At 37.3% G+C, this 288,358-nt stretch overlaps 4 protein-coding genes and 2 pseudogenes across 28 annotated transcripts; 1 reads left to right on the plus strand and 5 right to left on the minus strand.

Annotated features, from left to right (window-relative positions):
* Positions 1-8,278: 8,278 nt before the first annotated feature.
* WASHC3 (WASH complex subunit 3) lies at positions 8,279-63,455 on the minus strand. Of its 2 annotated transcripts, none has more exons than XM_068971800.1 (7): positions 63,326-63,455; positions 62,680-62,778; positions 58,464-58,529; positions 56,238-56,345; positions 52,057-52,164; positions 29,897-29,961; positions 8,279-8,479 (listed from the first exon to the last, which is right to left on the minus strand). In XM_068971800.1, exons 1-7 carry the CDS (start codon positions 63,374-63,376, stop codon positions 8,395-8,397), a joined length of 582 nt encoding a protein of 193 aa, XP_068827901.1. In that variant the 5' UTR covers positions 63,377-63,455; the 3' UTR covers positions 8,279-8,394. The 2 variants fall into 2 exon arrangements, with proteins under 2 accessions (XP_068827901.1, XP_068827899.1); XM_068971798.1 differs by having other exon boundaries at positions 52,057-52,167.
* Positions 63,456-77,389: 13,934 nt separating this feature from the next.
* NUP37 (nucleoporin 37) lies at positions 77,390-130,611 on the minus strand. The gene is made up of 10 exons (XM_068972029.1): positions 130,584-130,611; positions 129,150-129,365; positions 118,768-118,892; positions 116,037-116,109; positions 113,674-113,768; positions 87,544-87,634; positions 82,197-82,378; positions 80,062-80,112; positions 77,988-78,081; positions 77,390-77,503 (listed from the first exon to the last, which is right to left on the minus strand). The coding sequence occupies exons 2-10, from the start codon at positions 129,303-129,305 to the stop codon at positions 77,390-77,392; spliced, it is 981 nt and encodes a 326-aa protein (XP_068828130.1). The 5' UTR covers positions 129,306-129,365; positions 130,584-130,611.
* On the minus strand, positions 100,124-101,157 carry LOC138077973 (protein farnesyltransferase/geranylgeranyltransferase type-1 subunit alpha pseudogene; annotated as a pseudogene).
* A 3,574-nt stretch (positions 130,612-134,185) lies between the features above and the next one.
* On the plus strand, positions 134,186-191,146 carry PARPBP (PARP1 binding protein). 24 transcript variants are annotated; one of them, XM_068972244.1, is made up of 10 exons: positions 134,186-134,338; positions 143,425-143,658; positions 146,991-147,098; positions 157,631-157,801; positions 159,105-159,259; positions 170,056-170,239; positions 174,356-174,536; positions 176,642-176,727; positions 190,208-190,343; positions 190,806-191,146. In XM_068972244.1, exons 1-10 carry the CDS (start codon positions 134,186-134,188, stop codon positions 191,144-191,146), a joined length of 1,749 nt encoding a protein of 582 aa, XP_068828345.1. The 24 variants fall into 24 exon arrangements, with proteins under 24 accessions (XP_068828345.1, XP_068828344.1, XP_068828347.1 ...); XM_068972243.1 differs by having other exon boundaries at positions 174,356-174,534; positions 176,646-176,727; XM_068972246.1 differs by lacking the exon at positions 157,631-157,801 and having other exon boundaries at positions 174,356-174,534; positions 176,646-176,727.
* Positions 191,147-191,532: 386 nt separating this feature from the next.
* PMCH (pro-melanin concentrating hormone) lies at positions 191,533-192,665 on the minus strand. Its single transcript, XM_068969666.1, has 3 exons — positions 192,417-192,665; positions 191,871-192,069; positions 191,533-191,582 (listed from the first exon to the last, which is right to left on the minus strand). Exons 1-3 carry the CDS (start codon positions 192,663-192,665, stop codon positions 191,533-191,535), a joined length of 498 nt encoding a protein of 165 aa, XP_068825767.1.
* Positions 192,666-226,086: 33,421 nt separating this feature from the next.
* Positions 226,087-229,143, minus strand: LOC138078701 (reticulon-3 pseudogene; annotated as a pseudogene).
* Between the last annotated feature and the right edge of the window lie 59,215 nt (positions 229,144-288,358).

Consider the following 288,358-nt stretch of genomic DNA (forward strand, 5'->3'; position numbering starts at 1 on the left):
TTTAAAACTAAAAATTAAAAATTTTAATGAAAAGGTTCTGGAAATCTTGAGGGTGGCTTACTATTCAGTTTGTCTTTCTATCCCAGAAGAAAATTATACATTTTAAATAAAGGTAAGTTCAGGTTGGGCTTCCCAGGTAGTGCTAGGGGCAAAGAACCTGCCAGTCAATGCAGGAGATGTAAGAGACATGGGTTCAATCCCTGGCTAGGGAAGATCCCTGGAGGAGGGCATGGTAACCCACTCCAGTATTCTTGCCTGGAGAATCCCATGCATGGATAGAGGAGCCTGGTGAGCAACAGTCCATATGGTCGCACAGAGTCAGACACGATTGAAGCAACTTAGCCCCCACACAGGTTCAGGTCAGTTTGGTGTTTTGGAAGCTGTAGTGGATGCTTCCAGTAGTGCCTTGAAACATGGCCCATGTTAGACTTCAGCCACAGGTAGTGGACAGTTCACCTCAACCTCAGACTCACCTCTCACTGACAACCACCCCCCTCAAATGAATGCCTCATCTCTCCACTTCCCAACAGTGTCCTTTCCCAGGTCATGGGAGCCCTTGAGGCCTAAAGGCAAATGTATCCCCAAAGTGGAGAGGAGAAATGTCCTCAACTAATGGGTCCAGACTAGTGGATATACAATCCAACCTCTAGTTCTTCTGGTGGACAGTTCTGAGAAGCACCTGCTCATTTCTAAAGGGGTGCTGGGCATGTCCCTGGTGGCTCAGTGGTAAAGAATCCACCTGCCAATGCAGAAGTGGATTTGATCCCTGATCTGGGGAGATCCCACATGCTGTGGAGCAACTAAGCCCCATGCACCACAACTACTGAGCCTGTGCTCTAGAACCTGGGAGCCACAACTACTGAAACCCGAGTGCCCTAGAGCCTGCGCTCCTCAACAAGAGAGGCCAGAGCAAGGAGAAGCCCACGCATCACAACTAGAGAGTAGCCCCCACTCACTGCAACTAGATGAAAGCCCAGGCAGCAACGAAGAGCCGGCACAGCCAATAAATATATAAATAAATAGGTCCTTGTCCTGGAATCACGTCCCAAACACTCCCAACAGATATCTTGATAATACATCCTTGTGTTACATTTTCTTCCCTCTCTCATTCTTCCTGCCCTCCTACTCCCTAGGATTAATTCCCAGATCAACTACTTGTACCCAAATGTTTGTCTCAAGGTCTGTTTTGGAGGACTATAACACACGACTTTGGTTTGAGAGTGATCCTCACAACAGACCATGAGGATGGGATTCTGGAATGGGATCACTTACCTCACTGATAGGATAAGCAGGGTGGTGGTAATCCCTGGCCTGCATCTCAATTCCTGGGAATCTCACCTGGGATGGAATGAAACAAGAAGAAATGGGTTATCCAGTATCTCTGTCCCTAGAATGTTTTGGGGGTAAAGGACTGTGGAATTTGTTAGCATTTGTTAACTGTCTTGGAAGCCTTGAAAAAAGAAAGTAACAAATTCTGATCAGCCAACTGTCAAATTAGGGCACACTGAAAGCCAGAAGGTTACCTTGGCAGTGTTTAGAGTGACCAATATCTCCTTAGCCATAGGACTTCCATAGTGATAATCAGGCTCAGAGTGTAATTTTAAGGGTGGCAGAGCTGCAAAGGAGATGAAATTTGCAGCTTGCACAAGTCTCCTTTGCAAGTATCATAGCTCTGATAGCAAAGGACAGGGACTGACGCTTGGGTTAAGATGATTTTGGGAGATGTGCTTGAACAGCTTGAATTCCTGGTTTCCTCTGAATCTTCCACACCAGACAAAGCAGCTCTTTCTTCCTCTCTAGAGAAGAGCAGCCTCCCCTTAGCTGGAGACTATGCAGTGGCCACCTGAAGTAGATGTCTTATAAGATGACTCTGATGACCTCAAAAGTGGACTATTTTCCTCCCATTGCCATGAGAAGAATAACTAATGCCAGGTCTGAGCTGAGAGAGAAAACATAGTTCTTGATTTGGGAACAGATAGCTTTTACTGAAAGAACTGTAGGAACTGGCTAATAATTACTGGCAGGAGTTTAGAGAATATGTGTGGGAACAGATCTTGAATGTGCTGGACCAGAGTGGCAGAATACAAGACTGGATAGAGGAGAGTTTATTGATATGGGAACACTCTCTTATGATTTAAGATTTAACAACCTGGCAAGGACAGTAGGTGCTAACAGGGTATTGGAATGACTTCTTGAAATTTGGTGGCCTACACCAAATGAGATGGAGATGCTGGAATTGCCTTGTCAAAGTACTAAAGAAGAGGCAGGAATGTTAGAATGGATTTATGTCATGTGTTGAGGAAACTGGCCTACTGTTTTCCCAGAAAGAGCCCAGAGACTACTCTGTTTACTAAGGCATTAAAGACCGTATTAATGAGAATGGCAACAGTATCATTGAGAAAATTAGAATTATCTAGACCGGAATTCACAGTTGGAAATGATGTCACAAGATTGGGCTCTCTTGCATTAATTGAGATGATAGAGTAATGGCAGGGGGCAGGTAGTATCCCAAATATCTCTGGCAAAGTAGCAGCAAAGCTGAAGGGGCAACTGAGGTTCCTTGATGTGTAGGGAGCACAGTGTACCTCATGTTCAAGGTGGAAGGCAGTAGACTAGAGTGTAGTTTTACTTATAAAACCCAAAAAAGCAAGAGCTGGTTAGCAGAAAATTGATGTCAACTGTTATATAATGGAAAAGTGTTATAACTATTATTTTATGTCCATCGGTTGAAAAGGTGGCCAGTGCTCTTTGAAGGATGCTATCTAAGCCACTACAAATATATAGAATAAATATTTGCCCACTTTCTCTAGAGTACCATAAACAACTTATCAAAGTAACTTTACAATGCAATCATTTCAAAGGTAGTTGGATAAGAGGGCTGAATTGACTTGATACCAAGTGATCTAAAATGTCATGTCCCACACTTAAGAGTGGGAACTTAATGATGCCAGGTAATAAATGAAATCCCAGATGGGTCCCTGTAGTAGTCAGATGGGTCCCTGAAATTTTCTTAACAGTTTTACATTGGTTCCCTGCCATGTGGAATAAAATCCATATGGTGGGGAGGATCAGGCAGAAATCTCTAAAATTGTGCTCCTTTCCCCCAGGTAAGATAGTAATACAAAACCAATATTGCACTCTGAGTAGAACTGCAGAGATGGGCACCACCTTCAAAGACGTAAAGAATGCAGAGGTGGCACCTTCTGCATTCACCTGTAAGGCCCCTCCTCAAACCACAAGCATCATGGTAGGAGACAGCTGACTACCATAAACTCAACAAAGTGTCAGAACTGATCGTGGCTGCCATGACAGTTAATATGCTTTTTTCTGGAACGTATCAATACAAGCTCTGGCATGGCATGTGGTTGCTGAGACAAGCTTTTTTTTTTTCCCAATCATTAAGAACATCAAAAGTGCTTATATTAACATAGGAAGGATAGCACAATGTATGTTAACGTATTGTCACTCTACTCTTCTCTCTTCCACACGGAAGTCTGCAGGTATCTTGTTCATCTTGTTATTCCACAGAACCTCATTCTGTTCCCCTATGCTGATAAATCAGGCTAATCAGATCTGGTGAAAAGGAAGTGGAAAAGACTCCTGGTGCTCTATAAGACACACACAAGCCAGAGAATGGAAGATTCAGATCCTGCAGATTTTAGGGGTCCAATGGTCTGGAGGATGCTGGGACATGCCCTCCAAGTTAAGGATGTTATTGAACTTGAACCCTCTACCATTAAGATGGTAACTTTGACTCTTGAAGTTAAATGCTGCTCTCACTCAATATTTGGGGAAGAGTGGAAGCGTCTCATTTGAAGTGGGACTCAGAGCAAGAGAGAGTACTCTGCTGCAGGCTCAGGCTGTGATGCAAGTGGCTCTCCTGCTCAGGCTATATGACAGATTATCAATGCTACAAATATATGTGGTAGGACATTTTATGGCATCTCTGACAAGCTCCAATGGAAGACTAACAGTACAGCCATTAGGTTCTGGAATAAAGGCCTGCCCTCTCATTGTTTGAAAAGCAACCCTTGGCATGTCTCTGTGCCTAACAGACTCTCAGAATCTGCTCCCATATGACATCAAGTTATGAACCAGAGCTACCCATCATGAGCTAGGTGTCAGGTTCATCAAATCATAAGGTCAGATAGTAACAGTAACAATCCATTATTTGATGCAAATGATACATCTGGGATCAAGCCTGAGTAAGTCCAGAGGGCACATGTAAGTTACATAGACAATAGCCTAGGTTCCCGTATCATTTACTTCTCATGCAGTGACGTAGCTCCTTAACCTACTCCTGTGACCCATGGAGAATCCCCTATGGTCGGTTGTATCAGTATTTATTGCTGCAATAATATTTTGTAATAACCAAAAAAATCTTTGATACTCAACCATGAGCATTCATTATTGAGGAGTCAAGGGCCAGCTGGGAATTGGCTAGGGAGATTTTCTGATCTTGGCTGGGCTTTCTCACATCCTGGGATTAGCTGCTAAGTCACTAGAACAACTTAGTTCTGCTCCACACATCTCTTTCTCCATCAGATTATCCCAGTCATGTTTCCATATCAGTGGCAGAAGCATGAGAGAAGGCAGACCAATCACTCAAGTATTTTTCAAGTTTTTGCTTGGATCAGATTTATTAACATTCTATTGACCCAAAGAAATCACAAGACTAAGTTCAAAGTCTCAAGTGAGGCAGAATGTTCCACCCAGAAAGCAAAGGCAATGGAATTTTATGAGAAAGGGCATGGAGACAGGGAGAAGTAAAGAGGTAAGGGTACTGCTGAGGTATTAAATAGCAGATGGCAGAGAAGGAAAATTTGGGCCTTGTTCCTGGGTGGACCAGTTTGATATCTTGGTGTGAGTCAAAAATGGCTGGTTTTCACACTTAGCCTCTCTCAGAGGTGGCTAGGATTAGTGATTGGGAAAAAATCTTCCTGACAGACACAGCTTCAGATAGTGTACTTGGGTCATTCACGGTGATGGAGAAAGATGTGGCCTGAGTTAAGGATAAATATGAATTTTTCTATAACTTTTTAAAGGAAAGTGTGTAGATTTTTGTATCATGGAATGTCAACAAAAGAGTACTCAGCTGAGGAGGCAAAGATTAGGTGGACAGGATGATTCTTTCAGTAGATTTCAGCCAGCCTTGTCCTTGACCACTCGAGGCTTCCATAATAAACCCATTAAGTGAAATAAGTGTGATGGTAGAGACAGAGGTTATGCATGAATCCAACAACTTGGGCTTTCTCTAAGGCTAAGCCAGCCTTCAGCAATACGTGAACCATGAACTTCCAGATGTTCAAGCTGGTTTTAGAAAAGGCAGAGGAACCAGAGATCAAATTGCCGACATCTGCTGGATCATCAAAAAAGCAGGAGAGCTCCAGAAAAACATCTATTTCTGCTTTATTGACTATGCCAAAGCCTTTGACTGTGTGGATCACAATAAACTGTGAAAATTCTGAGATGGGAATACCAGAGCACCTGACCTGCCTCTTGAGAAATCTGTATGCAGGTCAGGAAGCAACAGTTAGAACTGGACATGGAACAATAGACTGGTTCCAAATAGGAAAAGGAGTGCATCAAGGCTGTATATTGTCACCCTGCTTATTTAACTTACAAACAGAGTACATCATGAGAAACGCTGGGCTGGAAGAAGCACAAGCTGGAATCAAGATTGCCAGGAGAAATATCAATAACCTCAGATATGCAGATGACACCACCCTTATGGCAGAAAGTGAAGAGGAACTAAAAAGCCTCTTGATGAAAGCGAAAGAGGAGAGTGAAAAAGTTGGCTTAAAGCTCAACTTTCAGAAAACGAAGATCATGGCATCTGGTCCCATCACTTCATGGGAAATAGATGGGGAAACAGTGGAAACAGTGTCAGACTTTATTTTGGGGGGCTCCAAAATCACTGCAGATGGTGACTGCAGCCATGAAATTAAAAGAGGCTTCCTCCTGGGAAGAAAAGTTATGACCAACCTAGATAGCATATTTAAAAGCAGAGACATTACTTTGCCAACAAAGGTCCATTTAGTCAAGGCTATGGTTTTTCCACGTATGGATGTGAGCATTGGACTGTGAAGAAAGCTGAGTGCCGAAGAATTGATGCTTTTGAACTGTGGTGTTGGAGAAGACTCTTGAGAGTCCCTTGGACTGCAAGGAGATCCAACCAGTCCATCCTAAAGGAGACCAGCCCTGGGTGTTCATTGGAAGGACTGATGCTAAAGCTGAAGCTCCAGTACTTTGGCCACCTCATGCGAAGAGCTGACTCATTGGAAAAGACTCTGATGCTGGGAGGGATTCGGGGCAGGAGGAAAAGGGGATGACAGAGGATGAGATGGCTGGATGGCATCACCGACTCAATGGACCTGAGTTTGAGTGAACTTTGAGAGATGGTGATGGACAGGGAGGCCTGGTGTACTGTGATTCATCGGGTCGCAAAGAGTCAGACGTGACTGAGCGACTGAACTGAACTGAATTGAACTGAATGTAGTTATGCCACTATTGAATATGCGACCTGTCAGCAGTAGAGACCAGTGATTTTATAACACTCCAGAAGATAAATTAGTCACTACGGAGCAAGTTATTTGCATTAATTTTCTTCCATCTTGGAGGAGGAAGCAATTCTCTCCCATTGTAATTAATTTGTATTCTTGTTTTCCCTTTCATCAGTTCCTCTGTCATCATAACCTGATAGTCTACAGAATGACTATTACCAACATGGTATCTTGCATTACCTCACCTCAGATCAAGGAACTATTTTGTGGCAAATGAAGAGCAACATGAATTACTGGATCCATGATCCTAACATATACAGCATTATCTGGAAGCAGTCAAAAAGGAACCACAAAATGAACTATTGCAGCGTCTGCTTAGATACCAGCTTGGAGACGGCAGCCTGCAGGGTTGGGGTGCTGTTTCTCAGGATGGGATACATGCACTGTACCACAAGCCAGTATGTGATTCCACGTCCCCAGCTGCTAGGATTCATGCAGCGAAGAGCCAAGGGGATAGAAAGAGGACTGACCCTCCAGCATTCTCAGTGACCTACAGGCATAATGGTGCTTCCCACCCTTACCACCTTGGAGGTTACCTTGACCTTGGGATTGGAGGTTATTTCCAGGGGAACAGGAGAAAGCTAGCACATTTCTATCAAGAAGCACAGTAAGATTTAAACAAAACTGCTGCCAACTGATCCTGCTGGACTGCTCATGTCTCTGGGGCAACAAGCAAAAAAAAAAAAAAAGGGAGTTAATGTGTTGGTTAACGAGGAGCTAAGATTATAACTACAAAATGAAACAAGGAAGATGTATCTGGAACTCATGCAATTCAGTGATTTGCCTGATTCCTGATGCTTCCATGCCTGGTGTGAACAGCAAACAGACAAATGTGGCAACTGTAAAGGGGCACAGTAACCAAGGCCCTAGATCTCTGAAAGGATGAAGGTCTGGGTCACTCTACCAGGCAGCTAAACTAGACCTGCTGAATTTCTGGAAGAGAGCAAGCAAAGTCTCAAATTGGTAGTGCAGGAAGGAGATGATGAATATGAGTTTTGGTCTTTGGTTCAGTTGTAGCAACAGGAACTATAGCTTGTCTCACTAATCCTCCTGGGTAGTCTTCAATAGACTGTGACTTCTCATCACTTTGAAGATATGGTGATGGGTAGACTTAACATGGGACTCGACTCTGAATAGGCAAGGGGTAGACAGCAGAAAACACTTCTTTCGTCCCACATCACATCCTTTTGTCAGCTTCTGGCATCAGCTCACTCTGAACCACACTGAAACTACCTACAATTTAATTTCTATCTGATGACAAATATCTGACTTTGATGGTATATCTAACTAATGCACAAGCTGTGAAAAGCTTTACATGCTAATAAATACTACCAGTAAGTTCCAGACCCACAATAAACGTGATATATAAGCTTCCAATTGTCACAAAAAATTTCAATCCAGTATTAATTTCTGACAGAAATTTAACAACTCTTACGATACAAGTGTACATAATACTTATCATGCTAAAGTATTCACAAAAATTGAATCATTCACTTTGCCAAATTCACTTTTTTTTTTTGCATTGAGTCTATTTTTGAACATTAACCTCACACTGACTTCATTCTACATGCTCCTTGCATCTCTGAAATACTCCATCTTAGTACTTTATTTAGGCTATTCTATTTCTCAGCAGGGACCTTTATTTTGGTAACAAGACATACTGCCAGCTTATTATAAATGCTTTATTTATTTATTTTTTAACACAGAGGAAGCTTGGTGGCAGATCTGTAGCCACTTGATGTTTTTATAACGAAGAATTACAGTTCATCCTGTCTTATAGAATGTAAAGGTGTACTAACACGTGTATATGTAATTGTTATGAAAATTAAGCTTAGTCACTAAAAGAAGATTCGCTATCTGAACTTTCTTCTGTGTTTTTTTCACCTTCACCATCAGGCACTGGAGCATCTGGCCTCCTGAAAGAGAAGGAAAAAAAAAAAAAAGAAATTTAACGGTTTTTCCAGTTGAAAAAAAAATCACTAACTGTAAATTAGGTTCAGCCTAGAATATTGCTGCTAATAAATCTGCCAAGTCTGCGTCCTTAACTGAGAGCCCCCTGCTCTCTACCACAGCACGCTTCTCGCAGGCTTCTCCAGTACCATGGGGATTCAGTGCTATTCCTGTACAGGCCATGGCACCACTTCCTCCCGCCAGTCCTTACACAGTGCGCTACTTCAGCACTTTCTGCTTCTCATTACCACGGAGACCCAATGACAGACAGAGATGTGATCTGGAGAGGCTGGCATGACCAGTGCTAAATCCTTGCAGCCTCCAAGTGTCCATAAGGTACAGAGAGAGAAATGCTAGAAGTGGGGGAAAAAAAAAGAAAACCTTCATGTTCAGGAAAGCTGAAGGGAGTAATTTAAAAATGTAAGAGATTTCAAGAACGGCCAGTAAGAAACACAGACAATACAGAAATCTTGTAGGGGAGGAGAGTGACTGTTCAAAGGTGGTTCTTAATGTCTGCTGAGTGTTTTCACTTATATGCTTTATCATCAGATAAACATAAGAAGAATTAGTTCATAAAAATAATGTCTTTTATTGGTGTCATTGAAAACAGTCAACTTGATAAGTTCCATAGTGTTTGTTAATAAATCATTTAATCAATGTGGCAGCACTATCACTCAGCACCTATTCACTCTAACCAAGAAAGCAAATTAAGCAAAGTATACCTGGGGGAAACTAAGAGGGAAAGGAAGACTAATACAGCGGCTCTGTTTCAGTAATTAAAAGCTACAAAACTTATTTTTCTCTCAGGCTCCTTGATTCTTAATAAGATTTAAGATACCAACAAACAAAACTCTTCTTTGCCACAAATATAATAATTATTGCTAAAATAAAATGTATAGTCTCCTACTAACTTGTTATGAATTATGTTATTAGTTATTATGAATTATGGCCAAATTCTGACTTAGTTTTTAATACCATGTGTGTTGTGCTATGAAACAGAAGAAATGCTGGCACTGCTCCTTAGCAATGGGTCAAATATAAACCCCTTTGCTCTGCTGCACAATTTCAGATTATGGGGGGGCAGTCCTAAGACGGTGGAGGAATAGGACAGGGAGACCACTTTCTCCCCCACAAATTCATTGAAAGATAATTTGAACTCTGAGCAAATTCCACAAAAAAACTTCTGAACATTGGCAGAGGACACCAGGCACCCAGAAAGGCAGCCCGTTGTCTTCAAAAGGAGGTAGGACAGAATATAAAAGATAAAAAGAGAGACAAAATAGTTAGGGATGGAGACCTGTTCCGGGGAGGGAGTCCTAAAAGAGGAGAAGTTTCCAAACATCAGAAAACCCTCTCCCTGGCAGGTCTGTGGGGAGTTTTGGAATCTCAGAGGGCAACATAACTGGGAGGAAAAATGAATAAAACTCACAGATTACGTGCCTAACGGCAACTCCCAGCGGAGAAGTAGCCTAGATACTCGCATCTGCCACCAGCAAGGGGGTGCTGAACAGGTTTAGGGCAGGGACTGAGCCTGAATGCCCTGAGGGCAATGTGAAGGAGCTAACGTGAGATAGCAATGCAAACAGTGTGACAGCCAGAGAGAGAGAGGGAAAAAAGAGAGAACTTTCCCGTGAAAAGCTCTAACCTAAGGCACTGCTGGCCCGGTCACAGAACAAAGGACTGAGCTAATACCACAGGAGAGCTAGCCATCTTTGGACTGGCCCATTGCCTGCTGGAGGCAGGGAGGCAGGCGGGCAATAGCCAGAGCCAGAAAGGAGCAATCTCGGCCCCAGAGACGGCATCCTCTACCAAACTGTGAGCAGGCTCCCAGTTGCTAACCAAGTCTTCCTGGGATCCTGGACGGTTGACATCAGCCAGGAAGGTCACAGCCAGAGATCAGTTCCCCAGAGCAGACACACAGCACACTTGAGGTGGTGCTTCGGCTGTGCGCCCAGGAAACCAAGCGGCTGGGACTGGGGAGGAGATAAGACGCCCCGCCCCACCTGGGGAGAGTGCGCTCGCCAAGCACCTGGTCACCTGAGCTGCTTGGACCTAGGAAAGGCACAAAACGCAGGCCCAACTGAGTCTCCGCCTTTGTGGAGTACCCGAGAACCTGAACCTGAGCCTGGGCGGCTTAGACCTGGGAAGTGCATGCAACCCAGGGCCCGCTTTAGACAGTTCGCCTGCAGAGCAACCTGGAGTCTGAGCAGTGTAGATTGGGAAAGCACACATGCTGTGAGCTGGGGCAAACCCAGTGTGGCCGTGACAATGCGAGCACTCCCCACACACACCAGTGATATTTGTTTACAGTGTTCCTCCCTCCCCACAGGACGACTGAACAAGTGAGCCTAAATAAGTGATCACCACCCCCCCCTTGTGTCAGGGTGGAAATTAGACACCGGAGACTTGCAAACAGAAGAAGCCAAAATAAACAGAGGGAACCGCTTTGGAATCAACAGATTAAAACCCTGTAGTTAGCACCAACTACATTGGAAGGGACTTATAGACCTTGAGAAGTATAAGTTGGAACAAGGAACTATCTGAAACTGAACTGACCCGACATTGCCCACAACAGCTCCAGAGAAATTCCTAGATATATTTTTCTATTTTCATTTTTTTAATTAAAAAAATTGTAAGTCCTTTATTACTCCTTTAATTTTCATTTTATAACCTACTATTACCTTTCAAGAAAAAAGGACCCTATTTTTAAAGCAAATTTCATCTATTTTTTAATATAATTTTTGTGATTTTGTTTTTTTAATATTGTATTTTTGAGAGTCTAACCTCTACTCTCGGAGAAGGCAATGGCACCCCACTCCAGTACTCTTGCCTGGAAAATCCCATGGACGGAGGAGCCTGGTAGGCTGCAGTCCATGGGGTTGCTAGGAGTCGGACATGACTGAATGACTTCACTTTCACTTTCCACTTTCATGCACTGGAGAAGGAAATGGCAACCCACTCCAGTGTTCTTGCCTGGAGAATCCCAGGGATGGCGGAGCCTGGTGGGCTGCCGTCTATGGGGTCGCACAGAGTCGGACACAACTGACGTGACTTAGCAGCAGCAGCAACCTCTACTCTAGATTTTTAATCTTTGCTTTTTGGTATTTGTTATCAATTTTGTACCTTTAAGAATCCAATTTTCAGTACCCATTTTTACTTAGGAGTGTGATTACTGGCTTGATTGCCCTCTCCCTCTTTTGACTCTTTTTCTCCCCTAGGTCACCTCTATCTCCTCCCTCCCCCTTCTCTTCTCTACTCAACTCTGAATTTCTTTGGGTATTCCGGGCTGTGGAGAACACTTAGGGAACTGATTACTGGCTAGGTCTGTCTGTCTCTTTTGACCCCCTCTCTTCTCATCCTGTTCACCTCTATCTCCTTACTCGCTCTTCTCTTCTCTATATAACTCCGTAAACCTCTCTGGGTGTTCCAGGCGGTGGAGAGCACATAGGGATTTGATTACTGGCTAGATTGCTCTCTCCCCTTTTGATTCCCTTCTCCTCCTCCTGGTCACCTTTATCTTCCTCCTCCCTCTTCTCTTCTCCATGTAACTCAGCGAACCTTTCTGGGTGTCCCTCACTATGGAGAATCTTTTCTACATTAACCTAGATATTTTACCATCAGTGCTTATGAATGGAGAAGTCTTGAGGCTACTGTAAGAATAAGACTGAAAACAAGAGGCAGGAGATTAAACCCCAAACCTGAGAACACTAGAGAACTCCTGACTCCACGGAACATTAATCAATAAGAACTCATTCAAAAGCCTCCATACCTACACTGAAACCAAGCTGCACCCAAGAACCAACAAGTTCCAGAGCAAGACATACCATGCACATTCTCCAGCAACACAGGAACATAGCCCTGAGCTTTAATATACAGGCTGCTGAAAGCCACACCAAACTCAAGACATCTTAAAACTCACTATTGGACACTTCATTGCACTCCAGAGAGAAGAAATCCAGCTCCACCCACCAGAACACCAACACAAGCTTCCCTAACCAGGAAACCCTGACAAGCCACTCATCCAACCCCACCCACAGGGAGAAACCTCCACAATGAAGAAGAACCATGAACTGCCAGAATACAGAAAGACCACCCCAAACACAAGGCAATCTAAACAAGATGAAAAGGCAGAGAAATACTCAGCAGGTAAAGGAACATGATAAATGCCCACTGAATCAAACAAAAGAGGAGGAGATAGGGAGTCTACCTGAAAAAGAATTCAGAATAATGATAGTAAAAATGATCCAAAATCTTGAAAACAAAATGGAGTTACACATAAATAGCCTGGAGACAAGGATTGAGAAGATGCAAGAAAGGTTTAACAAGGACCTAGAAGAAATAAAAAAGTCAATCAATAATGAATAATGCAATAAATGAGATCAAAAACACTCTGGAGGGAACGAATAGTAGAATAACTGTGGCAGAAGATAGGATAAGTGAGGTGGAAGATACAATGGTGGAAATAAATGAAGCAGAGAGGAAAAAAGAATTAAAAGAAATGAGGACAATCTCAGAGACCTTTGGGACAATGTCAAACACCCCAACATTCGAATCATAGGAGTCCCAAAAGAAGAAGACAAAAAGAAAGACCATAAGAAAATACTTGAGGAGATAATAGTTGAAAAATTCCCTACAATGGGGAAGGAAATAGCCACCCAAGTCCAAGAAACCCAGAGAGTTCCAAAAGGTTAAACCAAAGGCAAATCACCCAAGACACATATTAATCAAATCAACAAAGATCAAACACAAAGAACAAATATTAAAAGCAGCAAGGGAAAAACAACAAATAACACACAAGGGGATTCACTTAAGGATAACAGCTGATCTTTCAACAGAAACTCTTCAGGCCAGGAGGGAATGGCAGGACATACTTAAAGTGATGAAAGAGAGAAAACTACAGCCCAGATTACTGTACCCAGCAAGGATCTCACTCAATTATGAAGGAGAAATCAAAAGCTTTACAGACAAGCAAAAGCTGAGAGAATTCAGCACCACCAAAACAGCTCTCCAACAAATGCTAAAGGATCTTCTCTGGACAGGAAACACAGAAGGGGTGTGTAAACTCAAACCTAAACAATAAAGGAAATGGCAATGGGATCATACTCATCAATAATTACCTTAAATGTAAATGGGTTGAATGCCCCAACCAAAAGACAAAGACTGGCTGAATGGATATGAAAACAAGACCCCTACATATGTTGTCTACAAGAGATCCACCTCAAAATAAGGGACACATACAGACTGAAAGGGAATGGCTGGAAATAGATATTTCACACAAATGGAGACCAAAAGAAAGCAGGAGTAGCAATACTCATATCAGATAAAATAGACTCTGACGTAAAGTCTGTGAAATGAGACAAAGAAGGACACTACATAATGATCAAAGGATCAATCCAAGAAGAAGATATAACAATTATAAATATATATGCACCCAACATAGGAGCACTGCAATATGTAAGGCAAATGCTAATGAGTATGAAAGGGGAAATTAACAGTAACACAATAATAGTGGGAGACTTTAATACCCCACTCACACCTATGGACAGATCAACTAAACAGAAAATTAACAAGGAAACACAAACTTTATAAATGATACAATAGACCAGTTAGACCTAATTGATATCTATAGGACATTTCACCCCAAAAGAATGAATTTCACCTTTTTCTCAAGTGCACAGGGAACCTTCTCCAGGATACAACACATCCTGGGCCATAAATCTAGCCTTGGTAAATTGAAAAAAATTGAAATCATTCCAAGCATCTTATCTGATCACAATGCAGAAGATTAGATGTCAAGTACAGGGAAAAATCTGTTAAAAATTCCAATACATGGAGGCTATCCAATATGCTTCTGAATAACCAACAAATCACAGAAAAAATAAAAAAAGAAATAAAAATCAGTATAGAAATGAATGAAATTAAAAACACAATAACCCAAAACCTATGGGACTCAGTAAAAGCAGTGCTAAGTTCATAGCAATACAAGCTTACCTCAGGAAACAAGAAAAAAGTCAAGTAAATAACCTAACTCTACACCTAAAGCAACTAGAAAGGGAAGAAATGAAGAACCCCAGGGTTAGCAGAGGGAAAGAAATCATAAAAATTAGGGCAGAAATAAATGCAAAAGAAGCAAAAGAGACCATAGCAAAAATCAACAAAGCCAAAAGCTTATTCTTTGAGAAGATAAATAAAATTGACAAACCATTAGCCAGACTCATCAAGAAACAAAGGGAGTAGAATCAGATCAACAAAATTAGAAATGAAAGTGGAGAAATCACAACAGACAATAATGAAAGACAAAGGATCATAAGAGAATACTATCAGCAACTATATGCCAATAAAATGGACAACTTGGAAGCAATGGACAAATTCTTAGAAAAGTATAACTTTCCAAAACTGAACCAGGAAGAAATAGAAAAGCTTAACAGACCCATCACAAGCACAGAAATTGAAACTATAATCAGAAATCTTCCAGCAAACAAAAGCCCAGGACCAGACGGCTTCACAGCTGAATTCTACCAAAAATTTAGAGAAGAGCTAACACCTATCCTACTCAAACTCTTCCAGAAATTGCAGAGGAAGGTAAACTTCCAAACTCACTCCATGAGGCCACCATCACCCTAATACCAAAACCAGACAAAGATGCCACAAAAAAAGAAAACTACAGCCCAATATCACTGATGAACATAGATGCAAAAATCCTTAACAAAATCCTAGCAAATAGTATTCAACAACATATTAAAAACATCATACATCATGCCCAAGTGGGCTTTATCCCAGGGATGCAAGGATTCTTTAATATCCACAAATCAATCAATATAAAACACCACATTAACAAATTAAAAGATAAAAACAATATGATTATCTCAATAGATGCAGAGAAAGCCTTTGACAAAATTCAACATCCATTTATGATAAAAAAAACCCTCCAGAAAGCAGGAATAGAAGGAACATCAGTTCAGTTCAGTTCAGTCGCTCACTCGTGTCTGACTCTTTGCGACCCCATGAATCGCAGCATGCCAGGCCTCCCTGTCCATCACCAACTCCTGGAGTTTACCCAAACTCATGTCCATCAAGTCTGTGATGCCATCCCTCAACACAATAAAAGCTATATATGGCAAACCCACAACAAACATTATCCTCAAAGGTTAAAAATTCAAAGCATTTCCCCTAAAGTCAGGAACAAGACAAGGGTGCCCACTCTCACCACTACTATTCAACATAGTGTTGAAGTTTTAGCCACAGCAATCAGAGAAGAAAAAGAAATAAAAGGAATCCAGATTCAAAAAAAAGTAAAACTCTGTTTGCAGATGACATGATCCTCTACATAGAAAACCCTCAAGACTCCAACAGAAAATTACTAGAGCTAATCAATGAATATAGTAAAGTTGCAGGATATAAAATTAACACACAGAAATCCCTTGCATTCCTATACACTAACAATGAGAAAACAGAGAAACTAAGGAAACAATTCCATTCACCACTGCAACAAAAAGAATAAAATACTTGGGACTATATCTACCTAAAGAAACAAAAGGCCTATATATAGAAAACTATAAAACACTGATGAAAGAAGTCAAAGAAGACACAACTAGATGGAGAAATATACCATGTTCATGGATTGGAAGAATCAATATAGTGAAAATGAGTATACTACCCAAAGCAATCTATAGATTCAATGCAATCCCTATCAAGCCACCAACGGTTTTTTCTACAGAACCAGAACAAATAATTTCACAATTCGAATGGAAATATGGACCTGGAGGAATCAACACTATGGTACTGGCACAAAGACAGAAATATAGATCAATGGAACAAAATAGAAAGCCCAGAGATAAATCCATGCACCTATGGACACCTTATCTTTGACAAAGGAGGCAAGAATATACAATGGAGAAAAGACAATCTCTTGAACAAGCAGTGCTGGGAAAACCGGTCAACCACTTGTAAAAGAATGAAACGAGAACACTTTCTAACACCATACACAAAAATAAACTCAAAATGGATTAAAGATCTAAACGTAAGACCAGAAACTATAAAACTCCTTGAGGAAAACATAGGCAAGACACTCTCTGACATAAATCACAGCAGGATTCCCTATGACTCACCTCCCTGAGTAATGGAAATAAAAGTAAAATTAAACAAATAGGACCTAATTAAACTTAAAAGTATTTGCACAATGAAGGAAACTATAAGCAAGGTGAAAAGACAGCCTTCAGAATGGGAGAAAATAATAGCAAACAAAGCAACTGACAAAAAATTAATCTCAAAAATATATAAGCAGCTTCTGCAGCTCAATTCCAGAAAAATATACAACCCAATCAAAAAACGGGCAAGAGAACCAAACAGACATTTCTCTAAAGAAGACATACAGATGGCTAACAAACACATGAAAAAATGCTCAACATCACTCATTATCAGAGAAATGCAAATCAAAACCACAATGAGGTACCATCTCACTCACGCTGGTCAGAATGGCTGCGATCCAAAAGTCTACAAGCAATAAATGCTGGAGAGGGTGTGGAGAAAAGGGAACCCTCTTACACTGTTGGTGGGAATGCAAACTAGTACAGCCACTATGGAGAACAGTGAGGAGATTCCTTAAAAAACTGGAAACAGAACTGCTGTATGACCCAGCAATCTCACTGCTGGGCATACGCACCGAGGAAACAAGAATTGAAAGAGACACGTGTACCCCAGTGTTCATCGCAGCACTGTTTATAATAGCCAGGACATGGAAGCAACCTAGATGTCTATCAGCAGACAAATGGGTAAGAAAGTTGTGGTACATAAACACAATGGAATATTACTCAGCCATTAAAAAGAATACATTTGAATCAGTTCTAATGAGGTGGATGAAACTGGAGCCTATTGTACAGAGTGAAGTAAATCAGAAAGAAAAACATCAATACAGTATACTAATGTGCATATATATGGAATTTAGAAAGATGATAACAATGACCCTATATGTGAGACAGCAAAGAAGACACAGTTGTATAGAATAGTGTTTTGGACTCTGGGAGAAGGTGAGGGTGGGATGATTTGAGAGAATAGCATTGAAACACGTATATCATATGTGAAAGAGATCACCAGTCCAGGTTCAATGCATGAGAAAGGGTGCTCAGGGCTAGTGTACTGGGATGACCCTGAGGGATGGGATGGAGAGGGAGGTGGGAGGGGTGTTCATGATGGAGAACACATGCACACCCATGGCAGATTCATGTCAGTGTATGGCAAAACTACTACAATATTGTATAGTAATTAGCCTCCAATTAAAATAAATAAATTAAAAAAAATTTTAGATTATGCCCATGAGGATGTCACATGTACTCAGTATAATAAAGTGTTAGAGCCAAGTACAGCTTTTAGTGGTTTTGACTGATTCTCCACTGCCTAAAATGCTAACATGGGAACACAGTCTTCATTATTCTCCACAGAAGCAAGAACTCTACTAGTAGTGGGTATAAATACTGGGTTCAAATCCTAGCCTTGCTATGTAGTTTCTGAGCAACTTTGGGGAAACTATTTAACTAGACTGTGTATCCAACTGACTGACTGGATTGCGGTGAATATTAGGATGAATTACTAACTGCAAAATACACTGAATAATATGTGGCACATTGTTGTTGTTGTTCAGTCACTCAGTCATGTCCCGACTCTTTGTGACCCCATGAACTGTAGCATGCTAGGCCTCCCTGTCCTTCAATATCTCCCAGAATTTGCTCAAACTCATGTCCATTGAGTGGGTGATACCATCCAGCCATCTCATCTTCTGTCATCCTCTTCTCCTCTTGCCTTCAGTCTTTCCCAACATCAGAGTCTTTTCCAATGAATCGGCTCTTTGCATAAGGTGGCCAAAGTATTGGAGCTTCAGCTTCAGCATCAGTCCTTCCAACGAATATTCAGGACTGATTCCCTTTAGGATTGACTGGGTTGATCTCCGTGCAGTCCAAGCGACTCTCAAGAGTCTTCAACACCACAGTTCGAAAGGATCAATTCTTCAGTGCTCAGCCTTTTTTATTGTTCAACTCTCACACCTGTACATGACTACTGCAAAAACCATAGCTTTGACTATACTGACCTTTGTCAGCAGAGTGATGTCTCTGCTTTTTAATATGCTGTCGAGGTTTGTCATGTGGCACATAGTAGGTATATTAAATAATGGCTATCTATTATTATGATTATAATTCTCATTGTTATCATGTACCTACTACATGGCCAAGAAAGTTTTTAGGTGCTGCAGGTACAGAAACAAATAATAAGTAGTTGCTGCTCTGAAGCTGATAATTTAGTGGGGGAGACAGAAGGAAATAAACTATTCTTATACAGTGTGATACACAAAATATAGTTGTAGTAACTACACTTGTTTGAAAGGAAAAGGTAATTCATTCTGCTAGCGTTACTGATACGGGAGACTCGGGTTCGATCCCTGGGTTGGGAAGATCTCCTGGAGAAGGAAATGGCAACCCACTCCAGTATTCTTGCCTAGAGAATCCCATGGACAGAGAAGCCAGGTAGGCTGCATAGGTCCACGGGGTCGCAAAGAGTCAGACACGACTGAGCGACTTCACTTCAGTGTTAGTCACAGAAAACTCAAGAAAGGTGAATACATTTGTGAAGAGTGTTGGGATAGGGATGAATTTGTCAGAAACAGAAAATGTGGGAATAAGTGGGGATGAGAGCATTCTGAATAAAGAAAAACAGGGATGGTGCAGCACAGTGCATTTGGGACCTATAAATCTTTTGGTAGCTAGGGTGTAGAAAAGTAACTGGGGTAAAACAGTAGATGAAATTAGGTCATTTGGTAGGGACAATAGGTGGAGAGTGCAGAGAAGTTATATGAAATGTCAGTTTTCAGTGAAATCACACAACTAAGTTTAGGAATTTTAAGAAGTCATTTTTTAAAAAATTTAAGTATAGTTGGTGTACATAATTATATAAGCCACAGGTGTACAATGCAGTGATTCACAATTTTTAAAGGTAATATTCTATTTATAGTCATTATAAAATATTGGCTATATACTCTGTGCTGTACAATATATCCTTGTAACTTACTTATATATAAGTTTGAACCTTTTAATCCCCTCTTGATATTGCCCCTACCACCTCTCTCCCCCAACTGGTAACCACTAGTTTGTTCTCTATATCTGTGAGTTTGCATCTTTTTTGTTATACTCACTAGGGTTTACTGATATTTTTCAGATTCCACATGTATAAGTCGTATCATACAGTATTTGTTTTTCTCTGCCTGACTTGCTTCACTTAGCATAATACCCTCCAAGTCCATCCAAATGGCAAAACTTCATTCTTTTGTACGGTTGAATAATATTCTATTGGATATATATACCAAGTCTTTAACCATTCATCTGTTGATGGACACTCAAGAAGTCATTTATGTTTTTAACTGAGATATAATTCACATACCATAAAATTCACCATTTAAAATTTTACAAATTAGAGTTTTAGTATATTCACAAGGTTGTGCAACCATTACTGCTATCTAATTGTAGAACATTTTCATTACTGCAAAAAGAAACCTAAAACTCATTAGCAGACACATTCCATTTCCTTTCACCCTCATCCTCTGATGACCATGAATCTACTTTTCTGCGTCTATGGATTTGTCTATTCAGGACATTTCATATAAATAGGATTGAGGATATTTAGCCTTTTTTTTCAAGATTCTTTCACTTGATAAAATGTTTTCAAGGTTCTTCCATGTTGTAGCATTTATCAGTACTTCATTCCTTTTTATGGTGAATATTATTCCATTGCATGGATATACCAATTTGTTTATCCATTCATCAGTTGATGAACATTTAGGTTATTCCTACTTTTTGGCTGTTATGAATAATGCTAGTGGAACATCTGTGTACAAGTTTTAGTGTGAATGTATGTTTAGAATACTCGAGTACAAACCTCAAGTAGAACTGCTGAGTCATCTGGTTAACTCCATGTCTGACTTTTTGAGGAACTGTCAAACTGTTTTCCCCACTGAATGCGTCATTTTATATTTCCACCATCAGAATATGAGAGTTATAATTTCTCCATATCCTTGTCAACACTTGTTATTCTCTTTGTTCATTTCTTCCTTTTCTCATTTTTTTTTTGTGGTATAATACACATAACATAAAACTTACCATCTTAACCATTTAAAAGTGTACAGTTCAGTGGTGCTGAGTACATTCACAGTATTGTGCAATCATCACCACTTAACCAACCTCCAGAATTCTTTTCATGTTGCGAAACTGAAACTCTGTACCAGTTAAACAATAACTCCTCATTTCTCTCTCCTTCTAGCCTGTGACAACCACTCCACTACTTTCTGTCTCTATGAATTTGTCTACTCTAGGTACCTCATGTAGGTGGAATTATACAATACCTGTCTTTTTGTGACTGTCTTCTTTCATTTATCATGTCTTCAAGATTCATCCATATTGTACCATGTATCAGAATTTGTTTTCAATTTTAGGAATAATAATACTTCATTGTATGCAGATAATACATTTTGTTAATCCATTCACTTATGGATGGGCATTTGGGTTGTTTCTACTTTTGGACTATTGTGAAAAATGCTGCTATGAACATGAGTATACAAGCATCTATTTGAATCTCTGCTTTCACTTTTTTGAGTATATGCCCAGAAGTGATTTTTGGAGAAATTGCCATACTGTTTTCCACAGCAATTATATAATTTTACATTCCCACCCAGAGTGTACCAGGGTTACAATTTCTTCATATTCTTACTGATACTTTTTTGCTTGCCCTCATTCATTTTTAAAATAAATTTAAAGCTACTTTGAACTGTAATTGCTATGAAAACAAAAGAAAAGCTACATACTAGAGTTCCTTTTGTTATATAAAAAACTTCAAAAATTGTGAAAATCAAATGAGGTTAATACATGAAAACATTTTATAAGTTATAAAGCTTTAAAAATGTTAATGTAATAATAAAACTCTTAACAACATTTCCAAACTGGATATTCATATTAATATTCTTAGGGGGAATAGTATTTGGCTTTTGAATAATCAGAACTGCTCTGGCTTGATTCTGTGTGTGTGTGTGCATGCGCGTGTGCATACCTTTTAATTTTCTTTCATAGAAAGAAGTTTTAAAGATATGTTTTAAATGGTTGCTACTTTACTAGTCACACTTCACTACTAAATTGTGGAAATGAAGATTTCATAATACTCTCAGTATTTTAAACAATATAAATGAATCACTAAAAAAGACTATGTCAGCAAAATGCAGAAAAAAATAAGTCATATTCATGATTTATCATGTATATATTTTTAAAAATCTCAATCTTTAGTGTTATCTTGGTAGCTATATTTTAATAAGCATACTTATATAATTTGTGGCATTAAGATTATCAATAAAAGTCTTAGTAAAAGCAAACTTTTTAAAGCTTAACTTTAAACTCCTTACTGTTTAATTTCTTTAAAAAGAGATATTTTCAAAGATTACTAGGTTGACCTCAACTAAAACTGAGCCAAAATTTAGAAAGGAAAGGACTGCTGCTGCTGCTGCTAAGTCACTTCAGTTGTGTCCGACTCTGTGCGACCCCAGAGATGGCAGCTCACCAGGCTTCCCTGGGATTCTCCAGGCAAGAACACTGGAGTGGGTTGCCATTTCCTTCTCCAATGCATGAAAGTGAAAAGTGAAAGCAAAGTTGCTCAGTTGTGTCTGACTCTTAGCGATCCCATGGACTGCAGCCTACCAGGCTCCTCCGCCCACGGGATTTTACAGGCAAGAATACTGGAGTAGGTTGCCATTGCCTTCTCCGAAAGGACTAACCATATACAAATCAGTACTTTTTAGCAAACAGGATGCTGTGTGCATGTTTTTCTGTCATCTTTCTCCCATTTACATAAACAAGACTGTCAACCACAATCCCTGCTGTCTTCATCCTTTCCTTATACCGTTCCTTGTTTCAGTCACATAATCCAGGACTGGCAGGTCAGGAGAATCATTCTCTGTAAAGAGACCGGCATAAGGAAGGGCTCATAAACCAAACGGGGACAATCAGAATGCTTCCCTAGAAATGAGCTATGGACTATGGAGAAGGGGTTCTCTTTCCTTTCAGTTGGTGAAACTAGCAATATTACAGCCATTTAAAATATAAAGCATATATTATTTGCTAATTCCTTGTTTTCCAGGAGGAAGCTTATCAGCAGTAGGAGAAAAGTGGATTATTATGCCATGTTTGATTAAAGGCAGACCGAGGTACAGGTGAGAGAAAATACCAACCAGCCAGCAATAATGGTGCTGTGACCCTGATTTTGTCCTGCTTAGACTTCTTAGGAATGTGAGTCAATAACTTCCCTTTTTACTTTAGCTAGTTTGAGTTACGTTTCTGTGATCCTGTACATAAAGGAGTCTTAAGATATAAATATCATTGATCTGTTTTCATTAAAAAGAGATTTACATTTGTGCTTAAAATCAAAACCACTTTGATGGCAAACATTATAAATATTCTTTGGAAAAACATTTATTTATGTAGGTAAATAGTTTAAAGATATTTTTCATTTTCTTTCCATTTAAAACAGTGGAATTTAAAGCAGATAAAGTGCCAAAAACATGGTTAGAGCAAATACTGCTGAGTAGCAGGGTTGTGGGGATAGGGTGTGATAGTTATTCAAATCACTTTTCAATATCAACTATAGCACACACAGTTATAATGTCACATGATACTTGTCAATTAGTGTTGTTCTCAGTGTTAGTTTCATGTCTGACTCTTTTTGACCCCATGGACTGTAGCCCACCATATTCCTCTGTCCACGGGATTCTCCAGGCAAGAATACTGGAGTGGGTTGCCATTTCCTTCTCCAGGGGATCTTTCTGACCCAGGGATTGAACTCAGGTCTGCCTGTGTTGCAGGCAGATTCTTTACCATCTGAGCCACCTATGCAATAGTTAATAAGTGGTCTTAAGGAAACAGCCAAACACTGAATTCCTGAACTAAGATTCAGTTCAGTCCAGTTCAGTCGCTCAGTTGTGTCCGACTCTTTGTGACCCCATTAATCGCAGCACGCCAGGCCTCCCTGTCCATCACCAACTCCGGGAGTTCACTCAGACTCATGTCCATCGAGTCAGTGATGCCATCCAGCCATCTCATCCTTGGTGGTCCCCTTTTCCTCCTGCCCTCAATCCCTCCCAGCATCAAAGTCTTTTCCAGTGAGTCAACTCTTTGCATGAGGTGGCCAAAGTACTAGTTACATTGACTATATAAAGACATTTGGGATAGTTAAAAAAAAAAAAAAGAGAGACAATTTTGACTACAGTAACTAGTAAGACTTATTTCAGCATTACGTTTACTCAAACTACACACAGTTTGGTCTTTTCTATTCTGAATGTCCATCAAGGCAGGTATACCTGTTCTTTGCTGTGGTAAGCAGATTCCCCAGCCAGAGAAACAACACAATGCCTAATATGATAAAGAAAAAGAAAGCTAGCTATCCTAGGTAAGATGGGTTTCTGCTGTTTATCTTGGGGTTCTTACATCCCAATAGCTCCCCTAACTTCTTGCTTGCTAGACACTGGCAGACCCCAACTGTTTTTAACACTGCTTCTTCAATATTTTTATTATCTCTTATCTCTCACTGTTGTGAAGCAACAGTTAGAACTGGACATGGAACAACAGACTAGTTCCAAATCAGAAAAGGAGTACATCAAGGCTGTACATTGTCACTCTGCTTATTTAACTTATATGCAGAGTATATCATGAGAAATGCTGGGCTGGAAGAAGCACAAGCTAGAATCAAGATTGCCAGGAGAAATATCAATAACCTCGGATATGCAGATGACACCACCCTTATGGCAGAAAGTAAAGAAGAACTAAAGAGCCTCTTTATGAAAGTGAAAGAGGAGAGTGAAAAAGTTGGCTTAAAGCTCAACATTCAGAAAATGAAGATCATGGCATCCGGTCCCATCACTTCATGGGAAATAGATGGGGAAACAGTGGAAACAGTGGCTGACTTTATTTTGGGGGGCTCCAGAATCACTGCAGATGGTGACTGCAGCCATGAAATTAAAAGAGGCTTCCTCCTTGGAAGGAAAATTATGACCAACCTAGACAGCATATTCGGAGAAGGCAATGGCACCCCACTCCAGTACTCTTGCCTGGAAAATCCCATGGACGGAGGAGCCTGGTAGGCTGCAGTGCATGGGGTTGCTAGGAGTCAGACACGACTGAGCAACTTCACTTTCACTTTTCCCTTGCATGCACTGGAGAAGGAAATGGCAACCCACTTCAGTGTTCTTGCCTGGAGAATCCCAGGGACGGGGGAGCCTGGTGGGCTGCCGTCTATGGGGTCGCACAGAGTCGGACACAACTGAAGTGACTTAGCAGCAGCAGCAGCAGACAGCATATTAAAAAGCAGAGACATTACTTTGTCAACAAAGGTCCATCTTGTCAAGGCTATGGTTTTTCCAGTGGTCGTGTACGGATGTGAGAGCTGGGCTATAAAGAAAGCTGAGCGCCCAGGAATTGATGCTTTTGAACTGTGGTACTGGAGAAGATTCTTGAGAGTGCCTTGGACTGCAAGGATATCCAACCAGTCCATCCTAAAGGAGATCGGTCCTGGGTGTTCATTGGAAGGACTGATGTTGAAGTTGAAATGCCAATACTTTGGCCACCTGATGTGAAGAGCTGACTCATTTGAAAAGACCCTGATACTGGCAAATATTGAGGGCAGGAGGAGAAGGGGACGACAGAGGATGAGATGGTTGGATGGCATCACTGACCCAATGGACATGGGTCTGGATGGACTCCGGAAGTTGGTGATGGACAGGGAGGCCTGGCATGCTGTGGTTCATGGTGTTGCAGAGTCGGAAACGACTGAGCAACTGAACTGACTCTTGTGATCTAAGTCTCTAACAGTGGACTAATCACAGTTTTCTGACATTGTTTTTTCCTGTCCTATACTTCTTTCTAGTCAGTATGCCAGCCAGTGGTCAAGGACTGGTTGTTGTTCGCTCGCTAAGTCATGTCTGACTCTTTGTGACCCCATGAACTATAAGCACATCAGGCTTCCCTGTCTTTCACTATCTCCCAGAGTTTGCTCAAATTCATGTCCATCGAGTAGGTGATATTATCCAACCATCTCATCCTCTGTTGCCCCTCTGTCTCATCCTCTGTCACCAATGACTGGTAATTACCTTGAATGAAATACCAGTTAAGCAAGAACCAGAAAAATGGAACAAATGAAAAAACCTGTTTTTGGAATTGCTCAGTTGGGGAATTGAGATCAATTGTATGCTCAACTAGTCAAAATCCAACCTTTAATCCATTATGTTGTTTGGTAGCAGGAGACAGGCAAATCACTGGCAGATAAGGAATTCCCTTAGAGGGCAGGAAACTGCTGGATATGCCTTGAATATAATTAAATAAAGTTTTCTTGCTTTCCAGTATCCTTTTGTTTATCACTAATAAATCTCTCATCTCAGTGTAAGTAGGCTGAGGTGGTTACTTTTATTCCTGGCAACCACAATCATGGTCACTGCACAGTCTGAGAAAAGGGTATAAATGTCTTTTGAATAGATATATCCAGGACAAATGCCAACTTAGCTGGTTCTGTTTAAAGCCTGCATAACTTGATTTCTTCAGCCAAATCAGTATGCTGCAAACTGTACTCTCCTACTAACATTAAGAATGTGACCAGTTAAATTTAAATTTCAGAAGTCTGTTCTTTACTACAAAGTTGAAAATACAGATTTTTCAGTTTGGGAAAACAGAGAATATAACTCAAAAGGATAATTACTCTGTGTACATTATATATGTCTGTGTTGAGACCACAATGGTATACAGGCAACTACGGGACTATAAACAAGTTGTGATCTGAGAGCCTGGTAAATCCAGTTGTTTAGAACTTGCTACATATTCTTCCATTAAAACATTCATAAATCACAACTAACATTTACTGAACATTTACTGCTTGTTCAGAGCTGTGCTGAGTGCTTACTTAGTCTGAATGAATCTATAAAGGGTGAACTCTTCTATTTCACATTTACGAGGAAACGGATGCACAGATTGATTAGGTAATTAGTTCAGGGTCATACAGCTAGAAAGGAGCAGGACAGAATCTGGACCTCAGCAAATAGACCATTTCTAAAGTCTGCCTTAGACTGAGACTTAACCATCACGAATTTCATCTCTTGCTAGACAGGTTCAGAGGCTATTTATCTTAGAGTAGTAAAAGTAGTAATTACTAGTAATAGTAACCTTAGTTATGGGACATAAATGAAGCCATAGAATAGGATAGGGAGAAACATTTTTCCTTTTTCTTGGTAAGAGAATCTAGGCATTGACTGAAAAAATTTGTAAGGCATGATTTATCTGTTCTGTATTTCTAAAACAGATCAACCTGAAAATTTTCTATTTTCTTTCCTTTGCATCAACCTGTGTGTATGATGACAAAGGTGACAAAGGTACTCTTTCACATATCTTTTTAATTCACTGCATTTTTTAAAACTAATTTTTACAAGCTAGAACTAAGAACTAAGTCTTGGTTATATAAGCCCTATCATCATTTTTAAAAACTTAGATTTTTGAGAAGATTAAATAATCACTAAGAAGTAGCAAACAAATATTATTTATCTGGTAATTATCTGGCATTTTCTTCAGTTTTATAGACTTTCTAAAATTCAGTGATAGTCATTTTTGTAAGAAAATAGCCAGTTTCTCTTCTCCCTTATCAAGTAAACTGTTTTGGTTCAAAGTTACATACTGTTAGTTTCCAAACTGTTATAAACACAAGCTAACTGAGTAACAGTGTATTTTCTGATCAGTATTTATTCCTATATTAACCTCAGTTTTACTCTTTGTTCAGTGCAAACAGATTTAGACTACTTCTTCCTACAGTTACATAAGTTTGTCTCACTACCTAGGGCTAAAAAAAAAAGTTTATGTTTATACTTTAAAAGAGAAAAGAACCGTCTTTACTCAAAGTTCTTGGCTTAGGCTTAATATGTACGTAATATTCTAAATAAAAGCACACTCTTTCCTTGGATGGTGCATTTTCTTCATCTCAGACTTTCCCCTTAAACCAAGGCTCCTTAACTTTTATGTAAACATGATCCTAAAGTGACAGAAGTCCTCTTTAACAAGGTGGTTAATTCCACTTATCATATCTAGCTAAATGTAGTTGCAGCTGGTTTTCTAGTTGTAGTGGTGATAGGTTATAGTGAGTCACCCTACTCCAACCAGTGCCCCTTGTGACCAATGGCATGTACTCATGAGGTAATGGGTCAGAATTCAGGCTCCAGGCTGTGGTTGAGGAGCAGCTTTTCTGTAAGACAATGTTAACTGTTACTGGAATTCTACTCTAAAACTTGGCACCACCTTACAGCTGAATGTTTCTCAACATTTACAGACAATGACGTGCGCTCAAACTTGCTAAGTGAGATACATCAAGAAAGTACTGGAGGTCCTAGGGGTTCGCCCCTTGGTAGTCATCCACTAACTTCTTAAAAGGGTGATACCTAAATGGGATCTTAAAGAATATCAAATCAGCCTGGCCAATAACATGGGGGAAGGAAGTTCCATGGGGAAGAATACAAACTTTCAAAGACACCAGGAAAATGGTACAGTCAGAGAACCATATAAGTAGTCTGCTACAGCTGTAAGAGACAGGGATGCATGGATGATTAGCAAGAGATGAAGCCAGAGTCTTGATGATAAATGCATTTATTTGCAATTCTAAGATGTCAGAGCATATGTTAGGGGCAGCAGAGAGTCACAGGAAGACTTGTATGTATGAACAGATGAACTATATGAAGACATCCACTTAAGTTTTTAGTGACGGACTAAAAGAGAATAGAAAACCAAAAAGGAGCAATTAAAATAAATCAGGTGAGAAATGATGAGGGCTTGAACTAAACAGCAATGGCATGGAGGCACATGGTCAGATATGAGATTAAAAATGAGAAAACCACAGTGACTGACATAGTGAGGGGAAGGGAGGAGGGCAGAATCAAGGGTGACTTTCAAGTCGTCAGTGTGGTTAGCCAGTTGAAGTAAAGGATTATGAAGGAGTTTTAGGCTAGGCAGGGGATGCAATGCAGCCAGGAGGGGGTGGAGGGAATGGAGAAATAGCATATGCTAATGCTAACAGGGCTGCTAGTTTCCCATTTATTACATTTTCTCCAGAGAGAAAAAATTATCATTTTAAAGGTCATTTTAGCTCTTGGTTAGTACAGAAGCTCTACTGTGTATTTCCAGAAGTAAAAAAGGGGTCATGGTCAATGTTAGATATATTCACAACATATATTCCAATGAGTACCAAAATGGATTGGACCCATATGTTCAATTCACATTAAAGTATGCGTCACAATCCATCTGCTTTTAAAGTGTGTCAGAAACAATTTCCAGAACAAATGCCAAATATCCTGGAGATGTTTGGTTCAAATTACCAATCCATACCATTGTACTTGAACTGTTTGCTACTGAAATATATACTAAATGGAGATACGTGCAGGAAATCTGTTCTTCTAGACGTCAAAATATGTTTTTAAATTTCATATTTTGAAACATAAAATGAGAAAAAGATTGCATTTATGAAAGAAAAAATGCATACATTTTCTTGAAGGGCTCAGAGCCAAGAAGAATTCCAAAGTATACTGCTAGTATAGTATGAATGCCTGGAGAGCTAACATAGCTAAATACACTGGGATGAACTAAAACCCCAAAACTGGAAAGACTCTTTACATGTATCTAGATACTTGCACAAGAGAATAGTTCTGAATAATCCATTAAGATATATCTTATCCAGGATGAGCTGTGTAGCCAGGTTTGCCTGGATGGAATAAATAACTGTCAAATTTCTGAGTCACAACTTTTCAGCATTTTAAAAAAAATTTTTTTATAAAACTCACACAAACAATATCTAGTTCCATAATAACCATTACCATAGACTTACTCTATTTATTTTCCCATCTGGCTCAACCTAGGTCATGTAGAGTAAATTTTCTATATACTAAGGTCTTATACATAAAAAACTGCAGAGAGACTGAACAACAACAAATTAAGAAAGAGGATGGGGAGGGATGGAGAGAAAAAATGCCTCACAAAGAAAAGGAACAATGTTTCTTGTGGATACTACTGCTGTGAAACAAAAATGTCATCAATTTCCATCTCTTTTGCATATACAGGTTCATCACCAATTTATTGAAAATACTCCTAAACTGTTTTAAGGCTAGTTTTAGTAGTATAGCATAGATTTTTCACTTTTTAAACATAGCAGACACATTATTTGTGGAGGAGGTTTCCTTGACCATAAAACAATGTATAGGAAAAACATATATAGAGCTTGAAATGTTTTTATGAAGACTGATAAATTCAACACCTTGACAGTAATATCATTATATCAGAAGAACTACTTACTCAAGAAGATCTGGGTCTAGTCCTTCTGATATCATTTTGTTTCTTATTGCCATCACTGGAACACCCTAAACAAAGAACACAAGATAATTCAATTATTAAATATGCCTCCTTCATAAAGACATACAAATAAACCAGTGGAATAGAACTCAAAGCCCAGAAATAAACCCAAGCAACTAATATTGGACAAGAGAGCCAAGAATACTCAGTGGAGAAGAGTCTCTTCAATAAATGGTGCCGGGAAAATTAGATATTCACAGGTAAAAGAATAAAACTTGACCACTATCTTGTACCACCCATAAAAACTAACTTGACATGGGTTAAAGACTTAAATATAAGACCCCAAACCATGAAACTCCCAGAAGAAAACACAGAAAGCTCCTTGACATGGGTCTAGTAATGGTTTTACAGAAATCATACCTAGAGATTAAGAGGCAATGTTAAAAGTAAACAGGTGAGACTACATCAAACTAAAAAGCTACACAGCAGAAGAAAACATCAGCAAAATGAAAAGACAACCTATGAAGTGGGAAAAATATTTGCAAATCATATTTCTAATAAGAGGTTAATATCTAAAATATATAAAGAATTCATAGAACTCAAGAACAACAACAAAAAAAACAATTTAAATAAAAAATGGGCAAAGAACTTGAATAAACATCTTTCCAAAGAAGATATATGAATGATCAGCAAATACATGAAAAGATGCTCAACATCACTAGCCACTAGAGAAATGCAAATTAAAATCACAATGAGATATCACCTCATGCCCGTTAGAATGGCCATGATTAAAAGATAACAAATGCTAGTGTGGATATGGAAAAAAGAAAACCCTGCACACCATTTGTGACACTGTAAACTGGTACAGCCACTGTGGAAAACAGTATAGTATATAATTCTCAAAAAAATTAAAAGGAGAACTACCACATGGTCCAGCAATTCCAGTTCTGACAGCATATCCCAAAACCCCCAAAACACTAACTTGAACTGATGTCTGCATCCTCATGTTCATAGCAGCACTATTTATAATAGCCAAGACATGGAAACAACCAACATGTCTACTGAAGGATGAATGGATCTACACTCAATGGAATACTATTCAGCCATAAAAACCAACAGAATCCTACCATTTGTGACATGGGTGGATTTTGAAAGCATAATGCTAGGTGAAATAAGTCAGACAGAGAAAGACAACTACTGTATGATCTCACTAATATGTGGAATCTAAACACAAAACAAAAAGCCAAACTCCCAGACAAAGAGATCAGACTTGTGGTTCTAGAGACAGAGAGGAGGGGCAGGAGTAATTGGAGGAAGATGGTCAAAAGATACAAACTAGTAAAAGTTATAAATAAATATGGACTAGGGATGTAATGTACAACAGGATGACTACAGATAATACTTGTATATGATATGAAAGTGTTAGTCACTTAGTCGTGTCCGACTCTTTGCAACCCCATGGACTATAGCCCACCAGGCTCCTCTGTCCATGGAATTCTCAAGGCAAGAATACTGTAGTGGGTAGTCATTCCCTTCACCAGGAGATCTTCCCAACCCAGGGACTGAAACCAGGTCTCCTGCACTGCAGGCAGATTCTTTACCATCTGGGCCATCTAACAGTAAATCCTAAGAATTCTCATTACAAGTGAACTTTTTTCGTTTCTTTATATTGCAGCTATATGAGGTTATAGATATTAACTAAACCCATTGTTATAATCATTTCACGACAAAAGTGAACTAAAACATCATACATCTTAAATTTATATAGTGATGTATGTCAATTATTTCTCAATAAAACTGGAAAAATATAGAAGCCAGAAAAAAGGCCTCCTTCTATATGATTCATCATTTTAAATAACTCTTATTTTGCTTTTATATTAATATGTGCACAGCACTTGAATAATCTAATAAGGTATATATTTTAAATGACTTAATGGAATCAGTGCTATCCAATACCACATAAGCCCAAATTAAATCATTTTAATTTATCCATTACTGATTCTGCTGGATAGAAGCCAGATATCATATTCTCACTCTTCTTATATCACCAAAAAAAAGAAAACACTGATAAGTCAAATGATTAAGGCCTTGGCCGGGATGGTGCCATGAACACTTAACAATATGAATAAATGTCTTTTCAAATCAAGATTTCAGGGCCTTCCCCTCTTAAGTATAGCTATGTCAATGTTCCTTTCATAAGCAAACGGTCCAATTTCATTTGGACACATTACGCACAAAGGTCAAACAGAATTCAAGAACTCTTCTGGGATTACATTATATATTGTCTCAATACCAATACAAACACAATGTAATGATAATCCTAGAAGTGTCTAAGTCACAAAAATATTGAGAACATGTGAATTTCAAAGTTCAGGATAAGAACATTAAAACAGAAGAGGATATGTCAGAAATAAATATAAATTTACTTCAAAAGGGGACTGATTTGATATAAACATTTATTGAAAGCTCACTTATACAGCTCTAAGGGGAGCACATGCAATCAAGTCTCTTTGTCAACTCCTCCGCTTTCCCAAAAGATGAGGAAACATTAATCTGATGTGTTAAATTTTAGGACCTGCATTGTATCACCTTCAAAGTAAGTGAGGTCACCAAGCTTTAAAATGTTGTACATATGGTGGGGACCCTTCTCCCTCATATTGCTTCATCCCACAAGGCAGAAAGGGTAAGCTGAGCCAGGGTCCACATGGGAAAATCTCAATCACCTCTCTATGGTGTTGTGTGCTCTTCTCTTTGGCCCTCCCTTGTCACTAGTCAGTTGTGACATTCAGTTTTGAACCTAATGTATAGAAGAGGCCACTCCAGTCCAGTTTCACAGAGCCTTACCCGGAAGTTTCTGGGCACTAACCTAGATAAGGCTCCCCTGCTTTCTTCTGCAGTTGTTCCTTGTATGTTTTCTAGTCTCAGGGATCTTACAGGGTGAATATAAATTTACTGGGGTTAGCAGTAGAATTCTAATATCACAATCCTACACCTCAGTATTTAACACCACAATGGTAGCGTAGTGCTTTATGATGAGAAAATAAAGACACAATCAGCCCCTGCCATCAGAAAGTATAGTCTAATAGATGTGTTAAAAAGATGATCACAATACAGTCATAAAATTGGTAACAGAGATCTGCACAACGGACAAGGTGAGATCCAAGGAAAGGAAGACTGAGTGAGAACCAGCAAAGAATTTGCTGAGGAGAGTCTTAAAGAGGTGACGGGAATTTATTAAAAACAAACAAACAAACACAAAGACTTAGAAATATGCATAAATCTTCAAATAATCTATTATATATAAGCTTGTTTCAAAAATATTTTAAAGAACAAATATAGGTATTTCCCTTCAGAAGGCTGATTTTATTTTACATTTCACCCAATAAATATGTATTGAGATCCAGGCAAGTATATATAAAAATATGAGAGTAAAATGGCTTATAAATTTATATGCAGAGATTTCAAAGTTAATGATCTGTCACCGAAGTGGTACAGTTCAGTTTAGTCGCTCAGTCATGTCTGACTCTTTGCAACTCCATGGACTGCAGGATACCAGGCTTCCCTTTCTGTCACCAACTCCTGGAGTCTACTTAAACTCATGTCCACTGAGTTGGTGATGCCATCCAACCATCTCATCCTCTGTCGTCCCCTTCTCTCCTCCTGCCTTAAATCTTTCCCACCATCAGGGTCTTTTCAAATGAGTCAGTTCTTCACATCAGGTGGCCAAAGTATTGGAGTTTCAGCTTGAGCATCAGTCCTTCCAATGAATATTCAGGACTGATCTTTAGGATGGACTGATTTGATCTCCTTGCAGTCCAAGGGACTCTCAAGTCTTCTCCAATACCACAGTTCAAAAGCATCAATTCTTTGGCACTCAGTTTTCTTTATAGTCCAACTCTCACATCCATACATGACTACAGGAAAAACCATAGCTTTGACTAGACAGACCTTTGTTGGCAAAGTAATGTCTCTGCTTTTGAATATGCTGTTTAGGTAGGTCATAACTTTTCTTCTAAGGAGCAAGTGTCTTTTAATTTCATGGCTGCAGTCACCATCTGCAGTGATTTTGGAGCTCCCCCAAAATAAAAGTCTGTCACTGTTTCCACTGCTTCCCCATCTAGTTGCCATGAAGTGATGGGGCCAGATGCCATGATCTTAGTTTTCTGAATGCTGAGCTTCAAGCCAACTTCTTCACTCTCCTCTTTCACTTTCATCAAGAGGCTCTTTAGTTCTTCTTCACTTTCTGCTGTAAGTGTGGTGTCATCTGCATATCTGAGGTTATTGATATTTCTCCTGGCAATCTTGATTCCAGCTTGTGCTTCATTCAGTCCAGCATTTCTCATGATGTACTCTGCATATAAATTAAATAAGCAGGGTGACAATATACAGCCTTGATGTACTCCTTTCCCAATTTGGAACCAGTCTGTTGTTCCATGTCCAGTTCTAACTGGTGCTTCCTGACCTGCATACAGCTTTCTCAGGAGGCAGGTCAGGTGGTCTGGTATTCCCATCTCTTTCAGAATTTTGAAGTTTGTTCTGATCCACACAGTCAAAGGTTTTGGCATAGTCAATAAAGCAGAAATAGATGTTTTTCTGGAACTTTCTTGCTTTTTGCATGATCCAGCGGATGTTGGCAATTTGATCTCTGCTTCCTCTGCCTTTTCTAATTCAGCCTGACCATCTGGAAGTTAATGGTTCAATACTATTGAAGCCTGGCTTGGAGGATTTTGAGCATTACTTTACCAGCGTGTAAGATGAGTGCAACTGTGTGGTAGTTTGAGCATTCTTTGGCATTGCCTTTCTTTGGAATTGGAATGAAAACTGACCTTTTTCAGTCCTGTGGCCACTGCTGAGTTTTCCAAATTTGCTGGCATATTGAGTGCAGCACTTTCACAGCATCCTCTTTCAGGATTTGAAATAGCTCCACTGGAATTCCATCACCTCCACTAGCTTTGTTCGTAGTGCTGCTTCCTAAGGCCCAATTGACTTCGCATTCCAGGATATCTGGTTCTAGGTGAGTGATCACACCATTGTGGTTATCTGGGTCATGAAGATCTTTTTTGTATAGTTCTTCTGTGTATTCTTGCCATCTCTTCTTAATATCTTTTGCTTCTGTTAGGTCCATACCATTTCTGTCCTTTATTGAGCCCATCTTTGCATGAAATGTTCCCTTGGTATCTCTAATTTTCTTGAAGAGATCTCTCGTCTTTTCATTATAGGGGACTGGAATGCAAAAGTAGAAAGTCAAGAAATACCTGGAGTAACAGGCAAATTTGCCCTTGAAGTACAGAATGAAGCAGGGCAAAGGCTAATAGCGTTTTGCCATGAGAATGCACTGGTCATAGCAAGCTTGTCTTCCAACAACACAAGAGAAGACTGTACACATGGACATCACCAGGTGGTCAATACCCAAATCCGACTGATTATATTCTTTGCAGACAAAGATGGAGAAGCTCTATACAGTCAGGAAAAACAAGACCAGGAGCTGACTGTGGCTCAGATCATGACCCCCTTATTGACAAATTCAGACTTAAATTGAAGAAAGTAGGGAAAACCACTAGATCATTCAGGTATGACCTAAGTCAAATCTCTTACAATTATACAGTGGAAGTGAGAAATAGATTCAAGGGATTAGATCTGATAGACAGAGTGCCTGAAGACTATGGACAGAGGTCTGTGACACTGAATAGAGGTCTTGACACAGTGATCAAGACCATCCCCAAGAAAAAGAAATGCAAAAAGGCAAAATGGTTGTCTGAGGAGGCCTTAACAAATAGTTGTGAAAAGAAGCAAAAGGCAAAGGAGAAAAGTAAAGATATACCATTTGAATATAGAGTTCCAAAGAACAGCAAGGAGAGATAAGAAAGCCTTCCTCAGAGATCAATGCAAAGAAATAGAGGAAAACAACAGAATGGGAAAGAAGTGGGACAAATCTTGCCAAATTAAGTTCAAATTATTTTTAATTGCAATCCTTATTTTTAAAATCAGAAAATGTATTAAAAATTTAATCCTTACTTAAAAAGAAAAAAAGCCCAGAAAAGAGAGCTGTAGCAAGAATCAGAGATGCCTTCTACAACTATAATCTCTTATTTTGGCTATGGAGGAGAAAAAGTTGAGGTCTCTATAGCTTGCTAGGTTAGAGGAGGCTGGGAAAGCAAAGGCTGTCAGATTCACAGGTTACCAGGAAGACTCTCTTGTGGAAGAGGCAAGGCTGCCATTTACAGGCCCATCTACATATTCACCTTCATAACTGCTACGTTTTATAAGTTTGTTATATCTAATCTATTAAGACTCTGATAGCAACAGATACTTTAATACATCCTAAATACTAGATGGATGAAAATAAATAGCATCATTGTAGAATTCTCTTTAATACCATACTTCTCAAAACAATACTGCAATCTTTTAAGGTATTCTGCAAAGTGAAATATGGTAGGTTTAGAAGACAAAGGAGATAGAAGACAAAATTTTGGACCTTTTGCTAGCTTATGAGGTTTAAGGATAAATGAAAGATAGGGAGAAAAAAATGCAATTATTTGCTTTAGGGCATCCAGTGTGAACAGACTCTAACATTTGGAATAAAGTATGCTCAATATTAAAACCTGCACCACTTTAAAAATATATTACCAGGAGCAAAGACTTGAAAGATTTTGAAATAAAATGTACTTAATAATAACTTTTTAATAAAAATTATTTAACAGAGGAGAAAGCTGATCACTTGAAATACAAGTTTGGAAATTTTTAGTTGATAATTTAAATCCCACTCAACTCTTTTGTATAACAGGGAAAGTTAGGAGTTTGAAACATTGCATAAAAAACACTGAAGTGCTCGGGAGAAATGGGAAAAGAGCAGAGTTAAGGTCATACTTTAAAAAAAACTTTCAGTTTTTATTAACTATGGTTTGATGGTATAAGGTCTTTGAAACTCAACTACATGATTTATTTTTTATAATTTAGCATAATCCACAGGATATCATTGGAAAGGTTATATAAATAAGTTATAAAGCCGAGAAAACAGAAGGGAGGAGAAATGAGGATTGAAAAAAAAAGTTTCCTAAAATATAGCAGAGAAAGTGTGTACAGGATTGGAGAGGGAAGGTAGTGGGTGGAAAGGGAGAACTGGGGAACAGGGAAGTTGGTAAAATTAGAAAAGCTTCCTATTTTAACATTAGTTTCATGGAAATGGTTACAGTATAAGAGAAGCCTGAATCTGTAAGCTCTGTATTTTATCCTTAGTTTCTTAAAACTGGTTACATCATGAGAATATAGGTATTATCAAAATTTGGTGCATCTTTAGTCATTTCTGTATATGAATATAAAGAAAAATACATATAACTATCTTACCCTATATTAAAGAGTTTACTATTATCATTACCTTAACACAAATCTGATTAAAGCACAATACAAAAATAATTTGGCCTATGTTCCAAACAATCTATTTCAAAGAGATTTGCTGCTATGTTTCCAGAGATGTTGCTTAGAAAATGTTTTGCTATATTCTTCCTTAGAGGTTAAGAAACAGTCTGGTTTGTTAGACATCAAAAAGAAGCGTCCAATTTCTGATCTCCAAAAGACAAAGCTACTGGTGGTCTAAGGAGGACATGAGAGACCTCAAAACTAAAGTCTACTAAACTGTGGGATTATTTTTGGCAAGTGATAATGGTAGTTTGTCCAACATAAGTAATGAAGAAGAGAGAAGGCAGCCATAAGCCTGATGTTCCAAAAAATCATGTCTGTATTTGCGTCACTGGAGAAAGTGTGTAAAGAAGCCACACTAATGAAATTATGATGGCAATACTAATAGTTAAACACTACTTTCTTATATCACAAAAACTGTTGGGAGGCCTATAGGACTGCCAGTATTTACATCTATTTATTATTATGTTAATGAAAACCAAGATACTAAATTCCTTTATAAATCCTGTTGAAATTCTCCTACAGTGTAAGATTAGAAGAGGGAGGGGGAAAAATAACCCTCTTACTCAATCTAACAGAAATAAATGACTTTCCTTTTTAAAAATAATAAGACACATATTTCCAAGTTTTTTCCTCTCAGTTTATGAGCTTGTATATTAAAGATGGAAAATATGTTATCTCCTATTTAGGTAAACAATAAGGATCTATGGAATTGATAGGTAGATGGTACTTTTTGTTTTTGGAAGGAAGAGAGAGTGAGTAGGAATTAAAAAAAATGCTATGGGTTAGAAAAAGGCAGCCAGTCCTCCAATCAGGCTGTGTTTACTTAAATTTTAATTTAGGTAAATGGACTCAACCATTCCTTTGCCTTGTGATTTGCAATAGTGCTGTATTTAAAATATCTATATTCCATTATATGCAATATAAGGTATTACATTTAGAATAAACATTTTAGGTGAAATAGTCTATATAATAGATAATAAATGTTTACTGAACAAATAACATAAAAACAATTACATGCTCAATTATCTCCTTGTGAAAGCTTTCCATGAAGAGATATAAAATTTATTTAAATAAATCTCTTATCTTAATCACTGTAAAATGGATGATGGCTATCTAAAAAAAAGCAAGCTTCATTTCTAATAATGTACAGATTTAGAAAATGCTATGACGCTGATATTAACTCTCATACTGCTGCCACCAAGGGTCATTAATTTGAACCTAAAAATGTGGTCAAAAAAGAGGCTCACAAATCTTGCTAAGCTGCTAAGTCACTTCAGTCGTGTCCGACTCTGTGTGACCCCATAGATGGCAGCCCACCAGGCTCCCTGTCCCTGGGATTCTCCAGGCAAGAACACCAGAGTGGGTTGCCATTTCCTTCTCCACAAATCTTGACTAGCACTAAATACAGTGGTTTCTATGGAGCTAAAAGTAATTTCTTTTTCAGTGATTATTTCAAGTGATTATTATCCCAGTGAGAAAGTGTTTCTCACTGACTGCCCATCAGATATCTTTAAAGATGTAAGAACAAATCATATGATAAAATGGACAAAACTGACACCGGCCATGATGACCAAGGCCCAGGCAGTTATTATTACTTCATTCATGCTAGCAGTTCCATCTATAGCTTTTAGACCTTAACCTAAATGCCTATCAAGAAAAACCCTTAAAGAAATTATTTCAAAAACTGAGGGATCTATTATGATGAGATAATTTGCAATACAGCTGTATCAATTTCCTCATGTGTTGATTTTTCCCCAGGATATTCCTTTAATATGTTAACTATTAGGTGTAATGACCAAAAAAGCACATGATGTTTTCTTTGTACTCAGGTAATTGTTGATTTCACAGTACTCTGTGGAAGACTCATTTTCCCCCCTTCATTATAATGCAATGATAATATCTATAATTTGAAGTCTTGCTTTGTTAGGTCAGTTAATGCTATAACTCCATTATAAACGTCAGCTACACTACAATCTCTAATTTCACTCAAATGGTATTTGTTCTCTGAAATATGTATTAATAGCATTTTCTAAATTTAATTATACTTTTGCTTTCTAGCAATTAAAACCATCAAAAGAACTTAGCAAATTATTCTGGAATTTGTTGCTTAAAAGTGTAATAAATTCAGATGGACTCCTGTTCAGTTTTTGAAAACTTATTATTATATATGCCCATTAAAAAGGACTCAGTGAAATATCTGCAAATATGGTTAAAAAAGCTATACACATAACCAGAATTCTTAGTAGTTAATTATAAGGATATTCTACTGATCAAAATCACAGAATATTTACTTTTGAATAGTCTGATAGTGGTAATGTGTTTGAATTAGTGTTTCAGGAGTCTTTCATTCAATGGTCCTAGTGATGCATTCAAAGAAAGATGACAAAGATGAGGCATTCTATGAGGGTTCAGAACCACAATGAAGGGGACTGAATCAACTGGTCATCAGCAGATGGTCTAACCAACCAACTGAATCAAAGTCATTCGTGAACTTGGACTAGAAAAAGAACAAGAAGAGATAAGTTAGGATGCTGTCTTATGAAAAACTTTGGTAAAATATATGTACATCTGGAATTTTTTTTAAAAATTGCAGTATTAAGATAAATACAAAAGAGGTAGATATCTTCAGGTAAAGGAAAAGATAACTTTCACTTTTTTTCCCAATAAAATTAAGTATTTTAAAATCTACTTTATTTCCCTTTAAAACATACAGTTAAACATATTAGCATTTTCTCCAAAGTGTAGCATAATACTTACCAAAAAATTAACTCACAAATGATGTTATCAATTCAAGACAAATTATCTTCTATACTAGGACTGACCACTTCCTTGTGAATGCCTATGCTGAGATCCTTGTTAGAGTATGGTACTGAAAGTGGCCTTCCTGGGACTTCCCTGGTGGTCCAGTGGCTAAGACTCCATTTCCCAGTGCAGTGGGCCTGGGTTTGATCCCTGATCAGGGAACTAGATCCCACAGGTCGCAAATAAAGATCCCATATAGGATGACAAAGATGCAACACAGCCAGTAAATAAACTTTAAAACTTTAAAAAAAAAAAATGCTTTCCTCAAGGTGATGGTCTCTAAAACCTCTATGATACTTTATCCCACCTGAGGTGAGCCCATTTAGTTATTAAAGCTCATTTGCTTCTCTGGTCTTTACTTTTTCTCCCATTAATCTACACATCTTAGACAACTTCTTTATAGTTAAGGTGAAAATCGCAATATTTCTAAAAAGAGTAAGCAACTACTTGATTTACTTAACTATTATTTCCTCCTTACCAATCTGTTAAACTTTTATGTGAGGGCCCTTACTTCTGTCATAGGTGGTCAGCAGGAAAAAACATAGATGGGGAAATCAGTTGGGTAACTAAAAAATTACCCAAATTATAGTTGGTTTCAGAGTAAAAGAACCATAGCACACATTTCAGCAAGCATTAAAAACTGTCATTCTTAGTAAATCTTCAAAAACTTCCTTATGAACTTTAATAGTGGTGTACTGTTCTTTCTGTCACAACTTCTATCATAAGAGTTAAGGAGTTATTTACATTAGTTGGAATGAAAGATATGAAGTCAAAAGATTAAAATATTTTTCTGCTAAATCCCCTGGTCTTTATTGTTTCCCATTTATATATCACTTAAAAAAAATCCCTAAAAATTTTTTTAAAGGAAATTCCTACTAAATTTAAAACTACCTTAAGCCTATCCACTAAAAATTATCTCCCCTTTATTAGATTGCTTACTTCTACTTCTTTTTCTTTCTTTTGTGCACTATTATGGTGTTATAATGAATGTAATGCAGATGAAGTAAAGTTTATTGGTGCTTAGCAAAATAAATAAACTGAAACAAGGAATTAAATCTGAAAGAACTGTTTCAGATAAGCTGTCCCACACATTACCTGAATTATTTTACTTATGAGACTGAAGATACAAAATATGATGTAGAGAATAAATTCTTGCAGAAATATAATCTTTTCATATCTACTCTTAAGAAAAACTGATGTGACAAATTCAGAATCCTATATTTATTATCTTATCAATTATTTTTAAAAGAAGATTATTTTGTGTTCCCAATTCTCTTATGTGGCACTTATTCCTCCTTTAAAAAGTTTTTATTTACATTAATTCAAATTATCTGATACATCACTAAACAACAAAGAGTTCATACAGTAGCCAAATAACCCTCTACAACTCAGGAATCTGTGTAGATCAGCTTGTTGATGTGTGCATCAAATATGACTAAGAATTCTAAACTCTCCTGAAGTATACAGTTCAAAACATGTATACATTTCTAGAGATTATAAACACCATAAATAAAAATAGTTATGGTTAAACAACTAGTTCCCATAAACAAATTATTGAAATCAATACTTTCATGGCAACTGAAGGCTACACAAGGATAGCTATAATGAAAAAATATGGAAGCATTAACATTCTGAGCTGTATGGTTATGGGCAAAAGTGGTATTAGTGAAGATTATATGAGGAACAGATAAGCATCAAGGCAGGTGAATCACCAAATGGATACTGACAACCATTCAACTTAGTAGTCTCTGCCCACTACACGCATTCCCTTCAGTGTTGTAAGGAAAACAAGAAATCAGGAAAACAGATACAGAAGGAAAAGCAAAAAATTTCGAACATGAATTTAGCAGTACTATTGTTTACTGCTCTAACAAAAACATGTAAGAAAAATAAAATAGCAAGGAATAAACATAAGAGCAAATACATCACAAAAGCAAAATTTCTTAACTTTACATGTGTTCATGGCAAGACTGGTTCTGACCTTCCAAACTTTCAATTTCAAGACAACATGGGAAGGATTCAAAAGACAGCTAAAATATTGAAAAATCATAATCTGGAAAACTGGCATGATAATTCTTTACATGTGGTTTCCTTAGAGGCTGGTTCACTGACTTTAGCAGAGAATAAGTAATTTCAGTAGTGCTTTTTTTTTTCTTTGCCAAGTACAACGAAAAGTACCTGTTTCTAGGTTTTCTAATTACTCAGGTCATGGCAAAGCATGGGTTGTTACCTCAGGGGCTCTCCATTGGCAGCTAATTGTCACATTAGCTTAGGAAAAATCTTTATCCAATCTTTCGTTTGGTGAAAGACAGAATGTAGAGGAAACAGGATAACTGTGGTCACTGAGTTCCACTGTGTGTGCTCAGTGCTCAGTTGTGTCCGAATCTTTGCCTATATACCCTATGGACTACAGTCCATCTGGCTCCTCTGTCCGTGTGATTTCCCAGGCAAGAATACTGGAGTGGGGTGCCATTTCCTTCTCCAGGGGATCTTCCTGACCCAGGGATCGAACTGTCTCCTGCACTGGCAGGTGGATTCTTTACCACTGCACCACCTAGAAAGCCCTGAGTTCCACTTAATGTCAACTCAAAGTAACTACTCATGTGGTTTATCATTCTGCTAAGCTTTGCTTCTTTCTTTCAAATGGAAAGAAAGTTATAGTCAAATGGAAATGTAACTGGGAAGGAAAAATATTTTCCCTTTTCCATTTTCAAAGTTGGCTAAATTACACAATTAAACAGACAAATATGTTCACTTTTATCTTTTCTTTATCTACATTCATATGTGTGGGTAATCAGTCACTGTCCATGCCAGCTTTTACCTTCAATGAATAGTGTGATACTAAAACACCAGAGAAAACTGCCCCTAAACCTTTATGTAATGAAAAAATATTGACCTTGGTACTGATCAGTAAACTTTAGCTATTATAAAGGAAACAAAACACATATTAAAATACCTACACAATTAAAAATTTTTTAAAAGTGACATAGAGTTGTTAAAACTACATCTGCAATAGTGCTTTTCATACCTTTGACTACATATGAACCAGCAGCTCCTCCTTTTGACTATATTGTTAATCAGTGATGAGAAACCTATCCTGGAACTCTCTACACCATGATAAGTCACATGGAGGTCATATCACAAAGGAGGTTTTAAAGCCCTGAACCACTCTTAAAAACCTAGAAAGTATTCTACTTTATGCTTGATTAGTTTCCCCAGGTCCAAGGTGTATAATTTCTTGATGCACATTTTAAGAATCAGCTGGAGATGCTTTCCTTAGGTAATGGAAGTCACATTTCCCCAGGCCAACATCCAGGCTGGCAACAGATGCATCAGAACCATCAGAACCAAGGAGATTATTCAATTCACATTTAAATCCAGCCAAAGAAAACAGAGCTTAAAACAAAAAAACAAAAAACTAAGTGTCCGAAGAGACTGTTTTGGCAAATATGGTTTCAAAAAATACAAGTCATTAGCTTCTTAATGTGGAAGTCGGATTTTCCCAATGAACAATTTATTACTGGCAAAGTATTCACCAAGCTCTGCCAGTAAAAAAGGGGGAAATTGTTGGAAAAGTGATCTAGGCACACAATTCCAGTTAAGTTATAAATGCAATATGTAATTTAGTAAAGACTTGTGCTGCACTATTATGACAACAAATGTTAAATCAGAATCAATTATCTGCCACATTTGGAACACAACAGTATTACTCACTGAAAAATCTTGTGCAAAACTTGCTTTAAAAGGAAAAAAAAAATCAGAAAAAGCCAGCAGGTGTTCCAGGAACATTCGTTAATAATGAGATCCAATTTGGAGATCAATTAATGGGTCAAAAATCTAGAAAGAATTTTAGATATCGTTTTATGAATGAAGGGACTGAGATCTTAAGAGGCAATATGGTCAGAATATGGTCACATGGGATTGAGTGACAAAGCTAAGAAAGTATACCATGATGCATCCAGAAGTACAGGGTAAAGATCTGGGTGTCCTCGGAGGCACCTGAATGGTCTCAGAGGTAAGGGGTTCCTGGAACTGTAGTCATTCTTGCATCTCACAGAAGGTACTAATCCAGGGGTGAAAGAAAAAACAAATGAGACTGAAAACCAAGGTACTGTTTATTTCCCTGTGCATTGGTACTTGTGATTTTTAAAAGACTTTGTTGGCTTCTGTTTAAAGCAGTTTATATCAATTAAGCCGTTTTAATTACCTCATCTCTAAAGTGGATTTACAGGGATGTGACAAGAGAAGCAAGGCCAATTTTAATATAAAAGTAGCATACTCCAGGAGATATCTAGGACGCGGGAAGAGGAAGTTTTCAGGGTAGCTTACAAAGAAAGCTAGAAAAGATTGTAGTCCATCCTGATACCCAGAAAGCCTGAATTTTTTTTTTTAAGTTTGTGTTTGTAAGTTATAGGATTTTCTGTGTCTTCCAAGTGATCACTACATTGGAAGTCAGAAAATTCAAACTTCTATACAAATGGAGAAGCTAAAAGAGCTTGAGAAACACACTCACTGTCTTCTGAGAGAGAATGGCATGGTTCTAAGTAATAATTCAGGAAGGAAGGAAAAGCAAGGATTACAAGAGGGTTGAGGGCCTAGTAAGCATTAAGATTTTGGAAAAAGATGAGAAACAGCATATGCGGGATTACAGGTATAAGATACTGCTTATGTACAATGGAGATAAGACAATCTCTTCAACAAGTGGTGCTGGGAAAACTGGTCAACCACTTGTAAAAGAATGAAACGAGAACACTTTCTAACACCATACACAAAAATAAACTCAATAAAGATCTAAACATAAGACCAGAAACTATAAAACTCCTTGAGGAAAACAGGCAAAACACTCTTCGACATAAATCACAGCAGGATTCTCTATGACTCACCTCCCAGAGTAATGGAAATAAAAGCAAAAATAAACAAGTGAGACCTAATTAAACTTAAAAAGCTTTTGTACAACAAAGAAAACTATAAGAAAGGTGTAAAGACAGCCTTCAGAATGGGAGAAAATAACAGCAAACGAAGCAACTGACAAAGAATTAATCTCAAAATTACACAAGCAGCTCATGCAGCTCAATTCCAGAAAAATAAACAACCCAGTCAAAAAATGGGCCAAAGAACTAAACAGATATTCCTCCAAAGAAGACATACAGATGGCTAACAAACACATGAAAAGATGTTCAACATCACTCATTATCAGAGAAATGCAAATTAAAACCACAGTGAGCTATCATCTCACTCTGGTCAGAATGTCTGTGATCAAAAAGGCTACAAACAATAAATGCTGGAGAGGGTGCAGAGAAAAGGGAACCCTCTTACACTGTTGGTGGGAATGCAAACTAGTATAGCCACTATGGAGAACAGTGTGGAGATTCCTTAAAAAACTGGAAATAGAACTGCCATATGACCCAGCAATCCCACTGCTGGGCCTACACACCAAGGAAACCAGAATTGAAAGAGACACGTGTATCCCAATGTTCATCGCAGCATTGTTTACAATAGCCAGGATGTGGAAGCAACCTAGATGTCCATCAGCAGATGAATGGATAAGAAAGCTGTGTGTACATATACACAATGGAATATTACTCAACTATTAAAAAGGATGCATTTGAATCAGTTCTAATGAGGTGGATGAAACTGGAGCCTGTTATACAGAGTGAAGTAAGTCAGAAAGAAAAACACCAATATAGTATATTAATGCATATATATGGAATTTAGAAAGATGGTGACGATGACCCTATATGCGAGACAGCAAAAGAGACACAGATGTCAAGAATAGACTGTTGGACTCTGTGGGAGAAGGCAAGAGTGGGATGATTTGAGAGAATAGCACTGAAACATGTATATTACCACATGTGAAACAGATCACCAGTCCAGGTTCGATCCATGAGACAGGGCATTCAGGGTTGGCGCACTGGGAAGACCCTGAGGGATGGGATGGGGGTGGATGTGGGAGGGAGGTTTAGGACGGGGGACACATGTATATCCATGGCTGATTCATGTGAATGTATGGCGAAAACCACTACGTATTGTAAAGTAATTAGCCTCCAATTAAAATAAATTAATTCACAAAAAAATGGCACTGGTTATGGAGCAGCAACTCAAATTTTAAATGACAAAAATATAAAGACAATTAAAAACGAGAGAAATCATATTACTGCCCTCATATCAGTGTCCTGCAGCACTGTTAACTCCCTTTTGAGTACAGAATGATTATTTTGGGGATCTTAGGAGTAGATTTATTTTTACTGTTGGTATATAGAGATTTCTTTCAGAAAGACAGGTTTTCTGCAGACCATGCTCTCTTTCCTATTTTTGTACAAACAATTCCTTAAATTCTAGAACGCAGGCTTCTAAAATTCAGCTTTGATAACATGTAGTAATGTTTATGGTGAGTGACAAACTACTTAAGATCATAGTGAAGTTGCTCAGTCGTGTCTGACTCTTTGCAACCCCATGGACTATAGCCTACCAGGCTCCTCCCTCCATGGGATTCTCCAGGCAAGAGTACTGGAGTGGGTTGCCATTTCCTTCTCACTTAAGATCATAACAATAAGACAAAGTAAAACTCATTTGATGAATTATGCTGATATGGTCTTTCTCTATGTTAATAACTAAATTTTTAATAAGTGGGTAGGCAAGAAAATCTTACTCTCAGAAATTGAGAAAAAAAATGGGCATTTTAATGAAAATCTACAACCTTGTTGGGAAAGTGAATCATTTTCTAGTATTGATAAGATAATTTCTAATAAAGCTACCCTCTAGAATTAGCTGGGGTTAGGCTCTGACATCAAATTTATTTTTCTTTCTTATATTCCTTGCTCTCAGTCACTGTCAAGGAACTGAATCATCTTGGAAGAATAAACAACTGTTTAGAATAGGAAGGTAATTTACTATCCTGGAGTACAGAGATACAAAGCTATCTAGATTATTCGCATGCTAATGACAGAAACTGAAGGATTCAATGCCACAGATTGCAAAGGGTCTCTAATGACTCTTCTCCACTTGCGTGAGGTGTTTTCTAAAGGAGGGTGGTATTGTACTTTAAAGCTATAGTTTTGTAAAGACAATGATAAAGGAACCACAACTAGCTATGCACATGTTGCTGAATCATATTTTAGGGGATGACTTATGACACTGGAATGATTATACTCCTGGAAAAGTGTTAAGTAATTTAGAAGAACCAAAATTGTGCTTAGCAAGACCCACAGGTATGATCAAGGGGCTTTAAACTGAAATCAAAGGATAAGAAAACTCCTCAACTAAAACTCTGAGACTATGAACAATCAAAACATCATAGGAGAGAAAAATAAAGTAGAAGAAGTATCAAGTTAAAAGATATAAACAAATAGAAAACAAATCCAACCACCTAAAAAAAAGTGTGTGTATTTGTACATAGCAAACTTGAAATTTCAAAGTAAGTAAATTTCAGGGACTAACATTAGTGGGAAGGAATTCATGAATGGCAACTGACATTTGAAAGGAGTATGTTACAATGTTATATAATGGAAAAGCAGAAGATACCTTTAAACCAAAATACCTTTAAACCAATTCATATAAACTACATGGAGATTCTTGAACATGGGATAAAGGAATCATCAAGCTAAGTTAAAATAAGGTAAAGGCTGTATTACCAGAGGGGACATACTTTTTGGTTGCCTGATCAGATGGAGGATTTAGGTCAAGTTTTCCTGAAACAGGTTGCAAACAAACACAAGGATAAGATACAACCATGATGGGGAGGTGACATTAGCTCTTTATATGTACTGGCAGCTTTAATTTCAGTCAAATCAGAGCATCTGACAGACTCCTAAGTTACCCTGTTGAAAACTGCTGCTGCTGCTGCTAAGTCACTTCAGTCGTGTCCGACTCTGTGTGACCCCATAGACGGCAGCCCTCTAGGCTCCTCTGTCCCTGAGATTCTCCAGGCAAGAATACTGGAGTGGGTTGCTATTTCCTTCTCCAATGCATGAAAGTGAAAAGTGAAAGTGAAGATGCTCAGTCATGCCCGACTCTCAGCGACCCCATGGACTGCAGCCCACCAGGGTCCTCTGTCCATGGGATTTGCCAGGCAAGAGTACTGGAGTGGGGTGCCATTGCCTTCTCCTGCATCCTTCAACAAAGGAAGCAATGAGAGGAACTGATTTAATGATTTCATACTTAAGTTTAAACAAAAAGCCAGAACTGAATGATGATGCAGAAGTGACAAGAAGTCTAGAGTGACCATGCCAATGGAAGACAATTCTGGGCTCTGTCAAACAAGCTGCCACATCTGCAGTTGGATGTTTTGAAGGTCACTCATGATATTCTTAGGAGACAGGAAAAATAGTGGATTTATAGATAGCTTAGTAACTCATCTGAAGAGTAACGATCAGCAAGTTCACATCAACCTTGAGGGTCTATCTTTGGTTTGGGTCTATAAAATATTTTAAATCAATAACTTGAAAAAATAGGACATTTATACACTTCCAGCAGATACAAACTGGGAAAGAGTTAATATGCAGGATAAAATAGTACATTCAACAAATATTGGGACTTCCCTGGTGGTCCAGTGGTTAAGACTCCACACTTCCACTTCAGGAGGTGGTGGCTTGATCCCTGACTAGGGTAGTATGATCCCACATGCCACTCAGTGTGGTCAAACAAAAACAAAAAAGAACAACAACAAAAAAACAGATATTGATTGAGCAACCTTATAAGCAAGGTGTTAAAGTGAATATAAAGATTGGTCAAGGCATAGGTCTTTTGCTCATGATTTTCTTTTCAACACAGTAGATAAATATTTTTAAATTATCAAGGAACAAGATATGAAGTGATAAAAAAATAACAGATAAAGTGGTTGAACAGATAAATGAAGGGAGACATCACCTCTGGCTTTATATGTCAGTGGGTTCAGGATCCTAGGTAATTTAGTCAAAGTGTTCATAGGAATGGGTCAGATGAGTAGCATTTGGACAGGTAGTGATCAAGAGGAGGATCGAGACCCAGAGGTGGAAAAGCATGGAGCTTATATTGAGGAAGTTTTGTGGTTTTCTCTGAAGAATGAAATGTAGGACAGGGAGCAATAGGATACAAAAGTTGGGTAATAAGGTTCTGGGATACAGGTTGGCACACTGAACTAAAAACAATAAAATTAAATTTAACTTGGATGAACTTATAATTTCAAAGCAAAGATGTTGGTCCCTGCTTTCTTCTTGAAAATTATTACCCCCAAATACTAAGGCAAAAAAGAAATAACATGAACTCCAATTTTAATGACTAAGAGGCATCCATGAACCACAATAAATGGAAATTAAAAGCAGATAAAAGAATGATGACTTAGCAGAGCAAAGGAAGGCCAAGTCCATGTGCCTGAAGAGGAGGATACCACAAAGAAGCAGCACTTCCAGAACCCTGGAAATGTTTAGGAATTAGAAACACCCGTACCAAAGGCAGGAGGAGGCAGAGGACTAAAATCAAGAATGTTGGGTTAAAAACAGCAAAAACACTGAGGCAGAAGAAATTAAACTCCTGCTCATGGCCACACCAAACAAAAAGGATGCGCTTGAGCTAAGAGCCAGGTACCACTATAGAATAAGATAGTTTAAAAAACTACAGTTTTAAAAAATAGTTTAAAAAATAAGGAAATATTTTTAAAAATAAGAAAAACAACAATTTATTGCTTCTTAAATGTTTTTAGATAAAAATTACTTGAATGATGTTATAAAACAGTGTAAAATATTTGTAAACAGTTCTTAATCAGAAGAGCATTTTCCAAAACACATATGCTCTGGCTCCAAGTCCCAACTGCAGAGATTCTCGTTTAATGGGTGGGAACTAGCAACCTGTATCCAGAAAGTTTCTTACTCTGAAGATCACTGAGCTAGTGTAAAAAAAGTAATCTATCACCAAAACCTATCAAAGGTTAAACTGGCATTTCATTTTCGTTCATAGGTGTATCCTATGTGCCTGGTATGGTTCTAGGATCTGGGAATGCTAAAGTAAACAAAAAATTCCCCACCCTTGTGGAGTTTATATTCTAGAAGCAGGAGAGACACCAATAATGTATGTAAAATATGTAGTATTTTGCACATAATTGAATGGTCATATGAAGAAAAATACAGTTGGGAAGGAGTCAAGGGAGTGGGACCAGAAAGAAGGTAATATTGCTGCAAATATTTGAAGTAATAAAAGGAAAAAATGTTAAAGATATTCGGGAAAAGTGTTTCAGGGAGAGAGAACAGATGCAATGGCCCTGAGTTAGGCAACTGTCCATCGATTTATTTAAGGAACACCACGGAGGCCTATAGAGCTGGAGCACAGAGAGTGAAGATAAAGAGATTAAAAAGGTAATAAGGGAGCTGAATTGTGTAAGATCTAACAGGCCTGTGAAGGACTTTGACTGTTATTCCTAGTGAGATGATAGCTATATGATTAGAAGAATGAATATGTAAAGAATCCATTTACAGATATACATACAAACATATATGTTATATATGAGATTCTGAAAAGCAGTGAAAGTTGTCTAAGTAATTAATAACAAAATAAAAATGTCAAGTGGTATCTGGAAACCTTAGCTGGCTAAATAAATCTAGGCAATACTTAATATGGTACTTTAGAACAAGTGTTTAATAAATATTTGTGGAATAAATGGACAATGAATTTACACTGAAAAAGGGGATTGAGAGTTTTTCAAGTTCTTGTAAAATTTGAGGCAATGTATTAAGAATATAACAGTTACCCTAAGATAGGGTCTTTCATTAAATATTTCAAGGTAGTCTTACAGATACAAAGCAGATTTTACTATTTCCTAATTATATCAGTTAGGCAAGAAGAGACTAAATAAAAAGCCTTTCAGAGTTACTCTAAAACTTTTGAGTTTTCTTTTGTTTGAAAGAGTCAGAGACATAGTTTTTAACAGTTCATATTTTAAGCTTAGCTTAAGCTTTCATCGGTTCTAGTTTTAAAAATTCATTCATCATGATTCACACTCAAACTAGTGCCATTTTATCTTTATTAGTTTAAAAAATTTATATATTTTCACTCCAAAGTCTGTCTTTCTCTCCTCAAAGCCTAAAACCCAGAGTTTTGACTGCCAATGAAGAATTTTGAAAGTGACAAAGCCATTTCTTCTGATAGTTAGAAAAAGTGAATGTACTTTCTTTTCTCCATTGTCACCACTGTAGCTTCTCAATAAGCCAATCTACTCTTTCTAGTTGTCAGATAGTCTTTGTTTTTAAATTATTTTGGTGATAATGCCAAGGTCAGCAAAACTGTTCTTATTTAATGTTAGTATACTTCTTGTGCCTGATAATAAAATTTTACAAAAGCATTAATTTTTTGATCAACTGAAAAAGGACAGTTAGCTCCTTCCACTGCTGTAATAGGACTTTCTACAGGAATTAAAAGAAACTAACTTCTGCTGTTACAAAACAGCAAATATTGTGTTATATTTTTTTATGTCATACCATGTAATGATGATTTCTTAGAAAAATTACCCATTCTCAAGTCATAATATTAAAAGCATTGCTTTATATGCCAAGTAACTTATGCTCTTTTCTGTGAACCAAACTATTGATAGGTGAAATTCAGAATAAAAATACACAAAAAACCCATGTGTTAGAATATAGGAAATTAAGCTGTGTGATGTACTAAGTGAATAATTCACTTTGATTCTTCTGATATACATTCAAAATTTGCAAAGATTATGAAAGGCAAAAAGTTTACATAAATCTATATCAAACTATACTAATTTGAAGTGTGAGATCAGTTTTCATTAGAAAGATTTGACTTTTGCTTACTCTTTATCAGGGCATTCATTAAACATAGGAAAGAAGTAAGAGGATAGAAAACTTGGTCACTTGGTTTAGCAGTTTTCTCAGATTGAAAAAATAACAATGAAACCTCCAGGGTTAAGAATTTCAAAGGAGGCTGCAAGACAGAGAAGATAGACCAAATCAGCTTACCACTTGAACCATTTTGAGATATCTGGCATATCTTGGATCCTTGGCTACAGTTAAGATATTTTCTGGTGTTACTTCACTTTCCTGTGGTCCAGAGTCTTGTAAACTGTTCTGCTGTAGAGAGCATGGTGTATAAATCTTTAGACAATTCACAAAAGGGGTCCATCATGTTACTTAAAAGGGATGTTTCTTTTTATTATTCTAAAGCAAACAATATCAGAAAAAATCATATTCTAAATTTAAATACCAATAATTTAATTACAGGATATATGTTTCCAAATATTTACAAATATTCAAATAAGATTGCAGAGGAAGTTACATGTAATGTCAACACTATATTGTTCCCACAAAAGTGCAAACATATTCAAGGCATTAAAAATTAAAATTCTGCTTTACTTGTCCCTCGAGTATGGATACAAAACATGAATTATTGATGGACCTATTATTTTAATAAAACTTTTAATAAAGCTAGTAAAGCTATTTGATTTGTCAATTGTTCAACTCCAGTGGACAGAAAATCGGTTTTCTAGGTATCTATACCATCTACACAATTATACTTCTCATTCATTGAATAATCTTGTTCTAAGTGGATATGGCTATTCTAACATCTCTAAAGGCAAGGCCTGGAGAATTTGTGGAAGAGAAGCTCATTTCTCAAACAAAATTATGTTTATATATATTTCAGCTACTTATGGAATTATTAATATTCTCCAAAGAGTGGTTAAGATCATAAATACTACTTATAATGAAGAATTTGGATAAAAATGGTTTTATCATATAGGCAGTTCTCAACTTTGCGTGGTACCGTGTAAACGGTAACTCATCCAAACTGGAATCCTATCTTTATTTAAGTGCAAAGCCAAGACTGTCTGTATATAGTTCTTGATTTTTCTATCAACTTAAACATTTATAGTAAGTCCACTTAGTGACTTACTGTATGTTAGCATTAAGGGTAGTTCCTTAACTGAATGCTATCAACTTTATGTCTGCATAGCTCTGCTGAAGTATAAATAAATAAAAAAATATCTTTCAGTATTCATAGTTATTAGAATATAAATTATATGTTAAGGTTTTCCCTCAGATAATTCAAATATAGATTAAATCTCTTTTAAATGCTGAAGCAAGTAAAATATCCCCAAATTCTTTAGGTTACTCCAGTTATATGACAGGGTCAAGTGTACAAAACTGCATATATGTGTGTGTGTATAAATATGTATATACATATACACATCCATCTGCAAAATGCATTAATTACAAAACATCCAAAACATTTAATTAAACAAAAAATTTCAACAAGACCCATGTATGTCTTTAAAAAAATAAGGACAATAAACTCATACAATAGCACAATGGAGCAAATGGTAATTACATATAAGACCACTAGATTTTAAAACTCAGCCTTTAACTTCAGCCTAATAACCAAGACCTCAACAAGGTTTAATTATATCAGGTCTTACACCTTTGCTATTTGTATGACCCATTAAATCTTCTATCGTATCTCTCAACGGTCCTTCATTTTATTCTGAAATTAATCTCAATCTGTACAATTAGATGTTCTACTGTGAGTAATGATAAGATCTGAACCATGAAATTAAAGGTACAGAAAAATCACTATGCAAACCTTGGGTCTTTGACTCATATATAGATTGGAGCTTGCAATGAATGGATGATTTAAAAAAAGTTCATGATTATCTTTTAACTGATAAGCAAGTTGACTGTAATGTCAATGGAAATTCTGTGTTAAGCAATACTTCAGTCCATTTCAAAATATTTTATATAAAATATACCAATTAAAAACAACAGAGAGAAATAAAGAGTTGATTTCAATATTAAGAACATGCTGAACAGTTATATTAAGCCAATCAATACACAACTTTATCATATTTTTTAAATTCAGGAAGCCAACAGTACTTCATAAATCCTCCAATGAATTAATAACTATTTTTCAATAAAATTGCCAGAATATCAAGTAATTCTGAATTTTAGATAATTCAGTTGTGATTACTTATAATCAATTTTTTGAGACTTTAAATAGGCAAGACCAACACAATTGTCCAAGTTTTAAATACATATTATATATGGGTGTGCACAGTAACACCTGGAAAAGTTAATACTGAAAGTCAGATATCATTTTATAAATTTATAGAAATATAATAATGGCTAGTATCCACCCAAGAATACCTACTAGGTAGAATGGAAACATGTAATAGCTTTTACATATGCCTTGTTTTAGAAAAAGGATGGTTTATCTTTAATTGATAAAACCTTGTAAAGTTAAAACTCCTCTAAACATTTGAATTTATTTTTGTATATTATATATATTCCAGTGATCATCACAATGGAATTTGTTATATTAATTAAATGGATGTTAAATTTTCTAATACCTAATTGTTAAGTAAAGCGAAGTGAAGCAAAAGTCATTCAGTCATGTCTGACTCTTTGCAACCCCATAGACCTCTCTAGGCCAGAATACTGGAGTGGGTAGCCTTTCCCATCTCCAGGAGATCCTCCCAACCCAGGAATCAAACTGGGGTCTCCTGCATTGCAGGTGGATTCTTTACAACTGAGCTATCAGGGAAGCCCTAACTGTTAAGTAAACAGTCATCTAATTCATCCACCAAATATACAATATTTCTAAATTATAGCTCCTCCCACACAGAGCCTTGGACCACATGTGCTCAGTAGCTCAGTTGTGGCCGACTTTTTGTGATCCCATGGACTACAGCCCGCCAGACTCCTCTGTCCATGAAATTTTCCATGCAAGAATATGGAGTGAGTTATGTTTTATGAATTCAACACAGGTGCTAGAGACAGTGCAGTGTAGGAGATAAGAGATAGGATTCTTGACACCAGGTTGTTTGGGTAAAAATTCTAGTTCTTACATTTATTGTCTGACCTTCAACAAGTTAACTTCTGTGTATCTCATTTGACATACCTGTAAAGTATTAATAGAACTGATAAAAGTATTTACTTCATAGGGCTGTTGTGAGAATTAAATGAGTTAATTTATAAAAAGCACTTAACACACCACACATACAGTCAGAAACCTTTACATGGGAGGTATTATAATCACAGTAAACGTCATAATGATCTAAAAGATATCCCATAAAAAGTACCTCCAGGTACAAATGCAAAATTCCATATACATAGGAAGTCTGTTTGTTTGGTATTACTTGTTAGACCACCATTTTAGTGATTATCTTATTTTGGATTTTAATACCTCACTGAGATACACTAGCAATTATTCTTAAACAATGAAGAATTTTTATTTCTTGAAATAAAAAGTAATATACAATTTAAATTTTTACAGAGCATAAATGAACATTAAAACATAAGAGCCAAACATAAAGTGCAGGCCTTACAAGGACGCTGATTTGAACAAATCAACTCCCCAAACACGCTTTTTGAGACAAGTGGTGTTTCTTAGATTAGGACCTCTCAAATTTCAAGAGCCTTCAAATCACATATGATCTAATTAAAATGAAAATTCTGACTCAGTGGGTCTGGGGTGGAACCTGAGATTCTGTATTTCTAACAAGTTCTCAGGTAGGTTGCTGGCCCATGGAGCAGAGTTTTGGTAACAAAGAGTTAGATATTATCAGGGAATTATTGCTCATTATATTGTATATGATAAAGGCATTGTGGTTATACAAGAAAATGTCAGAACTTTTCACAGATGCTCAGGGAATTATACATGGGTGAAAAGATATGATGCCTGGAATTCACTTCAGTGACAAAAAAAGACAGATGAAGCAATTGCAACAAAATCTCAACTGGTGAATCCAGGTAACGGGCACTTGGTTAGTCACTGAACTATTCTATTTTTATTCATGTGTGAAAATGTCATACTAAAACATTTAAAAGACACATTTCTTACAAGAACCAAGAAAAAAATTTCCAGAGGGAACTTGAAGAAAGTAGTTATATTCAAGATTATTCCTAGTCCTGTATAGGTCAAATTTCTGTTTTATAGGCAAGAAAAATATTAACTTCAGGAAACTGTTCAGAATAACAAAATGAAAAGCTAATAACTTTTTTCAAACTGTATTTTTTATCTTAAAGTTTAAAATATTATTAGTCAAGTGCTATATTTTTATTTAACTTCTTTATTTGAACCTGCAGATTTGGTCTATCTGGTTCACCCAAGAAGAGGTGCTCATGCTTCCTGGAACTTAATTACATACCTGTGATTGCTCTGAAGTGGCTTCAGAATGTGTTCCATTTGTGATCCTAGTGACATTTACAGGAGATACTTCAAATGTGACATCATCTAGGCCCGGGATAGATGATAACTGAGAGGAGAAAATTAATGTTGGTATATGAGGATAATATTAGATCTTTAAAGAGTGAGTTTCTAAGTATGTGTTGTGTTTCAAATAGTTTTCTTAAGTTTTAAAGCTATAGAAGTGGTTTCATAAAATCTCATCTTTGGTTGAAATTCTCCATGTCATCAACTACTTAAAAGTGAAAGGGACTGACAAATAAAGTATTTTTGAAGAATTTTTCACTAATCTAATTTAGGTTGTCACCATTCTTTCTTAGGAATTATTATTTTTTTAATAAGGAATCCTAGTGTAAGGAATGAGAGCATGGGCTTTGGAGTCAGATTGCCAAGGTTTAAGTCACAACATATGTTGCTGCTGCTGCTGCTAAGTCGCTTCAGTCGTGTCCGACTCTGTGCGACCCCATAGATGGCAGCCCACCAGGCTTCCCTGTCCCTGAGATTCTCCAGGCAAGAACACTGGAGTGGATTGCCACTTCCTTCTCCAATGCATGAAAGTAAAAAGTGAAAGTGAAGTTGCTCAGTCGTGCCCGACTCTTGGCGACCCCATGGACTGCAGCCTACCAGGCTCCTCCGTCCATGGATTTTCCAGGCAAGAGTACTGGAGTGGGGTGCCACTGCCTTCTCCGACAACATATGTAACCCTGTGCAAATCTTCCTAGGCCTCAATTTTCTCACCTGTACAGTGGGGGATGAGAAAACTTACATCCCAAATTTGTAAAAAGATTTTGATTAAATATATTTTGTTCCCCTTCAAAATGTGCTCTGTAGCACATTTTAAGTTTGAATAATCTGGGAAATGAGAAAACTCTTGCCACATGTTAACATATGATGCAGCTTATTCTTTTCTTCTTTCTTTAGTAATATCACTTTATGTTACTACAATGTGTTAGTTTCCATACATAAAAAATGAGCATGATGTCAGTGGTTAAGCATTTTAGGTTGGATTTCCAAGATCCATGCAAACATTCTTTTCTGATTTCATCCTGGTATCAGTGACACACATCTGTCAAATGTTTGGCTAACTTTGAGGATTAACTCTATGGTCATGGAAATAATTAAGGTTAACCTGTCCACATGGCAACTTAACTTGTGACCGTGGACTCTAACTTAAGAATTCCACAAACATTAAAATAATATACATATTCATAATAAAGAATAATGAAAAAACAATGGCAATAAGATCTAAAGCAACAATATTCATTGAAAACTGTTGACTGATGACAGTATTTAGCACAGTGGCTATGGCCCTAATAGTTTCAAGTGGGTATGGCTGCTAAGAAACTATTTTGAACATGTTCAAGGCCAAATATCCTAAATTACAAGCTAAAGAAATGTTCTGAGGGAAATACAGTAGCTGAAGACCACAGGAAGATGTAGAAAGCATAAACCAGACATTCTGATCCCTATGCTAGAAGATATTAGTAATTTCACTTCCTTCAGTTCAGTTCAGTCACTCAGTCGTGTCCAACTCTTGGCAAGCCCATGGATTATAAATAGTCAATAAATATTTTTTCAGGTCAATTTTTTTTGATAAAAGAACAAAGTCACAAAAATATATTAGCATCTCCATTATTTTATATACAAGAAAAGCACACAAAACCTGCAAGCTTTCAAACTGAAACAACCTTCTATTTTTGCTTTTATATGACAGTTACCTTTTGTGATATCTGACATCAGAACTGGTACTACTCACTAGCATTTAATATATTTACAAATGGAAAATAGCTGAGATTTTCTCCAAATTTTGTTCTGAAGACATGTAAAGTTTTACAGAATTTTTTTCCTGTGTTATCTATGACTACTATTAAGATAATTGTGAGTTTTCCATTAAATGAAGCAAACTATACAACATTCAATTTGTTAACATGTTACTCATTATGTTTTTGATTAAATAATGAAAGAAACCTTGACCCATGTGTATATTTAAACAGACTCAGTTAGTGGTTCATAATGAAGATATTTCCTTTGCAATTATAATAAATTAAACAAATGAAAGCACTGCACCACATCATGGATGCAGGAGCTAAGTTGAATTCATTCCTAAATACAATTAAAGTTAAATGCAACTGAGAAAGTTGATATATGTAGAGCAAGTTTATCCTATAAATTATTCAGAAATACAAACCTTTGCATCTAGAATATTGAGAGTTGTTTCAATTTGCTGGATTCGAAGAGAAAGGTCTGCTAGTTTCTGAAAAAGAAAGAGTAGAAACAAAAGGATAAAGTTAAAAACTATGGTTAAAATATTTGTGATTTTCTAATATACTACTCTCTTATTCACAAGAGTAAGAATTGAAACTCAAGTATTCAATTATCTTTATTAGGATGTTTCATGGTTATTTTATAAAACTGTATTCATAGAGAAGCTGTTACATTTTCAGTCTTATGAAACTCATTATCAGAGCCATAATCAATCACTGGGACCAGAATGTAAACTCCTCTGAAGACAGAGTTTTTTATTCACTGTTATACCCCTTGTGACCAGAGCAGTACTTGACACTTAACAGAAGCCCGATAATTACTTGCTGCTGAATGAAGGAATTCTTCATAGAACACAGGATTAAAAACTAGCCCCAAACAGAAAGGAGCAGGGTCTGCCTTTGTATATCACTTAAACACAGAAATATATACAATTAGTCCCGAATTCAAACTTTCCAAGTTTGAAAAGAAGATGATATTGGAAGATAAGTAGTTAATGTTGGGAAGAATTAAAACAGAGGAAAAAAAAAGAATACGAAAAAAGCAAAAGGAATCAACCAACCATTAAAACCCAAGATAAACCAGAAGCAAGAGCTTATCATGCTCTAGTTATTCTGTACCATTAAATTAGCCATATATATGTGTTGTGTGTTAGTCGCTCAGTCATGTCTACTTGCAACCCCATGGACTGTAACCTGCTAGGCTCCTCTGTCTGTGGGATTCTCCAGGCAAGAATACTGGAGTGGGTTGCCATGTTCTTCTCCATTTTAAAGTATGCCCTTGATATCATTTATAATCCCACGTTTTATTTTATGCATTTAAAAACATTAATTTCATTTCACTAGACTGCCAAAGGATCCATGGCAAAATTAAGAACCTCTGCTTTTCAAAGATTATTCAGCATAATAAATGTTTTTGAGTCTATTCCCATGTAATTACTGTTATAATACACATAAATATGTACTTTCTAAAATGCCACTGTCCCTTGACAAAATACACCTGGTTTCATTTATGGGCTGCTAAAGCGCATTTCTATGATGTTTATGTCATCTGCATTTTCCTTCTATACTCCTAGAGCACCAGAAAGCAGGTTTCTCAGTCTTGGCTCTATTGACTGAGCTCTACTGACTGGCTCTATTTTGGGCTGGATAATTCTTTGTTGTAAACGTCTATCCTGTGCACCATAGGATAGTTAGCAGAATCTCTGACCTCTACCCACTAATTGCCACAAAAATTCCCCAACTGCAACAACGAAAAATGTTTCTAGACATTGCCAAATGTTCCCTGGTTGAGAACCACTACTCTGAAGTGTAGATGACTATGGATATAAGTAACATGATCAATAACAGTAATTGTCCCCACCTTTGAAAGTTTCAGCAGAGAGGAAACAGAAAGGTATGTCTACTTTCCCATCCATTTAACCATCCATCCTCTTTATAAGTATTTAAAGCAAACCTGAAATATCTTGAGTTGGGACAATAGGGGAATTTACAAGGTTCCTAGTTTTTCAGATAAAGTTGAAGAGTTCTTGACGCACCACCTACTTATTTGCAAGGCAGTGCATTTTACTCAAGTGGAAAAAAAAAAAAAGAGGAAGAAATATGGAGCTAAAAGTTGAACATGGGAAAAAAAGCACTGTGGGACTTCAGGTTTGTAAAATATCTCATTTGCAGATCCGGTTCTTTAAAACAGAAACAATTAGTCATTTTGGGTTGAGTATGTCCTAGAAGCCAGAGAGGGAAGCAACTGATGGTTTTACTAAGCTTCATCTGACACTTAAATCCAGCAGTTGTAAAAGTTTTAAAAGCAGTTGTAAAAGTTATAGCAGTAAATAGGGTTTTCAGCAAAACCTTATTTGGTTTAAGGTGAAGTCTGATGGTGGGCCTAAAAATTGGACATAGAAGATAAGCACTAAATTTTTTTTTAGGTCATGTGAAAATTCTCAGAGCTTTTGCCTGTATTTAAAGTTTTTTTTTTTTTTTAAAGAAATGTTTTACAATATTTATAAATGACTAAAATCCCAGTATTCTAGGCATGTTACAAGTCTGAGTCAAATATACCTGATTGCCCTGTTTGCTGAATACCTTTAACTTTAAAATTTACAATAAGGTTAAACTTCCACTCAGTCTTACCTGTGCTATGCGCAGAACTTGCGCTGTTCTCCACGTACTTCCTATTTAAAATTTGTAATCCCTGTCCCTGTGGACTGCCACAAGATTTTGATGATTAGGACCAGAATAGAAATGCTTACTGGAGACTTGTGAGGGAAGAGGAGACGGACCCTGAGTAACTCTGTAACTTGGGTCAGATTCAACTACTTTCCTTTCTCCATCTTCTAACTTTTCTCCTATCCTGGTTCTAGTCATTAGAAGAGTTACAAAGTAGTTCAGTATCCAGAAAGTTTTTTAAAAGCTAACTTCTTCACTTTTCTCTTTATCAAAGAATTCTAAAACCAGTATTAGTGATGAAGAAAGACCCCTATTGATTTCAAATTTAATTTTCATTTGAGTTTAGCTGTGACTGAAGATACTGTTTGGGTTTGGTTCAAAGCAGATTAAGTGAAAGAGTTAAAACAAAAAGTTGGAGGGGGGTAGTTGAGAGAGGAACAGAAGGGAGGAAAGAATGAATCATGAGGCTTTGATAATGGATAAGCAATCAACAAGACAGTTTTTGTTATACTTTATCTGTATGTGTGCTCAGTTGTGTCCAATTCTTTGAGGCTCAACTCTCAGAGACCTGACTCTTTGATACCCTGTGGACTGAAGCCCATCAGGCTCCTCTGTCCGTGAGATACTTTGGGCAAGAATACTGGAGTGGGTTGCTATTTTCTTCCTCCAGGGATCTTCCCCACCTAGGGATCAAACCTGAGTCTCCCGTCTCCTGCACTGCTAGCAGATTCAGCTGAGCCATCGGGGATTCCCCACTGAAGGGGTATTTAATTTTAAGTGGTCATTGAACTTTTGTAAAGTAGAATTTGCAAGCTTATGGAGAAATACTGTCCTATCTGTGTGAGAATTTTCTCTAGCCTATGGACTGAGCACAATGATTTTAATATATTAAAGTGTATATAAATGTATCCTGTTCTTAACACAGAATAATGGCCCCAAGGACATCTATATTCCTACACTTTTTAGGCAGCAACCATCCCTCTATGAACAGTCTCATTCAAGGACTGGATCGTGGGGGATACTCAAATGATGAACAGTAATTTCAGCACTCAGGTAGTTCATGACCCCAAAGTGGAACCCTAAGGTTTTACATGATCCTCAAGTAGTAAAGAAAACTGATCAAGAACACCTTTTGGTTTTAGATGACTGTCCCACTTCCTTGTCCTCTTTTTCTCCTTTCTTCAAACCAATTTCAAGTCATGCTTCCCATTTTCCTTCCCACTCTCTTTTAGTTTTTTGTTAAGACAGGTGTCCCTGGATATGGTACCTAACCTGTCACTGGGTTGTGTTGTTGTTTCCGACCCTTTGCGACCCCATGAACTGTGGCCCGCCAGGCTCCTTTATCCACGGGATTTCCCAGGCAAGAATACTGGAGTGGGTTGCCATTTCCTAGTCCAGGGGATCTTCCCTACCCAGGTATCAAGCCCATGTCTCCTGCACTGGCAGACAGACTCTTTTACCACTGTGCCACCTGGGTCATTGGGTTACTTGATCCTTAATTCACAACTCATTTGCAGAAAGTATTTTTACTTCTATCATGATATTTAATGCCCAAGTTATGTTTCTAGGCTACCTCCCCAATCATCTTTTCCATGAAGCAATGTAACATAATTTTAATAGAAACTGAAACAGTATATATTTAAAATGCAATCCTTAGGGTAAGAGAAACATGACCAACTTCAAAATTAAAAAAAAAAATGTTTTTGTGAAATCTTGGAACTGCTTTTGTTGTTTAATCACAATAAACCTTACTATTTCACAAAGCCTCCAGAAAGTTCATTCAGCAGAGATGGGCTGTAGGAACTGACGGTAATAGAATCAAAGAGGATTTAAGCTATGTCAACACAATAGCTGGGGGACAAGAGGTCATAGTACATGATTGCATACACCATAATTCTTACTTTACTCATTTGTTACCTTCTAAAGTGCAAGGTGACATTGGGCCACTCATTCAACCAGTATCAAAGGACCTACCTCCTCACAAACTGTAGAAAAGCGGTTGAGGAACTGTACAGTGTGCACCACAAACTGGTTTAGAAAAGCCACCGTTCTTTTCTGTTGAATAGCTGGCACCTGTTTTACGTAAAAATAAACATGATCCGTACAGGACGAAACGTACAGCACGAAATCACCTTGATACTAATAATAAGGAGGCGTTCTCCTGTGTGATACAGTTACTGGAAGTACTGCGAATAGTCATTAACTTGTTTTCCTAAACTGTGGGGGTGGGGTGTCCAAAATGACAGAGGCTGCAGTTTGAGAACGGGTTCTGGATTCACAGATGCGAACTTTCACAGGTAAAGGCAACACACACAAACACACGAAAAACTGGAAGGGCCAAATATAAAAGAGGTCGGAACAAGTAAGAGTTCCTACCCTTGAACATAAGAACTCGTGACTCGGGAAGGGAAGGAGAGGAGAGGCATACTACTCCCGCCCCACCATAGAAGGCTCGGGAAGGACCCCTTTTTAAGGTGAACTGTGGAACCCTCCCTCCCAAGAGAGGGGGAAGTCACGCACAGGCCAGGGTTGGGCAGAGTGGTGGGGTCTTTCTGGGAACCCAGCGTCCCTTCCCCATCATCCTACCAGGTCGCCGAAATCCAACTCCATCTTTACAAACCTTAGTTAGGTCTATGCCTGAGCCCATGAGAGGAAGCCCATCCTCATCCATCTCCTCAGCGGGCGGGGGACTCAGGGCTCACCCCCAAACCCCTCCCCAGCCCGGCCCGCCCAACACGGTAATAGCGTCCGAACGCCTCTCCTAGTCCACGCCTCCCGGTCCCGGGAAACGCCGGAAGGAAACGCCTCCTCCCGCCAATCACTCGGCGCCTTCCAGAGAGCCGGCCCATTCGCACGGCATTCTGGGAATGGTAGTTCCAGCTCCGGATTGTGACGTCAAACAAGGCGGGGTCGGGTGGAGCAAGGCTGTAGTCTAGCAGTCTTAACTACCTACCTCCAGTCTGCCCCCACTCCAAAATAAAAAAGTAAACCGTGGGGTCTGTTTGAGTTTATCCCTGCTTAGTCTGGTGTGTTATATATGCAGCTAAGTTATTCGTTAATTAAAAACAAAAAGTGCCAGATACTATGGTAGGCCTTGTGGTGAATACAAAGATTGAAAGAGGTTTAGCATATGTATCTATATAGAAAACTATGCATTGGAGAAGGAAATGGCAACCCACTCCAGTGTTCTTGCCTGGAGAATCCCAGGGATGGGGGAGCCTGGTTGGCTGCCGTCTATGGGGTTGCACAGAGTCGGACACGACTGAAGCGACTTAGCAGCAGCAGCAGTAGAGAACTATAGAAACATTATCCTAAGTTGAACGATTGACAAAAAAAATTTAAGTGCTCTTTAAAAAAGAAAAGAAATATAATGCTATGAGATGTAATTTCTAGTTAACAGAAAAGTGGGAGTGTCTCTCCATCTCCTAGGATCCTTGATCATTACTGTTCATCAATCATCCATAGCTCCTGACAGCAGTGCCACTCACAACTTAACTGAATTTCCAGGGCTGTTAAAAACAATATCTAGAAGTTTTGGACAACTGCCAGAAATCCTGTGGAATATATAATCCTTCCTCTAGAGTTTCTCTCATTGGATTTCACTTATTGTACTAAATTCTGGAGACAAAGCAAGTAAATTGTAATGAATACTGATTTGAAGAGTCAGGCATTTTAAATGCTACCTGCATATAGCCATTAAATTAAAAAGTCTTTAAGAATCTTTTAATAGTTATCTTTGTTTTCATAGCAGATAACTAGAAAGTCACTTTTATCATCAATCAGTTCTTAGGTGAGGGAAATGAGAAGACTGTGTTCCTATTTTTTTGTTTTTCTTTCTGCTCTGCTTCAGGATGAACAATTAGAGGAGTATAGTATTGGTTCAGCATAGTGGGAAAATAAATTTAAATACCCCCTACCCTGCTCCCCACTTCCACCAGGAGTGATGCTGTGCTTAGGTCTCTCAGATGTGTCCGATTCGTTGTGACCCCATAGACTGTAGCTAGCCAGGCTTCTCTGTCTGTGGGGATTCTCCAGGCAAGAATAGTGGATTGCCATGCACTTCTCCAGGGGATCTTTCCAACCCAGGGGTCAAACCCAGGTCTTCTGCATTGCAGGCAGATTCTTCACCATTGAGCCACCACGGAAGCCCAAGAATATAGGACTGGGTAGCCTATGCCTTCTCCAGGGGATCCTTGTGACCCAGGAATCGAACCAGGGTCAGGCAGACTGCATTGCAGGCGGATTCAATCATCTTTTGGGACTTGGTTAAGTAAAGGAATTCTAGCCTCTTTATTCATTCTAGGCTAGATATAACCTAACCTAGTTAAGAATCCATTGTTTTAGGCTCCTTCTCTTAATTGTGCCTACAAAGTTGGGTTGTAGGCTTTTGTAGGCAGTAGTCCCTAAAAAGTGGATTACCTCAGGAGAAGATATCTGGATATATTTACAGTTGGGGGGTGCCCAATAAAACAGCATATAGCCTAATGATTAAGAAAACTTGCTTAGTAGGGGGGAGGTCCTTTTGCTATGTTGTACCCTGGGACTTTAACTTATGTAGTTGATGAGTGATGATTGAATGGTAATTACCATTGAAAGAATGTTACTTATGTTTCCCAAGAGAAGGGGACCGGTGATGCCACACAGGCTGTAGGGGAAACACCAAATTTTGGTTGGGAGGAAGACAGAAGCAAGAGCCAGGGGAAAGCCTATGCCGTATCCTTTATTGTGACTTCTGTGGTTGAAAGGCAAGGCAGGACAGGAGAAGCAAGTGAAGGCTGGCTGGTGTGAATAATTCCAGTGGGTTTAGGGCACAGGAGTTGTCCCTTTTGTCTGTACCTTGCCCTGGGTTAAATTATGGCAGGGGAAATATTGGCTTGGTGTAAAAGTTTAGATAAGGAGGTGGTTGGGGGTAATGGTCTCAGATTGGTTGGTTTGTGTATGAAAAACGTGCTTGCAAGTAAATTGTTTGACTAACTTTGGGAATTAGCTAGTCCTGGTAGATGCTTGTCTTTCCCAGGATCTTTAAGTCCACATATGTCAGAGCTTCAGGGATACAGAAATTTATATATATATACACACACACATAAATATAATGTTATATATATATATGTTATATATATAGTTACATGTATTTATGTATAATTATACATATAATTAATATAAGTTTATGTGATGAACATGTGCTAAAAAGACAATGACAGAATCCAAGAAAGCACAGAACACTCACCTTTCAGGTAACAGTTTCAGAAAGGTACCTCATTTCTGGATCTAGAGCCTCATTCAGTTTCTCAAGAAGTGATCAGAGGGGAAGGAGTAGCTGCCTGGCTATGGAAACCATGGGGAGGGTATTTAGGAGACAGAGTCTTATCATCCCTTATCCAGACTCTCAATTAAGCCTCCTGTTTCAATAACCCCTAAAACATTGCTTTGCCAACAAAGGTCCGTCTAGTCAAGGCTATGGTTTTTCCAGTAGTCATGTATGGATGTGAGGGTTGGACTGTGAAGAAAGCTGAGCGCCAAAGAATTGATGCTTTTGAACTGTGGTGTTGGAGAAGACTCTTGAGAGTCCCTTGGACTGCAAGGAGATCCAACCAGTCCATTCTAAAGGAGATCGGTCCTGGGTGTTCTTTGGAAGGAATGATGGTAAAGCTGAAACTCCAGTACTTTGGCCACCTCATGCAAAGCATTGACTCATTGGAAAAGACTCTGATGCTGGGAGGGATTGGGGGCAGGAGGAGAAGGGAACGACAGAGGATGAGATGTCTGGATGGCATCACTGACTCAATGGATATGAGTCTGAGTGAACTCCGGAAGTTGGTGATGGACAGGGAGGCCTGGCGTGCTGCAATTCATGGGGTCGCAAAGAGTCGGACACGACTGAGCAACTGAACTGAACTGAAAACATTGCACCCCACTTCTGAAGAACTGGTGCCCCCCATCGAAGTGTCTTCTAAACTGTCACTTCTCTTTTAGTCCATAGAGCAACTTGCTTTCATCACTCGATACCTAACACATTGTGACCATGTGGTATTGTTAACCTCTTTGTAATTTCCTTGAGATCACAGGCCGGTTTCCATTTCTTTGTTGTTGTTGTTCAGTTGCTCAGTCGTGTCTGACTCTTTGTGATCCCATGGACTGCAGCACGCCAGAATTCCCTGTCCTTAACCATCTTCTGGAGTTTGCTCAAACTCATGTCCATTGAGTCAGTGATGTCATCCAACCATTTCATCCTCTGTCATCCCCTTCTCCTCCTGCCTTCAATCTTTCCCAGCATCAAGGTCTTTTCAAATGACTCAGCTATTCGCATCACGTGGCCAAAGTATTGGAGCTTCAGCTTCAGCATCAGTCCTTCCAACGAATATTCAGGATTGTTTTCCTTTAGGATTGACTGGTTTGATCTTGCAGTCCAAGGAGTCCATTTCTTTATATGCTTATACCTATTACAGAGCCATGCACATGATAGCAGAATCTGCTTATTTTTAAGAATTTATTATTAAAAGTGAAATATTTATTTATGGAAAACATAAAGAAAAAAGCATAGGAAGGAAGAATGTAACCCACAATCACTCTTCTTAGAACTAACCATTACCATTTTGATAGAGCCAAGGTATTTTTATCTTGAATTCCTGAATCAATTTTTTTCTTTTCCACATTGGTGGGGGTGTTAATGAGAAAGGCTTCAGTCATTAGCTTTGTACACCTTCTATAGTACCCTGTCTTCTTCACAGAATAACCTTCTCCGTTTATTAAAAAAAAGGGAGCAAATGATGCCACTATCAGCTGCTTCCAATTAATCTCCTCTGGTAGTTTCAGTAAATGACTCAGCACCTGGACTCCTTAAAGCAGTCAGGTTATTTTGAATCACAACCCCATAAAATCACTTAACACTACTCTGTAAGTTCAATGTCAACATTTTTTCATGTAGCCTTGTTTCTAGAATTCAAAATGATGATGTTAGAACCTTTTCTATTACCCTTTAAAAAATGACTGGACCAGAAGCTATGAGCCAGTTAGTCTAGGAAAGTGGTTCACAGTATTTTATAGCATGAGAAGCTGTTTTTAATAGTAAAATATATATTGAGGAGCCCCAGACTATTGTGGCTTGATATTTAATATTCACTGAATAAATACATATACATTGTTGAGGATTTAAAGTGAGAATATTAAATGGAAATGGGTTAACTATATTGGAAATCCATCTTAAAATCCCAAGTTTTCATTCAAAGATAGTATTTCAATTCCTTTTATTTTCTAGGCCAGGTCCTGCTCATTTTCCTGTAATATATCCTGCTTTAGAAAATCTTGCCTTACATATTACATAGGCAGGGATAAAGTATTCTAGCTTTCATCTGAACTCGAGCCAAACCTTGGGTCACAAAATAGTTATCAAGATGACAGGCACACCTTGATGTATCTGGGAACTTTTTAACCCTCTCAAGAATTCTGAATGAGATCTTCAAAAAGCCAATGTCTTTGAACTGGAGGGAAAGCTTCATTGGCAGGCTCATTCCTTCTACTGTTAATGGGTATTTTGGGGGAGGAAGTGGGAAATGGCAGGACGCTTTAGGTCAACGTCTGTTAGAATTATGTGGGCAGTTTGATTTGGGGGCCATCTATGTTATCTTAGGACCCCAGGAGTTCACAGTTTCCAAGGAAGAGGAGAATTATGATAGTGGTAAGATGATTGAGAAACTCTTCCAATACTTTCATATTCTCCCAGTTATTTGCGATCAACAGGTTGGGAAGCAATGACCCAGGGTTTTGTAAAGATTATACATACATGCAAACATATCTTAGTTACTGTGGTAGGTGGGTAGAATGATAGGGAAAGGAATAGGTCAAAAACACTGATAGAATTTCATAATTGCTCCATGGGTCCAAGTACATGGGTTAATGTAATTGTGGTGGGGAGGTCCAGGATGGGGTGAGACCTCTGAAGCAGCTAGCTGTATATATTATCAGGTTTTGTACTTTCCCAGGGAAATCTCATTAACTCTACAGATTTCAAGTGAAGGATGCTCCCACAAATGTTCTCTTTAGTACATAAATTCGGAGAGAACGGAGCAAAGTTAGCTGTTCACAACACAGCTTGAGGCACTTGTGTCCAACTTTCAGGAGGATCAGTCCTACAGAACATTTAGCAAGGTATCTAAAATGCCAGAGAATTTACATCTTAATGGAATCCTCTCCCCCCACCCCCTTTTTTGGTAGGCTGGAAACCAAAGTGAGGCAAGCTATTATACAATAATAATAAAACATGGGCCTCCCTGGTGGCTCATCTGGTAGAGAATTTACCTGCACTGTGGGAGACCTGGGTTCAATCCTTGGGTAGGGAGGATCCCCTGGAGAAGGGAACAGCTACCCACTCCAGTATACTGGCCTGGAGAATTCCATGGACTATTCCATGGGGTGACAAAGAGTTGGACACAACTGAGTGACTTTGTATCTGAGTTATTTTATCTGTTATATATAAACACTGTTGTTGTTCAGTCTCTTAAGTCATTTCTGGCTCTTTGTCACCCCATGAATGGCAGCACTCCAGGATTCCCTGTCATTCACCATCTCCCAGAGTTTGCACAAACTCATGTCTATCCAGTTAGTGATGCCATCCAACCATCTCATCCTCTGTTTCTCCTTTCTCCTCCTGCCTTCAATCTTTCCCAGGATCAGGTTCTTTTCTAATGAGTCGGCTCTTCACATCAGAAGGCCAAATTATTGGAGCTTCATTTTCAGCATCAGTCTTTCCAGTGAATATTCAGGATTGATTTCCTTTAGGATGGACTGGTTTGGTCTCGTTCCAGTTCAAGGGACTCTCAAGAATCTTCTCCAACACCACAGTTCAAAAGCATCAATTCTTCGGTACTCAGCTTTCTTTACAGTCCAACTCTTGCATCTGTACATGACTACTGGAAAAACCATAGCTTTGACTAAATGGATCTTTGTTGGCAAAGTGATGTCTCTGCTTATTAATACATTGTCTAGGTTTGTCATAGATTTTCTTGCAAGGAGCAAGCATCTTTTAATTTTATGGCTGCACTCACAGTGATTTTTGAGCCCAAGAAAATAAAATCTGCTACTGTTTCCACTTTTCCCCTATCTATTTGCCATTAAGTGATGGGACCGATGGCACATTTTTTAAATGTTCAGTTTTAAGGCACCCTTTTCACTCTCCTTTTTCACCCTCATCAAAAAGCTCTTTAGTTCCTTTTTGCTTTCTACCATTAGAGTGATATCATCTGCATATCTGAGGTTGTTGTTATTTCTCCCAGAAATCTTGATTCCAGCTTGTTATTCATCCAGTGTGGCATTTCTCATGATGTAGTCTGCATATAAGTTAAATAAGCAGGGTGACAATATACGTCCTTGATGTACTGCTTTCCCAATTTTGAACTAGTCCGTTGTTTCATGTCTGGTTTTAACTGTTGCTTCTTGACCTGCATATAGGTTTCTCTGGAGACAGATACGGTGGTCTGGTATTGTTGTTGTTCAGTTTCTCAGTCATGTCTGACTCTGCGACCCCATGGACTGCAGCACTCCAGGCTTCCCTGTCCTTCACTATCTCCCAGAGCTTGCTCAAACTTATGTCCATTGAGTCGGTGATGCCACCCAACCATCTTGTCCTCTGTCATCCCCTTCTCCTGCCTTCAATCTTTCCCAGCATCAGGGACTTTTCTAACGAGTCAGCTCTTTGCATCAGGTGGCCAAATTGCTGGAGCTTCAGCTTCAGCATCAATCCTTCCAATGAATATTCAGGATTGATTTCCTTTAGGATTGTCTGGTTTGACCTCGTTGCAGTCCAAGAGTCCTCATTGACTCTCAAGAGTCTTCTCCAACACTACAGTTCAAAAGCATTCATTCTTCAGCACTCATACTTCTTTGTGGTCTCTCATATCTATACATGACTACTGGAAAAACCATAGCTTTGACTTTGCAAACCTTTGCTGGCAAAGTAATGTCTCTGCTTTTTAATATGCTGTCTAGGTCTGTCATAGCTTTTCTTCCAAGGAGCAAGCGTCTTTTAATCATGGCTGCAGTCACCATCTGCAGTGATTTTGGAGCCCAGGAAAATAAAGTTTGTCATGGTTTCCATTGTTTCCCCATCTATTTGCCATGAAGTAATGGGACGGGCTGCCATGATCTTAGTTTTTTGAATGTTGAGTTTTAAGCCAGCTTTTTAAAGAGTTTGGTATTTTCATTTCTTTGAGAATATTCCACAGTTTGTTGTGATCCACACAGTCAAAGGCTTCATCATAGTCAATAAATCAGAAATAGATGTTTTTCAGGAATTTCCTTGCTTTTTCTATGATCTACTGGATGTCGGCAAAATCCTAAAAGATAATGCTGTTTAAGGACTGCACTGAATATGCCATCAAATTTGGAAAACTCAGGAGTGACTACAGGACTGGAAAAGCTGTTTTCATTGCAATCCCAAAGAAAGTAATGCCAATGGATGTTCAAACTATTGTACAACTGCACTCTTTCCACATGCTAGCAAGGTAATGCTCAAAATCCTTCCACCTAGGCTTCAATAGTATGTGAACCTAGTACCTCTAGATGTACAAGCTGGATTTAGAAAAGGCAGAGGAACCAGAGACCAATTTGCCAGCATCTATTAGATCACAGAATAAAAATAAACACCTAGTTTTCATTAGTCCTAGTGGAAGAAAGAACTAGCAATTAAACAAAGAAACATTCAAGTAAGAAAAGGTCATTGAAAGTTATTTAAAAATAATTTGTATTGGTCCGGTTTAAACTTAAATGTCAACTAAGAAATTAACTTCTTACAGTTATAGTCTTAAGTAAAAATGAATCAAAAATTTGTTTAGACAGTCTCTACCTTCTTTATCACTGTGGTCTAATTTACACTAGTTGCCTCTGGCTTATTTGGAAGTTAGTTGTCTGGGTCTGATTTCCTTGATACAGTCTCAAAAACAGATTTCCTAAAACAGTATTAGAAAGCTCTTCTTCAGATGGTTGCAGAGATTAACCTTAATTTTGGCCAAAGTCTAATCTTGTCTGGATTTGGCTTACTGATAGGACAACAGCTGTGTTTATAAGAAAGATGAAAGTTTTGTGTTTAACCACCATTAGAAGCAAAGGGATCAGCAGCATTTACTGTCTTTTCTTACAAGGGAGGACACACTCAGTTCAATATGGCACTAAAACTGCAGCTGATAGAAATGCTTGTTTCATAGATCTTTTAAGTCTATTGGTTATTCAAATTGTTTGCAAAGGCTGAGAAACCTGGTGACCTCACTTTTACTTACCAGTGTTCATATGGATTTTATAAGCTTATATGTGTTACAAGTCCCAGGGTAGTGTATTCTGTTGCAAGTGAGTCAACAAGGCAAATAGCTATATAACAAAGACATAAGTGAAAACAGAAATAAGCTCATCCAGAGAAATTGTCAGGCAAATGTAACTGGATCCTCATAAGGTCAACAATTGTTTTTACTAATGTTTTTACTAAACTACTAATGTAGTTTAAAGAACAGCCGAGTAGGTCAGCAAGACAATTCAATGTTTTTGATTTCCCATTAAGTCTGTGTCAGTGCACGCAAAAGAAATTGGTTCTGTTGAGTCTGAGTAATGGATATGTCATCAAATGTGTGCTCGTTTTTCCTTTTGTGAAATGAGATCCTCAAAGCTGATATCCTAATTATTTTGTTGTGTTACTGTGCTTAGTGAACAAATGGTAGCTATAAATTAAAGCCTCATTAATAATAACAAAAGAAAACTTCTACCTATGTTTTAAATGGCACATTTCTTTAGATGTATAATTAGAAACAAATGTTAGCTTGCTTGAAATTCTTTTCAGATGCCTGTTAAACATAAATGTTTTAGAACCAGCAAGGTTGTTCTCGCCTGTCCCTGCTGTTGAGCACAACAATAACTTGACAGAATATACTGGAACAGAATGCTGCTTCTGAGGACCTGAGCAAGCTCTCATCAAGAATGTGTGGAAATGGACTATCATAATGATCGTTTTTACTTAAAATTTTTTATTTGGGCCTAGAACCAAGGATATTACTGGTATAGTCTAAAGTTGGGTTAAACTGAGTTACTTTTTGAGGTACAAAAAATATGGGGAATAATTTGGAGCAAATTTCTCTCTTCAGAAATTAGTCTTGGGCACAATACTGTCTCATAACCTCCCAATCAGCATTTCTGGGATAATGTCAGACTTTGGACTATTACAGAAAACCAGACACAAATGTGGAAACCAGATTTCAATTTCTTCTCCACTGACATGAGATTTAAAACAGCAACAGGAACATTTCAAGGTCAGTGTCAATATGTAGTCACAAATTACCAAAGAAAGAAACAAATTGGAGAGCATGGGTGTACGACTTTGTGTTTTTGGCATGGGAGAGACATTGAAATACTCATAACATAAAAGCCAAATCATAAAAATAAAATGAGACTTATGATCCCATCATTTTGAAAGGGTAGGATTTAGTTCTGACATCTTGCAGATTTGTGATGTCCTGACTTTTGCTTCAACAGTCCTAAATAATACAAGTTTTAGAACATAAGCACAACCTTTTTTTCTTCTTTCTAAAATGTTTGTAAGAGAAGCAATCCTGAGAAAAACTTATTCAAAAAAGAGAAACCTCTTAAGCATATTTATAAACAAACATGGAAAAATTAAAACTAGCGGACATATACACAATCAGGTCTTGTATTATTTATCAGGAATTAGAAGTGATGACCAATAGTTAATTCCCCATCAAACATTTCCTCCCATCTTAGTTTAAACAGTTTACTAAGAACAAAGTTTACTAAGGAAAAAGAGTATCTTTGTACCATTTAAAGTACTTGTTGGCCAACCCAATAATTGAACACAGTAAGTTTAATAAAGTAGAAGCTGCAAAATGGTCAGATAGCCTATATATGAGATCTAAACAAAGAGGTTAGAATTCTCAATGCTTCAGTCAGTTCAGTTCAGTTCCTCAGTCATGTCTGACTCTTTGTGACCCCATGGACTGCAGCACACCAGGCTTCCCCGTCCATCACCAATCCCAGAGTTTACACAAACTCATGTCCATTGAGTCGGTGATGCCATCCAACCATCTCAACCTCTGTCATCCCCTTCTCCTCCCACCTTCAATCTTTTCAAGCATCAGGGTCTTTTCAAATGAGTCAGTTCTTCACATCAGGTGACCAAAGTTTCAGCTTCAGCATCAGTCCTTCCAATGAATATTCAGTACAGATTTCCTTTAGGATAGACTGGTTGGATCTCCTTGCTGTCCAAGGGACTCTCAAGAGTCTTCTCCAAAACCACAGTTCAAAACCATCAGTTCTTTGGTGCTCAGCTTTCTTTATAGTCCAACTCTCACATCCATACATGACTACTGGAAAAACCAAAGCTTTGACTAGATGAACCTTTGCTGGCAAAGTAATGTCTCTGCTTTTTAATATGCTGTCTAGGTCTATCATAGCTTTTATTCCAAGGAGCAAGCGTCTTTGAATTTCATGGCTGCAGTCACCATCTCCAGTGACTTTGGAGACCAAGAAAATAAAGTTTGTCACTGTTTCCATTGTTTCCCCATCTATTTGCCATGAAGTGATGGGACCAGATGCCATGATCTTAGTTTTCTGAATGTTGAGTTTTAAGCCAATTTTTTCACTCTTCTCATTCATCAAGAGGCTCTTTAGTTCTTCCCTTTCTGCTGTGAGTGTGGTGTCATCTGCATATCTGAGGTATTGATATTTCTCCTGGCAATCTTGATTCTAGCTTCTGCTTCATCCAGCCCAGCATTTCTCATGATGTACTCTGCACATAAGTTAAATAAGCAGGGTGACAATATACAGCCTTGACGTACTCCTCTCCCTATTTGGAACCAGTCTGTTGTTCTATGTCCAGATCTAACTGTTGCTTCCTGACCCGCATACAGATTTCTCAAGAGGCAGGTCAGGTGGTCTGGTATTCCCATCTCTTTCAGAATTTTCCAGTTTATTGTGATCCACACAGTCAAAGACTTTGGCGTAGTCAATAAAGCAGATATTTTTCTGGAACTCTCTTGCTTTTTCAATGACCTAACGGATGTTGGCAATTTGATCTCTGCTTCCTCTGCCTTTTCTAAATCCAGCTTGAACATCTGGAAGTTCATGGTTCACATACTGTTGAAGCTTAGCTTGGAAAATTTTGAGCAGTACTTTGCTGGCATGTTAAGATGAGTGCAATTGTGCAGTAGTTTGAGCATTGTTTGGCATTGCCTTTCTTAGGGACTGGAATGAAAACTGACCTTTTCCAGTCCTGTGGCCACTGCTGAGTTTTCCAAATTTGCTGGCATATTGAGTGCAGCACTTTCACAGCATCACCTTTTAGTATTTGAAATAGTCTCAAAGTTTACTCAGGATAAAATGCATACCACTCCCAAAGGGCTAAAGACATCCCTCTCATTTCTTGAGAATGTCTTATCTCAGAGTCACCTTAATTTACAGATGTAATCACCTTTTCTCTTTTGAGGGTAACACTTACTGCCTCTCTTTGGTAGAACTGTATTCACACAATCACCATGAGTTTTTCTTCAGTATGTTCCCTATAGACGCCAGGCCCAGTGGGTAATTTCATTGGATAACTTTTATAAATGGGTAAGCCCTTATTCCAGAGGATCCATCTCCAAGATACCCAAATACCCAAGCCCCAACATACTTCTCCAACCTCTATTCCTAAGCCCACTCAATTCTTAAGTCTAAGACAATTTTCAAATATACTGACCCAACTTGTCATTTTTGACATACACCCTAAAATGACAAAACTCTTACAAAGTCTTTGGTATATCTTCACGCTTTTAGGTTTCTCCGTCCCCTCACAGAGACTGTTAATGGGAACCATGTCAAAATTCCTTCAACTTTGCCTTAAGTTAAAAATCTACTTATGAAAGGGTAAAAGAAAATATTTTTAATATTTGGTAATAATATTTTACTGTATTCAGTACTTAACTTGGGAACTGCTATGCTATTTGACCTGATGTGAAGAATTGACTCATTGGAAAAGACCCCCATGCTGGGATTGAAGGCAGGAGGAGAAGGGGACAACAGAGGATGAGATGGTTGGATGGCATTACCAACTCGATGGACATGAGTTTGAGTAGCTCCGGGAGTTGGTGATGGACAGGGAAGCCTGGCGTGCTGTAGTCCATGGGGTCACAAAGAGTTGGACATGACTGAGTGACTGAACTGAACTGCTATGCTATACAATTTTTCCTTGTAATTAAACACATTTGCAGTTTATACATGTACATGATTACAAGATATTACTAAAAAAAAATTACCTGTAACAATTCTGTATCTCTCAAAGATAATTTTGATTTCATAAGATGTGTCATAAGATACTTAAGATGTCTTATGAAAAGAAAACTTGAATATTTATTTGCATTATTAATTAAAAATAAATCTACAGTTCTTCAAAAATAAGAATTATTCATCTCTGAAATAAATTAATATTACCTACAAATCTGTGCTGGACATGTCAGGTATCTTCATTCACCTCACAGTGAATCCATTAGACAGTAACTCCTCCCAGTAACTCCATGAGACAGTAAGCCTCCCAGTAACTCCACGAGACAGTGATTCCCATCTCCATTTTATAGGTGGAAATGCAGTTTCAGAGAGGGCATTAACTTGTAGGAATGCAGAGTTTGTAGAAATTTATTTAGCTGTATTATACTCTTCTGACTAGATCACATGACATGGCTGCCTTAAACAATGTTTACTTCAATGACTGTGAAGAGGGTGCATGTAGTTCTATTGCCACCAGGTGCCATTTCAAAAACTTTGATAAGAATGGTGAAGATTTATAAAAGGTGGAGATTGTTAAAGTTATTAAATCATAAGTTATTTTCTAAGGTAAGCTTTACCCCATATACCAAATGTTCTGAGAATGATGAGATGCCCAATCAAAAGGAATTTGTATATAGTAAATAAACAGATTGATAACATAGTGATATAAGAAAATAATTTCTTATATTAAATTGAATAATAATCCTTTATAATTACTGAGAAAGTTGTAATAAGACTCCTATATTTATGAGGTGAAAGTCGCTCAGCTGTGTCTGACTCTTTGTGACTATGGACTGTAGCCTTCCAGACTTCTCTGCCCATGGAATTTTCCAGACAAGAATACTGGAGTGGTTGTTATTTCCTCCTACAGGGGATTTTCCCTATCCAGGGACTGAACACACGTCTCTTATGTCTCCTGTATATGTATATACTGCTAACAGAAAATGCATATGCATTTACCCACACATACATTTAATATATTCAACCAATTTCCAGAATAATGGTGAAAGGAGAGGCCTTTTTTCCCTTTTGTAAATGACTGTATCTTTGAGAATTAGGAAAATAAGGAAAATAATATATATTTAAGGTATAGAACATAAGATACCCTTTGGAAAATCCTGTGATAAAATCAAAAGCATTAAGCTTCCCTAATCATCTCTTTCCTAGAGCTGCTGAGTTAGTCATACTTGACTTAGGAAAAAAAAAAAAAGGAAAACCACACACATACAGAGAATAGAACAGGGAAATGATTCAAACCATCAATATTTTATTTAACAAAAGCAACAACTGGAACATTTCTAGATCTTACAGTATATATTTGATATAAAAATAAGAAATTCTCCAAAATATGTACTAAGGTCCAGTTTTATGGATCTAAGTACACAGAAAATGTACTCTACATTTCAGTCACCCAAAACAACAGCTTGTGGTCACTTCCGATTGCACACAGTGGAAGAGTTCTATGCCAGGAAAGGCCAGATCCAACAGCTACAGAGCCAATGAGGATGGGCTATAAAATATGTGAAGGATTAAAGAAGTTCAATACATCACCAACATTAATAAATAAAAACTACCTTTCAAAAACAAGAAGTACATTGAAAAACTGTCTTTGTTTATAGTGGAAACAGAATTAAAAAATGTGCTCCCTAATAAGTGAAATACATAGTATTTGTTTGTAACTGACTGGAATGAAGTGTACAAATCAACTATGGATAACTGGTGCAGCCTAGACACAAACATTTTCACAATCTAAACCAACTGGGCAAGCACAATTATATTTAAATGAAGGAGGAAATAGAAGAAATAAAATACTTCGTATGTGAATACTAGCAAAAAGTCTGTTACCACTGGTGATTTAAACATCAAAAAATGCTTTCTCTTTCATAAATCCTTTAGTTACTCACATATTACAAATCTGGGGAGCTAAAAGTGGAAAAGTGGAAAACACAAATTTAAAAACACATATGCCACATTACCAAACATCACCACATTACCTGAGGATGTCCTAAATGATGAATCTGAAACTGACTTGTCATTTTGCCAGGATAACCAGTGGTTGCAAATAAGTTTTCATTAATCGTGGACCATCTAAGAAAGGACAAAGGATGAAAATATGTACAGAATCCTACAAACACAAGCTTTTCTAAAATTGGTTATTTCTCTTTGTACCAAAATGCTAATTTTATAAGTCTAAATTTGATAATATGGATTTACAATCAGACTGGGAATTTCAGGGAAGTTAGCTATAAATATTTTCTCATTTTGTGAATGTTTATTAATTGCTTATCATGGGCCACTTCATTAAATTTCAAAGTTACACAAAGTCAGCAGTTCCCAAAAGTCTGACAATATGGCAGGAGATACAAACAAGGAATCAGACAAAAAATATTTCACAGCACAATACATTAAAAACCCCAATACATTTAAAATTCTATTGACATTTGTTTTAAAATTAATGATAAACTCATGAGTTTAAACTCCTTTGTATAAAGTAAACACCTAGAATACAGAAATGTTTAAGTATTCAAGTATTAAGGCAACATAGACATTGGAATACATTGAATCAATGAACCACCAAGTGTTAATGGACCTCCAGCAACAAGTGTGCCACAATAATAAGTGCAGTGGGGGAGCTATGAGGGGAAGAAAAAAAGATTCCTTGACGAAAAAAAAAAAAAAAGGTTATAAGTCTAGTTAATACTTTAATGTGTGGTAGATATGATTAGTTGCTGTCCAATAGGCATTCTGCCCTGTTTCTGAGCTAACTGAACCCCAGCTGGGGCCTGACACAGGGTGTCTTACCCCAAGGGGTAAGACAATTGGTATAAGGCAAAGATAGCAATCCCCAATAAAAGGGGAGTGGCTTCTTCCTCTCCTCTTATTTTGGACAACATGGTATGAGGCTATGGTGTCTGGAACACTGGAAGTCATCTTGCTACTGGGAAGCACGAAGTCAAAGCCTTGCCAGTGAGGATAGCAGATGGAAAGATATGAATTCTTAATGATATAAACCAATCCTGAGATGACCTCCTTTAGACTTAAGTACCATAGTGTGCTGGTTTTATTTTTAGTAACTGGGAAAAAAAGAAATAAAACTGAAGTATAGTTGATCTATAATATTATGTTAGTTTCAGGTGTACAGCATAGTTATTCAGTTATATATACATTTTATATATACATATATATGTATTTCTTTTTAAATTCTTTTCCTTTATAGGTGATTACAAAATATCCCCTGTGCTATCCAGCAAATCCTTTTTGGTAATCTATTTTATATATATAGTGTGTATGTGTTAATCCCAAACTCCAAGTTTATCCCCTCCTCTCCCCCTCTTTCCCCTTTTGTAACCAAAATTTTTCTATGTCTGTGAGTCTATAGTTTGTTGATTTTAAAATGTGAATTTGCTCAATCTCTGAAATCAAGATTCACCTTATAATCTATGGCATGCTTACATTTAGTTGAATACATTTTTTTCTTAGAATACATAAAATAATAGTGTCCTTAGGTTCTACAGTTTAATTGGAGGTATTTTAGATTTGATGAAATACAACATATAATAAATGTCCTACTGATTTTAGTCTCTGTTAGTAAATTTTCCAAGACTACACTATACAGTGCAATATTATGTAAAAATGAATGAAATGAAAAACAAGCACATTAATTTAAGTGGAAAAAAGGCCACAGATCTATAATATCCAGTGTGTTCTCACTTGAGGACAACAATGTATATAGTTTTTACATGCATAGACATGGGCCCACCTACATTTTACATCTTTATCAGCAGAAAAATTATGAAAGCAATGCTCTAAATTGTTGAGGTGGTATTAGTGGAATAGTAACATTCTGTATTTTATAAACATTTTCAAAGAAAATATTGGAAAACAATCTCTCACCGAGACCAAAAAAAAAGGCAAAACATCCATTTATAAAACAACCAGAAAAAAAGAAAAAAGTCAGTGGAAAGGAGAGGACTGGAAACATATTCTAGAAGTTGGCACAGCATGAACAAAGTAATCAAATACAAAAAATCAAATTATAACCACCCTCCCCCCAAAATGGTACATTACCTGAATAAGCAGGCTCGATCCATGTGGACAGGTCTCTTATCTTGAGGGTAACTAAAAGATAATATTTTGCATCTTATGAATTATGTGTTGGTCTCAGGTAGATGAACTTAAATTAAGGATCACAGTGTTAGTGGTGCTGGGAAAACTGGTCAACCACTTGTAAAAGAATGAAACTAGATCACTTTCTAACACCGCACACAAAAATAAACTCAAAATGGATTAAAGATCTAAATGTAAGACCAGAAACTATAAAACTCCTAGAGGAGAATATAGGCAAAACACTCTCAGACATAAATCACAGCAGGATCCTCTATGATCCACCTCCCAGAATTCTGGAAATAAAAGCAAAAATAAACAAATGGGATCTAATTAAAATTAAAAGCTTCTGCACAACAAAGGAAAATATACGCAAGGTGAAAAGACAGCCTTCTGAATGGGAGAAAATAATAGCAAATGAAGCAACTGACAAACAACTAATCTCAAAAATATACAAGCAACTTATGCAGCTCAATTCCAGAAAAATAAACGACCCAATCAAAAAATGGGCCAAAGAACTAAATAGACATTTCTCCAAAGAAGACATACGGATAGCTAACAAACACATGAAAAGATGCTCAACATCACTCATTATCAGAGAAATGCAAATCAAAACCACAATGAGGTACCACTTCACACCAGTCAGAATGGCTGCGATCCAAAAATCTGCAAACAATAAATGCTGGAGAGGGTGTGGAGAAAAGGGAACCCTCCTACACTGTTGGTGGGAATGCAAACTAGTACAGCCACTATGGAGAACAGTGTGGAGATTCCTTAAAAAATTGCAAATAGAACTACCTTATGACCCAGCAATCCCACTGCTGGGTATACACACCGAGGAAACCAGAATTGAAAAAGACACATGTACCCCAATGTTCATCGCAGCACTGTTTATAATAGCCAGGACATGGAAACAACCTAGATGTCCATCAACAGATGAATGGATAAGAAAGCTGTGGTACATGTACACAATGGAGTATTACTCAGCCATTAAAAAGAATTCATTTGAATCAGTTCTGATGAGATGGATGAAACTGGAGCCGATTATACAGAGTGAAGTAAGCCAGAAAGAAAAACACCAATACAGTATACTAACACATATATATGGAATTTAGAAAGATGGCAATGATGACCCTGTATGCAAGACAGGAAAAAAGACACAGCTGTGTATAACGGACTTTTGGACTCAGAGAGAGAGGGAGAGGGCGGGATGATTTGGGAGAATGGCATTCTATCATGTATACTGTCATGTAAGAATTGAATCGCCAGTCTATGTCTGACGCAGGATACAGCATGCTTGGGGCTGGTGCATGGGGATGACCCACAGAGATGTTATGGGGAGGGAGGTGGGAGGTGGTTTCATGTTTGGGAACACATGTAAGAATTAAAGATTTTAAAATTTAAAAAAAAATAAAATAAAAAATAAAATAAAATAAAATAAAATAAATAATTAAAAAAAAAAAAAATAAAGGACACAACGCCCAAGGTACTTAAATTGTGACAAAATTCCAAATAAGTACTGAGTTAAAATGGCTGAAATATGATAAAGATATGAACATGATTTAGAACCATTATAGAACAACATCATTTAACAGGGTCAGTGTTCTTTTTTTAAACATAAATAAACATTGCTTAATGGTTTCCCAGGTAGCTCAGTGGTAAAAGAATCCACCTGCCAATGCAGGAGATGCAAGTTGGATCCCTGGGTCAGGAAGATTCCCTGGAGTAGGAAATGGCAACTTGCTCCAGTATTCTTGCTTGGAAAATTCCATGGACAGGGGAGCCTGTTGGGCTACAGTCTCATGGGGTCACAAAGAGTCAGACATGACAGTGCACACACACACGCGTGCATGAACGCACACACACACACACCCCCCTCAATGAAAGATCTCCTCTGCATTATTCTTTCTGTTACTCTCTAAGTAAATCTGTAAAACCCATATCTGTTATGTAAAAGCACATTAACTCTGGCCCTTTTGTAGGAGAGTCTTAATTTTGCTTTACAATGTGGCCCAGGTATACAAGAATAGGTCAATGGATCATTTAGCAATAGTGACTGATTCTTTGGTACATAATAGATAAATATACTAAGGAAGTACCTGGATCGAGTAATATCCCAAATTAACCAATCATTCCCTGCAACAGCTCCAACTTTGAAGGTGTTTTTTAAGCACCAATGTGCTGACATTAATGGCATCTGTTCTGATTCAAGGGATAAAATAGCCTGTTGAGCCAAAAGATCATAAAACCGAATTGTTCCATTCTTCTCTGCAACCATCAGCTGTAAGACAGAAAAACAAAGAGAATTCAACAGCCTAATTTACTAGTCAAATCTGAGAAGGAGACAGAGATTCAATGTCATATATACAGTAATATGTAAACATGTGCGTATATTACAAAAGGGAGGTAAAATGCAAAGGAAATAAGGTAACCCTAAGTTAAAAAAAATCAAATATTAAAAAACTTCACAACAAACTGGCAAAAAGAAAGATACAAGAAAACTGGGTACAATTTTAAATGACTACACATGGTCCCCAGGAAGAAGAGCATAAGGATTCACTCTAAGTATATACATATATATACACATACACAGTTGAGTTATTCACAGTATTTAAGGTTTTATAAAGTTGCTGCAAACACTGAGTTACTGAATATCAAACCACTGATCCTAAAGGAAATTAAAGGGTTGTGTTCCTGTGAGTCTCTGACCACAACATTTTTGTCAACTGATCAATACACAAGCTTATTTCTGTTTATAGACATCTTATTTAATATATATTGATTCATTAACATAGAAATCACAGGCAACAGTACTACAACTCATGCCTGAACAAAGATTATCTAACACATATTTTCTCTGTAAGGCGTCTCACAGCCTTCCTGCGTTTAGGAATACTAAGTAGCTCTTTAGCAGTGTGCTTGGGGGTCATTTTACACATTAAAGAAATTGCCAACAAAAAGCATAAAAATGTGGCACTAAACAGACCACGAATAGGGTACTTGTTTACAGTATGAGGGCTTACACAAGAAGGCAGAGTACTGCCTCATTCAGCCCTAGCTGGGAATGTGCATATTAGTCAACTCAAATTTTGTGTTGCTCCATGCATGTCGGTGATGGTCAGAGTGATGAGTATTAATTTTGGGGTTACAAATAAATTTTAGTGAGTAGGCACACTTGCAAATGTAGGATCTGTGAATAATGACGATCAACCACATAAACATTTGTATGTAAAACACCATGCTACGTTCAGTAAAGGTAAAAGACATGATCCTTGATCTTTAGAAACTTTCCATCGAGAGAGAATTATGAAAAAAAAAAACAAAACAAAAAACTGACTATAATTTAAGGGGAAATACAGTGGGATGCAAAGGAGGAGTAATTATTTAGGACACAGTCTTTAAAATTAGGGGATTCTTAAGAGAAAAGGTGGAATTTAAAACTATTCTCAATAACATGAGGTCAGTGACAAATACACAACAAAAATAATTTGTTGTATATATACAATACATTATTAATATAATTTGTAATATATAAAAATATTTAGTCCTCATGACCACTATCTGAGGAAACTGCTATGATCAATCCCATTTTTCAGAAAGGAGACTGAGGTGCAGAGTGATTAAAGTAACTTGTGGAAGATCTCATCACTAAGCCTGTGGCAGAGCCTGGGTTTGAACCCAGGTCTAACTACAGCACCATATGTGTTCCTTACTACAAGACTAGGTTATGAAGATTGGTGAGTGATCTGGTGGGCTATGTAAAGTCATGGGTCGGGAAGGATTGGAAATGGGAGAAGACCAAGGAAGATTTATTTTGGACCTAGTAAAAACACTTGAGATTTTGAACCTGTCTCCAAAAGTCTTGAGAATTTCAGGTTTAACTTATGAGCTATGGAAGGGCCAAGTCTGTCTGGACCTCAGTTAGGACAGGCAATAAAGCATGGTGGGTTAATAGCACAGCTTCTTTAGTCATGTGGATTCTTATTCACTGTACCACCAGGGAAATCCTACTACTATCAACGGCTGTGCCATGTGGCCTGTGGGATCTCAGTTACTAGACCAGGGATTGAACTTGGGCCCTGAGAGGGAAAGCACTGAGTCCTAACCGTTGGACTGACAAGGAATTCCCTGTAACTTTATTATTAATTGCTGGCATTTCCTTGGTGCTTTCTAGATTACATGGCTCTCTTGTGTAATTTGTAACTGACTCATTCGAAAAGACCCTGATGCTGGGAATGATTGAAGGCAGGAGGAGAAGGAGATGACAGAGGATGAGATGGTTGGATGGCATCACCAACTCAATGGACATGAGTTTGAGTAAGCTCCGGGAGTTGGTGATGGACAGAGAGGCCTGGTGTGCTGCAGTCTATGGGGTCGCAAAGAGGCGGACATGACTGAGCGACTGAACTGAACTGAAGACTTTCATAAGAATTTTAAGAGATAGGTGATCACAGACTTACCTTTCTTCTCTGGCTGCCTCATTTTTATCAAGATCAAGCAAAACAGAACAAAAATTTTGGGTTTGATCTGACAGACCAATGAGAACCACCACCTACTACATTTAGTAGTAACGATAGTATCAACAATGACAAGCAGCTGAAATTGACTGAGTGCTTATGATGCATCAGGTTTTCTTTTAAGGACTTTATAAGTGTTCACTCTTTTAATCTTTGTAAGCTTCCTTTTTAAAGATGAAGAAATGATTGAGAAGAGATTTTGTGACTTGCCAAAGATCATTTAGCTAGTAAGTGGTAGAACTGGGCACTGACTCTAGGCAGTTAACTCAAGAGCCCATACTTTCAACTGCTATTGTACTGCCTTTCTATAATTATAGGTTTCTGAGTTAAGTAGTGACACAGTTAAATTGATATTTAAAGGTCAGTCTTAACTAAAGTAGGCAAGAAGAATCAGACTGAAAAGCCAAAGATTTTATAAACAAGCTAAGGATTGGCAGGGATTACCTGTGGGAATAGAAAGGTGAAGAATACACATTAATGACTAAGAGGAATATATTCTAGAGACAGTGAAGAAAAACTTTAAAGATCTGGAAAAACTTGCATATAGGAAAGGAAGATATCAAAGATGATTTTAGGATATCGTTCAGTTCAGTTCAGTCGCTCGGTTGTGTCCGACTCTTTGCGATCCCATGAAGGGCAGCACGCCAGGCCTCCCTGTCCATCACCAACTCCCGGAGTTCACCCAAACCCATGTCCATTGAGTCGGTGATGCTATCCAACTATCTCATCCTGTCATCCCCTTCTCCTCCTGCCCTCAATCGTTCCCAGCATCAGGGTCTTTTCAAATGAGTCAGCTCTTCGCATCAGGTGGCCAAAGTATTGGAGTTTCAGCTTCAATATCAGTCCCTCCACTGAACACCCTGGACTGATCTCCTTTAGGATACTGAGTTGATGCAATTTAGAGCAGGGACTCATGGAAACAAGAAAAACAAGGAGATGGGTAAGGTGAAATTTCAAAGACATAGAGAAGATTAACAGAAACTAACTTAAAGCATATGGAAGAAAGGAATCTTAAATAACCATGAATTAAGTATTAAGATATAAATTTTGGGATAGAGATTATGATAAACATCCTTATTTCTCACCTAGGTCACAGGTTTTTTTTTTTTGGGTCACAGTTTTTAAAAAGTAGCCTATTACATTTATACATGGTAATATTAACATTCTGGTAGACTCTTTGATTATGCTTCATGTAGACTCACTGCTGCAAAGGAGAAATCTAGATGTAAAATAAAATTTAGAATCTGGATTCAGAAATAATATACAATGGAAATAATATACACATGTAATATAAATAAATTATAAAATTTCACTGATCTTCACAAACAGAATATAATTCTACTGATAAAATATCCAATAGGGCTGAAACAAGATTTCATAGTATCCCAGGGTTCAGAGAACACACTAATGTAGTCTGGGGCATCTCAGCTCAGGATTACTTTGAAGGCTGTGAGCATATATGGTTAATCTTTCTTTATGTCATCAGTTTACTTAACTAGATGTTTGATTCTAACACTTAAAAAGTCTGTGTAACTGTATTTACATGTTCTTCTTACTTATAAGTCAGTGTGTAACTCAATGACAAGGACTTCATTCTTTCTTTTATCCTCTATTATAATAAAGGGTACAGTGTAGGTGAGAAATACTCTTTACAACAATTTATAAATACATAATGAAAGAATAGTTAGCAGAGAAGAAAGAGAAAGGAAATATACATGCATAGATGCTCAAGATGGCTAGAATAATGCAGCTTTAAAGATCAAGTTAGCAGGGTTTCGAGGCGGAAATGATCAACAGTATAAAAAGCTGCCTTGAGATTAAGAATGGAAGAAAAGCCCACTGGATTTGTTAAAAATAACACTCATGATTTTTGAGAGAATAGAGGAGATTTAGATCATAGGTAAAAAGATGGGTAAAAAGGTACTTAAGTTCAAAGATGTGATGGGTTCAAACATTCAGAAATAAAGATGCGAAGGTGATAGACTAAAATGGGGAAACAAGAATGCTAGGGTTAAGAGCAAGGCCTATGGAGTAGGCTGCTGGGGTACAAATGTCCATTTTTCCAGTTAGTAGCTGTGTGAACGTGGGCAAGTAACTTTTCTGAGCTTTGGTTTCCCTATGTGTAAAATGAGATCATCACAGTACCCATCTCATAAGGCTGCCATGTGGATTAAATGAGCTAACTACATGAAATGCTGACCATGAGCCAAACATAAGTAGGTATTATTAACCTGCTGTGATAAGTCAAGTTTATCTTTTTGTGGAAGTGTGAAGACAGAAAAGTCATGGGGAAGTATGAAGACCTTAGAGGGCTATGAAAAGCAGGGTGCCTACAAACTAACAGGAACTCTGGACAGCGGAAGAACTCACTTTAAGAAGATGAATGTGGCAACGTTTTAGATTCTGGAATGTAGAGTAATGCCCAGGAGAAGATATTGGCAAATGACAGAACTCTTGTTGAATGGCTCCTATCTTCTCAATGGAATTTAGGTCAACTGATAACTCAGTGTATTTTTAGAATTTTAGAAAGCTTTAGTCTGAATAGAAATTGAATACCACTGCAGCTAGGTCAAATTTGTCTTATGCCACTGATGTTTTCTGTTTACACACTATGGCTCACAAGCATGGATGTAACATATATTTTTTAAAACAAATACTGCTTACTAGATAGTCCAGGCATTAGTGTAGATTATAACCTATCAAAAGGCATGAAAAGTATACTCTGAGTAAATAGATGATGGTTGTCAAATAAAAACTTGATTACAGGGAACTTATAAGGTTCTAGACTAACCTAAATGCATTTGTGACAATTAAGAGTCTCTGAGGTGAAAAACAAATCATTGATTTTTTTTTTTCTTCTTTGTGCAGGTATTTCACATCTGTATGTCTTTTCCGCTTGATAAAAGAAAGCTAAGTTATAAATAATGACCTTAAAAGTTTCTTCAGGATGCCAGCACACACTCATTCCAGGGGAATGAAGAACAAAATGAGCTGTCTGTATTCCTTCCAAGTTCCAAATCCTGAAATAACAGGAGTATAATGTTAAAAATTTTTGATATGCTGCTAAAAAAAAAGAAATTCCCTACATTTATTCAAGGCTATCAACTAGAGATTATAGGGTAGATATCTGTATTTAAAGCATCTTTTATAGAAAATTGTTTAACAATTATAATTATTTTAGAAAATGTAAAATCAGTATGAAGAATTTAAGTTTTACCACATTCAATAATGGAAAAACAGTCACATACATTTTCTAATTAATCTAATACAGCAATACCATAACACAGTAACTAAATTAAATTATTCATGAACTCTTTATTTTGTGGACAGAATCTTGAAGTTTCTAGGTCACTAATCAGGTTGTATTGCTACTTCAGTGAGTGAAAGTGAAGTTGCTCAGCTGTGTCTGACTCTTTGCAATCCCATGGACTGTATGTAGCCTACCAGGCTCCTCTGTCCATGGGATTTTCCAGGCAAGAGTACTGGAGTGGGTTGCCACTTCCTTCTCTAGGGGATCTGCCCAAACCAGGGATTGAACCCAGGTCTCCTGCATTGTAGGCATACCATCTGAATCACCAGGGAAGCCCCTTCAGTAGTCACTTCAATTAACAATAATTTCTACCAGGAGTACTTAAAACATACACCTGCACCCCTCTCTTCCACCCCAGTGCTCCCATTTTAAACATAAAGAAGCTAGTATGAGGTGATGTGAATTTAGGGAGATAGGAGTTGCTCACTCCTTCTGCCTTTGGGTTCCCAGGTCAAGGGCTATTTCCTATCATTTACCTTTTCTGATATGGCTCACTTCCTCAATTCTTCTCAAAAGGAGCCTTGACTAATAAAAAATTAAAGGATAGAATGGCTGAAGGAACAAGCATCTGGTTCCCTGTACTTTCCCTCTCTTCAACACTTACAACGAACCTACTCAATTTCCATCTCAATTTTCTTCCCATCCCCAGAGAAGAGATCAAGATTCAGAAGTCTCAGTAATGACTCTTTTGTGAGAAGTCCTATTCTTCATCTAGACTAATGGTTTTTGAGCTCATTCTTCACATTCAATCATTGTTATATCTCACTGGTACAGTGTGTGGCATAGAATTAGGATGGCAAGAGACAGAAGGTAAAGGGTAGCTGGCAAAGTGTCCACAGAAACTGGTCCTTAAGAACTGAATGCATTTATTAGAATGCCTTGGACTTTTTCGTCTATATTATAGTTCATATCTCATTAGGGACCATAAAACAGTTTCAAGAAACTTAGGGAATGTTTTTAAGGTTGAGGCAAAATTTTATTTCAAAGAAAGCAGACATATTTAGTTTACAATGCCTCTACTATTCTGGGCCAAACCACAGGATTTAAATATTTTTCCTTTCTAGAGAAATTATAGGACCTCCAATCTTTAAATATCTTAGTTACATATAAACTAACATAAATATGCTTTAAAATGATTATCTACTTGATTAAATAGAAGAAGCATACACTTTTTTTCCTCTCGCTAAATTAACACTTCATCTGTATTTACTACATAGGGAGACAACTACAATTTAACTGAGGAGGTTGGAATCACATTTCCTATGGGTTTATTCAATTGTGTTTCCATTTTCCACAGTAAATAAGATTATTAGTCAAGGCAACTGAATATTTCTTTCTTCTTTATTACTGTTTATACAATAAAGTAGTGGGCTAGCATATATTTTACCACTATTGAAGTAGCAGAAATTTGTCTTGCATATTCAGTGAATCCCATGAGAGAATGGTTTAAAGGCTCCATTCTTTTGATTTTATTCTAACACATATTTGACTTTTGTTTGCTATTATATTGAATGAATACAGATCAGGATATTTTCATGACTTTTTAATTTCAAATGAAGGAAACCAAAGAGATTTAAAAAGTGGATATTCTATAAAAACAAGCTAACTAATGAAGTTTATTCTTGTCCACTGAACCAAATTTTAATCTCATTTTTAAACAGTATTTAACCTGAACAGAATCTGATACATTTTGGGAAAAAACAAAACAAACAAAAAAACCAAACTGATTTAAAAAATGAGCAGAGTGATCCAGATTACTTTATGGGATTAGGGTAAAATGATTTATAGCTTATAATTATATGCTTATTAAATAATTCTCAGCAGTTGCATAATCCAAGTACTAAGCATGCAAAATACAACCAACTGGGCTGAAATGAGTTATCACAGCTAAATTAGCTACAGATGGTACACTTTAACTTGTTAGGTTTTATTTCCCATTTTGATAGATTCTATAATTAAGCTTCTCTTTGTGGAGCTCAACTTATTTTCCTGTGTCTTTACAACATATCTCATCTAGTTAACTTAGTCCCATCAGATGAAATCACATTTCTTTTTTTGCAGTATACCATAAATAATAAAAATACATAAATCTTAAGCATGCAGCTCAAAGAGAACACACCTGAAGCATCCAGATTAAGATAGCATTTCCAGAACTTCAAATGTCATCTGTGCTTCCTTATAGTCCCTATTTCCTTTGTTGTTGTTGTTGCTGTTCAGTTGCTAAGTCATGTCCAACTCTTTCTGACCCCATGGACTGTAGCCCGGCAGGCTCCTTTGTTCTTCACTATCTCCTGGAGTTTGCTCAGATTCACATCCATTGAGTCGGTGATGCTATCTAACCATTTCATTCTCTGCCACACTCTTCTCCTGTTTTCTTGCATTCTCACAAAAAGTACCCACCATCCTGACTTCTGCTGGTTTTGGATATCATAAAGATGGAATCCTATGGAAAATACTATCCAGTGTATTTTCTTGGTCTGGCATCTTTTATTCATTATTAAATCTTGTGAAAGTTACCAACATTACTGCATGTTGTCCTTTGTTCATTCTCATTGCTGTACATAGTATTCCATTAAATAAGTACACTGCCAAGTATTTACCCATTCTACTGCTGACAAACATTTAGGTTGTTTCTAATTTATAGTCATTACTAATAATCCTTCTACAGATTTTCCTGTACATGTCTTTTAGTGAATATAGACATCCACAAACCCATTCCTTTCTTACACTGACACATGCCCACATCTTTCCACCTCTACTTTCTGGATACTCACTGGATCATAGCTTACAAATACATTCAACTTTAGCAAGTATACTGTCAAATAGGTTTCAAGACTGGCTGTAACTCATTTATCTTTTTTTCCCCTTTCATCTTTCTTTGTAATCACCAACTGAAAATGCCTAAATTTTCTCTGACAAATTTTCTGGCAAAACAATCTTAAAAGAATTATTTGTCTCAATAGCAAAAGGCACAACTTTTCAGTTGAGCTTATCTGTAAGGTTGATTTCTCAAATCATTCCCTTTCCACTTGCATTTTATGTTATTTTCATGTATTTGTAAATGAATAAATTTCCATCAGTTTTAAAATGCAGTGAACACAATATATAGTAAAAACTCTCTTAACTGACCTCCTTCTGAAAGATTACTTTTTCTCTCTCCAGAACTGACAAGAGTAAGATTATTTTCTAATAGCTCACATGTGCATCTGTTGTAGGCTTACCTCACAGAAAAATGGGCTTAGTGAACTGCTGCTTGTAAGTCATGTAAACCCATGCTTATTAGTCTACTGTAATTACATAATTATATAAGCTGGCAAAATATGAATGTGAAAGAACTGTTTCAATGGAACTAAGTTGATGGTAACTAAATGAAGGTAAGTTTCTAAATGAAAAAAATGCTCTTAAATTAGGCATGCATGACAGTTACAAAAGATTAAATAATTAAAACAACAACCTAGCTATATTTGAATTATGACTGTTTGACAAATTTTGTTTTCATTGTAGTCACTGGATTATGGGTGCGGTTTAAGCAAAAAAGAAGTCCAAAGCAAATCAATGGGCACATAATTTAAGAAAAACAAAATCCTTGGTCTATACCAAAAAATTGGCAAATTTTCATATATACATTATTAAAATAAGGTAAGACTTCCCTGGTGGTGCCCTGGATAAGAACCCATCTGCCCATGCATGGGATATGAGTTCAATTCCTGGTCCAAGAAGATTCCACATGCCGCAGAACAATTAAGCCCCTGGTGCTGTAACTATCGAGCCCATGCACTAGAGCCTGTGAGCTGCAACTACTGAGCCCATGTGCTGCAACTACTGAAACCGGCCGGCTTACAGCCTGTGCTCTGCACAAGAGTAGCCACAGCAATGGCAAGTCCACATACCACAACTGGACAGCAGCCCTGTTCTCTGCAACTAGCCCACGTGCAGCAACAAAGATCAAGTGGAAACAAAAATAAAAAAAAGTGAATTAAATAAGTTAAGTAGACATTGCTTTAAAATGATTTCCTAAGTTTGCTGACGTTTTGGTTATCTAAGGAACTGCAAGTTCAACCATGTTAGATAAGAGTTTCTACTATAACTGGGAAAAAACCCCCATAAATTCATATTTTAATATTTCCAAATTTATTGCTAGTATATTTGTTTATAATATGTAAAATTACCTAAAAGTTCATTATAACTGAAGAAGCATACTTTTCAGGCAAGTGGTATAGCAAGAAAAAGAAAAGCTATAAGGGTTTATAACTTTCTTAATACACATAATAAAACATATTGAAAGATAATAGACTTTGTAAAAGTATAAAAATATAACATTATCAAGTTAAACTACTATGGTCAAAAATCAGGAGCTATATAAAACATGTATGTATACCTATTCAAATGTTTGCAAAGGAAATTTCAAAACAAAAGCTTTTAAGGTAACGGTGACATATTAAGAAATCAATAATATAGACTGAACCTAAGAGCACTGGATACAGACAGCATTACTCTTGAGGTAAATAAAATGACAGTTTTGATGCAATTTGACTATGACTATAACTTCCCCACCCCTCTCAACTCTGTGGTCTTAAGCAGAACTCTCAGATTTAGTTCTTTGATGTACAGGTGAAGAGGTATCCTGATCTAAGATTAGGAACTTATCTTACTTTTGGTAGTTCATTGTCAAAATTATTGCTTCATTTCAGGCTGAGTGCTTTTCAGTAGAATATTAAGTTTGGAAAACTCAGCAGTGGACACAGGACTGGAAAAGGTCAGTTTTCATTCCAATCCCAAAGAAAGGCAATGCCAAAGAATGTTCAAACTACTGCACAATTGCATTCATCTCACACTCTTCTAAAGTAATGCTCAAAATTCTCCAAGCCAGCCTTCAGCAATATATGAACCGTGAACTTCCAGATATTCAAGCTGGTTTTAGAAAAGGCAGAGGAACCAGAGATCAAACTGCCAACATCCGCTGGATCATGGAAAAAGCAAGAGCGTTCCACAAAAACATCTACTTCTGCTTTACTGACTATGCCAAAGCCTTTGACTGTGTGGATCACAATCAACTGTGGAAAATTCTGAAAGAGATGGGAATACCAGAGCACCTGACCTCCCTCTTGAGAAACCTATGTGCAGGTCAGGAAGCAACAGAACTGGACATGGAACAACAGATTGGTTCCAGATCGGAAAAGGAGTACCTCAAGGCTGTATATTGTCACCCTGCTTATTTAACTTCTCTGCAGAGTACATCATGAGAAACGCTGGGCTGGAAGAAGCACAAGCTGGAAACAAGATTGCTGAGAGAAATATCAATAACCTCAGATATGCAGATGACACCACCCTTATGGCAGAAAGTGAAGAGGAACTAAAAAGCCTCTTGATGAAAGTGAAAGTGGAGAGTGAAAAAGTTGGCTTAAAGCTCAACATTCAGAAAATGAAGATCATGGCATCTGGTCCCATTACTTCATGGCATATAGATGGGGAAACAGTTGAAACAGTGTCAGACTTCATTTTTGGGGGCTCCAAAATCACGGCAGCCATGAAATTAAAAGACGCTTCCTCCTTGGAAGAAAAGTTATGACCAACCTAGATAGCATGTTCAAAAGCAGAGACATTACTTTGCCAACAAAGGTCCGTCTAGTCAAGGCTATGGTTTTTCCAGTGGTCATGTATGGATGTGAGAGTTGGACTGTGAAGAGAGCTGAGCGCCAAAGAATTGATGCTTTTGACCTGTGGTGTTGGAGAAGACTCTTGAGAGTCCCTTGGACTGCAAGGAGATCCAACCAGTCCATTCTGAAGGAGATCAGCCCTGGGATTTCTTTGGAGGGACTTATGCTGAAGCTGAAGCTCCAGTACTTTGGCTACGTCATGTGAAAGTTGACTCACTGGAAAAGACTCTGATGCTGGGAGGGATTGTGGGCAGGAGAAGGGGACGACAGAGCAGATGAGATGGCTGGATGGCATCACTGACTCGATGGACGTGAGTCTGAGTGAACTCCGGGAGTTGGTGATGGACAGAGAGGCCTGGCATGCTGCGATTCATGGGGTCGCAAAGAGTCGGACATGACTGAGAGACTTAACTGAACCGAACCATATGGTTGGAGAAGGAAATGGCAACCCACTCAGTGTTCTTGCTTGGAGAATCCCAGGGACGGGGGAATCTGGTGGGCTGCCGACTCTGGTCACACAATCAGAGATGACTGAGGTGACTTAGTAGCAGCAGCAACCATATGGTACTTAAATGGTAAGTGTCCCATTTACTTAAGAAAAAGGTCTCATAAATTGGGTGCTGGCTTATAGGGGATGGCCAAGATATTCTCAAGAGGTCTTTTACTTAGAGGGACGTGTTCGCCCTGAAAATTCAAAAGGAAATTTCCTGGATAATTTTATTTTCCATTTTTAATTGGCAGCTCATTGTCTATTAAGGAGTTCATACAGAAGGAAATTTCTGCTACCAAATATTTACAACATAGACAAAAGAAGGAATAGATGACATTAAATGACACATCTGTATTCATTTGGCCCTTTCTAACTGGTAAAGTGAAAAATATAAACCATAATCCTTTTAAAAGACAGGACTGGAACACATGAATCACTGTGTTGATTAATTAAATATAAAAGAATAAAAGTAATACTTAGATGTAGTTATAAAGATGAGAAGGCACTTTACAAACATTACTTGTACAGGAAAGAGACCTTCAACACTCCTAGACAAGAAACATAATTTTCACTGAGTTTGTGACAGCAAAATGAGGATTCTCCCCCTTCATTTCCTACTAATCAATCACTAAGTCACTCACCATGCTATGGATGATTCAAAAAAGGAGAAAATGTGGTATCTTTCCACAGTAAGTGAACACACAAATAGGAGGAAGAGTGAAACAAATTATAAAACTATTCAGTGCTAAAATATCTGGGTTTAAGTGGGGAATTAACTACTACTGGGAAAAGTAGTTCAGAGGTGGGGAATCAAATAATTGAAAGCACAAATCTAGGGATTAGGTAGACAAATCTTGACAGGGATATGGGAGGTTAAAGAGATGAATGAATAAACTGTCAGCTTGTGGCTTAGACTATAGAGAACTTTGATAGGTAGGGAAAGGCTTTAACAGTGGAGGTGACAAAATGGTGAAAAAAGTGAAAGTCGCTCAGTTGTGTCCGACTCTTTGCAACCCCACGGAGTATACAGTCCACGGAATTTTCCAGGCCAGAATAGTGGAGTGGGTGGCCATTCCCTTCTCCAGGGGTTCCCGACCCAGGAGTTGAACTGGGGTCTCCTGAATTGCAGGTGGATTCTTTACCAGCTGAGCTACCAGGGAAGCCCACAAAATGGCATGACAGTGTAAAATAAAAATTTTGCAAAGGATACTTTCAGGATATGTTAGTGTTTCAAATATACTCAGAAAAAATATTAGACTAATTCTGCTTTTTAAAAAAAATCAATACTTGATACTACTAAGCAAATAGTATTAATAATAGATGAAATGGACTACCAGAAATTTTACTGACAAGAAGAATTATAAGGGTGAAAATGAAAGATAATTACTTACGCTATTTTATCTGTCAATAATTAAAAATTATTAATCAACCAGAGGACAGTGTGAAGGCCAGATATACAGCTATCCCTCCTCGTGCCCAGAAGTTTTATTAGATTCTCCCTGTACCCAGGAAGTGTTTGGGGAAGGAAGAGGGCAAGGAGATATCCTGAGAAGTAAATTACCTTCTGGGTTACTACCCACAAAAGACTATTAAAACAGAATAAACTAAGATGTTTTAACTAAAAAGACTAAACAAAGTGGTTTCTGAAAATCACATGAATGAGTGCTTAAGAAAAAGGTGTAATCCATGATAGGAACATTCATGCTCTATTATTTGTACATCTAAGCTGTGATACCTTTATATTGACTTGTCTACAAATAATATTAAAATTTATGAACACAAAAATTTATAAGTCAAAAATAGAGTCAATAATCAAAGGCTGTACTTTGAAAGGGAGAGGAAGTGGCCTGATTCAAATATAATACTAATAAACCAACTTTACCACACAAACAACAATCTACTATTATACATCATGAAGCTTCGGAGGGGTTAAAAAAAATCTTACACGTTTATATGTCATTCCTTCATTTTTTCTTAAAAATATAAACAAATGCAGCAGAAACTACCAATTTATCATACCTGAGGGCCACCCCAGAGGAGAAGTGACATCTTATTTAACTTACAAAGACAAACATTTCTGAAGCATAGGAATTGTGAGATATTTTGTCAGATTTAAAAATAAACCTCGAAATTAAACTCTCAACTGCAAAGAAATAGCATATGGTAGTTTTCAAACAGATATTTAGTTATTTCATCTTCAAGGAATTCAGAATAAAAGGACTTTTCCTTTAACTAACATAAACCTTAACACAAACACCAGTAATACTACCCAGGAAATACTCCCCTTTCATTACTTTCAAGAAAAATTTCGATATACTTTCTAAGTTATTTGACTATATGCTACAGAAGAGGGAAGGTACTCCTTATCAGTTACATTAATGGACTTTCAAAATAAACTTGAATGGATATGTTTCAAGAATATGGTTATTATTCGTACAATTCACTTCTTACAACCACACAATGGCTACAATGGCTAAAAAGCAAGCTTTAAGTTACTGCAGTCACTGATAGGGTGATACGCTTTATGAAGTACTGGTTTTATATTTCATTTCCAAGAGCACATGAGAGATCAAAGGGCTGAACACCACAGTGGTATTACCAGTACACGATCATATGAAATTTCAGAAAATTCTTTCATCATTTTATAACTTTTCACTCTATTATACTCTTTTATTAACACACTATTTCATGGCCTTGACTTAACAGAGATCTGCAAAGGTGATCAAAAGATTTTACTATAATTTTTGGATCGTTCTTATAAAGACATTAAATCCTTACATTTCACTTACTAGAGGTAAATTCAATACAAGCTGTCTCTTTTATCTCATTCTTAAAGCTCTTATTAGAACTATGAAATAATTACCTTGATTCAAAATGTTATAAAAAACTAGAGGAAATTTTAGAAGACAAGCAGAAAACTTTATTTCTGTAATTATTTAACCATACATTATAATGAATAGTATACATTCTCCTGATCTCACTTTGTATCTGTAATTATCAGGCATCATTTAACTGCTCCTAAATGCAGATTGATCTTCCAAGCAATGCTCTCTTGGCCTGTCTTCAGAAGGCTCTCAGTCTCCATTCTTCTCTGTTTCCCATAAGGACTAATTTTAAGTAAATCACTTATTTTGTGATCTTAGCTGGGGTGGGGTTCGGGGAGGAACACTGTCTTAACTGTGGATCTTAAAGATGCAAATATACATGAGCAGAAGTATTATGGGAAGAATTTAGCTAACATGGGATATATGGAAGACAGTTGATAAACATTCTATTTCTCTCATAATAATTTTCAAAAAACAGCATTACTGGCTTAGTGGATATCTAAGATAATTCAGTATTCCCTTATCTAGCAATTTGGTTATATTTCTTAAAAAATCATTATTTTTTATGTCCCACCCTTCCGCCCATTCTAGTTAAATTGATGACCGCTAGAACATGACAACTACTAATATTCCATGTTTTATAGACAAAGTGAATGGGACATTGCACGCCTCTATTATTTTAGTCTTGAACTAAGAATTCCTTGGTTTTTGGAAGCCAATTTTCCTTCACCATAAATTTTATCTAATATTTTAAAAGATTACTGGGGAGGAGGAGGAAATGGATTTAGTTCTGACATCTTCTGTAGTTACAGTGAGTACTGCATCTTCTATTTCTTTTGTATCCCCCAAAGTACTAAATGTTGGCTATACTAAACATGTTTAATAAATACTTGTTGATCTGACTTGTTCTTACAGAACGGTACTGTTTTTAATATACAAGAACATCTGTTATTTGGCACTGACTAGGGATGAGATGTTCTGTATTAGTGAGTTTTTAAAATAATAAGCTTAACCCATTAAACACTTAAACACCATTTTTACCTTCTTTGAGAAGGAAGGGGATAATAAATCTTTCTAAATATGCATTTACTTACCTCTCAAAAATAATTTTAACTTTCTTCAGATGATGCTAGGTCATAATTTCAAGTACTAGTACTTATATTTTCCTGTACATAAATGTATGTATATGATAGATCTATATATGGAGGACATGAAGACGGACCATAAAAGAATGGTGTTCTAACATGAGGCCGAATGACTAGCAATCCTATGATTTACTTGGGAATTCTTTTCTTAAACACATCTCTTGTCAGATGTTTGTTTGGTAATGGCATTTTTTTTAATAAAGACATGGTGACAGATACAGGATTGTATTCATTCCTTCACTCACTCACTAAATACTTAAGAGGGTACTCTTCTAGGGCTGGGATGACTCTAAGGTAGCCAAGCATGGCTGACCCTGCAAAATCCCTTAGTGAAAAGGGCAGTCTACTCTAGGGTCATTTTCCTTGTCCTCTACAAAACTCCATTTCTCCTTTCTTGCTCCTCATCTGAAAGTTGGCCTAATGACACATGAATGAATATGACATCTTCGTTTCAAGAATTGGCACTAGAGTGTTTTAGCAAAAGTATCTTTCAAAAATGATAAATTCTTCCCAAGCAGAAGATGAAAACATGTCTGTAGATATTACACTAAGTATAATTCTATCAATTTTATTAAACCCTACATAATGCTTGACTTTGATCAGGGCACAGAAATAATATGAACATTTGCTTTTTCAATAATATAAAAAGATAAAAACTTCAATTGGAGAATCTACCAAACTGTATTTTTGAGGAGTAAATGAATTAATTTATATAAAACACTTAGTATGGTCACTTACTATTAACTGAATCAAAATTTCTCAACAGGGCATGGTTCCAACACCTAGTTAAACATTTCTGATTGTCCTAATGAGTGGGGTGCTACAAGCATTTAGTGAAAGGGAACCAGGAATGCTAGCCATTCTACATGACTTTTGAATGTCACAGTAAAATTGAGAAATACTAGATGGGGCCTAGTATTAGGTGGAGCCTAATAGGTGGGGCCATTTCAAGAGAGGAAATATGTTTTTTTCAATCTTTGTTAGTGTTCCATCCCATGTTGTAACAGTGAATTACTCTGACACCATCCATATAAAAATTGGCTAATTTGCAAGATTATTATCCTTCCCTATTTTTTCAACTTGACATCCTATAATATGTCTTGTCAGGTTATTTCTATTTTGATTAGCTTTTATTTCCATACACTTTCACTTCCCATAGTATAATTTTTTTTTTTAATTACTACCGACTTCAGTTTTTAGTCTAATACCAAGTTCTGCTCAAGGTTATGACATTGCAGAACTCCAGATGGCACTATTTACATTGTACTCTGTAAGCCATAGCCCTGGAATTGTGCAGCTTGGCAGCTTTGCCTCTGCCTTACATTTTCCTGTTATCTTATTTTTCCAATATGCAAATTTATTCCTTGTAAAGAGTAAAAAGACTACATTTTACTATATCTTCTTATGTGGTCATGTCTGAACGTATATACACTGTACTGCTATTCTATAACTACTTGCTTTTTTATGGATATGTGTAATATAATTAAAACATTTTATTATATAATATTAAAATATTAATATTTTATAGAAATGTGGTACAATCAAAATATTTTTATCATTATATATTTTGATAGGTTATATTTTCTATGAGGTTCATTCAAAATTGTACACTTTTTTCTCATTCTTTTTTCTTTTCTTTACAATATTGTATTGGTTTTGCCATACATTGACATGAATCCGCCACTGGTGTACATGCGTTCCCCATCCTGAACCCCCCTCCCACCTCCCTCCCTATACCATCCCTCTGGGTCATCCCAGTGCACCAGCCCCGAGCATCCTGTATCATGCATCGAACCTGGACTGGCGATTCGTTTCACATATGATAATATAGAATGTATATTATGTTAGAATAATATAGAATGTATAACATGTTTCAATGCCATCCTCCCAAATCATCCCACTCTCACCCTCTCCCACAGAGTCCAAAAGACTGTTCTATACATCTGTCTCTTTTGCTGTCTCGCATACAGGGTTATTGTTACTACCTTTCTAAATTCCATACATATGTGTTGGGGTTTCTCTTTCTGGCTTACTTCACTCTGTACAATAGGCTCTAGTTTCATCTACCTCATTAGAAGTGATTCAAATGTATTCTTTTAAATGGTTGAGTAATACTCCATTGTGTATATGTACCACAGCTTTTTTTTTAACCTCAAATGCTTTATTAAGAATGTTCTCCTTGTTGTCACACTGGTTTTCTAGCATGTCTTCATAGATGTCCACGAGAAAGGCAATTAGGTAGGGAGAGCTGTGACTTGGTTGTAAATCAAGTAATTGATTTAACAGATTGGGATATTTGGAAAGACCACGATCCTGCAAAATCCCTTTCAAATAATTCCATGCACTTTCATTATGTGGGACTAGTTTGATCATTTCCAGAGTGTACTGGACTTCTCTCTCCAATATAGCATGATCATTATAGCCTGTAGTTTTAGAAATTACAAAATATCTTTGGTTCCAGAGTTATTTCTCACATCCTCTTTAAGAAGTTGGTCTACATATTGCAGTTCATTATCCCAAAGTTTAAATTCCTGAATAACCCATTGTCGGTGTTGCCAGGCATGATAATTCTTTGCATCCTGAGTAAGAATATCTGCAATAAACTCAAGCTCCTGTGACGGGTCTCTCAGCCATTCCACCAGCACTCGCCTATGATGCCAAACTTGATTGTTTTTGGGCTGCTCCTCGATTATTGCCAAGATGTAGTTCATTTCCTCATGTAGATCCTTCTGAAGTGACTTTAGGAGTACTCTCCGGAAATGCCACACTGTGTAATTGGCTGCATTTAACTCAATAGCATCTCTGGTTAATTTAAAAGCCTGCTCACTTCTCTTGTCACGCTGCAGGACAGCCCGGAAATAATCATAGATGTCCTGAAATTTCTCACTATAAGTGATCTTGACCACTGGATTGGGGCCATCATTCTGCAGCACTGGATCTATTTCAGCTCATTCTGCTCTGAACCTGTACAGGACATAGGTGGGCAAGTCCAGACTCAGGAACCAGTTGTCCATAGGGGACGCTGCTGCCACCACCTCTTCCTGCGGCGGCTGGGGAGGCGGCGGAGGAGGATGGGGCTAAGGAGGCTGCGGCAGCTCCAACTGACTGGGCTCCTTGCCCTGCTCAACCTCCCAACCCAGCTGGCAGCTGCCATCACTGCTCTGCCCCGAGCTGAGGAGGTGGAGGAGGCCCCGCCACCGGGGCTACCGCAGCTTTCTTATCCATTCATCTGCTGATGGACATCTAGGTTGCTTCCATGTCCTGGCTATTATAAACAGTGCTGCGATGAACACTGGGGTACACGTGTCTCTTTCAATTCTAGTTTCCTCCATGTGTATGCCCAGCAGTGGGATTACTGGGTAGTATGGCAGTTCTATTCCCAGTTTTTTAAGGAATCTCCACACTGTTCTCCATAGTGGCTATACTAGTTTGCATTCCCACCAATAGTGTAAGAGGGTTCCCTTTTCTCCACAGCCTCTCCAGCATTTATTTCTTGTAGACTTTTGGATAGCAGCCATTCTGACTGGGGTGAAATGGTACCTCATTGTGGTTTTGATTTGCATTTCTCTGATAATGAGTGAGGTTGAGCATCTTTTCATGTGTTGGTTAGCCATCTGTATGTCTTCTTTAGAGAAATGTCTGTTTAGTTCTTTGGCCCATTTTTTGATTGGGCTGTTTACTTTTCTGGAATTGAGCTGCAGGAATTGCTTGTATATTTCTGAGATTAATTTTTTGTCAGTTGCTTCATTGGCTATCATTTTCTCCCATTCTGAAGGCTGTCTTTTCACCTTGCTTATAGTTTCCTTTGGTGTGCAGAAGCTTTTAATTTTAATTAGGTCCTATTTGTTTATTTTTGCTTTTATTTCCAATATTCTGGGAGGTGGGTCATAGAGGATCCTGCTGTGATTTATGTCAGAGAGTGTTTTGCCTATGTTCTCCTCTAGGAGTTTTATAGTTTCTGGTCTTACGTTTAGAGCTTTAATCCATTTTGAGTTTATTTTTGTGTATGGTGTTAGAAAGTGTTCTCATTTCATTCTTTTACAAGTGCTTGACCAGTTTTCCCAGCAACACTTGTTAAGGAGATTGTCTTTTCTCCATTGTATTTTCTTGCCTCCTTTGTCAAAGAGAAGGTGTCCACAGGTGCGTGGATTTGTCTCTGGGCTTTCTATTTTGTTCCACTGATCTAGATTTCTGTCTTTGTGCCAGTACCATACTGTCTTGATGACTGTGGCTTTGTAGTAGAGCCGGAAGTCAGGCAGGTTGATTCCTCCAGTTCCATTCTTCTTTCTCAAGATTGCTTCGGCTATTTGAGGTTTTTTGTATTTCCACACAAATTGTGAAATTATTTGTTCCAGCTCTGTGAAAAATACCATTGGTAGCTTGATAGGGATTGCATTGAATCTATAGATTGCTTTGGGTAGTATACTCATTTTTATTATATTGATTCTTCTGATCCATGAACATGGTATATTTCTCCATCTATTAGTGTCCTCTTTGATTTCTTTCACCAGTGTTTTATAGTTTTCTATATATAGGTATTTTGTTTCTTTAGGTAGATATATTCCCAAGTATTTTATTCTTTTTGTTGCAATGGTGAATGGAATTGTCCTTAATTTCTCTATTTTCTCATTATTAGTGTACAGGAATGCAAGGGATTTCTGGGTGTTGATTTTATATCCTGCAACTTTACTATATTCATTGATTAGCTCTAGTAATTTTCTGGTGGAGTCTTTAGGGTTTTCTACGTAGAGGATCATGTCATCTGCAAACAATGAGAGTTTTACTTCTTTTCCAATCTGGATTCCTTTTATTTCTTTTTCTTCTCTGATTGCTGTGGCCAAACTTCCATAAGTATATTGAATAGTAGTGGTGAGAGTGGGCACCCCTGTCTTGTTACTGACTTTAGGGGAAATGCTTTCAATTTTTCACCATTGAGGATAATGTTTGCTGTGGGTTTGTCATATATAGCTTTTATTATGTTGAGGTATGTTCCTTCTATTCCAGCTTTCTGGAGGGTTTTTTTTTTTTTTACCATAAATGGATGTTGAATTCTGTCAAGGGCTTTCTCTGCATCTATTGAGATAATCATATGGTTTTTATCTTTCAATTTGTTAACGTGGTGTATTACACTGATTGATTTACGGATACTGAAGAATCCTTGCATCCCTGGGATAAAGCCTACTTGGTCATGATGTAGTATCTTTTTAATGTGTTGTTGGATTCTGATTGCTAGAATTTTGTTAAGGATTTTTGCATCTATGTTCATCAGTGATATTGGCCTGTAGTTTTCATTTTTTGTGGCATCTTTGTCAGATTTTGGTATGAGGGTGATGGTGGCCTCATGGAGTGAGTTTGGAAGTTTACCTTCCTCTGCAATTTTCTGGAAGTTTGAGTAGGATAGGTGTTAGCTCTTCTCTAAATTTCTGGTAGAATTCAGCTGTGAAGCTGTCTGGACCTGGGCTTTTGTTTGCTGGACGATTTCTGACTACAATTTCAATTTCTGTGCTTGTGATGGGTCGAAGATTTTCTATTTCTTCCTGGTTCAGTTTTGGAAAGTTATACTTTTCTAAGAATTTGTCCATTTCTTCCAAGTTGTCCATTTTATTGGCATATAATTGCTCATAGTAGTTTCTTATGATCGTTTGTATTTCTGTGTTGTCTGTTGTGATCTCTCCATTTTCATTTTTAATTTTATTGATTCGGTTTTTCTCCCTTTGTTTCTTGATGAGTCTGGCTAATGGTTTGCCAATTTTACTTATCTTCTCAAAGAACCAGCTTTTGGCTTTGTTGATTTTTGCTATGGTCTCTTTTGTTTCTTTTGCATTTATTTTTGCCCTAATTTTCGGAGAAGGCGATGGCACCCCACTCCAGTACTCTTGCCTGGAGAATCCCAGGGATGCGGGGAGTCTGGTGGGCTGCTGTCTATGGGGTTGTACAGAGTTGGACACGACTGAAGCTACTCAGCAGCAGCAGCAGCAGCTGCCCTAATTTTTAAGATTTCTTTCCTTCTACTCACCCTGGGGTCCTTCATTTCTTCCTTTTCTAGTTGCTTTAGGTGTAGAGTTAGGTTATTTATTTTTTTCTTGTTTCTTGAAGTAAGCCTGTATTGCTATGAATCTTCCTCTTAGTACTGCTTTTACAGTGTCCCACAGGTTGTGGGTTGTTTTCATTTTCATTCGTTTCTATGCAGATTTTGATTTCTTCTGTGATTTGTTGGTTATTCACCAGTGTGTTGTTCAGCCTCCATATGTTGGAATTTTTAATAGTTTTTCTCCTGTAATTGACATCTAATCTTACTGCACTGTGGTCAGACAAGATGCTTGGAATGATTTCAATTTTTTTGAATTTACCAAGGCTGTATTTATAGCCCAGGATGTGATCTATTCTGGAGAAGGTTCCGTGTGTGCTGGAGAAAAAGGTGAAATTCATTGTTTTGGGGTGAAATGTCCTATTGATATCAATTAGGTCTAACTGGTCTATTGTACCATTTAAAGTTTGTGTTTCTTTAATTTTCTGTTTAGCTGATCTATCCATAGGTGTGAGTGGGGTATTAAAGTCTCTCACTATTATTGTGTTAATTTCCCCTTTCATACTTGTTAGCATTTGTCTTAAATATTGTGGTGCTCCTATGTTGGGTGCATATATATTTACAGTTGTTATAGCTTCTTGAATTGATCCTTTGATCATTATGTAGTGTCCTTCTTTGTCTCTTTTCACAGGCTTTGTTTTAAAGTCTATTTTATCTGATATGAGTATTGCTACTACTGCTTTCTTTTGGTCTCTATTTGCATGGAATATCTTTTTCCAGCCCTTCACTTTCAGTCTGTATGTGTCCCTTGTTTTGAGGTGGGTCTCTTGTAGACAATATATACAGGGGTCTTGTTTTTGTATCCATTCAGCCAGTCTTTGTCTTTTGGTTGGGGCATTCAATCCATTTACATTTAAGGTAATTATTGATAAGTATGATCCCGTTGCCATTTACTTTGTTGTTTTGGGTTCGACTTTATACACCCTTTCTGTGTTTCCTGTCTAGAGAAGATCCTTTAGCATTTGTTGGAGAGCTGTTTTGGTGGTGCTGAATTCTCTCAGCTTTTGCTTGTCTGTAAAGCTTTCGATTTCTCCTTCATATTTGAGTGAGATCCTTGCTGGGTACAGTAATCTGGGCTGTAAGTTATTTTCATCACTTTAAGTATGTCCTGCCATTCCCTCCTGGCCTGAAGAGTTTCTGTTGAAAGATCAGCTGTTATCCTTATGGGAATCCCCTTGTGTGTTATTTGTTGTTTTTCCCTTGCTGCTTTTAATATTTGTTCTTTGTGTTTGATCTTTGTTAATTTGATTAATATGTGTCTTGGGGTGAATCGCCTTGGGTTTATCCTGTTTGAGATTCTCTGGGTTTCTTGGACTTGGGTGGCTATTTCCTTCCCTATTGTAGGGAAGTTTTCAACTATTATCTCCTCAAGTATTGTCTCATGGTCTTTCTTTTTTCTTCTTCTTCTGGGTCTCCTATGATTCGAATGTTGGGGTGTTTGACATATTGTCCCAGAGGTCTGAGATTGTCCTCATTTGTTTTAATTCGTTTTTCTTTTTTCCTCTGTTTCATTTATTTCTACCATTCTATCTTCTACCTCACTTATCCTATCTTCTGCCTCCATTATTCTACTGTTGGTTCCCTCCAGAGTGTTTTTGATCTCATTTATTGCATTATTCATTATTGATTGACTCTTTTTTATTTCTTCTAAGTCCTTGTTAAACCTTTCTTGCATCTTCTGAATCCTTGCATCTTCTGAATCCTTGTCTCCAGGCTATTTATCTGTAACTGCATTTTGTTTTTAATATTTTGGATCATTTTCACTATCATTATTTGGAACTCTTTATCAGGTAGTTTCCCTATCTCTTTTCTCTTTTGTTTGGTTTGGTGGGCATTTATCCTGTTCCTTTACCTGCTGGGTATTTCTCTGCTTCTTCATCTTGTTTATATTGCTGTGTTTGGGGTGGCCTTTCCGTATTCTGGCAGTTTGTGGAATTCTCTTTATTGTGGAGTTTCCTCGCTGTGGGTGGGGTTGGACAGGTGGCTTGTCAAGGTTTCCTGGTTAGAGAAGCTTGTGTTGGTGTTCTGGTGGGTGGAGCTGGATTTCTTCTCTCTGGAGTGCAATGAAGTTTCCAGTACTGAGTTATGAAATGTCAGTGGATTTTGAGTGACTTTGGAGAGCCTGTAAATTGAAGCTCAGGGCTATGTTCCTGCGTTGCTGGAGTATTTGTGTGGTATGTCTTGCTCTGGAGCTTGTTGGCCCTTCGGTGGAGCTTGGTTTCAGTGTAGGTATGGAGGCTTTTGGATGAACTCTTGTGGATTAATGTTCCCTGGAGTCAGGAGTTCTCTGGTGTTCTCAGGATTTGGACTTAAGCTTCTGCCTCTGGTTTTCAGTCTTATTCTTACAGTAGCCTCAAGACTTCTCCAACTGTCACTTCCAAGGCGGTTCCTTCTGTTTTAGTTTCTTTTGTTTGCTGGTCTCTTCAGTGTCTAAAGGGGGTGGTGGTGGACACTTTTTTAGGCTCACTTGTTCAGTCATGCTGTGGGGAGGGAGGAACACTGCAAACAAATAACACTGGCGTCTGTGGGGAGTGCTCCCAGTGTCTCGGCTACACTGGGTTTGCCCCTGCTCACAGCGTGTGTGTTTTCCTGTCTACACTGCTTAGGTTCTAGGTTGCTCTGCCAGGAACTGTCTAAGGCTGGTCCTGGGTTGTATGCATTTCCCAGGCCTAAGCCGCTTAGGTTCAGGCACTCGGGTACTCCACAAAGGCGCAGACTTGGTTGGGCCTGCGTTTTGTCGCCTTCCCAGGTCCAAGCAGCTCAGGTGACCAGGTGTTTGGTGAGTGCAGTCACTGTGACTTATCGCCTCCCCCATCCCTGCCGCTCGGGTTTCTGGGTGTATAGCCGGCGCACCTTCTCAGGCAGATGTCGACTGTCCAGAATCCCAAGAAATCTTGGTTAGCAACGAAGCCTGCTTGCAGTTTGGTAGATGATGCCTCTCTGGGGCATGACTAACCCCTTCCGGCTCTGGCTGCCCTCCCCTGCCTGTCTCCAGTGGGGGATGGGTCTGTCTGCAGCCAGCTAACTCTAATCAGTCCTTTGTTTGGTGAGCGGGCCTGGCAGTGTTTTAGGTTAGGGCTTTTCACAGGGTAGCTATCCAGAAGTCTGGTTTGGTATCTCAAGTTAGTTCCTTCAGATTGCCCTTGGGGCATTCAGGCCAGGCCCTTCCTCTAAGCAATGCAGCCCGCACCTCTCTGTCCAGCCCCCGTTTGCAAGTGGAGGATGCAGGCATCTGCACTGCTTCTCTGCTGGGAGTTACTGTTGGGCACTTAATCTGTGGGTTTTTTAATTATTTATTTATTTTTTCTCCCCAGTTATGTTGCCCTCTGAGGTTCCAAGGCTCACCACAGACTTGCCAGTGAGAGTGTTTCCTGGTGTTTGGAAACCTCTCTTTTTTAAGACTCCCTTCCTGGGATGGATCTCTGTCCCTATCTTTTTTGTCTCTCTATCTTTTATACTTTTTCCTACCTCCTTTCGAAGACAATGGGCTGCTTTTCTGCTGCCATTCAGAAGTTGTTTGTGGAATTTACTCAGCGTTCAAATATTCTTTTGATGAATTTGTGCGGGAGAAAGTGGTCTCCCCGTCCTATTCCTCTGCCATCTTAGGACCGCCCCCCCAAAATTGTATAGTACACTTTAGAAAATGTTTACAAAAAGGTAGTATTGGGACAGATAAAGAACTGTTAAATGAGAACTCAATTTTCTTAAGAACTTGCAGATATTACAGAATATTAAAACTAGATGAAATCTTAAATAAAAAGTCATATTACAGAATGCACATTAGTAAGAAATATCTAAAATATTAGATACAAATACTATCTTCTCACAGGATGAATTTGAAAATTGCCACTGAGAAGGGTGAATGAATTAAGAGTGCAGGTACTAGAGTCAGACTGCCTGATATTTGAGTTCCTCTCCTTAATAGTTATGTCCTTTTCCACAAATTATTAGCCTCTCTATGCCCTGTATCCCCATCTTATAAAAGGAGGGTAAAAATAGAACCTATCTCAGATGTGTTGTAAAAATTAAAATTACATAGGTAATTTAAAAAATAGTATTTAAAAAATTAAACTTACATAGGTAAGGCACTCAGTGTGGTTAGTATGCAGTAAAGTACTCCATAAAATATTTAGCAATATTATTTTTATTATAATTCATTTACAGGAAATAAAACACCTGTGTGAGTCTTAGAGAAGCTTAAAATGGTTCTGAAATGATTATTTACAGGTTTAAAATATATCGGTGATTACAAAGAACCTAGCACAGTGCCTGGCACATAGTAGATACCTGACATTTGCTGTCTGGATGAACTAGTCTACAAATTTATTCTCTATACATTCATTCTCTGTATTAAGAGACAAACAAGTCAAAACTTTTAATGGATAGACTGAGACATTAGTACAAGTGAGACTATCTTCATTCTGAATCAGAATTGGGGAATTTTCAATAAAATAGGTTAAATTTTATGAACTTCTTGAAGGGATAGAGTGTTTTGAAACGGTGTCCCTAAGGACACAAATCTCTTAACTGATTATAATATTGTGTCTCCTTGAAAACGTCAAAGTCAAACATCTGAAGATATGCATAGATCAACAGTGTATGTAAAAGAATTTTTTTTGAGTTGCAGAGAGAAACATTCTTTCTGCTCTTTATAGTACAAAACGTGAACAATCTATCTTGTAGCACTGTTTCGTACTGTAGGATTACATAATAAAGCTTAGTATTTAAAAATTTTTTTCACCATTTAAATCGTTTTAAAGTGTATAGTTCAGGAGCACTTTGCACATTCACAATGTTGTGCAACCACCACCACTATCTAGTTCTAGAACATTTTCATAATCCCAAAAGGAAACACTGTACCCATTAAGCAGTCACTCCTATGTCTGGTCCTCCAACTTCCTGGCAACCACTAATCTGTTTTGTCTATCCATCTGCTGCTTCTGGAGAATTTACCTAATGGAAACACAGAGTATTTTATCTCTGGCTACTTTCACTTAACATAGTGTTTTCAAGTTTCATCTATGATGTACCATGTATCTATATTCATTTTTGTTTACAGGTGAATAGTATTTCATTGTGTGGATATCTGTGCTTAGTCGCTCAGTTGTGTCCAACTCTTTGTGACCCCATGGACTGTAGCCTGCCAGGCTCCTCTGTCCATGGGGATTCTCCAGACAAGAATATCGGAGTGGGTTGCCATACTCTCCTCCATGGGATCTTCCCAACCCAGGGGATCGAACCCAAGTCTCTTGCGTTACAGGTGGATTCTTTACCATCTGTGCCACCAGGGAAGCCCATGTATGGATATACATTTATTTGTCCATTCATTTACTGATGGACATCTGGGTTGCCTCCATCTTTTAGCTATTGTGAATAGTGCTGCTAGGAACATTCCTTTGTAAGTTTTCATTTGAATGAACACTTATTTTTAATTCTCTTGGGTCTATACCAAGGATTGAAAATGCTGGGTTACATGTTTAACATTTTGAGGAACTGCCAAACTCTATTCCATGATGGGTACACCATTTTACATTCCTACCAGCAAAGTATGAGGGTTTCAGTTTCTTCACATTCTTTGTGTTTACAGTTATCTTAGTTATCTTAGTGCTCAGTGGTAGTTTATTTTGACTTTCATTTCCCTAATAACATTCAGCATCTTTTCATGTGCTTGTCAGCAATTTATATATCTTCTCAGGAGAATCATCTATTCATGTATTTTGCATATATTTTTTTCTAAATTGGGTTGTTTATCTCTTTATAATTGAATTAGAAGAGTTTCTTGTATATCTTGGATGACACTCTTATCAGATATATAATTTGCACATACATTTTCCCATTCCGTGGAATATCTTTTCACTCCCTTAACAGGGTCCTCTGGTATTCCAAAGTTATAAATTCTGATGAAGCCCAATTTATTTATTTTTAATAGATGTGTTTTTTTGTGTCATAATTAAGAAACCATTACCAAATCCAAGACCCTAAAGCTTTGTCCCTGTTTTCTTCTTCTAAGAGTTTTCTAGTTTTAGTTGGATATTATTGAGGATTTTGCATCTATATTTGTAAGAAATACTGGTGTGCAGTTTTCTTTTTTGTGAAGTCTTTGTCTGGTTTTGGTTATCAGGATAATGATGGCCTCACAGAATGAGTCAGAAAGTGTTTCCTCCTATTCTACTTTCTGTAAGCACTTGAGAGACAGGTGTTAATTCTTCCTTAAATGTTTGGTAGAATTTACCAGTGAAGAATCTTGTCCTGAGCTTTCTTAGTTGAGAAATTTTTGATTATTGATTCAGTTTCTTTATTTTTTATAGGTCTATTCAGATTTTCTATTTTTTTTCTTGAGTTTTGGCAGTTTTGTGTTTCTAAGAATTTGTCCATGACACCTAGGTTATCTGAATACTATTCATAGTATTCTCTTATAATCCTTTTTATTTCTGTAAAGTTAGTAGTAATGTTCCCACTTTTTCTGATTTTTACCACTTGTAGTATTCTCCCTTTGTTTGTCTAGCTAAAGGTTTGCTAATTTTGTTATATCTTTTCAAAGAACCTCTTTTGATGTCACTGATTCTATTATTTTCCATTCCCTATTTTGTTAATCTTTGTTCTAATCTTTCTTATTTCCTTACTTCTGTTAGTTCTGGGTTTCTTCTTTTTAAGCTTTGTAAGGTATCAATTTAGGTTATTTGAGTTCTTTTTAATGTTAGTGTTCACAGCTATAAATTTCCCTCTGAGCACTGCTTTTACTTCATCCTATAAATTCTGGATGCTATGTTTTCATCTTCACTCATCTCAAAGTGAAATCTAATTTCCTTTGTGATTTCCTTTTTTACTTATTGGCTGTTTAACGAGTGTGTTGTTTACTTTCCATGTACCTGTAGCTTTTCCTTCTGTTAAAGGCTTTTAGTTCATTACACTGTGATTAAAGAAGATACTTTGTGTGATTAAAAAACTAACTTTGAAGACTAATAGATGGTTTATTTTAATGTGTTCCAGGTGCATTTGAGAAGAATGTACATTTGGCTGACGTTGGGAGTGTATAGATGTTTTATATAGGTCTGTTAGGTACAGCTGGTTTAAAATGTTAAAATCCTCTACTTCTTTATTGACCTAGTTATTCTATTTAGCATGTTCTTTAAAAGCATAGTATCACCGGCATACAATTCTAAATCTAAGAAGACACAGGTTTTGAATATGATCGCACAAGATTTCACTAAGGTATCACCAACATACACAGATCCAGACTCCAGTAGACATCACTTTAGTACAATGACAGGAATGATTCCTGGGATATATTTGGCTATATCTTCTACCCAAATTGCAGAGCTGTCATTTGGCTGGTGTCTTTATTTGTAACTCGGTAATTGTATACTTTGAGTTAATGAAGACAGTTGTACTGAAACATTTTCTGATTGCAGTTTGTCCCCTCAGAATTCCTAATTTCTCTGTTACTTTGAGAGTGTATGTTACTACTCTTTCTTAAACTTCTTGATTTAGCTACATCTTCTGTTTCTTTTAAAGATCTTATCTGTATTGTTTAGCTTTTAGTCCAAGAGGTTTGACTTTGAAAGGCAATCAGAATTGTCCCTCTGGTTGGCAAATTAAGCTGATAAATACTAAAGTTAGCTCCCTAGCCACTGCTGCAATGATATTATCAACCTCAAGTATCTCAGACCTACAAAAATAGGCATGTATTTCTTGCTTACGGGTCTGGGGACGCTCTATTTCATAATGCCAGATGGGTCCATCTCTGCTTAATGTATTTCTCACTCTGGGGCCAGTAGCTATCCAGGACATGTTTATCTTACAGTAGAAGACAGAGGACAGCAGGTCAAGACAAACTAGGTAAAAAGTTTAAAGTGTCCGCTTGAGTCACATCTGCTAACATTACACTGGCTTCAACAAGTCTCATGGCTAAGGTCAACAGAGCAAGCAAAGTCTCCGTCCACAGGAGCATGGACGGGAGAGTATTTACTGAACAGTAACACCATCAACCACAGGCTAGCAAAGTAAGACAATTAGGAGCAACATAATAAATTTTAAATTAAATTGATTTAAATTACAGGACTCATTTGAAGTAAAGTCCTTTCTCCTATTTAGAGTAATAATGATTTTTTAAAAAATAAAACGATAATAATAGAAGGCAGTAGACGTTTAAAAAATTCTTATCACTTGACAAAATAAAAAAGCGGCAACCCTCTGCTACTCCCCCAAATTTTAGGACAATTTTACTATTCTACAAAAATCCCAAAGTCGCCTACAAGAAATAAAAAATCACAGCCCTCTGAATGTCATCCGAGGTCTCTGGGGGGTATTCACTATTCACAGGATATTCCTTGGCCTGCAAAGACACTCATTTTCCCCCTCAAAGATTTCATTATTCCAAAAGATGTGATTAGGAAACTCCATGTGTTAGAGAACTAAAGTGTCATTATTTCTTTCTAGTGATCTAAGTTTTACATTAAAAAATGGTCCCACTAACTCTTCAGTCTCTATACAAACTCGGTTTTTTAACACTTGGGACTCTACTATCTTAATGTCATGTAAATCTTTTATGTCTCTAACATGAAAATCTTAACAGGCAGTACATAAAAAATAATGGCCTATGATTATAACTTTAAAAAGAGCTACTGAGAAGATTAAAATTTAAAAAGAAGTTAGTGGCTTTACTTCCAATGTAAAAGGACACATACTTAGTAGTTTTATATTTGTATAACTATTTATAAATACTAGCAATTTTGTCATAGCTTTATCAAACATTAAATCTATGCAAAATAGCAGAGCAGTGGTTTTTGTTTTCTGTGTGTGTGTGTGTGTGTGTCTGTGTGTGTGTGTGTGGTTCAGTTTGCTCACAGCGCTGTTAAAGCAAACGAGGCAACTGGCATTCCTCTAATGACTGCTTTACTTCTGATTCCTTAGCTTATCTCTACCTCCTACACTTGGTCTTCATCTTGTTCTTTACTTGTGATATTCTCCAGCTTTAGGTACTAGTAAAATGTTATAGCTACCTCATCTGTTCAATCTAGGCGGGGTTGAGAGGTGGGGGTGGTAAGGTGGAAGAATACAATATTGAAATGTACTATATTGAGTATCTACAGAAAAGCTTTAGAAAGAGACTTTTGACTTTGTCAAAACACTAAATTCCCCATGAGTCTTGCTTTAGCAAATGAGATTCTCAGTTCATTATTAAACATTAACTTACCAGATAGAATCTGTGAAATAACTTCACAGAATGGCAAATGCCTTTCATTATCCTACTGATTCTGTTCAATGTTTGACCTGATATATACTTAGATTTCATAAACGCGCAAACCTAAAATAAGAGGGAGAGAGGCACCCAAGAGCTAGTTACGGAATTTTTCATTAACTGAGATGAGAATTCAACTTACTGGTTTTGAAACTCCTGTTGGTGCCATACTTACACTTTAAATAAAGTATGCTTCTTTTATAACATTTTGTGGAATATATGTAGAAATTCACATTTTCTAATGTAATTCTCATTAACATAAGATGAAAATTCAAAACTTTTGTTGTAACGTAAGCAACATACCTGCATGTATGATCATCACTCACACTTGCAATTTCTTGGCCTTCTTTGGGATCAAATACCAAACCATTAATGAAATCTGAATGGCCCTCTAAAACCTGACATCAAGGGAAAAGTTAGTAAGAACACAATAATCTACAATATTCCGACCTAATATTTTTACTTCACTGCATGCTTCTCTTTTCTATAAATATTTCCTAAGTAATCTGCAATTTTTAAAGCATGACTTATACACCCACTTTTTTGGAAGGTTTATTTTGGAAAGAAGCTGATCATTCAACACACTGTTATTAGCTTGATCTTTCTTTTCTAGTAAGCATTTCTTGTAAAAACACACTTTGTTTTTATTTTTTTAACTGTACCTGTCCTCAAATCACCTCATTTCTCACTTATTACATAAAACTTATACAAAAGTTAAAGCCAGGAGAACTTTCTAGGAGCCCTGAAATAAAAGTCCCCTTTTGATTTTCTGTCTCATACCTGCTGCTCTGTACACTGGCTGCTACCTAATAAACATATAGCAGGGACTTCACCTTCTACTGTTTTTATTTATTTGTTCAATGTGACTGCCAGCACTTTAGACAGTTAGAATTATAAGTCCATTATAACAAGAACCCAGAAACCCTCTTTTGGCCACAGAAGGAGCAAATGGGAAGTTGTAAGTTAGAGGACTATGCATGCAGGTTAAGGTCCAATTAGTCTAAATCTTTAAAACTGAAATCCTGAACAGGCCTGTCAGATAGCAGATATTTAAATAATTTAATGGATATTGTTTTTGCTTCCTACTTACCTTCTAGACACTTGAATTTGATCTCAGTTCTAAGATTAATAAAGTAATTCTATTTGGTACTACTTACTATTTGGAAATGAGGGAGGAAAAAAAAGGCTTTCATTCAAACATTCTGGTGTAAGTTTAACAAGTCCAGGTCCTTCTTCAGAGCTTATGTCACAGTTTTTATAAGCCACATCACATTAACTATTTAATGTCTTTTTTAACTGGCAATAATAGTTAATAACTATTGACTCTTGATGGGTCAAAATTCTATGTGTCACTGTACACTCAGATGTTCATTGATATGGCTTTAAATAAACTAATATATACAGTGCATTTATTGTGGTAAAATTGTATATAGCCTATTGTATATAACTTAGAGCATAACTTTTACTGTTTTCTAAATGATTAGGTTTATAGTTTACCTTTGTTTTATAATATTATTCATAGGTTTTATTTACTAGAAAATCAGGAAGGCAATAATATTCTTATAAAAAAACATGATTCAATTTCAATCCAAACTGAGAGGTATTTAATGAATTTCTCCTCACTTTATTGAGAAATGTAACACTATGTAAGTTTAAGGTGTATAACATGATGATTAGTACACAATGATACACACATACATTGTGAAATGATTACCATAACAGGGTTAGTTAAATGACTACCATGATAGGGTTAGTTAATACTTCTATCACCTCACAAAACTATCATTTTTGTTTTGTGGTGAGAATACTTAAAATCTAGTCTTTTAGCAACTAGCAAGATATAATACAGTATTGTTAACTATAATCATCATGACGTACAGGAGGCCCCCCCCCGCCAAACCTACTCCTCTTAAAACTGGAGGTTGGTACCCTTCCATCATCGTCTCCCCATTTCCTACACCCTCCAAGCCATTGACAACCACCATTCTATTTTCCGTTTCTATGAGTTCAGCTTTAAGAAGAGCTCCTCACATAAGTGCAATCATATAGTATTTGTCTTTCTCTGTCTGACTTATCTTACAGGGTTATTTATCATACCAATAGAAAACTCACATACAGGGCTTACTATGTAAAAAGCACTGGTCTAAGTGTTTTACATGAATTAGCTCAGCCAATGCTCATAATCCCATGAAGCAGATGCTATGATCATCCCATTTTACAGGTAAGGAAAGAGAACAAGAGATTGGGAATTTGACCAAACTCATACTGTAACTAAGGTGGCACAGCTGGGCTTCAAACCAGATGTTCTGGCTCCTGTGTCTGTGCCTTTAATCACTTTGTAGTCCTGCCTTGCACTGCGTTGTACTGAGCTTGTTCCCTTCAAGTTCACCTCTATGTGTGTTCATGTCTATTATACCAAGTTTCTAATTCCCTCTCATTTCTGTGCTTACCTACTATTTTAATTTAATAAGTGATATTAGATTTATAATTCGCAGTCCTTACTATGATCCTAGTTCCTTACTATAGCCTAAAATAGAGTAAATGAGATTCTAAACTACATATTTCAAAGACAACCATAAAGTCATTCTAAATTGGGATAAATTCAATAAAAAAGCAAAAAAAAAAATGTTTTGAAATAGATTTACAAATTAAACTTGTCAACATACCTTGTATTCATTTTTATCTTGAAGATCTGAAGTAAATAATCTAATTTTCATATCAGCAGCAGAAGTACAAAATCTGGAAGTAAGAAAACAAAAATAAGGCCATTTTTAGTCTAGGTAAGTGAAAGTTCTTCCCACCTTTACCCACCAAAGCCATCTTCATAACTGATAATCATGCTTTTGTTTGGGCAGAAGGGGAATGCTATTGCTTCGTTGTAAAATCTGTTATACAACTATGGGTGAAAGTAGGGGACACAAATTTTTATTGGAAAACATACAAATATTAGTATATTGGATTTGTCTCTAATTATAAAAGCATAGAATTTTATTATAAATCACCACACAAATTTAACACTTAACTTTTTCTTAAAGGTTTAAAATGATGGGTTTAAAAAAGTATCTTCTTTTAGCCAGGTCAATATAAGGTATGAAAATAAAGTTATACATCTATCTTAGCCTTTGCCTCCTTCAGTTATCTATAAGCTTTCTTACTTTAAGATACATTAAATTCACTAAATTAGATGAAATATAATAATCTTTTTATACCTATAAATGCTGGTGTATTTATTACTAAAAGTTGGAGCATTATTATACTGACCCTATTATTTAAGGTTCTTGTTTAGATGTACATCAATGTATATTACAAAACAAACTAGTAATAACTATTTTTTAACTAGTTTGCCTTTAATCCTAAAATTCTTAGATTCTTAGCACGTTAGATTATGGCTGAGGAAGAAAGAACTTATATATCTGTATGTACGCGTATGTGCTCAGTCTCTCAGTCATGTCCGACTCTTTGAGACCCCATGGATTATAGCCTGCAAGGCAGCTCTGTCTATGGGATTTTTCAGGCAAGAACACTGGCTGCTGCTGCTAAGTCACTTCAGTTGTGTCCGATTCTGTGCGACCCCATAGATGGCAGCCCACCAGGCTCCTCCGTCCCTGGGATTCTCCAGGCAAGAATACAGGAGTGGGTTGCCATTTCCTTCTCCAATGCATGCATGCATGCTAAGTCGCTTCAGTCGTGTCCATCTCTATGCGACCCTATGGACAGCAGCCCACCAGGCTCCTCTGTCCACAGGATTCTCTAGGCAAGAATACTGGAGTGGGTTGCCATTTCCACCAGAGCAGTTGCCATTTCCTCCTCCAGGAGATCTTCCCTCTAGGTATCAAACCCATGTCTCCTGCATTGGAAGGTGGATTTTTTACCACTGAGCCAGGTGGGAACCCTTTGTATGCCTGAATTAAAAAATAGAGCTTATTTCCAATTGTCTTTAGGTAAATGAGTATCATATGGATCTAAATTTCTCAAGTTTTGACTGCATTAAAGCTAATATTTTTTTCTCACCTAAAACATTTAGTTTATTTAATTTAAATAAAGCTTAATTTAAAACAAGTCTCCTAATCTAGAGATCCAGATATGTTGGTAAGTCTCTGGTACCATGCCTTTTCAATGATTTAATTAAGAGTCATTGGAAGAAATAGGTTAATTAGGCAAAACTAATTTCTGATAACAGAAATTAATCAATAGTTGCTTAGACAGAGGATGGGGTATAGGGATTAACCACAAGGAGCACAAAGAATCTTTTGGGGGGTCACAGAAATGCTATGTATTACTAGCATCTAGGTTATAAAAGTACATGCATTTGTCAACACTGATCAAACTATTCCTTTAAGAGTTGAGTTCACTGTGTATAAATTATCCTTTAATTAAAAAAAATTAGGTTAGCTCAGTAAGAGCTAAATTATGATTGTTAAATACTGTTTACTAAAAGAAGACATACATTTTAGAATTGACATTTATGGAAATAAGGTTAGTGTTTTGTAACAGACCTTAAATAACCTGACATATCATTGCCTTTGTGAAGAAGGCCTCAGCAAGTATGTTAATTTTTTTTCTCAAAAAGTAGTCATTCTTTTCAAATGTTTCCAACAAAACTGAAGCCCAAAGATTAGAACTACAGTTGGTGGCTCAGATGGTAAAGCATCTGCCTATAATGCAGGAGTGAAAGTGAAAGTGAAGTCACTCAGTCGTGTCTGACTCTTTGCGACCTTGTGGATTGTAGCCTACCAGGCTTCTCCATCCATGGGATTCTCCAGGCAAGAATACTGGAGTGGGTTACCATTTCCTTCTCCAGGGGATCTTCCTGACCCAGGGATCGAACCCGGGTCTCCCTCATTGTAGGCAGTCGCTTTAACCTCTGAGCCATCAGGGAAGCCTGGGTTCAATCCCTGGGTTGGGAAGATCTCCTGGAGAAGGAAATGGCAACCCACTCCAGGATTCTTGCCTGGAAAATCCTATGAATGGAGGAGCCTGGTAAGTTACAGTCCATGGGGTCGCAAAGAGTTGGACATGACTGAGCGACTTCACTTTCCTTTCCTCACTTTATGTATGGGGCAGTAAGGTTGATTAATGACTCAACCAAATTTAGTTATTTTAACAAAGTTGCACTTTCAATAAGTGGTAAATTCAGTGAAGAATTTATGATTCATAGGAATCTCACAAAAACAGCTTTGTAGTCAGGCTCAAACACATGCTTCAAGGCATCTCTGCTATATTTGCATCTAAGTCACAAATTTAAACAATAAGCCTAAATTATGAAATAGCAAATATTAAAATACCTAATACCTGAAGTTGGGGAAATGGAGGAAAAATGTCCCCATGATCAGAGGCTTCAGATCACTTAACACAAAGGATATTAATAAATGCTGCACTTAATAATTTTCAACTTACTTGATTACTGGAGGCAATGAATCAAGTCTAGTCTCTGGGCTCCAAGCTATGCCATCAACTCTGACTCCATGGTGAAATGTTCGTAGTGTTTTATACTGAATTCCTTCAACGTCTGCTTCTTCCTCCTAAGCATACACAGTAAATGTTTAAATAAGTCATGAGAACAAACAATATAAAACTGTGTATTTTATTATAAGGAAGAATTTATCAGGGGGCCATGAATATTCTTTTGGGAAGTTCAAAAAGCAGATCAGATATTAGGCTATAATCCATAGGGTTGCAAAGAGTGAGACACGGCTGAGCGACTTCACTTTCACTTTCTTTCAACCAGTTTACTGAACAACAACAAAAATATTCAAAGCTGTCAGTTACAAAATAACTCTCTAAGATAACTAAAAACAATATACTTGTTATACTTTATCTCAAGAGACATTTTCTTGCTAATAGTAAATATATTTCACATCAAACACAACGAAAATACAATGCTCTAAGAATCAGAATGTTCTAGTAAATGAAGTAACATGCATGGATTATCAAATAACAATATCAAAAATATATACTGAACGCAGTTTTGATTATGTATAAGATACCTTGTACCGTATGATGCCTCAAAGTAATTATAAAGAGTATCAGTGATTTACATGGAAATAGTTGGACATAACTCAGCAACTAACACTTTCACTTTCATACATGTGTGGGATTGAACAAACTGTTGTTCACCTATACCATTACTATGAGCAGTGGATGTGCAAATTAGTGATCAGTCTTTTCGACATTTGATTCTGGGTAAGATGTTTAATAAAGTCAGCTTATCTATTTGATTCAGTACTACTAAAATGATTTCAGTTTATTCTCATGGGAAGACAAGAATGAATTTTGAAAAGTCAAGTCATCTTTGTCTGGCAATATGGACAATAACCTGAAAAGCTTTCTGACTACAAAAATAATGCAAAAATCCAAATCCAGAGAAGCAACTTAGCACAGAAGCAGAAAGCTATCTTAAGGACATCTGCCCATATCTAATAATTAGTAATGTTTGTTGGTAGGTGACAGAAGACAAAACTTAGTGCCTACACAAAGAAGGATGCAGATCAGGGACCTTTGAATAGATCCAGGACCTTTAAAGTGGAAGTAGGGAAAACAAAAACCCCAAATCAAAATATATACCCTGGCTGAAGGCCAAGAAAAAGAAAAAAGTAACTTGTGAGAAATCTCAACCACTGGCTGGCCCTAACATAAGTTTGGGGCTTGAATTCACATTAACTATGTGCCCCAGAAAATGAAAACTTATTTCAAAATGTCCATATGTTGTTAGTGGCCCTAAGCACTTGACGAATAAAGGCAAATTCGTTTTGGATGAACTTCCTCTACCCAGGTCTCAAAATTCTCACAGATATAGTTCAATCAAATATGATCTTACATGCATGCACTGCTACATATGAAAACAAAATACCACAAACACAAACAGAAGAATCAACCTGGAGACATTAAAAAATCAGATTAAAAAAATGTATTTTTGAGGATGTAGACAAGAGAATCAAAAAATATGACTAAGCAACATGAGATTACCCAAAATGACCAGACAGGTATTCAAGAACTAAATGAAAAGTATAGATGAAAATACTATCATAAGAAAAAAATAAACAAGGCTCAGAGAAGCTGGAAGACAGATTTGAAAAACTTATTCAGAATGTAGTTAAGACAAAAAGCCTGGCTTGGAGAATTTTGAGCATTACTTTACTAGCGTGTGAGATGAGTGCAACTGTGCAGTAGTTTGAGCATTCTTTGGCATTGCCTTTCTTTGGGATTGGAATGAAAACTGACCTTTTCCAGTCCTGTGGCCACTCCTGAGTTTTCCAAATTTGCTGGCATATTGAATGCAGCACTTTCACAGCATCATCTTTCAGAATTGAAATAGCTCCACTGGAATTCCATTACCCCCACTAGCTTTGTTCGTAGTGATGCTTTCTAAGGCCCACTTGACTTGGTTTTAGAAAAGGCAGAGGAACCAGAGATCAAATTGCCAACATCTGCTGGATCATGGAAAAAGCAAGAGAGTTCCAGAAAAACATCTATTTCTGCTTTATTGACTATGCCAAAGCCTTTGACTGTGTGGATCACAATAAACTGTGGATAATTCTGAAAGAGATGGGAATACCAGACCACCTGACCTGCCTCTTGAGAAACCTATATGCAGGTCAGGAAGCAAACAGAACTGGACATGGAACAACAGGCTGGTTCCAAATAGGAAAAGGAGTACATCAAGGCTGTATATTGTCACCCTGCTTATTTAACTTCTATGCAGAGTACATCATGAGAAACGCTGGGCTGGAAGCAGCACAAGCTGGAATCAAGATTGCCGGGAGAAATATCAATAGCCTCAGATATGCAGATGACACCACCCTTATGGCAGAAAGTGAAGAGGAACTAAAAAGCCTCTTGATGAGAGTGAAATAGGAGAGTGAAAAAGTTGGCTTAAAGCTCAACATTCAGAAAACGAAGATCATGGCATCTGGTCCCATCACTTCATGGCAAATAGATGGGGAAACAGTGTCAGACTTTATTTTTTGGGCTCCAAAATCACTGCAGATGGTGATTGCAGCCATGAAATTAAAAGACGCTTACTCCTTGGAAGGAAAGTTATGACCAACCTAGATAGCATATTCAAAAGCAGAGACATTACTTTGCCAACAAAGTTCCATCTAGTCAAGGCTATGTTTTTTCCAGTGGTCATGTATGGATGTGAGAGTTGGACTGTGAAGGAAGCTGAGCGCCGAAGAATTGATGCGTTTGAACTGTGGTGTTGGAGAAGACTCTTGAGAGTCCCTTGGACTGCAAGGAGATCCCACCACTCCATCCTAAAGGAGACCAGCCCTGGGTGTTCTTTGGAAGGACTGATGTTGAAGCCGAAACTCCAATACTTTGGCCACCTGATGCAAAGAGCTGACTCATTTGAAAAGATCCTGATGCTGGGAAAGATTGAGGACAGGAGGAGAAGGGGACGACAGAGGATGAGATGGCTGGATGGCATCACTGACTCGATGGATGTGAGTTTGAGTGAACTCCGGGAGTTGGTGATGGACAGGGAGGCCTGGCGTGCTGCGATTCATGGGGTTGAAAAGAGCCGGACATGACTGAGTGACTGAACTGAACTGAACTGAAGACAAAACGAGATGTTAAGAGGGATTCAGTGAGCAGTTCCACCATATAGCTAATTTGGGTTGTAGGACAAAGCAGTCAAGGGAATGGGGGAAGAGGCAAGATTTGAAGAGATAACAGCAAAGGATTCTTCATACTTGATCACAAGCACCAATCTGTATATTCAGAAAGAAAAATAAATCCCAGGCAGCTTAAAAAGAAATCTGCAGCTAGACACTATACAGTAAAACTTCAGAACACACAAACTCTCACATATGTGTGTGCATATATGTGAGAAGAGGGGAATGAGGGAGAAGGAGCAAGAGTGAGATAAGAGTCTTAGCAATAGCAATCAGAAAGAAAAGATAGGTATCCTATAAAAGAGTAATAATTAGAACAACCATCAGCTTCATTGCAGAAACACATGCAGGAAGTCAGTGAAATATCTTCAAAATGATACGAAAAACTGTTGAACTATAGCCACAACAAACTAGTGTGTCAAGAATGAAGCTGTTTTAAAGGTATTTTCATAAAAACCAAAACCAACGATTGGCATCAATAAAGCAGGGGCTGGCAAACTATGACCAAGGAGCCAAATCTGGCCTATGGTCTGCTTTGGTATGGCTCACAAGCTGAGAATCATTTTTATATTTTTAAGGAGTTGTTAAAAAACAAATAATAACTTGCAACAGACACCTTAAATGGCTGGTAAAGCTTAAAGTATTTACTATTCCATAGAAGTTTAAGCTTTTTCTTATAATAAAGAATATCTTTCAGGGAAAAAAATGACCCCAGAAAGCAGACCTGAGATGTAAGGAACAGTGAATGAAAAATCAAAGGCAAACGTGGATTAAACAAATACTAGACACATAAAACAATGCTGAATTTATGGGTTGAAATGAAAAGAAAAATGACAGAGAACTAAAATATAATAATAATATAAGTCTGCAGTGGGTGATAACAGTTCAAGTGTCAAAGGTTCTTGCTCTATTCATGAAGTAAAGATATGAATTTTAGCTTTGTCTAATTAAGAATACATATTAAATACCTTTGGTAACCATTAAAAGAGAAATAACATGTAAACTTCCAAACTATCAAGGAGGAAAAAGATGAAAGGAGAAGGTAACAAAACACATGGAATATGCATACTACACTTTCAATAGCAAAATACTTCCTAATGAGGAATAGATTAATTGTGGTATTTTCATATTATAAAATATCATACTACAATGAAGATATATGAACTTTGACAAGGGAGAATCTAATAGTTAATTTGGTGGTGGTGGTGCTCAGTTGTGTCTGACTCTTCACAACCCTATGGACTGTAGACCACCAGGATCCTCTGTCCATGGGATTTTTCAGGCAAGAATACAAGTGGGTTGCCATTTCCTACTCCAGGGGATCTTCCCGTCCCACGGATCGAGCCCATGTCTCTTGTGTCTCCTGCACTGGCAAGTGGATTCTTTACCACTGGGCCACTTGGGAAGCCCTTTAATAACAAAGAGAAAAATACAGAATGATTTCACTGATACAAAGTTTAAAACATGAAAAACAATATATTGATTTGCAACACCAAGACATGGAAACTGAAGAAAAATGAAATTTCACACATGGTTACGTCCTGGGGCTGAGAAGAAAAGGGGGTAAGGAAAGGAAACCCAGGGGGCTTCAAAAGAGTTGCTGTTCCTTTCTGAAGCTAGGTAGTAAGTATACAGGGATCTAGTATTACTATTCTTTATACTTTTTATCAGTAATATATATTTTAAAACGCACTGTATAAGCTTAAAATATTGTCATTTAAAAAATAAATCATCTTCTTGTTATTTAAATCAAAACCCTACATGGATCTAGAGACTAAAGCAAAAATTTTCATGACAAAGTTGCCCAAGGAATCTTCTGTGTTAAGTGACTACAGTTATCCTTTATAAAGGTTTTTTAGATTATAAAATAGGATCTGGAGGAAAATTCAGGTGAAACTTGATATTTAATTGAATATATTTGTCTACATAGATAGAAGTTATGTGAAGGATTGTTCTAAGAATTCCATTCATCCTGAATCTAAATCCAAAGATTTACAATGTGTACTTTAATTGAATCCTAGTGGATGTGTTGATTTTTCCAGGATAGCCTTTGGAATCCTAGCACAATCATTTCACAAACATTACACATACCTTTCTCTACATAATTCAGATACCCCTTGAAAATAACTTTACATTTCAGGTGAACTTAACAGAAAAAACATAAAAAGGGAAACAAATGTATTTATCAAGGAAAAAAAAACAGTCAAATTTTATTACTTCATAATTTGTCTGTATAATAACTGTATAATGAACAGTTAGATATGCCAAGGCAGCAATCACTAAGGAACTTAAAAATAAGGTTAGGAGCCTAATCACAGCTGACTTTATAGATTGGGTTATAACTATTTTTCCACATTGACAAACTAATCTTTAAAAATGAACTTTTTACCATCAAAACACACTATTTTTGCTAATGTAACAACAGTATTGACAATTAGGTCCTATAGTTTGTTATTAAAGTACATATGGAGTTATTGGGTGGTCATGGGGATAAAGAAATCCCAGTGACTATATAGTCTGCATTTTATGTATCACCAGTGAAACCTTTTTTCCTGGCAGCAATGTCTACCACTGAGCCAACTAAAAGGCCAGGGTGTGTGAGTGTGGTATAGGCAGAGATGAATGCTATTTTGGGTTTAGCTTGAGGTGTAGGCAGTATTGTATAGGCAGGAAATTAAGATACTTTGGAAAACTTGCTATAATGCACATTATACAAGTCTCCAGCATATTTGAGGTTGGGGCAAAGCCAGGTTGATGAAAGGGCTATTCTAAGGGTTTGAAATTGGCTGCTCTTCCCACCACACCCATTTAAGGCCAAATACAGAATTTTAGTTGGATGAGACTGTAAAGTTTACCTAGTCTACTTCTTTCATCTAATGCTTAAATCTCTATTAGAACATTTGAAAAAAAGTTTACATAATCCTTCTCTGAACATTTCCAAGTGAGAGAGAACTAGCTACTTTCGTGGCGAATTTATTCAGTTTGGGGGTAGTTCTAACTATTACAACAGTTCTCTTTAACATTAAACCAAAATCTGTTTCCATGTAAATTCTATTCATTGCTCCAAATTCTGCTCTCTGGAACCATCACTGAAGTAGTTTAACTCAGTGACAACACATGTCTGGTCATTAACTGATCTCCACTAGGTGAACACACTCAAAGAGGCAGTTTCAGCCTTAGTCCTAAAGCACCGTAAGTAACAACTCCACTCAAACAGAATTGATGACATAAAAGTTACCATTCTGAGTCTAATCCCTCTTTCACATGACAGTTTTAAACTTTTTAATGCCACTTTGAAATCTGTCTTCAAATACATTATCTCCTTTGAATCATAATACACTGCTAAGAACTGAAGTAAACACTAGATATTACTGTCAATTTACAGCACAGGAATATAGAGCTGTGGTGCCAAATCTGGTGGCCATTAGCCCCATGGGGCTATTTAGCACTGGAAAAACGTGGCTGGTCCAAGATGCACACTTTATAAAGTGCAAAATCCACACCAGATTTCACAGACTTAGTATAAAAGGAATATGTAAGGATCTCATTAATAATTTTTATGTTCGTTACACACATAAAATATATTGGATATGCTGGGTAAAAATACATTATTAAAATTCATTTCACCTGCTTTTTACTTTTCATAATGTGGTTACTACGACATTGAAATTTATATTTGTGGCTTACATTCTATTTCTATTGGACAGCACTGAATTAAGCTCCTTTGGCAGCTTAATCCAATTTTGGATTGGATCTATTAAAACAATATTTGGATTCTGAGCAGAGTTTCTGGCATATAACAGGTGCTCAATAAAAATTTGCTAAATTAAGTCTGTCACCCAAAGCATTAGGTAGCCTTTTCAACTTCATGTTCTATATAAATTCAATGTGCTTGTCCTAGTCTTCTCATCCAAGTCCCAGCAGAGGTTGCAATTCATTATTTTTTAAAAAAATTTTTTATTAGACTATAGTTGATTTACAACAGATTTACAATGTTGTATTAGTTTCAGGTGTATGCAATTTATTATTGACCACCCTTTAAACAGAATTAGAAACCTTCATGCTCCCTCTCTTCTTTACTTTTTTAGTGTTATCTTATTGCACTGCATTACATTTAAACACCTCCTTGAGGGCAGGGTCCTTGCTTTTTTAAAATATGTATTGTTATTTCCCAGCACCTGATCTGCAATTAATGAGTATTTGACAAATATATGACACCAACCAATAGTACTGTCACTTGGCTCAAATTTCCAACATAGTCAAAACAATATCATGAAATTCTGAAAAATGCTTTGTTGAAATTCAAATTTACTGTATCAGCAGTGTTTTCCTAATAGTCTTAGAGTGAGGATTGCCTTTCTGACAGAAATGTGAACTCTTTCAATTCAGTTTTTCCTAGTTTTTTCCTCAAGATAAGAAACTGAGTGCTACAGAACTTGAAAGTTCTAACATGAGAGACTAGGAACAATGTTCAACAGTGCTTAATTAAATAAGAAAATAATTTCAGAAGCAGTAATCTGAATCTCCGCTGGCAAATTACTGGAACTCATTCTCTAGAACTGTTTGAACTGGCTTCAACCTCTCTGAACAGCAGCACAGGAGGAAAAGAACAGGGACTTAAAAATCTGGTATAGAGTTTGTTTTCTCAGTTATTAGTCAGATAAATCCTTGCATTCCTTTAAAGTAGAATGGAAACTCCATGAGGACAGAGACAGTTGTTTAACTGTATCCCCAATATCTGGCACAGAAGATAATTTGCGTTCACTGCTTGATAAATTAATAGAAATCTAATTCTTTCCTTAGGTTATTTGGGGTTAAGACCCACATCGCCAGCCTCACAGTCTAAGGGTCCACAGGGATAATGCCTATGACCGCAAACAGTAACAGAGCAATACAAATGTTTTTGCTCTTTTTTTTTTTCTTCTCATTTTGTCACTTTCCACCTTTTGCTCCCTTTTCTCTCTGCTACCCATCACTTCTTTGCCTTCTTTTTCCTCTCTTTCTTGACTTTCTCCCTCAGAATTTCTTCGGTGAACATAAAGCAAAGCTTATTTTTTCAGTACTTTTGAATACAATTAGCTATTAATTTCAAAAGCACTGAAACAAAATTCAATTTCATCTGTAGGGGGGTGCTTTTTTCTTTTGCAGATTAGTAGTGTGCATTAGAAAACTAGTTTCCCTTTGGTTTTTTTCAAGAGTGTGTTGTATTATTTCTCCAAACTATGTGACTTTTTATGATCCTAACCTGATGAGATCTTAACCTGGTCCAGCTGAGATCAGGCTGAAGGTCATATTCAGCATAAAAGCTAGAAACTCCTACCCCAACCCTAAGAGGCAATGTGGGATAATGTAAGAACCCCTGTGTTCTACTCAGACACCAACCAACGGAAGCTTTTAATTCATACTTTCTCTTTAGGATAAACATACATGCAGTCTAGTTGTGTATAACCTAATACATTTATGCCACTGTAAAATGTCAAATTGCATTTATGATGTTAAAATACTGTAAGATACTGAACTGCCTTCTCAGTAAGAGGAAATAATATTTACAATGTTTATAATATCACTTTGGTGATAAAGTTATTTAAAATCTTTGAAAATTTGTCACTGCCAAATTACCTCACTGATTAACCTTAATCTACTAAACAGTGTTACATAGATAACACTCTGATAAACAAAGGATTAACCAGAGATTCCTGAGGGTTGACCTCTTATTGTTCAAATTCTCTCTGACACGTAGAACTAGCTTTCCTGTGAGAAAATGTGATGTGTGCCACACCATTAAATATGGGGCTGTGCTTGAGTGTGCCTGACCAAATCGATGAGTCATATGTATTAAATGTTTCAGACACTATGTAGGAACTCTACATGCTAACTTATGACATTCAGTACAGTTAAGTACAGTTCACCCTTGAAAACCATGATTTTGAACTGTGTCGACTTATATACAGATTTTTTTCAAAACATATCTACTAGAGGACTGTATGATTTGCTGTTGATTGAATCCATGGACGAGGAATCAGGGAACTATAGCTACACCTGGATGTTGACTGCATCCATTGTCCCTTACTTCCATAATGTCCAAGAGTCAAGTGTATAATTGTTCTCATTTTTATAGCAGAGAGGTTAAGTACCTGCTCAAGGTCACCTAGCTATTAAGAGGTAAAGCCGGGCAGGAACAAAAACCCAGGCATTTTGGCTCCAGAGTTCACGGTCGTAATGACTATGCTGAATTGTCTGTTCAATTAGTAGATCTCATACTCTGTATACTCGAGATATATAAAAAGCATGAAAGCGACTAGGAAATCTGATATCATCACAGCTATAAAATCTCCTGGAAGATCATTTTTAAGCTCTCAATACTACTAGCTTATTTTTTTTTTCCTATGTCAAAGTGGAATACAGAAAAGCTGGATTTAGTAATTAACTAGATCTCATTTAATTGGTATTTTTCCTGCACATAACAAGGTATAGTTAATCATAACCTTCAATTACTAGAATATTCCATTGCTAATCATAAAGCATAAGAGGAGCCTTATATATGTATATAGCCTTGCCCCTAAATAATGGGGTTTAGGGCAATGACTCCACACAGTTGAAAATCCTGGTTTAACTTGCAGTAAGTCTCCCTGGTGGCTCAGATAGTAAAAAATCTGCCGACAATGCGAGAGATCCAGTTTGATCCCTGGGTCAGGAAGATCCTCTGGAGAAGGGAATGGCAACCTACTCCAGTATCCTTGCCTGGAGAATTCCATGGACAGAGGAAGAGCTTGGCAGGCTATAGTCCATGGTGTTGCAAAGAGTCTGACAGCACTGAGAGACTAATACTCTCATTTTTCTCCCTGTGGGCAATTCCTCGGCATCTGCAGATTCAACTAACTGTAGATTCTATAGTATCCTAGTATTTACTACTGAAAAAAAAAAATCCATGTATAAGTGAACTATGCAGTTCAAATCTGTGTTGTTTAAGGGTCAACTGTATTCTTCCTTTTCAATACTTATTCAATGTTTGCACAAATATTAGGCATATATTACTAGGAATGTCTTTCTCAGTAGTTCTTCATCTCATGCTTTCAAAGTTTAGTGAAAATTACCAAAGTTTGTGTAAGTTTTCTTTTCAGTGAAACATCTTCACTGTCACTCAGCGCAGTTTTGTACACTAACCTGAAATGTACAGGTGCCAATGAACACAAAATTATTGCCACCATATGCAATTAGGTTTCCTGAATCCCCACTCTCAAAGGGATTGAATTCTACCACGTGCACATAATCTTCACAATCCACAGTGTAGGCAGCATTTCTTGTGGCATCTTGCTTCATCTTGTATGGCAAAACTTGTGCAGCTGCAAAAACAGCCTTCTATTGGACAAGGTCACAGAACTGTGGATTACAGCACAGAAACAGAAACCATCAAAGTGTTAGGATGTGATGACAGGCAGCTCAAAAAAAAATTATTCAACTACTTTGTGAACGGTACTTGCAGAGAAAGTCACTACAAAATTCTGTCTAGATTATTTAAAGGACAGGGAGTACTTAAAGATGGAATTACACTACTAGGAAATATACTCGTAAAAAATTAATGATCATTAACATTATGGAGCTCTACCTGCAAGCGCCACCATTAAGTATTTTACTAACATTACCATGCCTAATACTTGCACAAACCTAAGAGGAAGGTACTATGGTCCCCTTTTTACAGATGAAGAAATCGAGACTTCAGATGGTTAACTTGCTTGCCAATCTCATAAGAGGAGCCAGAATGTGAGACTTTCTAAGTGTTGGACACCAGTACAAGAAAGAGAAACACAAAAGCCTGTTTTGAAAAAGCTCACAATCCAGGGTTATTTATGATTCAGTGTGAACAATACTATAAAATAAGCAGATAGAAAATATACAATCTGGAGGAAGGAATGCCAAAATGGGATACAAAATAGTATTCATAAAACCAGGCACAAAACTTCAGCTAATGTTTCATGGCCTGGTGTGCATTCTGAAAGTAGCATTCCCAGATGAGACTTACAGATTCTGAAGAGGTCACTTTTTTGTTTGTTTTTGTTTTTAATAGGACGGTAGGAGTTGTCCTGAAAACAGCTGGGCTTGATAGCAAACACATCAAATATCTTGTGAGTATCTACTAAGAAATCATATGAGTTCCACCTCGGGAAGTCTATAACCTAGTAACCTTAAGAGTGGGCATCTGGGACTAAACAGTTGTAAAAAGTGACCAACAGGTAAGGCAGCAGTGTGGAAAGTGCAAAAGATTCCAGATTAGGAAACTCCGTTTCTAACTGTTCATTAAAGCAGTGTCCAGTCTAATTACAGTCTCAAGGTCTCACTGTACAAAGCGGGCTGGACTTGCCCCTCTAAAATTGCGAAAACAGGGGAGAGAGGGAACAAGAAAAGTCCCCGCATAGCCCTGACACCTCTTCCAGAGCCACGCAAATACCGCGATACCCCGCCACTACCTCCCGGAGCCCGAGGTCGAAAGGAAGAGGGTGGGGAACGGCCCGAGGAGAGAAGGAACTCCCAGGGATAGATTGGAGGCGCGTGGCGACCGGCAGCCGAGACATGCCCCTTCGGCTGACGCGCGATACGCACCGGAGGGCGCCTGGAAGCAGATAGAACCGAGCTGCTGTTCACCTTGGGAGGCTGCGGCGCGCGCCGGCTCTGCTTCCGGGTCAGAGGGCGGGAGCTGCGATTGGCTGGCGGGCCCTCCCGCGAGATTTAAAATGTAAACCTGCGCTCTCTCGAACAGTCACCCTTGTGCAGCCGGCTGGAGTTTTCTTCAGGGGAGTCTGCACCTCCTGGGTTCTCCCCGAGCCAGGTGAGTGTCACCTTTTTCTCTCCCGTCTGCAGGCTTTAAGCTGCGACTTGTGAGGGCTTTTCGGTAACAGTAGAGCGCCATGTGGTTGCCTAGAGTAATATTTGTGGAGTGTTTTTGTTTTGGTCTGGGGATATTGAACAGAGTTCTTATGTTCCATTGATGGAGCTGGAAGGTGCTGAGGGATCATCTGCTGACTGGAAGAATAAGGTCCACAGAGCCCTACTTAGATGAGTTAATTAGGCAGGAAACCAGGCTTAGGTAGACTCCGCTTTCGCCCTCTCCGTTTTACTTCCGCCCAAGGGACTGTTAGGACCTGCATACCATGAGCAGCAACGGTGCCCTTTTTTATTGAGCATCTCCATTTACTGTCTCACTAACGTGTCCTAATTTTATGAACTAGGAGATAATCATTTACGTTTTACAGATGAAGAAATTTATGCTCATCAGAGGTTTTAAATACTGAAGGACATACAGCCAGTAAATGAGGACCCTAGTATGTCTCTTATCCATCTCATACTGGCTCCCCAGTGACATTTTCCTGCCTTACAATTTTTGCTGCAGTGCAGCTTGGAATCCAAATGCTAAAAACAAGTGTTTAATATCGCTGCTATCTTCTCTACTCTTTGTATGTTGCAGCCTGACATTCAGAATACTTGTGTAATCATTGTCTTCTTGATTTCTGGAAGTATTCTACCTCTTCCTAGGCAGTCAGGGCTTATTCCTTGGGCTCACGCAGCCAGCTAGCTACTGAAAGAGTCAAGGCTAGAGGCTTGGCGAACTCGTGGTACTGCCTGTTTTTGTGCAGCCAGTTCGTGAGCTAAGAATGGATTTTACATGTTTGGTTGGTTGAAAAAAAAAGTCCAGCAGAATTTTATGATCTTTAAATTTCTGTAAAATTTTGCTAAAGCCGAGCTGTGCTCATTTGTTTATGTATTGTCTGTGGCTAGTTTCACCCACCAAGATGAAGTTTGAATAGTTGTAAGAGACCCTATGTCTTGCATGCCTCAGTGTTTACTGTTGGAACCTTTCCGAAAGTGTTCTAACTCCTGAATGAGATGGACTTCTATATGTGCCAGGCGTTGTTCTAAAAACTTATCTTGTACTTATGTCATTTACTTTTCACAAAACCCTCTGAGATAGTACTATTATTATTTTTGTTTTCAGTACAAGGAAGCTGAGGCAGAGAGAGGTGACATAACTTGGAGTTCTCACAGTTTGTAAGTGATGGAGCCAGAATTCAGAACAGTCTAATTCCGGATTAGTTTTCATTCTTAGCAATCCGAACTCATAGTATGTTTAAATAATACCAGTAAATAATTTACTACTAAATATTGATTCTAGACAAACTGATCACGTTACTGAAACTTTATTTCTTTACTTTATATTTTTTTCTTATAAGAGATTAAGGTGATATTTTGCAGACAATTTTACTGTTTACTTGGATTTGTATTTTTGTAGATACTTTGTAGTCTTCTACCTGTATCTTTAAATTGCATCCCTGATTATGTCTGCAAATTATTGTTTTGTAAATGGCACATACCCATTTTTTTTTTTTTAATCATTCAAACCCAAGATACCTAGTAAACATCCTGGATTCTGTTTATGTCATATAAAAAAAGAAGAAAAAGATAACAGGAGTAAATTGATTGAATGTGAATAGTAAAATACCCCAAATTAAATAATGGCATGTGACTATGTTGGAGACTAGGGTACTTAAAAGAAAGTATGGAAAAAATGTTGTAGTGATATAAAAGCGCACCACTTTTGGAGTTAGGCATCTTGAATTTAGGTTTGTTTGGCCATTTGCTAGCTCAGCAGCATAGGGTATCACTTTGTTTAGGTGTGAAATGAGGATAATAACAGACCTTCCTCAGGACTCTTGTGAAGATTAAATGAGGTAATAAATATTAAGCTTTTGAAAAGTACCTGGCACCAAGAAACCTTCCAAGTATTAGCTATTATTGTTTTGATTGTCTATTGCTGTGTAACAAACCACTCTGAAGTTTTAAGTGGTGTTAAACAACAGCCATTTTAAATGTTTATGATTCTGAGGATCAACGATTTGGGCTATACTCAGATATGTGGTTTCTGCTGGTCTTGTCTAGGATTACTTAGGGTGCTGTATGTCGTAGGTTGATTGGGTCTAGATAATCTGTGGTAGCCTCACTCACATGTCTGTTCATAGTGTTGGTTATCAGCTGGAGTGCCTATCAGCTGGTTTTCCACCACACAGCCTTTCCAGCAGGCTAATTTGCAGTTCTTCATATGGCATTCTGAGAATAGTGAGAGAGTAAGAGCTAAAACTGTAGGCTTATGTCAGGAGGCCCCCAAGATTTACCCCAGGTTAGATAATTTGCTAAGAGGACTCACAGGACTCAGCATATAGTTGTACTCATGCAATAATATGTTACAGCAAAAAGATGCCAAGCAAAATCAGCAAAGGGAGAAGGTACATGGGGGTGAACTCCAGGAGAAATCAAGCACAAACTTCCAAAAGTCTTCTCTTAGGGGAGTCACACAGGATATAGTTACTTCTCCCAGCAACAAGTTATGACAGCACATGAAATGTTGTCTGTCAGGGTAGCTCTTTAGAGATTCAGTGCCCAGGCTTTTTACTGGGGTTTGAACATGTAGATATCTTCTATGTTCCCAAATTCTAGACTAAAAAGAAAAGCCTATCAGCATAAGCTATATTGTTTGTACAGATAGTTTAAGTGCAGTGAACCATTCTTACTGAAAATCTTCCTGAAATCTGAAGTTTCCAGATGCCAACCAATGGCCAACCCTGTAAACATGCTTTTTAAAAGATAGTAGTCGGGTCTGCCATATTAACTCTTTCTGTATGGGCCTTTGGGAACTAGGTCTAGGCTTGGAACTCCTGTGATGTCATTCTTGTCACATTCTATTGATCAAATCAAGTTACAAGGCTAACCTAGATTCAAAGGGGTGGAAAATAGACCACCTCTTTTGGGATAATACAGGGATGAGAGGAAATTGACTTTCTTTGTTTTGTCTTCTGCCATAGATGTTACCATCTATTTCAAAATAAATATTTTTAAAAATACAGCTCGCTATGTTTGTGTCTATAATCATGTTTGCAGAATTTCCCTTTATCTGTTTCGTATTAATTTTCAGATCGATGGTTGGATTTCATTATTTTACAAGATTTACAAGAAAACTAAAGGAGAGGGAAATATGATTGGGTGGAAACTGTATTACTCTGTTTTTCTAAACTTAATTAAAAACAGTCATAGTAAATATGAAATGACCTCTTGTTCACTATTTTTCTCTTACTCTGCTTCCTTACACGTGTTAAATATTAATTTCCAATTAAAATGTGGCTTTTTAACATTGCATTGTGTCCTACATGAAGAGAATGGCTGGGCTTAATCAGAAGTCTATCTTGGATATGATTAAAGAGTTCAGAAGGAACTGGCACACTCTTTGTAACTCTGAGAGAACTACTGTGTGTGGTGCAGACTCCATGCTCTTGGCATTGCAGCTTTCCATGGCAGAGAACAACAAACAGGTTAGTAGACTGTATTTAGGTTAACTTTTTTTTAAAAGTGAATTTTGGTTGGTGCCCATTTGAATAAGCTTAATTGCATTAATTTCTGGGCAATATGTGCCCTTCTATGATAATGTCATTAAACTATATTCACAAATGCCTCTGCATGTCTGTGTCAAAATATTGCAGTTGGATTTGAAATGATTGGTTCATTTGTCAAAAGTGAAGCTTTTATATGTATAATTTAATGTGTAACATGCACATTTGATGTTTAATTTATAATTTTAAGGTAAACATACAACTATTATGATTATTATGGTTAAAAATTATTTTTATAAGACTTCTGCAAAAAGTTCTAGAAGCCACACAGAAATACTGTTTATTAATCAAGTATTGTATGACTAATTTCAGACTCTGTGGCATAGATTAATTATTCCTAAGCCAGGCTGTGAAGCAGAATCACTTGGGAGGGCTTTTAAAAAGTACTGGCTCCTGTGCCCTAATCTTGGACACTGATTTTCCTTATCTTCACTGAGACTCTGGAAATTGTCTTATTTTTTAAGCAAACTTTTAATCTTTATAACCTGAAGTGATTTTTGCACAGTTGGCTTGGGATAAGAGTGTTTGGAATAAGTTCTACCTAAGGTTTGAGAGATGTTCAGATGAAAGAAGGATGAACCTAGGCTGGAGTGGTAAGGAAAGTCTTCTTGGACTTTACATAATATACGTAAAAGAAGGAAGTCTTCTGATGGGAAGAATTTGAAGTGGTGAAGGAAGGAGATAATCAGTTCAGAGGAAGCAATCCAGGGGGATTAAAATCATGATGGTTTGAAAATGGTCAGGAGACTTGGCATTATCTTGACTAGAGAAGAAAATTTTTGAAGGGTAAAATGTTTTCAATGAGTCTGTTGGGCTAGATAGTGAAATGACATTCTGATGAATTATTTTAATTCTATATGTCAGTAGTTCCCAGACTTTTAAATTTCATATACTAGTGAAATTTCCCTCTCAAATTAGACATTGACAGATTTGAACATTTCTCATGTTAGCACATAAAGCCATTGAGAAAAAATAGTGACTAGAACCATCATTTTGAAAAAGAAAGAATAATTTAACACCTAAAAATCAGGAATTTTAAATGGTGCTTAAGTACACCTTTAAAAGGATACCTTTTGAGGTATCTTTTTCCTAAACTGTCTATTTGTATCCTATGCTTATTTTGTTGTTCAATTGCTAAGTTGTGTCCATCTCTTTGGGACCCTGTGCCAGGCTTCCTTGCTTACTTTACTGTTGACTTATTTTTGCCTCTTTCTTACTCTTTGAAAGAGTTCTGCATGTATTTTAGATGCCCTCTTGTACACTTTGTCAGTATCTTTCAGTGTGCTCCATTTACCCATGTTCACTGGATATACTTCCCTTATACTTCAGTTCAGTTCAGTTGCTCAGTCATATCCGACTCTTTGGGATCCATGGACTGCAGCACGCCGGGCCTCCCTGTCCATCACCAAATCCTGGAGTTTACTCAAACCCATGTCCATTGAGTCGGTGATGCCATCCAACCATTTCATCTTCTGTCGTCCCCTTTTCCTCCTGCCTTCGATCTTTCCCAGCATCAGGGTCTTTTGAAATGAGTCAATTCTTTGAATCAGGTGGCCAAAGTATTGCAGTTTTAGCTTCAACATCAGTCCGTCCAATGAATATTCAGGACTGATTTCCTTTAGGATAGACTGGTTGGATATCCTTGCAGTCCAAGGGACTCTTAAGAGTCTTCTCCAAAACCATAGTTCAAAAGCGTAAATTCTTCGGTGCTCAGCTTTCTTTACAGTCCAACTCTCAAATCCGTACATGACTACTGGAAAAACCATAGCCTTGACTAGACGGACCTTTGTTGGCAAAGTAATGTCTCTGCTTTTTGATATGCTGTCTAGATTGGTCATAACTTTTCTTCCAAGGAGAAAGTGTCTTTTTATTTCATGGATGCAGTCACCATCTGCAGTGATTTTGTAGTCCAAAAATATAAAGTCTGTCACTGTTTCCACTGTTTCCCCTTCTATTTGCCGTGAAGTGATGGGCCCAGATGCCATGATCTTCATTTTCTGAATGTTGAGCTTTAAGCCAACTTTTTCACTCTCCTCTTTCACTTTCATCAGGAGGCTCTTTAGTTCTTCACTTTCTGCCATAAGGGTGGTGCCATCTCTCTGTATATCTGAGGTTATTGATGTTTCTCCCGGCAGTCTTGATTCCAGCTTGTGTTTCATCCAACCCAGCATTTCTCATGATGTACTCTTGTCAGACCTCTCTACTGAGTCTTACTCTGATATGGTCAGATACTTGCTGAACATTTCTGTCCACATCAGTTTTTAAAAGTAGATTACATTGTTTGCTTCCTGAACTTCTCAACCTAACCTTCCATTGTTTACTCAGTCACTGAAGCTGGACACCCAGCTTCAGGAATATCATAGGGTCTCTTTCCTTTGTTCCCCTTTGCAGTTGATTTCCAAATCTTACCAAATTTACTGCCTGAGTATTTAAAAAGGAATATGTCCTTCTTTAGTAATCTGGAGAAATGGTGCTAAGGTAAATAATAGAGTATGAGGATATTGTAATATTGTAATGGAATGGGCTAGCTAAAGGTTAAACCTTGGTCACCATGCACTAGAAAATAAGAGAGAGAAAATGAAATTATTAAGAATCACTATTGTATAGTGATTGAGGAGGGGTGTTCTGGAATCAAATAGATCATATAATTACCTCTTTTGCTGGTTTATGAATAATTTAAAAGTATATCCACAAGCTAAGTGATATATACCCTGAAGAAAATTTAGTTCTCATTGTAAAAATTTTGACATATTAAACTATTCAATCCAAGTCATTTTTTCTTTAGGATTTGCCTGTGTAGAGTTCACTCAAGATCTCTTTCTCTTTGTTAATTTTCTACTTGTTAATTCTCTTAATTTACTGAAAATGCAGGCTCTGGGTGGGAAAGAAGAGGAAAGATGAAACACAACTGAACTTTTCGCAGTTCGTGTGTATGTATGCACGTTTGCAGTGGAGATGGTGGGTTGTGGATGAGTTTTGCTTTACTCTTCATGTGCAGTTTCAGCTCAAGCATTCCATCTGTGCTTAGACTTTCTCACTTGGCAATGTGCAGCATACACCTGCCTGCAGGTGTGTTCACAAGTAGCGGATAGTAAGGTGGACTTGGTTGTACATATAATTCATCTATATTTTCCATCCTGTGCTTTGAGCTTTAGGTTTTTAATTCTCTGAAGTTTAAGAATAGAAGTCCCTAAAGTATAGTCTTTACAACTGAATTTGACGACAGTAAAGCCTTTGAATACCTGATTGTTAGTCTGTTTATTGGTGTGTTTGCATTCTTAACGGCTTTGGTGGGGAGAAATAAAATAACCTTTGAGTTTCAGGGTTTTGGCATATTTTCTGAGGAGGAGAAATATTTTAGCTTAAATAATGTGACATATCTCTAGCAGTTTTATACCACTAAAGATTTAACCTATAATAGATTCACTGAGAAGTTTTGACTTCATTATATGGCAGATATATATAACTTCATTGTTGTTGTTTAGTCCCTCAGTTGTGTCCAACTCTTTGCGACCCCATGGACGGTAGCCTGCCAGGCTTCTCTGTCCATGGGATTCTCCAGACAAGAATACTGGAGTGGATTGCCTTTCCTTCTCAATAACTTCATTCAGTTCAGTTCAGTCACTCAGTCGTGTCCGACTCTTTGTTACCCCATGAACCACAGCACGCCAGGCCTCCCTGTCCATCACCAACTCCCAGAGTTCACCTAAACCCATGTCCATCGAGTCGGTTATGTCATCCAGCCGTCTCATCCTGTGTCATCCCCTTCTCCTCCTACCCTCAATCTTTCCCAGCATCAGGATCTTTTCAAATGAGTTAGCTCTTTGCATCAGGTGGCCAAAGTATTGGTGTTTCAGCTTCAACATCAGTCCTTCCAATGAATACCCGGGACTGATCTCCTTTAGGATGGACTGGTGGGATCTCCTTGCAGTCCAAAAGACTTTCAAGAGTCTTCTCCAACACCACAGTTCAAAAGCATCAATTCACATCCATACATAACCATGGGAAAACCATAGCCTTGAGTAGACGGATCTTTGTTGGCAAAGTAATGTCTCTGCTTTTGAATATGCTGTCTCAGTTGGTCATAACTTTCCTTCCAAGGAGTAAGCGTCTTTTAATTTCATGGCTGCAATCACCATCTGCAGTAATTTTGGAGCCCAGAACAATAAAGTCAGCCACTGTTTCAACTGTTTCCCATCTATTAGCCATGAAGTGATGGGACCAGATGCCATGATCTTAGTTTTCTGAATGTTGAGCTTTAAGCCAAATTTTTCACTCTCTCTTTCACTTTCATCAAGAGGTTTTTTAGTTCCTCTTCACTTTCTGCCATAAGGGTGGTGTCATCTGCGTATCTGAGGTTATTGATATTTCTCCTGGCAATCTTGATGCTAGCATGTGCTTCTTCCAGCCCAGCGTTTCTCATGATGTACTCCACATAGAAGTTAAATAAGCAGGGTGACCATCTACAGCCTTGACGTACTCCTTTTCCTATTTGGAACCAGTCTGTTGTTCCACGTCCAGTTCTAACTGTTGCTTCCTGTACCTGCATATAGGTTTCGCAAGAGGGAGGTCAGGTGGTCTGGTATTCCCATCTCTTTCAGAACTTTCCACAGTTTATTGTGATCTGCATAGTCAAAGGCTTTGGCATAGTCAATAAAGCAGAAATAGATGTTTTTCTGGAACTCTCTTGCTTTTTCCATGGTCCAGCGGATGTTGGCAATTTGATCTCTGGTTCCTCTGCCTTTTCCAAATCCAGCTTGAACATCTGAAAGTTCATGGTTCACGTACTGCTGAAGCTTGGCTTGGAAAATTTTGAGCATTACTTTAGTAGCATGTGAGATGAGTGCAATTGTGCGGTAGTTTGAGCATTCTTTGGCATTGCCTTTCTTTGGGACTGGAATGAAAACTGACCTTTTCCAGTCCTGTGGCCATTGCTGAGTTTTCCAAATTTGCTGGCCTATTGAGTGCAGCACTTTTACAGCATCGTCTTCCAGGATTTGAAACAGCTCAACTGGAATTCCGTCACCTCCACTAGCTTTGTTCTTAGTGATGCTTTCTAACGCCCGCTTGACTTCACATTCTGGCTCTAGGATGTCTGGTTCTAGGTGAGTGATCACACCATCGTGATTATCTCGGTCATGTAGATCTTTTTTGTACAGTTCTTCTGTGTATTCTTGCCACCTCTTAATATCTTTTGCTTCTGTTAGGTCCATGCTATTTCTGTCCTTTATTGAATCCATCTTTGCATGAAATGTTCCCTTGGTATCTCTGATTTTCATGAAGAGATCTCTAGTCTTTCCCATTCTGTTGTTTTCCTCTATTTCTTTGCACTGGTTATCAGATTTGAAAATGATCCAATAGTGACATAACAAATAAGAAACAGTTTTAAAAATTGTATTCTATTTATCTGCCACCCTCCCGCAACAAACTGGTATTTTACATTGGATGAGAAAAGAGAAAGGAAACTGACAGTTTTGATTGGTTACAGTTTATCAGGTATTATTTAATATGTACAATCTTACTTTATAACCAAGGAAGCTGACTCAGGGATTTCAGTATCTTATTCAAGGTCATACATCCAATTAATGCTCTTAAGTAAACTTGCTATCTTTTCTCTTTCAATAACAAGAATTCCAGTTAGTGAAAAAATAAAATTTATTTAAAATTTTGAATAATTATATAAGTATACATTCGGTAAAATGTAAAAAGTACAAGTACTCTGATAAGTGTAACTCGTTTTTTCTCATTTTATTCTTGTGAAATGCAATCCTTCTTATGTCCATCAGAGAACTAAAGGATTGAACGTTTTGAACTTCCTTCAGATATTTGCCAGCTGGCATGTTTTCTTAGCAAAACACTTTCTGATTTGACCGCAAACTCTCTCAATCAGTTGTTACCGGTTTGAATAATAGAATATGCTGTCATGATGGACACCTGATCATGAAAACTGATATTTGGAGTGCATTTTTATTTGGATTTAAAATGTTTTTACAATCCCAGTATAAACACTGTTAATGTAGTCAAAACCTTTTCTCACAAGATGAAGAACTTGTATAGTTTCCTTTAGTTATAGTCATTCGGATAGGACTTCCCAGGTGGTGCAGTGGTACAGATTCCGCCTGCCAATGCAGGAGACACAAGAGATGTGGGTTCAGTCCCTGCATTGTGAAGATCCCCTGGAGTTGGAAACGGCAACCTTCTTCAGCATTCTTGCCTGGAAAATTCCATGGACAGAGGAGCCTGGCAGGCTACAGTCCATGGGGTTGCAAAGAGTCGGACATGACTGAGAACAGCACAGAGTCATTAGGATGAAATCTGTACATTTATATTAGGCAAAATCTTAAGTTATTTTTAACATGAAGGTTGTTATTCCAAAATGGTTTTTAGGGATTTTTGAGATATAACAGTGTAGTTTTGAAACTCTAAATAATTGAATTAGTTTAACTAATTAAATTAATTAATTACCATTTGGAAATTCTTTGGTGTGTAAGTAACCTTTGTGGTATTGGGAAGTAAAGTATACAATTTTGATGCAACGCTGAGAAATTACAAATCTGTCTTACATCTGGGTTATGGGTCCAGTGTTTGAGAGTTACTGATTTTTTTCTTTTTTGATTGTGCATTGAACTAATTTCATGAAATCGAATTAATTTTAATAATTTTTATATAATGGATCCTTACTTTAAAGACAATAAAGATAATTTTCTTAGTTGCTGCCATATGGATAAATAAAAAGTTACTTACTTTAAGGCAGTTTGGGCATCTTGTCTTAAATTTGGATATTAGTTAGAAAATATGGCTACTTTTTATAAAAGATACAGAGATTTGAAAGAATCAGATATGTAGAAAATAACATTATTTGGCTTCCTTTTATTTCTTTCTATTAATCTTCATTGGCTTCAGATGGTGTTATAATTTAGTTCTAATGAATAGTGCTATTTAAATACCCACCCATTTTTAAATGCTATTAATGGAAAGATATTGGTGTTAGCAAAAAATGCCAACATATTAAACTTAACTGTGGAAGAGGGCAGCAAAATATATTTCTCAAAACCACATACAGATACTTAAAAATATTTGTTACTCATCCTGCATTGGAAAGCAGTACTTAGATTTTTTTTTTCAACTAAATTAGGTCTAGCATGTTTTGGAGGGCATCATTGTTAATATCTTAGATACTTAAGTGGAACAGAATACAATCAATTAAAAAAAAATCTTCAACATGACCACTGAGATAATTTATCATGAAGACATTGAATAAGAGGGAAAAAAGAACAATTTTGCCTAGTTAGTAACATCTGACACTTATAGGAGAAACCTGAACTGTTGCTTTTTAGCATTTCTTTGTGATAGTTAAGTGTGATGATAAGCAGGGAAGGTTCAAAGTTCTTCACTGACCCTAAATTTTAGCAGATATTTTAGCTTCCCTGGAAATAGTAATAAAACATAATTTTTTAAAATTTAAGTTTTATGATCATGTTTTAAGACTAACATTTGGGATAATGTAGTATGTAGGATGACATACTGGATGGCATCACAGACTCGATGGACGTGAGTCTGAGTGAACTCCGGGAGATGATGATGAACAGGGAGGCCTGGCATGCTGTGATTCATGGGGTCGCAAAGAGTCGGACACGACTGAGCAACTGAACTGAACTGAGTATGTAGGAATCCAGTGTGGCATTGAATTTTTAAATAAGAGACTAAAAATACCTTAGCAAAAAGAACAAAAAGGAATTAATGTTTCCGTAATCAATAGCACTTAAGTACAACTCACTACTCACCCATCCTCTCCCATTTTTGGTAGAAGAAATATAGTAAAGTTCAGGAAATAAGATGACTATATTTGTTAAGGGTTTCCTTTGTGGCTTTGATGTTAAAGAATCTGCCTGCAATGCAGGAGACCTGGGTTCGATCCCTTGGTGGGGAAGATCCCCTGGAGAAGGGAATGGCAACCCACTCCAGTATTCCTGCCTGGGAAACTCCATGAACAGAGGAACTTAATGGGCTACAGACCATGGAGTTTCAAAGGACTGGACATGATTAAGCGACTAACACTTTGACTTTCTTTCATATTTGTTAACTTTATCAAGTGCAAACTTTTTATAGTTGATAGTATTTTTAAAAATCATCAAAATCTTTTTCTTTTATATCAGGTATTAATATTATTCTTTAGTTCAACGTGGCTGTTCTTTTAAAATCTGGTGGAATTCAATGTAGAGTTTTCTATGACAAAACTCATTTTGTAACATTCAGAAAACAAAGATCATGGCATCTGATCCCATCACTTCATGGCAACTAGATGGAGAAACAGTGAGAATGGTGGCAGACTTTATTTTTTGGGCTCCAGAATCACTGCAGATGGTGACTGCAGCCGTGAAATAAAAAGACCTACTCCTTGGAAGGGAAGTTATGATCAACCTAGACAGCATATTCAAAAGCAGAGACATTACTTTGCCAACAAAGGTCCGTCTAGTCAAGGCTTTGGTTTTTCCATTAGTCATGTATGGATGTGAGAGTTGGACTATAAAGAAAGCTGAGTGCTGAAGAATTGATGCTTTTGAACTGTGATGTTGGAGAAGACACTCTAGAGTTCCTTGGACTGCAAGGAGATCAAACCAGTCCATCCTAAAGGAGATCAGTCCTAGGTGTTCATTGGAAGGACTGATGTTGAAGCTGAAACTCCAATACCTTGGCCTTCTGATGTGAAGAACTGACTCATTTGAGAAGACAGTGATGCTGGGAATGATTAAAGGCGAGAGGAGAAGGGGACGACAGAGGATGAGATGGTTGGATGGCATCACTGACTCAATAGACATGAGTTTGAGTAAACTCTGGGAGTTGGTGATGGACAGGGAGGCCTGGCATGCTGCAATTCATGGGGTTGCAAAGAGTTGGACATGACTGAGCGACTGAACTGAACTGATCTTAATTGTAAGTTAATGAGTAACTAGCATCCAACTTAATCATTTTATTTTTGGTAATTTTTAATTTTTATTCTCTTTCAGCATAGTGGAGAGTTTACAGTCTCTCTCAGTGATATCATATTGACCTGGAAATACTTTCTACATGAGAAATTAAACTTACCAGTTGAAAATATAAAAATGATTGACCATTATGAAGACATCAGGAAGATTTATGATGATTTCTTAAAGAATAGTAACATGTTAGATCTGATTGATGTTTATAAAAAATACAGTGATTTGACTTCTAATTGTGAAAATTATGTGAACATATCTCCGGTAAGTATTTTTTTAAATAATTCTTAGTTGAATTAAAATTTGGCTAGATTTATTTTTATTTTAAGTGATGGTATTAGCATTTATAGTAACTTGAGAATGCTTTTGCTTTTTGGATCATGTTAAGAATGGAAAATTTTGCTACCTGAAAGCTAGTCATTACTTGAGAGAAATATTTTGGTGGTAAATTTTGTTGAACTGTGTTATTAATATTTTGTTAAATTATAAGGACAGATAATTATTAGATTAAAACATTGTTAGGAAATCAATACCAAATGTATGATTTCTTTTTGAATAATGTCAAGGATTGCTTTTGTATTTTATTTTCTTGGTTTAGGGTGCATCTGTTCATTTGGCATATATAGTATAAATAATTGCTATGACTATGGATTAATAGTTTTTTACTAAGGTGGAGTATATATAATGAGAATGTTCAGTATGATACACTCTGTATGAGGTAATATTCTATTCCTTTTTTGCAGACATATTCATTGCTTTATTTTTTTTAAAGAGTATGAATTTTAAAGTTAATGGAGTGTCATCCTTCATAGCTTGGTTGATATACTATTCTAGAATATATTTGAATATATCTAGTATGTTTTAAGATATTGAAATATATTTCTTTATCTTAATATTTACCAAGTGCCACTAAAGTAGTAATTAAACAGTGGTAAAAAATAATAATAATTGTAGCCATAATTAGAAGAAAATGTTTACTGGAATTTCTAAGTTAATAAAATATTTTACAAATATTTCTTTTCAATAACTTGGCAGTAATGTTTTGGCTTCTTAGAATAGAAAACTCCACAATAACAGTTATTTAAGATAATGGAAGTTTGTTTCATTCCTTTGTAAAAGATGTCTAAAGGTAAGTAAGCATCTAGGACTTGTATGATTGGTTCATGGTTATCAGATACGTAGGAGTTTTCGGTCATTCTGCCCTCTCTCCCATCTTAGTTCTTCACTTCTACTCTCAAGATCACTTGTGGTTCAAGGTAGTTGTTGGAGCTCCAGATGTTGTATCAGCATTTCTTGGAGCAGGAAGTGGTAAGAGAGGACAGTCTCTTTTCCTTTCAAGTGGTGTACCTCTTTGGCTTCCATCTCACTAACCAAAGCTTAGTCACATGGCCACACCAAGATGCTAGCCAGGAGAATATAGTTTTTATTCTCTGTAGTCACATGCCAGAAACAAAAAGAAAGCTCAGATACTAAGAAAGAAGGGGAGAATGGATACTGGCAGCTGGTTTGTTGTCCTTGCCTCATTGGGCCATCATGAAAATCCTTGCCCATTTGTAACTTCTCAAAATACATTCACGTACATGCATACCCTGGCACACACACCCCCACCATAATAACGATACTTGTGAGTGAAGACAGTTTTTTTTATAATTCCCCTCTAGTTATATTTTATGTGCTTACTTTTAGAGATGATTTTTAACTATTTTTCACAAAGTTAATTTAGAGAGACTAATGAAACACAAGTTTTAGCTTGTAGGAATAACAAACAAGAATTTCTGAAAAGCCAGTGAGAGTATTATCTGCCTGAGGTCTTTGTTTTCATTTTATCCTTTGCCTCTAAGTTCTCTAACAAGTTTCTTCATTTAAGTGAATTAACTAATAGTGTGAGATATATAAGGTTCTACATCTGAAGATGGTCTGCCTCCAGATAGCAGTATGTCTCCTCTGTAGAACATCAGGAAAGAAATGGGAACTGCTGAGATAGTAATATATGAAGTAGAACATTTTCTGTGTTTAAATCTTAGAAGACTAACAACTTGGTCAATACTTACGTTACTCAAAGGAAACTTGCAGTGAGGAAAAAATGAGCAGGAAAATATCCTTAGATTGATTTTTTAAAAAATATGCTAAATATCTTAATTTAAAGTATCTTTAAAGATACATATCAGAAAGTTTTAAAGATTTCTGAATTTAAAGATCCTGAAATTTCATGATCCTGATAAGCATTCTTTGTTTTTGATTTATTGTAGCCTAAATAAGGTAAGAATTATGAGGAGTTAAGATAAAGATAATGCAGGAAAGTTCTGGGAACATAATTTGAATGATGCCCCTCTCCCTTTTGTTTCCTACTTTTATAATTCCGCTCCTGAGGGATATGGATGCAGGGCCCCGTGGGCATATAGGAGCATAAAGTGAAGTTGCTCAGTTGTGTCCGACTCTGCGGCCCCATGGACTATAGCCTACCAGGCTTCTCTGACCGTGGGATTTTCCTGGCAGGAGTACTGGAGTGGGTTGTCATTTCCTTCTCCAGGGGATCTTTCTGACCCAGGGGTTGATCCCAGGTCTGCACTGCAGGCAGACGCTTTACCCTCTGAGCTATAAGGGAAGTCCCATCTAGGAGCATAGAAGTCTTCATTCTAACTGAACTCTAGGGAGAACTGGTACAGTGATTGCTTTCATAAACCGAGCAATTATCTGGAGGACAAAATCCTCCAGGAGACCTAGGCTGAGGAGCAAATATGGTGAATCTTGAGAAGAGCTTGGTGGTGGTAGTGGTGGTTTAGGCACTAAGTCATGTCTGACTCTTACGATGCCATGGACTGTAGCCCTTCAGGCTCCTCTGTCCATGGGATTTCCCAGGTAAGAATGCTGGAGTGGGTTGCCATTTCCTTTTCCAGGGGATCTTCCCAACCCAGGAATTGAACCCCAGTCTCTTGCATTGCAGGCAGACTGCTGCACTGCAGGTGGATTCTTTACCAACTGAGCTACGAGAAAAGTCCTGAGAAGAGCTTAGCAGTCCTTAGAGATCTCGGGAAAGTCAATACATGCCTTCTATGAGTGTGCCAGGGTTCCCTGACTCTCAGGAAGCCATTAAGTAGCCCAACAGATGGTTTTACTGTTGGTGAGGCTTGAGAGACCACAAGAAGACTTTCTCAGCCTAAGCAGGTGACTGGCAGCCTGTTTTTTTCTCTACAGTCAGCTGAGCCTCAAAGAACTAGAGAAAAAAAGCTCTTTGGGATTCAGTTGACTGTTTAGGTATATTAAATGATGACAGTTCTATGAATAATGGAAGTTGAAACGATCTCTACTCCTTATGGGGGCTTCCCAGGTGGTGCTAGTGATAAAGAACCTGCCTGCCAATGCGGGAGATGCAGATTCGATCCCTGGGTCAGGAATATCCCTGGAGGAGGGCATGGCAACCTACTCCAGTATTCTTGCCAGGAGAATCCCATGGACAGAGGAGCCTGGCAGGCTACAGTCCATGGGGTTGCACAGAGTCAGACACAACTGAAGTGACTTAGCACACATGTACTACTCCTTATGGAGCAGCAGTGGAATTCTCAGCTGATTGTAGTAATATTGTGTAATTCTTACAGAGTCGCCTATTGGATTTTCTGTCTGGCAGAGAGTATGCAGTAGATGATGAGACTGATTTTTCTGAACCAGCATCACCAATGAGTAAACACAACCAGGAAAATGAAAAGGTATGGGTAAACTGAGTAAGTTAAAGCTGGATATGATCCTCTTCAAATCACTATGAATTTGATTGTACATTGCAGTTTTTTTTGGTTACTTTTTACAAGTTTTTAATTTGTTGAGTAAAAATATATTTGCAAAGAGCAGTACATTAGAGACTGGCAAGAGCATGATATCAGTAATAATCAGTTTATTGTTTTGTACATGGTAACAGGCACTGTGCAAAATAGGTATCTCTCTAAGTATCTAAGTAGCTAAAGATACAGGTTGCCAGAGTTCTTTGAATTTTTGTATTTGGTATACTTCCCAGTTAGCATTTTAAATGGTTGATTCTTAGGAGGATATGTACAATTGAAAAATCTATTCTCTACTCTTGGCAGCAGAATAAATGATGTATCATGAGTTCTGGTAACAGGATTTGTTGTGCAAACAAACCATAGAAAAGTCATACAGGCTTGGTCTACTGTAATTTGCCTTCAGTTGAACAGTTTGCTGGATTCCTAATTACAGTAGTAATCCCTCAACTTTTTTTTTTTTAAACTGCTCCTCAAAGCTTGTGGAATCTTAGTTCTCAGACCAGGGATTGAACCCTGGCCCTCAGCAGTGAAAGTACAGAGTCTTAACCACTGGACTACCAGGATATTTTCCAGATTGCAGTTTTAAAAATATATTTTATCACTATGGGATTCCCTGGTAGCTCAGATAGTAAAAAATTTTACTGTAATATGGGAGACCTGGGTTTGATCCCTGGTTTTGGAAGTTACTCTGAAGAAGGGAATGGCACCCCACTCCAGTATTCTTGCCTGGAGAATCCCATGGACAGAGGAGCCTGGTGGGCAACAGTCCATGTGGTCGCTAAGAGCTGGACATGTCTGAGCGACTAAACCTCAGGTAAATACCTGTATGCCTACTTTTTAAACTGAATAATGTACTTTATGGTCTTCCCAGGTGGCTCAGTGGTAATGAATCCGCCTGCCAAGCAGGAGATGTGAGTTTGATCCCTGGGTGGGGAGTATCCCCTGGAGGAGGAAATGGCAACCCACTCCAGTATTCTTGCCTGGGAAATCCCATGGACAGAGAAGCCTGGTGGGCTACAGTCCATGTGGTTGCAAAAGAGTTGAACACAACATGGTGACTAAACAGTAGCAACAATGTGGTGTATATCTGCGTCTAATATTTTTTCTGTCCTATTTGAAAGTTAAATTGCTGACATCATGACGATTAAGCCCTAAAATTTTTCAGCATATTATTTCCGGAAAATGAGGGCAGAACTACAATACCATTATCATATACAAGAAAACTGAAGTAGTCCCTAATATCCATTTACTAAATTTCCAATTCAAATTTCTCCGTTTGTCCCCATAATGAGTTTTATGTCTCCGTAGATTCTTAGCATTCCATTCTTTTTTTTTCCCTTGTTAATTTTTCTGTTGAGTTCCTACTGGTATTATTTAACTTGTTCCTCTATTTCCAATAAACTGGAAACACCTAACTGCTTGCTTAGGTTGAGGTTTAACATTTCCTGATAAATACTTCATAACCAATGCTGAGTATTTCATTTGGTATCATACCAGTAGACTTCCCTGATGGTTCAAAAGGTAAATAATTCACCTGCCAATGCAACAGACCTAGGTTTGATCCCTGGTTTGGGATGATCCCCTGGAGAAGGGAATGGCAACCCACTCCAGTATTCTTGCCTGGAGAATTCCATGGACAGAGGATCCTGGTGCACTCCAGTCCACGGGGTCTCAAAGAGTCTGACACAACTAAGCAACCGATACACAAGAGACGCAAACTCAAGTTGTCCTGAATTTGTGAGTTCTTCCCAATATAAAGATGTAGTTTTTCTTTTGCTGTAAAAAAAGGTCTAGTGATAGTCTGACACTGTAAATATCCTGTTTCCCAGTAACCTTTCACCAAATGGTTTTGAGCATGCATTGATAATCCTGGTATGAATCAGTTATTTTTTTAGAATTTGCAGAATGGTTAGTTTCCAAGTCTGTCATGTCTTTGCACTAATTTTCTGTCATTTCTCAGTGAAGAAGAGCTTTATCTCATTAACTGGGATGAAGTACAGTTCCCTAAAAATGGCAGGATCACTATTCCCTTTAATTACCAGTTTAGGAGTTAGTGTAATAGTTACTTATAGGAGCAAATTAGATTTTTTTTCTATTTTCTTTCTCTTTTTATGTGTGTTTATATTACTATGTACTTATAAATTTTTATTTATTCAGAATTTTAAAATCAATTAGTCATTAATCTTTGGTGCTAAAATGTAGGGGTCCACTTCAATTTGGGTCCTCTTAGACTTTTGAGTACTTCCTTCTTTTCTGGTACAAGAAAATATCCAAGCCTACCTTTGACTGTTTCCTGCTTAGGCATAGGTTCTTTCAGTGATTCTAACTGTTTTCTCTTGCTTGCTTGTTTTTTCCTCCTACCTTGACAAAATGCTTACCAAATTGCCTCATCTTTTCTTGTGATACTTAAGGAGTACTTTCATACCTCAAGAGGGTAGATCACTTATAGGTCTTTTTGATCTATCTTAAAGACTACAGGGAGGAAGCAATAATTGTTATTGTGCCTTTTATTTAGGAGGAGTGAACTAATTTATAAAGTAAATGTAAAGTGACCTGAATGACCAGCAATAAGGTCCAGCCTGTTCCAATGGAATAGCCTAATAAGGAGCCTCTTAAAAAATTATATCTTATGTGGAAAATGGGTAGATTATAAGAATGTACAGCTTTTATCCCAGTTTATTTCTCTATTTACTAGATGAATTTATGGAAGGGATATAATAGGTCTTTGTTAGAAGAAACAAAAAGAAATTATAAAAATGATTAAGAGAGCCCAAATAATGGGGTTTATGCCAGCTGCATATAAGGATCCAGCATAACTCAAAGATCTTAATATTTGTAGCTTCAGATACTGGGTGTGAATTATATAAAGTTATCACCACTAAACTTATTTTACAATAAAAAATTATCTTAAAGGGATAACCATGAAAAAGGATTTTATTAACAGCCTACAGGATAACTGGAATGAACTTTTTATGTACTTGGTACATAGAAACTGAAGGCTTTCATTGTAAGCCTTTAGTTTTTTATTTAAAACAAAGGGAACCCTCTTACACTGTTGGTGGGAATGCAAACTAGTACAGCCACTGTGGAGAACAGTGTGGAGATTTCTTAAAAAACTGGAAATAGAACTGCCATACAACCCAGCAATCCCACTGCTGGGTATACACACCAAGGAAACCAGAATTGAAAGAGACAGGTGTACCCCAATGTTCATCACGGCAATGTTTACAATAGCCAGGATGTGGAAGCAACCTAGATGTCCATCGGCAGATGAATGGATAAGAAAGCTGTGGTACATATACACAATGGAATATTATTCAGCTATTAAAAAGAATGCATTTGAATCAGTTCTAATGAGGTGGATGAAACTCGAGCCTATTATACAAAGTGAAGTAAGTCAAAGAAAAACACCAATACAGTATATTAACGCATATATGGAATTTAGAAAGATGGTAACGATGACCCTATATGCGAGATAGCAAAGTAGACACAGATGTAAAGAATAGACTTTTGGGCTCTGTGGGAGAAGGCGAAGAGAATAGCATTGAGAGAATAGCATTGAAACATGTATATTACCATATGTGAAATAGATCTCCAGTCCAGGTTCGATGCATGAGGCAGGGTGCTCAGGGCTGGTGCACTGGGATGACCCAGAGGGATGGGATGAGGAGGGGGTGGGAGGGAGGTTCAGGATGGGGAACACATGTATACCCATGGCTGATTCATATCAATTTATGGCAGAAACCACTACAATATTGTAAAGTAATTAGCCTCCAGTTAAAATAAATTTTAAAAAACAACAGTGGTAGTTTCTTAGTTTCAATCTTTTACTTTTTATCTTTTGCCTTCTTGGATTATATTTTTCTGAGAGATTTTTATCCACCAGTTAGCTGATGGATTCGATTTTATGAGGACTATTAAAGTAACAGCCATCCTCTCAACCATTTTTCTGTTACTTGCAGAACTCTAATTTTTCTTTTGCAGAGTATTTTTGGAAGGCAATATATTTCTATTAAAATTCCAAAATAAGTTTTTGGGCTGTAGTCTTGCAAAGATATATTTTGATCACCAAGTGTGCCTACTAATGCCATACCAGTTCCTCAAGTAGACGAATGGAATGAGTTGGAGAAACAATGTTTTTGTTGCCTTATTTTACTTTACTTCATTTTATTTTTCCCTGAAGTATTAAACTATTGCTTTAGAAATTCTGAAGTAATGAAGGGAAAAATAGAATAAAGGCCACAAAAAAAAAATCAGTTAAATAAAAAATTCTATGAGTATATTAGTTCTGGTCTAATTTTTTTGTTCATTAAATGTAAGAATTTATGTATTGACAAAGAAATAAAAAAATACTTGTATAAATTTTAATCTCAAGTTAGAAAAACTGACTTTCTTCAAATTAAGATTGAGTATATATGCATTTCAATAATAGTTAAGAGATAGGAAAAGAAACTTGAAGTTCTCAGAAAGTTTAAATAAAATTGTTCAACTCCTAAACAAACATTGCAAGTATTTTGTGGTATGGATAGAATCAGTTTATTAAACAAATAAATGGAACAGTATCTTTATTTTTGGTATCTTGGTAAAAGCTTCAATCTTGTGGATTTTTTCAATTTAGGCCCTTGCTTCTGGATATCATAACTGTATTTATGTGGAATGCTTTTCCAGAGAGCCACTTTAAAACCTACTTGCAAATACAAGAGCAGGGAAACCATAACTGCCATGTTATCTGACCATAATGATAGGGATAGATTTCCAATTGTAGCCATGAGTTAAAAGAAACACTCTGTGAGGACTCCAAGATGTTTTTGCCTGATGTTTTCCTAACATCACAAAAGGACAGAATTTTCTAACCCTAAAGAAAATCTCCTATAGCTGGAGATGTGGGAGTTTAAGCCCTGGTTTTATACCCAGTGAGGATCACAATTATACATATTGGTAAATTCTCATTGTTTTTGGACAGGAGAAGCACAGTGAAATAGAGATTGCATGAAATTAAATGTAGAAAGAGTAAAAAAGTTTCTGATTACAATGTCTCTTTTCTCTGCTTTGATTTTTGGGAATTTGTGTTACCCTTTCTGTGTGTTTTAGACTGTTGCACTGTGAGGTTAAAATGGAAACTTTTGCGTTATAGATTCACATGATGTATTATGATTTACTGTGAAAGTAGAGATGAAAGACTTTTGAAATAAAGCAGAGAACTATGTTATACCTTTTATTACAATAAAATTTTAGATCTTAATGACAATTTTAGTTTAGTTGTACCTCAGTACTTTTCTTTGTAAGCCAATGTAATAAAAAATATGTAATCACTAATTTGATCCCAGATAAGGGTTTCCCAGGTGATGGTAGTGGTAAAGAACCCACCTGCCAATGCAGGAGACATAAGAGACATGGGTTTGATCCCTGGGTCCAGAAGATCCCTTGGAGGAGTGCTTTGCAAACCATTCCAGTATTCTTGCCTGGAGAATCCCTGGAGAATGAGCTATGGTGCATTGGGTCGCAAAGAGTCAGACACAACTGAAGTGACTTAGCCCACAAGTTTTTGTTAATAATTTCAATTTTGAAATAATCTAAAAGGGCCAGCTACATGTATTAGTTTTTCCTTCATTTACCATTGAATAAAAGCAGATTGAGAACCTATTAATAAAAATGGATTAATTACCTGCTATAATGCCAGTCATTCTTTTAGGCCCTGAGGATACATCATTTGCTCTCACAGAACCCATAAAGTAGTAGAAAGACTTAGGAAAACAAAGTATTAGAAAGTATTGATACTTATGTAGAGAATTATAATTGACTGATATGCAGAGTTATAACAGGTGATAAGAAGGAAAATATGTGAATTGCTACTTTATACTGGAAAATCAGAGATCTTCTCTGCAAAGGTAACATTTAGTATCTTTAATACTTAAGAAAAATAATTTCATAGAGTTAATATTCAAACTGTTTGTTTTAATCAGGTTTGCTTAAATTATATTTTGAGTCCATATTTAAGGTAACCTTTTCCTGTTCATTGAGATTTTTTTAATTGACCTTGACTGCCTCCCATGTTTCAAGAATTGTTTTTTTTTTAACATGAAACTTAAGTAATCCCAAAGCATGTTATCTTTAAAATTGCTTTTAAGATATATATGAACTTGAAGCTTCCTTAATAATTGTCTAAGAAACTTTCTATTGATTTGTAAGTTTTTATTTCTACTTTTTAACTCTTTTATGCTTCTTAATTTTAATGAGAGTAGACAGAATATGAAGATATCTTAATTTTAATAAGGAAAATATTTTCTTAGAGTTTACAGATGATAAATTATTGTGTCTTTAGCTAAGTTATCAGTCACTGCATAGTTTATGAATTTTATAAGTTTTGAACATAAGATGAGGTTAGCCTTTCTGAATCTATTTTCCTAAGATAATAGCCAAGGGGAAGATTTCAAGTGAAGATTCTAAGAGAAACATCTAAGAATTTAAAAAAAGAAAGTAAAAACAGGATTCTAGAGCAGGGTGAAAGTAGTTGAAAGGGTGAGAATAAGAAGAGAGCGCATACAGGTAATTTAATTTTGATGAAATCCAATTTATCAATTTTTTTTCATATTATGGATTGTACCTTTGGTCTCATATGTAATAACTTCCTAATTCAAATTCATGAAGATATTCTCCTGTTTTCTTCTGGTACATCTAGGTCTGTGGTCTATTTTGAGTTAATTTTTATAAAAGATGTGAGGTATAGGTGAAGTTCATTTGTTTTATATGTAGATGACCAATTGCCCCCACTCTCTGAGTTGGGTGTCTTTCTGGACTGTTCTGTTTCATTTATCTGAGTGTCTATCTCTTTGTAAATACTGTGCTATCTTTTTTTTTTTTTAACAATTTTTATTTACTTATTAAAAAGAAATATTTATAATCTCAAGGTTGAGAAGGCTTCTTAAGACCCAGAAAACAAAAAAGATTAGGGAAAAGATTAATGAATTTAATCATTATAAAGCGTAAAATTTCTTGACCTGTTCTGTTAAGAGTAGTAAAAAGTAAGCAACAGACTGAGAGAAGATCTTTGCTGGGGTATAAAAAGAACTACTGTTAATAATAAGAAAGCAAACAAATTACACAATAGAAAGTTATGCAAAAGAACGAGCAGTCAATTAATACGAAAAAAAAAAAAAGATGGCCACCACAATTTTAAAAAGATGCCTAGTCTTCCAGGTAATCAGAGGAAATCATTAAAAATTTTAGCTTTATAACACTAAGCATTGGCCAAGGTATAGGAAAATGGGAACTCTCCTACACTATTGGTGAGGGTATAAGTAGGTACAAGTGAATGACACTTGGCAGTATGTATTAAAATAATAAACTAGTACAGTAAAAACACAACATGTATACTGGGAGATCAATATCAGAATATACATGCAGCAATGTTTATAATAAAAATTTGGAGGAATCTAAATGATCCTCGTTAGGGAAATGACTAAATTGTAATGTTTTTATATTAGAATGCTTATATTAGTGTTTATATGAAGACAGGTTAAGTCCATCTTTATAGGCCTGAAAACTTCCTGATACTCATTATGTAATATTTTTTCCTTTTTTTCACAGAAGGTGGAATTAAATTGTAACATATTAGCAATTTGCAATAAGATTTGTGTGTTTTCCAGGAATATATATACTCCTGTGAGAAGTCTTTTCATTAAAATATATTTTCCACTCTATGTAAACTATCTGTTAAAAAATAAGAGGGGGAGCACCCCTTAGTGCCTCAAAGGAAATAGGAAAATTAAGACTGAGTATCACTTGGGTTCCAAAGTTTTTGCCATGGGAAGGAAATCAATACTATGCCATCTTGACTACTGTAATTGTGAAGTAATTTTAAAGATCATGTCTCAGCATATTTAATATGTTGTTTCTATTTCTTCTGGCTTACTTAATTTTTGATGATCTGTTCATCTTATCTTGCATACGTAATGTGTCATTTTGCTCTGGCTGCTCTTCAGATTTTTCATCTTTGGATGTCAGAGTTTAATTGTAAGTTACAGGAGTGAGTTTCTTTGTGTTTTCCTACTTGAGTAGCTTCTTAGGTCAATAAATTGATGTTTTCCACCAAATCTGGGATGCTTTTATCTATAATTTCAGCAAATATATTTTCTCTTTCACTCCTCTACAGAGATTTCAGTTATAGATATGTTGGTTCTTTCTTCTTTTTTTTTCCTTCTCTTTTGTTTTTCAGATTTGGTAATTTCTACTGATACATCTGTATGTTTGCATAGTTTCTTTTACTTTCTCCAAATTGCTGTTGAGCACACCTAGCAAATATTGTGTATCAGTTACTGTACTTTTTATCTCTAGGATTTTCTTCCATTAGAGTATCTGCTTTTCTGTTGTCATTTCCTCTAAGTCACCAATAACATACTTTCCTTTAATTCACTGAACACATTTTATTTTAGTTCTTTGACTCCAGCAGTTTCTTTGATCTCTGTCAGCTAAATTCTAATAATTCTAATAATTCTAAGGTCCACTTGGTGACATTTTCTATTGACTGCTTTTTATCCTGAAAATGTCTAGTAATTTTTGGATGAAACCAAGACATTTCAGGTAATATTTTATAGCAACTCTAGTTTTTTCTTGTGTTCAGAACATTGGTTTTTTGTTCTGGTATGCAGGTGACTTGCCTGGATTCCAGCTTTATATTTTGTCTCCTTGGTGGCATGCAGCTTTTTGGATATCTCTCTTATGATTTCCCTTTACTGTTTTTTTTGTTTTTTTTTTTAGCTTGGCTTTTGTAGCCCTTCCCTCTGCCTGCCAGATTTGGCAGTTAGCCAAGTATTTGGGACAATATGGAGCTTATTCTTTCCATGGATTCCTTTTTCCTAGGGATTTTCCTGAATTTTCCAGTTGTTCTGACAGGTGTTGGCTTTGTATATTTAATATTTCAAGCCTGTCCAGCTTCAGCTTTCTGTCACTTAAGCTATACACAGTTGTGGAGTGCAGTTGGTTTAAGAAACCTTCAGACCCATAGCTCCAGTTCTTTATAACTCAATCTTTCTAGTATATATTTCTTTCTGATTGCTGTCTGTGTTTTAGATGGAGCCTTTGAAATCTTCCCTATGCTTGCATAATTTCGCTGTCAGCTAGGGATTTTGGCTATTTATGATCTCAGTTGTTTCCAGAATTTCCTCTTTTAAATTTCTAGCTGTTTTCCCAGCTCTGAATTCTAATCTCTGGCACCTTCAGTCACGTCTATTTTCCACAGCCATAGTCATGAAACTTGGGCCAGTAAACCTCAAATTTAATTCATACCCTTCTTATTGGAATTCTTTTAAAACTAAATGTTTCTCCAGCTTCTATTTTTTGGATACTTCCCAGTATCTTTTAGTAGTATTTAAAATTTTTAATTTACTATTTAATGTTTGTTATTTAAGGGGTTCACATGATCAGTCACTATTATTGGAAATCACAATTCCCTATTATTGAATAACCACAAACTTGAAATTCTTACCCTTTTTGTTGCAGTTCTTCTAAAATTAAGTTCTTCTCCAGCTTGTATCTGCTCCTGGATGCCATCCAGTGTCTTTACATAGTTAAGTTTTAAAAAATTTACCTAATATTTTGTAGTTGTTACCGGTGGGAACTAATATTATTAATTCTGTAGTAGTAGAAGTTGCAAGGACTTGAAAAGCTATAGTTAGCTAATTTGAAGAAAAAGATCATTGAATGCCCCAGTTTATCATTTGACTGTGAAGGATTATTCATATATGAAAGAACTGATGTCAGGTTATTCATATATGAAAGGTTATATATGTCAGGTTATTCGTATATGAAAGGTTATATATGTCAGGTTATTCGTATATGAAAGAACCTGATATCAGGTTCTCCCAAATATTATTTTTATCTTGTGCTTCAACAGTCTCTAGTTCTGTGTTTTAGGGTAGTTAATGTCAACAACAACTACTTGCTATTATTTGCTAACATTTGGTTGAATCTCTTTTAATACTCAGTTGGTTTCTTGGTATTAAGTTAGTATCTTGTAATACTTAAAAAATTTAGCAATTTAACTTCAGCCCTTATATCTTGCCCTGTAAAGAGACATGGGTATAGTACCAAATGGTGCCCATAGGCCCATCCCTTATGCTTCAGGGGAGTTCATTATTGGTTATTATTTAGTGGCAAATATATGTAGGGGAATGAGATCAGGTCTCATCAGAAATGCAGCTGTACCTTTTATATAATTTCTTAGAAGACATTTTCCAGCAATTATGATAGTTGTTATTTACAGATTTTCATTGATGGCAAGTTAGTTTCATGAGCAAGGATATGTTCTTTGTTCAAACCAAATTTTTTGTTTATATGGCAGTTCTCATTTCCCAAAGAGCTGAGTGAGCACTTGTCATTGAATGATCATAAGTATTTTACTATATATTAAAAGGATTATTTGTGAATTTAGAAATATTCAATAAAGGAAATATTTTATTGTACAGGTACGGTTACTAGCAAAGAAAATTATCTACTCATATTTAAACCTGCTAGTGAATTCGAAGAATGACTTGGCTCTGGCTCATATTCTCAATATTCCTGATAGAGGACTTGGAAGAGAAGCCTTCACTGATTTGAAACATGCTGCTCGAGAGAAACAGATGTCTATCTTTTTGGTATGGACATGTTACATTTTCAAGATTTTTTAGAGATTCTGAACTGTGGATCCATGTACCTTAATGCAGAATTCTTGTAGCTATGATAGAACAACTTTTAAATTGTGAATATGTGTTCTACCTCATGTATTTGAAAGTCTTCGGTATTTTTTTTCTTACTATATCCTTCAAAGTTAATAAGGGAATATTTTCTAAAGCAGTGTTTGCCTACATGTGTTCTGTAGAATGCTAGTGCAGTTAAATTTTCCTGAAATAAATAATTTCCAGAGGCAGAAGTTCCTATTCAGGGCTCCTTGAATAAATATTTCCAAGGGCAAAAAGTTGGAAATCATGTATACCCTTTTTGGATATACAGAATTCATGAGTTTATATCAAAAGCTCTGAGAAGTCCTGCCATAAGGAACTCTGCTTAAGTTAACTTTGCTATTTAATTTGTTGTTTCCTAAATAATTTAACTATGGAACTTTTTTCAGATTATTTAAATTTCAGAGATTTTTCTTTTTCTTTCTTTGGATATACTTTGGAAAATGCAGCTTTAGAACATTCTGTTTTTGATGGAGATGGTCTAATGTATAACCATCAAGCATGTATTTTTTATCATGGTAAAAGCAAGGCCTTTTGAACTACACATGGTCAAATAATCCTAAAATGTGAAAGCTAGATGGGGCTTAGTAATTATCTCATCTAAATCTTTATTTTACAAATAAAGAAGCTGAGATTTAGAAGAGTTGAATTAATTGTCCAACCTTGAAGAACTCAACACAGTTGGCACTGAAAATTCCCTTTTTTCCATATAACAATTCCAGTAGCCAGTAGTTAATCTATTGAAGAATATAATTATTCTTTATAGAATATCACTGTCTAATTCTTTATAGACAGTGATATACTTTCTTTTATTTTTTTTGCTGCTGCTGCACTGTAAAGCTCCCAGACCAGGGATTGAACCTGTCCCTTCTACAGTGCAAGTGTGGAGTCCTAGCACTGGACCACCAGGGAATTCTCAACAGTGATATACTCTTGGGAACATATTCTTATGCCCTTAATTTGTCCCTAACTCAACTCTTCAGTCTCAGTTTCCATCTGTATGTTGCCATCACTCTGGCTGGCACACCTTCTGCATGACACCTGTTTTTTTTTTTTTTTTTTTTTTTTTTGCTTCTGAATGAAAATGTAGCATGAATCATAAAAAAAAGCATCACCTTACCTATATACATAGAAATATGTAAATGTGCTTAATTCATAAAATAAGATGTAGTTTTAACTTACTATATCATTAAACATAACCATCTGTTTTAATTCATAGGTGGCCACATCGTTTATTAGAACAATAGAGCTTGGAGGGAAAGGATATGCACCATCACCATCTGATCCTTTAAGGGCACATATAAAAGGATTGTCTAATTTTATTAATTTCATTGACAAATTAGATGAAATTCTTGGAGAAATATCAAATCCAAGGTATGACAAATATGTGTTATTAGTCTGTCTTTAAAATTCACAGAATCAAGTAGATAGAAAAATAGGAGCTATTGAGATGATCAAACATCAAACCAAACTAGGAATGAGAAGCAAAATATCCAGATAAGAAGGGTGGCAGAATTTAGGAAGGAGGGATAAATTGGGAGTTTTGGATTAGCAGATACAAACTATTGAATACTATATATGAAACAGGTAAACTACAAGGTCCTCTTGTTTAGTGCAGGGAACTATATATCCTGTGACAAACTGTATTGGAAAAGAATATGAAAAAGAATATGTATATGTGTAACTGAATCCCTTTACACTAGAAATGAATGCATTATAAATCAACTGTACTTCAATTTTAAAAATCTAGATTAATAAATTATAATCACATGACTATTCCACCTAAATTCTAGATAAATACTCAATTTAGAGAGGAAGAAACTGAATTTAGTCACATCGTTGTTAAGTAGCACAGTTGGGACCTAAATTCAGTTCTAACCCTGGAACCCATTCCCTTAATCACTGTTTCTTATTCTGTGAAACTTCTTTCCATTTTAAGATTCCAGGAAGAATTATTCTCAGGATTTTGTTCTGAATTGTTTCCTTCTATCATCTTATGCTTGTGCTCAGTCGCTCAGTTGTGTCGGACTCTTTGTGACCCTATGGACTATAGCCAGGCTCCTCGGTCCATGGGGTTTTCCCACCAAGAGTACTGGAGTGGGTTACCATTTCCTCCTCCAAGGAGTCTTCCCGACCCATGGATCAAACCCACGTCTCCCGTGTCTCCTGCATTGGTAGATTCTTTGCTGCTGAGCCACCAGGGAAATCCCTATTTTCTTATATGGATATCTATTACAGTGAAGTGAATTTGGAAGAGGATTTGAATATGACTTATAGTCAATATCAGTGACATCTTCTGCACATCCAAATAATATATTGACTGGTCATTTCTTCACAGCAGATAATTAATTTTAAAGAATATTTTATTTTTAGTAAAACAAAATAGGTATATTTTTGTTAAAATCAAATAGTACTACAGACTTACAGTAATAAAGTCCTCAGAGGAATCAACTTTTAATATTTTTTGTGTTTGTTTCTATATTCACCTCACTTAAATGGAATTTTTATACAGCCGTTTTTTATTGGAATATAATTGCTGTACATCATTTTGTTAGTTTCTACTGTACAGTACAGTGAATCAGCTATATATATACATATATCTTCTCCCTCTTTGACCTCCCTCCCACCCTCATCTCAACCATCTAGGTCATCACAGACTACCGAACTGAGCTTCCTGTATTCTATAGTGGGTTCCTGCTGCTGCTGCTGCTGCTAAGTCGCTTCAGTCGTGTCCGACTCTGTGTGACCCCATAGACGGCAGCCCACTACTAGCTACTTATTTTACACGTGGTAGTGTGTGTATGTCAATCCTAATCTCCCAATTCATCCCATTCTTCCCATCCCCCCTGCACCCACATGTCTTTTCTCTACATGTGTATCTCTATCCCTGCCCTGGAAATAGGTTCATATGTACCATTTTTCTGGATGTGTTCAGTTCAGTTCAGTTCAGTCGCTCAGTTGTGTCTGACTTTTTGTGACCCCATGAATTGCAGCATGCCAGGCCTCCCTGTCCATTACCAACTCCCGGAGTTCACTCAGACTCATGTTCATCGAGTCAGTGATGCCATCCAGCCATCTCATTCTTGGTTGTCCCCTTCTCCTCCTGCCCCCATTCCCTCCCAGCATCAAAGACTTTTCCAATGAGTCAACTCTTCACATGAGGTGGCCAAAGTACTGGAGTTTCAGCTTTAGCATCATTCCTTCCAAAGAACACCCAGGGCTGATCTCCTTCAGAATGGACTGGTTGGATCTCCTTGCAGTCCAAGGGACTCTCAAGAGTCTTCTCCAACACCACACTTCAAAAGCGTCAACTCTTCGGTGCTCAGCCTTCTTCACAGTCCAACTCTCACATCCATACATGACCACAGGAAAAACCATAGCCTTGACTAGACGGACCTTAGATGTGTTAATATATGATATTTGTTTTCCTCTTCCTGACGTACTTCACTTTGTGTGACAGACTCTTAAGTCTATCCACGTCTCTACATAGCTAAAGCTAAAGTAACTAAAGTGAAAGTTGCTCAGTTGTGTCCAACTCTTTGCAACCCCATGGACTATACAGTCCATGGAATTCTCCAGGCCAGAATACTGGAGTGGGTAGCTGTTCCCTTCTCCAGGGGATCTTCCCAACCCAAGGATCAAACCCAGGTCTCCCACACTGCAGGCTGATTCTTTACCAGCTGAGCCACCAGGGAAGCCCAAGAATACTGGAGTGGGTAGCCTATCCCTTCAGCGGATCTTCCTGACCCAAGGATCAAACCAGGGTCTCCTGCAATAGTTGATTTACAGTGTTATGTTAGTTCAAGTATAAAGCATTCAGTATTTTTGCAGTTTATATTCCATTATAGGTTATTATAAGATAGTGTGTATATTCCCTGTGCTATACAGTAAATACTTCTTGCTTATCTATTTTATGTATAGTAGCATCTATTAATCATATATTCCTAATTTATTCCCTACCCACTGTGGAAACCGTAAGTTTGTTTTTATGTCTGCGAGTCTCCTTCTGTTTTGTATATACGTTCATTTTTAGATTCCAGATGTGAGGGCTATCATTTAGTATCTCTGACTTTACCAGGCATGATATTCTCTAGGTCCATCCACATTGCTGCTAATGGCAAGATTTCATTCTGTTTGTATGGCTGAGTAATATTCCATTGTGAATATAGACCACATTTTCTTAATCCAGTTACCTGTTGTTGGGCACTAGGGTTGCTTCCGTGTCTTGGCTGTGCCAATAAAGCTGCTGTGAATATTAGGGTACTTATATCTTTTCAAATTAGTGTTTTCAAATTTTCCAGATATGTACCCAGGAGTAGAATTGCTGGATAATAATGGTAGTTCTATTTTTAAGTTTTTAAGGCACCTTCATACTGTCTTCCATAGTGACTGCACCTGTTTATATTCCCTCTAACAGTGTTTGAGGATTCCCTTTTCTCTGCATCCTCTCCAGCACTTGTTATTTGTAGACTTTTTGATGATGACCATTCTAACAGGTGTGAGGTGATATCTTATTGTGGTTTTGATTTGCATTTCTCTAATAATTAGCGATGTTGAACATCTTTTCATGTGTCTGTTAGCCATCTCTATGTCTTATTTGGAAAAGTGTCTATTCAAGTCTGCCCATTTTTTGATTGGATTATTTGGGTTTTGATAGTGAGTTCTATGAGCTGTTTGTATATTTTGGGTATTAAACCCTTGTCAGTCTGTGCAGCTATATTTAAGTTCCAAGTTTAGACATTACCTGTTAATTTCCTACCATGGCAGATGAGGATTTGCCACCTACTCACTAACCTCCCAACACTCCTCTTTTCCTCTCCCCCTCCTTCCACACACATACACACATATGCACACTTGTTATAGCTCTGTAATTATTGCCTGCAGCTAAACTATATTATATACTATTATTATACTTCCTATCTTGTGTACATTTTTGTTTTTTCTAAAGTCAATGATTATTTACTTTTTTCTTCTGCTTTGTTTTTTATATATTTATCATTGATTCTTTATCAAGTTTGCTGATGAAACTATACAATTTCTTCTTTTTATTAGGTCATCTATCAGTTCTGGTTTTTGCTCTTGCAGACATTTTTTTTCTGGAAAGTCATCTGTCTTCTTCATTTAGTCTATGTACTTTTGGTTGCCAGGCCTGTTTCAGAGTGTCACCCATGAAGCTTTATCACCTTTTGAATTTTCTTTGCCTCTGCCTTGTTTCCTGGATTTCATGGCTTTGTTTTTTTTTTTTTTTTTGGTTAAACCTTTTATTTTGCTCAAGTAGTTTCCTGAGAAAGGGTAAATGGGAGATAAGTATCATTATTCTCACATGTGATTGTATGTGGTCTTATGTTTTACTTATCTCTTTAAGATTATTTAATTTTTATGATTATTTTTATCTGCTTCCTGGATAGTCTTTGTTTTATCTAAGCTGAATGCTTTTGTTTCTTTTGCCCTCTTTCAAGTTAAAGGTGCTCCTAAAATGTGGTATGATTCTAGACTGTTGTTTCATATTTAAGAATGAGGCCTGATTAGATAGCATCTTCACACCAGTTGGCTTTTTTATTGGGAATTCTCCAAATGTGAATAACTACAGGTCTTTCCTTTGGAACTTATCCTCAAATTTCCACAATGGCATCCTTTAGTCTCCTTCTGAATATAGTCCATCTGGCTAGCAATATTCTGGGATTTGAAGTAGTGTAACTTGATTTTGAGTCACCCAGTTGAACATGCAGACTTTTACTTAGTCTCTCTCTTTTCAGTTGTTGGTGCCTCTAGGTCTGGAGCCTCCCTGGCTTAGTTTCTTCAGCATGATCCTGCTTTCCATTCTGAAGTGAGAGAAATTCACTAGTCCTGACTGCTCAAAAGAAGACAGGAGATTTAGGGGTCTAAGTGTTCCTTGTTAATCAGCTTTCTTATTTGCAATGACACCTTCACCGTAGCCTTCAGTTTCTGAGATGACTACTTCTTGGTGTCTCTCTGAGCAGTTACTTGGCTTGTAGCTTTCTCTGTTCTGGGTAGTCAGTTACTACTCTTCCATCTGCTCTTCTTCTTTCTGTAGTTTCATAACATGCCTCTGCTCTCGACTATTGTCTCCTCTCTCACACTCTTTTCCTTTATGGATTTAAAATCTTTGCCTTTTTTTTGTTGCTTTAGTGGTACTTTAGAAGAAAGCAGATATAAGTGCGTATATTTAATCCATTTGTTGTAATTACATTCTTTTTTGGAGGAATTTCTGATTGGCATAAGTAACAAGGTAAAAGTACATTTGAACATACACTTTTGTACAACAGGGTAGAAGTATGTTTTAGAGGCACGTTGGATAAGAGAATAGCCTTCAGTTATTCAGTTTAGCAGCTGATTATTTTGAATATCCTGTTTGGTCATCAGTTCAGTTCAGTTGCTCAGTTGTGTCCGACTCTTTGCAACCCCATGGATTGCAGCATGCCAGGATTCCCTGTCCATCACTAACTCCTGGAGCTTGCTCAAACTCATGTCCATAGAGTTGGTGATGCCATCAAACCATCTCATCCTCTGTTGTCCCCTTCTCCTGCCTTCAATCTTTCCCAGCATCAGGGTCTTTTCCAAGGAGTCAGTTCTTCATATCAGGTGGCATTGGGAGTTTGAGCTTCAGCATCAGTCCTTTCAATGAATATTCAGGACTGATTTCCTTTGGGATTATTTGGTCATAATGAGTATTTATTAATATTCTATATTCTAGAGAAGATACTGAAGAAGTGGGTATCTAAATAATAGTTGATTGAGTAGTCCTTATTTTCTTCTGTAACGTGATGTTTTCATGTGTTAAGTATATATTCATTTCATGATTTTAAATAGTAAAGTTATTATAAACCAAAGACATATATTCTGTTTATATAATAATAGAAGGATGTACAGAGGAAAGGACAATTGACCTAGTTTGTGGGAGCCAGGGATAAGATTGTCAGGAGAGTTTACCTGAGTGGTTGTTACAATCGAGCTTAATCTTGAAGGATGAACTTGAAAGAGTTAAACATACATGGAGAATGGGGGTGACATGAAGTTCAGATGGGGAGAAGGGAGGATGTTTCCTATAGTGAGTATAATTAATATAGGTAACCTGTTGGGACAGAGTTTCATCGATTATTCATTTTGTTTCATAATTTCAGCTTCTGCCAGTCCTTCTGTTGTTGTTTAGTCGCTTGGTCGTGTCTGACTCTTTTGTGGCCCCATGGGTTGTAGTCTGCCAGGCTATTTATCCATGAGATTTCTTAGGCAAGAATACTGAAGTGGGTTGCCATTTCCTTCCCCAACTAGTCCTGTAGCCCCAGTCTATCAACATTATAAGAAAAAACAAGTCATTTTCTCTGTTTTTGTCAGTTCCTTTCTTTTATAGCTCAAATTCTTGAAAAAAATGCTGTCTTTTATTCCAATTCCCAATTATTTTCCCTCCCAAGTGCTAATAGTTTGAAATATGTTTCTCGTGAGGCTGTAAACTCTGCGGGCTTTATTGGTTTTCTTCACCAATATTCCCTAGCCCTGGCACAGTTTCTGGCATAGAGTAGGCACTCAATATTTATTTATCTGTGTTTAACTGACTCACACTCATTCACTTTTCCATTCCTCTGAAGCTATTCTACCAAAAATCTTTTATGATCTTCTAGCTGTCATAGTTTCTGGTCTCTTTTGAGTCCTCAAATTTGATCATTTTCTTTCATAGAACTCTTTCCCCATTAACTTCTGAGGTGTCATCCTCTTATTTTCCATCTGCCTCTCTGACTTATATATGCAAATTCTAACCCATATTTCAGTGAAATTCAAACTCTTTTCCTAGCTTCAAAAATACATTTTTTAACTTCCCGTATGTTGTTACCTCAAAGGGACCTCTGACTTAGCATCTCCCAAACTAAATCTTTGTCTTTCCTGGTGAGTCTGCTTATCCTCCTAAAGTACCTAGCTTGATGAAGCCTCTTTCCCTCTAGCCATCCAAACAGAATTTGGAACACATCTTAAACTACTTTTTTCCCCTTTTACTATCCCTTCAGTTGTGAAGATCCAATAGTTCTTCTTACTTAGCATTTTTGATACTCTCTCTCTTTTTTTAAATCTTTATTCCTATTGCTACTATCGTATTCCCCTTTTTCATCGAAAGTCTGTTTTCAGTCTTTCATCCTTTTTTGCCTGGATTTTTTGGTTTACTTATCTCTGAGTTGTTCATTCTGCCTCCAGTCTTGAGTTGCTCCATCCTGTCAGCCTCACTGCTGCCAGGGTTTTTAAAACAACAGATGTTACCCCCTTAATTAAAACCCTTCAATGATTCAATATTAGGTACAGGATGAAACTTCAGAAGTGTCAGTGTGATGTACACATTCTACACTCTCCACCCGCTGCTTGTGTCTTACCCTGGCCTCTGTCTGTGAACCTTAAAACTCAGAGAGAAAAATATGTTTAACCCTTGTAGCTTGTCTTATAATAGGATGGTGGTGGTAGGGAATCACAGTAATCTTTGAGTTCAAGGAAAGGTGGACGATAGACAGACAGGGAAGGAATCAAGATCATACTTGCCTCCCCACTGCCAGCTGTTGATCAGACCTTCTAAGCTATAGTATGGCTGCATTTCTATACTTTGCCAGTAGGTGCCACCATAAAATGCACTCTATACTTTCACCTGAAAAACATCTTAAATTAGGGGTTTCAGGTTACATAAATTAGTTCCCTGTTGTTCACGTGTTTAAAATTCTGTGTTTCCATTTTATTACACAACTTTTCAGTGCACACCTGCATTATATTTATTGGACTAAATATTGTGCATTTATAGAATGTTAAGTCTGATTGAAATTAGCCAGTCCAGAATCCTAATGTTACATTTCTCATTTCAAAATTGTTCAGAAGCATTTTTGCTATATTTCATATAGCACCTTTAATCACATTTAATTTTTAAAGATATAATTTACTATGGCAAATAGTTACCAAATTCTTAAAGATGTTAGGGAAAAGGCAAGTCATTCTATATAGTAAGTGAAAGAAAGTGAAGTCACTCAGTCGTGTCCAGCTCTTTGCGACCCCATGGACTGTAGCCTACCAGGTTCCTCCGTGGGATATTACAGGCAAGAATACTGGAGTGGGTTGCCATTTCCTTCTCCATTCTATATAGTAAAGATAGTCAATAATTATAGTAAAATGTTGCCAATTATTTGTATTATTGCTTATTATCCTCTTTCAGTCACTATGTTTTGATTAGTCTTCAGTCTAAGGATTTAGTTGCGTTTTTCCTCACTTGCTTCATTTTTCTATTTCTGCCTCAGGGCTTTAATGGGATGCATTTATTAGTTAGGAACTTTAGTTTATGTCTTTCTCATCCACATTCTTCCAGAGTAGTAATTTCTTCTGAGTGCTTTCCTGAAGACCCCCTTCTTTCTTACCTCCCCACTTAAATTACTGCTATACCTTCCATATCTCATTGTATCAAATGATCAACTGTGACCTTTTAAAAAGAAATATTCATTTTGTATCTCTAGTGCTTAGCACAAATGTCCTGGCATCATTTGGGTTAAAACTTCAGGAGTTTCTTAGACTCTAGAAGTAAGAATTTGAATTATGTTATTGTGTTGCTGAGCAGATATTTGAAGAGCTAATATTGGCTCTTGTCATGAATGTATAGCAATAGAAGTCATAGCACCAGTGTTTGTGGATTTTGTTGAGGGTCAAAATGCTGAGCTTGGCAAGCATGTGAAATACAAATCTTCCAAATTTTTCCTAAGTACAGTTCATCCAGGGGATTATATCATCTTTAAAATTTAGAATATTTGGTCTTATAGAAGGAATGAGAAAATAAGGCAAAGGTGACTTTTACCTTTAATATTATTGAAAGCTTTTTCTTTTGTTCTTATAACTGACACTATGATGCTCTTTCATATTTGATTATGCTTTTGAATCTTTTCCAGAACTCTTCCATTAGAGATTAATTCCCAGAAAAAGCACACAGTGTTTAACTATATTTTCATTTTGACTGTATTTCATCCAATTATTTTCTATGGTTTTAATTGAAAATTAAGAAGAAAAACCAGTTGTAAAATGAATGTTTGTTTACATAAAAGAATTCTTATTAGAGTTTGTTCAGACTTCTGATTACAGATATATAGCAGACTACGTCACCTGATTGACCATTCCATTGAAAATAATACTGCTGGATAACATATTTATAAACTAATTCTTAGATGTATTGATTAGGAGGTGAATGTAATGAAAATACAGGCCAAAAATAATGGGAAGGAAGAAAGCCAGAGAGGAAAGTCAAGAAGGGAAGCCAGCTTTTATTTTGAAAGTACTTGCTGAATTTGGTGATTTGGAGGGTCTGTTGTTTATAGCCACCAAAGTCTAAAGGGGCAGGGGGACAAGCCCAGGGATTACTCAAGGTGGGGTGTCTATTGGGACATACCCAACTTATAGGGCTACTACCCTTTCAGTGTAAAATGAACTAAGAATAAGGACTTTAACTTGATAAAGGGTTTTTTTGAAAACCTACCTAATGATAAAATGTTTTAGCGTATTATTTAAGATTTAGAACAACACAAGAGTTCCTGCTCTCATTTCTTTTCAGCATAACATTGGATGTCCAGTTCAGTGTACTAAGGTAAGAAAAAGAAATAGGAGATACAACAATTGAGAAGAAATAAATGTCTATTTAGTGATAATATGAATATGATTGTATGTGTAGAGAACTCCAGGAATCTAAATGCAAATTACTAAAATTAATGGTAGAGTTTAACAGTGTTGCTAGACACATATCAATATAAAAAATTGTATATCTATGCCATAACCAAATAGAAAAAACAATTTTTTTTAAAGCTTCAAAAATACAAAATATTGTAGAATAAGTATAAATAAAACTCATACTAGTTCCTACCCACTTGGAAGGTTCAGACTCTGGAAATTTTTCACATGTAGGGTTTGGGTCCTGATCACATTGCTACTAGAGCTTTTTGTCCTCACCAAAACCTTCATTCATCCTGCTTACCACTCACAGCTTCCAGCTTTCCACTCCAACTTTTGTTTGTCACTTTTTAGGGATGAAATTGGGTTGTACCTGGACATTTTCCCTGATTCCTACCAAGCCTAGTGGAATGTTCCCCTAGAGTAACTAGTCTGCCATAGTGTAAGTTGAAACTAAGTGCTTTTCTACCACAAATAATAATATAAAAATACTAAAACATATGTCTTTTGTCTTACAAGTAAAAACTTCAGACTGTTGCTTGTGATTGTTGTTGTTTAGTCTCCCAGTCATGTCTGACTCTTTATGACTCCATGGACTGCTGCCCTCCAGGCTTCTCTGCCCATGCGGTTTTCCAGGCAAGAATATTGGAGTGGGTTGCCATTTCTTTCTCCAAGGGGTCTTCCCATAGCTCTTGCCACATCTTCTGCATTGCAGGTGATTCTTTATCACTGAGCCACTAAAGAAGCCCCGTTGCATGTGATGCTATTCTGCTTAGTTGCCCAGTCATGTCCAACTCTTTGCGACCCCATGGCCTGTGGGCCACCAGGCTCCTCTGTCCGTGGGATTCTCCAGGCAAGAATATTGGAGTGGGTTGTCATGCCCTCGTCCAGGTGATCTTCCCAACCCAGGGATCAAACCCAGGTCTCCTGCCTTGCAGGTGGATTCTTTACTGTCTGAGCCACCAGAGAAGCCTGTTGCATGTGATAGTGGTCATTTATTCAATATAAATATCAATTATTTCTTTTGTTTGCCAAGTTAGTGTGAAGATTAGTAAAATATGGTTCCTTTCTCAAGGAGCTAATTTTTTCATGAAAATTTTCCCCAGCTTGTCTAGTCATAAGAATCACCTGTGGTAACTGCAAAATAAATGCAACTCTTTAGTACCCTTTTCTGGAGATTGTGATTCTGTAGGGTAGGCTCTGGAGTTGATCAGATATCATATATAACTAAATTATTTCCTTCAGCTTTCAAATCAAGGAAGAAGTAACTTACCTTATTGAAATAACTTGCTTTTAGAAAAACTTTTAAATTTTGTTTCTAATGGTTCTTATGCTTTTCTTAAATGTGTTACTGTTTGATTCGTAAGATCAAAGCCATATTCTCTGAAAAGTGTTGATTAGCTCTGAGCATTATATTTTCAAGCTTATAAACATATTGTCATCTCAAAATGTTATTATAAAAGTGATCTTATTTCTATTTTCAGCATTGCGGGGGGTCGGATACTCTCAGTGATAAAGATGCAGCTGACTAAAGGCCAGAACAGCAGGGATCCTTTTTATAAAGCAGTAGAGGAAGTTGCTCAAGATTTGGATTTGAGGATTAAAAATATTATCAATTCTCAACAAGGAGATGTAGCTCTTAGTACCACTGACATCAGTCCTGCACGGGTAATGAGGTTTTTATTTTATCCTTGTATACAAAACATTATCTTTTCTAGTGGCTGTAGAAATGATTTACTATTGCTACTTAAATCAGAAGATTGTTTTCCTCTGTTATAAGATGATGTTGAAAATGTGAGTTTCTCAATAGGACTATACAGGATTATGTTCAACTTGGGGAAATCATAACATCTATGGGACAAATTATCTCTGTTTATCAAAGGAAGGCACTGGATAATCTTCAGCATCCCTTGTAGCACTAGAAATTGATAGTTCTTGAGGGATATTAAGGTGTTTTGTCATATTTTTCATAATTATTTTTACAGAACAATTATTTCCTCATGTACTCAGATGTGAAAGAAGAGTGGTTTTTCTGGTTATGATCACAGGGCTAGGCACTCCATAGAAAAACCACAGAAATGGTTTTTATTCAGCAGTTTATTTTTCTTCTATAGAATTTTTCTATTTCCATGATCTCTTATTTTCTACCTCTGTTGCCAGTTTACTGCTAATATTAGGAATTTTTCCTATACTTAGTAATCTTTTAATTATATGTTCCAGAAAATTTACCTCTTTCTTCTTCTTTTTTTTTTTTTTACATAGATAGTCAAACATTATAAGGTTTTGTAAGTATAGTTTTATAGGAGAAATTGACTACCATTCTTTTAATTCTAAAACAGAATTTTGGAGTATGTGTTACAATAATTCATTTGTTGCAATTTAACTGTTCAGGTAACAAAATCCTCTTTTCCTTAGGTGTAATTGTGATAGCCTGTGGATGAAAGAAGACTTTCACTTAATTTTTGTAATTCATTTGTTTATCTCCAGTCTTTGTGCACTATTTTTAGCTGTTTTCTGTACCAGTGCATGCTTTTAGCTTAATTTGAAGGCAGGAGAGATTCTGGGTTGTTTTCACATGTATTTTGTGTGTGTTAACACTTCCTTTGGCTAACTTGGCTCAAATGACCACCAGGTTTTATTATGTCAGGAACTGTCACAGTGCAGATATATAAGAGCATCAATCTCTGCCATTTCCTATCACAAGAAATGAAGATGTAGACAACTTGGTTCTTCATTTCATGTTTTCATCCAAACTGAAAATCTTTGAAAAATATAATCCTATAATTCTCAATGAAATTAGTATTAAACAGTATGGATTTATTCGGTACCAATGATAAATGTGTTTTAAGCACCAGTTTTTGATAGGCAGTTTGTTAAAATTCTGGTGTAGCTAGAGTCAGGCTACCAATTCTTGGTAGCCTGAGTCAGCCAAGTAGAGAAAGGAGGCCAAGACCATGTTGATGAAACTTGAAGAAAATGGTACATCAATAACAGGTGACCCCAAAAGGGCAACTCTTGCTATTTAAGCACAATGTCCAGCAACCCTCTAGTTAGGCACTATCATTATCCCTATTTTACCTGTGATTTAACTGAAGCACAGTGAGGCTGAGCAACTTTTCCAGAGGTTTACAGCACACACAACTAGTTAATTGGTATGAACCCAGCCAGAAATGCCATCAAAGTTTGTTCTTAATGTGTATCTATGTGTAGTATTATCATATATTTTCCCTATTCTTCTGTCTTGTTACTAAGTTTTTCCAGCTCTCTCCTTTTAATCTACTATTTCTTTATCTCCACTGCTACCGTTTTAGTTCACTGCTACTACCTTCTTCATTTCTGAGCTGGACTATTACAGTCTCTTAATTTGTGGTCCTGTGTCCCAGGTCGCTCAGTGGTAAAGAAACTGCCTGCCAAGCAGGAGATGTGGGTTTGATCGCTGGGTCAGGAAGATCTCCTGGAGAAGGAAATGGCAACCCACTCCAGTATTCTTGCCTGGAAAATCCCATGGACAGAGGAGCTTGGCAGGCTACAGTCCCCAGGGTCGCAAAGAGTCAGACACAAACTCAGGAACTGAGCACACACGTATGCTCCATGTTTAATAACAATCTTACCCTGGAATATATTTTATACATTTCCATCATTGCTTTTTTCTAAAATGTAAAAAGTATCATTTTATTTCCTTTTTTTAATAAAGTAAGAGGTTTTAACTTTGTAACAGACTGACTTGTAACTTCTTTGTGTAATATACAAAGCTTTCCCAGCCTCATCCCACATGACTCCCTCTATGTTGCCCTTTGCTACCTGGTCACTGAAAATACCTTATTCTTTCTTACCCCTGTGTGTCTCCTCTGTGAAACCATCCCTGATACCAGGGTAAATTGGTGTGCTTCCTTTGGTATGCTCCCACTGCATAAGGTATACATGGTCTTCAAAATAGCTTTTAGCACTCTGTAATGCCTTTATTGGTTACTTGCTTATTTTGTCAAAGAGACTACGGGTCCCTTGAGGTATTGGTTTTTGCCTTTCAAACACAGTTCTTGGGACTTAGGATGTACTTATGGGTGATTACTGAAAGAATGAAGGTCAACTAGTCTTTTTATTTTTGCGTTTGAGTAGATCTTTACAGCCATCTGTGGGGTTGGTATTCAGATCGCCAGAATCCCACTTCTGGTATAAGAGAGAAAAAATAAACAGAGAGATTAAGTCATGCGGCTGAGGTCACATTTGTTGTTGTTGTTCTGTCGATCAGTCGTGTCTGACTCTTTGCGACACCATGGACTGCAGCTCCCCCAGGCTTCCCTGTCTTTTACTATCTCCCACAGTTTGCTCAAACTTATGTCCATTGAGTCAGTGATGCCATCCAACCATCTCATCCTCTGCAGCTCCCTTCTCCTCCTGCCTCAATCTTTCCCAGCATCAGGATCTTTTCAAGTGAGTTGACTGTTCACAGCAGATGGTCAAAGTATTGGAGCTTCAGCTTCTACATCAGTCCTTTCAGTGAATACCCAGGGTTGATTTCCTTTAGGATTGACTGCTTTGATCTCCATGCTGTCCAAGGGCCCCTCAAGAGTCTTCTTCGGGACCACAGTTCGAAAAGTCAGTTCTTCAGCGCTCAGCCTTCTTTCTGGTCCAGTTCTCACATCCATACAAGACTACTGGAAAAACCATAGCTTTGACTATATGGACCTTTGTCAGCAAAGTGATGTCTCTGTTTTTTAATATGCTGCCTAGGTTCATCATAGCTTTTCTTTCAAAGAGTAAGCTTCTTTTAATTTCATGGCTGCAGTCAACGTCCGTGACTTTCTTTGAAGCCCAAGAAAATAAAATCTGTCGCTATTTCCATTTTTTCCCTATCTGTTTGCTACGAAGTGATGGAACCAGATGCTGTGATCTTAGTTTTTTGAATGTTGAGTTTTAAGCCAACTTTTTCACTCTCCTTCACCTTTATCAAAAGGCTCTTTAGTTCCTTTTCACTTTCTGTCATTAGGGTGGTGTCATCTGCATATCTGAGGTTATTAATACTTCTGACGATCTTGAGTCCAGATTTTGATTCATCCAGTGCAGCATTTCGAATGGTGTACTCTGCATATGTTAAATAAGCAGGTTGACAGTATATATAATCTTGACATAATCCTTTCCCAGTTTTTCAACCAGTCCGTTGTTCCGTGTCCTGTTCTAACTGTCCTGTTCTTGACCTGCATAAAGTTTCTCAGGAGCCAGGTAAAGTGGCCTGGTATTCCCATCTCTTTAAGAATTTTCCACTGTTTGTTGTGATCCACACAGTCAAAGGCTTTAGTGTAGTCAGTGAAGCAGAATTAGATGTTTTTCTGGGATTCTTTTGCTTTTTCTATGATCCAGCAGATGTTGGCAATTTGATCTCTGGTTACTCTGCCTTTTCTAAATCCAGCTTGTGCATCTGAAAGTTCTCGGTTCACATATTGTGAAGCATAGCTTGAAAGATTTTGGACATTACTTTGCTCGGTCACATAAATTGTAGTTAAAACTTTTTGACGTAAAGCTTAGTGTTATTTTGTCCAAAATCTAATGTCTTCATTTGGTAATATTATTTTCTATATTTTTTGGTGCTTCTGGAAGCTCATAAGGTAGATTTTAATATGGCTCGAGGGAGAAATATTCACAAGCCTTAAAGCCACTTCTCGTGGCTGATTTTTTATAGCTTAATAGAAGAGGAGGGATAACAATAGCACATGAAATGGAAAAGAATGGTTGATTGACCCAGCTGGAGTGATTATTACATTTACTTGAAATTATTTCTTGTTCTAGCCAAAATCTCATACCATAAACCATGGCACTGCATACTGTGGCAGAGATACTGTGAAAGCTTTACTAGTTCTTTTGGATGAAGAAGCAGCCAGTGCTCCTACCAAAAACAAAGCAGAGCTTTTGTATGACGATGAAAACACAATTCATCCTAATGGAACTTCTGTTCTTACACTTTTTCGGTAAGTAATGTGGAAGTTATATGTATGTGAATGTTAGGTCTATAAAGAAAATTTTTGAAAAAGCACCTCATTGGTTATAAAAGAAGTATATGTTATGGTAGGAAACTTGGGAACTACAGAAAAAGTGTGAAGAGAAAAAACAAAAGTTAGTTAAAGGGAGATGGAACATTTGAATGTGAGGAAGTCATATATAAAATGGTATTTTGTGAGATTATGACCAGTAATTTTTGTTTCTTCGTTCTTGTTTTTTGTTTTGGAAATATTTGTTTGCTAAGACACTTGTGTCGAAAACATTGCTGAATGCTTCACTTGTTTCAGCCTTCACAAGAGTCTCTTTTAGTAGTGTCCCCACTTTATAAGTAAAGAATTAGATTTGAGAAAGATGGTAAGCAATTTGTCTAAGTTAGCAAGTGGCAGAGGTGTACTTCTCCAGAACCTGAGGTCTCTGCTCCAAGGATTGTGCTCTTTTGCCTGGGAATAGGAGAGTTGCTATACTCCAGACTTGCCCTGGAATTGACAGTTACTTGTTCTTCCTCACATTAGAAAGAAAATACTAAATTACCTTTGGTATTCTGTACAAGACATTATGATACTCTCCAGTTTTAACAATTTAGTCAAAACATTGAGTAAGTTGGTGATATTTTAATTAATGAATATTTATTTAGAGAAACATTTAAAATTTTAGAACAACCATTTAAAATTGTATTTAGTACATTGTGAAGGATTTTTACAAAATTAACCTGTTTGATCTTTTCTATTTTCTGCTTGAACTACCTTTTAGAAATCTGACTTTCATCTAAAATTGTTCAGATCCATCCATGATTGCTTTATGCTCTTTCTCCTGTGCTTCACTGTCTTTTCTCTTGAAAGACTAACTTCATGATTCTCTATCATTCAATGTTGTCTTCTAATTCCTTTACAATAAAAGTTTATTTTATCAGTGATTTACTCATACCCTGGGTTGGAATCCCAGAGAACAGTATAAAGAAGATGAACCTTGTTTTTTTTCCCCCTCCTGTTAATTTACTTCTGTTTAACAAAGCTTGCTTTTAGGTAGAAATATTAATGGTTTAAGTTTTCTCTTAGATTGAATTATGTAATTTTCTAAGAAAAAGTTATTTTGTGTTTATAGGATTTTCTAAACAAAATTAATCCCCATATCCATTTTAAAGAGATACTTTTCTTTACTCAGTCATGTGCCCAAACACATGTTTATAGTTACCTTAGCATTTTCAGTTGTCATTGTGCAGACAAGTACCAGTCCATGGTGTGTGTGTGTGTGTTAGTCACTCAGGTGCGTCCGACTCTTTACGACCCCATGGACTGTAGCCCACCAGGCTCCTCTGTCCATGGAATTCTCCAGGCCAGAATACTGAAGTGGGTTGCCATTCCCTTCTCCAGAGGATCTTCCAGACCCAGGGAACAAACCCAGGTCTCCTGCATTGCAGGCAGATTCTTTGCCATCTGAGCCACTAGGAAATAATGGTCTGCATTGAAATGTTAAAATTAAGGACAGTGTATATGAATGTAAGTCAATGTAGTGTTATAAACTAGTCTTTCTTATAATAGATTCTCCTTTATTCTTATATAATGGTCTTTTGACTAAGGGGTTATGACTCTGGCTCTATTAAGCTAAAAATGGATTTATTGAGGAGTCCAGGTTTGACTGGCTCCAAAGTGCCAGTGTCTACTTCTCTATTGTGTCTTCCCTGACCCTCCTATTTCTAAACTATGTTTTTCTCTTTTGAATTTCCCTGCTATGACATCTGTCCTTTTTTACTTTGAATTTTAGTTATGTGTTTATCTTATTTCACTTATATCAAGATTCCTGAATTCAGAGTCAGTGAATGAGTGAACTTTCTGTTCTTCACAACATCTTATACAGTGCCTTACATATAGTAGAAGCTCAAGTGTTTAGTTACTGAACTAATTAATTAAGCAAATTATTAGTATTTAGAACTCTGAGAATAGGAATATGAACACTTTTATATAATACTGTAAACCACTAGGTTCAGAATAAACTTTTATTCTCTAACTGTAAGGTCGAGGAGAGGTGAAAACAAATTTAAAAGCTACTTTGGTTTGTAAATTTTTACTTTTTTTGGACGTAGATCTCCCACACAAGTGGATAATTCATCGATGAAACCCTTAAGAGAACGCATCCATAAGTCAATGGAAGAGAAAAAAATCAAGGTACAATTTAATATACTATCATGAAAATGATAAAAATTTGTTTTGCTTTTAGAAGAAATAAATATATAAAGCTGAGCTGGATATTATAAATATACATTATACATGGAACTATAGGGATTAAACGGAAAATACATTATGACAGTTGATATACAGAAACTTTCCTTTTAATACAATCCTGGCTAATCTGTCTCTGATGTATTCAATACCCTGGACCTAAAAGGAGGAAAGGAATAAGTACCTGATATCGTAAGTGGTCAATAAATATCTGTTCAGTGAATGAAGGGGAAATTAAAGAGAACATGGTTTTCTCATTTACATTTCTGGTATCTTACACTGAGTCTTGAGAGTCTGTGTAGTTTCAGTTTTGTTCCTGTCTGAAGACATAATGCAGAATGTAATGGATTGTAGATTGAGACAAGGAGAACATTTCACATTGTTCATTCACTAAAGCTATTCTTTATATTTTCATTTAGCATCCCTGTTCACATATGAAACGTTGCACCTATATGTAGTTAATAACATGTTTTTAGGCATTTAAATTTTTCTTAATCTTTTTCTCAAAAAGAAGCTTATTTTTAACTTACTTATTCATTTAATATATATATTTATTGAGTATCTGCTATATGCCAGACACTGTTCTATGGTTGGGAATTCATTCACTTAACAAAATTTTCACGTAAAATTTACAATTATCCTTAAATTATCAAATAATTATTCATCTCTTAATAAAACTTGAGAACTCTAATTTGTTCTTTATATTCATATTTGGCAAGTTAGTCCTAGTTAGTAAAACTTATAGTTATCTGTTTCATCTACATACTGCAAATCTATTTAGTTTATTTAGATTAATAAGCCTGATCTTTCTATTGATTATTAGTAGCTATTAGTAATTAACATCTATGGAATACATCATTGAGTTTTGCATAATTTTTCTTTGGAAAAACTTTTCCAATTCTTTGTTAACCCAAGTACTTATAGCCAAGGCATAAGATTTTTGAAAAACAATCTCTCCTTTGGAGTTGATTAGAAACAGAAATGTAACAAATTCTTTCATTTTTCCCTTCTATGGATAATGACAAACTTTAATATTTTCATTTAAAGATCATTGGGGTATTTTGTTAAACTAAGTACATCAAAATGAGACGATCTATCTGAAGAAAGAGAAGGTCTTTTTAGAAATTGATGAGTCAACTAATTGCTATAAAATTTATTAACCAATTTGTAAAGTTTGGGAAGTAGAAAACAGCTTATCTGATCCAGTCTTATTTATAGATGAGGAAATCAAAATCCTTGAGAAAGCACCTTATCCAAGATATCATAACTACCTGGACATATTTTATGCCATTGTGGGAAGCTATGGATAAGTACTAATGAGACTGTAATTACATTGCTTTTGTTACTTAATAGTGGGCTTAGTCTACGTAGCTCTGAAACTAAATGGCAATAGAGAAAGGATGGAATTGATGTTTATGGTTATATTTTATAGTACAGTACTCTTCATGAAAGCAAAGTGTGAAAATAATTGGTTTAGCCAGGTATATAGCTGAACCATGGCCAGGTTGAATACTTGCTGGAATAACAAAAAAATGCTGCTAATATTTACTACTGAGTAACTATGGAAAAGCAGTTTAACAACTTTTATTACTTTATTATCCTGTTACTTTTTCTCTTTTGGTATTTAGTTCTTTTAGTCATGGGAAGAATATATGATCTATGCTTGAAATACTGTCTTGGAAAGACAACAGTAGATAATATTAAAGAACTTAGAATTTTGATGTAAATCATACTTGATTGTGAAATATCCATGTCATTACTATTTGGGGCAAATTAACTTTTCTTGGATTTTCATTTCCTCATAAATAGAAGTGGGCACTCTTGATCACAAAATCCTATGAAACCACTTTGGAAAGTGTTCATTAACTCATTTTAAGTGCTCAAGTTTTATTTCCTACTGTACCTTATTTGAAAAATTGTCTATGATGGTCAAATAAAATCCCCCGTGAAGGAAAATTAGAAGGCTCTTCCTGGTTCTGGTAGGAACTGTTAGGGAATGCTTTCTCTCCATTCTTACTGCCAGTTTCCAAGTGGTTTATACAAGTACCTTCATACTTTTTTATTACAGTATATTTTAGAGAGATTTACCTTCTTAGATTCTTGTAAATTAATTAGTTTTGTTCCTTCCAGCTTGATTTAGCAGTATTTTGCTTATCAGATGCAACTGAAAAGTTGTCTATACATCTCTTTTCCTTATTCTGAGTCTAGTATTTTCCTTCATATTATATGTATGTCAGAATAATTATGAGTGTTAACTAAATAGCTTAAGTCAACAGATCAGAAAAACACTGGATCCTTAAAGCTTGGCATAGTTGGGACAGTAAAAACTAGCATAGGTAGTGTGAAAAATAGGCTGGATCTAACTCTAGTACCGTTATAAGCAGCCAGGCAATAGAATGCTCATGGCATTAGAAAATTAGACTCCGTGTTTAACCTTTAGGATACTTGAAAACTGAGTATATCCAAATTAAAATGGTGGATTGAGTTCAAGTCATAGAATTTCCCTCGTCAATACTTAAAATGATTACAGAATAGCAAAACCTAGTAAAAATATTAACCAAAAGCAAACAACAGAAAATAATGTAAATGGATACTATAAAGTTCAAAAATGATAGCTAAGCAAGGAAACTGATTTCAGAGGGAAAAGGCACAACATGATTTAGCAGCTTAATCTAGCTCCAGTGTCCATATAGTGTGCTAGTGAGTTGACAAAGTCCTGAGAATTATTACTGAAATATTTCCAAAACTGAGAAGCCAGCTAAGTGTGTGGTGTTTTTTTGTTCTTGGTTTTTCCTTTTTAGAGAAATAATAGAAGTGGCAACTGCATAGTAATGTGGAAAATGAACTCTGGAGTTCACACATTGACTCTTTGGAGGCTCTAGTGCTACATACTGAATTGTGGCAATTATCCAAGTGATCACCTTCCATTTGAATGAAATACAGACTCTAAGTAGAGGGACTTTTTCTAGTACATATGATACATAATAAATTCTTAGAAGAAAGTACAGAACCAACCCAGACATTTTTTCAGATGATCTGTCTCCTCTGTTGAGCATTACTTCTACCTCCATCATTCTTCAGGCTACAGAAAAATGGGGGATAACAGAAAATATGCAGCCTTCAAAATGTTATTGAAGAGAAAGTAAAATGCCCTCAAGGAGGGAATAGAATCAAGAAATCACTCAGATTTGGAGGCTTCTGTTTCTAACTAGGATATAGTAGATCATCGCAAAATACCATTTCTGTTGCAGTAACAAAATAAAAGGCAGACAAGTTGGGGAAAATATATTTGAAAGACATAGGAAAGCTGTGTAAGCAAAGCAGTTTAAATAAACAAAAAATCTGGAGAGGCTAAAGTTCTGAGGTGAACAGTCTATTATCAGAGTTTTCTTCTCTGGGATTATTTTTCCACTTTGGGGTATGAGCCAGGGATTGCTCTTGGCCCCATATAAAGGAACTTAAGTGAAGCAAAGAGGAACTAATAAATATTTTGGTGTCTTGAGGGGCTGGCAAAAATTTGGAAACACTGGATGCACACTTATTTTTACCTAGGATACCTATGCTGAATTTTAGAGCTGAGTAGGAAGTTAAGGAGTCTCAGTCAAGTAGACTAAAATCACCTGCAGTCTTGCAGTTGCTCAGAAGACACGGCTCCACTTGAGGAGTGGGACCTGCCTCAAACACATGGTTGTTGCTTCTCAAGATATTTCCCGCATTTGGAAATGAAGTGGATTGGGAGACCAAAGAACACGATGTTTAACAACCTTTGAAAGACAGAGTCCTTCAACACTTAAAAGTAATTAAAGGGATAGAAGGGCAAATTGGATGTAAAATTGGGAAATTCCAACAGAGAATCTTTTTTTTTTTTTGACTATTCCATGCGGCCTGTGGGATCTCAGTTCCCTGACCAGGATTTGAACTCAGGCCATGGCAGTTAAAACGCCAAATCCTAATTCCTAGACCACCTGAAACTCCTGAGAACCAAACATTTAAAATCAAAACCAAATAGAATTTCCAGAACTGCAAAAACATTATCTAAAATTAATAATTAGGTAAATTTAATAGTAAACTAGACATAGCATTAGGTAGTACAAGTAGACATGAACATAGGTCATTAGAATAATATACAAACTAAAGCAAGGAGAGAATAAGGAATGCAAAAACAAAAGAGAAGATAAGAACACAGAATATGCATAACATATGCCTAATTGGATCCCCAGAATGAGAGGAGAAAATAGGATTGAGATAGTATTTGAAGATATACGATTATAATGTTTTCTGAAGCTTAACTGGCCCTTTCACATCAGGTAGTAGTTAAAGATGGGAGGAACAGATGCATGGTTTCCTTTAATAATGTAAAGCTACGTCTTGGTTCCAATATTATGGACCCAGAAAACTAAAAAATGTCCCTGAGTCTTTTGAAAATCCATCTGCCCTTCATGTATGTACCATGGGAAATAGATTGTAAAGCTTTGTTACATAGTAGTGTTCAACAGAACTCTCTGTGGGAATGTTCTGTAGTTTTTGCTGTCCAATATTGTGGGTGTTAGCCACATGTCTCATGAGCACTTGAAATGTGCTACTGCTACTGAGGAACTCCATTTTTAATACTGTATAATTAAGAAGAGGTGGCAAGAATACACAGAAGAAATGTATAAAAAAGATCTTCACGACCAAGATAATCACGATGGTGTGATCACTCATCTAGAGCCAGACATCCTGGGATGTGAAGTCAAGTGGGCCTTAGAAAGCATCACTACGAACAAAGCTAGTGGAAGTGATGGAATTCCAGTTGAGCTATTTCAAATCCTGGAAGATGATGCTGTGAAAGTGCTGCACTCAATATGCCAGGAAATTCAGAAAACTCAGCAGTGGCCACAGGACTGGAAAAGGTCAGTTTTCATTCCAATCCCAAAGAAAGGCAATGCCAAAGAATGCTCAAACTACTGCACAGGTACACTTATCTCACACGCTAGTAAAGTAATGTTCAAAATTCTCCAAGCCAAGCTTCAGCAATACATGAACCGTGAACTTTCAGATGTTCAAGCTGGTTTTAGAAAAGGCAGAGGAACCAGAGATCAAATTGCCAACATCTGCTGGATCATGGAAAAAGCTAGAGAGTTCCAGAAAAACATCTAGTTCTGCTTTATTGAATATGCTAAAGCCTTTGACTGTGTGGATCACAATAAACTGTGGAAAATTCCTGCCTCTTGAGAAACCTATATGCAAGTCAGGAAGCAACAGTTAGAACTGGACATGGAACAACAGACTGGTTCCAAATCGGAAAAGGAATACGTCAAGGCTGTATATAGTCACCCTGCTTATTTAACTTATATGCAGAGTACATCAGGAGAAACACTGGGCTGGAAGAAGCACAAGCTGGAATCAAGATTGCTGGGAGAAATATCAAATAACCTCAGATATGCAGATGACACCACCCTTATGGCAGAAAGTGAAGAGGAACTAAAAAGCCTCTTGATGAAAGTGAAAGAGGAGAGTGAAAAAGTTGGCTTAAAGCTCAACATTCAGAAAATGAAGATCATGGCATCTGGTCCCATCACTTCATGGGAAACAGATGGGGAAACAGTGTCAGACTTTATTTTGGGGGGCTCCAAAATCACTGCAGATGGTGATTGCAGCCATGAAATTAAAAGACGCTTGCTCCTTGAAAGGAAAGTTATGACCAACCTAGATAGCATGTTCTAAAGCAGAGACATTACTTTGCCAACAAAAGTCCATCTAGTCAAGGCTATGGTTTTTCCAGTGGTCATGTATGGATGTGAGAGTTGGACTGTGAAGAAAGCTGAGCACCAGCGAATTTATGCTTTTGACCTGTGGTGTTGGAGAAGACTCTTGAGAGTCCCTTGGACTGCAAGGAGATCCAACCAGTCCATTCTAAAGGAGATCAGCCCTGGGATTTCTTTGGAAGGAATGATGCTAAAGCTGAAACTCCAGTACTTTGGCCACCTCATGAGAAGAGTTGACTCATTGGAAAAGTCTCTGATGCTGGGAGGGATTCGGGGCAGAAGGAGAAGGGGACGACAGAGGATGAGATGGCTGGATGGCATCACCGACTCGATGGACATGAGTTTGAGTGAACTCCGGGAGTTGGTGATGGACAGGGAGGCCTCCTGGCGTGCTGCGATTCATGGGGTCACAAAGAGTCAGGCACAACTGAGCGACTGAACTGAACTGAACTGAATTTTAATTAATTTTCTCCAGCGTATTAAATAGTTGCAGTTTTAGTAGATTAAAGATACACACAAATGCAATAACTAGAAACCCTTTATAAGACTAAGAAATGGTGCTCTGACCATGAGAGACTAGAATAAATAGGATCTAAATAGGAAGAGAGGATGGAGGAGAGCATTTCAGGCTGAGCAAGCAACCCGATGAAACTATTAGATTTCTTTTCTAGTTTAAAGAAACTGTGCTTTCAGTAGTATACAAAAAGAGTGAATAAATAATGTGGGGCAAGATTAAGGAAGGTGTGGCTTTTGTGATTTTAAGGAACAGTTATTTTTTGTAGGGCTTATTTTAAGGATATGTACATGAGAACCTAAGAAAGGCAGAATATTTAAAAACTTGAAAGGAATGGTGGATACAGTGGGGCTTAAGGACTTTAGCTGCATGGTTCTCTCCACTTGAATGTGATATAGCTCTTCTGTGCATGTATATCTCTCTCTTGTTTCTGTACCAGATGGTTTTCTTACTATACTGAACAGAGTAGAGTTTACTCTGTACCCGTTTTTCTATTTCAGAGCTTTTGTCCTTAGGGTAATTTAGCTGTTCTTTACCAATCTACTTCTCTCATTTCTATACCCTGTGGTTTCTTTACTCTCTGTACATTTTTTTTTCTACCTCCAAGCTTTTGCTTCCTCTTGGTTTCTGTTACCTCATACCTTCTGCTCACATACACCTGTTAGAATCTGTTATAATTTTACTTAATTCACTCAACAAACATGTATTAAATGCCTGCTGAGTACCAGGCTCTGTCCTAAGCATTGGAAATACATCTGCAAACACACACACTCCCTGCCCTGCCCTGATGGACAAGTCTTCCCCCAGTATTTACGGGACTGGGGTGCAAGAATATAAATGGAAACCTCTGGTCTGCCCCTGTTGCTGCTGCTTAGTCACTTCAGTTGTGTCCAACTCTGTGCGACCCCATAGACAGCACCCCAGCAGGCTTCCCCGTCCCTGGGATTCTCCAGGCAAGAACACTGGAGTGGGTTCTGGTCTGCCCCTAAAATTCCTTTAATCCTGGTTCTGTTCCTTGCTCTTAGAGACCCGCCACCCAGAAACATATACATCCCATTCCCCAATACCCGTGTCATAAGCAGTAAGCCCTTGCAAGAGGAAGAGGCCAGTGCTGGCCCAGCACCTTGGCAGTTTGAGCAAGGAATTCTGGGGCCCTTAGATACTTGGAACAGGATCTAAAAAGAGAGGTCATAGTCTCTTACTCCTCACCCTGTGGGAATGAAGAGCACCGTAAGAGGACCAGAGGACACTATCGGTTGGCAAACTAAGGTTTTGTTCATGGAGCTTACCTTTTAGTTGGGAGAGGGAGAAAATAAATAAAATAATTATATTGTATCAATGTATTAGATGGTTATCAGTGCTATGGAGGGAAATAAAGCTGGGAAGGGTTATAAGGAGAGTATATTCTTTGTGTGTGTTTTGGTTTTAAAGAGAATGATCAGTACAAGTCTCTTTAAGAAGGTGACTGAAGAGTATTTTTCATTAGAATGGATATGGAATGTTTATATTAGTTTGAACTAAAATTTGAACTCATTTTGACTGACAGAATGAGGGTGGGATTTATTGCATACCTTCTAAGTGTTATACTAGATATTTTATATACCTCCTTCCAATTAATCCTTGCTGAAGTCTAAAAGGCATTATTTTCCAGTCCATATACCTAGTAAGTATCAGAGTAAGGATTGTGTTTAGATGTAAGACTTCTAGTAGTCATGTATGGATGTGAGAACTGGACCATAAAGAAGGCAGAGTGCTAAAGAATTGATGCTTTTGAACTGTGGTGCTGGAAAAGACTTGAGAGTCCTTTGGACAGCAAGGAAATCAAACAAGTCAATCTTAAAGGAAATCAACCTTGAATACTCACTGGAAGGACTGATGCTGAAGCTTCAATACTTTGGCCACCTGATGCTAAGAGCCGACTCATTGGAAAAGACCCTGATGCTGGGAAAGATTGAGGGCAGAAGGAGAAGAGAGCAATAGAGGGTGAGATGGTTGGATGGCATTACCGGTTCAATAGACGTGAACTTGGGCAAACTCCTGGAGATAGTGAGGGACAGGGAAGCCTGGCGTGCTGCAGTCCATGGGGTTGCAGAGTTGGATAAGACTTGGTGACTGAACAATAACAACTTCAAAGTTTGTGCTGTTTCTAAAGAGTAAATAAAGGCATAGTAATTATAATAAGGAGTCATAAAAATATCATGCTATTACCTAGGTCATAATATTATCTTTCCGTTATTTAGCAAAGTTAAATGAAATTTTACTGATGAAGAAATGGATCATTTGATATACTCACAAGTTCATATTTCACTAAGGACAGCAAATCTCAGGCTTTCCTGGTAGCTCAGTGGTAAAGCATCCACCTGCCAGTGCAGGAGACACAGGTGTGATCCCTTATCTGGGAGAATCCCACATGCCATGGAGCAGCTAAGTCCATGTGCCACAACTATTAAGCCTGTGCTTGAGAGCCCAGGAGCCCTATAGAGCCTGTCCTCCTCACCAAGAGAAGCCACTGCAATGAGAAGCCCTCTCATTGCTACTAGAGAGTAGCCCCAATCACCACAACTAGAGACAAGCCTGCAGCAACAAACACCCAGCACAATCAAAAATAAATAAAGAAAATTATTAAAAAAATCATAGCAGATCTCTTTTCTTTGGAAAATGTGGTATTGTAAGAGTGAAAAGATAAATTCTGAGTAGTTATATGTCAAATAGGTATGTTGAGTAATTTCCAAACTTGTTAATAAAATATATCAGTATAGTGGGGGCTTAGAAATTTCATTCCCTTATTAATACAGGTAACTGGAAGTTTCTATGATGTTTTAATATTCTGGCTCATTAGTCTTAATTTAACTGGAGTCAGGCTTTCCTTTGTGAAGTACTATTTTCCTTAAACTGGGAACCTACTAATAATTTCAGTTTTAAAAAAAGTTGTGGCAAAAGGACTTTTCCAATTCTTGGCAGGTTTGAAGTTCATTGCAATTTTACTGTGGATAGAAATCTTTCCAAAGGGGGGAAATCACTCTACAAAGGAAAACTTTGAATCCTTTTCTCTCATGTGACTTGAACATAAAATGATTTTAACAGCCATGTATGAATCTGAACATTATTCTTAGTTGTTTAGTACTTCAAAAGCACTTTCAGAAGGGAATTGTTTTGCTTATTTGTGATTCCAAATCAAATACACAGAGAGATTTGGAAAATTTGCAACAGGAAGTAATCTCAGTTCTATGTAGCCACTAATCTGGTGCAGAAAAATTCAACTTTTATGAACAAAGGAAAAGCAATCTCTTTTAAGTTATAAATACAAGTCAGTATAGCTTGTATTGTTTTAATAACTAAAATGAAGAAGCTGACTGTAAGTTCACTGTTTGAACTACATTCCTAGAATCATTTTCGAGTTGACTGTGTCCTGAGAAACCTAATTCAACGGATTTCCTACTCTATAGGAATATTCTCTTTATGTGTTACTACATAGTAACTATAGAGTATCTGCATATATCTTTAGAGTTATATATAACTCTTTCATATTTTTCACTTCACTTAATCTTGACAACTCGATGAGGCAAATATTCCCATTTATGTATGGATAAGAGAGATTTTGAGGTTTACCCAAGGTCATCTAGTTAGTAAGTAATAGGACCAGTATAAGAAGCCAGGTCCTTTGATGGCAAATCTGATGCCTTTGGCATCATATCATCTTGTCTTTTTATGTGCATTTCTTAGTTTGATATCACAATGTTGGCTCCAGTCAAGTTCATGACCAATTAAAATCTGTAAATCTTTTTCATATGTTTTAAAGTCAGATTCTCATCCTGTACATCTGTAATTGGTATTTTGAACTTAAATATAGGACTTTGTTTATCCTCATTCATTTTCATTTTGTTATTTTCTACTTATTGTTCTAGCCTTCTGAGATCTTTTCAGTCTTGATTCTATTATCCAATTTTATAAGTAGAGTGTCTTTGTGATTATAGAAGCCATCCTAGTAGTCTAGTATTCTGTGTTCCTGTTACATAGTTGGAACTTAATAAGTGATAATTGGTTTAAAAAGATATTTGTACAGGGCAGAGAAAAAACTCACATAGAATCTCTTACCAAAAAAAAAAATATCCTCAATATAACTACTTTCAGTTTTGGATATAAATGTTGCAGTATTACCATAGCACCATTATGGTTCTCTCTTGTATTTTGTTATGTTTATAAATAATGTTTTTCATGGTAAATATAGTGGCTAACTAATTTCCTTTCTCATATCAACTTGTTATCAGTATTTTAAGAATCCATTGCCTTATAACTCTAGTTTCCTGAAACTGGCCTACTCTGGCTGAGGATTAGAGAATTTCTATTGGGGGCCTGAAGAGAAGAAATCTAGCTGTCAAGAGGGCTATTGAACTTATTTTACAACTGTATTTATATAGCAAAGAGAGGTTTTTACTCAGATGTCAGTTCCCTGGTGGCTCAGAGGTTAAAGCGTCTGCCTGGAATGCAGGAGACCCGGGTTCAATCCCTGAGTTGGGAAGATCCCCTGGAGAAGGAAATGGCAGCCCACTCCAGTACTCTTGCTTGGAGAATCCCATGGGGGAGGAGCCTGGTGGGCTACAGCCCATGGGGTCATGAAGAGTCGGACACAACTGAGCAACTTCACTCACTCACTCAAGTTTAAAATTAGTACAAATAACTTTCTAAAGAAATTTTTATTCATATGAGGTATAAGATTGAGACAATGTCAGTTGTCTGTGTTCAATAATATAATTATTGTCTTTTTATGTAGAGTGTTTTATGAGTGTTACTAGGGCTTCCCGGGTGGCTCAGAAGGTAAAGAATCTGTCTCCAGATTTTGGGTTTGCCTGCAGGATACTTGGATTTGATCTCTGGGTCAGGAAGATCTCCTGGAGAAGGGAATGGCTACCCACTCCAGTATTCTTGCCTGGAGAATCTCATAAACAGAAGAGCCTGGAGGGCTACAGTCCATGGGGTCACAAAGAATCGGACACTTCTGAGTGACTAAGCACGCACACATAAGTGGTACTAATGAAGGTATTTTGGTGGGAGGTTGAAGTCCCTCAAGCCACCTGTAGGTGCCATCACTGTTTGGGTGTTATGGGAGTGCTGCTTGCCAGTCACTTAGCATCTGTTTGCTTTCATGGTCTTACTATACTCTTTATAACTCTTTGCAAGCAGTAAATTTATAATTTTCTATATAGGCCGTCACCTTGGTGAAATGAAAGAAACATTGTGTAAAAATATATTAACAGTTAGTATTGGAAGTAAAAGTTTTTGGATAATTTGCTACAGTAATGTAATATAAAATTTATTTCATTAGCTATGTTAATAGCTTTATTAATGATTTTAATTCTCTACTTATGAAATTAATACAATCCAGAAAGGGATTAAAGTTAAATCCCTAGTTAAAGCCTTCAATTGTATTTTAGGGCATCTCATGGTAGAACCTATTTAATAATAGTTGCATTTTTGTGGATTCATGAAGATCTTGGGCTATAGCTCCATCCATTGTCAAAGCCTACTGTATTTCACTTTTTAAAAAAATAGTTTTTGATCTTTTACATTTTCACATTTTTTCAGTTTTGTGTATTTTTGTGCTTAAATGGAAGACAAATTCTAATTGTCTGAATCTTCAAGCAAATTAAACATGATTTTTAGTGTTCTGGGAGTTAGAGGCTCTCATAAATACCATTACTCAAAAAGATATAAAATTTGTCATCCTGAGAAAACTTGCTTTTATGAAGCAGCTGGACTGGGGACTATTCTAATTTCTTCTAAATTATAGTCAGTGGGTTTCACTGCCATTATCTCTACAAACATCTGAGAGGGTTAATGCAGTTATCTCTCTGAATATAAAACACAATATATAATTACTGAATATATAATATAAAATCTTGCTGTTTTAGACTTCGTGAAATGTATCAATATATGCTCTGTGAGCTTTGTTCAGCATGATGTAGTTATACTTTGAAGTATTAATTTTTGAATTGTTGAAGTCCTCTTTATTTAATCATGTATTTGAAATTTAAACTTGTCTATTTCTGAAAAGGATTTGAGATGATTTCTAATTATTTGGAGAAATCTCACTATTATAATAACTAAATGGCATTATACAGCAGCTGCAATTGTTGAAATTTACATTATCTGTGTGGATTACTTTGTTTTGAAATTAATTCCTGTTCTTAAAAGAGCCACTGGTTTTATGTTTACAGAATGCATTTCCAAAAGTGTTTTCTTCACATCCTTTTCAGTGCTTAAGAATTAAATTTAGCCTTCTAATTTTCTCCTATTTCTCATGTTTTAAGATAATTACAGGAGTATACTTTGAATACTCAACTATTAAATCACTTGGTCAAATCTTGTTGTTTGTTGTTTAATCACTAAGTCCTGTCTGACTGTTTTGCAATCCTATGGACTGTAGCCTGCAGGCTTCTTTGTCCATGGCGTTTCCCAGGACAGAATACTGGAGTGGGCAGCCATTTCCTTCTCCATGGGATCTTCCCAACCCAGGGATCGATTCCATGTCTCCTGCATTGCAGGCAGATTCTTTACTACTGAGCCACCAGAGAAGCCCATCTTATTTCTTAATTTTCTAAATATTCAAGTTTTTAATTAAGAAATAAAGCCTTTCATTCAGTACTGTTTTATCTTGTTTCTTTGTTAGTTGCCTATTTTTGCTTCTTTTACCTTCTCCTATTTCTCTATTTCATCCTAGTATCTCTCCCTTCCTTAGTTTCTCTAATTTCATTTTTTTCCTAAAAGAGTTTGCTTTGTATTTTAAGATTAAAAGCTTCTATTTTTCTAGGATTATGTATATCATTATTAAACTTATAGTAAAACCCACTTTCTAAGGCAACTCGGACATAGGAATGTGTAACAAAGGCCTTTGTAGAGTTTATAATTGATTTGGTAAGCTTTTACAAAAATTATCAAAAACATACACAAAACTGATATTACTGGGAAAAAAAGCTAATTGTAGCAGTGAATGAGTTTGCAAACTATGGAATATTAAGGATTAAACGTTCCCAATAGATAATGAAATTTTTAAGGGAAATTTTTATGGTACCTCAATTACTACAGTGTATATTTCTATATAGATGAAAAAGTAAGTCAAAATAAAGGGAAAATTGCATATTTTCTTCTTCTTTCTTCTTGTTACCAGACGAAGCAAACCTTAATTAGATCTCAGTTTGCCTGTACTTATAAAGATGACTGCATGATAAGCAAGGATAAATGGAATAATGTTAATTCAACATCAAAGCCTTTGTGTGTTCTTCACATGGAAAATGACCTTTCTGGTAATTGACCTAATTGAACAATTTAATAACAATTTAATTCTAGTGTACTGATTGGTTTTAACTTAAGTAAAACTAGATTTTTTTTTTGTAATGTAAAAGTTTATATTTTTAAAGACGAGTTTATTTTAAAAGTTATATCTAAGTACAAATTGGTGTATAGAATTAGGACTTAGTTTGACTTAGCTAAATGTATTTAAGAAATAACTTGTAGTAGCATTTAAGGATTGTGTTGTGCATTCAAACAAAGCAAATTTATTGTTTGTAGGGATGAAAAGTGATATGGTAAAATGAAATGTGATAGTAATATTGCTGTATCTGTTAGTAATGTAATTTATAGCATTATTTGATTGTAAATCATAAATTTTAAAATATTCTATGTCTATTTTAAAAGTTTATAAAATCTCATGTATAATAATTTCAAGTATTATATAATTTCTTTCCTCTTTTCATCTTGCATAACAGAAGGTGTAAATTCTTCTGTTGGAAGACCAACAATTGGAACAAGTTCTGGAAATGTTCATCTGGGCAGAAATGAAAAAGAAAAAGTAGCAAGAAAATCAAGTAATCTGACAGGAAATACAAGCTCAAAAAGGAGACAGGTGGATTTGGATGATGAAAATATTCTCTGTGATAATGGAAATGAACCACTTCAATACAAAATTGTTAAGATACCTAAGACATCAAAAGATTTGCAGAATAAATTGGATGGCAAACTACTCAGAGTTGCAAAAACCAATAGATGTACCACCAAGGACAAATTGATTACTGGCCAGACGAAGTTGACTCAGTTTTTTAGACTATGAAATTATCTTTTATGTTCTTTAGGTTTGTGTGTGTATATATATATATATATATATTTATATATATATAAAACCATTTACCAAATTCTACTTAATTTTTAAGAAATGAAGGTGTAAGTTATAGTGCTTTATTATTTTGGTCTGCAGTGTACGTATGGTTAGCATGTTAAGCATTGTTTTAAAAAAATACTAGTAAGTCATAATTATGCAGAAAATTCATAAAGTTTAATGCACAAGTAAAGCAATCATTTAGGCATAACTTAATACCACTTTCTTTTAAAACAGACATTTAAAATAATACAAGTTATAGTAACATTAAGGGCTTTTTTCCCGAGAGGCAATTAAATGATTTTGCTTTCTTTTTAAACGATGATGTGGACCAACAGGCATCAGACTTGCCAACAAGGTCGATAGACTCTTCCCAGCATACACCTGAGCACTGAAGGAAAAAAAAAAGTTAAATTGTTTAAAGGACTAGTATCACACAAAGTTGATTAGAAATAAAAGAATGGATTTGGTATAGCTAAATCTGAGTAAATTACAATTATAATAACTAATTAAATACTTTTTAATTTCACGTCTTTTGCAGGAGTCACTTAATATCAAGTACAAGTTGAACCATGGTCTTATTTGATTTTGTTATGATTGGACCCAAATTCCATTAAATTCAAAGTTCTATTTTATGATATTAAGGTATAAGAATTCAATTTTAAAAAAAACTACTCACTGTCAAAATCTCTCCTTCCTATAGGAAATTTAGCTGAGTTTTCTTCATCCCCAATTTCTCTCTTTTCTTGTGTTGATTCAGTATTTTGAACTTCATTCTCAGCTGGAAAAGCTACAGATCCTTTTAGTGCAAGATAAGGTTTTATAGCCAGATTCAGTGGCAGGCCATGATTTAAGAAATTATGTTTGGAACCTGCATTCTGTAAAGAAAAGGTTGATTTGTGTTTTAACTGTTCTATTGTAAATGGAACTATAATATAATTGTGTAATATTCTTATTGATCAGTTTAAAGATGCCCTGCACTGTTTTGACTCTTTAAGAAATACTTTAGATACAAGATTTTCGGGGAATAAAAACTTTTTGAGTAAGAGATATTTCCCAGAATGGAAGAACAACCTGGTATGTATGAAATTTGCTTAATTGTTCTAATGCATACTGTGACTTGTTTTTACATGCTTCTGCTCATAAAAGTATCAACTTTACTTTCAAAAGATTCATAAAGATCATTCAAATTTCCATTGAAATAAAGGACAAGTCACACACTTACCTTTGAATTTTTGTTTTCTTCATCATTCATGAAACTGCTCTCATCATTTTTATATTGCTCCAGGGAAGGGACAACAATTGATTTTTCTGTGGTATCTTCCTTCTGAAAGGCTTTCCCCAGCCTCAACGTTTTAAATACCATGTCATCTTCTAAATTTCTTATCGACTTGGATGCTGAAAGTGAAATGCCTTGAGAAAGCAAAGAAAAAGTTAGTATTAATATGTAGGAAGAGAAATTCATTTTTGCCATCCTTAGTTTGATGTTTGCATAGAGTCAAACAAGGATGTATAAAATGAAGTGAAATTTCTCAGTCTCCTGCTTTGTAAATGATTCTTGCCTTTATATATTTTCCAGCTTGAATAAAAAGCACTTGAAAAACTTTCATCATTTTAGAAATGACTCATCAGATAGAAACCAAGCTTTTGTATAGCTGGTAATACCCACATTGTTTTGGTTTTAGTGGCATATTGTTTAAGTGTGAATTTTCTTGGAATCTTATTAAGATCCTTGGTAGAAAGCTTAGTGTTGAGGAGATTATACTCTCTTGAAAGTGAGTTCTTATTAAGGAAAACCACAGGACATCAGACTCTCCATATTCTTTTCTTGTTTATTTATATTGTTTCCTTCTGTATATTTTCAATTAAGTACAATATTAAAACTAAAGTTACTTCTTTTACTTAGGATGTGTGTGTGTGTGTGTGTGCTCATGCTCAGTCATGCCCAACTCTTTGTGACCGCATGGACTGTAGCCCACCAGCTTCCTCTGTCCTGGAATTTTCCAAGCAAGGATACTGGAGAGGGTTGCCATTTCCTACGCCAGGGGACCGTCCCAACCCAGGGATAGAACCTGTGACTCTTGCATTGGCAGGTGGGTTTATTACCACTATTGACACCTGGAAAGCCCTTCACTCAGGATTATAAGGGTCAAAGTTTAAATACTTTCAATCCTGATTAAATTGAAATAATTTTCAAAAAGGTTTTTTTTTTCCATAAATGCTTGGGAGTAGTCTTTGGTGTTTAAAGTATATATGCCTGTCAGGGTGAAAAAAAGGTCACATGTGCTATTTTGACTTATCAGATGTGTTTCTATCTTTGTATTTACAGAAGATTATTACTAATATTTATTAGTGAATTTAGCAGGTCCACAAAGAGAATATTTACATTATCCATAAACCTTAATTTTAGATAATGAGTGTGCTGTATAATTTTTAATTAAACATTTCAGAGTTAATTTCTAATGGTGACCCTGCCAACTAAGAGAATACATTCTTGTATGTATTCTTCTGGTATGCATGTGCCATAGTTTTTCTAGGGTATATTTCTAGTTTTGGCATTGCTGGATCATATAGTATGTGCGTTTCAGCTTTATTAATGCTGAAATGGTTACAGAATAGTAGTAGCCAGTTTAAGCCCCTACCTGCAAGGTATGAGAGTTCTTACTGCTGTAGGTTCTAGTTAACACTTGGCTATCTTATTGTCATTTAATGTTTATTTCTCAAATTACCAAGGAGGTTGGATGTCTTTTCATATGCTTATACCATTTAAAGAAAAAAATTTTCATTATTGGGTTGATGATTTTTTTCTTGTTGATTTATGGAAGTTTAATATATGTTAGATATTAATTCTTTGTTATGTGTTTTGATATTTTTTTATTACAGTATGTCTTATCTTTTGAATCCCTTCATGATGTCTTTTGGTGAACCAAGCTCCTTAATTTTAATGTTTTAATTTTTTATGTGCTTTTTGTGGTTAATATTTTTAATATGCTGTTATTTGGAAGTCCTTCCAAACCCTGAGATCATTAACATATTTCTATATTTTCTAAAAGTTTAAATGTTTTGACTTTCAGATTTAAATTCTTAATTCATCTAGAATCTTCTGTTTAAGAACTAAATTTTAACTTTCTCCAGACGTCCTTAACTTCTTAAATAACTCATCTTCTTCCCACCAATCTGCAATGCCATCTCTGCAGTGTATTAGGTTCCTATGTATGTGTAGGTCTCTTTCTGAACTCTCCATTCTACTGCCAGATCTACAGTATTGTTATAACTTTGAAATAACTTCTGATATCTGGTAGGTCAAGTTTCTCAGCCCTCTACTCAGTGACCAGTTTTTCTTCTGTAGAAGTTTCTTGGCTGATTTTGTCCGTTTCTTTTCCATATAAATCTTTGAATTTTGAAGAGAATTGCATCTGTTCTACAGATTAATTTTGGAGGTGAATTGATACTCTTAAGATAATTTACTTATTCATGAACATGGTACTTTTCCATATTTATTAATATCTTCCTTAATCTTTTAATGATATTTTATTGTTTCCTTCATATCTTTTTCTTATGTATCTTTGTTGTAAGAATTATAATTGTTTATAATCTTCCCAGGTCGCACTAGTGGTAAAGAGCCCATCTGACAATGCAGGAGACTTGGGTTCGATCCCTGGGTCGGGAAGATCCCCTGGAGGAGGAAATGGCAACCCACTCCAGTATTCTTGCCTGGACAATCCCAGGGTTAGAGGAGCCTGGCGGGCTATAGTCCATAGCCTTGTAAAGATTCAGACTCAACTGAGCGATTAATTACAGAATTTAATTAAGCTCTTAATTTTTAGTTATTATAAGTGGTATCTTTTAAAAATTTACCTTTTCTAAGATTATTGCTGTTTTGAACACATGCAGTTGGCTTTTCTCTAGTGTTCTTATATACAAAACACTTGTTAAAATCTTGAATTCAATAGTAACAATAATTCTTTAATTCAGTAGTTTATATTAATTCTTTGGGATTTCCCATGAAGACAGTTGGTATAAATAATAATGATATGTTATTTCCTTCTTGCAAGTATGTGTGTTTGTGTATGTTTATCTCTGTGTCTGTCCATGTGTGCAAACAGACTGACTCAAACCTGTGAATGTTGGATATGGAAATAATAATTCTGTGCAGTATTACTGATTTTACAGAGAATGCTTTTAATTTTTCACCATTGAACATGATGTTTGCTCTAGATTTTTTTGTAGGCTCCCTTTATAACTTGCAGTATGTTCTTTTCTATTTTTAGCTTATAAATAATTTTTATCATGAATTATTGAATGCTTTCTCTGCATCTCTTGAGATGATTATATTTTTTCTCTGCCAGTCTTTCATTTAGAAAGTGAACAGATTTTCCCCATATTAAACCAACCATGTATTTATGAAACAAACCTTTTGAAATATTGAATTCAATTTGGTAATATTTGATTTATACATTTTGCATTTATTATCATGAGTGAGACTGATCTGTAATTTTCCTTTCTTTTATTGCCAACATGATAATATGTTGTTCAAATCTTGTTTGTCTTACTGATTTTTTGTCTGCATGAATTATGTTATAGAGAAGTATTTGCAAATCTTTCATTATGATAATGGGTTTATCTAATTCTATTTCTGATTTGCAATTTTTGCTTCATTTATTTTGAGCTTATGTTATTAGGACATTACAAGTAGAAATTGTTCTGCATTTCCCATAAACTAAACCATGTATCGTGACTCTCTAGCTTTAATAATGTCTCTTTTACTCTCACTTTTCCTATATCATCTGTATGTTTTATATGTGTCTGTTGTAAATATCATATAGCTGAATTTGGAATATTTTGTCTTTGTCATCTTTGTCTTTTACTTGGATAGTTTAGTCCATTTACATTTATCTTGTTTATTGAATTACTAATATTCAGTGCTACTTTCTTTTGTGATTTTTATTGGTTCTAATATGCTTTCTCCTTCCCCTTATTGCCTTCTGATTTAAATTTAATATATTTTTTGTTCTTTTCAGGTAGAATTGATCTTAACTAATGTTTGTTATTGTTGTAGTTGGGTTTTTTTGTTTTTTTTTTTTAAAGCCAACTTTGTAAAGAAGGATTTTCTATAGCACAAGCAACTGTATTCAATATCTTATAATAACTAAAATGGAAAAAAATTTAAAAAGGATATAGTTATATACATATATGGGTGTATAACAGAATCATTTTGCTGTACACCTGACTTTAACACAATGTTGTAAATCAGTGATACTCCCGTATATATACATTCTTTTAAGGACTACCCTAGTGAATAACGCTTTCACTAACACTTCACTAGACATTTTAGTATCATCTTCAGTTATTTACATTTATTTAAAGTTATCAGTATTTTTGTCCTCCTCCCAAATAATGTAAAGACCTTAAAATCTTTAAATCTGGTCACCACTATTCCTAATTTGTATGCAGTTATTTTCAAAGATTTAAGTTCTATCTTGATTTTTTAATGAAACAAATTAGGGATTATTTTATTATTTTATGGGCTCCCCTGATACCTCAGTTGGTAAAGAATCCGCCTGCGATGCAGGAAACCCTGGTTCAATTCCTGGGTCGGGAAGATCTGCTGGTGAAGGGATAGGCTACCAACTCCAGTATTCTTGGGCTTCCCTGTGGCTCAGCTGGTAAAGAATCCCCCTGCAATGTGGGAGACCTGGGTTTGGGGTTGGGAAGATCCCCTGGAGAAGAGAAAGGCTATCCACTCCAGTATTCTGGCCTAGAGAATTCCACGACAGTCCGTGGGGTCGCAAAGAGTCGGACACGACTGAGCGATTTTCACTTATTATTTTATACATTTAACATTGGTTTAGATTTACCTACAGGTTTACTATAATTTCCCCACCATTTCCTTTTATAGCTGAGATCTTCTTTGGATAACCATTTTTCTTCTTTTTGATGTACATGTTTTTAAAGTATACTAAGTTAGATGCTAACTTAGTGAAGTTCTGTTAGTAATAAACAAAATAAAAAAAAAGTTTTGTTTGAATGTCTTTTGCTGTTCTTGAAAAATACTTTCGTGACTATACAATTACTCATTTGATGATTGTTTTCCCTTAGTACTTTATTTTATTTCAGTTCTTCTGGTTTTCATTGTTGCTGCAGAAAATTCAGCTATTGGTTTTAATCACGATTCCTTTATAGGTAATCTCTGTACTCTGTCTAGCTGCTTTTAAAATCTGCTCTTTGGCTTCAGTGTTCTGCAGTTTCATATGATGTGTCTGGGCATGAGTTCCTTATAATTTATCCCGGCTTAAATTCTTGAGTCTGAGGGTTGATGTTTTTCATGAGTTCTAGAAAAGTATTACTTAATATTTCTTTGTTTTTCTTTTTTTGGCTGCACTGTGCTGCATGCAGGATCTTAGCTCCCTGACCAGGGACTGAACCCACCCATGCCCACTGCAGTAGAAGGGCAGAGTCTTAACCACTGGACTGCCATGGAAGTCCCAAAGAGGAGATGTTTGTGTTTTCTTTGTTTGCTTATTTTTTACTTATTATTTCTTTGAATATTGCTTCTCTCTTGTTCTCTTGTATTGGAACTGCCTGCTCCATATCTTATAACCTCTGTTTCCTATTTTTCCTTCTCTCTTTGTGCTACACTTTAAATAATTTCTTCAGCATTGTATTCCAGTTCACCTGTACACTTTCACTTGTAGTTAATCTGCTGTTTAAACTGTGTATGGAGCTTTTAATTTAACTTCTTATATTTTCTTAAAGTTCTAGTTGGTTCCTTTTCAGATCTGCCTGGTTCAGTTAGGTTTTCTATTTTTATTCATATTTTCAACCTATTTTATTGCTTTAAATCTGTTAAACATTAATATTTATTTTTAAACATTTTATATTTGTATCTAGTTATCCAATGTCTGCTGTCTTTGCTTGTTTGATTCTACAGTTTGTTATTTCTGCTAATCCTAGCTCATGGTATCTTCTTCATGTATTCATTGAATTTTCATTTTGTGCATATATTCATTGAACTGTATCCCAAGGAATTTTTGAAATTCCTGTATTTTCATCTGCCTGGCACCTGGAACAGTATACAAGGCCACTTCAAACCAAAATTTCTTCTTGAAGCTTTTTAGGCCCCAGAGTCAGTGCAAATCCTAAACTAAGCGAATATTCTTTTGTCATTAGGAATTCTTTGGGATGTAGGGGTGTGTGTGTGTATATATATATACATATATATGTATACATGTATATATATACACATATATATGTATACATATATATATACACACATATATGTATACATATACATATATATAACTTTATCCCTCTTTTCTCAGAACCACTCCTGACACAGACACATTTCCTTCTACTAGCTGATTTTCTTTCTAGTGTACTTCCTTAGGCGGGTTCTGAGCTTTAAGAGGGAGTTTCTTATCTGGTCTCTCATTTTACATGATTCCTAAGTTTTGTCCTCTGTTCAGCCTATGTGGGCTATTAACACCAAGTGCTAGGCCACCAGGAATTCACAGAATCTCTCAGAGAAAATGCAGACTCTAGTCCTTGTTAACTCCTGTGAAATATTGTACTTCCTTTTTTCTGGTCCTCTGTTGCTCTCCTTATTTTACCACCAATCTAGCCATACTTAGCATTTTAAGGTGTTTTTTACTGAGAGGTGTTCTCTACACAAGTAGTCTGCCATGTTGCTAGAAATGGATGTCTTAGTTCATTCTTCAGTGGAAAATTCTCTCTGCAAGTGAGTTTGAATCCATTTACACAAAATGTATGTATATATTGTGTATTAAATTATTTCCTTTTAAACTCATGCTATGGGGCTATATTTCAAGTTCTTAAATGGTAGTGTTTAATATTCTAATTCCTTTATCTTGGATCAGAGATGGGTATAGTTAGCTGCTAATTCTCTTGGAGACTATTTAAATCTAATTAGGCACATATTTCCTGAGAATGTATTTATAAATAAAAGATTTCAAAGTCCTCTGACTTCTTTGCTCTTAGGGCTTCTTTATTTTTTTAATGTAGCTAATTGTGCCTTGGTTTGTTTCCCAGGGTATGAACCTGCTTCTGAGGTGGTTGTTTAATCTACAAAAGTCCTTGTTAATGGTAACCTTTTTTTCTTAGCTGTTGTTCTGGAAGTGTAATAAATATTAGCAATTATGTATTTTGTTTTAAATTTCCACCAGATGAATTGGTTTGGCTGATCTTCACCCAAAATTGGGACCAAATCCAAACCATTTTGACAGTTTAGAAAAGTTAGTTAATGTTTTCCTTTATTTTGCTTAAATTGTCATAGTCTCTGAACATTATGAGGTTTTCCCATAACCATTTAATTATGGAGATAGTTTCCAGTTTTTTTTTAATGATAATTTTTTTTAAACATTGGTCACTCTGATGTGCAATGGAGCATAGTAGATTTCTTTTCCATTGATGCTGAAAATTAAGTGTCCCCAAGTGGTAGAGAGGAACTTTGAAGAAGAAAAACTATTGCCAGATGGGCTTGGGTGGTTCAGAAAACCTTGGAAAGGCAAAACGTTTATATCAAATGAAATCTTAATTTTTTAAAGAACTACTACTAACACTATATATTTGTAAATAACTTTGTCAAAATTCTCTTTCCTTCGATTAACATATCTTTGCCATGTAATGCCAATAAATTCAGTGCACCCCAAATTAGAGATTGGTCATTGTTTTACTGAGAACCCTGAATTTCTTAATGGCTAATTTTATAAGTCCCAAAGCAAAGATTGCTCACTTACATTATCAAAAAATATAAGTAAACTTAGAATTCCTTCTCAGATTTATACAGTGCAAAACCCATTCACCTTCATGTAGTTTTATGAAAAAGATCACATTTCATGATGAGGTAAAGTTTATTTCAGCAATGTAAAATGGTTTAACTTTTTAAAAAATTCAGTGAAATTCAGCACACTAAATGAATAAAGGAGAAAAAGCATGATTGTCTTAGTAAGAGAGGAAAAGCACAGTGGCATCAGTTATGCCAAATGCTGCTGAGTGTATAAGATAATAACTGAGAATTTATCTTTGATTTGGGCATGTGGTAGCCATTGGTGACCTTAATGAAGTTTCTCAATGCTGGTAGTGATCAAATACCAATAAAAGAGGATTTAAGAAAGAATGGGAAGAGAAAAAGTGGTGATGGTGAATACAGACAGCATGCCAGTAATTTACACTGAGGAATGCAGAAAAATTAGGCTGTGGATCCAGAAAAGGGGTGTGACACCAAGGGAGGATTTCTATTTAAAGATGGAAGATAGAGCATGATGATAAGGAAGAGAAAGAAGTGGCATTGCTGAATTTGTGGGATTGAACTAACAAGGTTTTACAAGCTACTGACTGTGAAATAAAAAAGGACATTCATCCTCATTCCCAACAATTAAGTATGTGTGGTGGTAAAAAGATCAGTGAAATGGAGGCCATAGAGTGTTCATTACCAAGGAGGCATAATGCAAAGACTGGAGAAGGAGGAGAGGGGAAGCACAGAGCTGTTTGGAGATGAGAGTGTGGGGGAGATAGATGGCTGGAGTGGGTCACATTTAGATGGAGAGACAGGATAATGGTATATGGAGTGGTAGATTGGGTTGGCAAGAGAATTAGTCCTGGCATTTCCTTAGAAGAGGGGTTCACTCTCTCTGATGTTTATGTAGTTGGCAGAGAAAGGTATCTCTGGGTGGGCATTTATGCCACTCAGAATTCTGCAGTGGAATTAGGAGGTTACACTTCTGAAAGAGTTTGAATCTGGTTACTTTAATTTGAGGGTTCAGAGAAGAGATTGAAGGCTTCCAGAACCCAGCCTTGCAGGGAGTGTTTAGAGACTCTTCATGTGCATGGGGCCCAGCTGAGAGTTGTGGAGGCCATAAAACACTTCAGTTTTGCTCGAACAGTGGAGATAGGTAGGGGTTCTTCCCATCATGCAGGGGATTTGTGGTAAGGTAGATGGGAGATGTGGAGAGAGTTGGTGATGTTCTATCGGAATTAGTTCAGGGACTATGACCCCAGGTGAGTAGGAGTATTGGTATCCTCAAGCTTTGTTCTACTGTTGCAACTGCTAAATGTGAGTTGATCTAAATATTTATATTGCAAATATATATTTGAATTACAGTCCTGCCTTGCATGCATTTTCCTCTTAGTTAATTATATAAAAATTTGAATTCATGTTTGTCTATGAAGGCTAGTGGACTGGCGTTTCTCCGAGTCTCATAATGAGATGAGACGTTGCTATTAGTGTCATACAAGCAGAATTAATAGCATGTTTAAAGAGCCAAATGAAGAGCCAGAACTAGTGAATTATGCATTACCAGATTTTAGAGATTAGACTGGTATCTTGATAATTGCCTTAAAACCTTAATGCCACAAATCAAGATACAGCTAACATCAAGAGTTATATGAACATACTTGAGATTATGTTTCTGGATAAATTTTTCAATTTCTTTCAAAGTTGATCCTTGGATATTGTTTTGATTCTTGGCAATTTTGGAGACATATGATAGCATCCTTCCAAAATAACAATCTGATTATAGCTTTTAACATTAGGTTACCAAAAAAAATTATTGTATATGTTTATTCATAATTTTAGGTTTCTTCATCATTTCAGTGAATACTGCATTGAATCTTCATTGTCACACATATTAGGAATCCTAATGTTTGTACTCTTCATGGCTGTCTCTAGCCCTCAGACATATCTGGTTATCACATTGAGAGCTCTATACTCATAACATTTTTTTTTCTTTTTTTTTTTATTTTATTTTCCATATAAATTTATTTATTTTTTTTTAATTTTAAAATCTTTAATTCTTACATGTGTTCCCAAACATGAAACCCCCTCCCACCTCCCTCCCCATAACATCTCTGTGGGTCATCCCCATGCACCAGCCCCAAGCATGCTGTATCCTGCGTCAGACATAGACTGGCGATTCAATTCTTACATGATAGTATACATGATAGAATGCCATTCTCCCAAATCATCCCACCCTCTCCCTCTCTCTCTGAGTCCAAAAGTCCGTTATACACCTTTGTGTCTTTTTTCCTCTCTTGCATACAGGGTCGTCATTGCCATCTTTCTAAATTCCATATATATGTGTTAGTATACTGTATTGGTGTTTTTCTTTCTGGCTTACTTCACTCTGTATAATCGGCTCCAGTTTCATCCATCTCATCAGAACTGATTCAAATGAATTCTTTTTAACGGCTGAGTAATACTCCATTGTGTACATGTACCAAAGCTTTCTTATCCATTCATCTGCTGATGGACATCTAGGTTGTTTCCATGTCCTGGCTATTATAAACAGTGCAGCGATGAACATTGGGGTACATGTGTCTCTTTCAATTCTGGTTTCCTCGGTGTGTATGCCCAGCAGTGGGATTGCTGGGTCATAAGGTAGTTCTATTTGCAATTTTTTAAGGAATCTCCACACTGTTCTCCATAGTGGCTGTACTAGTTTGCATTCCCACCAACAGTGTAGGAGGGTTCCCTTTTCTCCACACCCTCTCCAGCATTTATTGCTTGCAGATTTTTGGATCGCAGCCATTCTGACTGGTGTGAAGTGGTACCTCATTGTGGTTTTGATTTGCATTTCTCTGATAATGAGTGATGTTGAGCATCTTTTCATGTGTTTATTAGCCATCCGTATGTCTTCTTTGGAGAAATGTCTAGTTCTTTGGCCCATTTTTTGATTGGGTCGTTTATTTTTCTGGAATTGAGTATACTCATAACATTTTAAAAGCAGTGGTTTCTACTATGTAGGATGAATATGAGATTAAGTTGCTTTACTTCATTTTCTTCTGTTCGTGACAGAAATTAGACAAGATAGAAGTATCTTGATATACATGACATTCTTTTCTTTCTGTTTAGGTACAGCACTCTCTTCTGCTTTCATAAATTTGTTCATGTCATTCTCCACTCTTAGAATTCCCCCATTTTGACCCTCCACCCATCTGAAAGTGAAAGTCGCTCAGTCATGTCTGACTCTTTGAGATCCCATGGACTGTCCATGGAATTCTCCACCGGCCGGAATATTGGAGTAGGTAGCCTTTCCCTTCTCTCAGGGATCTTCCCAACCCCGGGATCCAACCCAGGTTTCCTGCTTTGCAGGCAGATTCCTTACCAGCTGAGCCACAAGGGAAGCCAAGAATACTGGAGTGGGTAGCCTGTCCCTTCTCCAGTGGATCTTCCCCACCCAGGAATCAAACCGGGGTCTTCTGCATTACAGGCAGGTTCTTTACCAACTGAGCTATCAGGGAAGCCCTGATTCATGCATCTAAATCTCAAATATTCTTCAAGACCCTTCTCTTTTTCTTAAGTCCTATATTTGTAATGCAATAACATCCCATTTAGAAAATACTTGTTTATATTCATAAGTTTATCAAGACCCTATATACCTGCAGAAACTTGCATTAATAGCTTCAGTTGTTCGTTGTTTCCTATATCTGTGCCATGTAATTTTGCTTTCCCAACTTGGGCAGGATCACCTGCCCACTCCTTGACTCTGGCCTTGAGTGGATGACTTGCTTTAACTAATGAAGCAGTGTTGTACACTGGAGGATTCCCTCTTGAACCCCTGCCATCACCATGAGGTCATTCCCCTGCCAGCCTGCAGAAGAGAGGGCCACATGGAGCAAAGCACCAGTTGTCACACTGAGGCCATCCTCAGCAGTCATCCATTCAAACACCAGACAGTAGAGCAAGTCAGTCACTTGAGGTCAGAAGTGCTGCCTAGCAGACTCCCAGCTCACCTCAGAAGCACAGGCTATAAGGATGAAGTTTTGTGTGTGTTCACAGCATTACTATAGCAGTAGATAATTGATACAAATATCCTACATAGTGTGACCCACACCTTGCTAAACATTTCTTACTCTTGTCTACTTCTTTCATCACTCTGCAGCCATATTGGCCTTCTTTTATTTCCTCTTTTATACCAAGATAATTTTTGGCTTCAGATCTTTGCCCTGTTCCCTCTGTCAGGAGCATCTTCCTTTTCATTTGTGGGGGCATCATCATGAGTTTTTTAATGTCTTACTTTGAGATTGCTCCCTTGACCCCACTGCCTAAAGGAGCCTTCTTCCCAGCTATTCCCTATTCCTTTTCACTGTGTTTTCTTCACTTTGCTTATTATTTTCTCAACTTATTTATTTACATGTTTATTGTCCATCTTCCCCAATGTTCCTGAGGTAGGGAGTTTATTTTTTTTATCCCTAGTATCAAGAATAAGGAGCTTCCCAGGTGACTTTAGTAGTAAAGAACATGCCTGGTAATGCAGGAAACATAAGAGAAGTGAGTTTGATCCCTGGGTTGGGGAGATTTCCTGGAGGAGGTCATGACAACCCACTCCAGGAGAATCCCATAGACAGAGATGCTGGCGGGCTACAGTCCATGGAGTCACAAATTTGAACACGACTGAAACGGCTTAGCACATCAAGAATAGAGTCTGGCACCTAACAGACTTTCAATAAATGAGATAAGTCTATGAATAAATTTTTATTAAGAGGACAGATGGGACAAGGTATATAGGTTCTAGAATGTGATAGAGTATTATATTAATTTCCTAGGGCTGCTGAAACAAATTTCCATAAATGCAATGGCTTGAAACAACAGAAATTTACTTTTCACAGTTCTGCAGGCCAGAAGTCTGAAGTCAATCTGTAGTCAGGGCCACACTCCCTCCACAGGCTCTGACCTGGTCTTCTACCTGTGTCTGTCCTCTGTGTGTCTGTCCCTAATATCCCTCTGCCCCTCTTTTATTCATGTGATGGCATTTAGAGCCCACCAGGATAATCTAGGATTATCTCTTCATCTCCAGATTTTAAGTTAGTCACATCTACAGAGATGGTTTTTGATATGAATACATTTGCATGAGTGAGGGGGCCATTTTTTGGCCTACAGTAAGCATAGATATGGGGCTTTACAGAATGCTCAGTGGTAAAAGAATCCACCTGCCAATGTAGGAGACGCAGGTTCAATCCCTGGGTTAGGAAACCCCCTAGGAAAAGAAATGGCAACGCACTCCAGTATTGCCGGGAAAATTCCATGAATAGAGGATGCTGGCACGCTACAGGCCATGGGATCACTAAAAGAGTCAGACACAATGACTAAACCAGAAAATATGGACATGATCAACTCAAGCACGTGGGAGGCAGAACAACATAGTTTAAGATCCTGTGCTGTGGAGCCAGAGTGTCTGGGTTTGAATCTCAGTTTTGCCACTTACTGTATGCATGTGGCCATGTTACTTAACCTCTCTGCTTAGTTCCTCTCCTGCAAAATCCAGATGACAATGGTTGCTGCTGCTGCTAAGCCACTGCAGTCGTGTCCAACTCTGTGCGACCCCATAGATGGCAGCCCACCAGGCTCCCCTTCCCTGGGATTTTCCAGGCAAGAACACTGGAGTGGGTTGCCATTTCCTTCTCCAGTGCATGAAAGTGGAAAGTGAAAATTGAAAGTGAAGTCATTCAGTCGTGTCCGACTCTTCGCAACCCCATGGACTGCAGCCTACCAGGCTCCTCCATCCATGGGGTTTTCCAGGCAGTACTGGAGTGGGGTGTCATCGCCTTCTCTGGATGACAATGGTAGCCTCTTCAAAAGAGTGTTGTGAGAATTGATGGGACATGGTATGTGTTTGATGCTTATCATTACAGTTGTAAAGCAACACCTACTGAACATTTCTGATATGCCAAGCTCTGTGTTAAACACATTTTTTATCTTAGCTAATTTAATCCTCACAACAACCCTATGAGGTAGAGACTAAGCCACTTGCTCAAGATCACACATCTAGAAAGTGGTAGACGTAAGAGTCAAGCTCATATTAGCCACTTCATACATAGCTTCTGTGCTGGTGCTGCTATTATTTTACAGTAATTGCTGTGAGATTTCTTTTGGCGATTAATATTTCCAGGAAAACCAGAGATTTATGGAGGATGTGAATTGGAATCGAAACCATGAATCTGTATAGCCTTTTGTAAAAACCATTTAAAAAATTGAAACAACATTTTAGTTTCAAGTGTACAACAAAGTGATTCATACATACATACACATAAGTGAAAGAGAAGTCACTCAGTCGTGTCCAACTCTTTGTGGCCCTATGGACTGTAGCCCATCAGGCTCCTTCGTCCATGGGATTTTCCAGGCAAGCATACTGAAGTGGGTTGCCATTTTCTTCTCCAGGGGATCTTCCTGACCCAGGGATCGAACTCAGGTCTCTCGCATTGCAGGCATACTCTTTACCCTCTCCAGGGAATTCCATACATAAAATACTATATATAAAATGTATATATTCTTATATATATTCTTTTTCAGATTCTTTTGAATTATAGGTTATTACAAGATATTGAATATAGTTTCCTATGCTATACACTAGGTTCTTATTGTTTACCTATTTTATATATAGTAGTGTGTAGTTGTGAATCCCCAGCTCCTAATTTATCTCTCCCCCCATCTCCCTGATATCCCTTTGGTAACCATAAGTTTTTTTCTTTGTCTGTGAATCTGTTTCTGTTTTGTAAGTAAGTTCATTTGTATCTTTTTTTTTTTTTTTAGATTCCACATATAAGTGATATGATACTTGTCTGACTTACTTCACTTAATATGATATCTCTAGGTCCATCCATGTTGCTTTCTTCAATTTAAGCCTCCATTTTGAAATAAGGAGCTGATAACTTGAGCCAGTCAGGTCCAGGTTTTGTTTTTGCTGACTATAGAGTGTCTCTGTCTTCAGCTGTAAAGAATGTAATCAATCTGATTTCAGTATTGACATTTTGGTGATGTCCATGTGTAGAGTCATCTCTTGTGTTGTTAGAAAAGGGTGTTTGCTATGACCAGTGTGTCCCTTGACAAAACTCTGTTAGCCTTGGCCCTGCTTCATTTTGTACTCCAAGGCCAAACTTGCCTGTTACTCCAGGTATCTCTTGACTTCTAACTTTTGCATTCCAGTGAAATGCAAAAGGACATATTTTTTTGGTGTTGATGAAAAAGACATATTTTTGATGAAAAATGAAGAAAAGGACATATGTCTTTGGTGTTAGTTCAAGAAGGTCATAGAACCGTTCAACTTCAGCTTTTCTGGCATCATTGTTTGGGGTATAGACTTGGATTACTGGGATGATGAATGGTTTGCTTGAAAATGAACGAAGATCATTGTGTCGTTTTTGTGATTGCACCCAAGTACCACACGCATTTCAGACTGTTTTGTTGACTATGAGGGCTACTCCATTTCTTTTAAGGGATTCTTGCCCACAGTGGTAGATATAATGGTCATCTGAGTTAAATTCTCCCATTCCCATCCATTTTAGTTCACGGATTCCTAAGATGTCAATGTTCACTCTTGCCAGCTCCTGCTTAACTGCATCCAGTTTACCTTCATTCATGGACCTAACATTCCAGGTTCCTATTTAATATTGTTCTTTACTTTCACCACCAGACACATCCACAGCTGAGCATTATCTCTGCTTTGGCACAGCCTCTTCTTTCTTCCTGGAGCTATTAGTAGTCTCCCTCTGCTCTTCCCCAGTAGCATACCGGACACCTTATGATCTGGAGAGCTCACCTTCTGGTGTCATATCTTCATGGAGTTCTTGTAGCAAGTATACTGGAGTGATTTGCCATTCCCTCCTCAGGTGGACCACGTTTTGTCAGAACTCTCCACTATGATCTGTCCTTCTTGGGTGACCCTGCATGCCATAGCTCATAGCTTCATTGAATTATACAAGCCTCTTCGCCACCCCAAGGCCATGATCCATGAAGGATTTACTGCCTTAGACAGTGGAAACTGAAGATTAATCTAGATATTAAGATATTATTTTATGTTTGATCTCTTTAGTGGGGAAATATAAGTATTGTATCTTATAATTCACTTGCACATTTATTCATTCAACACGTGGTTATTATGGATCTAATAATATATGCCAGGCACTGTGCTAGGCACTGAGAATTCAATAGTGGACAAGATAGCCTCAGACCCTTCTATGTGAAGTTTATATTCTATTGGGAGAGATCATAATTAAACAGTCCTATAAATAACTATAATCTGCATAGTGCTGGGTGCATAGTAGCTGTTTAAATGAGCGCTGATTAATTAAGGTGCCCAGTCTTACTTGCTTCTTAGATCCTGACAAATTGTAGTCAAAAAAAGCAATGTAGTAATTCATATTTGAAGTCTACAGACAACATAAAAAATTTCAGTGCAGTCAATAAGTTTAGTAATAGGCTGTTTTCTGTATTTTTCTTATTTCTGACATAGAGCAAAGATTATGTCAGTTGCCCTGTGGTTTAAAGCCACAGTTATTCTGGGAGTACACAGTGGCCATCACTGAGCAGTAACTGATCCAAAAGAATTCCAGCCAAAGTCTTGCCAATGATGGAAAGAAGTGATGTGCTCTGGAAGTTGCCAAAAAGTATGTTTTTCTTGTTAATGGCAATCATTGTGTCTTTGAAATTCTTCATATGTTGTGACGTGTGCATATATGAATGTTCCCTGTGAGGCAGAGATGGTGCTGTCAAATTCATTCAAGCAGTACTTAACTCTGTATAATTTGTAGCTAATCAGATGCCTAATAAATGTTTTGATGCTGCTGCTGAATCATGTTGCCAATGACATTCAAGAAAGTTCTAGAAGATAAACCATCAAGATTGGCACTTTAACATCATTGATTATTTAAATTCCATTTCCCCCTTCAAATTATCAAGGCTTGTTTATGCTATTCAGTTCTAGTACCTCTTCTTTAATATGAAAGGAAATATAAAATGCAATTTCCACCTCTGAGGGTTCTTTTCTCTTTTTTGCAACTTCATTTCAGCTTCTCTAAAGTGGTGGATCTGTGTGTAGTTTTTATTGTTAGATACTGACCCTGCTGATATTCAGAATATTGCTTCATTATTCTCTTTTATTTACAGTGTTGAAAACAATGAGTTGGTTCCCTTTCATCCCTCAAAAGGTGATTATTTACTTTCTTTTCACTAAGTTTCAATATGAATTCATAGATTTAAACATATTTTCTGTGTTTCAGTCAATCCATTGAGATTACTATCCAATTTGTAACTCAAATTGTCCCTTTTTTTTATTTTTGCCAATGGGAGCTTTTTTTATGTGAATCTTGAGTCTTTGACAGCTTTTTTGCTATCTAATGTGACATTCTATTCCAGGTTCATCTTGTACAGGTTTTTCCCCCGACCTGGAATTTGTCATTTCTTCAAGAAGTCTTGAAGTTAGAATTGGAATTTCAGTGCCACAATCTGGGGAGCAGAGAAGCTCATTGCTTATGGGCTGATCATTTCTTCTAAAACTCTTCAGTGGATAGAACAAATAAAAACAGTATGTTAAATAAAATATCTGATGCATTCATACTGATGCTTCCAGTTAAAATTCAGCTATAAGGATTTTTAATTTACCTCTTCTATATTTATCTGTGTCTCCTTTTTTCTTTCTGCTAAAAATCCTAGTTCTTAAGGATACAAAGGATATTAGACTATCTCATAATTACTTATTTATTTTAAATTATATATAGCAATCTCAAAATATTAATCTATAACTAATATTTCTACTACCAGTATAATTAGAAGAGTTTTAAAGGTTATGATTTTTTCCATATGCTCACTCCATTTTTTAATCATTTGTACCTCTTATCATTGAAGATCAGTTTTACTGGGTATAAAATTCTTAGGTCACATTTTATTTCCTTGAGCATGTTAGTTATGATTATCTTGACTGATACTCTGTAAACATTTGATGAAACTTCACAGATGTTCATTAAAAAAATTTTTTTTCAGCCTCACCACAAGGCTTGTGAGACTTAGTTTCTTGACCAGGGATTGAACTCAGTCCCCAGCAATGAAAACTCCAAATCCTAATCACTAGACTGCCATAGACTTCCTCCCCTCAAAATTCTTTTTAATAAATTAGAAATGACATGACAAAGAACATAAGCCAGAAACCAACATCAATATGATAATTAACTTAGAAACATTTCCAGAATTGATGAGAACAAGACTTGATGCCCTTGTTACTGCTATTATTCATCATTGTTCTGGAAATGCTTTAATAACAAGAAACAATATATTCTGGTATTTATCAGAATTCAGGAGACAAAATTGCTGTGGTTCACTGATGATATGAATGTCTAGCTAGAAAGACTACAAAAACCAACCAAAAGAAACAAATATGTTCAGTATGCTGCTGCTGCTGCTAAGTTGCTTCAGTTGTGTCTGGCTCTGTGCGACTCCAGAGATGGCAGCCCATCAGGCTCCCCCATCCCTGGGATTCTCCAGGCAAGAACACTGGAGTGGTTGCCATTTCCTTCTACAATGCATGAAAGTGAAAAGTGAAAGTGAAGTCGCTCAGTTGTGTCCAATTCCTAGTGACCCCATGGACTGCAGCCCACCAGGCCCCTCCGTCCATGGGATTTTCCAGGCAAGAGTACTGGAGTGGGTTGCCATTGCCTTCTCTGAAATATGTTCAGTATAATACCTGGCTAATGTCAATATATAAAAATCATTAGTGCTCCTATTATATAGGAAAGGGTTAACTCAACAGGCTGGGTTGCTCAAACCCTGTACTTTCCCAAGAAAGGCCCATTTTCAGGACTGGCCTTTAGTTGGCTCCTGGGAGCTGAGATCTTGGAATGTTCTGTCTAATAATATTTTTCCATGCTCAAGGCCTTGAGCCTTGCTATACCTGTTTGTTCAAATAACTGATGCTAACAGTGTGATTTAGGATGAACACCTGCTTTCTTTATGGGGTCTGGAACTTGGGTAACAAATCTGTGAGGCAGTGCTATATGTCTACATGAATGACCCCAGTAAAGAATTCAAGCATTCAAGCCTGCTTAGGATAACTTCCCTGACTGGCAACACTTTGTGTATGGTTGTCACACATTGTTACTGGAGAAATTAAGTAGGTTCAGTGTGGCTCCACTGGGAGAGGATATCTGAAACTTTGAGCCTGGTTTCCTCTGAAAATGCCCCATATGATCTTTCCTTTTCCTACTTTTACTCTCTATTCTTTCACTGAAATAAACCATAACCATGGGTATAACAACTTCTGGGTCCTATATAGGAGTCCTAGTGAACCACTGAGCTTGAGGATGATCTTGGGGACTCCTCACATCTCTGTATATTGGGAATAACTTTATAAAAAATAAGATCCCATTTATCAGAGTGATAAAACAATGCTTCGCTCAGTCGTGTCTGACTCTTTGCCACCCCATGGACTGTAGCCTACCAGGCTCCTCTGTCCATGGGATTTTCTAGGCAAGGGTACTGGAGTGGGTTGTCATTTCCTTCTCCAGGGGATCTTCCCAATCAAGGATTGAACCCGGGTCTCCCTCATTGCAGACAGACGCTTTACCATCTGAACCACCGGGGAAGCCCCTTTAGAATATATATTCCACTTATAAAACACTATAAAAATTTTTAAGTAGGATAAAACAAAAGGTAAAAATTTTTCTGAGAAATTTAAGAGAAGACTTGAATAAGGGGAGAGCACTTATGAAAATATCAATTCTCCTGAGAATATTAAAAATTGTAACAGTCCCAATTAAAATTATAATTTTTTAAAAATTTGATCACCTGAGAAAATAGCCTATACATTTTGAAAGAAAGAGTTCCAGGCAAGGCCTTTCCTCTAGATAATAAAACTTGGTTTTTAAAAAGCTATAATAATTAAAGTAGTATAGTATCGAGAAAGCCAGGAATAGATATATACATGAATTAAATGGAAAGCTCAGAAATATACCCAGATATTTATTAGAATTTAGTATAAGCTGAAGATTGCATTCAAGTAATAATGAGGAAAAGTTGTTTTATTTGATGACTGGTGTTAAGAAAACGGGCTAATCTTTTTGGGAAAAGTCAAATTAGAAACCTATTAGTCCATTTAGGAAAATCCAGCCCAGATATAAATATTTAAATTAGGAAAAACTAAAGTATAAAAGGACTTGAATAAAACATAAAATGGTTAGATGATCTCATGGTAGGAAAAGACCTATATATAATCCCAAAGTTGTTATACTATTAGAGAAAATATTTATACCTTGTAAATATTCAAATCTGATTCTTATGGCAGATCTACAAAACTGAAAAGAAGCCATCCCTCCAATAAAGAAATGCAAGTTAAACTCCAATAAGTTCCTAGATTTTTCCTACTAGATTGGCAGTGATTTAGAATAATGATAAAGTCTAGGATTAGTGAAGATGTGGGTAAATATGAATTTTCATATACTGTCAGTGGAAACATACTGATACAGGATTTCTGGGAGTAATTTGAAAATCTGTATCAAATACCAATGTGTATTTTTTACTATTCCACATCTAGAAATCCTTTCTAAGGGTATCATCAGATATGCCACGAGATATATACAAAATCTGTTTGACAACCTAAAGGTCCATTGAGATGAATGGATAAAGAAGATGGGGTATATATACACACACATGATGGAATATTACTCAGCCATAAGAAAGAATGAAACAATGCCATTTGCAGCTACATGGATGGACCTACGGATTATCACACTAAGTAAAGTAAGTCAGAAAAAAAAGACACGTTCCATATGATATCATTTATATGTGGAATCTAAAATATGATAAAATGAACTTATCTACAAAACAGAAACAGACTCACAAACAGAAAACAGATTGCCAGGGGGAGGGGGGTAGTGGGGGTGGGTTAGACTGAAAATTCAGGGTTAGCAGGTGCAAACTATTATACCTAGAATGGAAAAACAAACAAGGTCCTGCTGTATAGCACAGGGAACTGTATTCAGTATTCTGCAATAAACCATAAAGGAAAAGAATATGAAATCAAATTGTAGTACAATATACATATAACATGGACTTTCCTGGTGGTTCAGATGGTAAAGAATACCTGGGTTCGATCCCTGGGTTGGGAAGATCCTCTGGCGAAGGAAATGGTAGTTCACTCCAATATTCTTGCCTGGAGAACTCCATTGACAGAGGAGCCTGCAGACCATGGGGTTGCAAAGAGTCAGACAAGACTGAGTGACTTCACTTTTATTTTTCACCTCTGAAAAAAAATGTGTTTTGAAAACTTATAAACTGTTTAAAATGATTATAAATAGGAAATTGGCTAAGCAAATTATGATACAGTATTGTCACCAATGTTGTAGGTATGTATTTGTATACATAGAAAGATGTTTTTAGTATATTATTTAATGGAAAAATGATAAAACCATTATAAGACAGCTTTTAAAAACTATAAGCATATATTTATTTGTGTGTGTGTCTAAAATATTATACACTAAAATATTCAGTGTTATTTCTGGGTAGTAGGATTATATTTATATATATTTGTGCTTATCTGTATTTTAAATTTTCTATAGTAAATCTTTTACATAAAAACAATAAACTGTAAACAAACCAACTCTCCTCTATTCACTTTAATTGTATCAGGATTCATATAAGGGATGTGCTTTAATGTAGACATTGGTAACTCATATAGTTTTATTCCTGGCTATCCTGTTACTGATTCTCAGTGATTCCACAGTTCTAGATTGAGACTGCCCTCCTCCTGTACTGATGCATAGTTTGATCTACTCCCTAGACTGTCAACATTCCTGATTTGTCAGTGACCCTTTCATCATGATGCTAGAATTCCCCACATCTGATGATTGCCCTATGGTCAGTTTTGTTTGGACATTCTCTTCTTCAGAGAACAGTTATAGATAGTTATGACTGCTCATGATAATATTTACAAAGATTTGAATGAAAGACATTTTTATCTCTTCAATATTGGTGGTAAGGGGAGATTAAGAATCTGAATCTAATGCACCAGACTTGCCCTAGTTATGCTCTTTGGAGAAACATCTAGGTTATATTGGTTATGGGGTTTCTATCAGATGATATAAGGTGACCTGGGTCCCAGTATTTCCACAATAAAGATGTTCAGCAGGACTTGAGGAGCATCTCATTCTGAATTTGGCTTGCTTGCAAATGACTCCCTTTACAATTGCTAAGAGAGTCTCTGGCTGGGTCAGTATGATGTTTGTTTATTAAACAAAAGTTCATGGCAACTTCAAATGCATTTGATTTTGTATTTAGCCACACTGTGGATTTCTGTATGAGCAACTTATCATCATAGTGATGAAAAATGAGACAGTGCTAGTGATGTTGTGGTTACAATTGCCCTTTTCATCCTTGATTTTCTGGGGAGTCGGTCTTCCTTGAAACTCTCTCTTGACCGTCAATATGGAACTCTGAGCTCTCACTGATGGAGCTGATCCCTGAGCTGGCGTGCACCCAAGCCAGGAATAGACTGGAGTACACTTATTGAGAATGACACAGTTCTTGATTGCATGTCTGATCCATGGATTACATTGTCTTCACCACAGCAAATGGTTCTGCCATGAAATCTTATTTCTCCTTCCTTTACTCTCTCTGCTTCTTTCCCTCATACAATACTATTCTGTCTCAGTGAGTCTTCCAAGTCCAAAGGTTTAAATCTGGGCACCTCTCTCTTTTCTATCCAGTTATTTTTCCGAGGTGGCATTGAGGATGTTACCATGTTTGTTTAATTCTTAGTTATGATTGTTATGATGGGTAATAGCTATTTTATTTCAAGTCTGAACTAAAATTACTGGCTTGCTTTTTTCATTATGCTATGGTTTTTAGAAACATTGCACTCCAGCTTTGCCACTGGATGTTTTAATCATGTGGTAGATATTAGGAGAATAGAATATAAGAGAAGCCTTCAGAGAAAACTGAAAAAAAAAAATTAGTTCCAGAGTTGACCGCCTTGCTATTCCTATCGAGGCCTACCTTTTCTCCCTGCAGTTAGTCACCACACTTGGAGGGCTGCTTCTCACACTGGCACCAAGGAGGTCAGTTTTTCCACTCTCTCCCCCAGAAAAGATCAGGAAGTGCCATAAGGTTCATGAAAATTTAAGCTTGAAGTTTAGAAAACTCAAAACAACCCAAACCCTCAAACATTCAGTTTGGTTTGAATCTTGGACAAAGGTTTGCTATGCAGCCAGTGGAGTCATTCCAGTTTAAGGGCTGTAGTAACTTCATTTCAGGGCTAGTGACGGGGAAATTATGAAACCATAACTTGGATCTTATTTTAACAAAACCAAGAAACAAAAACACTTACTGGGGAATCTGCATGGGAAAAGGGGCCTACCTAACCCGAATTGGTGCTATTTCACTGTGGCAGCTCCTCTTACTATAGGAATTATGAAACCGTTCTTTCCAATTCCTTCAGAGAAAGCTGACTTTTGAAAGCAATTGAGTTGCCTGCATCCAATTTATAAGCCTCTTGTGTACAACAGGGAAAGATCTTTCATAGGTGATTAAATCCAGCAGGGTTAAGGCCTGTCATAGTGATCTCCCATCATGGTCAGTTTTCATTTCAAAAGTCATCCCAGGAGAACAACTGTAGTTCTTTACCTAGCTGACTTCTGAAACAAATTTTCCACTTTAAAGAGAGCCCAATAATTTAGACCCTATCCTCCTTGGATACCACTTATTTATTCCAGGGATAAGAATTCAATTTAATGACTGTGTCTTTAGTGCCTTTATTATATCTAGCACAGGAGAATGTATTTCAGGCAAGGGTATGTAACATAGAAAAAAAAATATATGATTCTCAAATATCTAATGGACCAGTCTATAATCAGCAATGAAGACCTCTTAGAACAAAAACAAATACAAAAAAGGATTCATTCTGCAATAATTTAGAAAGCTTAAGTTGATTTCTAAACATACCCAATAGAGTATCTCACCTTGTTTATAGCTGTTCACTTAACAAATACGGCAAAGCAAAAATGAGGTCAAGCCTCAGGCTGTGCAGGTGTAGAAGACAGCCTGGAGGGGCAAAGAGTCAAGAGGGGCCTGCTGAATTTCTGAAGTACACAATCTCAAAGGATTTTAGGAAGATTTGGGGCCTCAGTGTGCTCAGAGATACCGAGAATTTAATAAAGTATGCCTTTTCTTATTTAGGTAGAGACTTTGACTTGGCCCATTAAGTGACTAAGTTGACAAAGTTCCAGTTGGCAAATAACATAAATATTCCCCAAAGTATCCATATTTTTATCAAACTGGATGGTTCTCTTAATTGGGAGTGTATTTCGTTAGCAATTTTAGTTGGATTATATTAGGCATTCCCCATCCTTTTAAGTGATTGTTTCTGCTATTACATGGAATCATGTTACTGTGAAATTTGAACTAATTCACATGAAATCGGATATGCATCACAAGCTGATGAGCTGTGGTTAATAATATTTGTTGTAACTTGAAAATTTTCTATTAGTGTTTCTGTTAAAATATCACTCTGTAATGACATCAATAATTAACTCCTTTTCGTCTTCATATTTGAACTTTAGAACTACAGGAAGCAAGTCTGCTTCTCAGAATGTAAATGCTGCTGCTGCTGCTGCTAAGTCACGTCAGTCGTGTCCGACTCTGTGTGACCCCATAGACAGCAGCCCACCAGGCTCCATTCCCTAATACTGGAGTGGGTTGCCATTTCCTTTTCCAGTGCATGAAAGTGAAAAGTTAAAGTGAAGTCGCTCAGTGTGTCTGACTCTTCGCGACCCCATGGACTGTAGCCTACCAGGCTCCTTTGTCCATGGGATTTCCCAGGCAAGAGTACTGGAGTGGGTTGCCATTGCCTTCTCCGAATGTAAATACATCTAGTTAAATTTTCAAAATTTGGAGATTCCCTAGAACTATTTTCTGAACAAATAGTGATACTGTAATGTTTACAGTTTAACAGTGGAAATATAGGAGCATAACATTCTTTAATAATTAAGGATTTAAATTTTTGGTACTGAATATTTATCAAAGCTATTAATAGGCAATCAATAAATAAGTAGAGCCCTGTGCTCAAAGAGTGAACTGATGGTTGAGAAAATGAAATAAATATAAGTGTTAAATGCCTACTAAGTGTCAGGGACAGTCAGTTCTGAACAAGGAAATAATCATTTCCAGATGGAGATGGTCAGAGGATTCATGGAAAATACGAGATTTGTGTTGGCCTTTGTGGTTGTGGTTTAGTCACTAGGTCATGTCTGACTCTTTTTGTGACCCAGTGGACTGTAGCCCGCCAGGCTCCTCTGTCCGTGGAATTCTCCAGGCAAGAATACTGGAGTCGGTAGCCATTCCCTTCTCCAAGGGATCTTCCCCCCCCCCCCCCAGGGATGGAACCTGGGTGTCCTGCACTGCAGATGAATTCTTTACTGACTTTGAAGGTTATACAAATTTGGAGTAAAGTAAACAGGTTGTTTCAGATGTGAGGAATCAGAGCATCAGAGACTTGAAAATACAGTATAGAAGGGGAGAATTAATGTAAGAGAATAGTGGGAATTAGAGCTTGAAAGAAAGGGTAAAATCAGATTTTGGAAGGCTAGCCAAGGACTCTGGATTTTATCCAATAGATACAAGGAGTTATTCTATATTTTTGAAATAGGAAATGAAATAGTGAAGTAATGTTTTAGGAAGATAATGCTGGTAATAATAGGTTGAATAGATGGAAAAGGAAGTGGTTGAAGGCAGAACATTTGATTAGAAAACCCTTTCACTGGCCTAAAAAAATGATAAAAGTCTGGTGTACAGTAGTAGAAAGGAAAATGGAGAGGAAAAACATCATTAGGAAGAGAAAGAGAAATCAATACAGCTGTGAGATGATATGATGTGGAAAGTAAGGGACAATTTATGATGTCATCTTTTGGTTTAATGTGTGATTTGAGACCTGGGTATCAGAATGGTTGCAAAACATTTCTCATGTTCATAAATGAGAAATGTGAAAAGTAGCTTAGGTTGGGGTTGGATGAGAAAAATAGGTTTTGTTTTAGGTTTGCTGCTTTTGAGGTGATGGCATACTCTTTAGTAAGCAGTTGGAAATGCAGGGCTCAATTTTGTGAGAGACAGAGATAGACAGACAAAGGTTGGGACTAGTAATAAAGATTTTGATATTGTCTGTATGTAACAGTTGAAATTGGGGAGATATATTTCAGAGGAGGATCTGCACAAGCAGTGCAAGGTGAGGAACTGTCTCCTGGAACACTGATTTGGAGCAGGTTTATGTGCAGAGCCAACTATTTGCCCCTGGAATGATATTTTCTTCTGTGATGTCAAACTCAGGAGAGTGTATTCTTTTTAACATACATAACATGTCTAGGAGATAACTTTATCAATTTGTGTCCTGGTCAAATAGGATTAAAAATTCAACTCAATGAAAATATTTTTATAAATGTTTCTCCATGTTTCTGCCTCTGATAAGTTTTCTGAACTTGTTCAAGTCATATAGCTAGTTTGGGGCTAAAAATTTCTCATTTGTAAAATAAGGGTGTTGACTAGAATTCTCAGATGACCTCTAAGGTCCCTTCCAGTTCCTCAATCCTAGTGTCAATTTCTAGGATATTTCTCTAGTGTTGGTTTCTAGGGTATTTAGCTGATTGACTTGAGTCTTACCAGCAGGGAGCAGACTATTCCACAATTTCTTGAGGGCATAGCTGTCTCTGGAGGACTGATGGTCTAGGGGGTGTTCTTAGCAGTGTTCCTAAATCCACATTATCTTGGAAAATGTCTTATATTTCTAATCCTTTTAGAGGCCTTTTTCAATCTCCAGTAGCTGGATATCAAGCAAAAATCTTTGAGTTAATGAAAGCTGTTTGTGACGAATTAGTTATGCAGGAGACATAAGAGATGTGGATTTGATCCCTGGGTTGAGAAGATCCCCTGGAGGAGGGCATGGCAACCCACTCCAGTATTCTTGCCTGGAGAATCCCATGGACAAAGGAGCCTGGTGGGCTATGGTCCATACGGTTTCAAAGAGTCGGACGCAACTGAAGTGATTTATCTGCAGCAGCAGCTACATGACATGTTCTCTTCTCTACCCAAGGCTTCTCTACTAGGAGAAACTTAAAGGTAGATTCAGTGTTGAGTCCTTCTAGAATTTTAGTTTCAAGAACTTGGTGTAGACTAATGAGTGTATATATATCTTGAAGTAGAGTTGATCCTTGAACAACACAAGTTTGAATTGTGTTGGTCCACTTACACACATATCTTTCAGTAAGTATATTGAAAAAAATTTGGAAATTCACAACAATTTGAAAAATTCACAGGTAAGCCATGTAGCCTAGAAATACTTTTAAAAATAAGGAAAACGTATCTCACAAATGAATAAAATATATGTAGGTGCTAGTCTATCCTTACATAAGCATAAGGTGAATGGTATTTAATATAAACTTAATAATGTGTTTGTTTTCTTAGGTTTTATGACTTTTAAATAATTATATCACTGTGTTGTATGCCTCTGGAGAGGCTTATTAGCCTATTAGCCTATTTAGCCTATTAGCACAGGTAACTGTTGTTTTTTATTTTAAATAAGTTTCTAAAACTGTATTATGAATATAGTCATACAATAGTACTGTATCGCATAAAAACTTATAATGATACAGCCATTAGCATATAAGATACAGTCTGTAAAACAGTCATATCAATTATGGGCTACCATAAGAATAAAAGCCTAAAGTAGTCATATTGTTGCTTCCTCATTATCAATTCATGAATTCAGTTATACTTGTAAGCATATATGAATTTATCTTGCATATCATGTTTTTATTTTTGATGTTTAGTGTTAGTGATATGTATGATATCTATAGTATTTTATAAGACAATATTAATGGAGGTGCTGACAGACAAATGGTTTCATCTGGTAAACAGATGAAGTAAACTTACAGTATCAATGAGGTATAGTACAGTACTGTAAATGCATTTTATTTTCCTTACGGTTTTCTTTTCTTTTTTAATTTTTATTTTCACTTTATTTTACTTTACAATACTGTATTGGTTTTGCCATACATTGACATGAATCCACCACGGGTGTACATGCGTTTCAGTACCCTTAACCCCTGCATTGTACAGGGGTCCACATACAGTCATTTTTAGAAGGTTGAGTTCAGCTCACTCACTCATTCGTGTCCAACTCTTTGTGACCCCATGGACTGCAGCACGCCAGGCCTTCCTGTCCACCACCAGCTCCCAAAGCTTACTCAAACTCACGTCCAAAAGTCAGTAATGCCATCCAGCCATCTCATTCTCTGTCGTCCCCTTCTCCTCCTGCCTTCAATCTTTCCCAGCATCAGGGTCTTTTCCAAGGAGATGGTCTTCACATCACGTGGACAAAATATTGGAGTTTCAGTGTCAGCATCAGTCCTTCCAATGAATATTCAGGACTGATTTCCTTTAAAATTGGCTGGTTGGATCTCCTTGCAGAACAAGGGACCCTCAAGAGTCTTCTCCAACTCCATACTTCAAAAGCATAAATTCTTCAATGCTCAGCTTTTTTATAGTCCAACTTTTCACATCCAAACTGGGAAAACCATACCTTTGACTAGATGGACCTTTGGTGGCAAAGTAATTTCTCTGCTTTTTAATATGCTGTCTAGGTTGGTCATAGCTTTTCTTCCAAGGAGCAAGCATCTTTTAATTTCATGGCTACAGTCACCATCTGCAGTGATTTTGGAGCCCCCCCAAAATAAAGTCTGTCACTGTTTCCATTGTTTCCCCATCTATTTGCCATGAAGAGATGTGAAGTGGAAGTGCTGCACTCAATATGCTAGCAAATTTGGAAAACTCAGCAGTGGCCACAGGACTGGAAAAAGTCAGTTTCATTCCAATCCCAAAGAAAAGCAATGCCAAAGAATGCTCAAACTACTGCACAATTGCACTCATCTCACACACTAGTAAAGTAATACTCAAAATTCTCCAAGCCAGGCTTCAACAGTATGTGAACCATGATCTTCCAGATGTTCAAGCTGGATTTAGAAAAGGCAGAGGAACCAGAGATCAAATTGCCAACATCTGCTAGATCATAGAAAAAGCAAGAGAGTTCCAGAAAAACATCTATTTCTGCTTTATTGACTATGCCAAAGCCTTTGACTGTGGACCACAACAAACTGTGGAAAATTCTGAAAGAGATGGTCAGACCACCTGACCTGCCTCTTGAGAAATCTGTATGTGGGTCAGAATGCAACAGTTAGAACTGGACATGGAACAACAGACTGGTTCCAAATCAGGAAAGGAGTACATCAAGGCTGTATATTGTCAACCTGCTTATTTAACTTCTATGCAGAGTACATCATGAGAAATACTGGTTTGGATGAAGCACAAGCTGGAATCAAGATTGCTGAGAGAAATATCAATAACCTCGAACATGCAGATAACACCACCCTTATGGCAGAAAGCGAAGCAGAACTAAAGAGCCTCTTGATGAAACTGAAAGAGGAGAGTGAAAAAGTTGGCTTGAGGCTCAACATTCAGAAAACTAAGATCATGGCATCTGGTCCCATCACTTCATGGGAAATAGGTGGGGAGACAGTGAAAACAGTGACAGACTTTATTTTTGGGGGCTCCAAAATCACTGCAGGTGGTGACTACAGCCATGAAATTAAAAGACGCTTACTCCTTGGAAGGAAAGTTATGACCAACCTAGACAACATATTAAAAAGCAGAGAAATTACTTTGTCAACAAAGGTCCGTCTAGTCAAGGCTATGGTTTTTCCAGTGGTCATGTATGGATGTGAGAGTTGGACTATAAAGAAAGCTGAGGGCCAAAGAATTGATGCTTTTGAACTGTGGTGTTGGAGAAGACTCATGAGAGTCCCTTGGACTGTAAGGAGATCAAACCAGTCCATCCTAAAGGAAATCAGTCCTGAGTATTCACTGGAAGCACTGATGCTGAAGCTGAAACTCCAATGCTTTGGCCACCTGATGTGAAGAACTGACTCCTTGGAAAAGACCCTGGGAAAGGTTGAAGGCAGGAGGAGAAGGGGACAACATGGGATGAGATGGCTGGATGGCATCACTGACTCGATGGACATGAGTTTGAGTAAACTCTGGGAATTGGTGATGGACATGGAAGCCTGGTGTGCTGCAGTCCATGGGGTCACAAAGAGGCAAACATGACTGAGCAACTGAACTGAACTGAACTGAACTAATGGGACCGGATGCCATGGTCTTAGTTTTTTTTAATGTTGAATTTTAAGCCAGCTTTTTCACTCTCCTCTTTCATTTTCATCAAGAGGCTCTTTAGTTCCTCTCAATTTCTGCATAAGTATGGTGTCATCTGCATATCTGAGGTTATTCATATTTGTCCTGGCAATCTTGATTCCAGCTTATGCTTCATCCAGCTTGGCATTTCCCATGATGTACTCTGCATGTAAGTTAAATAAGCAAGGTAACAATATAATAGCCTTGACGTACTTCTTTCCCAATTTGGAACCAGTCCATTGTTCCATGTCCAGTTGTGACTGTTGCTTCTTGACATGCATACAGATTTCTCAGGAGGCAGGTCAGGTGGTCTGGTATTCCCATCTCTTTAAGAATTTTACAGTTTGTTGTGATCCATACAGCCAAAGGCTTTGATGTAGCCAATAAGGAAGAAGTAGATGTTTTCCTGGAACTCTCTTGCTTTTTCTATGACCCCACGGATGTTTAAAAGGTTGGAGACATGCAATTCAGCAAATTTTAAGTATCTTCTAGGCATAATAATAAATAAATGTATGAAGATGAATAAGGAACAATTTCTGTCTTCAAGGAAGCTTACTGGTTCATAGGAGAACCTGGAATGTAAGTAAATACTCCACATGAGTCCACGAAAAGGGTAGTACAGTAGAAGGAAGTACTGAGTGTAGGGTGACTGCGATGCCAGCCTCCTGTTGCAAACTGGAATAACTATCTTCTGGTATGTGCTGTTCCTAAATGCCTGAGCAGGTGGTTGTTAGTCAGTATCCTTCAAGTCTTGGGTCTAAAGTAGGTGATTGATTTATTTTGAGCAAATGTCTATGAAAGCTTTTAGTCTATCTTAATAATCAACTTAGATCACAGCATATTGTTTGTGCGAGATATGCAAAAGGACTGACTCACTGAAAATGATTGACTAGTTATAAATAGACACTACATTTTTGGCAAGATGCAGATGAAAGCTTTTATGAAGTTATACAGTTGTGGCAAGATATTGTCAACTGTTGTACTAGTATTCAGATCATTGGAAAATCACATCAATATTGTCAGTATACTACTTAGCAGACAGGCATGCTGACATAAACAAGTTATCAAGCTGCAGACTAAACTGAAGACCTATAAAAGAATGATGCTTTACAGAACATTCTATGAATACCATATTTGTTACGTATATTATATCCAACTTCTGGATGAGTGTCATTTTTAGATTTCCTGTGTTGAATTTAACATAAAGGTGACCAAGTTAGATTTATAAATAAATATATGACATTTATGTCATTCAGAGTGCTTGCTAAAATATTCTTGTTCTATAATGTCACTCATCTGAAAGATAACTATGTTTTCTGGTAGTGAAAAGGTATTCTTTCCTGTTTGGTGCTTCTACATTCTTTTTCAATGTAACACATCAAAAGACAGAAATTAGAATATTGAGGATAAATAGTCATAGGTGCACTGACTAAACTTCCAGATGTAAAGAGTAATTGAAAGCTATGTAGCCTGGAAAGTGATCTGGGGGAGGCAATTATAAACTTCAGCTCATTATGAAAGTCTTTGAATGATTTGATTATTAACGTAGGGATAAATCTCTAAACTGATAAAAGTTCTGATTCCAGATTTGTGTCACTAGTTTTTGAGTGGGAGCAACACTTTTCACTTTCGTGCATTGGAGAAGGAAATGGCAACCCACTCCAGTATTTTTACCTGGAGAATCCCAGGGATGGGGGAGCCTGGTGGGCTGCCATCTACAGAGTCGCACAGAGTCAGACACAACTGAAGCAACGTAGCAGCAGCAGCAGCAGCAGCAGCAATCCTAAAAATGACTTCCAAGATGTGTGATCTGAATGAGGGCATCAAAAAAATCTAAGCCACCCATAAGGTATGTTTCCATTGGCTCTAAACCCCCAGACCCCACCCTGAGTGACTTTGTATATTGTGGTTAAAGTACCTTGTTAAAATGAACTATATTATCTGGCAGGAGTAACATATGAATAATACTGGCTAACATTCAAGTGCCTAAATCTTAGTTAATACTTACCATACCTTTATGAAGTTGATATTACTGTATTTAAACATTTTAAGATTCACTTTCCCCCCTACACATTTTCACAGTGAAATTAGTATGTATTTTAGAATTAATGGTGTCTTTACTAGCATAATTTAGAACATATTCTTTTCTTTTACAAGCCTTGGGGCTTGTCAAAGCATGGTGAGACTGACAAGAGACGGCATCATAGATTAGATGAAATATGGTATTAGCCACCACTCCCCTTCATCCAACCTTACCTAAAAGAGAATTGGGACATGAAGCTAAGTAAACTGTTCAAGATCACAGAACTGTTAAGTATTTGAGCCAGGATTCCACACAGATATAATTAATTCAATCCAGGACTGATGTTTACAACCACACCTTTCTGCCTTCTGGTAATCTAGCAAAATTGGTATATCTGAAAAGCTATCCTCACAAAACTGCACTCTTTGGACAGTGGAGATGGGAAGAAAAGGAATTTATAAAGGACCACAGTGGACTGTTCAGTGAAGGAGTACAGTAGAGGACCCTTCGAAGCCAGGGTAATTATGAGCAAAACAGACCCTGAGAGGACAGGAAAGCTACAGGAATGTTGGGAAACACTGAAGGTGATGAAGGTGAAGGTCATTCACTTCATTTTTTGTCCAGGGGCAGAACTGTGTATGCAAAAGCTTCTAAATGGGATGCAGAAAGAAAATCCTTATGTAACAGGGAGTTATTTATCTGTATCTCTCATCTGTGTCTCTACATTTACATCTATACCGATGCATGTGCTAAGTCGCTTAAGTCGTGTTTGACTCTACGTGGCCCTGTGGACTGTAGCCTGCCAGTCTCCTCTGTCCATGGGATTTTCCAGGCAAGAATACTGGAGTGGGTGCCCATGCCCTCCTCCAGGGGATCTTTCCAACCCAGAGATCTAACCCATGTCCCTTAACGTCTCCTGCTTTGGCAGGCAGGTTCTTTATCACTAGTGGTCACGTGGGAAGCTCATCTGTACTTATACCTATATCTATTATTTGAAAGAGAGATTTGTATTGGGCTTTTTTTCTTTTTAAAGGAAATGTTACATTATTAGCAAGCATTAGGAGGGGAGTTTGGGGAAGAATGGATACATGTGTATGTTCCTACATGTATGAAGGAACAGCCGAGTTCCTTCGCTGTTCACCTGAAACTACCACAAATGTTAATCGGCTATACTCCAATACAAAATAAAAGTTTTAAAAGCAACTAAATATTTTAAAAAAATATTTTCTTATCCTACATTTAGATTTTATAACGTTATGTTATTCTTTCTTTTTTATTATTTGCTTATTTTATTTTCACAGTGCCTAGCATAGTTCAATGTAACTTGAAGCCCAAGTATTTATTTAACAAATGAAATATAACTTTCTCTCTTGCTGCAAATACTACATGGACTCTTGGAAGCCTATTTGGGTGAGAAGAAGGATGCTTTGAGTGAGGGTGGGACACCTCTGAAAGGGTTTTATCAGCTGCAGTAATAACAAAGAGTACTGTAATTTCTCGTCCTGCTTGTCAAGAAATGAGGTAAGCAGATTAAAATCAGTCAGGATCTAGCATTGCTGCTCTACCTCCAAAAGTAAAGATGAGCCAAGGAAAAGACAATCCAGTGAAAATACTCTATCATTACTCCCTGTCAACTCCAGTGAGCATTCGCAAAAACATGACACACAGCAAGACACACACAGACACACATCTATATAAATTTTTGTATTTTCTTTTGCCTTTGTGTCTAGTCATCTCAAATGGGTCGACTCATGTTTTGGCTAATATAACCAAACCAGACTCTTTGGCTCAGCTCTACCTGCAAACTTTCTGGCCTGTTTGGGTATAGTGAAGTGGTTTGAGTTTCTGAGAACAAATAATTAGGCTCTAAGAGAAGGCCAGGGTTATACAAAACCCATTCATTTCTGCCTCTGTGGGTTCTGTAACCCTGTTGAAAGGAAAACAAAGTTAGATTAGGACAGTGCTTGGCTACATGGGCTTCATGAGATTTTTTTCCATTTAGTGTTATCAGAACATGTATTTAATTATTGTTGTTCTAGACTTGATAAGCTTAGGGATTCATATCTTTAAATTACATGTCCCTTAATGAACCACATATGATATCTTGGACTCAGAATTAGTGTTGGTGTGGACCAGAATGCTGACCTTGTCTTTTTCTATTTAGTCTCATCCATTGGGCTTTAAAGATAGATGAAGTTTCAAACTAGGTCTAAGAGTATCATCAACTCAAAGAGACTGAGAGTATAGTTACTTATTTTATTAGCTTTACTCCACCATTTTTCTGCATCTTTTCATTTCACTTTCATTCCATAAAAACATCAGATATTTGTGTTGATGTTGGGGAGAACAGTCAGTTACAGTACCAACTGATGGAGACCACTGACCCTTGTAAGTGAGTTTTGATGACCAGAGGGCAATGATTAGCCCAAATATAAGACTTCTTTCCATAGTATTCATGGTGATAGTGTTTAAACCATTTTTAAGTAGTTTTAAAATGTGGTAGAACATAAATCTCAGTTTGTAGGTATTTTTTCTTTATCAGGGACAGAGCATCTAGAAATTCTGCTCCATTAATTGTTCAGTTCAGTTCAGTCGCTCAGTCGTGTCTGATTCTTTGCGACCCCATGAATTGCAGCACGCCAGGCCTCCCTGTCCATCACCAACTCCTGGAATTCACTCAAACTCACGTCCATCGAGTCAGTGATACCATCCAGCCATCTCATCCTCTGTGGTCCCCTTCTCCTCCTGCCCCCAATATATTCAAGCTCTTTTCCAAATCATGAATCACCTGACTACAATCACTTATTCATATATACTCTCTCAAATAACTTACAATGAATTGTGTGAGAGTTGGACCATAAAGAAAGCTGAGCACCGAAGAACTGATGCTTTTGAACTATGGAATTGGAGAAGTCTATTGAGAGTCCCTTGGACTGCAAGGAGATCAAACCAGTCAATCCTAGAGGAAATCAATCCTGAATATTCATTGGAAGGACTGATGCTGAAGGTGAAACTCCAATACTTTGGCTACCTGATGTGAAGAACTGACTCATTGGAAAAGATCCTGATGCTGGGACAGATTGAAGGCAGAAGGAGAAGGGGACGACAGAGGATGAGATGATTGGATGGCATCACCAACTCTATGGTTATGAGTCTGAGCAAGCTCTGGGAGTTAGTGATGGACAGGGAGGCCTGGCATGCTGCAGTCCATGCAGCTGCAAAGAGTCAGACACGACTGAGTGACTGAACTGAACTGAACTCTGTGTGTGTTCATGTACCCAGAGGCAACTGCTAATATTATTTTTATAGAAATTATATACATTTAATTTCCCAAATAAAGCACCTGTAGCCTACCAGGCTCTTTCCTCCATGGGATTCTCCAGGCTAGAGTACTGGAGTGAGTTGCCATTTCCTTCTCCAGGGGATCTTCCCAACCCAGGGATTGAACCTGGGTCTCCTGCATTACAGGCAGATGCTTTAACCTCTGAGCCAGCAGCTCACAAATAAAGCATAGCCTTGTCTATTAAGCTTGAGGCAGGTATTTAAGAAGGTAGGAAGCACTTTTCTCATGCTCAAGCTCAGAACTCATGTCCAGGTGAAATGAAATAGAAACCACCTTCCCAAATGGTGGGGCTTTTAATTTCATAAGCAGGAGCAGAGAGGGAGTGGTGGTCAGCTCAGTGGGCCAACTTTCTGCTTCTGATCTCATTTATCAGATGATATTTTAGGATTCAGGCTTCCCTGGTGGCTCAGTGGTAAAGAATCTGCCTGCCAATGCAGGAGACGTGGGTATGATCCCTGGGTCACGAAGATCCCCTGGAGAAGGAAATGGCCACCCACTCCAGTATTCTTACCTAGGAAATCCCATGGACAAAGGAGCCTGGTTGCCTACAGTCCATGAGGCCACAAAGAATCATACATGACTTGGTGACTAAACAACAATAACAATAATTCTAGGATTCAGTGACTATCAGTATCACCTATGAGCTATTAACAGAATTGAAAGTTTTGTACCGGTGAGGCGGGAGAAGACAGACAATAACACTAGTAGCTGCTCACATTATGAAACAGGGTTATGAGGTCAGAGGAGGGTAAGAATAGTCTGAGGAATATATAAAAGTTAACTCCATAGTCATTATTCCACTCCCACCCCCAAATCAATTTTTTTGTAATCATGATTCCTTAAACTGAAAATAAGCACAAAACTCTTGTAAGACATTGGTTTAAAACCCAGTACTTGGGTAAGTGAAAGAAGGTGAGAAAACACCAGATGAAAAAAAGTTTGAACACTGGACATATTCCTTCATGGCACAAGAGCAGGGTTATAACTCTTCAATGGTGTTTTGGTAACTGTTGGATTTTTAATTTCCATGTGCTGCTTTTTTTTTTTTTCTTTGAAATGCCAGAGAGAATTGCCTGGGGCCTTCAACATCTGGCTTGGTCATAACATAGTAGTCAGACTGGGATTTGCACTTTTCATTGGAATACTGAAAATTTACAGTTAGGCAAAGATCAGGAGGGCAATCTCATTGGAGCTAAGCCAATGTTGGTCATTAGCCACATGAACACAGCCAGATCTTTCACCAGAAAAGACACACATGATGAGTTTTGGGACCATGTTGACCATGTTGATGGGGTTACTCTCATAATTATGGAAAACTTCTGAAGATAGCTCTATTGCATGGCCTTTAGAATTTTGTACAGCTTGGATCACAAACTTGTAGACCCTGAAGTTGATAGTGAGAAAGAGGGAAGCCAGGATGATATAAGAAGCCACACTGATGATGCTGAAATCTCCAGGGTAAGCAGCACTATCAGTGTGGGGTAAGATCCAAGCTCAGCTTTCTTCACATGGTGCCAGAAAATCAGATGGTGTATTGCAAAGGAGGCATCAGAGCACATTCCCAGGCAATTCCCTCCCATGTCCCCTTCCCTCATTAGTGGGCAAGGAGGGTCGGGCCCCAGAGGATGAAGAGGAGTTAGATGGGATTGACAGGCTTCCAATGGCTCTACCATGAGCTTTTCCAAGACGGGCAGGGGAGAAAGCAGGGAAATAAAATAATCACTTTGTCAGCTCCCCCAAGTGCCTTTGCTCCTTCTAATTCGTGCTTATGCTCTGACTACTAGTGATGTTTTGATATATAGCCTTCCAGACTTTATTATTTTATATGCTAACTGGAAATTTTCCTGTTTAATATTTCACTTATAATCCCCTCTCCCTTTGCATTTTTTCCCCACTGAAAGGGTTCCTTAATTGTTTTCTTTTGTCTCTCTGCCTCTGCCCTAATCCCATTCTCTTGAGGTAGATTCTAGTAATGTTTTGATATATAGCCTTCCAGACTTCCTCAATTATTTTATACGCTAACTGGAACCATGACTGTTTTCACTGGATGGGACCTTGGAGATCATCTTTCCATCTCTCTTTACTCCCTCCTGCTGCCCTCCTAGCCCTGCCATGGCAGGCTTCCAGAAGATGCATGGGCTAAATGCCCCACCTGAGACACCACCTCAGCCAGTGATTGGCATAACTTGGACTAGAGCCCAGGTATTTCAGTCCTGGTTAAATGACCTTTCTGCTGCATCCCACAATTTAGTTTCTTAGCCTGTTTCATGACCTAAAGAAACAGTTTCTATAAGATAGATTCAAGTGGTTTATGGGCAAATTTAGTTTACAAGGTGACCATTCATTTTCTGATGGAAAATAAGCAATTAGACAAACCAACAAACAAACTTCTAACCAAATAGATGGCTATGGTTCACCTCTGTTTTTTCTTTGGCCTTGGTGACTGGCCCATAGGCCCCGTGCTCTGCCTTCCTGGAACAGTTTTCTTATATTAAGATTGTCCTTAGATCCATCTCTCATACAGTCAGCTTTTGGTGCTTCTTCTTCTTCTTCTTCCTCTTTTTTTTTTAAATAAACATACTCTTTATTTTTCTTTAAGATTTTTCTAATGTAGACAAGTTTTTCAAAGTCTTTATCAAATTTGTTACAATATTGCTTCTGTTTTATGTTTTGGCTTTTTTGGGTGAGAGGCCTGTGGGATCTTAGCTTCCTGACCAGTGATCGAACCCACACCACCTGCATTGGAAGGTGAGGTAGTAACTGCTAGACCACCAGGGAAGTCCCAGTTTTTTGCTTCTTATTCTGTTTTCTTATTGGTCACTTGCTTTGGCCTTGGGTACAGCTCTCCCTTCTTTTTCGCAAGTGCTTCCAGAAAGGCTAAACTTAAGCCAGCCAGGTCATCCAAGTTGCTGACTTCCTGGGTATGTTCAAGGTGTTCCCCATAAAAACCAGGACTCTCCCCTGGTGTGGGACATCATGTTTCTTATTCATGTACTTTCAACTGAAATTTATAGCTTGAACAGTAAATTCTGACCCACCTTAAACTGCTCATCTTGACTTTTTCTTTAAATTTTTTAACAGCCCTCTCTCTTAAGCTTTCTAAGTTCAACTCAAGCACACACCTACATCCACTTTTATAGATAGTGCACACTTTCCTAAAATAATGTTAATGAAAACCTTGGGGTCTCATTCTACCGCCATCCCAAACACTCTCAGAATTTCTCACCCAGCCTACCTAGAAGTCCTAAGATCACTCTTCACACCAGGACCAGATCTTTGGACTTTGTTCAAAGTCCATCCTGTCTTCTAACTCACAGTAACCATGGTCATGTTAACTATAGTCAGATCTCTGACACAGACAGAATTTATAGTGATTTTTGGATATGGGGATTCTTTTTTTTTTTGCCAAGGATCCAATTTAATCAAACTTGAGTTTTCAAGGAAGAGAGCATCAGAGAGTGAATGCCAGAGATACCCACTTTGCAAACATTATGTGCAATTGTTAGACTGCAAGTGAGCTCTTCTGAGTTTGACGGTGGTGGCTGTGGCTTGAGGGAATCTGTTTCTTTCCCATAAGCCTCTGGCTGTTGTTGTTTCCCGTTGTGTGTGCTTGCACGTGTGCTGTGAGGGATGTTAAACAAGCATCATTTTTGTTTCATGTGATTGCAGAATAGTGCTTTCATGTTTACCTTTCATATCCACTTTAAGGATGGAATCTGTTTTACAACTGGGACTGCTGCTATGACCAATTCTGTAGCATTGCCTTCAGTTCAGGCACATGCCTCTGAAACCTTAATCACTAACAGATGCTGCTTTGAATCAAGAATTCCCCTCTCTGGCTACTCAGCCTGAGCAATGAGCTGCCTAACTTGGATCCTACGGGCTTCTTGAGAAACTCCATAGCCTGTATTACTAGCACACTGGTAACAGGCAGAAGATTGATGTTTTCCAGGCCCAAGTAGGACTTTGAAATAATACCTAGTGGTTGTAGAGAGCTATTTATTTTCTCCTCCTTCTACAAGTGTTTTCACATACATGATCTCATTTTACCCTTCAAATAGTCCTTGGAGTTAAGTAGGGAAAACAGTATTTTCCCCTAGGAACCTGAGGTCCAGAGATGTTAAGTAACTTGCTCAAGGTTACACATTAGCTTTGACTCCTAGTCTGCTGTTACTTCCACTAAAGTGACACTAGTATTTACTTTGTCCTGTGTCAAAACTGTCTAAGGTCTTTTCAGGTGCTGCGTGAAACCAAACTGTCATTCTTACAGCTCAGATTTAATTAAATTTGTAACAGCTTTAGTATTTTTTTGTACCCCCCTCCCCTGCCCAGTCCTTAAATTATAACTAAAAGGCAGTGACTTTGTGTGCCTAAAAGTTATTTGGGGAGCTGTTCAGTAGATCCTGGTTTAGCAGATGGAAGGTGCAGCTTCAAATTTAGTATTTTTTATAAAAACCACCCACATGTTTCTGAATCAGATGGTCTCTGTAAATAGTGTTGTAAGAGCTAAAGTAAGCACAGCACTTAAGATTCCTAGGCCTCTGTTTCCTCAGTCAAAGAACAAAAGAAACAAGACTAGAATTATTAAATTATCTCCAGAAATTAACTTAGATTCTAATCTAAATTTAACAGTTTATATCGGAATTCCTCTTATGGAAGAAGCAGTATCTGTCTGGAAAAAATACCTTGGAGGGGAAAAGTGAAACCACCAGGGTCTGAGCTTTCTGGAGAGGGAAAAGAGTAAGAATAGAGGGGAATTTACAGAAAGACATGAAGCGAAGTGCTGATTATGTAAAGAACCAACTGGGGAATCCCTGGTGGTGGGATTACTAGAAAGGACCCCGGTGAAGAAGAGTGGTTGATGTGAAGCTGTTTGCTCTGGGTACAGGCTATGATCCTTCCTTGTGGTCCTTCTGTATTCAGCTAAGCTGTATTTTATGTGAATGGAGGCTTTTCTATGGGAATTAATGAAGAGACTGAATTTCACTTCTGAATTGACATAATGGAGAACTGAGCAGAAGAGACCATAAGAACTCTTAGTGATTTGAAGAAATCTTGGGGAGAACTCAGACTAGAACTGCAGGCTTAAACTCACTGCACCTAGCTACCTATGGGATGGATATGATCAGGTGGCATCTGGGTGAATATACGATAGTTAGCATGAGGACCGGAGAAGGCAATGGCACCCCACTCCAGTACTCTTGCCTGGAAAATCCCATGGGCGGAGGAGCCTGGTAGGCTGCAGTCCATGGGGTCTTGAAGAGTCGGACACGACTTCACTTTCACTTTCACTTTTCACTTTCATGTATTGGGGAAGGAAATGGCAACCTACTCCAGTGTTCTTGCCTGAAGAATCCCAGGGGTGGGGGAGCCTGGTTGGCTGCCATCTATGGGGTCACACAGAGTCGGACACGACTGAAGCAACTTAGCAGCAGCAGCAGCAGCAGCAGCATGAGGACATTATAGAAAATATTATTTTTTGGAGTACTCTCATGGCTTGAGCTGAACTGGGATGTGATTAGAAATATTATTTGTTGGAGTACTCTCATGGCTTGAGCTGAACTGGGATGTGATTAGATCTGTCTTAATAAAGGTACATATTGAGAAAGTAAATGTGAACAAGAATGTTTGCAAATAGAGGGGGTGAAAGATGAACCTTCAGAAGCATTTCCAGCTTTGGCCCCAGTTGAAGAATGATTTTAACTAAGATCTAGTGCTTCTGTTCCCTTTCCTAGATGCAATATGTAATTGTAGTTCATATGGATAGTTTTAATCTAACAACAGCCAGAACCAAAAAGAAGAATTTTCTATATCTGGAAATACTTTAAGATCTTGAGAAAGCTTTCTTAGTCTGAAGGAGCAGAGGATGGGGAGATGCAAGGCATTAATTTAAATTCAGAAAGGAACAGACATTTTACATGAATGTGAAGGGCAAAAAGAGCAAAAATGTCCTCTTTGCAGATAAATAAAAATACAGCTATGCTGGCTTTAGAAAAATGGGGCCATGTCCTCATCTGTGGTATGGAAATGGGAGAGTCCCAATTTAGGGGCTTAGATGATAACAGGATTCATTGAGAACACTTATGTTGAATAATTTCAGTCCTCTCAGTAATGAAGTGAATTAGAGTTGGGATTAAAGAAGTTTGTGAGCTTCACAAGAGATCTGGACTAGTTCTGGGAGAAGTAAACTAGGGAGGAAATGATAATGGCAAGGCTGCCTATTAGTGGCTAAGGTCAAAGAACCTTTACATAATCTTAGACAAACTTCTCAAATAAAAGCTCCCTCTTTTTTATGGGCTTCTTAGGTGCAGGAGATGTAAGAGACTCAGGTTTAATCCTTGGGTCAGGAAGATCCCCTGGAGGAGGGCATAGCAACCCACTCCAGTATTCTTACCTGGAGAATCCCATGGACAGAGGAGCTTGGTGGGCTACAGTTCATATGGTCACAAAGAGTCAGACACGACTTAGCTCACACACACCACCTTTTTACTGTCACTGAATTCAGTTCTTTCTGAGAATACTGCTCAAGTGGGCTTCCCATTTTCCCCCTCCCTCCTCATCATGGGACTAGGAGAAGCAAGCAGAGAAAATACCTTTATTCTTCTGGCTGCCTTTTCATTACTTATTCTTGGAATCAGCAAATATTTGGTGAGCAGCTACTAGTCTAGGTGTTCTGGGTTAGGTGATGGGAATGCAATTGCAGACAAAACAAAGCCCTCCTGGTGAACTTATTTTAACTCCTTGGATAAAAATACTGCCACTGAAGTTTATGCTACATGTAATAATACCAGCCTTTCTCTTTCTTGTTGCTATTATTTAACAGATAACCCCTTTGTTGAAGGTTTTGATGTTCTCTGAGTCTGGGTTATGGGAGGGAGAAGAGCTGAGCATTCTTTGAGCTGTCTCCCCACTCTTCAGATGTGAGAGATCGTGCCCTGAATCTCTTTTTTGTAAGCCATTTCCTATCACTGAAAAGACTGAGTGGGCATCCATCACAGTTTTTCCATGAGACATCGTCACGTATTCAGCAAAGTTAACAAAGAATATGATGGCCATACCTTTGGTTTGCGCCTTCCCTTGAGTGTGAGTTTTAACCAGCATTTATTGCTAAGTTGCATATTTTTACCATTTGGTATAAAAAAGCAATTGCTTTCTCTAACCCTGTAAATCCTCAAATTTCTGAACATATTCTCTTTTATTCCTGCTTATACATTGATCAGTTCTTTTCCAAGCACCACTCTTTCTGGTAATACCTTGCTGTGTTACTTTGATGTAATAAAATACCACAAAGTGGATAACATAACAGAAATTTACTATCTCACAGTACTGGAGGCTTTCCCTGCTTGTCATTTTGGTAAAAAATATATAATGTTTTATGAGGTAAATATTAAATGTTCCTATATAAACTCTGGCTAGAAAATATTGTATTGGAAGATACAAACATCTCTGAGGTTTGGTTATTAAAACCCAAGAGTTGTTTTGTTAGGAACATATTAACTAGGGAGATAGTCTGTGGAATTACTTGGGTGGATTACTGTATATAATAGTTTATTTGTATGTATGTTCATAGTTTTACTCCTATCCAGCCATTCTCCTTTTGATGGTCATTTAGATTGCTTCCAATCTAATTTTTATTAGAAATAATTTTGCAGTTAATATTATTGCATATTTTTGCATATTCATGGATAAACAAAGCTACCTGTAGCATAAATATCTATAAGCAATGTTCCTGGATCAAATACTATGTGCATCTCTAATCCTTAGAAATGTTGCTGACTGAGCTTCGTAAGGTTGTACCTGTTTACCTGCCTACTAACAATGCATGAGTGGTTGTTTCCCCACATCTCAGTGACGATAGTGTTAGCAGACTTTTTTTTTTTTTTGCCAAACTGAAGTTAAAAATTACTTCTCATTGCAGCTGAATTAAAAAAAATTTTTTTTAAATAAATTTACAAGTGAAGTTTGCGTTACTTTCATGTTTATTCGATCTGGACATTTCCATCTTTACCTTTTTTTTTTTTCATTCCTGACTTCTTTTGATTTGAGTATTTTTCAAATTCCAGTATCTCTTCATTGTTAACTTTATTGCCGTGATGGGTGCTCCAGGTTTGAAACATGCATCTGTAACTTCTAACACTTTTCTGTCAAATAATATACCACTTCACATGTAATGTAAGAAACAACAGTATACTTCCATTTGCCTGTGCTCTTTTATCTTATTGTTGCCATGCACTTTACTTCTGGATGTTACAAATTCCACAATACATTATTATGACTTTTACCTTAAATAGACATCTTTTAAATAAATTTTTAAAATGAGATAAAATTTTATATTTATCCATATCTTTATCATTTATTCTTTTCTTCATTCTTTTCTGTAGATCCAACTTCCTACCTGGTATTATTTTTCTTCTGTCTGAAAGCTTAACATTTCTTTTAATACAGATATCCTGGTGATAAATACTTTCAACAACATGTATGTCTTTAACTATACTATGTTTATTTTATCTTCATTTTGAATGATATTTTTTACTGATTGTAGAACTCTATATTGACATGTTTTCTTTTTTCTTTTAGTAGTTTAAAAATGTTGTTTAATTATCTTCCAGTTTACATAGTTATAATAATAAGTTCAATTATTTTTGTTTTTGTTCCTTTGTTTCTCAAATAATTTTTTCCTAGCTGCTTTTTTAAGATTTTTTTCTTCATCATTGGTTTCCTACAACTTATCAGCTTTCTCCTATCTTTGAAACTGTCTTCAGACTTCATAAAATTTCTTTTCTTACTGTGTGTGTGTTTTGCTTTAAATACTTCAATATAGTGTTGTTGTTTAGTTACTAAGTTGTGTCTGCCTCTGCTGCAACCCCATGGACTGTAGCCCACCATGCTCCTCTGTCTCTGTGATTTCCCAGGCAAAAATTCTGGAGTGGGTTGCTATTTCCTTCTCCAGGGGATCATTCCCACCCAGGGATTGAACCTGAATCTTCTGCACTGGCAGGCGGATTCTTTACTACTGAGCCACCAGAGAAGCCCTCAGAGTAGCTTACAATAGCTATTTTAACACTCTTATTTGCTAGTTCCATCATCTTTATCGTTTCTGAACATGTGTCTTTCTAAAACACCTTGTTTATGGTCAAATTTTTGTTTTTCTTGGCATGGCCACTAATTTTGTATTAAACACAGGTTATTGTCTGGTTTGCATTGTTGAGTGTTTTTCTTTTATTGTCTTCTTTAAGGAATTGTTAGGCTTTGTTTCAATAGGTGGTTAATTTACTTGCAGATATATTTGATATCTTTGAAGCCCTTCTGAAAACCAGTATAATGTATGTTGGGCTTCCTTGATGGCTCAGACAGTAAAGAATCTATCTGCAATGCAGGAAACCTGGGTTCTATTCCTGGGTCAGGAAGATCCCCTGGAGAAGGAAATGGCAACTCGCTCCAGTATTCTTGCCTGGAGAATCCCATGGACAGAGGAAGCTGGAGGTTGCAAAACAGTCCATGGGGTTGAAAAGAGTCAGACATGATTGAACAACTAAAATAAAATGTATAGTTTATCTAGAATAGTAACTCTGGATCTTCAATATTTCTTCTATTTCTTTTCCTCTTGATTTTCAGCTATTTGTCTCTATTTCCTGATATATGTTATAATTTTTTATTGAGTGATAAGACTTGCATATGAAAAAATGTTAGAAATAATTTGAGGGTCTAAATTCTGTCCATTCCTTCAGAGAAGATTTGCAGTTGCTTCTGACAGGCAATTTGCTTCAGTCCAGCCTAGGACTGAGCTGATTCAAAGATGGATTCCACTGTGAAGACTAATCCATTTCCAATTTGGCTTTAAGACGTAACCTCTCAGGGGACCTAACTAACTGTCGAGCATGTTTATTAGAGTTCCTTCCATTTATGGGCCTTGAGGCCCAATTTTTGTCTCTCTATCGTCAGTGAACTGCCTAAAGTTTTTCTCTACTTCTTAGGCCCTGTTATGGGCTCCACTGTATCCTTCCTAAAATCATATATTGGGATCCTAAACACTAGTACCTCAGAAGGAGACTCTACTGGGAGATGAAGGAGATAAACCCTTTAAGAAGGTAATTATGTTAAAAACGAAGTCATTACATTGAACCCTAGTCCAATATGACTGCTGTCCTTATAAAATGAGATTAGGACAGAGCCATGCACGCAGGGAAGACCATGTGAAAACACGGATAGAAAATGGCCATCTACCAGACAAAGAGAGAGACCAGAGAAGAAACCAGCTCTGCTAATACCCTCCTTGATCTTGGACTTCCTAACTTCAGAATGGTGAGAAGATAAATTTCTATTGTTTAAGCCACCTAGTCTGAGGTCCTTTATTTTTTGGGAGCCCAAGCAAACTGATACAGGATCCTGGTTGCCACTTTCTGCTTGGCTTCTTATGTTCTCATCTCCATATTATTTACAAATGAGCAGATTCCTAGAGGTTAACTGCATCGCTGAACGTTGGGTTCATTTTAATATTAATACACTTCCATTCCCCCTGATGATCTTGTGTTTTCAAGTCTTAGTTGTTTTGTTGAATTCCAGGTTTTTTCCTTCAGTCTTGCAAGACCACAGAAAGTTTTGTTCAGCTTCCAGCCTCAGAGCCATCCCTTTGTGCTTGATTCTCAGACATGAAACTCTAAACTGCTTGTGAACCAGCAAATGCATTCAGAGGAATAATGGAGCAAAATTTGGGGTTTATCTCAACACCCTTCTTGCCTCTTGTAGAACTTCACCTCTCAAGTTCTAGTGACTTGATAGTTCTTCATGCTTTCAAACATGTACTTTTCATTTTATCCAAATTTTCTATGGTTTTGTTTGCTTTTGTATGGTTTTGTTTGTTTTCTATGGTTTGGTTTAATATAAGAATGTCTATCAAAGCTGTAACTGGAATAATTTTATATTAATTTTTAACTTAGACATTTTATTAAATTCTTTTACTGTCTATAAAGAAAGCTGAGCATCAAAGAATTGATGATTTTGAAGTGTGGTGTTGGAAAAGACTCTTGAGGGTCCCTTGGACTGCAAGGAGATCCAACCAGTCCATCCTAAAGGAGATCGATGTTGCAGCTGAAACTCCAATACTTTGGCCACCTGATGCGAAGAGCTGACTCGTTTGAAAAGACCCTGATGCTGGGAAAGATTGATGGCAGGAGGAGAAGGGGATGACAGAGGATGAGATGGTTGGATGTCATCACCAACTCAATGGACATGGGTTTGGGTGGACTCTGGGAGTTGGTGATGGACAGGGAGGCCTGGCATGCTGTGGTTCATGGGATCGCAAAGAGTTGGACATGACTGATCCACTGAACTGAACTGAACTGGACTGCAAGGAGACCCTACCAGTCCATCCTAAAGGAGATCAGTACTGAGTATTCATTGGAAGGACTGATGTTGAAGCTGAAACTCCAATACTTTGGCCACCTGATGTGAAGAACTGACTCATTTGAAAAGACTCTGATGCTGGGAAAGATTGAAGGCAGGAGGAGAAAGGGACGACAGAGGATGAGATGGCTGGATGGCATCACCAACTCAATGGACATGAGTCTGAGTGAACTCTGGGAACTGGTGATGGACAAGGAGGCCTGGCATGCTGCGATTCATGGGTTTGCACAGAGTCGGACATGACTGAGTGACTGAACTGAACTGAACTGAACTGAAGTCGCTTTAGTCATGTCCGACTCTGTGAGACCCTATGGACAGCAGCCCCCAGGCTCCTCTGTCCACAGGATTCTCTAGGCAAGAATACTGGAGTGGGTTGCCATTTCCTTCTCCAAAAGAAAAGGATGAGCAGTATCTTATTAAAGATGGTATTCTTATAATACCATCTATATATTATCTATTCTTATAATACCATCTATTGTATTCTCATATGTCTATAATAGCTTCTTCTAAAATTTTAGTTTATTGAAATATAGTTGGCTTACAAAGTTGTGTGATTTTCTAGTGTTCAGCAATGTGATTCAATTATACAATATGTATACATCCTTTTTCATATTCTTTTCCATTATAGTTTATCACAGGATACTGAATATAGTTCCCTGTACTGTAGAGTAGGACCTTGTTGTTTATCTTTTTTATATATAATAATTTGCATCTTGTAATAGCTTTTTGATTGGGTCTTGCTTGTGTCCTTCCAAGATTCACTTGTTGAAAACTAATCTCTAAAGTGATAGTATTTGAAGGTAGGGATCTGGGGAATTGATGGTGTCATGAGGGTGAGCTGTCAGGAATGGAATTACTGCTGTGGTAAAAGAGACCCCAGGGAGCTCCCTCACTTGTTCTTCCATAGGGAGATACAGTGAAAGGACAGCTATCTACAGATCAGGAAGTAGGCCCTTACCAGACACCTTCAGAACTGTGAGAAATAAATTTATGTTTTTTATAAGCACCCACTGTATAGAATTCTATTAGAGTGAAAAGAAAGAAAGAAAGTGAAGTCACTCAGTTGTGTCCAACTCTTTGCGACTCCATGGATTGTAGCCTGCCAGGCTCCTCCATCCATGGGATTTTCCAGGCAAGAATACTGGAGTGGGTTGCCTTTCCCTTCTCCAGGGGATCATCCTAACCCAGGGATCAAACCCCAGGTATTCTGCATTGTAGACAGACTCTTTACTGTCTGAGCCACCAGTGAATCTGCATTCTATTAGAGTAGCCCTAACTAAGACAGTATCATACCTAAGTCTACAGTGTTGAGTATTATTGTGAAGTATGAGGCCAGTCTAGTTTTTCTCTTTGTATTAGGTATAATAAAGAATATGATACTGAAACAAAGTATAAGATACAGTGATTTAAATAAGACTGAACTTTATATCTCTCTCATCTATCTGGTCTGGTCTGTTATCAGAGCAACTACTGCATAGTCATCCAGGGAGCAATTTATTCTGTCTTATTGCTCCACCATCCCCTAGGGCATTATTCTCATTCCCAAGATTAAAGGTGTGTTGCTGGCACATCTATATTCCAGTTTGCAAGAGAGACAAAGTGGCGAAATTAAGAGAAAGTAGCTTTTCTTTAAATTTTCGATTACTTTGCACACTTCATTTTAGTGTGTATCCAGTTATCCAGAACATACTCATATAGCCACCCTAACTAACTGCAAGGAAGGTTAGGAGATGCAGTGTCTAGTTGGGTGGTTATACAGCCAGAAATAAGAGTAAACTTAGGGGTAACAAATAGGAATGTGTCTCAGGTTTGTAGGTTACTTAATCATTTTGCCTGCACGCCCGAAGTTTTTTGTTTTTTATCTTTGAGGTGTAGATCATATTGCATGAAGACTTTCTTTTTTTTTTTTTGGTGGTAGGTGTTATGGATTGCTAGCCAAGTTATAGATTTAAGTTTTTCAGGTATTTCAAAATTATGCCTTTGTTTTTTCTTTTTGTTTTGTATTGATTTATGTTTTCATCTCTAATACATATCTATCACTTTGCTTGCTTTCCTTAATCCTGTTCTTCTATCCTTTAGTGTGATTTCAATGATGGCTCTTTGTACTGCTTAATGTCGCTGTGATTTCTTGGACGGATTTTTTTTTCTATTCATTTTTTAAATCTGCCAGCTTGGGTTTCATCTCCTCCATTTCTCTGCTTTAAGCTCTTTGATTCATTAGGTGTCTTGTATTTATGACCATGTTTTTGGTCATGACTTTTATCTGAGCAGCGGTCATATTTTTCTGGTGTGTGTTCATCACCTGCCATGTGTTTTTCCCAGTTTTCTTCCTTTTCCTGGAGTAACTTTGCATGCATACTTGTCTGGTTCCTTTTTGCTTATTACTTTTGTGAATGAGCTGAATTCTTCTAGTTATTTTTGAGATATTTCTTCAGGGAAGACCCTAGAGTAGTGTTCCAGGCAAGCATTAATTGTCCTTGGTTCACAATAAAGCTCTTTATGGCTCAGCAGTGTGTGTGTGTGTGTGTGTGTGTGAATTGTTCTAACCTTCATTTCTCCCCAGTGCAAAGAAATCAGCAGTTTCTGGACTGCTCATAATTCAGGCTCTATATCCTTTACCCTTCCTCAACAACACATTGTTTTTCTCAAAAAAATGTCTGCTTCCTCGTTCTTTTTTTTTTTTTTTTTGTCTTTCTATTCTCCAGGGTTTGGGAGACTTCCTCTAAAGACCCAGGCATCCTATTCCCACTGTCCCAGACAACACTTGTGGTTTTGCCCCTCATGTTGTGCTCCATGCTTTGATAACTAACTGGGCTCTGCCTCATTTGTTTGAGATTTTCTCCCACAGATGACTCTTTCGGCATTTCCCTGCATTCCTGTTTGACTTTCCTGGCTTTGGTAACTCTTTCTCAAATATAGTTCAAAGTTACAAGTATATCCTAGTTTTACCAAAGATCATCCCTCTCTCTCTCTCTCTGTCTCATTGTTGTTTTGATTTGATTTCTTAAAAAACAAAGTGAATAAAGCCATTTTTTGGTCTGATATTTTATAATCAGGTACTGTGGATATCCATTTAGAGGAATCCATTATTGTTTTGTTAGGATTAACTCCCTTAAATGGTATATTTACAAAATTTCAAGAATTCCAATCTATTTTTCAAAAAAATTATACAAATCTATACCCTTTCACAATGGCACCCCACTCCAGCACTCTTGCCTGGAAAATCCCACGGACGGAGGAGCCTGGTGGGCTGCAGTCCATGGGGTCGCTAAGAGTTGGACACGACTGAGCGACTTCACTTTCACTTTTCACTTTCATGTATTGGAGAAGGAAATGGCAACCCACTCCAGTGTTCTTACCTGGAGAATCTCAGGGACGGGGGAGCCTGGTGGGCTTCAGTCTATGGGGTCGCACAGAGTCAGACACGACTGAAGCAACTTAGCAGCATATCCTTTCACCAGAGAAAGCAATGGAACCCCACTCGAGTACTCTTGCCTGGAAAATCCCATGGACAGAGGAGCCTGGAAGGCTGCAGTCCATGGGGTCACTGAGGGTCAGACACGACTGAGCGACTTCACTTTCACTTTTCTCTTTCATGCATTGGAGAAGGAAATGGCAACCCACTCCGGTGTTCTTGCCTGGAGAATCCCAGGGATGGGGTAGCCTGGTGGGCTGCCGTCTATGGGGTCACACAGAGTCGGACATGACTGAATTGACAGCAGCAGCAGCAGCAGCACACCCTTTCACTAGTATATTTTCCTATACCCTTACTAATACATAGATATTCTAACATGGCATGCTCATTAACTTGCACTTTTAATTATTATGTGGCAGGTAATTACATCTTTTGAGAGTTTTCTATCATTGTCTGTTAGTGATTTTTATTTGTGACAAAGGCTCTTTGTCAGCTTTCTATGGATTAATATGAGCTTTTTCTTAAAGGTATATTTTTCTCAGTTAATCACCTTCATGTTTGGATTTATATTCAATGTATTATTTTGCCAAATAAAATATATTTATAGAAATAAATATAAAGAAGTTTAATATATTCCTGTATGCCTTGGGTGTCATTTTCTTCACCACACCAAGATTATATATTCACATATGTATTTCTTTAGTGGTATAGATCTTATTTTTCTATTTAAATCTCTAATAATCCTGGACTTTATTTATTTATTATTTAAATTTAAATTTATTTTAATTGGAAGCTAATTACTTTACAATATTGTGTTGGTTTTGCCATACATCAACATGAATCTGCCACAGGTGTACACGTGTTCCCCATCCTGAACCCCCCTCCCACCTCCCTCTCTGTACTGTCCCTCTGGGTCATCCCAGTGCACCAGCCCCAAGCATCCTGTATCCTGCATCGAACCTGGACAAAATTCTAGCAATCAGAATCCAGCAACACATTAAAAAGATCATACACCATGACCAAGTGGGCTTTATCCCAGGGATGCAAGGATTCTTCAATATCTGCAAATCAATCAATGTAATATACCACATTAACAAATTTAAAAATAAGAGCCATATGATTATCTCAATAGATGCAGAGAAAGCCTTTGACAAAATTCAACATCCATTTATGATAAAAAAAAAAAAACTCTCCAGAAAGCAGGAATAGAAGGAACATACCTCAACATAATAAAAGCTATATATGACAAACCCACAGCAAAGCCATTATCCTCAATGGTGAAAAATTGAAAGCATTCTCCCTAAAGTCAGGAACAAGACAATGGTGCCCACTTTTACCACTGCTATTCAACATAGTTTTGGAAGTTTTGGCCACAGCAATCAGAGCAGAAAAAGAAATAAAAGGAATCCAAATTGGAAAAGAAGTAAAACTCTCACTGTTTACAGATGATATGATCCTCTACATAGAAAACCCTAAAGACTCCACCAGAAAATTGCTAGAGCTAATCAATGAATATAGTAAAGTTGCAGGATGTAAAATCAACACACAGAAATCCCTTGCATTCCTGTACACTTATAATGAGAAAATAGAGAAATTAAGGAAACAATTCCATTCACCACTGCAATGAAAAGAATAAAATACTTAGGAATATATCTACCAAAAGAAACTAAAGACCTATATATAGAAAACTATAAAACACTGGTGAAAGAAATCAAAGAGGACACTAATAGATGGAGAAATACACCATGTTCATGGATTGGAAGAATCAATATAGTGAAAATGAGTATACTACCCCAAAGCAATCTATAGATTCAATGCAATCCCTATCAAGCTACCAACAGTTATTTTCACAGAGCTAGAACAAATAATTTCACAATTTGTATGGAAATACAAAAAACCTCGAATAGCCAAAGCAATCTTGAGAAAGAAGAATGGAACTGGAGGAATCAACCTGCCTGACTTCCGGCTCTACTACAAAGCCACAGTCATCAAGACAGTATGGTACCGGCACAAAGACAGAAATATAGATCAATGGAACAAAATAGAAAGCCCAGAGATAAATCCACACACCTATGGACACCTTATCTTTGACAAAGGAGGCAAGAATATACAATGGATTAAAGACAATCTCTTGAACAAGCGGTGCTGGGAAAACTGGTCAAGCACTTGTAAAAGAATGAAACTAGAACACTTTCTAACACCATACAGAAAAATGAACTCAAAATGAATTAAAGATCTAAATGTAAGACCAGAAACTATAAAACTCCTAGAGGAGAACATAGGCAAAACACTCTCTGACATAAATCACAGCAGGATCCTCTATGACCCACCTCCCAGAATATTGGAAATAAAAGCAAAAATAAACAAATGGGACCTAATTAAAATTAAAAGCTTCTGCACACCAAAGGAAACTATAAGCAAGGTGAAAAGACAGCCTTCAGAATGGGAGAAAATAATAGCAAATGAAGCAACTGACAAACAACTAAATCTCAAAAATGGACTTTATTTTGAATTGTGTTGAATATTAATCTAACTTATTTTCCCCAAAATTGATAGTTAAGCTCTCCATTCCTATTTATAAACTAATTTACTTTCTCACTGATTTAAGATTCCACTATTAACAAATTAATTTTATGCTTATGAAGAAATTGCTCTAAACTTTAAATTCTCTCTCACTCTTGCTTGTTTTATGGAAATACTACAATGTTGTAATTATTATTTTGTACATGAATACATTTTATTTCCTAGTAGAATAAAGTCCTCTCATTACTATAATTTCCTGAATATCCCACTTAGTTTCGTGTATTATTCTTCCAGATGAATTTCAGAATCATTTCTTGCATTTCCAAAAATAAATCCTTAAACCCACTGAGATTGCACTGAGTTTATTTATTTATTTGGGAAGCAATGACATCTTGATAATATTAAATCTTCTGACCCAGTAACATGATATAGTTCTCCATTTAGACAAGTTTTCTTTTATGTTCTTCAATAACAATATTGTGGTTTTATTCACAGAGATTCTGTACATTTCTCATGAGTTTAACTCTTAGGCGATATATGTTTTGCTATTAGGAATGCAGTTTGCTTTCTAACTTCTTATTGCTGGAATGTAGACACATATTGAGCTTTATTTTTTAATTACGACTCTATTAATCTTCTGTATAAACCCTGGTTGCTTTTCAGATTATTTTGTTCAGTTTTATACTTACACAATGAAGTCCTCTACATAATGTTACTTTTTATTCCTCTTTCCAAATATTTGTACTTTTAAATTTTCTTTCTTTCCCAATTATGTTGGCAAACTTTTCCAGAACAATGTTAATTAATAATAGATCTAGCAGACATATTTTACTTGTTCTTGATTATAGTAGGGATGCTTCTATTTTACTATTAAAGTAGCTTTTTTGTAGTTGTCTATTAGAATATTTTGATTTTCTCATCTAACAACCACTGACTTTTAATTGGTATGTGGATCATTTACCATTAATGTAACTATTGATGATTGCATTTAAGTCTCTTTTATAAATTATTTGCTTTTTTTGCTTGTCTCCTGTAGTTTTTGTTCCTTTTTCCTTTTCCTGCCTTATTTTTTTGGTAACCCATTTTAATTCATTAACTTGCCATATCTCTTAGTATTTTTAGTGCTTCTTTTAGAGATTATGATGTATATAACTAAGTTAATATCTTTTCAATTTAAGCAAAATGGAGAAGCAAAATTTGGAGTAACAGAGTGTTGGGCAAAAGAGCTAAATTAATCTAATTGTATTTTAGCAAGATAACTTTGTTGCTCTGTTGAGAATAGGCTCTAGGAGTGAAAGGCTAAAGTAGGGAGACTTGCCAATGAAGGGAAAAACATTAAAGGAGTTTCCTTCTATTATGATTTTTCTGCAAGTTCTTATCTAGAAAAAGTGTTAATTTTGTTATTAAATGTTTTTTCTACTTCTATCGGGGAAATTATTGAGGTAATCATTTTATTCTGTTAACTTGGTGAATTGTATTGATTTGGTTTTCGCTGCAACGAAGATAAACCCCACTTAGCCATGAGGTAGCATCCTTGTTATGACTCATCCTAGATGCTCTGTCTTCCTCTCCCACCTCACATTGTGTTTTCTTCTTTTTTGATCAGTTTTGGCAAGATAATGTCAAGTTTATTAAACTTTTAAAGAACTAGTTTTTGGTTTTATTGATTTTTGTATACTGTTTGACTTTTTAATTTCATTGATTTCTTCTCTTATATTTATTAATTCTCTACATTTTCATATTTGGGGTTTCATTTACTCTTTCCTTTCTAGAGTTTTAAGGTATAAGTTTAGACAATTAATTTTCAACCTTTCTTTTAAAGGAAAAAGATCCAGTACATCTATAAATCTCCTTTTAAACGATACTTTAGATGCCTCCCATAGTTTTTGACACATTTGTTCTCCTTATTTATTTCAAAGTATTTTCAAATTCTCTTTTTGATTTCTTTGATGTTGGCTTCTTTAAGTGTTGAAAGTGAAAGTGAAGTGAAAGTGAAAGTCACTTAATCATGTCCTACTCTTTGTGACCCCATGGACTATAGAGTCCATCTCATTCTCCAGCCCAGAATACTGAAGTGGGTAGCCTTTCCCTTCTCCAGGGGATTTTCCCAACCCAGGGATCGAACCTAGGTCTCCTGCATTGCATGTAGATTCTTTACCAGCTGAGCCACAAGGGAAGCCCCAAAATACTTGAGTGGGTAACCTATCCCTTCTCCAGCAGATCCAGGAATTCAATTCCCAATCCAGGAATTGAACCATGGTCTCCTGCATTGCAGACAGATTCTTTACCAATTGAGCTATCAGGGAAGCCTTGTTTTTAAAATTTTATATATTTGGACATTTTTTGATATCTATTTGTTATTAATTTTTAATGTGGTTTCTTTTTTTCTTTTTCTTGGCCATTCCACATGGTCCACAAGATCCCAGTTTCCTGACCAGGGATGGAACATGTGTCCTCAGAAGTGAAAACAGAGTCCTGACCACTGGACCACCAAGGAATTCTCTCTTTATTAATTTCTAACTTAGTATGACTTAGTCCTTCTAAACTCATTCATATTTGTTTATGCCCAACATATGATCTATATTGATGAATGTACCATGAGTACTTAGATTCTTCAGTTGGTTGGGTATGGCATCCTATATTTTTCAGTTAGATCATGTTGGCTGGTAAAGATATCTGTTATCAATGGCTGTATAACATATATCTCCCATATTTAGTGGCTTAAAACAGCAACATTTATTTGGCTCAAAGGTTTAGTGGGAATAGTTTACTGTGCCCCAACCAGCATCAGCTGGGACATCTCAAAGGCAAGTTCCACTCAGCATTAGCTGGTTGGGGCTGGGTTGAAACCTGGAATCATCTTGAGCTTTTTAGGCATCTCTGTTTTAATGTGGTCTCAATGTGTGACCTCTGCAGCATGGTGGCTCAGGGGAGATGTTGGTTTAAAGCACTCAAGTTTTGTATTATGAGAGAGGGAGAAAGCTAAGTAGATGATATATTACCTTTTTTGACTTAACCTTGGAAGTCATAAAGCTTACTTCTGCCATGTTCTGTTTGTAGTGGCAGTCACAGAATGCTGTCTATTCAGTCTAGAAGAGAGTCCATTGACTCTATGTCTTGATGGGGATGTGAGGAGGTTCTAGAAGAGCATATGAGGCTGTAAATATTGCTGAGAACATTTGTGGAAAGTAAAACTTGTCACAGTATTGTTCAAATCTTTTTCTAATATTGCCAGTTTTTGTTGTTGTTGTTGTTTGTTTTTTTTACTCTGTTGACAATAGAGAAGAGGGTTAATACCTTAAACTATGAGTAGGGACTTATACATTTCTTCATTTGGTTCTGCTGGTTTTTGCTTCATTTCTTTTTAAACTTTGTTACTATTCACATACGCATTTTAAACTGTCTTCTTGATGAATTGTTCTGCACATCTTATAAACTCCACAGGAAACTATTATCCTTGCTTTAAATAGTCAAATCTTTAGAGAAATTGAGAAAAGTAATTTATTTTTGCCCATATATATTTTCATCACTCTTCATTCCTTGCAGATCTAAATTTCTGTCTGATATTTTCCTTGGTCTTGATGTGCAGGTCTACTATTCATGAATTTTCTCAGATTTTATTTGACTATATATTTTGCCTCCAATTTCAAAGCATATTTTTTTCTGGATATAGGATTCAAGGTCAATGATATTTTCCTTTCAGTGCTTTAAATGTGCCATTTCATTGTTATCTGGTTGTACTATTTCTAATGAGAACAGAGCAGTCATCTTATTTGTGTCTATGTAATGGACTGTTTTTCTCTGGTCCCTTTGCAAATTTTCTCTCACTTTTTAGTTTTCAGCAATTTGACTATTATGTGCCTAGGTCTCGTTTTTCTTAGGTTTATCTGGCTAAAGTTAGTTGAGCTTCTTGAAGAATTTGTGGCCATTGTTTATTTAATTTTTAAAATTTTTTTACTCCAATGTCTTTCCCCTCTCCTTCTAGAATTCCAACTATATATATGTTAGATAACTTGATATTGTTTCACAGGCCACTGCAGCTGTATTCATTTTTTTTTCAGTCTTATTTTATTTTTTGTAAGCTTTGGTTTAGATATAGTTCCTTTTGTCCAGTCTCCAAAACTAGTCATTTCACCTGCAATGTGTAGTTTATAGTTAAGCCTAAGTATTTCAGATATTTCTTTTTGAGTTCTAGAATGTTCATCCTTTCCTCCCTGCCCCTGCCCTGATTTTTATTTCTCCTTTTAGATTCTGCTTTTATTCACTCAACACTTAAACATATTTATAATATAGTATTCCCTTGGTATCCACAGAGGATTGATTGGTTCCAGGACCCACTGTAGATACCAAAATCTGTAGATGTTCAAGTTCTATAGTCAGCCCTCTGAATCTGCAAATTTTGTATCCACAGATTGAACCATTGCAGATTGTAAATGTAGTATACATGATGCACAGTTAGTTCAGTCTGTGGATGAAGAACATACTGGTGTGGAGAGCTGACTATATATTCATCTAGAAAGCCTGTGTATAAGTTGACCCATGCAGTGCAAAACCCTGTTGTTCAGGGGTAAGCTGTAGTTATTTCAAGAGTGTTAGTTGCTCAGTCATGTCTGACCCTTTGTGGCCTCATGGACTGTAGCCTGCCAGGCTCCTCTGTCCATGGAATTCTCCAGTTGAGACTGGGTTGCCATTTCCTTCTCCAGGGGATCTTCCCAACCCAGGGATCAAACCTGTGTCTCTTGCATTGCAGGAAGAGTCTTTACTGTCTGAGCCACTTGGGAAGCCCCAGTTATTTTAAAGTCCTTGTTATTGAATTCCAACATTAGTGCAGTCTCTGAATTTCTACTGACTTTTTCTTCCTAGTTTTGGGTTTTAATACATTTTTCCAGCTTCTTCATCAGTTTAGTAATGTTTAATTGTATGCCAGACATTTAAGATGCAATGTTGTTGAAAATCTGATGAGAGTGTGTTTAACATTATGTCTTTCTTTAAACAATGTTGAAGTTTGTTTTAGCTAGCAGGAACTTTACTCAATCAGCTTGATCCTACTTGATTTTAAGCTTTCTTTGGGAGAGTCTAGAATAGTCCTTAATCTAGTGATGAAATAAGCCTTCCTTTAACGTGTGTCCATTCTGGGGTTTCAACTAGATATCTGTGGGTATTCAGTCAAATCTCTTCATTTGGCTTGTGAAAATATAAACATCTTTCAGTATTGTGAGAGCTTTGGGATCTGCATTAATCTCATGGCTCTGAAGTAGTAGCTCCCTATAAGACCTCTTTGAGTCTTTCTCTGTCCATGCATAACTTTGTATTCATCCAGAGACTAAAGGGGATCTCTGTGCAGATATATGGGGCTATTCCATATAGCTCTCTCTTCTTTGGTATCTTTGCTCACAAATTTCACTTTGCTGTTTCTACTTGTTAACATTTCTCCTTTCTATTTGTGATCCACTCTTTGTGCTGCTATTTGTAAAAAGTAGAAAGTAAGTGACATATGAAGATCACCTCACGCATTTTTCTTCTCTCAAGAATAATACTTGTATTGTTTTGTCTAATGCCTAGTTTCTTCATTTATTGTTGTTCAATTTTTATGAAAGTATAATTGACATACTAATTTTGGGTGTACAACATAATGATTCAATATTTGTATATGTTACAAAATTATTTTTGTTCAATTTTCAATTGTTTATTGTGGGAAGATAAATATGATATGAATTACTTCATCATAGTAAGAACTGTATGTCTAAACATGTCAAATTTGAGATGTCTATTCAGTAACCAGATAGCAAAGTGTGGTTGACTGTTGAATACATGAAATTGGAGTTCAAGGATGAGGTCCATGCTGTAGATGTAAATTTGGTATTCATTAACATAAATATATAAAAAGCTTTGAAGTGGGTGGCATCATCTAAAGAGTTAGTGTAGATTGAGAGGAAATATAAATACTGAGTCTCTGGGCAACTTTAAAGTATCAGGGAGATGAAGAAGAATCAACACATTTAGAAACATCAAGTGGGTAAGAGCAAAACTAGCAGCATGTGATGACCTAGAAGCCAAGTGAAGACTATGGTTTCAAAGAAGAGGAAATGATTGACTGCGTCAACTTTTGCTTATTAGTTAAAATAAGATAATAATGCAAATTGACCACTGGATTTGTCAAACACTGGTGTCATCATGACCTTGACACTACCAGTTCCAATGGAGTGTTGGGGATGAAAACCTAATTGGAGTGAATTCAAATCAGCATGAGGGGGGAGGGGATCAAAGGGAGTATGAAGACCTATCACCTGTATCTTACCTTATGAAAGATATTAATCTATTTTTGAAGTTTCATTCTGTTTCCAGTATTGAACATTTTCCTCCAAGTTTCTCTATTGGCCTCTTTGTTTGCTTTTGTTTTTCCCTTAAGTGTTATAGTCTTTTCTCAGATGTTTGTTGAACTTGGTAGCCCCATCATATTCAAAAGCTAAGAGGTTCTGTATCTGTGTGTTTGTGTAGAGGTTTTAAATGATATGCTTCACTTTTGGTTAATAGAAAAGGACTATTTCTTTGGGAAACCTGTATATATATATCATGATTATGATACATATATTCATATATACATATTATATATATTATATTTATATATATACATATATATATGATTTTCCCCCAGTGGGTCAATTTCTCCAGGGCAAAGTTCTTTAATTCACTGCTTGAATGTTGTAAAATTGTGGCTATTAGTATTCTGGGAATGAAGTTTAGAACGGAGTCTCCCACATATCACCATTTAGTATATTCTTTCCAATATTTTCTCATGTTCTTCTTTCAATAACACACCTTACCTTAATTCTCAGTGAGAATGGTGTTCCCAAGTCCAGGGTCCATTTCAGTGTGTAACAGAAGAGAGCCTTCAAACTTCTACCAAGGCTGTAGAAGAATAGACATTCAACTTGTACAGTGAACTGGTGGCCCAGGAACCCAATTGCTTCTTGTTCAGATTTTTCAATGAGTTCACCCCTATTTAGCTCCACCATTCAGTTTCTGGATACCTGAGGAGTCCAATATCTGAGGCTCTCTTGGATTCTGCAGCACAAATCAGTTTAGTTCTGGGCTTCAGTTTGGATTCAGCTTTTCCTGGTCTGCTAGTCAGTTCTACTTGTCCATCAGCTTTCATGTTTCCAAACCTGCATTGCTTTCATGTCCTCTGCTATTCTCTATACCTGTGAGTTGTTAATCTTAAACTCCTTTAATCCCATTTTAGTGAGGTTACAGGAGTGAGTCAAAATTAACATTAAATTTTGTCTTCTTGGTTCAACTATAATTTGTCTAGCTTGAGTTTTATTTTTATGTAGAACTACCTTTCCTCTCTTTCTGATTTCAGAGACCTTTCAACCTTAGACATGTCTTTTTAGCACAGGAAATGTTTATTCTATCATTGATTATAGTGTATGCTCTGTTTTTTAAAGCCATTTTCTGAGATTGTTTTTCCTGTGAACCAAATCTGACCTACCAATCTCTACAGAGCCAATCTCTACATTCTCTGTATTTCCAGAGGACTTTAAATAATCCTGCAGTATAGCACTCATCAGGCTTCTCAGCTAGTGCAAAGGTAGAGAATCTGCCTGCAATGCAGGAGACACAGGAGACATGGTTTGGTCCCTGGGTCAGGGAAAGTCCCATGGATAAGGGAATGGCAGCCTACTCTGGTATTCTTGCCAAGGAGATCCCATTGACAGAGGAGCCTGGCAGGTGACAGTCCATGGGATTGCAAAGAGTCAGACATGACTTAGCAAATAAACAGAGCAGCAGCATAGCACTCCTAACAGCATTTTGCAAAAGAGGTTTTGTTTTGTGTTTTTCCCCTGGCTACAAATACTTTGAGGCACATTTTATGCAGCTAATATATATAATGGAGTAAACAGCGTATACAGTGTGATTTAAAGAGGTTACTGATTAGATGAAGAGTCACAAAAAAGAAGTGAAGAAAAAAATTGTGAATGTATCACAGTAAATTGAAGACTTTCTAAGACAGTTAGGATTAGGGTTAGGGTTATTGACAGGTGGGGCAGGAAGAAGCATGACAAGAGTTCAGGAGCATTTATCAGAGGCCAACAAGGGAAAGGCTTTTACTGAGTAAAAGGAATGTGTGCATTGCATTGTGGGGAAAAGCCAGTAAATGACATTACATAGAAAAACAGTTCTGTAAACAGAATGCCAATAAATTCTTCTTTGAATCATTCCATTCTAAATTGAGCCTCAAAATTCTTCCTGCTGTTTATATCTCTTTTGAAAGTGAAAGTGAAGTCGCTCAGTCATGTCTGACTTTGCAACCCCATGGAGTGTAGCCTACCAGACTCCTCCGTCCATGGGATTCTCCAGGCAAGAGTACTGGAGTGGCTTGCCATTGCCTTCTCCATTAGTGTCTGCACTTCTGTATAATATATTGGGTAGTGGTTAGAGTGTGTGTGTGTATGCTTAGTCGTGTCTGACTCTGTGACCTAATGGACTGTAGCCAGCTAGGCTTCCCTGTCTACGGGATTTTCCAGTTGAGAATACTGGAGTGGGTTGACATTTCCTCCTCCAGGGGATCTTCCCAACCCATGTCTCCTGCATCTCCTGAACTGGCAGGTGACTTCTTTACCACTAGCATCACCTGGGAGAAGGGTATTTAAATGAAATACTCTCTAGGATTCCAACCTTGTTTCATAGTGCTTGCAGTGATAGCTAAGAGAAAACTTATTAGCAATTACCTACCAGATTTAAAAGCTGGTACTTGAGGGATAGGAGGGGATGATTATATATAAAATTTCAATGAAAAAATAGCATTTTTGACGTATATGATATGAATTTGCTATACTGGTTGAACCAAATTTCCTTGAGAAAGCTGATTTGGCCTTATCTGTTAGTCATCATCTCTTGACCTTTTTGGTGCCAATGGGCCCCTTGGCCATCTGGTAGAACTTAAATGAATAAAATGAAATACACTAAATTACAAAGAGAATGTTATATTTTACATATGGCTATCAAAGTATTAAATTCATGGCATAGACATATATGTACTTTATTAACACAAGACACTACATTTAAAAAGCTAAGTTAAAGCTAATTTTATTTATTAAAGACAGTATTACTATAGTATAGAAACTTTTGTTGCTTAGCTTGAATAAGAACATTAAACTCTGGTGTAATATCTGAGTCATCTCTTTCAATGATTGGCCAATCATTATATATAGGAAACACTGAAAAGCAACATGGATCTGGGTCCCCTGTGTGAGACCATGTGGCTTTCATGGTAAAACAGTTGGAAAATATGGAGGCCGGATGACTATGAACTGCAGAATTGGTGAGTAGTTGTCCATGTTTTGCTGAGCATCTGTGAGCAGGAAGATAGTAATCACATGCAATTTTAGCCACAAGTTGGCTACTAGCATAGTTTTGAAGTAGTGAAACAGTGTAAGTGATATTTTTAGATCTCTGTAGTAACTATAATGCGATATAAAAATATTTGTGATTTCTATTGATAGCACAGTTACAGATGCAGCTAATATTACTGTGATGTGTTGCCTGTATTTGTACTTGAGGGAAATGTCAAGTTAGAGTCTAGTGAAAAAGAAAAGATGTATTTGTCTTCCATGCATGATCACAAACCTCTCCAATTCTACCCTTGGACTCTAGGTTGAGCATGTTTGTCTTAGATTCTTTATTCTAGTCTCACTCATGACCCTTTACCATATTAATCAAGAGTTTTTAGATAATAACATGGGAACTGATCATAGATCCTTCTCTGCTATACTGCTTTAATTTAATTGGTATTGAATCTTAAAGAAGGTGTTTTTGGCAAAGACATTTGATTCTAGTTGGCGAAATCTGAGAAGAGTGAACTAAGCCAGAAACCGTGGAGTCTGGTTGTTTTCAGATCTAAAAAGTGACTTGCTCTTAAGAACAAACTTGCCCTGCTTTTCTTCAGGACTTAAAAGTTGAGCCCATTTTTGTTTCCGTGTTGAACCTTTTTCTTTGTCAACCACAAGGAAAGATCTGAATCAGAGACACATGGTGTGATATCTGGCCCCCCAGAGGTATAGTTAGCCTAACAGAGCTAGTCTGCAAAGCATACTCTGAATTTATGGTTTTAATCAAAGCAACTAGTCTGGATTTGTTTAGTTTCTTTTTTTGGGTTAATGGAGATAGTGTGTAGGGAAAAAAGAAACTTTATTTCTGTTATAGGCTTAGATCCAGTCAGAACGCTGTAGTGAACCCTAATCCTGTAATCTATGTTGAGTTTTCTAAACATATACATTTCAGATATGTATAATTGAGCTATATATAGTAACAATCACTTGAGTGGAAAGTAGCTTTACAAGGTTTGGTCTAGTGTTTCTTCCAAATATTATGGCTTTGAGGCTGTCCTTATAATTTAAAAGTGAACACATTGTTCAAAAGTTGAACATATTGTACCTAATTCTCTAAGTGCAATGTTTTTTGAGGTTTGGAAAAATAGGCAAGACTTTCATTTCGTGTGAGATTCTCAAATGAGAACAAGGAAAAGGGACTTAACAGTTTAAGTTTTAAAGTCCTTAGACTCCACTTTTGTTATGCTCTTATGTCACCACAATCAGTACAAAATGGGTCCTAGAAAAAGCGTACTTTTAATTGGAGTCCATTTTAAATAGTGACAAAAATTTTAAGATAAATAATGAAAAAAGATTTAATTAGGCTGTAAGCTTGAAAAAGAAATAAAATCATTAAAAATTATTTCACTTACAAAATTCAGCTCATAACTATGCATTGATTTAAAGCAAGAAATGGATCAAGTATTGGTATTTTGGCATATATTCCCTGATAAATGATATGTTGGTAGGATATGACTTATTTCTCTTCAAGTTTAAAATTTTTTTCTTAGTGCAATCATATTTAGTCCTTTTTTTGGGGGGGGGCAAACATTTTCAAGGGCTTTACCACTTTTCCCAACAGGTTTGTTTCATATTTTATATTCTCTTCGAGGTGACTTTCTTTCCTTTTTCACTTTGCAAGACCTTAATTTTCTGTTTCAATCTGTTTGCTCCGTGCTGTCAAATGTTGAGAACACTGAACCTCCGTGTTGGCAGATGTCAGTGTAGCATGTGGGAAGAAGTATTGAGTAGTAATTTATTTCATAGGAGGCTAGTTTAATGAGGGCTTCCCTGGTGGCTCAGATGGTAAAGAATCTGCCTGCAATGTGGGAGACCCAGGTTTGATCCCTGGGTCAGGAAGATCCCCTGGAGAAGGAAATGGCAACCCACTCCAGTATTCTTGCCTGGGAAATCCCATGGACAGAGGAGCCTGGTGAGCCACAGTCTATGGGTCACAAATAGCTGGACACAACTGAGCAGCTAACACTTTCACTCGTTTGTTAGTGGAAAACATCAGGTTATAGCTATTGTTCCCCTATATATCCTCCTAACAAGGAGGCAGGGAGAAACAGTCTCCAAACTCCCCTTTGAAATATTAATAAAGATAATAGAGGAAATACGAAGTTATAGTAGCACTAAATCCCAAACATAACGGCCAAAGATCTAGCCTATACCAAGAAGAATTTTCAGTAATCAGATTGTGGAAAGAGGCCTGAGGAAGGATGTGGGATTGAGCTGGTCAATGGTAGCATATTTCTACCCATTTCCACTGTGTCATCTACCTTGGAGAGAGGGAACTTTTACTGACCGTGAGGTTAAAGTAAGTGAGTGTCTTTTACATTGTCTTCTATATCTGTCTTTCTATATCTGTGCTAGTCACTCAGTCCTGTTCAACAAAGGTCGTACAAGACTGAGCCACTAAACACAGCACAGCACATCAGCTTCCCTGGTGACGCAAATGGTAAAGAATCCGTTACCATTGAACAGGGGCCCTCCAGGCTCCTCTGTTCATGGGATTCTCCAGGCAAGAACATTGGAGTGGGTTGCCATTTCCTTCTCCAAGGGATCGTCCCGAGCCAGGGATTGACCCGACCCAGGGATTGAACCTGGGTCTCCCTCATTGCAGGCAGATTCTTTACCATCTGAGCTATGAAGGAAGCCAAAAGCAGGTAGGAGAGCATCTTTTACATTCTGTCTCTGTATCTTTTCTAAAACCATCCAGGACATCAGCCTTTATTTTCAACTCCTTAGTACCCCTGTTATCCATCAATGTACTTCTACCTTGATCTGGAGATGAAAATTTGCTATAATATACTATAGTATGCACAATGGACAACCAGTGGTATTTCCTGAGTAGTTATAAGTAGACTGTAATAATAATGTTTATATAAAACACACTGCTGTTGCTAGTAATAGCAAGAGGGCTAACATTTATTGAGCCCATAGTGTATAGCAGGTACTCACTGAAGAACCTGTCAGATTCTTACAACAATCCTATGAGGTATATACTGTTACTATTTCCATTTTCCTAATGACGAAACTGATGCATGGAAAGGTTGAGTAACTTGCCCATGGCTAACTTTCACACAGGCAATAATTGGAAGATCAGAATTTGAATGTAGATATCAGCTTCCCTGGTCTTCTCTGGTAGCTCAGCTGGTAAAGAATCCATCTGCAATGCAGGAGCCCCTGGTGCAATTCTTGGGTTGGGAAGATCCCTTAAAGAAAGGGATAGGCTACTCACTCCAGTATTCTTGGACTTCCCTGGTGGCTCAAACAGTAAAGAATTTGCCTGCAATGTGGGAGACCTGGGTTCAGTCCCTGAGCTGGGAAGATCTGTTGGTGGAGGGCATGGCAACCCACTCCAATATTCTTGCCTGGAGAATCCCAGTGAGCAGAGGAGCCTGGCAGGCTGCCATACATGGGATTGCGAAGGGTCATACAAGACTGAGCCACTAAACACAGCACAACACAGCACATCAGCTTCCCTGATGACGCAAATGGTAAAGAATCCGTCTGCAGATTTGGATCTCCTGAATTGGGAAGATCTCCTGGAGAAGGGAATGGCAACCCACTCAAGTATTCTTGCCTGGGAAATCCCATGGACAGAGGAGCCTGGTGGGCTATAGCCCATTGGATTTCAAAAGTCAGTGAAGTCAGCAATATGACTTAGCAACTAAACAACAATATGTGCACTTGGTAAAAATTCAAAAGTCATCAGCTAGTATACAATGAAAAATAGGTCTCCCTCCTCTCAGTCCTACCAGCTATCAGTTTTTTGTTTCCTATGCTATCATGTGTACATATTCTCATATGTATATATAATCTAGAAACAGACCCACAATAATATTTCACATATAGTGCTATACCTTGTTATCCATATAACAAGATGTCTTGGATATTATTTCAGGGTTGTGTTTGACATTCCATTCTAGAAATACTCTGTGGTTTGCTTAAGCAATCTCTACTGGTGGGAATTTAGGTTGTTTCTAGATTTGTGTTATTACGGGTAGTGCTATAATGAATTGTTTGTATATACTTCTTTGCATATTATTTGAATATACCAAGTACTGATTCTAGAAGAAAATATAGGAATATAGAAAATATAGGAAAATATAGGAATTATGTGTATTTAAAATTTTGACATTGCTCAGTGGCTTTCATATGGATTATACCAAGTGAAATTCCCACCTGAATGTATGAGTGCCTGCTTCCTCTTATTATCAAACATAATATTTTTTCTCATCTGATAAATAAAAATTAGTATCTCATTATAGTTTTTCTTTCTATTAAAAATTAACAAAAGAAAGTACAAATTAATTTTTTTTGTTGTTGATGTATGGCAAAACCAATACAATATTGTAAAGTAATTCACCTCCAATTAAAATAAATAAATTTATATTAAAAAATAAAAATTAATTTGTATTTTCCTTTGTAGTCCTACTTCTGTTATGTGTTTATAACCTTTGCTCACTCTTCTTACTGCCTTTTTCTATTCTTTATATGTTTTATGAAATTAACCCTTTGTAATTTGTATTGTAAATGTTTCCTTTTAGTTTATTGTTGTACTTTGTGTTGATTATTTCTTTAGACAATTTAGAGTTTTCATTCATATATAGTTGAATTCACCAATAAAAAACTTTTATAGTTTTAGTCAGACCTTTGCTACTCAAAATATTTTCTTTTTAAACCTCATGCTTTCCTTAGTATTTCATTTTGTTTTGTTTTCATTTTTATGTTTAAATCTTATTGTTGTAAAGGAGAAAGCAAGCTGTTAATTACCATCCTGTGATATTCCTTTTATAACTTTTGCATTAAATTAGGTTCCTGATGAGTCATGTGCAATGGAATAAGATTTGGCTTTGTACCTTCAAAATGATGTTTGAATCAGTTGTTTAATTGCAAAAATAAATTCTGCAAGAAGGAAAGTCTTAAATATATTTTTTCATTCTTCAAAAGAAGTCAACCAGTCTGGTTGAGTTAATTGTAACAAGACTGGAGCTGGGAGAAGGTCAGGGAGTGTTTAACTATTGTAAACTTAGTGAGCAAATGCAAACTATGACAAACATGGTTTACAGTTTTATGTGAACAGAGACAATTCTCTAGGGCCAACATTGTAAAAAATGTAGTTTCCTATAACAAGAATTTATATTCTCAACATTTTACAAATCAACAATCCTTGAAATTATTAAAAACAAACTTTTGAATATTATAGGAAAACTGTCTTATTTAAACTGTCTTATGTAAACTTAGGCAGAAATTCCACTTTAAGATAACAAGATACAGAATAAGTATAGCTTTAATTTAAATTTTATGGTAACTGGTATATAAATATTCTCTAAACTCCTTCATTACCTAGCTAAAACAAATGGTAATGGCTAGCTTAGTGCTTTGCATTTTTAAAAGCACTTGTGCTAACAGTTGAAAGTTTCTCATTAAATAACATTGAAACACATTGCTACCATACAGCTATTATTGTAATCAAGGCTGAATCAAAGACCTTGGACATAAAATAATGTACTTTAACTGATAACAAATAATAATATTAATGCAATATGGCATTGCAAAAGATGGCACTTTGAATTTAAATTTAACATTGATGAAAATTCTTACAAGAATTCTTCCTGTTGTCATGCTTACTAATTTTTAATCATCCTTAAACTTTTTAAAAATTTAATTTTTAATTATATAGCAAAATATGAATACATTTGCTTTTGGGAATAGTAAACGCAAAAGGCAAAACTAAAATCTCTTTACTTTTACTCCTTCATCTATTTCAGTGAGTCAGTCAATTCAGTCACTCAGTAATGTCTGACTCTTTGCAACCCCATGAACCCAGCATGCCTGGCCTTCTTGTCCATCACCAACTCCCAGAGTTTACCCAAACTCATGTCCATTGAGTTGGTGATGCCATCCAACCATCTCATCCTCTGTCGTCCCCTTCTCCTCCTGCTCCCAATCCCTCCCAGCATCAGAGTCTTTTCCAATGAGTCAACTCTTCGCATGTGGTGGCCAAAGTACTGGAGTTTCAGCTTTAGCATCATTCCTTCCAAAGAAATCCCAGGGCTGATCTCCTTCAGAATGGATTGGTTGGATCTCTTTGCAGTCCGAGGGACTCTCAAGAGTCTTCTCCAACACCACAATTCAAAAGCATCAATTCTTCGGCACTCAGCCTTCTTCACAGTTCAACTCTCACATCCATACATGACCACAGGAAAAACCATAGCCTTGACTAGACGGACCTTATTCGGCAATTACTTCCTGGCATAAATCCTTTATGAAAATGATTTCTTCTCTGTTATTAATCACTATACTTATATATTTCCTTGTTTTCAGAATTTTGGTATTGGTCCATTGTGATTTTATTTATTTATTTTCCAAAATTTTGATAGTCATTTAAAAAACTAAGATAACAATAAACATTTAAATGGTGAATTCCATTGAAAAGAACTAGCTAGGGAAATGAAATGTACACATCTGCTATATGATAAAAGGTAAAGCAGTTGAAATGAAGCACTCAAACATGCAAAATTTTTTAAGCTAAACATCAGGTTGAAGGAACTTAAGCCTTAGCTTTTTACTTGTGTACAACATTTTTAACAGTATATATAAATGTGTGAAGTTATTTGGATCAAAAAAGAAGTCAGAAGTGAAAATTCCAATGACAAGCCTTGGGAATGTGGATGTTTAGATGCTTTCTGCTTGTCTAATTAATTCTTATTCATTAAAAGAAGTGGAGAAATGGGGATAAGTGAGCAAGATTAAAGCAAGATAGAGACAACAAGTGGGTGTACCTGTTGATACCACTTTAAGAAGAATAAATTCCTTTTGAAAATACTTGTGAATATCCAGTCCATAAAAGAATACATTCAGAAAACATTTATTGAACTTACAATGTGGCAGACACTGTGTTAGAACTTGGGGTACAAAGATTTTATTTTTGAGAAGCTCAGAGTCTCACTGGGGGCTAATAAACACAAACATTAATAAATACTCATACCATGAGTTGACTCATTGGAAAAGACTCTGATGCTGGGAGCGATTGGGGGCAGGAGGAGAAGGGGATGACAGAGGATGAGATGGCTGGATGGCATCACTGACTCGATGGACGTGAGTCTGAGTGAACTCTGGGAGATGGTGATGGACAGGGAGGCCTGGCGTGCTGCAATTCATAGAGTCGCAAAGAGTCGGACACGACTGAGTGACTGAACTGAACTGAACTGATCTTATATCTTGGGATATACAGAGGAAAATGAATCATCTGTATCTACACAAGGAAGCTAGTCACAAAGACAACATTTGTGTGAAATATTTTGCCCTGTTAGTTTCTGGTAGAACCTAGAAACCACCAGGATTCCTGAAATTTTAAAGCAGAACTCAGATATTCCAATAATTTCACATCAAGTACCTACTAGTAGCTACACATCTGCTACACAATAGTATACAAAAATCTAGAAGGTAATAAAAATGGTGCAAATGGGTTCCCCATTTCTTTTCCAAGAAAAACCTCCTAATGGGCTGATGATGAGCTAATCAGGTCAAGTGTTCTCTGAGTTGCCCTTTTTATACAGAGTCAGCAAGCATAACATTTTGTTAACCTATTGACACAGAGGAAATTTGTTTTCCATCTGACCTTTTACAGTAACTACTCAAAATTATTTTCTCTTCAGCTAACAAAGTTAATGAATAAATTATCCAAGTTTAGCATTCATAGACAGTAACATATAAATTTTTTTTGTTGTTACATTCTGTTTTCTTTTTCAGCCATTACAGTTTCCTTAGGAAAAATGTAATTTTTATTGAAAATCTGCAGTTTTGTTTTACAGAGTCATACCATTTGGAACCAGTCACAGTAACTATTTATTTTGCATATATTATATTCTTATATGTTGAAATGGCTACATGGTAATTTTGTAATGCATAGAAATTCTTTTCATGAAAAATTTATAACCATTTGTATAAGATAGAATGCAAGTTTAATTTTGGGCTACCTGTGAACAAAGGATTTCCTAAGGAAATATTTATTAAAACAAAAGCATAGAGAGCATTTTAAACCTGGGAATAAACTCTTTTCCTATGGAAAAGTGAATTGTGGGTACTGGCTATGTTTTTTTTTTAAATTAGATCTTTATTCTAAGAATCTCTACACACCAAAATTTTGTTAAATATATTCTTTCAAATTACTAAAAAATTCTTCAAAATACTAACACCTTATTTCAAATTACCCTAAAGTCCAGCCTTTTATCTGTTTCAAATTGATCTTTTCCTAAATAGACCCAAATTGGAAGTTAACTCCAGTAAATAAGTTTTTAATCATTTGCAATGTTCATCCAGCTTCAAAGGTGATCATTCAATTCAGTCTCTAAGGGAAGCCTTCTTTTACTCTCAAGTGGTTGGACCGGTTAAATACTTCTTGCTGCTGCTAAGTCATTTCAGTTGTGTCCAACTCTGTGCGACCCCAGAGACGACAGCCCACCAGGCTCCCCTGTCCCTGGGATTCTCCAGGCAAAAATACTGGAGTAGGTTGCCATTTCCTTCTCTAAAGAGAATGAGATTAAATACATATTTCTGTGCAGACTATCCTAACATTTGCTATTTTAAGAATATTATTTAAGTCTCATTAAATCCATTCACCTCTCCAGTTTTCAGAGAGGAAATCAAGCTTGCTCACATTACCTTTATCATGGATCTGCTATAGGCTATGAGCTTATCATTTTCCACCAATGTAAACAGATAGTATTATTATTTTACACTTCTTAGAAAAGTTCAAAGAACCAAGATCATTTTGGATTATCATCAGCAAGTGGCCATTGTTCCTTTTGGAAGATATTCTTTGTCACTGAAAAGTCTGTTGTTTTAATTGCAGCTCATTAAATTGGATTCAGAGACCCACAGCTTATACCACCAGCAACATTTCTTTCAGTTGAATATTCTAAGTGTGTTTTTATTCTCTATATGTTTGATTCAGCTACCTTGAACAGTGTTATAATGAAATGAGTTAAAATTATTAAATTTTTTAAATAGAGAAATAATCATTTGAGGTTTAAATAATAACTTTTTGTTATTAGGCACACTTATAAAATATTTCTCCTAAGATATAACTTAATTTGGGGGCATGTTGAGTGAAGCCTCCTTTATTTTAATTATTTATAGACTGAAGTACCAGACAGTCATAATATCTCTTTGTTTCTTTTAAAGCAGAAAAACATAGGCCTTGCATGGAAATTCTTAAGAAATGTCAAAGAGCTAGTCCTGTTGGAAAGGTTAGTAGTTATAGAAAAATATTTCAAAAACATAAATGCAACAGTTTCAAACATGGTTTAGTGCCCAGAATAACTTCTTGGTTTTGTTTTTCATTTTTAACATAAATATCAACTGCCACTGGGTAACTGAGTCACAAACACATTTGAATTCAGGAATTTTTATACTGAAATACTTCTCTGTGGACAAATCCCATCTTACCAAACAGAAAGATTTTGTTACTGTTTGTGTGTTTTAAAAGCGAAAAAGCCTTGTATTACATAATACTCTGTTGGGTGTTTTATGTATCTCTGTACTTTCTTATTCCACTCCACTTGTCATTTTTGTGTTCCTCAAAATATCTGGGACAGCATTTTTGCATGCTTGCATATACATAAGAATATAGTGTAGTTGTTAAAAAACTTGGATTCTGTAGCCAGACTGCCTAGGTTCAAAGCTTGTTCTGCAACATTTAGCTCTATAACCTTTGCAATTCATTCAAACCTGTTGTGCTTCGTTTTCTCATCTATAAACTGGGAGTTGCATTAAATGTTTGTGGATTGAAAGAATTAGCACATGTAAATCACATAAAATAGCGGCTGGCACATAACAAATTCTTAGTAAATGTTAGCTGTTATTTTTAACAAGTATGTATCAAGCACCTATTACACTGATGCTGTCCTAGAAATTCTGGGGGTGCCACAATGAGTAAGATAGTCATAGTTACTCTTCTTATAGAATTTACAGTTTAGTGCAAGATTCAGACAAATACTGGTGGTTCAGATGGTAAAGCGTCTGTCTACAATGTGAGAGACCTGGATTTGATCCCTGGGTTGGGAAGATTCCCTAGAGAAGGAAATGGCAATCTACTCCACTACTCTTGCCTTGAAAATCCCATGGATGGAGGAGCTTGGCACAGGCTACTATCCATGGGGTCGCAAAGAGTCGGGCACTACTAAGCAACTTCACTTCACGTCAGACAAATACATAGGGTGTGATAATACAATAAAAACTACTCTGATGGGGTAGTGTAGGGTGCAACCATTACCTAATGGGGGACAGTTTATCCAGGCTAAGGAGACCAGGAAGGTTTTTCTGGATTAAGAGTATCTAAGTCAGGATCTGAAGGATGTGTTTGCTTTTGCCATGTGCTCATGGACAGGGTGGAGGAATAGAGTTTCAAGCAGACAGAGTAGCCAGAGGACCTATTACGAGAAGTTTCCATAGAGGAGAGAGAAAATGGCACATTTAAGGACTTCAGGAGGCTTGGTCAAATGTACCATACTGTTCAGGGCAGGGGAATGGGGGTGGTACACAAAGCCACTTTATTTTGAGAAGAATGAGGAGTCACTGAAGACACAGAAGGGGAGTGTGTCATGTTCAGATTTTAGTTTTTTAAAGATTCCTCTAATTCCAAAGATCATGTATTAAAGTGAGTTAAAAGTAGATATGGGAGGTCAGTTAAAATGCCAGTATAGCATCCAGGAGAGAGATGTCAGAGGCTTGGAACTAGAGTGTAACAGTGAAAATAAAGAGAATTTGAGAGATGGAGAGATGTTTACAGGGAAAGAATCAAAAAGATGTAGTAATAGTGTGGTGCTGGATGGGGCGTGAGCAGGAGAAAGGCCTGAAGGTGGATTCCCAGGTTTTGTGCTTGAGTGTGTGAATGGCATGTTAGCTGAGACAGGAAAGAGTGCAGTGGATGCACAATGGTTGTTGTTGCCACTCAGCATATATTCTCGGTAATTACGTCCCAATTTTCAGCCAGATGTAGCTCCCTCCTCCATCTCAATCCATTTGTTCCTAAATGGAATGGACTCTACCTCCATTTCCAGGAGTGAAGCCCATGATCCCAGAGGAGCCAATCAGTGTATTCCATTCTTTCTAGACACATATCAAGATAGGTTAGAGCATCTCAACTGATACAGTCAGCATGAATCTCTGAGCTTTTGTTGGACCTACTAAACAAGTCATGGACATGGCAATTGGCAGAGCTACTGTAGTTATCTTGAACCCATTACAGGAATGTCTGTCTGAGAACAGAGCCAGTACAATGAAGTCAAAGCTCAGAGACCGAAGCAAAATCCTGATGGTGTCCTTAAAGTACTAAAACCAGCCATTTCTGAAGCCATCCTTTATTTTGGACTTTTTGATTTATGATAGTAGTGTGTTGTCTTTTGGCTTAAGCCAGAGGGGTTAGGTTTTGTAAATTTATATATTAAAAAACTGATAAAGATAAGAAACAATGTATGAAATAATTTGTTGAGGGGAAAGATGATGCATTTAGCCTTGGCTGTGTTGAATTCAGGTGTTTGTGAGGCATCTTAGTAGAGTGGACAGGTGCAGTAGAAAATATGCATAGGAAATCAGTGACATTTGATAGTCTTTGGTAAAAAATTTTAGAAGGGCATTTGGCAATGCACACAAAAACCACCCTGGTAGCTCAGCAGTAAAGAATCTTCCTGCAATGCAGGAGGTGGAGGACACACAGGTTCAATCCCTGGGTCAGGAAGATCTCACAGAGGAGGGCATGGCAACCCACTCCAGTATTCTTGCCTGGAGAATCCCATGGAGAGAGGAGCCTAGTGGGCTACAGTCCATAGGATCACATAGAGTAGGACATGACTGAAGCAACTTAGCATGCATGTAAGCACAAAAAGAATTCTCTCAAACATGGTCACATTACTTAACTTTCTAGTAAACTCAAAAGAGTTTGAAGAATATAGTTCTTTAATTTCAGTTTCTCCAATGATTAGTGGTGTATTCAGAGTTTCTACTTCTGTGATATTCTGATGTAACAAGAACAACACGATGTTATAAAGCAATTATGCTTCAGTTAAAAATAAATAAAATTTAAAAAAACAACACAAAGAAGAAATATGTATCTAGCATTCATCCTTGGTCCCTTGCATAGAGCTCCTAAAATCTTTGTAATTTATTAAGTGATAGAGGTGCTAGGAGCATCTTTTGTTCCAATATTTGGTCTTTGACTCAATTCCTAACACAGAGCTCCTAAATCTCATGGAATTTCCTGGACAATAAGGTCATCTTTTATTCTAACAAGGTAACTCTTAGAGGCTTCTGGAATGGGGCTGATCCCTAGAAAGACCAAGCTATGATTAGCAGCGTGGAACTTTTAGTTTCACCCCTCATCCTCTGGGGAGGGGAATGAGGCTAGAGACTGAATTAATAATTGATCATGTCTATGGCCTCTGTGAAAATCTCCAAAGTAGGGGGTTTGGAGAACTTCTGATTCAGTGAATAAGAACACATAGAGATTCTGGGTGAACAGTGTTCCTAAAGAAGGCACAGAAACCCCATATCCCTCCTAATGTGCCTTGCTCTATGTACCTCTTCATCTGGTTATTCATCTGTATTCTTTATCATATCCCTTATAACAGACTGGTAAATATAAATAAGTATTTACCTTAGCTATGCGAGCTGTCATAGTAAGTTGCAGAAGGAGGGTATCATGGGTACTCCTCATTCATAAGAGTCATCCAGAATTGTGGGTAACCTGGGTACCTACTACTCAAGACTGGTATGTAAAGTGGGGAGCAGTCTTGTAACTTATGGGATCTGAAGTTAGCTTCAGGTAGACAATGTCAGAATTGAGTTGAATTGCAGAATACCCAGTTAGTGTCCAGCAGAGGACCAGAACAAATTGCTCTGGGCGAAAACCAAAAAAGCAACAGAGATGTTGAAAGTTGTGTGTATAGTAGAGAAAACTGCTTTTCCTTTTCAACTTTTCAAGTTCCAGGACTACGGAAACTTTGCAGTTACTTGCGTGCGTGCTACGGAGAAGGCAATGACACCCCACTCCAGTACTCTTGCCTGGAAAATCCCATGGATGGAGGAGCCTGGTAGGCTGAAGTCCATGGGGTTGCTAGGAGTCAGACACGACTGAGTGACTTCACTTTCACTTTTCACTTTCATGTATTGGAGAAGGAAATAACAACCACTCCAGTATTCTTGCCTGGAGAATCCCAGGGATGGGGGAGCCTGGTGGGCTGCCATCTATGCGGTCGCACAGGGTTGGACACGACTGAAGCAACTTAGCAGCAGCAGCGTGTGTGCTAAGTTGCTTTAGTTGTGCCTGACTCTTTGTGATCCACAGGACTGCAGCCCACCAGTCTCCTCTGTCCATGGGATTCTCCAGGCAAGAATACTGGAGTGGGTTGCCATGCTCTGCTCCAGGCTTCCTGACCCAGGGACTGAACCTGCACCTCATGTCTCCTGCATTGGCAGGCAGGTTCTTTACCATTAGCGCCAGCTAGGAATCCCTTGCAGTTACTAACTGGGTTTTAATTGGTGTTTTGTGGTAGGAGAAGGAGACAAAAAGGAGATTGCTAGTTTTCTACCACATTATTAGATTTAGATTTGGATACTCTTGTATAGCAGCAATTGTAATATTCCCCCAAATTTCCCAAGAGTCTAACAGTTGGATTGAGTCATATAACCAATTATGGAAATGGACTATGGGTATAAAGGGCAAGGGCTTGTGAAGCTTAAAAGAACCCACAGCTTTCTTTTTCTTTACCCTGTTGACCTAGAAGGCCAGTAGAATCTCCATTAAACTGGATCCCTAGAATAGGCACCCTCTTGACCCAAGTGATTAGAGCTCCTTGACAAGTAGTGTGAGCCATAGTTAACTTTTTTTTTTGGTACAAGCTAATGAGATTTGGGGTTGGTTTGTTTCAACAGTTGCTTATCTAGATTAATGTATTGATATCTTCTTTCTATATAACTAAACTCAGATTCTATCAAAAAGTTGATGGCAAAATGAAAATCTCTCCAGATGGCTTCACAGAATTGAACATATCATATATCTTTAAGTGTTGAAGGAATGAATAGATATGGCAGAGAGGTTGTTCGTAATTGAATAGGATAGCGGTTTTTGAAACATCCTGTGCTATATACTAGGCTTGCTTTTTAACAGATGCAATAGTGAGGTAAATATCTTTATCAGTATTTAATCTCCAGTTTAGGAGGGGCATTTAATTTAAAGTGATAGGTCTCTTCTACTTGAAATGTTTCAGGGAGTGACTCCCTTTACTTGTTTTGTCCACTGGTTATTACTTATTATATATGCTTTACACCTGTGACAAGTAAGTTGCAAAGTGATTGTTTGCCTTTAAGCTTAATCAAAATAAGCTTTAAATTCATTAGGCATGTGATTATTATTTTTTTAATAAAAGATCCTTCTTTTCAGTATGTGGTTTAAATCATGGAAGCATAATTGTTTACAGGCAATTCTTTAAAACTTCGGGCTTCTGTGTTTAAAGGGATGCTAGGGGACCAATGCAAGGGTTTTAGTATGAAAAATATATCTGTATTAATTTAAGGTTCTTCTTATTTAGGCTTCCCAAGTGGCAATAGTGGTAAAGAACCTGCCTGCCAACAGGAGATATAAGAGACACAGGTTTGATTACTGGGTTGGGAAGATTCCCTGGAGGAGGGCATGGCAACCCATTCCAGTATTCTTGCCTGGGAAATCCCATGAACAGAGGAGCCTGGCCAGTTATGGTCCACAGGGTCACAAAGAATTAGACACAACTGAAGTGACTTTGCATGCACAGCACACACTTGTTTAATAAGAGGTGTTTTCTGAGATGGAAGACATTCTATGTAATAGAGATGAACATGAAATTCTTCTTTTTAACCTGAGAAAACTCTATAAGATCAACTATACTCCAATAAAAGTTTAAAGCAACAACAAAAACAAAAAACATATGAGAAAAGTTTGGGAAGACTCAATGATAGGTGTAAAATGGACTTAAATGGATGAATCTCAATGATATAATGTTGAATGAAGTAATAATATGCACATTATGGCTCCATTTGTAAATACATTTAAAAAAATTAAATGATATATTGTACATGGTTAGTAAAAGGATAATGAAAAAAGTGTGGAAATGATAAACACAATATACAGACTAAAGGTTACTTTGGGGTAAAGGAAAGAGGGCTACAATTAGAGAGATGTGTATGGAGGCTTCTAAACCGCTTTTAATACCATAGCTCCAAAGTTGAGTGGTGGATACACAGATGTTCATTTTTATTCCAGTTTTTAAAACTGTACATATGTTTTCTACACTCTTTTGGAAGCAAGCCATATTTTACTATCAAAAATAATGGTAAGTTCAATATGAATTGATGATATGCTATGGCTTACTCAAAAAAGTTAATTACTCTTGTACATGGTATTATAAGAAGTCTGGAATTAAGGAAATTGAGGGTATTTCTCTATCTAGTCCTGATTAAACCATACTTTAGTACTTTGTTCAATTCTATGTATCCCACTTTAAGAGTGTACAGATAAACTAGCATGTGTTCATGCGACACTATAAGGCCAGTGAATAAGGAATTGAGAAGAGCAAAATTGAAGAGAAGAAAATGACCCACTAGTACATAAATTTGCCTATATTTGAAAGACAGGCATGATAAGGAGGGCTTAGATTATTACTACATACGGTAAAGCATAGAATCAAAACCAATAGGTGAATGCTGCAAGGAAATAGATTGTCTTAACAGAACCAAAAATTTTCTAATCATTACATCTGTTCAATGAGTTGCCTTGAGAAGTAGTGGGTTTCCACTGGTGGCAGTATTATAGAATAAATTGAATGTCTGCTGGTGAGATATTATTGGGAGGTGATTCTAAAAGCCCCTCTGGGCCCTAAGATTCTTAGAAGACTTGCAGAGATTTCCAGTCAACCTGAAGTTTATATTCAGTATCTCCTACTTGAGTAGCATCATAGTTTAGCGACTAAGGGCACAGACTCTGGAATCAGATTTCCTGGGTTGAATCCTGGCTTTGCCGATTACCATCTTTGTATCTTTGAGCAAATTACCCAACCTCTCTGTGCCTACTTTTTGCAATCTGTAAAATGGGGTTGGTATCTCTCTCACAAAGTTGTAAGACTTAAAAGCATGGCATGTAATCCCTGATAACTATTTGTTTTTTTAAAGAAGTACTTTCTTCTAAAGATCAGTTGCTCAGTTTACTTTGAATTATTTACATTTGTGCTTTTGCTTTGAATGAAAAACCCCCTTTTCTTCTATTTTTATAAGTACATATCTTTAATTATCTCTCAATTTACAAAGGAAATGGAGAATCTGTTGGGCTCCAAACACAAGCAATTCCAATGAGTGTAGAATTTTTAACTAAAAAAGCTCATAACTTGACTTAAATGGCTTTAGAATAGCTTTATGACATAATCACAGGGCCACAGAGCCCAAAAAGAACCTTGAGAGGATAATCCAGCCTCTTTTCTTACTCTTGATATTAGGTGCCTTGTCTGCCAAGACACTTTGTCCTCAAGGGATTGCTGTAAATCCTGTCCCATTGTTGAACCTCTACGTGGCTCTTCCAATCATCACTAGCAGGAGGTGGATTGTCTGTTAAAAGTTAATGATGATGAGCTGGAAGTCTGTTATTCTCAGTTTATGCATGCAGAAGAAGGGGTAAATCTATCTCAGTCAAACTATTAACTTTGGAAGCTTACATTCTTTACACACTATGTCCTGCTTTTGAAATGACAGTTTGTAGGATAAGGAATATGGAAGTGATGTTCTGGGGTCCACAACAAGTGTATTTTCTGGTCATAAGTATAAAGCAATGATAGAAACCAGATTTCCTTTCTAGGAGATGCAGAAAAAAGCAAGAATTATTAAATTTAGGTTTTTAATGAGAAAAAAAAAGGAAAGAAAATGAAGACACATGAAAGGAGGTAGTTGGTTCCTTCTAGACCTGATTTCAGTCAGTTCAGTCATTCAGTCGTGTCTGACTATTTGTGACCCTATGGACTGCAGCATGCCAGGCTTCCTTGTAAATCACCAACTCCTGGAGCTTGCTCAAACCTGATTTACATGGGTACATTTCCTGCTAATGATTCGTCTTGGTTGGGAGGGGGCAGGAAACATAGAGGTCCAAGTCCACAAGGATGAGTGTATACCTTGGCAGAGGTGAGACTTGAACCTTAATTGTTACCTAAGATTCATATAAGCCTTGAGAAATATACTGTTGGTTTGTTTCAAACCTTCTATATTCTTAGGAATGATTTGAGCATTGTGCCACTTCTGTAGGTAGTAAAGAAAGGCAGCTCTGAATGACTCTGGGTGACTGGAGATCAGCCTGCTTAATAGGACTTTCTGGGTTTGATATAACTCAGTATATCAGTCAGGGTAGAATGGGTAATGTTGCTATGACAAAGTACTCCCAAATATTGATGACTCATAATCTAGAGGTTTATTTTTCCTTATACAACATGCTTCCTCTGCCTTATCCTTTCTTCACAAACCATTAGGGTCTGGGGGTAAACCTGTCTTGTTGGGACTTTCTCTATGTCACAATATTCTCCTTGCTGTAGGGGGTATTTCTCTTGGGTTATAATAGTTAAACAACGGTTGGAACAATACTAATGGAAAAAAGCAAAAAAGAGAACATTGGTTTAATATTTAAAAAATATTAACCCCATTAAATTTGTAATTAAGCTGAAATTTTATAACTCTATATATGAGAGCTATTAGAAACATGGTAATTGAGTATAGAGAGAAATAAAGATTGACTGCTAGGTTTGTGGCCCATCTAACCTAATTGGTGGGTGACAATGCCATTCAATAAGATGAGAATGTTGGGAGATGGAAAAGGTTTTGAGGCAGAAAGTCAAGAATTCTGTTAATATTTGCTAGCTTAAGAAGGTATAATTATGGGGGATTTTCTTTTTCTGCCTGTTTTGTTTTGTTTTTTTTTTTTTTGATCCTAAGTTTTTCTTAAAGATGCTTCAATAGTAAAAATAATTTAATGACCAGAATAAACATGTAGGTTGCATCCTGAGTTCTGTGTCTGGGACATCTGCTGGTTCTCAGGCTCCATCCTGGCCTGTGTTGGATCCAATCCGAGAATAAGGAATGTTGCTGGAGGAGCTTGGGATGAGCTTACTGTGGTTTCTTAGATGCTTCTTGCTGGGTAGACAGGGCAGGGCATATGGCTCAGGTTGCCAGGATGGTGTTAAATGCCTCCATTTGGTGCAGAGTGGCTTGATGGATGCTTTTGAACTCTTTTTTTAAATGCTTCTCAGCTTGAAAATGTTTCCAATTTCCATCTTTTTCATGGGAATTTATTGAACATAACTAAGTCAAATGTTTTTCTCATTAACTAGAGAACTTAATCATGTAGCATGACAAAGGAAAGAAAGGCAGAAAGGATTCACAATTCCCAAGAATGGGCAATTCCCTTGAAGGGATGGATCATTCAGGGAAGCTGTTTGTTTGGCCTGGATTTTCTCTGAGTTGATTGTTTTCCTCATTTTGGCCCAATTAAGACTTTGAGTATTTCTGACTACCTTCCCTGACCCAATCACTCTTTCTAGGGGCTTGTGGTCTGAATACAAGGCTATCCAATGAACTCACGGGGCCCCTAGTTAATGCCATTTGTCCCCCAACTCCTTTCTAGAAAGGTAAATTTTCTTGTGAGGAAAAAGGAAGCCTGTGTACATTGCAGGCTAATCCTATTAACTTGAGTCATGGCAGTTTGTGCTTTTTGTTGGTCTCAACTGTTGCTATTGAAAAAAATCTTAGAGAAGGATTTAATTATTTTCTTACTTTGGTACTTTGGTATTTTGCTACTTTATTTTCCTATGGCAAATGAGAATTATGATTGTGTTGTGGTATAAATATGGAAAGGGTAGACAATAAATGAGTAGAGATAGGAGACACAAGATATGTTTTCAAGTATTTCTTCTATAAACTATTTATTCATTCTTTGATTCGTAAATGCTTTTTTATATATTGATATTCAACTGAGTACTCAGAATTATTTTTAAGAATGGTGAGGAATATTAAGATCATGTCCCTGATCTTAGGCTGCTGACAAACTAGTTGGAAAGAAAAACATACACTTGGGAAAGTAACTACCAGTACGTGGAAAAATACAACCAGAGCCATATGAGCAAAATGCAGAGAAACTAAGTTATAGGAGTTCAACAAGGGTGTAATCCCTGTGGACAGCATAATATGAGAAGTCTTCTTGGGAGAAATGGAATGGGAGTTGAAATCTGAGGTCTGGATTAGCAGAGAGGGAAGTGGGAGGGAATTTTCAGGGAGTAAAGAGGCAAAGGCAGTGAGAAGAAAAAGTATAGTACACGTTTGGGTAGGGCCAAGGGCAATAACATGAATATATCAATTTGTTTGGAGCAAAAACCTTCCCACTCCCCCTGCTAATTCCATTAGATAAGTTCAGTTCAGTTCAACCACTCAGTCGTGTCTGACTCTACATGACCCCATGGACTGCAAGCATGCCAGGCCTCCCTGTCCATCACCAAATCCTGGAGTTTACTCAAACTCATCTCCATTGAGTCAGTGGATGCCATCCAACCATCTCATCCTCTGTCATCCCCTTTTCCTCCTGCCTTCAATCCTTCCCAGCATCAGGGTCTTTTCAGATGAGTCAGTTCTTCGCATCAGGTGGCCAAAGTGTTGGAGTTTCAGCTTCAGCATCAGTCCTTCCAATGAATATTCAGGACTTATTTCCTTTAGGATGGACTGGTTGGATCTCCTTGCAGTCCAAGGGATTCTCAAGAGTCTTCTCCAACACCACAGTTGAAAAGCATCAATTCATCAGCACTCAGCTTTCTTTATAATCCAATTCTCACAATCCATACTCTATTAGATAAATAGTTCATTGATTTGAAGTAGAAATAGAGGAAAAGAACAGAATGGGAAAGACTAGAGATCTCTTCAAGAAAATTAGAGATACCAAGGGAACATGTCATGCAAAGATGGGTTCGATAAAGGACAGAAATAGTATGGACCTAACAGAAGCAGAAGATATAAAGAAGAGGTGGCAAGAATACACAGAAGAACTGTACAAAAAAGATCTTCATGACCCAGATAATCACGATGGTGTGATCATTCACCTAGAGCCAGACATCCTGGAATGTGAAGTCAAGTGGGCCTTAGAAAGCATCACTATGAACAAAGCTAGTGGAGGTGATGGAATTCCAGTTGAGCTGTTTCAAATCCTGAAAGATGATGCTGTGAAAGTGCTGCACTCAATATGCCAGGAAATTCAGAAAACTCAGCAGTGGCCATAGGACTGGAAAAGGTCACTTTTCATTCCAATCCCAAAGAAAGGCAATCCCAAAGAATGCTCAAACTACTGCACAGTTGCACTCACCTCACATGCTAGTAAAGTAATGCTCAAAATTCTCCAAACCAGGCTTCAGCAATACGTGAACCGTGAACTTCCTGATGTTCAAGCTGGTTTTAGAAAAGGCAGAGGAACCAGAGATCAAATTGCCAACATCCGCTGGATCGTGGAAAAAGCAAGAGAGTTCCAGAAAAACATCTATTTCTGCTTTATTGACTATGCCAAAGCCTTTGACTATGTGGATCATAATAAACTGTGGAAAATTCTGAAAGAGATGGAAATACCAGAGCACCTGACCTGCCTCTTGAGAAATCTGTATGCAGGTCAGGAAGCAACAGTTAGAACTGGACATGGAACAACAGACTGGTTCCAAATAGGTAAAGGAGTATGTCAAGGCAGTATATTGTCACCCTGCTTATTTATGAGAAACGCTGGGCTGGAAGAAACACAAGCTGGAATCAAGATTGCCAGGAGAAATATCAATAACCTCAGATATGAAGATGACACCACCCTTCTGGCAGAAAGTGAAGAGGAACTAAAAAGCCTCTTGATGAAAGTGAAAGAGGAGAATGAAAAAGTTGGCTTAAAGCTCAACATTCAGAAAATGAAGATCATGGCATCCAGTCCCATCACTTCATGGGAAATAGATGGGGAAACAGTAGAAACAGTGTCAGACTTTATTTTGGGGGGCTCCAAAATCACTGCAGATGGTGATTGCAGCCATGAAATTAAAAGATGCTTACTCCTTGGTAGGAAACTTATGACCAACCTAGATAGCATATTCAAAAGCAGAGACATTACTTTGCTGACTAAGGTCTGTCTAGTCAAGGCTATGGTTTTTCCTGTGGTCATGTATGGATGTGAGAGTTGGACTGTGAAGAAGGCTGAGCACCAAAGAATTGATACTTTTGAACTGTGGTGTTGGAGAAGACTCTTGAGAGTCCCGATACTTTTGAACTGTGGTGTTGGAGAAGGCTCTTGAGAGTCCCTTGGACTGCAAGGAGATCCAACCAGTCCATTCTGAAGGAGACCAGCCCTGGGATTTCTTTGGAAGGAATGATGCTAAAGCTGAAACTCCAGTACTTTGGCCACCTCATGCGAAGTGTTGACTCATTGGAAAAGACTGTGATGCTGGGAGGGATTGGGGGCAGGAGGAGAAGGGGACGACAGAGGATGAGATGGTTGGATGGCATCACTGACTCGATGGACGTGAGTCTGAGTGAACTCCGGGAGATGGTGATGAACAGGGAGGCCTGGCGTGCTGCGATTCATGGGGTCACAGAGTCAGACACGATTGAGCGACTGAACTGAACTGAACTAAAAGCCTTAGTTCCTTACCTACCCTCTCAGCCTCAGTTTCCTTATTTGTAAAATGGAGTTCCTGTATCTAACAGCCATGGATGTTACAAGGGTTGAATAAGATACAATACTAAAAGGAAAGTGCTAGGTAGGGCTTCTTGTACTTTTTCATCCTTGTTTACTCAGTTCCTAGAGTTCAGCTTAATCTTAGTCCCATTATGCTATAAAAAATCTCACTCCTCCTTATAGATAATTTAAATTTTACTTTGCATCTCTCTAGACTAGTTTCCAGTCATCTCTGGTTTAGGAGAATTTTCTTGATATAACCCAACTCAATGTGAAGGGAGACCAGTGTCACATTCAATAACTCATCACTAACTGTTGCAGGGTGGCTGGAGCCTAACAAGCTGAAAAGGAGTAGTTAGAGATAAGAAAGCATACTTTTCTTCTTGCAATTATATCAACATCTTCCTTGACATAAACATCACAGTAAACAATAGGCAAAATAAGTGCCATTACTCGGAAAAATCCAATTAAAAACTGACTGTGATTGCATTTGATCTCTGGAGGAAGGTGACTCAGGTCTGGGAAGAAGGAGCACTGTACTGAATCTAATCCCCATGCCATGTTAGAGTGTTTACACCAGCTTGAGTGGTTGTGATGGGGTCGTCTGCATCATTTGGTTCTTGTCCTCTGACTCACTGTTTCTGCTGTGGGGTTAATTCCCTGCAGTGGAAAAGGGGGGAGTTACTTGCCAGACCATATGGAGCAGAAAATAGCAGATTGACTTAGGTTTTGGTGGAAGCTGAAAGCATATAAACTTAAGCCTCCCAGAGGATAACCTTGGAAAATTCTTTTAAATAGCATCCTTGCAGAGGTGTCTAATTTTCAAAATCTATCTTGAAACTTTTAGTAACTTTCCAAAGTTACTTTATGGAAAAAGGTTGAATGAGGACAAATGGTAGAAGGTATGCAATTTCACTGCCTTTGCTTACGTTTTCAGTTTAGAGAAGCTGGAAAAAAGAATGCCTCCCTGTGATTTGCTATAATTCTGCCTGGGCTAGGAGGTATGATCATGTCCACGTGTGTATAGGAGATTCAGGAATTTCAACTCTGTTAAACCAGGGTTCTTATAGGCATAACTAGACCAGCTAATGTTAAAGAATTTGAATGAGCCAATGAACCTGGAAAGCTGGAAATGCATGTGTTTTCAAGTTGGATTAGACAAGATTCCTTCTGGCACATAACCCTGACAACTAACGGATTTGTTAATCGTGGCCTTAGATTCACAGTGTACCTTGATTATATGAAGAACTGATATCAGTTCAGTTCAGTTCAGTCACTCAGTCATGACTCTTTGTGACCTCATGAATTGCAGCACGCCAGGCCTCCCTGTCCATCACCAACTCCCGGAGTTCACTCAAACTCATGTCCATCGAGTCAGTGATGCCATCCAGCCATCTCATCCTCTGTCGTCTTCTTCTCCTCCTACCCCTAATCCCTCCCAGCATCAGAGTCTTTTCCAATGAGTCAACTCTTCTCATGAGGTGGCCAAAGTACTGGAGTTTCAGCTTTAGCATCATTCCTTCCAAAGAACACCCAGGACTGATCTCCTTTAGAATGGACTGGTTGGATCTCCTTGCAGTCCAAGGGACTCTCAAGAGCCTTCTCCAACACCACAGTTCAAAAGCATCAATTCTTTGGTGCTCAGCCTTCTTCACAGTCCAACTCTCACATCCATACATGACCACAGGAAAAAACATAGCCTTGACTAGACAGACTTTTGTTGGCAAAGTAATGTCTCTGCTTTTGAATATGCTATCTAGGTTGGTCATAACTTTTCTTCCAAGGAGGAAGCATCTTTTAATTTCATGGCTGCAATCACCATCTGCAGTGATTTTGGAGCCCCCCAAAATAAAGTCTGACATTGTTTCTACTGTTTCCCCATCTATTTCCCATGAAGTGATGGGACCAGATGCCATGATCTTCATTTTCTGAATGTTGAGCTTTAAGCCAACTTTTTCATTCTCCTCTTTCACTTTCATCAAGAGGCTTTTTAGTTCCTCTTCACTTTCTGCCATAAGGGTGGTGTCATCTTCATATCTGAGGTTATTGATATTTCTCCCAGCAATCTTGATTCCAGCCTGTGTTTCTTCCAGCCCAGAGTTTCTCATGATGTACTCTGCATAGAAGTTAAATAAGCAGGGTGACAATATACTGCCTTGACGTCCTTATTTTCCTATTTGGAACCAGTCTGTTGTTCCATGTCCAGTTCTAACTGTTGCTTCCTGACCTGCATACAGATTTCTCAAGGGACAGGTCAGGTGGTCTCTATTCCCATCTCTTGAAGAATTTTCCACAGTTTATTGTGATCTACACAGTCAAAGGCTTGGCATAGTCAATAAAGCAGAAATAGATGTTTTTCTGGAACTCTCTTGCTTTTTCCATGATCCAGCAGATGTTGGTAATTTGATCTCTGGTTCCTCTGCCTTTTTTTTTTTTTTTTTTAATTTTTTATTTTTTTATTTTTATTTTTTTTTTTATTTTTTTTCTTTTTTTTATTAATTTTTTTTTATTAAATTTTAAAATCTTTAATTCTTACATGTGTTCCCAAACATGTTCCTCTGCCTTTTTTAAAACCAGCTTGAACATCTGAAAGTTCATGGTTCACATATTGCTGAAGCCTGGCTTGGAGAATATTGAGCATTACTTTACTAGCATGTGAGGTGAGTGCAATTGTGTGGTAGTTTGAGCATTCTTTGGGATTGCCTTTCTTTGGGATTGGAATGAAAAGTGACCTTTTCCAGTCCTGTGGCCACTGCTGAGTTTTCTGAATTTCCTGGCATATTGAGTGCAGCACTTTCACAGCATCATCTTTCAGGATTTGAAACAGCTCAACTGGAATTCACCTCCACTAGCTTTGTTCATAGTGATGCTTTCTAAGGCCCACTTGACTTCACATTCCAGGATGTCTGGCTCTAGGTGAATGATCACACCATCGTGATTATCTGGGTCATGAAGATCTTTTTTGTACAGCTCTTCTGTGTATTCTTGCCACCTCTTCTTTATATCTTCTGCTTCTGTTAGGTCCATGCCATTTCTGTCCTTTATTGAGCCCATCTTTGCATGACATGTTCCCTTGGTATCTCTAATTTTCTTGAAGAGATCTCTAGTCTTCCCCATTCTGTTGTTTTCTCTATTTCTTTGCACTGATTGCTGAGGAAGGCTTTCTTATTTCTCCTTGCTATTCTTTGGAACTCTGTATTCAAATGCTTATATCTTGCCTTTTCTCCTTTGCTTTTTGCTTCTCTTCTTTCCACAGCTATTTGTAAGGCCTCCCCAAACAGCCATTTTGCTTTTTTGCATTTCTTTTCCATGGCTATGGTCTTGATCCCTGTCTCCTGTACAATGTCACAAACCTCCGTCCATAGTTCATCAGGCACTCTATGAGATCTAGTCCCTTGAATCTATGTCTCACTCCCACTGTATAATCATAAGGGATTTGATTTAGGTCATACCTGAATGGTCTAGTGGTTTTCCCTACTTTCTTCAATTTAAGTCTGTATTTGGCAATAAGGAGCTCATGATCTGAGCCACAGTCAGCTCCCAGTCTTGTTTTTGCTGACTGTATAGAGCTTCTCCATCTTTGACTGCAAAGAATATAATCAATCTGATTTCGGTGTTGACCATCTGGTAATGTCCATATGTAGAGTCTTTACTTGTGTTGTTGGAAGAGGGTGTTTGCTATGACCAGTGCATTCTCTTGGCAAAACTCTATTAGCCTTGGCCCTACTTCATTCCATATTCCAAGGCCACATTTGCCTGTTACTTCAGGTGTTTCTTGACTTCCTACTTTTGCATTTCAGTCCCCTATAATGAAAAGAACATTTTTTTTGGTGTTAGTTCTAAAAGGTCTTGTAGGTCTTCGTAGAACCATTCAACTTTGGCTTCTTCAGCATTACTCGTTGGGGCATAGACTTGGATTACTCTGATATTGAATGGTTTTCCTTGGAAATGAACAGAGGTCATTCTGTCATTTTTGAGATTGCATCCAAGTACTGCATTTCGGACTCTTTTGTTGACCATGATGGCTACTCCATTTCTTCTAAGGGATTCTTGCCCACAGTAGTAGATACATGGTCATCTGAGTTAAATTCACCCATTCCAGTCCATTTTAGTTCTCTGATTCCTAGAATGTCGATGTTCACTCTTGCCATCTCCTGTTTGACCACTTCCAATTTGCCTTGATTCGTGGACCTAACATTCCAGGTTCCTATGCAATATTGCTCTTTACATCATTGAAACTTACTTCTATCACCAGTCACATTCATAACTGGGTATTGTTTTTGCTTTGGCTCCATCCCTTCATTCTTTCTGGAGTTATTTCTGCACTGATCTCCAGTAGCATATTGGGCACCTACCGACCTGGGGAGTTCCTCTTTCAGTATGCTATCATTTTGCCTTTTCATGCTGTTCATGGGGTTCTCAAGGCAAGAATACTGAAGTGGTTTGCCATTTCTTTCTCCAGTGGACCACATTCTGTCAGACCTCTCCACCATGACCTGCCCATCTTGGGTGGCCCCACACGTGTTATAGAGGAATCTAATTTTCCTCTCTAACTAATTCATCATAAACTTATTGAGTAACTACTATGTACCAGGCATGTGTTAGATAGAAAAATGAAAAGAACACAGTCCTGTGGGAATTTATAGTCTAAGAGAGATAACTATGTATCAACAGTCATGGAATAATGACTGTGTTATGATAAAGGAATCTGTGTGAGCTATGGTAGCAAACAGGTAGTTGTTTAATTGCTAAATTATGTCTGACTCTTTTGTGACCCCATAAACTGGCCCACCAGGCTCCTCTGTCCATGGGATTTTTCCAGGCAAGAATACTGGAGTGAGTTGCCATTTCCTTCTCCAGAGGATCTTTTCAACCCAGAGATTGAACCCTTATCTCCTGCATTGGCAGGTGAATTCTTTACCACTGAACCACTAGGGAAGCCCAAGAGGAGAAAGCATTTAAATCCACTCATGGTTAGAGGGACAGGTCAGGCTCTGTAGGAGAGCTGACCCTATAGTGGGTCTCGTAGGTTGAGTAGGAGAAGGTGGTTCTACAGGCAGAGGGAAAAAGACGAATGTTGCACAGCAGATGTATGCTAGGTTCATACATGCAGAGAGAAAAGCATGGGCCTGTGGGGATGGGCAGGCTGGGGGTAGGAGGAACATGCAAGTTAGATGATTGAATACACTAAACCCTTGCTTCTTTTAATTTCTGTAGGATAAATAACCCAACCCCCAGTGAGGCAGAAATATCATCAGAGAGACCTTGAAATTAATTGGCTGATAGGTCCCAAAAGATAGAGAAGAGAAATAAGAAAGAATTAGACTGGTGGATTCTTTACCAGGTCTGAGCCACCAGGGAAACCCATACGTTAGAGCATGAGATAACAAAAGTGGATGAGTCAGGGAATTCTGGCAGGAAACATGCCATATTTGGAAGAGTTGAACTGTCTTATGAATGGACTATTTCAGGGCTAAGTTAAAGGAACCAACAAAGGATGGTGAGGTATCCTGGGACTGGAAATAGCAGGAAGCCATTACTGCTTTTTGCTCTGAAAGGGCAAGAGGAGGAAATGGTGTTATTGCAGCTCAGGGAAAGGTGGAGCTGCGAAGGACAAGCCAGTTCAGGAGCCATGGATGTAAAGACACATAGAACTACAGGAGAGGTAGGGAGGGACCAGAGAATGAGTACCCAAAACTCCACTTCCTATTACCCTCTGCTATAGCCAAATCAATAGCTGCCAGAGTATGGGAGCCCAGATGATGAATTCTGTAGAGATCAGCCCTTTGATTGCTTCTCAGCCCATAATACTACATACTTTATGTGCAAATGTGTGTTTGTTGTTGTTCATTGTTTAGTCACTCAGTCATGTCTGACTCTTCACTACCCATGACTGTAGTCCTGCCAGTCGTCTCTGTCCATGGGATTTCCCAGGCAAGAATACTGGAGTGGGTTGCCATTTCCTTCTCCAAGGGATCTTCCTGACCCTGAGATCTAATCCACATCTCCCTAGGATCTAACCCAAGTCTCTTGCTTTGTGGGCAGATTCTTTACCTCTGGGCCACCAAGAAGGGTGATAATGTATGTTCAGTTCAGTTCATTTCAGTTCAGTTCAGTCACTCAGTCGTGTCCAGCTCTTTGCGACCCCATGAATCGCAGCACACCAGGCCTCCCTGTCCATCACCAACTCCCGGAGTTCACTCAGACTCACATCCATCAAGTCAGTGATGCCATCCAGCCATCTCATCCTCTGTCGTCCCCTTCTTCTCCTGCCCCCAATCCCTCCCAGCATCAAAGTCTTTTCCAATGAGTCAACTCTTCGCATGAGGTGGCCAAAGTATTGGAGTTTCAGCTTTAGCATCAGTCCTTCCAGAGAACACCCAGGACTGATCTCCTTTAGGATGGATCTCCTTGCAGTCCAAGGGACTCTCAAGAGTCTTCTCCAACATCACAGTTCAAAAGCATCAATTCTTTGGTGCTCAGCTTTCTTCACAGTCCAACTCTCATATCCATACATGACCACTGGAAAAACCATAGCCTTGACTAGATGGACCTTTGTTGGCAAAGTAATGTCTCTGCTTTTGAATATGCTATCTAGGTTGGTCATAACTTTTCTTCCAAGGAGGAAGCATCTTTTAATTTCATGGCTGCAGTCACCATCTGCAGTGATTTTGGAGCCCCCAAAATAAAGTCTGACACTGTTTCTACTGTTTCCCCATCTATTTCCCATGAAGTGATGGGACTGGATGCCATGATCTTCGTTTTCTGAATGTTGAGCTTTGAGCCAACTTTTTCACTCTCCTCTTTCACTTTCATCAAGAGGCTTTTTAGTTCCTCTTCACTTTCTGCCATAAGGGTGGTGTCATCTTCATATCTGAAGTTATTGATATTTCTCCCAACAATCTTGATTCCAGCTTGTGTTTCTTCCAGCCCAGCGTTTCTCATGATGTACTCTGCATAGAAGTTAAATAATCAGGGTGACAATATACAGCCTTGATGTACTCCTTTTCCTATTTGGAACCAGTCTGTTGTTCCATGTCCAGTTATAGCTGTTGTTAGGATACAATAAAGTTCTAAAGATGCTCCACTGGATTCTCTTACCCCAGACTCAAACCAAGCTATTCATTCTCTGACACCCAGAACACAATCTCTCTGTGTTAGATTAGCCCTTTTTTCATTTTCTTCAGTCTAAGAAATCACACACAAGCCAGTATCCCCATTAGGGTGTCACATTTCACACAAAATGCTTGTGTTGTACCATCCAGAGACTTGGCCCTCCTTCAGAATCAAGCATCCATTTCCCTAGATACTGCAAATATTTGCTATTGATCATTCACAGCTCGTAGTTCCCTCCTTGAAAACTGTCTACCCAGGATTATGCCTTACTCTCTTACATGATTTTTATCTTTAGCGGGTTGAATGCTGCCCCTCCATCACCAATGATATGTCCATGCCCAAATTCCTGGAACCTGTGAATGTTATCTTACTTGGGAAAATCTTATTTGCAGATGTCATTTTGTTGAGGTGAGATCATTCTGGAATACCTGAGTGGGTCCTAAACACAGTTTTAAGTGTCTTTATGAGAAGAAGAAGACACAGACACACAGAAGAAAATACAGTAAGAAGATGGAGCCAGCGATTGGAGTGATGTGGCCTCACGTCAAGGAAGCCAAGGAATGCTGATGGTCACCAGAAGACAGAAGAAACAGAAAATGTCTTTCTGAGAGCCTCCAGAAAGAGCTGATACTTTGATTTCAGCTTTCAGGCCTGCAGAACTGCACAAGAATCCTTTGCTCTTGCTTTAAGCCACCCAACTTGTGGTAATTTGTTCCAGAACCCCTAGGAAATACATGCGTCTCTCTGTTTAAGTTTGCCATCTCTTCATTCATGTATTATACTTTTCCCACTAAATCCTTTAACACATTAATTACAGTTATTTTGAAGTCCTTGTCTGTTAGTTTCAACATCTGTGCCAAGTCCTGAGTCTGTTTTTTCTCTTGACAATGGGTTGTTTTGTTCTTGCTTTTTATGTTTATCATAATTTTATTTACATGCCAGATAATGTGTATAAAAGAACATTAGACACTAGGCTAAGTAATGTTTATGCCCAGAACTAGGCATGCTTCTTTTTCTATTAGGTCATGATTCTTCAGGGAGTTGAGGCTATCTCATCTGTAGCTGAGCTGGGTCTGGATTTGCTATTGTTGTTGCTAGGTTGTGGTTAACTTCAGTGAACTCTAGGCTTCAAATTCCTCCAGTGGTGAACTACTAAGAACCTTGTTCTTAGTGTGAGGTCTGGACTAGAGGGATTTTCTAGACTTTTCTTCTCTTATCCTCAGCTTTTAGTAATCACTAGTGCCCTTGTCATAGAAGAGATTTCTCTCCATGTTCTTGTCCTTTCCCTAGCTTTAGCCTTCTGTTGCTTATTACTCTGTGCAAGGCTCATGCTGGGGTGGGTTTTTTTTTTTAACCCATCCTGCTCCAGCCTCCTTTGTTTGCTTTGAGCTGCCTTTTGCCCTTTAGAATTTAGTACACCTGATCACCTTGTAATCTCAGCTCACTGTTGAACTCAAGAGAGACTATTTTGTAGCATCTGTCCTTCTTAGGATAGTCTTAGGCAGAGACTGTGCTCCGGAGCCTCATATGCCAGGCTTTTTTATCACTCCTATTTCTCTCCTGTGACCAGCTAGCCATCTTTGACTCTCTTCAGGTCAGTTCACTCATGTGAAGGTGAACTCTATCTTTTAGTTAATTATGAATTTACTACTCCTCCTTGAGCAGTAGCAAGCTCTGCTTTGTATCGGTGTAGGGTCTTGGGCAGAAGCAAGGTTTCTACCATTCATCCAGAGGCAGCCAACTTTTGCCCTGGAATAGGGACATGGCAATGCTTCTTGATTCTCCCTTAGGACATGATGCATTTTACTCCATGTAAAAGCACAGTCATATCTAGGATATGAATAGGTTCTTTTGACTACCCTCAAGGCAGATGGATTTTTGCCTCCTATCAAGAAGATTTTGGGCTGTGGGCAGTGGCAACTGTTTATCATCCTGAACTCATGCAGAGCCCAGAGTGAGACAAGATGCTATAGGTGTTCTTGTATTACTTTCAGATTTTACCAGGCCCTGTACACTTGTGCCAGGAAGAAGGGTGTTCCAATTTCCTATCTGCCCCTAGGCTTCCTTGTTTTTTAATTTTTGCTTATTTACTTTTGTTTGCGCTGGGTCTTTGTTGCTGCATGTGGGCTTTCTCTAGTTGTGGTGTGAGGGCTTCTTATTGCAGTGGCTTCTCTAGTCGTGGAGCACAGGCTCTAGGGAGTGCAGGCTTCAGTAGTTGCAACTCCTGGGGCTTACTTGCCCCACGGCATGTGAAATCTTCATGGACCAGGGATTGAACCTGTGTCCCCTGCATTGACAGGCAGATTCTTAACTACTGGACCATCCTAGGCTTTCTTGTAAATATCCAGCGGAGGCCTGTGGAAAGTAACTGGTGAGTGGGTGCAGACCCTCTTGTGCCTGTGGCTCCTGAGGATTCTATATTTTCATACTAGTCCACAGGAGTGCTTTAACAGCATGTTAAAATTTTAGTTGTATCTTCCTTACCCACTTCTACGGCTGCCCCTTTTCCTTCCATATTCACTCAGAGGTGGAACATGGAGTATTCTATGTTTTCTTTGAGTTGCCTTTTGCCCTTCAGAATTTAGTTAACCTGATTACTTTGTAATCTCAGATCATTGATGAACCCAAGACTGATTGTTTTGTAGCATCTGTCCTTCTCTAAGGCAATGTAGGTTATTTAAGAGTCTAGATTATTGGAAGCAAACAGACAAATCCAGAAAATCACATTGTTTCTGGGACATTTGTAGGACAGCTGACCCAGCTTCTGCAACAAGTCAATGGGATGGGAAAAATAAATAAAAGGAGAGAATACTCAACAGTTAGAGACCTAAAAGATACAATTACACAAGGTAATTTGCAGACCTTGTTTGTCTCTTGATTCAAACACACCAATAGTAACAAGACGTTTCTTAATCAAGTGGGAAAATTTGAATATGGCCTAGATACTAGAGGATATCATAGAATTAATGTTCATTGTGAAGAAAAGATAATAGCATTATAATTATGTTTGAAAACCAGTATTTTTTAGAAATACATAATAAAATATACAGATGTAAAATGATGATGTCTGGGATTGGCGTTAAAATACTCCAAAGGTTGTGGGTTAGGAGGGGAAGCAGATAGATGAAGCCAGTGTGTCCAAATCTTGATCATCTTGGAATTTAAACAGATCTACTGAGTGTAAGGTGAGGAGAACGGACCATAGGGTGCAAGAGTTTAAGCAGAGGAACCACTGCTGTGGTCTTCATGAGAAATAATGATAGCCTGGGTTGAAGACAGCAGTACACAGTAGATTCTCAATAAAGATTTTCTTAAATGAATCCATGATAATGATATGTTTTACACACGCACAAACACATAGACACAGGTTTTTTACTTTTTTTAAAACAAATATAAAAAAATAGAATGCATTCTTTTTGCAAACTGCATTAACTTCAAATCAAAATTTAGTTGGAAAAGAGCTCCTGGACACTGGGAGCCTCAAACTGCTCAGGTCATATTCTGCCCAAAGAAATATTTCCCTCTAAGCCTGTCTGATGGCCTGGAATTCAAATATTATGGGTACTTGGACTTAAAAATAGAGTATAGACTATCAACTTTTCCTGTTTTGGTGATAATGGCTTTATTATTATTATTATTATTTTTTTTGGTAGCTTCTCCATCCTAGGTGGAAGCAGAACTACATTTATTGATTTAACAAGTATTCACTCATATCAACAGATGGACATCCAAAAGACTAACTGATGTCTCAAACTTCACATATACATAATGGAATTTTTGAGTTTCTCCAACTTCTTCCTGTCGTACCCTATACCCATCACAGTAAATGGTACCACTGTCCAGCTAGCTGGTCAAGCCCAAAGCCCAAGAGTTATCCTTATTTTCTCTCTTTCACTTCACACACCCAATCCAACAGTAACCACTATGATTCCAAAACAGTTATAAAATGCATTCTCTATTCCATTATTGTCATCACTATTGTTATCCAGGCTATCATTGTCATTTCTCTGGACTTCTGTGAAAACCAGCAAACTGTAGACTACATTATCCACCCAGCAGCCAAAGTCAAAATCTAAGTCAAATTACACTCTAAAAACATATGTTCAATTTGTTATTGTTGTTGTTCATTCACTTATTCGTGTTTGACTCTGAGATTCCATGGACTGCAGTAAGCCAGGCTTCCCTGTCCTCCACCATCTCCTGGAGTTTATGCAAACTCATGTCCAGTGAGTCAGTGATGCTATCCAACCCTCTCATCCTCTATCACTCCCTTCTCCTTCTGCCCTCAATCTTTCCCAGCAGCAGGGTCTTTTCCAATAAGTTGGCTCTCTACATCAAGTGGCCAAAGTATTGCAGCTTCAGTTTCAACATTAGTCCTTGAATGAATACTTGGGTAGTTTCCTTTAGGATTGACTGGTTTGATCTCCTTGCAGTCCAAGGAACTTTCAAGAGTCTTCTCCATCACCACAGTTCAAAAGCATCAATTCTTTGGTGCTCAGTCTTCTTTATGGTCCAGTTCTCACATCCCTACATGACCACTGGAAAAACCATATCTTTGACTAGACGGATCTTTGTCGGCAAAGTAATGTCTCTGCTTTTTAATACACTGTCTAGGGTTGTCATAGCTTTTCTTCCAAGGAGCAAGAGTCTTTTCATTTCATGGCTGCAGTCACTATCTGCAGTGATTTTTAAGCCCAAGAAAATAAAGTCTGTCACTGCTTGCATTGTTTCTCCATCTATTTGCCATGAAGTAATGGGACTGGATTCCATGATCTTAGTTTTTTGAACACTGAGTTTTAAGCCAGATTTTTTTCACTCTCCTCTTTCACTTTCATCAACAGGCTCTTTAGTTCCTCTTCACTTTCAGCCATAAGGGTGGTGTCCTCTGCTTATCTGAAGTTATTGATATTTCTCCCAGAAGTCTTGATTCCAGTTTGTGTTTCATCTAGCCTGGCATTTTGCATGATGTACTCTGCATATAAATTAAATAAGCAGAGTGACAATATACAGCCTTGACGTGCTCCTTTTCCAATTTGGAGCTAGACTGTTGTTCCATGTCTGGTTCTAGCTGTTGATTCTTGACCTGCATACAGATTTCTCAGGAGGCAGGTCAGGTGGTCTGCTATTCTCATCTCTTTAAGAATTTTCCAGTTTGTTGTGATTACACAGGCAAAGGTATTAGATTAGTCAATAAAGCAGAAGTAGATGTT

This window comes from Capricornis sumatraensis, chromosome 4 (genome assembly GCF_032405125.1).
Source record: "Capricornis sumatraensis isolate serow.1 chromosome 4, serow.2, whole genome shotgun sequence".
In the NCBI taxonomy this organism is placed as follows: Eukaryota; Metazoa; Chordata; class Mammalia; order Artiodactyla; family Bovidae; genus Capricornis; species Capricornis sumatraensis.

Coding starts and splice junctions, on each gene's coding strand:
- PMCH (XM_068969666.1), bottom strand. CDS start 192,665: ATGGCAAAAATGAATTTCTCTTCCTACATATTAATACTAACTTTTTCT. Junction 192,070..192,416: donor AAGAAAACAAAAATTCAAAG/GTAAGTGTGTGA, acceptor TTTTCTTTACAG/AATGCAGGTTCCAAACATAA. Junction 191,583..191,870: donor AGGAAGGAGAGATTTTGACA/GTGAGTAGTTTT, acceptor TTTTTCCTTCAG/TGCTCAGGTGTATGCTGGGA.
- NUP37 (XM_068972029.1), bottom strand. CDS start 129,305: ATGAAGCAAGATGCCACAAGAAATGCTGCCTACACTGTGGATTGTGAA. Junction 113,769..116,036: donor AAGATAAAAATGAATACAAG/GTATGTTGACAA, acceptor CCTTGATGTCAG/GTTTTAGAGGGCCATTCAGA. Junction 78,082..80,061: donor GATCGAGCCTGCTTATTCAG/GTAATGTACCAT, acceptor GTCCTTTCTTAG/ATGGTCCACGATTAATGAAA.
- PARPBP (XM_068972244.1), top strand. CDS start 134,186: ATGGCTGGGCTTAATCAGAAGTCTATCTTGGATATGATTAAAGAGTTC. Junction 157,802..159,104: donor AACAGATGTCTATCTTTTTG/GTATGGACATGT, acceptor TTTAATTCATAG/GTGGCCACATCGTTTATTAG. Junction 174,537..176,641: donor TGTTCTTACACTTTTTCGGT/AAGTAATGTGGA, acceptor CTTTTTTTGGAC/GTAGATCTCCCACACAAGTG.
- WASHC3 (XM_068971798.1), bottom strand. CDS start 63,376: ATGGATGAGGATGGGCTTCCTCTCATGGGCTCAGGCATAGACCTAACT. Junction 56,346..58,463: donor TCAATATTCTAGATGCAAAG/GTTTGTATTTCT, acceptor TTCTCCTCTCAG/TTATCATCTATCCCGGGCCT. Junction 52,168..56,237: donor CCACTTCAGAGCAATCACAG/GTATGTAATTAA, acceptor TGCTCTCTACAG/CAGAACAGTTTACAAGACTC.